At 37.4% G+C, this 288,358-nt stretch overlaps 11 protein-coding genes, 1 long non-coding RNA gene and 1 other non-coding gene across 24 annotated transcripts in view; 5 read left to right on the top strand and 8 right to left on the bottom strand.

Annotated features, from left to right (window-relative positions):
• The window catches only part of LOC124377969 (vang-like protein 1), a 73,061-nt gene extending 43,272 nt beyond the window's left edge, over nt 1-29,789 (bottom strand). Inside the window, exons 1-2 of the mRNA XM_046837391.1 lie at nt 29,558-29,789; nt 955-1,226 (exon numbers count right to left, since the gene is read on the bottom strand). Of these exons, the coding sequence (XP_046693347.1) occupies nt 955-1,025 (71 nt within the window). The 5' untranslated portion in view covers nt 1,026-1,226; nt 29,558-29,789. The remainder of the gene's footprint in view (nt 1-954; nt 1,227-29,557) is intronic.
• A 13,836-nt stretch (nt 29,790-43,625) lies between these two features.
• On the bottom strand, nt 43,626-46,641 carry LOC124378171 (helix-loop-helix protein 1-like). The gene is made up of 2 exons (XM_046837710.1): nt 46,054-46,641; nt 43,626-44,795 (listed from the first exon to the last, which is right to left on the bottom strand). Exon 2 carries the CDS (start codon nt 44,727-44,729, stop codon nt 44,358-44,360), a length of 372 nt encoding a protein of 123 aa, XP_046693666.1. The 5' UTR covers nt 44,730-44,795; nt 46,054-46,641; the 3' UTR covers nt 43,626-44,357.
• A 38,682-nt stretch (nt 46,642-85,323) lies between these two features.
• LOC124378619 (E3 ubiquitin-protein ligase TRIM32-like) lies at nt 85,324-86,289 on the top strand. Its single transcript, XM_046838350.1, has one exon. The coding sequence runs from the start codon at nt 85,324-85,326 to the stop codon at nt 86,287-86,289; it is 966 nt and encodes a 321-aa protein (XP_046694306.1).
• A 3,847-nt stretch (nt 86,290-90,136) lies between these two features.
• Nucleotides 90,137-97,729, top strand: hpxb (hemopexin b). Its single transcript, XM_046837065.1, has 10 exons — nt 90,137-90,252; nt 90,590-90,606; nt 90,827-90,931; nt 91,582-91,745; nt 91,856-92,009; nt 92,667-92,879; nt 93,764-93,847; nt 93,959-94,089; nt 97,144-97,288; nt 97,423-97,729. Exons 1-10 carry the CDS (start codon nt 90,185-90,187, stop codon nt 97,647-97,649), a joined length of 1,308 nt encoding a protein of 435 aa, XP_046693021.1. The 5' UTR covers nt 90,137-90,184; the 3' UTR covers nt 97,650-97,729.
• A 3,869-nt stretch (nt 97,730-101,598) lies between these two features.
• LOC124377870 (radixin) lies at nt 101,599-145,836 on the top strand. Of its 2 annotated transcripts, XM_046837214.1 has the most exons (15): nt 101,602-101,878; nt 110,662-110,767; nt 124,230-124,313; nt 131,044-131,139; nt 131,682-131,804; nt 135,215-135,366; nt 135,989-136,072; nt 136,190-136,336; nt 138,094-138,190; nt 138,982-139,145; nt 140,361-140,491; nt 141,689-141,849; nt 141,985-142,077; nt 142,983-143,210; nt 143,316-145,836. In XM_046837214.1, the coding sequence occupies exons 2-15, from the start codon at nt 110,756-110,758 to the stop codon at nt 143,478-143,480; spliced, it is 1,737 nt and encodes a 578-aa protein (XP_046693170.1). In that variant the 5' UTR covers nt 101,602-101,878; nt 110,662-110,755; the 3' UTR covers nt 143,481-145,836. The 2 variants fall into 2 exon arrangements, with proteins under 2 accessions (XP_046693169.1, XP_046693170.1); XM_046837213.1 differs by having other exon boundaries at nt 101,599-101,878; nt 142,983-145,836.
• trnak-cuu lies at nt 138,384-138,455 on the top strand. The gene has a single exon. It is a non-coding gene; the product is annotated as a tRNA-Lys (tRNA).
• Nucleotides 145,837-147,970: 2,134 nt separating the features above from the next.
• Nucleotides 147,971-169,687, bottom strand: LOC124377869 (probable ribonuclease ZC3H12C). 2 transcript variants are annotated; one of them, XM_046837212.1, is made up of 6 exons: nt 169,539-169,687; nt 155,664-156,468; nt 152,957-153,096; nt 152,397-152,631; nt 150,335-150,441; nt 147,971-150,102 (listed from the first exon to the last, which is right to left on the bottom strand). In XM_046837212.1, exons 2-6 carry the CDS (start codon nt 156,368-156,370, stop codon nt 148,712-148,714), a joined length of 2,580 nt encoding a protein of 859 aa, XP_046693168.1. In that variant the 5' UTR covers nt 156,371-156,468; nt 169,539-169,687; the 3' UTR covers nt 147,971-148,711. The 2 variants fall into 2 exon arrangements, with proteins under 2 accessions (XP_046693168.1, XP_046693167.1); XM_046837211.1 differs by lacking the exon at nt 169,539-169,687 and adding an exon at nt 169,195-169,340.
• Nucleotides 169,688-170,154: 467 nt separating this feature from the next.
• LOC124377808 (interleukin-1 receptor type 1-like) lies at nt 170,155-183,697 on the bottom strand. Of its 2 annotated transcripts, XM_046837099.1 has the most exons (11): nt 183,585-183,697; nt 183,071-183,157; nt 177,868-178,069; nt 177,364-177,535; nt 176,062-176,215; nt 175,295-175,354; nt 175,065-175,197; nt 173,375-173,517; nt 172,573-172,707; nt 172,201-172,365; nt 170,155-171,737 (listed from the first exon to the last, which is right to left on the bottom strand). In XM_046837099.1, exons 2-11 carry the CDS (start codon nt 183,132-183,134, stop codon nt 171,526-171,528), a joined length of 1,440 nt encoding a protein of 479 aa, XP_046693055.1. In that variant the 5' UTR covers nt 183,135-183,157; nt 183,585-183,697; the 3' UTR covers nt 170,155-171,525. The 2 variants fall into 2 exon arrangements, with proteins under 2 accessions (XP_046693055.1, XP_046693054.1); XM_046837098.1 differs by lacking the exon at nt 183,585-183,697 and having other exon boundaries at nt 183,071-183,343.
• Nucleotides 183,698-192,349: 8,652 nt separating this feature from the next.
• cracdlb (cracd like b) lies at nt 192,350-207,231 on the bottom strand. Of its 5 annotated transcripts, none has more exons than XM_046838363.1 (9): nt 207,194-207,231; nt 197,001-197,153; nt 194,148-194,212; nt 193,810-193,966; nt 193,520-193,652; nt 193,105-193,263; nt 192,941-193,009; nt 192,616-192,806; nt 192,350-192,490 (listed from the first exon to the last, which is right to left on the bottom strand). In XM_046838363.1, exons 3-9 carry the CDS (start codon nt 194,194-194,196, stop codon nt 192,460-192,462), a joined length of 789 nt encoding a protein of 262 aa, XP_046694319.1. In that variant the 5' UTR covers nt 194,197-194,212; nt 197,001-197,153; nt 207,194-207,231; the 3' UTR covers nt 192,350-192,459. The 5 variants fall into 5 exon arrangements, with proteins under 5 accessions (XP_046694319.1, XP_046694320.1, XP_046694321.1 ...); XM_046838364.1 differs by lacking the exon at nt 207,194-207,231 and adding an exon at nt 201,422-201,710; XM_046838365.1 differs by lacking the exon at nt 207,194-207,231 and adding an exon at nt 194,310-194,401 and having other exon boundaries at nt 197,001-197,472.
• Nucleotides 207,232-209,357: 2,126 nt separating this feature from the next.
• On the bottom strand, nt 209,358-229,480 carry tsga10 (testis specific, 10). 4 transcript variants are annotated; one of them, XM_046837643.1, is made up of 20 exons: nt 229,360-229,480; nt 227,719-227,784; nt 227,471-227,606; nt 227,165-227,295; nt 226,887-227,042; nt 226,380-226,559; nt 224,598-224,675; nt 223,908-224,059; nt 223,162-223,277; nt 222,522-222,676; nt 221,767-221,822; nt 221,113-221,281; nt 220,574-220,684; nt 218,846-218,926; nt 217,232-217,327; nt 213,435-213,602; nt 212,719-212,879; nt 212,069-212,173; nt 209,698-209,874; nt 209,358-209,477 (listed from the first exon to the last, which is right to left on the bottom strand). In XM_046837643.1, exons 1-20 carry the CDS (start codon nt 229,390-229,392, stop codon nt 209,447-209,449), a joined length of 2,358 nt encoding a protein of 785 aa, XP_046693599.1. In that variant the 5' UTR covers nt 229,393-229,480; the 3' UTR covers nt 209,358-209,446. The 4 variants fall into 4 exon arrangements, with proteins under 4 accessions (XP_046693599.1, XP_046693596.1, XP_046693598.1 ...); XM_046837640.1 differs by lacking the exon at nt 218,846-218,926 and having other exon boundaries at nt 217,232-217,342; nt 221,113-221,314; XM_046837642.1 differs by lacking the exon at nt 218,846-218,926 and having other exon boundaries at nt 217,232-217,342.
• A 207-nt stretch (nt 229,481-229,687) lies between these two features.
• slkb (STE20-like kinase b) lies at nt 229,688-260,291 on the top strand. Its single transcript, XM_046837694.1, has 18 exons — nt 229,688-230,611; nt 234,978-235,142; nt 241,239-241,287; nt 243,207-243,356; nt 244,839-244,911; nt 245,040-245,234; nt 246,533-246,614; nt 247,540-247,671; nt 248,631-249,281; nt 249,472-249,602; nt 251,501-251,624; nt 251,994-252,173; nt 255,238-255,367; nt 255,593-255,717; nt 256,344-256,535; nt 256,679-256,804; nt 256,927-257,040; nt 258,520-260,291. The coding sequence occupies exons 1-18, from the start codon at nt 230,459-230,461 to the stop codon at nt 258,664-258,666; spliced, it is 2,919 nt and encodes a 972-aa protein (XP_046693650.1). The 5' UTR covers nt 229,688-230,458; the 3' UTR covers nt 258,667-260,291.
• LOC124378160 lies at nt 242,579-247,269 on the bottom strand. 2 transcript variants are annotated; one of them, XR_006924166.1, is made up of 3 exons: nt 247,185-247,269; nt 243,278-243,366; nt 242,579-242,666 (listed from the first exon to the last, which is right to left on the bottom strand). It is a non-coding gene; the product is annotated as an uncharacterized LOC124378160 (long non-coding RNA). The 2 variants fall into 2 exon arrangements; XR_006924165.1 differs by having other exon boundaries at nt 242,579-243,366.
• Nucleotides 260,292-261,264: 973 nt separating the features above from the next.
• On the bottom strand, nt 261,265-284,124 carry col17a1a (collagen, type XVII, alpha 1a). Its single transcript, XM_046838349.1, has 47 exons — nt 284,100-284,124; nt 281,519-281,947; nt 281,259-281,301; nt 280,915-280,946; nt 280,300-280,347; nt 279,937-280,071; nt 279,473-279,568; nt 279,094-279,162; nt 278,474-278,548; nt 276,302-276,355; nt 276,063-276,218; nt 274,251-274,292; nt 273,922-274,053; nt 273,541-273,810; nt 273,390-273,440; nt 273,254-273,280; nt 272,208-272,234; nt 272,050-272,112; nt 271,696-271,800; nt 271,276-271,338; nt 270,965-271,054; nt 270,846-270,881; nt 270,727-270,762; nt 270,573-270,635; nt 270,370-270,405; nt 270,221-270,292; nt 270,112-270,138; nt 269,947-269,982; nt 269,789-269,824; nt 269,110-269,193; nt 268,947-268,982; nt 268,435-268,510; nt 268,240-268,307; nt 267,878-267,940; nt 267,737-267,778; nt 267,308-267,349; nt 267,086-267,184; nt 266,907-266,954; nt 266,697-266,816; nt 266,390-266,494; nt 266,168-266,278; nt 264,879-265,019; nt 263,349-263,462; nt 262,596-262,730; nt 262,364-262,441; nt 261,514-261,594; nt 261,265-261,391 (listed from the first exon to the last, which is right to left on the bottom strand). Exons 1-47 carry the CDS (start codon nt 284,122-284,124, stop codon nt 261,342-261,344), a joined length of 3,867 nt encoding a protein of 1,288 aa, XP_046694305.1. The 3' UTR covers nt 261,265-261,341.
• Nucleotides 284,125-288,358: the final 4,234 nt, after the last annotated feature.

Here is a 288,358-nt window from a genome sequence, read left to right as displayed (position 1 = left end):
ACTGCAAAAATGGGACAGTTATATGTGTTTAAAACATAGTAACATCACTGTCAAGTTTCGCAAGAAGAAAGCGATTTGCCGTCATCCTCCTGGATATGACAGCATCTGAATGGCAGCATACTGTATGTTTCACCAACAGATGCAGCCCTCACAGATGTGTAGGTTTCCCAATCCATAGGCACTGACACACCTAAATACCAGATCCAGGTCTGGTACCAGGCTGGCTTTTGTACCTGATGCTGATAACAGTTTTTCCAGGTTAATTTTCTTGTATGACCCAAGATAACATGGCACCAATAGTTTTCACTCTAGCCCTGTGCTGCTATGTGTCTCAGATTAGACCAAGCACACAGAAGCTGATGTACGGCTTCTGATTCACATAGGTGTATTTACATATTCACAATGCTGTACCATGATATTTATTACAGAAACCTTCTAAGGCAGTGCAATTTAAAAAATCAGTAATGAAGTACATTCATTAGTGTTTTTCAATCTTTCAACCACAGACATATGACTGGATTCACTGCAGAGGGTAAAATGCACAAAATCCTAATGCCTTTGGGAAAGCTATTTAAAAAATTCGCTGACTCGTCTCTTGGCAAATTCATGTCATGATTTATACAGAACTTTCTCCTAAAGGACTTGACCTTTCTTAGAGGCTCCTTGTATCCTATAAATCACCTTGCTATATAGCTATTAGTCCTAAATAAACATTTCTATATTTTTATTAATATTATTAACATTTCATTTGCAGTCCCAACATTTCTGGAACTGGGCTTTGAATTGGTATTTTCCATTTCAAAAGAAAATACACATTTACAACTTCATTTCCTGTAGGAAGCTTCCACATTCACAAAAAAACTCAAACTGTTTAGTCATGATGATGAGATATGTTTAAATAGTGAGTCCAAATGAAGTAAACAGCTTCTTTATCTGATTGCATTAATTTCTTACCCGTGCCTGTGGGATCCTCTCGACCGTCCTGAGTGGTACGAGTAGCCGGAGTAGGTGGACTCGGTGTCCATGGTAACACGTTTCTGCCCCAGCGATTGGCTGAAGGCGTTTTGTATGTTGTTCGGCTTGGTGGTGGGCAGGTGTAGCAAGGGCTTGTTGGTGTTTTTATCTGGCAGTAGGTGGAACTCACTCAGGAGATTGGTGTCGAGCGTGCGCTGTCGAGTGTCAATCTTGGATGTGAGCCTCTAGGCTCCCAGCCATCAAACATCAATCTGAAATGACAATTCAAATTAAATAAAAATAAAAATGTGAACAAGCTAACAATAGCATATGAAATTTATATTTTTCTAATCGCGAGCGCATTAAACGTGATTATGTCTGACATCATAAAAATTACATTACATAAGAGGAACAAGGAACCCAAGGAACCCAAAGTGGGTGATCTACCAGTAAATAAATTTGGCAAATCAGAACACTGCGTTTTGTAAACACACCTCCATCAATAAATGCATACAGTAAATAAGATCAATCCCCCAATTCAAAGGAAAATAATACTACTGTGTTGTAAGCTCCAAAACTGTAGAAAAGTAAAAAATGAAGTTATCCAACAGCCATTTTCACAATTGAACAAGAATGGTTAAATTGTGAAAATGGCTGTTGGATAACTTCATTTTTTACTTTTCTACAGTTTTGAGCTTGTGTCGCATTGAAGTACCACTGTGATGCACGAGCACACGAAATGAAAACACACTGTTGTCACAGATGAAGGCACAACATCAGCACGGTAAGCAAAATACTACAATCTTCATCATGTAAGGATTTATTCCTTAATCATAATTTTAAAATAAAATAACATCCATGTGACTTTGGCAAGTGCCCCATACAGAAATCTGATATAAAGCAATATATGCAAAGCCCATACTTTGCGTATATGTTTACATTTGGATTTCACAGTTATAGAAATATGTTAGACTGTTTACACATATGTAAAATATTTTCCCAAATACACATATATACAGTATGACACATAAATGTGTATAGAATACAAGTTCATATATGAGTAAAAGATGTTTGTCCTTGTATTTATAATACACAGACACAGACACACACACACACACACACACACACACACACACACACACACACACACACACACACACACACACACACACACACACACACACACACACACACACACACAAATCAAATACATTAAATAAATGGTCAAAAACATGTTTAATTTTCAAGCATTTATTGTTGGTTTACAATTGCTTAAACATTTTTTTAAAACCTGTGTGCCAACAAGCAAACAATGCAACAAAACTTAAACATTGCAACAGATAAACATTAAATTTTCACATATTCAAAGTAATATTGTGACATCATTGCATGGTCTGGTAATCAATTTGCACTTTTCCCTGATCTGGAACTTGAAACACTGCATTTGAGTTATTGTCCTAAACTGGAGTACAAAATTTTGGAATAATGTCACTCCCTAATCTCACATATCCAAGTAAAGTAAAGTATGTAAAAAAACAAAGACATCAACCCTTTTACAAAAAATAACACAAGTTAAGTATAATAAAAAAAAGAAATTTAAAAAGGAAAAAACATACTGTAATTTAGTGATTGTCCCAAACCAGAGTCCAAAATGCAGAAATGTGCAATGGTGTAGCACAAATTAGGTCTTTGTATTTGTAAAAATAGATAATAGTTAGATTTTTTGTAATGAAAAATGGATAAAAAAAAGGGATGTTTTACTTCATGAACACAATTTGTTTTAATATGAAATCAAACCTTTTAATGTGGATAACCTTTCTATACAATCGATTAAGTGTGCTTGTCCAACATTTTAGCAAATTGCCTAAATATGATGCATAAAGGCGACAGTATATCTTTTACATTTGGAAAGCATTCATGTTTGTTTGAGTTAGCATATTAGCAAAGTAAAATGTACCTCGAGATGACAAAGCAGTTTAAAAAACAAACTCATAATCTGTAAAACATTACGCACGTAGTAAGTCGACAGTGCATCTAATAATGATAACAATTATTTTAAATATTTATTCTTTTTTTATATATATATTTATATTTTTCAAGTTAATTCACCCAAAACTGCAGTCAAGGCAAAATTAAGATTTTTATTAAAGCAAGACCAATGATGTTAATAAATAAAATAGTTGATGTTAAAGTGTAAATCATTTATAAATATAGAAAACATCTTACCTTGTAAAATCTTCAAACATTTTCATGCAAATCTTCCTTGTCACTGAGTCAGTATTGCTGAAATTAGAGTTTTATTGTGTTTTTTTTTGTGTTTTGTTTTTTCAGCTGTAAGGCCGGCAGCAATTCGGGAATAGTGAATATAATTTGATCAGGTTGGTTTCGGATCCGTTACATTCATGTTATGTAAAAGTATTTTAAAACAATAATAATTATCTCAAAGCATTTTAAATATATCTTATTTGAATTGTTAGCTTCTATTCAAAGAAAAGCTTAAATAATTTCATTACCCTGCATTTACATATACATGTAATATACATGTATATTTATATGCATTTGTTGGATCTACAGCCAAAAGCAAAGATGCCTAAGATAAGCACAAGACTGACCTCTAAAATTATTCTCTAGGAGTGTATCAGTGTTGAAAAGTCCTATGGGCAAATTCTACATTAAAATATATGTGACACTATTTTCACATAGAAACTAATTCTATAACTCAACATCAGGTATCTCATGTATTATGTTCTACTTTAATCTATCATGAATGGTGTTACACAATATATAAAATGATATATATCCTACATATGTGTCAGCCAGCGGCATGTGCGCTTCTGGAAATCTCACTTCCGCTTCTGTTGCGGCGCCATTGTGCAACCAGCGTGGAAGCCATCTTCGTCAAGTATAAATAAACGCCGGCTCCTCTACTCCTTTGCCAGATTGTCTCTTCGGATTCCTGTTTGGTTGAGACCTTTCAGCCATTTTTCTCCTTGTGGAAACTTTACTTGTTTTTTTAATATCTCTTTTTTTTCCGGACTTTCGCTTCCCCTCAGACTCGTATTGCTGCTTCTCTCCTGCTCTGTTTTTCTGGCTCTTGGATACAAGAACTGTTTTCCCGAACTGTGTTTTTTCTCTGCCCCACCCTGACACCAGGTTTGGTTTTTGGATTATTTGTTATATTGTCCTCAGACTCTTAAGTGAGTGTTCAAAATATTTCTGACAGTCGCTTTTTCTCTGCTCCATGCCTTCATTAAACACAGTTTGATGTATACATCAGTCTTTGTCCTGTATTTGGGTCCTTCAGCCTGTCATTTCCTGACAGAACAATCTGGCGAGCTATAGATCCCGGGGACAATATGGATCTACAAACCACCCTTAATTCTCTGGTGGAGCACTTGGAACACCCTGCAGCAACAGCTGCTACACCCATCCTGCCACCTCCACCGTCTCTCTTTTCTGCCGACGACTCTCTTCTCGTCATCGCTCCCAAGAGAACCCAAACGCTGGCCTACGTAGTTTTTCTGTTATCTGAAAAAGGACCGGCACTGGGCTACCACAGGGTGTGAAAATTTGTCTTCCAACTGCTTTCCTTCACCAGCTTCTCCAGGGAGCTCAGCAAGGTATTTGATTCATGCACCACCCCAGAAGGCCGTAGCTCAGTCACTGCTCTCTGCTTTCAAGTGCAGTCGCTCGGTAACAGAGTATGCCCGCCTATCACAAACTAAGGGCAGTGTTCAGCAAAGCTAGGGCCTCATCCTTGCCTCCAGAAAATGGAGGTCACTGTGCCACTGACCTGTTACCGGAAACTTCACCCCCACATGGGTGGCGGTATCACCTGTGGGAACCCAAATAAATAAACCATGGCGCAGTATATTCAAGAGACCCGCCCTGCGGGCCTCATCCGTCCTTCTTCCTCCCCAGCTGGAAATTATTTTTTTTTTTCGTGGCGAAAAAGAATAAGACCCTACACCTGTGCATTGACTACGGGGGACTCAACGCCATTACTATCAACAACCATTATCTGCTTCCCCTAATGGATAGGGCATTCAAGCTGCTTCAGGGGGATAGTCTTTAATAAGTTAGATCCCATAATTCTGATGGCCCACTGTCCAGAAGGATGTCCATAACTTTGTAGCCGCAAGAACCTCAAGGGCCGTCTGGTGGGATTAATTTAGTGGGAGTACACTCAATTGCCAACTTTTGGAAGAAGCACTTTTGCCCTTCTGGGCACCTTGTGTCAACCTCTCCTCTGGTTTCCAGCCCCAAACTAATGGGCAGATGTAGAGGCTCAAACAGCAATTAGAGAACGGACCGAACTGCATCCTGTGTTCACAAAATGCCTCCTCCTGTTCTTCCAAGCTGCTGTGGGTGGAGTATGCACATAACTCCCTTCCCACCACTGCCACAGGCATATCCCCTTTTAGACAGTCTATTGCTACCAGCCACCTTTATTTTTCACTGAAGAAGTTGAAGAAGCCCTGTTTCGGCGCTGCCGGCACGGTTGGGAGTAGGCTCGCATGGCTCTCCCTAATTAAGGCCTCCCAGAGCTTTGCCTGCTGGGCCACCATAGGAGCCACCCTGTGCTGCGTTACCAGATTAGTCAAAGGGTATGGCTACTCGGGATCTACCATAGGCCGTATGCTGTACGTTTGCCCCTATGATTTCTGGGACCCTTTCCCATCTCTAAGGTCATTAACCCGAATGTGATTCGACTCAAAATGCCCAAAGCCCACCGGATTCACCCTGCCTTCCATGTCTCCCATCTCAGACCCGTCCAAGCTTGTTCCTTGGTGTCTCTGATTAATATTATGTGCTGATGACCAGTTATTTTCAAAGTCGTTTAAGAGAATCACAAACTCAATTAAATCAAATAAAAAAAAATTATAAGTAGCTATAAATGTTTCAAATATTTTACATTTCGAGCCAGGAATAGCCTTTAAAAATGAAAACTGTTTTCATTTTTAAAACAAATAACAAATGAACGCAACATACACAGAAACCCATCATTGATATGACAAATATGTCTATCCCATACATTAGCATTAAAATAATCTATTAGGGGGCAGCATCTTCACCTTTTTAATGCATTTTGGCCAGATGCTTGAGAATAATCTCTCAGTATGGCTTTCACCTGTTTACTGTTTACCGAATATGAACTTTTTACATGAAAATCAGAACATTGTATTTGGAAAGGCCGCATGAATAGAGCATGATGCACAGGGTCACATTATGACAAAGATCTACCATTGCCAGAATGGGACGAATACTATAGGAGCACTTTTACAGCATCAACTTATCAACCTGGATGCCGTAGCATCATGTCACTGACATACAGAGAGAGTGACGGTTTCTGGCTTATATCTGGAGGTTTCAGTGAGATCTAAGTCACACTACAATGGCAACACATACTTCCTCATAGATGCTTCATTCTGAACAGATTGTTTTTAATGGCTTCGATGTTAAACTTTGATTCATCCTAATCAGACAGCATTCATGTGCGAAGTTCGATCATCTGTCACTCATTTGTTAAGACCATTTGAATTTTCTTCATAACTCCACACAATTTCAGCTTTTTTTCTCCTTCATTTCTTGTTGATTCACTGAACTCAGACTCTTCCTGAATAGACATAGTTATAATTGCTAGCTGGAATGTTCATTATTATCACTGAATTGTGAGTCTGTGACGCAGGTGCCCAATTTTCCACAAGAGGTGCATGTGTGTGTGTCTATGTAGGATTGAGGTGGCGAGTAACAACCCCACTTCTCTGTGGTGTGTTTTATGATCGTTATTATCATACAAAAAGGAAACCCACAGACCACCCAGTTTAAATTAAACGTACAAAGGGGCCTGTGGTGTTTTTCAAGATGCTCAGCTGTGAGTTTAAAGGCCTTTAATGACTTTCTGTTTATAAAGAGATGAAGGAAAAATCGAAAGCAGAAGGGACTGAAACGAGCAAACCAGCTTTCTTCAGCTTCCATGTGGAGATCTAAACCTAAATATTAAGGGTTCAGGCAGGAACTGACAAGCTGAGCCTTGTCCATAAACTGCAATGTGAATGTTTGTGTGTATGTGTGTGTGTGTGTGGTAATATTTTACTAAGGTGTGTGTGTGAAAGAGAGAGCAAGAGGAGAGATTGAGAGAGAGAGAGAGAGAGAGAGAGAGAGAGAGAGAGAGAGAGAGAGAGAGACAGAAAGAGAGAGCAGCACTACTAAGTGCGCACGCACACAAACACACACACACACACACACACACACACACACACACACACACACACACAACACCTTTGCTCTACAGTCTGAGCTTAAAATAACTGCATTCCTGAAGAGATAGTACACAACAAACTACACAACTACGGAAATATCACACACACACACACACACACACACACACACAGAGAAAATATAATTTTTTATAGCATATACTGACGATTAACATTAGTTAACATGAATGCATTTGTATTATTACAGTGTATTATGATCTTCCTTACTGTTATGCACTGAATAGGGTTGGATGGTACGATGAAATCTGAATTGATCTATTATATATTTTTGCACTAAATGCATTGGATTTAATTATATATTTTAATATTATATTTAAGTTAATATTATATTATTGCACTACATTTAGTTATCGAATTTTCTGGACTGGATTTATCAGTAGAATTGTTGCACTGGATTTAATTATAGATTTTAGCACTGAATTTAATTATAGATATTTAGCGCTGAATTTAATTATAGATATTTAGCGCTGAATTTAATTATAGATTTTAGCACTGAATTTAATTATGGGATTTTTGCTCTAGATTTAGTTATAGAATTTTTGCACTGGATTTAATTATAACATTTTAGCACTAAAATTAATTATAGATTTTAGCACTGAATTGAATTTGAGATTTTTGCACTGGATTTTATTTAACATTTTTAACATTATATTTATTTCTAGATTTTTGCACTGAATCTTTGAATGAAAACTGAAAAGTGCTATTAGTTCTCTGTCCACCTCTTAAACATCAGCCTGTATTCTTTACTCAAAGTATCTTTTACTGGCTGACGCTTGATTTACATGAACACGTTGAACCAAAATATTATGTCAGGTTGCTGTGTTTTAAACAGACAGCATCATTTGTAAGAAACAGCCTGAATTCTCCACCAGCACACTGTTCTGACTGAAATCACTGGTATGCACATTTTTTAAAAGATACCACACGGTCCTTGTAAACGCATTATGTTGGGGGGACAACAACATTTCTATTCTCTCCTCATGCTATAAATAACAGCTGCTTAATCTGATAACACTGCATTCACAAAAACAAACGAGTGGGTTATTACTCCTTCATTACTGCAGCACCATGTGGCTCCTGATATTTTAACAGGAGAATCTGACACCACTGATAAGAGGATAGCAGATGCTACGGCCATTTTGTATTTGCCAATATAATGAGCCTAGCTCGTGTTGCTAATTTTCGGTGCTATGACAATTGCTACCATTGTATTTTAAAATTTTTTCTCTCTTGATTCACAGAACAAATATTTGGTAAGATGATATCCCTCACGCAGAGACAAAAGTCGAGGATTAGGTTATTAAAAAAGACGTGGCTTGTGAATTTCCTTGTGTTTTGTAATTTGTCCAACAGAGCAAGACTTTGAGAAAGTGCAGGAAGGGAAGGAAAAAGAAAGAGAATGGGTGGAAAGTGAAAGTGTGTGTGAGAGAAAGAAAACACTGGTAACACTGTAAAGGTGACTGAAAAAAAACCCTGAAATCCTGTTGACTTCAAAGCCTGAGAAAAGTTGCATGACATTTTTTTTACCATGGTACATCTGAATACTCTATTCTGATTGGCTGAAAGGTGTGTGTTTAATCCATTGGTAGTTCAAGTCAGTCTGATCACCATTCTAACTAAATGTGCTGCCTTTTAAACAGTTGGACCCAAATCTACATGCAGGCCATATCTACATGAATGCACACAAATTTCAAAAAGTACACTCTACAATCTAGTGGAACATCTTCCTACAAGAGTGGAGATTATTATACCAGAAAATGGAGACTAAATGTGGAAGTGGGATGTTCAAAAAGCACATACGAATCTTATTGCCAGAAGATTCTCGTAAGTTCAACAGTATATTTTCTTCACTACTCAACCCTCCTGCTCCACCTTCTTCAACCTCCCTACAATAAGAAGATTGAGGAAATCTGCCAGGCCTTCACTTCCCTCCCCCAGAAGAGGTGCTGCACGTAATCCAATCTTGCAATCCCACCACCCGCTTGCTGGATCCAATCCCACTATGCTTCAGGCCATCTCACAAGACCTCCTGCCGTTCATCACCACAATCATCAATGGGTCCTCAGTATCTAACTACCTTTAAGAGAACGAGGGTATTCCCATCTTGAAGAAACTTGCTCTGGATCCATCAACAACTACAGACCAGTATCACTTTTGTCTATCTCTCAGAGAACAACCTCAGAGAGCCCAATCAGTCTGGCTTCAAAGCGCCACATTCCACAGAGACTGACCTTTTGGTTGTCACTGAGAAACTACAGTCTCCAGACCGGAACCTTATTGAGCACCTCAATCAAAAGGTGCAGAAGCTCCATGTGTCTAACATCCAGCAGCGACGTGATGTCATTATGGAGGAGTGAAAGAGGATCCCAGCAACAACCTGTGCAGCTCTGGTGAATTCATGCCCAGGAGGATTGAGGCAGTGCAGGATAACACTGGTGCTCACACAAAATATTGTCAATTTGGACACAGTTTTAAATGTGTTCACTTAAAGTGATGCCAAACTCACATTTGTTGTTAGTTATGTAGACAATAATGGCTGTATGTTGAGTTATTTTTAGAGGACAGTAAATCTGTACTGCTGTACAAGTTGCACATTGACTACTCTAAAATATATTCAAGTTTCATTTCTATAGTATTGTCCCTTGAGAAGATACACAAAAAATGTTTGCTAAAATGTGAGGAGTGTACTCACTTTTGTGAGATACTGTATATAAAATTGAAACTAGCTTTAATTCTTAAATTTTTTATTTTAAAGTATTTTATTACTTAATTATTTTTTTTCATTTTTCATTATGTATATGTATTTTTTAAATCTGATAGTATCTTCTTACTGTCATTGTTATTATTTATTTGATTTTTGGATATCATTTTCTGGTGGCATTTCTTTTAAAATATTTTTACACTTTAAAGCTCTCCGTCCTATTTAAAGTCGAATAATATGATTGAATTATTCTTAGGATTTGAACTTGCTGCTTTTTCATTACATGATACAGATGAAATATTTGAGGCTGACAGTATCGTATCTCCAGCGCCGGCAGCTTGTTGATTTACTTTTTGCTGTATTTACATTTGTGGCTCAGTGCATCTGTAAAAGAGAGACTATCTGAGAGATTATATAAACAGAGATTGCTATCAACACAGACATAACAAAGAACGCTTTCCAAATTTGCGTCGTCTGTGTCTGGAAAGCCTGTGCATTGCGTTTCCCTGTAACGTGACTTGTTGGATATGATGCTGTAGTAGTTAATGTGTGGAGGAGAGATTGGTGGATTCATTCTGCCACTCTGCCTCCCACTTCAGCAAATCTCTCTGATAGATCATATCGATTCCCATTACACTGGTCTCAGCCACTCTGAACAGCCGCAGGTCAGAAACACAGAGCTTTATTTTCTAATGTACAGGCCTGGGAAATGTGTTTTTCCATGGCGACTCGTTGAGGAGCTTAATTATGCTCTTTAGTGGGAAAATTATGTTAATTATGATAATAATTTGCATCATATTGCTCCCATACTCCTTGCCCTATTAGACTGTTTACAGCATGGTTGTCATGGTAATCCGTGTCTCATTGATCTTACAGGCTTCATTCTTTACTGTTGCTTGCACCAAACCTAGGTTCATAAGTTAGCGTATTTGGTGAGAGGGCAGTGATTGTTGGGATTAGACTCGAATGATATAACAATATTGTCACCCTTGTCACATGACAGCACAGCCACTATAATCAACAACGTTTATTGCTGATAATTTTTAATTCCCAGTCTAGTCAAAGGAGAACTGCACAAAAACATCCTGCACTTGTACATGATATCATTTAAAAATACGGCAAAGAACAAGACCAGCTATTATTTTCTCCAAAAAATCGAGACATTTGAGCCACTGAGAAGCCTTCCTGTAAGCCACGCCCCTTTCTCTCATCTTGCAGGCTTCCACACTTTCTTTCAAGGTGAATAGAGGATGTAAAGACATATCTAGTCATGTGTGTTCAACTTATCCAACATTAAACATGTATTTACAGCTAGTTAACTATATTTATTTAAAAAAATCATAAATCAGAGAATGTGGTAAGCTAGAAATTATTTTCAGGGTTTGTGTTTGTGATATAACGATATTGCCATCCTTACATATCATGTATTTACGATTTAAATGCAAAACAAAAACTGACCCGGAAATTTTAACAACAGAGCTTTCAACTATTAACCATTACAGAATAATTTATAGTCTTCCTTTTTTTTTTTACTTTTCTTTCCAAGATTGGCACTAGTGGGGAAAATGTCGCCCATGTGAACATTAGACTTCGCTGTAAATCAAGTTTTGCTGTTTTTTTAATAGCTTTTTTATCGTTGTATTTCTCAAGCTAACGCAGAATCGCTTAAAAACATCCACCAGCTGAGTTTCCAAGACTGCCACAGCTTCAAACTGTACAGCTGGCAATATTAGTATTAGTAGTAGTGCCACTGTTTTTTCATTCAAGCAGAAAAGTGGAAATGCTTGTTCTCTTCTACACTGGTTTCTGGGGGAAAAATCAATACAAGCCTAATAGTTATGTAGCAAAATGTGCAACAACAAAAAAAGATTTATAAATATGTACGTATTTAACAATCAAATTTTTCTACTCGTTTTAAAAATCCGTGTAATGTATGTGTAGTTACCGTCGACAAAAACATGGTCTATAGTCAAATAACAGAAAGCAGAATGGCTCATCACACAGTAAGTCCATATTGATGAACCATGTGTTTCTGACAGGTGTGTAAAAAGTGACAGCACGTCGATATTAACAAGTTGTTCTTGGAGAGAGAAGTAAAGTCGATCGAAATCCATTAAACTCACAAAATCACATAAAAAAATGTGCAGTGAGGATCCCATGCGGTTGTTTTAGTACTGTGTAAAAGGTTTGCGTTCTGATGTGAATTCGGGATAAAAGCAGTGTATTTATATAGATTTTTGGTGGAAAGTTTACACTGCTTCTTTTTTGCCAGAGCTATTATTTCTATTTTATTATCTATGACCTTTCTTATAAAAGATTTTTTTTAAATCATGTTGGAAGATGTTCTCATTGTTGGAAAATGTTCTCACTGAAATATAGCTTCATTACATCTTTACTGTATGACTGACCTGATTATAGTCCTGATTTCACAATATATTAAATGAGTTAAGATATAATTCATGGCTTGGTGTGCATTATATGATTGTAATGCACAATAAGAAATGCTTAATAACTGCCTGACACAATATCATTTCAATTACAGAATCTGTATAGAATTTTGCCAGATTTGTTTCTTTCCCAAACTGTAACCACAAATTTGGAGGCACATAATTGTACAAGATTTCCTTGGATATAGGGAGCATTGCATTTTTTCTTCACTTCAACCATGAGACCCAAACCTGTTCCAGAAGATATGGGAGTGTGCTTATAGAAATTTGTTTCCACAAGAGTGTTAGTAAAGTCAGGTACTGATGTAGAGTAAGGAGGCCTGGGTTGCATCCAGCATTCCAAATTATCCCAAAGGTACTCAGTAGGGTTAAGGTTCACTCAAGTAAACCATATCTTCATGGAGATATGTCTTTGTCATGCTGGAACAGGTTTGCTTCTCCCAGTTCAAGGAGAGCATGCAAATTGTGTGGCTCCAACTTTGTGGTAACAATGAGGGAAAGAACCACATATGGTTGGAGAAGTCTGGTGTTCCAATACTTTTGTCTGTATAATGTATATAGTTAGGAATAAGTTTCTGGAGCTAAAATTTTAACCAGAAGTTCCTGCTGAATCCCTCAGGAAAGGATTTAAAGCGAGTGGAAACAGTGAACCCAAATTCATCCCCATATTTTAATATTTCAAAGGATTATGCAAATATTAACTCCAATCATTAATAACGACTGGAACCATGGGAGATATAAAGCGAGCCTCCAAAGTCCAAATACTCAAATTGAAGGAAAAAAAAGAAATAACAAATGACTCCGAAGGTGGAGACTACACAGCTGTGCAGAATGGAGCGCATTAATGAGATGGTCTGACCGTGTTACACATCGAAATGCTGCTGTGGCGTGTGATTTGTGGGTTTGCTTCGGTTAATTAAACTGCAGCAGGAGGTTTACAACTGCAGAGTTGGTTAAAAGAAATCAAAGGCTGTGTATTAAAAGCTTTGCATGCATTGCTTTTTTCCAAAACAGATCAATATTTGATGGTGCCAACATTCATCCATCCCCTTCTTTTAGTCAAGGAAAGTCACAAATAACAGGATTTAGCCATTTTGTGAGCTTGGGTGTAATATATCTTTGCCCAAATGCAATGTCTAACTAGCACTAATTGACCATAGCACTGTGGTGCTTTTGAAAGTTGAAAGTAACGCTTCCAGTTCAGTAACCAGCTTTGTTGGTTATGCTGGGTACAAGTCAACTGTAGCTTCTAGCTGCTCTTTTTGCTCTTTTCTGGGTTTTTTCTTTAGTTTTTACACTATAAGATCAGGAATGCTTACAAAATGATAAATGGGACAGCAAATAAACCTAACAAGCTATTATCTATAACTAAGCACAATGCCCTAAAAGCAGCAGATGATGATTACTGAAATTGTGTACAGCAAAAAAAATAAAAAATCTTATTATATTTTCTTATTTAATCTATATTGTCTTGTATTGTCTGTATTGTCTTGTGTAGTCTAAGCTAAATGTATAATGTTATTTATGTATGTATTTTTTTTAAAGTCACCAGTTGGAACCAAATTCCTTGTGGGTGTCAACAATAATACAGTAATCCCCCGCTTTACCGCAGTTCGAATCTTGTGCCCAGGTTTATCGCGTTAATTGCATTTGCCACATAACTAATTTGTTTTGCTGATTTTCCCGGTGTCTCACGGATAGCACCATACCCCAAACAACTTATAAGGAATTGTTTTTATGGAGTTTTATGTTGAAATAATGAAATGCATTTATAAAAATCAAATTATAAATAATAATGTTAAATAAAATCTTAATACAGCACAATACTATATACATAAAATACGGTTTTTCGTTTTCCGCGGGTTTATTCCACTGTAATAAACCTGATTCTTATTCTGTTCTGAAGAAACCTGGGAAAATATGAACGAAAATGGATCAGAGAACGATGTTTTGCCGCTTTGCTCTAAAATCAGACGACAATAACCATTATTATTTCTACCAGAAAAAAAGAGATACACGATTGAGCACAGTTACAATCTTGAGGCTACAGACATGTTTTCAGAAAGACATTTAATCCTTTCACTTGATAGCCATCGAATCTATTGTGGAATTCATATGGCAACCACACAGTCAAGCGCAGAACCACAAATTCATCCTGTCCTGTGCTTGAAAGAGAAAACCACAGAGCTGAACACATGGTTGCAGTGGCAGTAGGTAATTAATACTCTGTTACTGTGGGAGTTTATCTAATCCAAAGTGTGAAATAAAGCTAAATCCGAAATGTGACTGATTTACAAACCGTAAATGCTTGTGTTATGTTTTCTTCAATACTCCTTACACAACAGCGCTGAATTCTCGTTGCAGCAGCTGCACGATTTCTATTATTGCACTCATTCTAAGGCCATGTCCACTGAGACTTTTGAAAACGCATATTATTCTGTATTGACCTTCCATCCACACATGGTGTTTTTAGTAAACAAAAATGTAGCTTTTTGAAAATGCTCTCCAAAGTGGATACATTTAAAAACACCGTTTTCACATCGCAGTTTGGACTGTAAAAGCTAAGACTTTCGTAAATAATTGCACATTCCTAGTCATGTGACGGTGCCCATCTTCAATATTGCCTTTCAGGGGCATCTTAGTGGTGATGGGGCTTGAACTTTAAACTCTTTTAAATCACTAAAACAAGAAGCTTATATGTATATGGTTACATGATATTTTATACTGTTTGATATTTCACTGTAAACTTTAAAGTACTTTACTGGCACCCCAGGCGGCCAGTAAATTACACTTAAAATCTACAGTGTCAGGGGATACAGTGGCTTAGTGGGTTGCATGTTTGCCTCACACCTCAGGGTTTAGGGTCTCACATCCTGCCTACACCCTGTGTGCATTAAGTTCTCTCTGTACTTTGGGGGTTTCCCCTGGGTACGCTGGTTTCCTTTTACACTCATTAGCATTTACCAAATTGTCCACCCTGGACATCCAAGGTGTGTTATGAGTTCCCATGGTTAAGCTACACTTCATGACCCTGTGCAAGATAAGCCATATATGAAATAGATATATGAATGGATATCTGATCAGAAAATCATGCGTTGAAGTCACAGCTCCATTAAGCTGCCACTGCTAGTACCCTGAGCAAGGCCTTTAACCCTCAACTGCTCCGTCTTATAAAGGATATAAGTGTAAGTTGCTCTGGATAAGGGCATTTGCCTTAATGCTTTAAATGAATGTAATGCTGTACATTGTGGATTTTATTGCCCCAGTAGAGCAATATTTAAATCCACACATAATGCTTCATTAACCACAGAATTAAGATTGGTCATCCCAATCCTCTGGAACGATTTTTTTCAGTTACCTGTTTGAGATCGAGTTAGATGAGTTTATTCAAGAAAAGTCATTCATATGGTTTCTTTTTGCCACAAAGTAGCATATCTTAAATATTGAAAAAAAAAACATACCCACTCAAGCCTCACCTTGTTCACAATTCATATATTTTTAACTGCACTTACTGGTCCGAACCAGTGTTGTGCCCCAGACCAAATCACTTGACCCCCAAGCTGCTACAACACGCCACCCTTGTCTTGCTTGGCTCATCACAACTGCCTGGAAAAAGAAGTATTTGTGTTTTCTATTTTTTTGGAGTGACCTCCGGGGTACATGCCAGGATTAAGTGTCTGATGATGGAGTTAAGTGCCTCTCATACTGGTACCCAAACAGCCGTATCAAATCTCACCTCTGTGCTCAACCACACACTGTTAATCACAGCGGAGTGTAATTTATGCAGGTCTGAGTGAACATATGCAACAAATACAGGCATTTATTTGGCACACTCTCTATGTTTTAAACTTTACAGCTCGTTCTAAATTACACATTTCCATATATAATAATCAATATTATACTAAAGAGTGCAGGACACAGCAGATTTAGCAAGAGGACAGGTCTTTGTAATTGATAACACACTGAAAGTGATCATGTAGAAATCCTGGGACAGTTATAGCCCATTTGTTATGACGAATGGGAGCACCCTGAAGGTGTCATATTTAATTTCTTGCCCTGAGAAAAACTCGGTCACTTTATATTGAACAAGAACTTCCAAAGCCTGAAACATGATTTTCAGCCTTTCAGAACAATGATTCATTGTACAAAACGATCCATGAAAAAAACAAAAACTCCATTTACAGCTTGCGAAATAGTTATTGCGGGTACTGAGAATTGATATCACCAGTGGCGGACGAGGTTCACATAGCATGTACTTGAGTAAATGTAGAGATAGGTAAAATCTTAGGTAAAAGTAAAAGTGCCCCCTTTAAACTTTTACTTGAGTAAAAGTACAAAAGTATTTGCTATTAAATGTACTTAAGCACTAAGGTTTAATTACGGCTATAATGTTCCTATTATCATTTTTATCACAAGAATCTTTGCTTAATCAACTCAATTTATGTAAAAAAAGACTCTAAATGTTACTCTTAGAACACCGATCTACTAATAGAATGATGTTAATGAGTCAAACACTGATTGATATCTAATAAATTATCATGAGCCCAAAACATTCTTTTTAGCTACTTTATTAATGTGCTATGGTGAGTTAGAGCCAGGAATTTCTCCCACATTACTACACTCTATGTAGTAAGTAAGTAACCACCAAGCAGCAGTGGCTGTTTTAGCTTGAATGAGGCCCTGGGTGAACCACGTCTCCCTCCTTTTAAATAATTTCATCATTGAAAAGCTCCTCTCTGCTTCAGCTTCAGTGATAACACAATTTTGTTTGAGGGAAAACAAAATCCAAAACTACATGGCCCTGTGTGAAAAAAATGTTTGCCCCCAAAAACTGGTTGGGCCACCCTTAGCAGCAACAACTGCAATCAAGCGTTTGCGATAAGTCTGTTACGGTGCTGTGGAGGAATTTTGCTCCACTCATCTATGTAGAATTGTTGTAATTCAGTCACACTGGAGGGTTTTCCAGCATGAACCGCCTTTGTAAGGTCATGCCACAGCATCTCAGTAGGATTCAGGTCAGGACTTTGACTACGCCACTCCAAAGTCTTCATTTAGTTTTTCTTCAGATGTTCAGAGGTGGACTTTCTGGTGTGTTTTTTGATCATTGTCCTGCTGCAGAACCCAAGTTCGCTTCAGCTTGAGGTCACGAACAGATGTTTGGACATTCTCCTTCAGGATTTTTTGGTAAACAGCAGAACTCATGGTTCCATTTATCACAGCAAGTTTTCCAGGTCCTGAAGCAGCAAAACAGCCCCAGACCATCACACTACCACCACCATATTTTACTGTTGATATGATGTTCTTTTTCTGAAATGTGGTGTTACTTTTTTTTATGCCAGACGTAACGGGACACACACCTTCCAAAAAGTTTAACTTTTGTCTCGTCAGTCCACAGAGTATTTTCCCAAAAGTTTTGGGGATCATCAAGATGTTTTCTGATAAAACTGAGATGAGCCTTTATGCTCTTTTTGCTTAGAAGCATTTATTGTCTTGAAACACTTCTATGCAGACTATTTTTGCCCAGTCTCTTTTTTATGGTGGCGTCATGAACACTGACCTTAACTGAGGCAAGTGAGGCCTGCAGTTTTTTGGATGTTGTTGTGGGATCTTTTGTGACCTCTTGGATGAGTCTTCGCTGTGCTCTTGGGGTAATTTTGGTCGGCCGGCCATTCCTGGGAAGGTTCTCCACTGTTCCATGTTTTTGCCATTTGTGAATAATGGCTGTCACTGTGGTTTGCTGGAGTCCCAAAGCTTTAGAAATAGCTTTATAACCTTTTCCAGACTGATAGATCTCAATTACTTTCTTTCTCATTTGTTTCTGAATTTCTTTGGATCTCGGCATGCTGTCTAGCTTTTGAGGATCTTTTGGTCTACTTCACTTATTACACTCAAGTGTAATAAACCACAGTTTTAACAGGGGGGGGCAAACACTTTTTGTTTTGTTTGTTCATGTAGTTTTGGATTTTGTTTTCCCTCAATAATGAAAACCTTCATTTAAAAACTGCATGTTGTGTTCACTTGTGTTCTTCATCTTTTACTAATATTTAAATTAGTTTATTGATCTGAAACATTAGTCTGACACTATTTCACACAACTGTTAATATCACCCTAAATGCATTTATTGCGCAATTAAATACATGTCATTGTGCACAATTTCAGAACCAAGAACAAACAACTCCTTGACTAATTGTAGCTATAAGATACGTACAACATTTATATCCTTATAATGTCTTTTAAATTTGCCTTTCACAGTTTTTCTCAGTTGCTTTGAAAAATTTCTCGAATCATCCTTAATATTTTCAAACCATTCTCAAAACAATTTGTACAAACAGCACAAAACATTGGATTTCTTGCAAAAGCCTGTACTTTCCTCAAAATCCTTTTCCCCTTCTCTCAAAAGTAAGTATTTGTATCAAGTCAAGTCAAGTTTATTTCTATGGCGCTTTTCACAACAGACATTGTCTCAAAGCAGCTTTACAGAAGGCAAAGAAAGAGTTAAGGTGAATGGTGTGTATTTATCCCTGATGAGCAGCCGTGGCAACTGTGGCAAGGAAAAACTCCCTTAGATGTAATGAGGAAGAAACCTTGAGAGGAACCAGACTCAAAATGGGAACCCATCCTCACTGGAGTGTAAGATTACGAGTAATGTTTTTTCTACAGTCTTTTACAGTCATTTGTGGTTATAAAACTAGGAGCTACTGAGCAACTCATAAAATAGCTCAACATTTGCGATCATCACAGATCCAACACCAGCTTCTCCATGCCAGAACCTTTAAACACTCAAGTAGGTCCAATGTCAAAACTCCACATGAAGTGGGATCCAATTGGCACTGGTACGTCTTTAGATGGTTCGGGATGTTTGCGGGGTCGACATCTACTTCTTTAAAGGTCCACAATCTTCAGTCAATGAACATCTCATTCCTGATCATAATAAAAAAATCCCTTTGTCATTGTTCACAAACAAGATCGTCAATATGTCTGGTCGTGTTGTCAGTATGATGGTGTACAGTAGAACAGCAGAACCTAACTGATATTATAATATGATATACATAATATGACTATTAGTCTATTTCATTAAATGCATTAGCTTATACTATCTTCATAAGGAGAGATGAGCTGCATACACCTTTATCTTTTGCACGTTTTTTTTTTAATTGGGCTCCTGAGGGTTTAGACCTTTTTTTGTCACCCATAATTTTAAATTTGGATTCAGTTTTCCTTACTGATGTGACGTCACTCCAGGTCTTGTCAGTTATCCTACTGGAAACCCTGAAGACTGAGGTGACGTCACCTGTACTTGAGTGGATGAGTGAGGGAACTTCTCAGAGTCCTGACCAGGTTAATTCAGCGTGACGTGATATAACAATTGATGTAACGTAAAAGATTGCTTAAAAAATAAATAAATAAATATTTTATTTATTAATTTTTTTTTTTGGGTGGACGACCTGTGCCCAAGTTGTCTAAATCTGCCACTGCCAAGCGGCGATCAAAACAAGTTTAAAACAGAGCGCAGGCTCAATCCTGATCAGTGGCTTGCGGTGTGCGTGAAGTTTTTATCCCCTCATAAATAAAAAGAAACGACGGATTTTACAGAATGTGGTTGAGTTTACGGGAAAAACCTGAGAAAAGTACAGATACGCGAAAAAGCTGCTCAAGCACAGTAACGCATTACATTTAATTCCTTACTGTCCACCACTAGACATCACTCATGCTGTGTTTACACAGTCACCACTTGAAGTTCCTACAACTGATTTCTGTGGTAACTTATCTATGTCTTCACTCTCTTTTTGACAGCCATTGCACCAAGTGCTTTTATATTTAGATTATGATATAAAAAAATACAAAATATATTTATATTAGTTGCTTAATGAAATAAGACTCCTCTTTTTTTATCTGACCACCTAAAGAAAAGAGAAGACTCCAGCTAACAGCACAAACTAGATCACAGTTTACCGCATACTGCTGTTCCTGCTTACAGCCATGGGTCCTGTCATAGCACTATTACCACATAGTATTCAAATATGTCAGCTACATTTTTCGGCAATATTTTGCTTAAAATGACGACCAGAAATAACTGTCAAAGGTTTTTTGAAAATCTCTGCAAAAGTGGACACATATGAGTAGGGTTCAGAGCCGATGTTAATTGTTAAACCTTAACTAGCAAATTTGATCATGACATCAAAACACTGTAGTAAAAACAAACACCAATCTGCATATCACCTCAGACAATTAGGTATAAAGCCAATGCTAGTTCTGTGTTTTCATTCGGTTATGTTACTTTAGTTAGCTAAATAAAATAAACACAGTAATGTTCCCGGTCTCGTTACATTAGCTAATGTAATCATTTGAATATTCCTGGTAAAGTGCAATCCATAAAACAGCAAGCTAGCATAAATACCTTTATGGGAAAAGGTAGTAAGAGGAAAGTTGCATCATAAAAAAATATGTCGCTTGCATTATGAATTCTGTCACACTTTCTCCTCCATCATACTAAGCTGAAAGCCAGTTTGCTGTCATTCATACCAAATAAATGGGAAATTACAGGAAGCCTCGCAGCCCACACATGATTTAAAAAAACCACCAGACGGTTACAGGCAGCGTTCGGCAAACCACATTTCTCTATGAAACCAAACCTCCAGCACATTGTCAGTGTCTCTGTACTAATTCTGTAATCCCCGTCTAAATGTTCGAGTTGAAGTCTACAAATTGCGAAGGCAGAACTATGAAAAGTCTCAAATGAACATGGCCGTCAATGTCACGTCAAACTTCTACCATCATCCTGTGCCCTCGAGCTACACCGCTACTCATAAAAGCTAAAAGACCGCTGCTGCTGTGGGGGAGGGGACCAAGGAGGACTAACTTTTTCTTGTAAGGAATATGGAGCTGTCTGTTGAAGAGCCGTCATCATCAGTCAGAAATAATCCAATAATCCTCTTACCAATGACAAATCGTGACGGAGCTATAAAGGACATTTTTACAGTTTGACAGGCGTTGAAGGAGATTACAGACAGGTTGAACATGACATTGAGGTACTGTGGTGATATGTGAACAGTAGATTGTGATTGGATGTTCTGTGTCAAGGTCTACTGTCAAGGGGCAACGTGGGGGCGGTTCCAGGACTAGGCGGACTGCAGCGTAATCAGAGAGAGATTGTGCGAGCATGTGCATGTAAAAATAAAGCCACAACTGGCGAGTGTCTGTTACATGTATTATAGCAGGCAAAATCTCCGAGTATTACTGACAGCATGTGCTGCTCACTGACCCATTCGTTCTGTATTTCAAGCAGTTAACTTAAGGTTAACAATCTGGAAGAAGTGATAGTGTGGTTTATTGGAATTGGAAATTCTTGTGTGTTTGTACTCCGTCTCTGCCCTGTATGCATGAAGGTTTCGAGGGAATCCACTGGGTACTCTAGTTTCATTCCCAAGATGTGCATTGTAAGCTGACCAGCATTCATTTGTGAATTAGTGTGAGTGCTTGTCTTTGCAGTGAGACAGGAAATGTTCGAAATATTGCAAAAACAAGGTATTTGCAATACCTGGGTGTGCGACAATGATTCAATTATGCCTGTTTATTAACAGTAAAGCGTTATTACAGCTCGTACAAGATACACTTTATAGACACAAGTTTGTGGAAAACTCATTTGTATGTGCTTTTCGAACGATCCATTCCACATGCAGTTCTCAATTTAAACTTTCTTTCGGCTTCTCCCATTAGGAGTCGCCACAGCGGACCATCGGCATGTTTAATTTGGCACATGTTTTTACGCTGGATGCCCTTCCTAACGCAACCCTCCCCATTTATCCGGGCTTGGGGCCGGAGCTAAGGCTTGTGCAACTCTAGTGGCTGGGGTTGGTTCCCTGACTGGGGATCGAAACCGGGCGGCAGCGGTGAGAGCGCCGCATCCTAACCACTAGACCACCAGGGAACCTAAACATGCAGTTCTCAATTTGCTGTTACAAAAATCTTCTGGGAAGATGTTCCACTAGATTCCAATTCATCCCAAAAGATGTTCAAAAGGTTTCCAAGATCTTCAAGATCTCAAAAAAAAAAACAGTTTTGGGTCTCCTATTCAAAGTGAATAGACTATTTAACGGTACCACATCCAAAGACATCCTATACATTTTTGTGCCTATAAAGATAACAATTTGGGGAAGCACCACAAACAAGAGAGGACACTTACCAGACACTTAGCCCTCTGTTTTCTGTATGTAGCTTTATGTTGATTTATGTAGCACCAGGGTTCTGGAGGAACATTGTTTAATTTCACTGTGTACTGCATCAGCTATATATGGTTGAAATGACAATAAGCTTCTTGACTTGACATGACTTGACATATGGAATAATATAGTAATATATAGCAACCATTTTTATCCTTTTCCACTGAAATTTATTTTGTAACAATGTTAGCTACCAGCCATAAATCAAGCATAGCTGCTACTGCTACTGCAAAACAAAAACATTACACATCCACAAATGACGACTTGCTCACAAAATCTACAAATCAAATGAGTCACCTGACACTTGCTAGTACAAACCTACTGCACAGTAGCACGGTTGAGAGGAAAAGACCGACAAAAAGTCCTCTAAAATATTCCAATCCAGTCAATGGTTCCATCAATCCAACACTGTGATGTTGTTGGAAACCAGCCAGGCTTCACTAAATCCCACATTTATTTTCTTATATCCGTTCTGCCACTTCCTTCTTCCCTGCATAAACATCCTCCCATGATCACCTGCCACACCTTTTCTGAAAACATTCCAAAACTCCTGAGGAACTCTCCTATTAAAAGACTGAAGAACATTGACTGAGCTCAGTCTGGAACAAAACATTCGGTTTATCTCAACTGTAATGACGGAAACGTGGGGGCGACGTTAAAGCAAAATAGCTGGCAGGGAAAGTCATTTGATATTTACCCCCTGTCACTACGCTGCCATACAACTGTGCGTGTGAGGGAAGCGAAAAATATCCCGCGAGAAGAAGAAAAAACAACAAAAACAAACAATAATAGTGGAAGATGTAACAATCGTCTGCGTCACGGTCGTTAGTGCCACCTCATTAAGCATATGCAAAACAGCTCCGTAAACAAACGGACAAAAACGAGCGGTGATTTCCTACCCTGAGCGGAACGCCTGCTTACAAAAGGACCATAAAAGAAACTAGCTCGCATGAGAGGGGAGATGAAATGCACAACAGCAGAAGGGGCAATCGATTCGCCGTGCCTTGGTATTCAGGTGAAAGTGTCCCGCATTAGAACTAGAGATCTATTCACAGCTGGCTGCGAGAACATCTCGAGTTTAATCTTAGGAGCTTATGTGTGTGATGGACATGTTAAGGAACTTCCTTTATGTCTGGATTTTTGCACTGACGATCGAAGAGACTTATATTGATTTTTGTCGATGAAATCGAGACTTGAAGACGGGAAGTAGGACGAGTGCTAGTGAAAGTGAAAACTGAAGAGAGACAAATTACTATAGGGCACAAAGGAAAAGGCACTGGCTCGCCTCCAACACAAACTTACACCCTCCTTGGCTCCGGCGTGTCCCAGAGACTAAACCCGCAAACAAACGAATAGAGAGCATGGCAGCAAGAGAAAGAGAGAGAGAGAGAGAGAGAGAGAGAGAGAGAGAGAGAGAGAGAGAGAGAGAGAGAGAGAGAGAGAGAGAGAATAAGAGAGAGAATAAGAGAGAGAGAGAATGGGCTCCATTTTCAGAGACACCATTGTACACACTTTATATAGCTAAGCTTTCCTAGAGGCTGAAAAAATTAAATCCAGGAACATAATACGTAAAGCAAATGTACTTTCTAATCTAATGTGAACGGAAACAAGAGAGGAAACCGAATTCAGGTTTCAGGTGTACACTTCTGAATCACCAACTGAAGTGAATCAAATGGTTCTCAACAATTCCATTGTTTTCAATTCAATTTCATTCAATTCAATTCAATGCAATAGATACTGTCCCAAACTAGGTTTACAAAATGAACTAGATTACAGATATAACTTTTAAATGTAGAAATCGTTCCATATAAGTTTCAAATACTTTATATTTCTAAAAAACTCCTGATACACGAGACCACATTGATGACATCGAGAAGATTTGAAATGTTCACCAGACAATAAACTAATGACTTATAGATTCTGCTTTGAGCCAAAAAAGCATGTAAATAGCTGAAAATAGTTTTGTTTCAGTTTGTATTTCGTTCCTGTGTAACATGTTTACCATCACTACTGTTTCACACATGCAAAGGGGTTTTCAGTGCAATCGCAAAGAAATGAAGGGTGATGCAGTATCATTAAGCCATTCGAACATCGAACTCGTGCATCATATTTGATTTCAACAAAACATTTGGTACAGGTAAACAGTAAATAGGTAGAAATGCATTTGCATTGGTATCACATGGAGGAGTGGTTGCTCAGTGGTTAAGGTGCTGATCGAAAGGTCTGGGGTTCAAGCCCTGGTATCGCCAAGCTGCCACTCTTGGGCCCTTAAGCAAGGCCCTTAACCCTCTGTGCTCCAGGGGCACCATATCATGCTCTGAGCAAGCTGGGATATGTGAAGAACAAATTTCACTGTGCTGTAACGTATATGTGACAAATAAAGGCTATTCTATACATGCATCTAACTACACTGGAACGACCAGTGTAAACGTATTCATGGATTTTCAGAGCTACGTCCACATTAATCCAGTTACATTTAGAAACACGTTTTTCCTCAGTGTGCATGTTCACTAAAATTGGGAGCTATTTAAAAAAACCTGCTCAAGTGGGTACGGTGTTAGAGCGCGAGTGAAAAAAAAAAATCAAATGTCGTATTTTTATTCATGTGACCCGTTGCACTCAGGACAGACGTGAGGGTGGACGTTATATTGCAGTCTTTGTGCCGGCTGTCCAGTTTGATAGCGTTGTTAAAGATTAATGTCACTTTGTACAGCCTACAGATTGCATTTTTCTCAGAGGACAAAATGTCCACTAGCACTTGACTTCTGAGAGACGGATTTCGCATGCGTTAAAGCTTTACGTTAAAACACGTTTGCGCATTATAAGGACGTGGATGTTTTTTTTTTTACATTTTACTGCAGACGAGCAAAATAACACCGGACCATCACTTCAACACTTTAAGGACAATCATTAAATCACTTGAATTTGTACTTCCAATATCTGCCATACACATTCATGTATGTACATATATTTTCATATATTTTCTATAGTTTTTACTTTTTATTGATCTACTTTATTTATTTGATTTCCTTAAATTCTATTCCTTTTTTATGCTTAAATGTTGGACGGTCGTACAAGCATTTCACTGCATGTCGTACTTTGTATGTATGTGTATGTGACAAATAAAATTTGATTCGATTTGATTTATGGAAAAACAGCCAGTGTAAACACAATTAAAACGAAAGCGGTTCATTATATAATTAATAGTTTAAAAGGTATAAATTATTACTAATTGATAAATGAATTACAAATTCCTACACTGATGTTTTTTTTAGTTTTTTTTTTACATATATATTAAATAAAGTCAATATTGAGAAAAAAATGATGGCATAAAAAATATTTAAAAAATTACTTCCAGGATCCAAATTGTAATTACTGCCTTTTTGGCCAGAAACATGTGCAGTATATATTTAGGAATAATCAAAAGAGTCAAAATTATGATAGGTGGAATGAGTGCTCGTATTCAGGAGTGTAACGGTGTGCCAAGTATTACATCATTACTAAGGGGAAAACCTGGAAAAACGTGGGAAAAGCCAGCCTATGCTCTAAATACATATATGAGACAGGCATTGTACATCAGGTTCCTCTGAGAACTCGTTATCCATGAGAACGAAAATGAATTTTTTCGACTTCTCAAAAGGAACGGGATTAGAACAGTTCAGCTCACAACACAATAAGATAGGTGAGATCCACACACACACACACCTACACACACACTTTTCCGTGTGGGAGGTGGGAATGTGTGCTTTCAAATCCCCTTGTGAACACCAGCTATAATAATCGCGCTCTCTGTGCCGTCAGATTCGTGGCTTACACGATAAATTAAAAAAAAAATCGTAATTGACGCTGTTTTATTATTCGTTGAGTGGCGAGACAGAAAACCTTTTTTTCTACTGAAGAGAGAAGATATCTTTCTATCTCTCTCTTTCTCACTCTCTTTTTGACGCCTGGGTGTGTTTCACCACAAAAGCGAATATCGGAACGAAACCTTTAGAGAGCTGGGGGGGGGGGAAGAGACAAGCTGTCTGCTACAATGCACGAGGTGGTCTTTAAAGAGAAGAGAGATAAATGCAAGATTGACTGGAGGATAAAAATTTCATGGTTGCGAAGATTCATCCTTATTCATTCGAGCACGTCTGAGAGGGGAGGCATTGCAGAGTAAATGCCCTTGGAGACTCGGCCGCTGCTTACCTGTGCACACGTGGAGAGTACCGTGGGAATCAGGTCACGTCCCTGGTGTGTTATGTGACTTGTTTTTCAAAGTAAATGAAGACAGCTATAATATATATATATATATATACACATCATGCTGGCTAACCCTATGCAAATTTGATATGATGTGCTACTTCGTAATTTGCCTACCATCTCTACTAAATTGTATCCAAGACCAGATGTAGTGTGTTTAAAAACTGTAGCTTGTGGAATCGAGGACCTCAAATGGTACCCTAATAATCTTGATATTTCTATTAGATTGGAATAGACAAACGGACACTTTCTCAGATACTAAGCGAGGAGTTTCTTCGAATTCGACCTGTAAAAATTGAGCCCTCGTGGTCCCACGTTTCTTCAATTCCCCGCTCATGACTTTAACACCTATAAGCAACTATTCTTCCTTTATGGACCCACCAATCACACACAAGACAAACTACAAGTGACAGGAGCAACCTGGAGGATTAAAGCTTCTGACAATTTCTTACATGTGAGATTAACTCCATTTCAGCTTCTCAGACAGGATGAAGGACACAAACGCAATGATATCGTGGAAATTATTGTTTTTTCAAAGGCTTTAGATCGAATACGCCGTGTCCTTCTAGATCAGGGGTCTCAAACTGGCGGACTCCGGTCCAAATCCGGACCGCAAAATGCGCCCGGTCGGACCGCGAAGCCTTTTCACATAATCAAATTAATATCTGCAAAACGCTATTTTCTAATAAATCCAAATTTGTATCACATCAAGGTGGGCTCAGTAGAGATGTTTGGGTCCTACGGCGCCACGGGTCCCCACTACTGTTACTATTAGGGCTGGGACGATTCACTAATCTGGCAATTCAATACTATCCCGATACTTTTGTGCCGATTCAATACATATTGCGATTCTGTAATTATAAGGACGAATTTCTTTGCAGAGAAAAAGAGCAATCGACTCTGTGATGCGTTTTGCTTTCTCCGAAGTGCATGGTCATTTACTCAATGTCAAATCCAGAGTTTGTTGAGATGCTGCAGGTTTCTTGGCGTTCAAAAGCATGGTATTGCCACAATATGCTATCACTGTATGGCAGAGTTGGCATACCGTTTTAGTCATGTCCAGCGCAGCTCTTTCTGGCAGTGTGTCGGATACGACGTCTTCTAATACAGACAACAACAAAATACGTTTCGCTCTCTGTCGGAATAAAAGCGATAACGTCTTCCCACCACCTCTCTGGAAAAGTAAAATATTTCAATATATATCGATTCTGAGGTAAACAAATCGATCTCAAAATCGTTTTAAAAAGAATCGTGATAGTTTGGTAAATCGATTTTTTTCTCCCACCCCCTAGTTACTATGCTCACTGTTTAGACGTGCAGTTGAGCGTGCGGTGAAGACGAGAGAAACGTGCAAAAGATGAAACTTTCAGTGAGTGAAAAAACAATGGCATTTTAAAAAATAAGGGAAGATGGTGATTGTGTTTCTGAATGATTTTGCTGTTGATATTTTATCAATGCAACGTGAAGAATCGAAGACAACAACGTTAAACATTAGATACATTCAGTCAGGTAACGACAATACGTGTGATGTCATTACTTATGATCTCAGTTCAAACAGAAACAAAGGCGCTTTTCCTTTGATGTATTCTTTTATCATGTGTCCAATAAAAATTCTTTTTTAGTCTGGCAAACATCATCAAGTCATGTTTTTAGGTCTATAATTGTCTCAGCTGATGAGGAGGGTTCATTTACTGGACCTCAATGCTGTTCAGTTGAAGACTCCTGATCTAGATGAAGAATAGAAGTCACTTCCAAAACCAGACCCTTTTCTCCTCAGTGACTTTTGACGCACCTTGACAGCTATTTGAAGATATTTGAAGGGAATCACATTTCACTCCACCTCAACAGTTGTGGATTTTCTGTCTCATAATGAGTTGAGAAGGTGAAGAAGAAGAAAAAAAAAAGCAGTCGAGCAGCAGCAGTGTGTGTCTCTTTGCCAACTCCCTGTTCTACCTGTAGACTCCAAATCAATGGCGGTCGCAGCAGGAAACTCCGCGGTCTCCTCAAGGCCTCCAGAACCAAGTCAGAAACACACACACACACACACACACACACCTCTGGACCAACCAGCGTGAGTATAAATGAAAGCGAGAGGGGTGAAAGACAGGCATACTGAGCTGTAAAACCCTGGCCAAGCGCCGGAGGACACCCGAAGAAGAAGAAGAAGAAAGGGACGTTGACAAAGTGTGAAGACCTGAAGGCGCTTTGAGGAGCTCCCTGGGGTTTCTATGGAGAGTTTAATACCTGTTAGTACATGGTGTATAAACTAGCGGTGTTAGGTGGTGTAAAGGCCTGCAGCTATAACGTCGTACAAGTCAGGGACAGTTTATAAAACTTGCTCTGAAGTCTTTAGATGTTCTTGATATTAAACCCACTCCGGGTTCTTCTGCAGATGTTTAAAAGCGCAAAACAGACCAAACAAAAACAATCAACAGCGACTTGTTTATTATTAATCCGTTTGTGTGTACGTGATTGCTAGCTGGTGGTGGAGTGGAGGAGGGAGGAGGAAGGAGAAGGAGAAATAATGCCGGAATTCTGTACGGTATCAGAATAAAGTCGGTGTAATTAAATAAGGATAATGGACAATAAGGAGATCGAAGGTGAAGCTGCACGCGCTGCTCGTTGCTAAACACACCGCCGCCTGCGTTACCGGGTCGAGCACGCGCTCCGGCGCAGCGCGCGGGGAAACGAGCCGCAGAATCCACTCACCTTTACCGGAGTGTGGCATCCTGACACGGGCGTCTCTCGCTCTCTCTCTTCTGTCTCTCCTCCCCGCCATGTGAGCACGCTGTTAGACTGAAGGTAATCCCCAGGTACAGCTGGCACTGTGTTCGAGCACCGGTTGGGAAGCCCCGGCGGCGGAATGGGCTCTCCTCCTCCACATTAGGAGTAACAGCGGGGGCAGTGTTCAGTGTGGAAGGGAGAGAGAGGAAGGTGTAATACAGCGGTGACGCGCTAGGGGGAGCAGAGCACAGAGTCTTCCTCCACTACAGCCTTATAACGCTTTATAACGCTACATGGTTCTTCTACAGACACAGAGAGAGAGAGAGAGAGAGAGAGAGAGAGAGAGAGAGAGAGAGATCGGAAGACAGACAGACAGACAGACAGACAGACAGACAGACAGACAGATAGATAGATAGATAGATAGATAGATAGATAGATAGATAGATAGATAGATAGCACACCAGCCGGAAGGCAGACAGAGAGATAGACAAATAGACAGATATACAGATAGAGAGATGGATAGGCAGACAGAGAGATAGACAGATAACATACAACACACAAATAGATAGATAGATAGATAGATAGATAGATAGATAGATAGATAGATAGATAGATAGATAGATAGATAGATAGATAGATAGATAGATAGATAAATAGATAGACAGACAGACAGACAGACAGACAGACAGACAGGCAGATAGATAGATAGATAGATAGATAGATAGATAGATAGATAGATAGATAGATGATAGATAGATAGATAGATGGATAGATAGATAGATAGATAGATAGATAGATAGATAGATAGATAGATAGATAGATAGATAGATAGATAGATAGCACACCAGCCTGCTTAAACCTGTACAGTTATTAATATTATATTTGAGTATAGACTAAATCCCCCTCGAGCCCATCATGAATGTCACATTCTGAGCACATCACTGACGGCACTCTCAGCAGATATTTTTGAATGATGGCTATCCAGACATTTTATAATGTACTCAGACTCAACCTCCACCTGAATAATATCTGTTCAGTGGTGACCATCGAGTGGTTCATTTACACTGAAGGACAGGGTTTTTGGAATATACACACACACATGAATTCAAACAAAAGAAACCTTGGGTGAATTTTCTTTTTCAAAGTATGTGGTTCAGACGGGAGAAAAAAAATAATTAAAACAATATTCTCCAACCACGTATCTGACATGTTTTCTCCTCAGACCTAGCACACTACTACCTGTATAAACGTTTTGATAAAGGAGTTCTGATTAAATATACATTGTTCTGTTCCATATGTTCTCATCATTGTAGCTGTGTTGCTTTTCTGTGTCCTGTTCATGCACATTTTAAGCATTTAGGCATAGTTGTATACACTGAATGAAAAAAAGGGTTAAAAGCCTAAAGGGCTGTAAAAATGGAATGTGGATAATTTTATCTTTCGGGATCTCGAGAAGTTTATAGACCTACCTGTCTGCATTTCAGTCTGCTTTAACCACCCTGGTGACCTTTTCTTGCTGATTTGAGATTAGATACATTAATATTGGCTATAGAAAATCGTAGAAATGAAATGCCTATTCATTTGAAGATGTCGTTTCCAACAGTGAAGCCAATGAGAAATGAATGCAAACTTGATACGCTTGGGGTTTTTATTATGGAACCTAAACAAAGTTCATCCGGCTTCCCTTTGGACCCCCTGATGTGTTATTTATTGCCAGGGATTAAATCAGGGTGAAGCTGTGTCAGTGGTTTTGTGGAGTACATAAGGCTCTTCTTTGGAGACCGAGCATCTTCCACTTTCCACAGCACCCATCCTGCATGCGTGTTATTTATGACAGGGTATTAAAAGAGGTTGGGGTCGTACTGAGTTCATGACCTATGACATTTCCTTTCTTCAACCCTCAAGGGGCACACAAACATGATGGGCCATTTGAATTAACCACCGTCGAGTTAATCAGTGTGCTCTTTTTTTTTTTTTTACGAGACGGGGAGTAATGAAGACGTTGGATGATAATTGGGGTGAAGCCGTTAGAGCGCGTAAGCTATCCTGACCCCTCTTCATCTGCCGGCTTTTGTAGCTCTGTCACACAAGCTGCTTTGTACACGTGTCTTCAGTTCAACACAGACTTTGAAATAGCTTCTACTGATCAGACCCTGCAATTTATAATCTGCAATTTTTTTAGTACCAGGAAAGACTTCCCCCTTATGACAAATTGTATGTATTGCAGAACTTTTCTCAGCTGTTGCACACAAACTATATGGATTAGGTATCATGAACTGACTTATTTATCATCAATTTGAAAAAAAAAAAAATATATATATTTTCTCAGAGGTTTTTATTTAGTTATATACAGTGATGTTTAAACCACGTTATTGCCATATATCACTGTCTTTACCTTTTGTGGCCTATAGAGGGCACTGCAACTTCACAATAAATCAGTGACACTGTTTTGTTTTCTGATGTACTAAAATCTAGTAAAATGCAACGATGGCAAAAGTACACACATTCTTTACTTTAAGTAGAAAGGAATTCATTTTACTCATGTTACTGGTAAAAGTTAAGGTGCTGACTACACTTTTTCACTCAATTTAAAGTAAAGAAGTCTAACTTGTAATTGTGTATGAAATGTAATGAGTGAAGGTAAAAAGTTGTCAGAAAATAAAGTGATGTAAAGTAATGATACCAGAAAAATCTACTTAAGTACAGTAACGAAGTAATTGCACTTCATTACTTTCCACCTCTGGTAAAATCTCAAAAACAGGCAAATAACCTCTTTGGACTTCCTGTCGTGTAATAAATCCAACCTTCATATGCAAAATCCTGGATTTTTTCCTAATACTACTGTGAATACACAAGGAATAAAATGTTCTATTAAATCTTTCTTTTTATTGGCACTAGTGAAAGACCGCAACAGGAAGCCTTTAATGTGTGATGTATTTTGATATGAAAATGGTGTAAAACCTTAACAAAAGATGAGGATTTGATCAGCAAAGAACAAGTAGCAGCTCGAGTAGCAACAGGAGCAACAAAAACAAACATCACCTGACTGGACAAATGTTTTTGGTTTGTATTTTGCATCAGATGTGTGTGTGTGTAGAAGTGTGTGAAGGTGTTGGTGTTCTGTTGGCACATATTTCAAAATTTTCTGTATGTTCTACAATAAACGCTGGCAGAGAACATTCAATGTATTTTACAGTTCAATACCACAGGCAGCAAGGCATTCTGGGAAAATACAGAGTTTGTCATTATGTTTCAGAAACCATACATACAAACTGGATTAATATTTAAAATGAGATCACCTATATTTATTTATATGGTTGTTTGTTATTATACATGATTCTACATTGACTCTCATTCTTTATTTTGTGTATATATATATATATATATATATATATATATATATATATATATATATATATATATATATATATACACTGATCAGGCATAACATTATGACCGCCTGCCTTCACTCCCTACATGCATTAATGAGCCTTGAGCCTCCCATGACCCTGTCACCGGCTCACCACTGTTCCTTCTTCGGACCACTTTTAATAGATACTGACCACTGCAGACCAGGAACATCCCACAAGAGCCGAATACAGACCCAGACATCTAGACATCACAATTTGTCGAATTTGCTCACAATCCTTATGCTCACCCATTTTTCCTGCTTCTAACACATCAACTTTAAAAACAAAATGTTCACTTGCTGCCTATAATATACACCACCCACTAACAGGTGCCATGAAGAAGAGATAATCAGTGATATTCACTTCACCGCTCATAATGTTATACTGCAGTTGCTTAATAGTTATATACTTCTTTTATATACATTTATTAATGATAAATTAATAAAAGTATTATTTAAATACTTGCATACATGTCAGGTTTCAGTGTTCTATAAAAAAAAAAACAGACATATTGCAATGCAAAAATACACTGTAACACTGTATAGTGCATCATTAGCATAACGACACACTACGGTATAAATGCTGTGAATAGAAATGACACACCGTAGACCGTTATTTGTCAAGATCCCCTGGAGAATGTCTGAATAGCACAGTGCTGGTCAAGTTTACCTCTCCACAGCTACAGTTTATCCGCACCTGGAGAGACATGTCTTTCAGCATGAGAACGCATCAAGACACAAGACACATATCATTACAGAAAGCATCCAGGAACATTCCAGCAGGTTTGCCTCGTTTCAGTGACCTGCACTGTTCCAAACTTTCTCTGAAATGTTTGTGATGAGGTTTAATGACCTGCATCCAATACCCTACAATATTGCGATAATATTTGAATAAATGTATTAAATATAATTGTTTGGACAGTTTCATACTTGGGACAAACATGCATTTAAATTGCAATCAGGAACCATATTTTATTTCTGTCAGATTTTTAGTTATATACATTCAACAAAGCCTTCTGTCATTACTAACTTGCTCAGGTTCTAAGGAAACACATTTTGTCCTGTGATTCATGTATTATGTGACTTTGATCACATGGTTTTAATATTAAAATTCAGGAATCATTTTCACATCATCATTTTAAAGTAAGTAATGAGCAGAATGAAGCACAAGAAAGGCTAATACTTGTACAAGTCAGTTTATTGGCATGGTATTGACACTGTATTTAGTACGGTGGTAATCAATAGTGTTTTTGTAAGATGATATTTAATCATAATACATTGTAGGGCTGTTCATTTCAGCATCAATAATTGTATTGTATTGTATTGTAATAATTGTACTACTTACTGCTAAGTGTTATGTATTTTTGTTCCTTTAATATGTACCTTTCTCTTGAAAATGTCAAGTTTATTCATTCATTTATTTATTCGTCTTCCTCAACTGCATTATTCTACTCAGGATCAGTGTGGATTTGGAGCACAGGGACACTGACTGCATGGGGTTGAACACACCATGCACACACATTTACACACTCACTTGCATCAAGACAACAGAATTTTCAGTCTAACTGACTTAGATATTGGAAAAAAGCATGCAAAGTTTTTACAGTTAAAACCTTTACATGTGTAAAAGTACACAAACTTCGAACCTGTAACCTGAGCACATGAACAAATGTTGAACTGTCAAGTTGTAAAGGTTTGCCCGTTAATGTACATAATTATTTCTAAAGGATTACTAGCATACATTTCTCAAAGCTTTGTAAGTTAATCTGTTTTGCTAAAAGCTACTTAATTGTGCACCTAGTGTACTTTTCCATGTGAATGAGACACTATGGCAAGAGGTTTGTGGATATTTAAATATCACACCCATATGTGCTCAACTTTGTTGTCCCAAAATCTAAAGCACACAATTGTATAGAAAGACTTTGTATAATGGAAAATTAATATTTTTTCCCTTCACTGGACCCAAACCTGTTCCAGCATAACAATACCCCTGTGTCCAGCTCCATGAAGACATGGTGTGTCAAATTTTAAGTGGAGGAAATGCAAAAACCCTCAAGTGTACAGGAGCACAGAGGACACCAATGCCCTCCTTATCTCACAAAGCCATACTTCAAAATCTAATGGAAAAACAAAAAAGTGTACAATAATATACCAGCAAAGCGGGACTGAAACCTGAAATAGACCCACAGCAAACACTGTGATGGTCAGGTGTCCAAAAACTTTAGACCATATAAGACCAAATCATCAATAAGTATTTTAAGATCATGTAGTGATTTTTGAGCTCCTGTACAGCACAGTTCAGTTTTTCTGCATAACCTGGTGTTTTCCTGGTGCCTTGAATAAAGTCATTATTAGATGGGGTGGAACTTGGAGGCCTGTTATCATTGCAAACTCTCTGTCTCATGTGTTTATCACGCGCCATCGGCGATCGCGACAAAGTCAAAGTCACGCGAGTAAAGAGGAACGCGTGCATTAAAGGCCACAGGTTTCACGTCAATCGGGCCTTCCATTAGAGCGTCGTCCGCGTGGGCAGATGGCCGCTATTCAGCACGTCCGCGGCGCCTCTGACGTCACCGCATTCATCAGCGCGCGGCAGATGAATGACTCCCCCTGCCCGAGGACACGAGTCTTATGAGTTTAGGGATCGCAGGTTTACAAAAAGGGCCACGCACAATTAAGAGGCAGTGGGAAGAAATTAGAGGCCACACATATGCACCGATTGCACCGGGTCACGGCTTTTTCAACTGCACTCCGTTGCTGGATTGTAAACGTCCTCTAAATAGTTGTAGAATTGCTCGCATGCGGATCGATCTCCCACGCGGTGTTGTTTGCCTAATTATTGCTGGCATTACACCTTTAATAATGCAAATAGAGTAGCAGTTAGTGTATAGTGAGCTTTTCTTTAAGCATGAACACTTTATTTTGACAGCGTGTAAAAACGTATCCATTAATTACATGAATTTCAATGTATCAAATCAAAAAAATTATAATTCAGATCTGCTTTATATTCTTTAATTCTTCCCTGTGGACCGATTGTTCCTGTATGTGTCATTTTTATGCAATCTGCAGTGTCTCCATTCAAGGTACATTTATTTTTCCACTTGTTTAGCAGAAATAAAAGGTATAATAGATTAATAGCCCATGGAGTGAACAGGAGATTTGGAAAAAAAAAAAAAAATGGCGAGAGTAAATTAAAACTCTACGCTGAATTGTTAACGTGGTGTGTATTTAGAGTGTGAGCGTTAATGCATGCATGGGTCCAGTGTGTACAGATGGTCTGAGCGTGAGCCTGAATAAGGCCGAGTCTATCCGGCCTCTCTCAATATGCGAGTTAATGAGAACAGACTGACTTTCTTTTTTCCCCCTCTACATTCCCTTTCTTCTCTCTCTCCTCTCTCACTGTCTGTCTTCCTCTCACCCCTCTCAATCTATTTCCATCTGTTTGGAGACAAAGGGCTATGAGCCAGCTCCAGCCTGGGTCCCTGCTGGTGAAGTAGGCAGGCATAATGTGGTCCATCCCGGGGGCCACATTTCAACACATGGATCTGCCTTTGTGTCTTGCTGCTTGTATGGCGCACACCGCACACACGTACGAACTCACGTTCTACAACAACGAAGCACCTTTGATGGCTACGAAGAGCAAGAGAAAAGGAAAAAGCAGGGTGGGGAGGGGAGTTCAGAGGCATTGAAGACAGCACACACTTATAATGAAGGTACACAGACAGGAGAACTACATCTCACCCCCCCCTCATCCCACACCCCGTCCTCCCCTTTGCACTGAGATGCTTTTTTCTAGACCTGTGGACATATGGCTGCTTGTTGTCATGTTTTCTCCTCTAGCCAGAAGACAAGACGCTCCCCTTAGGAACAAAGGGGAAATGTGTCTCTTGGCCCATTTCAGGTTTTTTGCCCAAGTCCACCTGAATGAACAGAGAGTATGTAGTTCGCAAAAAAAAGAGACAATGGTGATTATGGTTGTGGGTCCGTCTGTACACTTTCTGACATATGGTCACTTGTAGGCCTTTGCCATTACATAATCCATGGTGAAAAGAGGTGCAATATGGCTCTTTCTCACACACACATACACACTCATGTGGGCCACACTGGCAGATTGCTACTGCCCACAGCAGGGCTACAGCTGGCAGGAGCTTTGGGTTGGATGAGAGAAGGCACGGAAGGAATAAATGTATGGCTAACCATACCAAGGCCAAACCAGAGGAGGAACATATTAACAGATTAAAGAAGAAATACGTTTGAGTGCTGATTGATTACTTCAATCAACTGCAGACGAGAAGTTGTATATCACTATAGTCATTGCGTAATCATTATTCATTTTCTACACACGCTTTAATTATATAGTTTATTATTACTCATTACTGGATTTTGTACATCCACTGCTAAGAAAACACAAAATGCAAAAAACTGTGCAAAATGCTGATTGTTGTTTTGGGTTAGACCTTGGGCCGTTTTTATTTTAGCTTGAAAGTTGACTTGCAAAGAAAGAATTGCAGAACGATTTCCTTATCTTCACCTCGAGAAAATGCTTCAAAGTTAAAGGAGATCCAAATAATTGTAATAATTGAAATAGTTCAACATTTCAGCCCAATGCCATTGCTGAGTTCTTCACTATTGCTAAGCCAATACACATTTAGAGACAATTCATTTCTGTACCGCCGACAGTATAACACACACTAAACATTATTTCCTGAATAAATAGTAATGCATCAATTGTGTAATGATATACACTTCTGGAGAAATAAAATGTAAATGTACGGTTTTAATGGTTTTAACAACAGATCTTTGGTTAGCAAACTTCCCTTTAATGCCCTTAAATGTTAACGTCTTGTCGGTAAACTTGAATACTGCTTTTTTTTCAGGAAGAAGATTCAGATGTGCTGAATTTTTATAGAAAACATAAGCATATCATGATTTTATCCTTGTGGATTCATATGGATTTCATTTTTTCACTACAGTATATAATGAAATTCCCCTGTCCCTAGCTTTCCCCCTACACATCGCAGTGTCAGGAGTGCATTTGTTTAATTGTTTTATCATTTTCTGACCAATGATTTGTTGCCATTTTTTATTTTCCCCCCATTTTTTGCACAGGAGTGCATCTAGCACATTGGCATACAGTCTGGGACTCAAATGCTAAAAAGAATATTTATGATTCTTAGCATAGAATTATCTGCTTATGTTCTTGTTATTGTGCACATTAATGTTGCTGATGACAGATGGATTACTGAATACTGTGTAACAGATTAAAGCCTCTTGGTGGCCCTACTGCTGTGTAGGCTTGTGTCTATATGATTCGATAACAGCTCCGTACGTATCTCACAGCGAGAGACTAAACTAGCCAACTAGCTGTAGCCAACTATTAGAAATTTAGCATAGAGAATTCAACTTTTTTTGCTTTTATTGTAGTGTGTGTATTTTATTTTGATTTAATCTGTGTAAGGGGTCCGTCATAAACATTGGGAATTAGCCAGAGTGGTACAGTCTGTATACTCAGTACAAAGTTTACATTTTTCTGATTATAGTATTATGTGGACTCTTACCCTGATTCCTGTTTTGGTGACACTCTTTCCTCTGATTGGCTGTCTGTCACCTCAGACCTCTCCAGTGTCTGCATATAGGGACATGATGATATTGTCATGATGATATTTGACATATCTCAGCTGACATATGAAGTATGCTTAAATATTTCCTGCCAGTTCCAATCCCTATATCCCTTACCCTGAAAAATTTGATATTCAGGGTAACTCAAGAAACATTGCAGTATTCTGTGTTTCCTTCTCACCTGACATGCTCAGTAATTATGATTGGTTTAATTTGAACAGAAAATCCCTACACACTGTAGCTTTCATTGGAAATCTCATGTAAAAAGTCATGCTTGCTTTGCAGTGGACTTTTTTTTTAAATTGTTTTAAAGAAGACTGGTGTTCTTCCAAATGAATCATTCAACCAAAAAACCGCAGTCTAGATTCTGAACTCTCTGTTGAGAACATCTTTGTTTTATTGGTAAAGCATCTCTGTCTCTGTGTCTTTCTAGAGTCTCTGAAAAAATAAAAATGAAACACATTGGCACATGGCTGACTAAATCCTTCGAGAACTTCTTTAAAGAACTATCCTGTTAAAAGCATGTAAAGCCCTGGATTACCAGAGATACACTTAAACTCTCTCTGGTGGCCTTGTGTAGGCAAGTAAATCAGTGTGAGGTTGTTAGTGTGTAATCACAATTCAAATAAAGCTACAAAGGAATATTGGTTCCTGTTCAATAATATTTCATCTTCTTACATGAAATAATAACCATTATACTTCTGCTTTGCAAAATACACCCAACTCAACCACATAAACAAAATTATTTACCTTAATACCAGCTTTACACTAGTCTTTATCCACCAGTCTGTGCCGTAGTCCATGTTTTTCCATTGCTATACCAAAAGCACTGGTTCTTAATCATCTTTGTTTGTTTGTTTGATTGTCTGATTGTTTGTATGTTTATTTGTTGTGGGGAAACAAATATAAACAAATGTATTATTTTAGCTCGATGTCTGTTAGCTTATCTACGCTCTTGGACATTTCAGTGCAGTATAAAAATATGCTGCATTTACTTGATTTTGGAAACCCGAATCTGTTCCAGCATGGCAATGCCCCTGTGCACAAAGTTTATATAGTTTACATGGTTTGGAGAGGAAGATCTTGAGTGGCCTGCTATAGAGCTCTGATCTCATTCATATTGAACACCTTTGAGATGAATTGGAACACTGACTGCACCCCAGACCTCCTCACCTCACCTCACCTCACCTCACCTCACCTCACCTCACCTCACCTCACCTACATCAGTACCTGCCTTTACTAACACCCTTGTGGCAGATGAACGCAAATGACCACAAGGACACCAAAATCTTGTAGAACATCGACCCAGAAGAGTGGAGGGAGATATTAGGGCAAATTGGGACTAAATGTGGAATACGTTGCTAAAAAGCACATACCGTACTTACCAGGCATCTGCAAACTTTTGGCAATATAGTGTACCTAGATCTAAGTCTATATCTATATTTATCTATATCTATATCTATATATTAGGGCTGTCAAGCGATAAAATATGTAGTCGCAGTTACTTGCATGATTTTCAGAGTTGACTCTTAATTAATGGTAACTTAATCACACATTTTGACTGTATCAAATGTACCTTAAAACAAATCTTTTTCAAGTTTTAATACTTTATTCAACATGGGCATAGACAATTATGGATGCTTTATGCAAATGTATGTTTATTATTAGTGAAACCAAACTCATGAAGACAAAATTTTCTTGTAAATGTTTTAAAATAATTATGGTGTTTTAAATTATTTAAATCATCAGGACACCAAACTGCATTTTTTGCTATGTTTCCACACGGACGGTTTTAATTGCTGGATCTGTGCGTTATGGCGGATTTTGATGCTTGATTTTAAACTTGCCGCAGCAGTGATAAAAAAAGTGACTAGGTGGAGTTTTAAATTCGGCTCTTTCATATTGTTTAATTATATTTGTAATAAAAAAAGTCAAACAGAAATGCACATTACAATAATTGCATTAATAATATTTGTGAGGTTAAAATTAATTTGCGTTAGAGTTTTATTTTGACAGCCCTAAAATCTCTCTCTCTCTCTCTCTCTCTCTCTCTCTCTCTCTCTCTCTCTCTCTCTCTATCTATCTATCTATCTATCTATCTATATACAGTATATCTATATATATATCTATAAATATACATATATAGATAGATAGATAGATAGATAGATAGATAGATATAGATAGATAGATATAGATAGATAGATAGATAGATAGATAGATATAAATATAATAAAATGATTGAAAGGTTTTGTGTATATATATATATATATATATATATATATATATATATATATATATATATATATATATATATATATATATAAACCCTCCAATCATTTTATTTAACGACTTCAAACATGCCCTGAGACTGTGGGATTTCTTTACAGGAAAATTGGAGTACTCTCTGTAATGTAATGGCCTGACCTGAACACCACTAAACTCTTAAACGGTTGTATTAAAAGTTCAAGAGTGTCTAACCGTTCATTCAGTTGCTTCAATAACTGTTTTATTCTGGTCAGGGTCACAGTGGATTCCAGTCCCAGGACCTCAGGCGCAAAGCGGGAGACCTCAGTCCAGATGGGATATTTACATCTATGGACAATTTAGCTTAATCAATCTGCCTGCCTGCATGATAGTGGGAGGAAACCAATGAGAACTGGGAGGAACACAGAGAACATGTGAAACTCTGAACAGCATCCTGAGTTCATTGTTCATCTGGAGATAACTGTAGATGGTACTGCTTAGAATCCATGACCATGGCTTTGAACTACAATTAATGCAAACACATTTACTGTGATAAGTTAGGACTACAATTGCCACAATTGATAGAAAAGTAAAATGAACTTCTTGGTTTACACAGCTGCATTGCTAATAAGTTATAGAAGGGAATAATTCATAATTGCATTATAAAGTGTTACCCGAGGTTAGATTCCCTTTTTAATATTGGTTAGTCTCAAGGTTTTTTCCTCATATCATCTCAAAGTTTTTTATTGCCATCTTTTTGGTCTAACTTGCTCATTTTGGAAGAAATTACAAGTATCAATTTGTCCATTTTTGAAAGCTCTATAGAAATTAAATAAAATTCAGTTCAGTTGATTTAAAGGATCAAACCAGGTACCTGGGAAGCTGGAGGCTTTTTTTGTGGACAGAAATACCTCCAGCTTCCCAGATTTTTCCCTGCATACAGTAGGATTATAGATATAGCTTACAGTATTTGCTTAAATTTTTGCACGTGTCCTGAAAATCATTATATAGTTTCTAATAGAATTGAAAAATTGGTTTTGATAGATGGAATTCTTGAAGCCATTGGGCCTCTTGGTTCAGAACGGGTTCTTTAGGGTTTTAAATGTATCTAGGGTTTGTTTTTCCTGAGAGTCTGACAGGTTCCTAGAGCATGTCACATTCTTTAGATGTGGGGTATCCTATATAAGTGAACACAACAAACCTTTTCAGTTTTCAAATTTTCAGTTTCTATTTTATGTAACTCAAACATGTCCACAAACTTCATGATTTTGAGACAAAGTGCTGTCCCTTTAAAGCTTGCTTCCCTCAGGATTACACCACCATGTTTACATCCGTGTTGCATAACCTGCATCAAATATTTATCATCCTTCATATTCACAGAAGATCAAAACAATCAGAAGGTACCCTAACACTGCTGTAGGTGCAATGCATTTATTTCTATAGAGCGTCCAGTTAAATCATAGAAATCATTTTAGAGGATGGATGATACAGGACTCATTCATACACATAAATTTCCATCTTCCCGTGTGTGTGTGTGTGTGTGTGTGTGTGTGTGTGTGTGTGTGTGTGTGTGTGTGTGTGTGTGTTTCCCACGGGAGGTGCCAGACGGCCAGTAATTTGGTTGTCTTGGCTCGTCTGGAGTAACACCTGCCCCCTCTCTGGGGAAATGGCCTTTCAGCCAAGAGGGAGGAAGACAAGGAGCAAACACTTGCAGGGTAAAAAAAAAATTACTAATAAATTAAAGTCACACTACGAAGCAAAATCTGGATGAATGATCATTTCTATTCCATGTTGATGTTTTGTGAAAGTGAATATTTTGGAAGGTTTGGAACAGAAACACCTAAGCAGCCTATAGTCTGCAGATAAATGATTTCTCCAGCGTTCATACATGGAAGCACAAAAAAATAATAAATTGACCCACAAATTTTAGCCAATTTTATTCACTTTTGCACTTCAAGGAGCTCCAGAAAAATGTGATAATGGACACCCATGGCACACACTCCATTGGGTGGTTTCTCCTTTTACTAAGCACACACAAAAATGCAGGAGACATTTTGTTATTTTTCTTCTTATTATTTTATTTAAAAAAAAAAACATCCCACGGGTAAAATATGAAAAAAAAGTCTTCTTTGCTTAAAAACCAGCTGTCACGGCAACTCTACTACAAAATATGTGCATAAAGCAATAAGGGCAAGACCCTGAAAAGACGAGAATTCTTTGGATAGCAGATATGTATTTTTTCCCCATTATAAAATAACATATTGTATTATTATGAAAATCAAACAATTCATACTGCAACACGTGAAAAACACGAAAAAAACAACAAAACAAACCTTGCAATGTTATAATATTTGGTCGGATCAGGAAGTCCTTCACTCCCACTAAGTAATTATATCACACGAGGGGGATCACTGCTGGGAAATGTATTACATCACGTGTTTTTTTTTGTTTTGTTTTGTTTTTGTTTTTTAATTTAAGCTATTACAGCAGCCTGAACTCTTTCACAACAAACTACTTCAGAGTTGGAGAACTTACAGTTGACTGACAAAAAGGGGACATTTTATTATTTTCTAAGTTTCTTTTCAGAGTATCCTAATCTCTAAAAAACTTTTCTTCCATCACAAAATATATATGAAATATAAATAAACACCAAAAAAAAGTGCAGTCATGTTTGTTTTTTTAACTTTAACATTTGTGTGTGTGTGTGTGTGTGTGTGTGTGTGTGTGTGTGTGTGTGTGTGTGTGTGTGTGTGTGTGTGTGTGTGTGTGTTGGGGGGGGGGTGTATGGGTGTGAAAATTGGAACCTCACAGTCTAACACATACTGTATGGTAACGTCGTTCACAGATAGCCTACATTACAAACACCCAGCATTAATGTACATATTAAAAAATACTATTGCGACTATAAAACCAAAACAAATAAATAAGTGAATAAATCAATACATATTTGAAAAGTAAAAAACGTGTAAATAAATAGATAAATAGATAAATAAATAAATAAATAAATAAATAAATAAATAAATAAATAAATAAATAAATAAATAAAAATAGTTCTAAGTGGCACTTGTATGTACTTCGTTTGTTTTATATATATATTTATTTTTTCAATATAAAACAATGTTAGAGCTCCAAAGTGGCTAAACGGACCCCCAGTCTTGCTTGTTTTTTCAATCTCAGTGCAACTGGTGGTCTATCTACTGCTCTCTCCACTTGTTCTACACTGTTGTAAGATTATTTTAAAGTCCCTTTAGGCGTTATTGCATCTCAGTCTCGATGTCTAGCCTTCAGCAGGGACAGCAGTCTGGTTGTTTTTTAATGGTGCACGACTCTTGGAGGGTCACCATATGTGTAAAGGGGCATTACATAGCGTTCAAATGAAAACCTTCAGAAAAGCCTAAATATCTAAAGTCTGTCTAACACTTTGCAGAGTGAGAAGGTTACCTATAGCCTATATCAACATCTCAATATCTTTTTTTTTTCATTTAATGTTTAAAAAAAAAAAAACGTGTCCATTCAAACGTCCAACACGTGATTGAGATAGGAGATGTAACAAATAGCCAGTCTCAGGATCTCGATCTTGGAGAGCTTCTTGTCAGGGGGCAGGGTGGGCAGCAGCTTGCGCAGCTCGCCGAACGCCACGTTGAACGCCTCGACGCGGATGCGCTCTCGGGTCGCGTGCGCCGAGCGGTACTTGGCGGTGGCGCGCCTGCGCCGTCGCTTCTCCTCGCGCGTGAGCGGCTGCGGCGCGAGGGCTTTGGATTTGCCCTCGGCGTCTGTGCTCAGATCCTCCGACATGCACCCGGCCTTCATGTCGCTCAACACACTCTCCGCATCCGAGTGGCTCCACGGCAGCTCAGGGTCCGTCTGGTCTGGACTTAGCATCATTTTTATATGATTTTATTAGGTTTTATTTAGGGGTGGGTGTTAAAATGTTCAATTTTTTTACAGGACCTGAAAGAAAGCATGCAATAAATGTCAATGTCTAGAAGCAGCAATTACATAAAAATCTTTGTTTTAATATTATATATTTGACTTAATATTGAACTTTAAGCATTAGGACATCATTTATGTAACATATCAGGACATCAAAATGTTTGCAATATTACAATTTGTTATGGGGAAAACTTTATTTGGGGGTTTGTCTCACTCATGGAGATGCCCCCCAAAATGCACATGTTCTCAAAATATATATAACCCAAAATTATTCCCAAAACTTATCCACTGGAAATGAAATAATATTGCTTCTTTTTAATTCTAGACAACCTGTTGTGTAAAACGAATAGCAATAATAATAATAATAATAATAATAATAATAATAATAATAATAATAATAATTATAAACTTTCGATAAATAATCTTTACGAGTTAATTTTATAATTATTAATATTTTTTTAGTTTGACAAATAGATTAACTATTTATTTTCTCAATGAGTCCTGTGACTGCACAAGTCATATATATATATTTTTTTTTTAGTATTATTATTTATTTAATTTTTATTAAGGCATTGACGGGAAAATAAATGTCATCTCGAAAACGAAGTCAAATAAATAATGCGCAAATAAATGACACATTTTCCAACCTTTATCATTCTATAGAAATGGAAATGTAATGCACGCGAAATTACTTTTTTTGTCTCTTGTATTTCTGATGTCTTTTTTTTCTTTTTTTTAAATCAAAACTTTTAGAAAATACAATTGCATGAATTTTAGAAGGCTTTTTTTAATGCATGCATTTGTATTAATATACGCGTTGTTTCAGCACCAAAACAAATAATTGCAAATATGATAATTTTTTGAAAGTCTTATTCCGTAATTAAAATCATCCATCTGTCACGCTATAACACTTGGCGCGTGCTGCGTTACGGGACAAAACGGAACCGGAATAATAAAGAGGTTCAAAAGGTTAACATCTGTTGTAGGAACTTTGGGGTTTCTATCAGCATACACACTCCTCACTAACACATCCTACTTATAATAAGACCTTTTTTACCATATAAAAAATAGCCTATAATAGCATATAGAAAATGCATTGGTGCAAATTACATAGAGATATATTTTATAAGAATTTGCAACAAAATAATACAAATAAAACTAATACTTTCCAGCTGTTTAATTGCATTATTGAATGTTGCAGGACACAGCAACATGGATTAAATGTTCATAGATTTTTACTATAAAATATGTTGAAAACAATTCAAGTTCAACCAACCGTTATATGCTGACAGGTCCAAAAAAAAAAACAAGAAAAAGTCCTGATGGTCTGGAAGTCCTCACTCCAACTCTTTCCCACTACTCGTGTGTTTTTCCTTGGTTTCTTTCATGCAACATCCTTTTTTTGATTTTGATTTTTTTTATATATAGATATGGTATTCAGACACAAATCAGCTGCTGGGTTTATTCTATTTGAAATCTGTCTATCAACTTAAATTAGTCGATCCGATTATTTCCCCCTGGGATAATCGACTTTTGGGATGGATGGATGGATGGATGGATAGAAAAAAGGAAAAATCGTGACGTCTCGTGACCCCCCGGGTTCAGACAATAGAGATTTCAGTGGAGATAACGATGATGGGGAAAGTGCTGAAATGCGTTATCTCCTGAACGAGATGGCGATCACAAGCACCAAATGCCAGCAGAGTGAACAGTCCTCCGATCGCAAATCATTTCGGAATGTTCTCCTCCTTCTCTGGGCTGCTTTGCCCCGGTGCGCTGTTGTGTCCGCTTCTGCAGAAGAAATAAAAAAAACAAAACTAGTAGGAGCGGAATCAAAAAAAGCAATACTTCTACTTCCTATTGAAACGCTGTCCCGATTGACGGGGAGATGGAATATATTTGAGGGGCGGTATTGTCTAACACCGCCCCTTCTACCACCACACCTCCTTCACTTCTCCACCCCTCCTTCTCCCTCTCTCATTCTTTCCCTCTACCCCTTCAGTGCATAGACCAGGATGCTGAACGTGGAGCAAGAAAAAAAAATAATGATCATGTCATATTTCTAAAAAAGTGAGTTGATCTGGAAAAGACAAAGCAGGAAAAAAAGAAGTTTGGGTGTCATGAACTGAATGACTTTATCATAAACCTATACTGCAGATATAAACATTTGCCCTTGCTGTGGCCATTAGATTGTAAATATTGATAAACAGCTTTCTTTGAAAACGTATTTTTGTAATTTGCTAGGCTTTATTCTTAAATTAAAAAAGAGTACAGAAACTTCTTTCTTCTTTCTGCGGTGTACACAGCTTTTGGTAACTTTCCTATATACCTTGCTCTCTGTGCAAAAAGATGTGTTACAGGTTTAGGGTTCAACCATGTAAATGTAATTCTTATATCTATCTATCTATCTATCTATCTATCTCTCTCTCTCTCTCTCTCTCTCTCTCTCTCTCTCTATATATATATATATATATATATATATATATATATATATATATATATATATATATACTTTATTTACAGCTCTCTAATATTATTTAGAACAAAGCTACAACAGCAGAGGACATTAGATAAAAAAAAATTGGTTTGTAAGTGGTTTGGATACTGTGTTATGATATTGAACGCACATTATATATTATATATTGAACATAGTTTAAAGCAATGCATTTTTGCATTTTGTTTGGAAATGATATTCTGCAGTTATTCATCGATTCAAAACTTCCATTTTAATGACTGTTGAATTTTGGTATTTGTAAATGGTTTAGAACAAAGTGTTTGATGGTCACTGAATGCTTCAGGACTTGTCTGAGGTTTAGGTGGGAATGGTTTTGTTGGAAGTTGAGGTTGAGATGACACTAAGTTTTCTTTTTGATTTTAGTTTAGTTTAGCTAAATTTACCCTGTACCCTGTACAGCTTCTTACACAAAAGAAAAAATAATGCTACAAAAAAAAAAAAACGTTTTCTCAAAATAAATTTTTTAAAATGCGGTCTTCTGTGATTCAAACATTCTTATAACCTCCTCAAACAAATCCAGTCTTCAATAACACCAATATCCCCAAAACAGGGATATCCTTTTCCTACTCGATTCTTTTCACATCACTGCACCAGTGATTCTTGTGTACGCTTGGCATCTAAGCAGCAGCCTGGCAGCAGTTGGATCTGTATCGTGACCCTGGTGTTACCCTGCCCCTGCTCCACATCCCACCCAGGGAGAGCAGTAGGTCTAGGTCATGGCTGTGCAAGTGTGTTCATGTGCCTGTGGTGGTGGTCAGGGAGTGTGTCGTGGTGGCCGACCGTGCCTAACGAGCTGATTAAAACGATGAGGGAGGCTCCGCTGAGGTATTGTGGCCCTGAGCCACTGCATGGGGAGTTTCTGTCTCTATGTTTGTTGGTGTGAGTATTTGAGTCTGTGTTTGCAGGTTAGTAAGTCTTCTTTGCAGTGAAGGGAATAACAGAAGAGTGGAGAGGTTTAGGCCTGAAGGCTGAAGGGGGTACATCAGAGGGGTGGATAGAGTGATGAAAAGGAAGGATAGAGTGGGTGATTGATGGACAAGTCGCCTTCAGCCCTGAGTCTAGAAAGATGTGACATGGAGAGACTTTGTGGAGGATGCCAAGAGTGTATGCATGTGTGTGTGTGTGTGTGCGAGTGAGTGAGAGTGTGTTGGTTGGTTGGTGGTATTAGAGACCTGTCAGTAAAGAGGAAGCATGCTACACTGACAGGGAGCACACATGGGGTCGTTCTAATTGTGTAGTGTCAGAAGGGGCAGTCAGAAACCACCTATCTTGAAACTCCAACTTCAGGAGGCTTGTTTCTGACTGTGGCAATTATAGTCCAGGAACCAATGTGCAACAAGGAAATCACTCAAACCTTGATCAAAGGTCACAAACAGAACACTGACCCATGCTTTCTATTAGACAGATGTATCAGTGTTGGCGTTCTCAGGTCTTCAACTCCTGTTCTAAACACTATTAGTGAAGCCAAGACTGCACCAATTTGCTTGAAATAGAAACCTTTGTCTGTAACCATGCAAGCCCATAATGATGTGTTCAAAAAAAGTGCTTGAAGTTGGCAAGACTTGTTCAAAACCCTCAAAACACTGAGACGTGTCCTCATGGTTCCTCTTGTGTCCTTCCAACCTCCAATTTAACTTGTTGGTTCCTGAGAACCCTCAATGTATAAGGAATTAGGGGATAAGTATACATGGGCTAGCAAGTCATTGGGATTGTCTAAACACTGAGGGGGTGTCTTTTTCTATTTTCCTTTTGAAACTCCGACCCGATCATATGTACCGAAGTAGTGAGGAAACTGCCGAGCAGGGGCTTGTTTTCACATCTGTTGGGAGTGAATAATTGAAATCTGAGTGATAATGTAGTGTCAACCATTGGGGATGTGTCCAAGCTCTCGGTTTGGATCTTCACACTATGTAGTTGGATCCAAGACTTGTCAATGAGTTTGCACCCAGTCCGAGATGTACTCCAGAGTACATATAACACTTATACATTCTACTTCAAGCTATTAAACACTGTTTTGTATGTGTGTTACAACTTGGCACCTATGCCGTTTCTGTTCATTGCTTCTGGCAGTGTGTGTATGCGTGTGGCAGGAGGCTTTGACAATGACACTGGAGCTGGCCAGTAGTGAACAGGAGGTGTGGGAGAGCGAGCAGGGGGCCGGTGGTCCCAAGTGAAAATATGGCCATCACTGAGACTTCTGCACCATCTGTAGTCCCAGCAGGGATCCCCCTCCCACATGCACAAGTACATACATGCAGCCAGACGTGCACACACTCGCACATGGAGGCATATATAAAGAGGCATATTGCGATTGTCAGTGATTTGCTGTGGCTCTGTAAAACAAATCTGCTTATTACATTCTTTCTTTTTTTTTGTCCTTTAGCTTATCATTTCGAGCAATTATTATCGGTGTTTGTCAAATGTTTATAAAACAATGCTTATAATAGCTGGATAAAAGATATATTCTATATATAAATATTCTTTTGTCATGGAGAACTCTAAAACTGCAGATGTTACCCAATGAGCCATTTGTGTAAACAATGGGAAAACATGCACAATTGGCCATTGATGTATGGAATCTAATCATAAAGCTATACATCTTTATCTTCGTTTGTTTCGGATTTGATGGATTTTCCAAATCGGAAGGTCATATACAGGATATAGAACTGATTATTACCTAAAACATGCACAGTTTCATGCACAGCATCTTATTCCTTGTGTCTGTATGATATTAGGTGGTTTGGTGACACTGCCCCATTGTCAAAACTGTGGTGTGTGTGTGTTTGTGTGTGTGTGTGTGTGTGTGTGTGTGTGTGTGTGTGTGTGTGTGTGTGTGTGTGTGTGCATGGTGCCCTGAAGCTTTCAGAAGACAATCTTGTCTTGCACCTACTATTTCCAAGAAAACTCTAAATCAGTTGAAACTTGAATGGCTTAATGAGTTGCCAGTTCAATGTTTTCTGTGATTATGCATTTTTGAAATTACCAAGATGTATATATCTACTATCAACTATTATACTAAATACTATTGTACTAAATGCTGTTTTCCCACACTAACATAAAAGGCAAGGATAATTGGTTTGGCAGACGGTATAGTATTTGTTTGGGCAGTAGAAAAGAATCTTGGGAATTTCTGAAACCCATATTGACAGAAAACATTGGAATTAGACTGACATTCCACCCAAGGTGTATTCGTGATTTATGTCAGTGTTCAGAAGATGTGTTCTAGATGTGTTCTAAGATAGATATTCTGCCATAATACTAATAGGAATTTTCTATTCATGTATGATGAAGAACTTCCAATAGATAAACACACTAGGCCATGTGTACTGTCCAGAACAGACTCCTCACAATTCCAAAGTGAAATTGCATTGGATCCAGATGCTACCGCTGAATTCTTGGCTTGTGTTAGGAGGAACAACGCCAACAAAGCACAGGGTGAGACAAGCAGACAGACAAAGATGTTAAACATCATTTGGGCAGGTAACAGAGTCAGGTGAGATGAGGCCCCATTAGCTAGCTAGTGATTCAGGTATGTGCAGATGTCTCGAGCATCTGGGTGCAACTAACGCCTGATCTCCCTTCTTCTTTGCTTGCTAATACATCTGCCAGGAGAATCTCCTTCTCCTTTTCCACTTTCTCTTATACTCATGTCTTAGTCCAGTGCTTCTGTCTATCATTAATCCATTTCATTCCATCCACCCGATACCAATAACCCTCACTCAACCTTTTGTTCAATTTCTATAGCCTTTCAATCACTCCTTTTAAGAAGGCTGAGGCTTGGCACACTCAAACCTCTTAACTATTTTCCACCTAACCCTGGGTCAGTGTTCATGCTGCTTCTCTTCATTTAACTCTTCACATCTAACCCAGCCTTATCCACTCTCTCGCGCTAGCTCCCTCACTCCCTCCTCCACCACCTCTTGGCCTGTGTTTGTATGGCAGTGTGGCCCGGCTCTTTAAATCGTTCCTCTTTTGCTCCTCCAGCTGGCTGATGGGTTCATTAGACTGACAGCCATGCCAGGACTCCACAATGCCCCAGTAAAACCACAAGGGTGTGTGTGTGTGTGTGTGTGTGTGTATGTGTGTGTACAAGCCTATGTGTGTCTGCAATTTGCAGACTCCTCACAGCTCCCTTGGCATCCACCCTGGTGCTGGGACGAGCATCCAGGGTGACCACATGGTAGTATATGCAGTGGGGGAGGCCATTTTGGGTGGACTTGGACTTGAGTGTCTCTGCTTTAATGAACTTGTTTGTGCATTGGCTCATTCATTAGCTCCTGAATTACAAGAATCCAACCAGCCTCTTGGCACCCAGACTGCCTGTTTGACTGCAAACCTGATGGCTGTGTGGCACTGGCATTGGTTGCTCTGTTCAGATTTGCTATGTCCTTTGCTACAAATAAAATGCCAAGCAATAGAATAGGCAATGAGGTACTACACAAACCAAACAGGACAAGCCTGAGATCACGTAATGTAAGGTTGTGTGTAGGGGATGTCATTTACCTTAACAAATGTAGAGCACATTGTACATTCGCATGCAGGATGTCGGGAGGTATTTTTTTTGTTCTCATAGGGTATAGTGAAGCAGGAGGTGTTGTTAACTCTGTGAGAACATGGGAATTGTAGCAATGTGATAGCAGACAGTTCTGTTATAGGAAGCCTCAGGAGATACCTCACTCTGTGCCTGTTTGATAACCAGTGAGAAAACATGACAATATACTTAAATGTGACTGCATGAGAGCAATGCAGCCTTTTCTGATTCTTCATTAGAATCTCAGTACTATTTAATTATCTGACTGTGTTTTGCTTTGAAAAGGTCGTTTACAGAAATTAAGTCTGGATGAGGTACTTCCATGATCAATTTACAGTTTCACAGAATTTTTTTTTTCTTTTAAGCAATTCATTTCAATTCAATTACATTGGATTATGGTAAACAGCCGTGTGCGTTGAATTTCTTCATGTTGATTGGTCACAAGGAGGTGATTGATTTTCAATAACAGGAGCTTTGACGGTAGTTTGGCTACAAGCCAAGGCACGTTTATACCGATCCGCGCATTAGAATCTGTTATTGTTTCTATTATAACAACTTACCTAGGAACTTACATAAGGAGTGTGGATGCACAATTTAAATTCAATTGCAGCTACAGTATAACTAATATAATTATTCATACGTAAGGAGATGTTTTTTATATATGGAAGGAGTCTCCAGTGTCAGCCTAAAACAGTCAGAGGTAAAGTTAGAAGTTGTTTTCTGACATGGACATTGCAGTTTCTTTGTACCAGTCAAGATAGCGCAAAACAATCAGAATCAGAATCAGAATCAGGTTTATTGACCAAGTGTGTTGACACACACAAGGAATTTGGTTCCATCTGTTTGTTACTCTCAAAAGTACAGACATAAATAAAAACCTATACAAGACAAAACAGACACGACAAGACAAAAACAGACTATACAAGACAATACAGACAATACAGACAATATGAGACAGTATAGACAGTGTGGGTAATAAATAGGGATACAGACCAGTAATGTACATAAAGTGTGGGAGTGCATGGTAGTGCAAATGACAGTATTGTGTGCCAGTTATGATGAGAGAGTTTACTATAAAACTTTGTACAGTATATAGAAGCATGTACAGTATATAGAAGCACGGGAGGGAATGACTGTTTAAACATATAACATAAATGATAACAGAAATTAACTTGTTTCGCTGATGTTTTACAGTAGTAAATGTAATTATACATACATAAATCATGCCGTGTTTTACATGGTTATTAACTTAATAAAACAAATGTTAACATTTAAAATTGCTGTACAGTAAAATTATTTCACAACATGCTGTTATAAGTGAATACACAAGTTCAGGTTTGGGATTCCTAGTCTTTGAATATTATCCTACAGCAGAACCCACAATTCTGTTTTATTTATTAATTATTTCAGAGCTTAACTTGGTTTTCATTTAGCTTTCTCTATCAGAAAATAGGGTTTTTTGTTTTTTGTTTTACAAATTGTGCTGTTTCATTAAATACACAGGAAAATTAGCACAAGTAGTCAAGTATAGTTGCTAATACAAGAGAATTAAAGTCTTAAAACAAGACTAAGTGGAGACATTGCTTTTTATATATGACGAACATAATGCAAAACCTCTGACATCTACAAATATACAAATGCCTTTATTATTGGGTCAAGAAAATAATTAAAAAAAATTCTTAACAAAATGACAATCTATATAATAGTTCTATAGTGTGAGAATCTTCATTCTGTGGTCTGACATGCTATTGCACATGGGGTTTTATTGTATAGTGTGCCGAGAAGTCATTCGAAAAAATAAAATAAAATAAATAAAGTTTTAGTAAAATCTTGACTCTGGGCTATAGTTGGGCTCCTTTCAATAAAGAAGGTAAAGGGATCTGGCTTTTCTCTGGGTTGTTTGAGATGTAAGATGAGACCTTGATAAGGACTGTAAAGCTATTTTTGTGGTACACAAGCCAAACAATTTTATTATAACTTTTATTTAAGCTATTATTAGCTTTTAGGTATTCTAATTGCTAGTTTTGAAATGTCAGGAGATACTCTGTTATCATATAGGCATGATTGAGCAATAGGTCTAACTCAGTGTTTTGCTGTGTGCCCTTGTTATGAGCAGAGCTAAACTAATGAACCTACGCGGCAAAAGTGATCATAAACATAACGACGCTAATCAGCATAACTCTAAAACCAACAACCAGAACCATGCTGCTGATGATTGTAATTATCTCTCTGTCTCTCTGTCACACAACACTGTATGCATACAGAAGTCAGTTTCTTTTGTTCGTCTTTTACAAACCTGCAATTTATTCCCCCACACTTGTGCGTGCACACACACACACACACACACACACACACACACGTGCACGCACACACACACACGCACACACACGCGCACACACGCACACACACACACATACGGTCCTTCAGGGTCAGAATCTTCCGCAGTGGTCCTCAGGTGCAGCTTCACTTGAGTGGAGAGAAAGCAAAAAGAGAAAGGGAAAGAGTTATAAGGAAGGTTAAAGTGATGGTTATGTGAGCAGAACAGGGCAGAATCGTGAAGTCTGGGAAAGAGAAGCGAAAAGAGAAGCACTGAAGGTGAGGAGCGGCAAAGATTTGAAGGATGCTGTGACATCCTGTGCTCAGACATGAGCGTGACAAAAGGAAATCAGGAATGGAGAGGTGTAAAAAGAGAAGGGAGAAGTGAAGAGAAGAAGATGAGAGAAGAGATGAGGAGAGAAGAGAAGAGATGAGGAGAGAAAAGAGAAGTGGAGGGCAGGAGGGCAGCTTTGTCCCCTCTCCCCTCCCCCTCCAGTGTGTGTTACCCCTGGGACTGCCCCGGCCTGGCTCGGCCTGTACGCCATCTGCTGCATAATGTAACGGGATGGAACCCCAAATCCTTCATTTATACTCTCTGCCTGTCATCTGAGTATGTGTGCATGTGTGTGTGTGTGTGTGTGTGTGTGAGTGAGTGTGTGAGTGTGTGTGTGAGTGTATTATGTTGCATATGTGAGGTACTCAACATTCAGTAGAGACTTCTTTCCTCTCTTTTGTGACATCACTCATGCAGCACTGATTAACTTTCTGAAAGTGCGTTTCACACACACACACACACACACACACACACACACACACACACATGCATGCATACATGCAGAAACGCACACACACATTTATTAAAACCCTACTTGGCGCTCATAACCGTAGGTGTGGCGAGTTGTCCCCTGTATTCCCGAGGGTCTGCTGAATTCGGCCATCTGTTTTTCCCCTAATAACATTTTGCGCTCGCCTTCCTTTTATCCACATCTCTTCTTTCTCTCTATTTAATTTCCTTCACACCATTTTGCGTAATCGCACCTCTTTAGCACTACCAATTACGATATCTGAGAATAATCCCCTGTTTGTTTATTTATTCATTGTTGTTTATCTCTGCCTTTGGAGATGCTTTGCTAGTTTTTGCTTCCATTGGTGTATCTTGAAATAATAGAAATGTGTATGTTAGTGTGTGTGTGAGTGTGTGTGTGTGTGTGTGTGTGTGTGTGTGTGTGTGTGTGTGTGTGTGTGTTAGATTTAAACATTTAATTTTTAAAAAAATATGTTCTACTTAACTGTTCTACTTTTATCAGCATACTTTAACAAATGTCTTCTTTCCTTCTATTCGCCATTCATTCACTCCCTCCATATGCGGAATTGTCAGGATTTTTTCCTATTAAGAGAAATTCTTGAAGCTGGACATCAAACGCTAAAGAATCAATAGCATTAGCATTAGCTGCTAACCAGGGATATTTAAACATTTCACTGCAAGTTGTATCCTGCATGTAACTATGTTTGTGGCGAATAAAAAATCTATCAAAATAAACTTGTGGTCAGCCACCTAACATGTTTCTGAGGGAACTCAGATTGTAAATATGTACCACAGGTAAAAAAGGATTGTATTCGGTATACATGGCCGGAAGATTCCGGGACTAATATATACTGTATATATTCCACATTCCACATTTACTTTTCATATATATGTATATATATTAGAACATTTTTATGTCAAATAAATACATTGAAATATTTATTTGCCAAATAATTTACTTTGGAGTAGTAGCCACATCCAGTTGCCTTGCTTTTGATTATTATCCTGTAACTGCACAACCTGTCATGTTTTAATTCTAATTTAATAGAATGAGTCTGGTGCCAAAGCCAGGATAACTACAAAGCTAATTTGTGCATTGCTCCACATCTACAAATCCCAGACTGCCTGCATGAATGTGACCTATGTCATTTAGAAAATTGGACCAAATAAGCACTCAGTTTATCTAAGGATTATTCATTGTTCACAATAATGAGCACACAGTAGGAAAAAAGAGCTGTGCTGCAGAAATGTTATGTTCTTAAGTTTACCTACTGTAGTTTTTCTTTAAGAGACTACTTGTTCTAGCTCATTATTCTAGAAGATATGCTTAGCACAAAAGAAGACAGTTCATCATTCAAAGACACAACATACCACCTGATGAAGCATGGTGGTGGAAGCATTGTGCTACTTTATTTTGGCACACAGGCCTCTTTTAGACAACTGAGGTTGTAGATCAAGTTCACCTTCCATCCTAATAAAGACTCAAAACACAAATCCAAGTCAACAATAGATGCTTTTGGAAGAGAATAAACATTTTGAAAAGTGATTTCCTAACATACACTTATGAATGATTGCCATGCACAGGAAACCCTCATACAATGTTTTTTGATTTTGATTTTGCATGGAAGAGTAAAATAAAACCATCAAAAAGTTTTTGAAGAAAGCATTAGTATTAGTTTGCAACCAGGTTATATTAAATGTTTTTTTTGTATTTATTTAAATTGTTTTATTTGTTTTTCATGAGAGGTTTGCTATATCACAAAGATCTATTACAAAGCCCCAAAATTTTAACAGGAGCACATAAACCTTTTTTTTTTTTCAGTTCCGCTGTATATATCAGCACTTCTTGTTTCCTTGCCGACAGCTTTAAGTAGAAGATCATTACAGAGTCATATATCACTATTAAGTCCATTGGGTGCATTATATCACCAGTAACATAGGCAGTTACCACCCTCAAAAACCACCCAAAGGCCATTCAGAGACTCTTCACACTTATGTCCGCAAATAGTCTGTTTCTTAACAAAGAATGCCTGACTACAGTTTTTCAGATCATAAGACCAAGTAGATGTTTTTTTTTTTTGCTAAATGCTAATTCTGATTCTGAAATTAGATGTGTCTCAGCTGTGTTTTTGAATGACCTACAGGCAAGAGAACGACATTGCACTTTACATTTCAGTATTTAGTTATGGGAATGTGTGTGTGAAAAACTGCCACATTTACTCTTGTTTTATACTTACATTTCTATTTTGATGTTAAATTCAATTTAATCTTTTCATTCACCGCAATTATATTGTATTTTATTATATGTAAATTACAATTTCTTCCTTTATCTTTATTCTGTCATTTTGGAATTTTGATTTCTTTTTGTTGTTCTTAAGGTTACTGAACAGTCGTAACAAGCATTTTGCTGCATGTCATTCTGTTAATGGTTATATATGTGACAAAAACTAATTTAAACTAGAAATTATATTAACTAATATGAATTATTAGTTTTGAGCAAAGGTGTGAAGTAATGAACTACAAATACTTTGTTACTGTACTTACATTGAGGAAAATAAGTATTTGAACACCCTGCTATTTTGCAAGTTCTCCCACTTAGAAATCATGGAGGATTCTGAAATTGTCATCGTAGGTGCATGTCCACTGTGAGAGACATAATCTAAAAAAAAAATCCAGAAATCACAATATATGATTTTTAAACTATTTATTTGTATGATACAGCTGCAAATAAGTATTTGAACACCTGTCTATCAGCTAGAATTCTGACCCTCAAAGACCTGTTAGTCTGCCTTTAAAATGTCCACCTCCACTACATTTATTATCCTAAATTAGATGCACCTGTTTGAGGTCGTTAGCTGCATAAAGACACCTGTCCACCCCATACAATCAGTAAGAATCCAACTACTAACATGGCCAAGACCAAAGAGCTGTCCAAAGACACTAGAGACAAAATTGTACACCTCCACAAAGCTAGAAAGGGCTACGGGGAAATTACCAAGCAGCTTGGTGAAAAAAGGTCCACCGTTGGAGCAATCATTAGAAAATGGAAGAAGCTAAACATGACTGTCTCTGTGATCTTAAGGAAGGTGAGAAATCAGCCCAGAACTACATGGGAGGAGCTGGTCAATGACCTGAAAAGAGCTGAAAAGGTTACTGTTGGTAATACAGTAAGACGTCATGGTTTGAAATCATGCATGGCACGGAAGGTACCCCTGCTTAAACCAGCACATGTCCAGGCACGTCTTAAGTTTGCCAATGACCATTTGGATGATCCAGAGGAGTCATGGGAGAAAGTCATGTGGTCAGATGAGACCAAAATAGAACTTTTGGGTCATAATTCCACTAAACGTGTTTGGAGGAAGAAGAATGATGAGTACCATCCCAAGAACACCATCCCTACTGTGAAGCATGGGGGTGGTTGCATCATGCTTTGGGGGTGTTTTTTTGCACATGGGACAGGGCGACTGCACTGTATTAAGGAGAGGATGACCGGGGCCATGTATTGCGAGATTTTGGGGAACAACCTCCTTCCCTCAGTTAGAGCATTGAAGATGGGTCGAGGCTGGGTCTTCCAACATGACAATGACCAAGCACACAGCCAGGATAACCAAGGAGTGGCTCTGTAAGAAGCATATCAAGGTTCTGGCGTGGCCTAGCCAGTCTCCAGACCTAAACCCAATAGAGAATCTTTGGAGGGAGCTCAAACTCCGTGTTTCTCAGCGACAGGCCAGAAACCTGACTGCTCTAGAGAAGATCTGTGTGGAGGAGTGGGCCAATATCCCTCCTGCAGTGTGTGCAAACCTGGTGAAAAACTACAGGAAACGTTTGACCTCTGTAATTGCAAACAAAGGCTACTGTACCAAATATTAACATTGACTTTCTCAGGTGTTCAAATACTTATTTGCAGCTGTATCATACAAATAAATAGTTAAAAAATCATACATTGTGATTTCTGAAATTTTTTGTTAGATTATGTCTCTCACAGTGGACATGCACCTACAATGACAATTTCAGACCCCTCCATGATTTCTAAGTGGGAGAACTTGCAAAATAGCAAGGTGTTCAAATACTTATTTTCCTCACTCTAAGTAGATTTTTCTGGTATCAGTACTTTACTTCACTATTTATTTTTGTACAACTTTTTACTTTCACTCATTACATTTTTACACAAATATCTGTACTTCCTAAATTTTTAAAACAGACTTGTTACTTTAGTTTTAATCTATTTGTTGACAGGATCAATATATTTTCTTCTCACTGCACATCTTTTTTCAGCCCATCAACCTATTTTCTGTCATTGCGCAGCTTTTTTATTCTGCCACTGGTGTATCATTATCAGGCTCTCACACAACACAAAGGAAGGTTAGTTTACAAAGCTAACAACGAGCAAAGCAGAAGGCAGCAAGAAGTCTGGGGTTAACGTGGACGAGACAGAGGGAGTCAGTGACATTCCTGATCACCTGATTGTCATCATTTTTCTCTGCTTGTGTTCTATATGGTGGTTGTTCAGCCTGGATACATTCATTAGGTAACAAAATTTTAAATTATTTTGTATTAATATATTAATATGATATAAGGACCAGTTACCAGCGTGACACTAAAACAGGTAGTAGAAATGACGACTTTTTACTTAATTGCATGTAAGACCTCATACTTCTTTACTGCAACTTTTACTATAGTCTTTTAACATGAGTATCTGTACTTCTACTTAAATGAAGAAAGTGTGTACATTTGTACTCATTTTAAAAGCTTCATTAATATTAAAAAGTAATCAAATAACATCTTTACATAAAGCATTTAATGTGAACTGGTGCATAATATTAAATTGAATTTTTCCTGAACATTTTATTAAGTTTCTGGTGAAAAATACACATTCACGTGGTTCTTCACATGTGCTGTATGGCCTGTTCTTTAGGTGAGCAAGCTGATTTAAAGTGCATAAAATACTTATACAATATAGCTTTGGATTAACTAGATTCGCTGTTTCATATCACTCTGGGAAAGCACTTCTACACAGCTGGAAGTAAAGTATCTATTTTTTTTCGTGTTTTCCTTGCCTCACAATCTCTCCCTCTGAATGACCTTTATTGACTGCTTGTCAAAAACATCATACTGGGTAAGTTCTGTTTTTTTTTTTCTCACCTACGGTTATTTTCTTGTCTAGCCTTCATTGTTAGCTGTTGTGTGCTGGTAGTGATAAACTTCCCATACTGAGTTTTATGTTCAAAATGTTTTGCTGGTTTACTTGTAGCATAGGAAGATATTGTTGTTCTTTGTCTAAATATTGTACTAGTAAATTCTACTTTGATCTGATTGCCACTATTATCTGTGATATGTTCAGATTGCTGTAATTTTGTGTTGCCTATTCATTATGGCATCAATTAACACTAGGTAGAACTTGGCATAGGTTGTCTGTATTGTGAGGAAATGATTGAGTATGCATTAGAAATCAGGCCCTGTATTGGGCCATACACAATACACAGTACTAGTATTGGTGATGATGTATGTCTATGTGTTATCATTCTATATTATTAACAGGAATTTGTAATAACTGTAATACATTTCCTCTGGCGTTGATGTTCTTTCAGTGTTAATCATGTATTTAATGAAAAAACGGATATTTTCTTTTGTCTGGTCTGGTCCTAAAGCTGGGATGTGCATGTCTCGTTCACAGAGTTCAGACAATTCTGTGGCCTCTCACCCAGATGAAGAAACAGCATGTGACGTGAGCCTGTGATCGGAGCTCTGAGTCCCGCAGGCATGCAGATACTGAGACACTGCAAGACACACAAACACACGCACTCACACACATGAACACACACACACACACACACACACACACACACACACACACACACACACACACACAGTATCAGAAGCCCCCCATGGCATTTTGATTAGGTTTCAACAGGAATCGAGTATATGTGTGCATATGTGCATGTGTGTGCTTTTAAGGACTTCTTGTTGTGCTCCTGTGTTTGCTTGTACACATGACATCTGCCAGTGATTCCAACCTGGTTATGTCTCTCTGATTCTATTTCACAATTCAATGCATTTTCTACATTTCACAAATCAGCGGTGAACCAACCGCTCTATGATTTTCAAGTGCCTCTTATACTGGCTCACATTTAAAACCAAAATCTCCCGTCTTCCCCTTTCTCATCTTTTTAGTAATTCTAGGGGTTTGGCATCAGATGGCATTGGATCGATCAGCATTGTTGCCATGGCTACAAGGGCTTTGAGAAGGGAGGGGGGCAAGTTAAAGCAAGAAAGGGAAAGTGCAAAGATGAAAAAAAAAAAAGCACACACACACACACACACACACACACACACACACACACACACACACACACACACCAACAAAAAAAAATTTGAGTATTCCTCCATCCCCATATCTTCCTCTGTTCCAGGGTTAAGTTATTCTCTTAAAAGAAAAAAGTTTGTCTTGCTGCCAGGGAGTTCATTCTTGCTCCATGTACATTCTTACTAATGTTTTTTTTTTTTGTTAGGAAAAAAAAATACCCAAGCAATATGATTCAAATATAAATATCTTAAACCCAATACAGGTTCTAAAACAATACAGAATATTTTACACAAATGTTCGCACTATGAACGTTAATAAGACATTGATCAGATTTATGTAGGCATGCCAAAATTCAATAGTCAGGTCAGAATAGCCCATATTAGATCATGATTATGGCTTCTACAGACGGGACACGGCTATCTGCATCTCATTTCACCAGGATGAAATGGATCGATAAATCCAGACAGTATATCAGCCGTTTTGCTCTGGGGAGGTGGGCTCTTGCAAATGTGGGCCATTTTTTTCTTCCAAAAGTGGTATTATACATAAGCTGTAAAATACCAATCTTGGCACCTTTGGCATGAATTTGATAAACACATGATGGGCCAGAACAGTATACAACAGATCATATTAAAGGTTCTGTATTATTATATTTACCACAGCAGTAATATCTATGTAGGGCAGGGGTTTCCAACCACTGGGTCGCAGACCAGACCGTGGATCACTTGCTTGCAGGATGCAAAAAAAGAATAAAACATTTATTTATTTATTTTATTATTAATTTCTGCAACGTGTTTTATTCTGCTCATGATGCCTACACTTGTTTCAGTCACAGTTATTTTCTATGAATTGATAAATTATGCTTCACTGAATATGCATATATAGATTCTGATTCCTTTTTTAGAAATGTCGTAGAATTATATAATCACATAACATGAATTATAGTGATAATATATGGACACTCAAACTAACCCCTCATGGACTATACAACCTTGACTAGGTCTGTGGAAAAACTGATTTGCATGATACTGGTCCATAATGGCAAAAAGTTGGGGACCACTGGTTTAGGGTACTGCATTGACGCACAAATACAGTATAATGAGTCTTGGATAAGTAATGAATAAAACGTGGATTGTCTATTAATAATCAGTGCTGAGGTTGTTTGGTGCCAATAATTTTCCCCAGCCTCTTTTATTCTCTTCTATCACAGTAATTTTGTGGAAATTTGACATTTCTTCTCTTTAAAAATTACACCATAGTTTTATTGATGTATTAACAAGTTAGTAAAAATTATTAAATAAATGATTATACCTTTTCTTTTGTTCACTACATATGTTTGAACCTGTTGGAATACAGTGAATGAGCTGTTACTATAAAAACATTCGAGTATGAATAAAATGTATGAGAATGAGCACATTAATAAGATCCTGTGATTTGCCTGGCAGCCGGAACTCCTTTCACAGCTGCTGTTATATGAGAAATAAAACATTTTATCCATCCATTTATCCCTTAATAGTTATGTTTAACGTTGAACATCTCAGAAACAGGTGTGTTCTTTGTATCTCTTACATTGTAGCAGCTATAAACAGTCCTTCTCCCACCTGTCTCTCCTTTTTATCCCTATCTTGAACTTAATAAAACACAGCTTGCAATAAAAAAATCAAGCAAAAAAACTTGAAAAAGAGCAAAGCGTGAGATTTTGAAAGAAGACAGAAAACTTACGGACTGTTGCACCAAGTTTGGAGACTCTTTCCTTAAATGTTACAAAAAAACTACTAAATAAATTAAATGATTCGTGAAAAAAAGACACTTTTCCTGTTTATTTGTCCCATAGGCAGCTGTGAAGAATGTCCATAAGAACAGGGGTCCCTGACCTTTTTTCCGCCACGGACCGGTTTAATGTCAACAAAATAAAATAATTTAATCGGCATAAAAAATTATATTTTCTAAATATAATAATAAACATGAATCCACTGTGTTGTTTTTTGTTTATTTTGCTCGCTTGGGGGTTTCAATTTAGCGGTAATGTATTATGTGTTAGCGTCCGGAGCAGCCCCTTTAAGAAGGTAGAGGATGGAGGTAAGACATGTGACTGAGGCATCATGACATGCATCAAGAGTGAGTCATAGACAGATGTGGCGGAGAGAATCTCCCAAAATAAAACATCAACGTTCAGAATCAGATAACAAATAAAATAGAAATAATGTAAGTTATGTATTTTTTCTGTGCGGCCGGGGGGATTGGGGTCCACTGCCCTAAAACACTGCAGTAAGAGCTGCTGCTATAGACAATGTAACAACATCTTTTAACCAATCAGATTTCAGAATTCGACATTGCTCTGGTTAAAACACAGTAAAATAGATTTCCTATGGCTGAAGGTATTTTCAACTGTGTGTGTATGTGTGTGTTGTGTAAAGAAGTTGCAAATCAGCCTCAGTTACAGTGTGTATGCGTCCCCCCACTATGACAGGTATAATAAGGTGTTATCTTATAGTTTTCTTTTAATGCCTCATTCTCGCCGCATCGTCTCTGTTTCCATTGCAGCAGGTAAGAAGATATTTTTTCACTCTCCGCCTGTCATACTCAGTTGTTTTCCTTTCACTCTTTTTCTCCGGCGTATTGGAGTCGCTTTTGCATTCTCCATTCAAACCTGTCAACTTTGATGTATTTTTTTTCGCCTCCAATTTGATTGCTGAAGGAGGAAAGAAACGCCGTTTTCTACTGGTCCCTATCAGAAGGAAAATTAGTGTGGCCCCAATGAATGGCTCGCTTCTGTTTTTTTTTTTTTATTATTTCCCCTCGTATTCCTCCCTTTCATATTTCACCCACAGTAGGTTAAGGGTGCGAGCGTAATGTTCCACTCGTGCAGACAGATATTAATATTGATTTTCATGGAAATTACTTTTCGTCGTTGTGCCGTCCAATTTACAGAATATCCAGCGCCGCGAGTTGGTCGTGAAGGATTCTCTTTTCTTGGCCATTGCGATTTTTTTTTTCCTTGTGTAAATTGAGACTTAAATCAAATAGAGCACAGTGGACAAGGGAGCCTTGGATCAATTTGTGTGAAGGATAGAACGTTTCACCATCACTTGCTCATCAAATAACATATTTCCATACCATCAATACGACATCAACATAGGTAAGGCTGTGTGTTATAGAAAAAGAACAGCTACTTATACTATTATGTGGATCTCTATTACACACACACACACACACACACACACACACACACACACACACACAAGAATGAGTTACACTGCATTCATTTATTGCCTCATTCGCCTTATTAATTCAGGCTCATCTCTACATATGACTGTTCTGAAATTAATATGCAGTCAAACAGTTTACTGTAGAGAACAGTGTGAGATGTATTCTCCATGCATCATGCACATGCACACACACACACACACACACACACACACACACACACACACACACACACACACACACACAAGCACACAAGCACACAAGCATAATACTTATTGAGAATAGTGTTAGCCAAAGGAAGCTGTCTCTAAGCTACCTCCGACCCCTGACTTTTTATGCTATCAGTTTGGAAAATAGAATGAACAAACAAAACAAACAAACCCACAAAAATCAAGAAAAACAAACAAGCTGGCAAACAAGCAAACAATAATTGGTCAAGACAAAACAACGGGTAAACAAAGGAGCTTGTAAACATGCAACAAGTGAGCGAACAAACAAACAAAACAAGTAAACAAATAATATAAAAAGTGGGCAGACAAAGAAAAACAAACACACACACACACAAACAAACACAATCAAGCCAGCAAGCAAATAGACAATCAAATAAGCTGGGAAGTGAACAAACAACAAGCAAATAAGCATGCATACAGACAAATGAGCAAAAATTGACAAACAAAAAAATTAAATAAAACTTGTCTTTATGGCAACCAAATGTCTGCATATGGCGATAAATTACTGTTACATTTCATATTTCTGTTCTATTTGTGCTCCAAAAACAGATGACTATAAGTCAAACACCTACACGCATACACACACACACACACACACACACACACACACACACACACACACGTTAACGTGGACATTACCCAGCCAGCCCTTAAAGGAAGCCCTCACTGCCAGATGCCACCTATAATTAGCTAACCCTGTGTGGCTGAGCTGTGATTGTGTTTGACCCAGCTAATAAAGTGAGTTAGGTGTGTGTGTGTTGAGTGTGTGTGTGTGTGGTTGTGTGTGTGTGTGTGTGTGTGTGTGTGTGTGTGTGTGTGTGTGTGTGTGTGTGTGTGTGTGTCCGGTAAACACCGGCTCACCACTGTTTACGTTACTAAACCATACAAGCTGCTTGAACATACGCTCAGGCTATGAATGAAGTCTGTGAACCTTCAGATGGTTTGCTGCATTTCACAAACTCCATAAATCTTCATTGAGATCACACAGTTATTACCACATTATTGAAACAGGCAGATCATCTAGTTCTGGGTTTGGGGTAGGATTTAGGATTTGTCCAGTCTGTCTAAGTTTCTACATAACTGAGTTCCACAGTCCAAGTTGTCCTTGAATTGATGCGTCTTTGGAGAAAAGTTCACAATTGTTTCATGTACGATGGAATGTTCTGTTGGTGGCGATGGTGCAGGAGCTTATAACATTATGTGAGAGATGTTTGGCTGTAAGTAGCTACAGTATGAAAAAACTGAGATTCAGACTTCAGAAAACAAGCAAATATGCAAGCAAACAAGCAAACATACAAGTAAGCAAACAAATATATAATAAAAACAAACACATGTAAGAAGGGCGAGGAAGCAAGCGGAATAAGCAAAGAATAATAATAATTGTTTATTGAATTCTCCATAATTATTCATTTCTGCTGTGTTTGCTGTGTTTTTTTTCCCCCTTACATTGTGAATATAATATGGAAACAGCTATATTTTATTAATGTTGTGCCATAATATTACCTATTATGTGTATAGCTAGATAGATAGATAGATAGATAGATAGATAGATAGATAGATAGATAGATAGATAGATAGATAGATAGATAGATAGATAGATAGATAGATAGATAGATAGATAGATAGATAAATAGATAGATAGAACCCATCCCTGAGTTGGAATTAAATCTAATAGAAAAGAAATGAGAAATGACTTCTAAGTGAGACTTAAATCAGCTGTTGTTGTTTTTGATCCCACAGTACAGTGACATTTTTGTTTACTGTATTTACACACACGATTAGTAAAGAACGATTATGTTTAAAAGCACTAACAAGCGCTCAATCTTAAGCAAGTAAACAAACAAGCACACACGCTAACAAACAAACCATAGGAACTGAATGTTTTTGTTTGAAGCAAACATTTGAAGCAAATAAGCAAACAAACAATTCAACAAACAATAAAAAGACAAGCAAACAAACAAGCAAACACTCAAGCAAAAGTGAAAGCCTACAAGTCAGCAAACAAACAAGCAATGATTACAAACAAACTCTCAAACACAAAATGCAAACATTTAAGTAACCTATAAAGAAGCAGTTAAAAAAGCAAACATAAAAAAAGCGAACATTCAAGTCGGCAAACAAACAAAAACAAGCAAACAAGCAAGTTAGCAAACACATAAATAATAAATACAAGTGCACAAATAAACAAATGAGCGAGGAAGCAAGCAAAGAAACACAAATAAACAAATTAATTCACTCATTGTTAGGTTAATGAATTCTTGGGAATGAGCAGACTCTGCAGCTGATGTCTCAGCATGTATTGTCTCTGTTAAAGACTGCTTTGTATTTCTGCATTATTCAGAACGTAAAATCATGATGACGGTATAATTTTGGTCAGCATTACCGCCTGGAGCATGACACAGACTGCAGTGATGGTATCGTTGTATCTCATAGATGACGGGCAGCTCTGATGATTGGCACAGACCTCCTTCTCTCTATTCCTCCCCTGTGGGAGAGAGGGAGATGGGTTCAACGCAATAGGAAAGCTGGTGTTTTGCTGGAGGAGACCAGGACATAGTTCCACAGCTGCCACCCCTCTTTCCACTCTCTCTCTCTCTCTCTCTCTCTCTCTCTCTCTCTCTCTCTCTCTCTGTCCTTGCTTCATCCCTCTATACCTGCAAGCTACACTATCCCTTCACTCCATAATAAAGACTGACAGTTGCTCTACAGACAGCTCGAGCTCGGTAACGAGTCCTGCATTGTCACTCACTCTTTCTCACCCCCTCTCTTTCCCCCCAGTGCCTGCATTTCACCCTCTGGTTCCACTTCCCTCCTCAGAACTGTAGACATAAAGAAGGAAAATACCCAGGTGGTTTTGGTTTCCAGATGCAAAGGACTGGGGAGGGACCTCAATTGTATGACTTATGAGCATTTAATTGTTTTTATTCATGAGCTGTGTGACTGATATAATGGGAAATGAAACTCTCTAATTGTCCCATGATATGAGTCCTTGTCCCTGCAGGACTGGCCGTGCCATTGTAAAAGTGAAATATTAAAACGAGGTTTCCCAGCAGGTGCTTTTTTAATGGGCTTTCCTTAAGGCAATGGCAGTATATAAAGCTTGATTCAAATATCAAAAAGCAGTTATTTGGGACTAATGTGGACTAAAGGGTTTACAGTACTTACAGCAAAATTATGTATCATGTACAGCAAATATTATAGTGTAAAGATTTAGGGAGCTTGAGCAGTAGTGTTGCATCACAACAAAAAGTAAGCACAGTGTATTATGGGATAGCTATGTTTTTAGGTGTTAGAAAGGCAAAGATTCTCTTTGTGTCAATATTTGTAAATTATCGTTCTTTTTTTGCCCTTTATTTACTGGAACGACAAGTCATCTTTGATGTACGTGTATATGGTAATAATCTCAGATGTGGAAAGTCACAAACTCATGCTCACATTTCGTTTGTGTTTTTAGGTAGTTAACTGTAAAGTCAGTGTTGCAGAGAGTTTTGCATCTTAATGGATCTAAAGCAACTGTTATGGGGGTATATATACAGTTGAACTCATTTACAAGAAATAAAATCTACTTTATTTCCTGCAAATGCTGTGAGCAGTCATGTTGATTTAATGCCACTTGCTGAACTTGGGGGTTGAAGAGACCGTCCTGAGCTAAGTAGTAAATTTAAGTAAACTGCTAGTTACTCCCTTAATTATAACATTGTTTTGGATAAAAATATCAACTAAATGTTGGATCACTATATGTTATATATATATATATATATATACAGTAGCTTGTCTGCATCAGTGAGCCTTGGTCACCCATGACCCTGTCACCGGTTCACCACTGTTCCTTCCTTGCAGACCGTGAACATCCCCTGAAGAGCTGCAGTTTTGGAAATGCTCTGACCCAGTCTTTCAGCCATCACAAATAAAAAATTGTCAAACTCACTCAAATCCTTATGTTTGCCCATTTTTCCTGCTGCTCACACATCAACTTTGAGGACTAAATGTTTACTTGCTGTCTAATATGTCCCACCCACTATAATGAGATTATTATTCACTTTACCAGTCCTTTCTTTACTCCTATATAAACAAAAATAAAAAACTCCACCAAAATATATTCTTTAACCGATAAATATTTGTTTTACTGATGAGCCAAGTCTCATTTCCAGCACCGAAATCTGCCACAATGCACGCATCCGGCAATTAAAACCGTCCGTGTGGAAACATAGCAAAAGTTCCGTTTGTGTTCTGATGATTCACGTCATTTAAAACACCATAATTACTTTAAAACATTTACAAGAATATTTTGTCTTTGTGCGCTATGTTGAGTTTCAGTAATAATAAACATACATTTGCATAAAGCATCCATATTTGTTGAGCCCATGTTGATTATGTGACCAGTCTGCACCTTCACTAAGCGTTAAGTTGGTGAATGGACCAAACAACAAAGACTCCTTCTGAATGAATAAAAATAACAAATTATTAAAGAAACTTCAGTCTGTGGCCTTCCCAGAAAACTTCAGTATTAACCACTCTTCAGCAGTGCTTATCTGAGGGGAACTGAGGGAAAGCAACCGGAACCGAAACCGGAACATAATTCTTAAAGAAGTCACGTACAAATTTAACAATTAAAACAACTACTGAAAAATGAACATGTAACTCTAGAAACGAAAGAAATTAATACTAAAAAAAATTTCAGAGTGTAAAATAATTAAATATATATAGCACTATTATTATAAATATTATTATATAATATATATATATATATATATATATATATATATATATATATATATATATATATATATATATATATATATAAAATATGCATTAGAGTACATTACTGAGAATCACTTCCAGCAAAAACAAGTTAGAGTTTACAAAAATGTTTTACTGTATATACTGTATTTTCTAGTATGTGTGTACCAATTCTATTGGCATCAGCGGATCTTTCATTCACAATAAACTACCTGCTCTGTGACATTCGGGAGAATAGAAATAACTGCTTCTGTGATGATGAGCTTTGTTTGCTAAAGATGACGAAGGCCTCGCTTGTCACGCTGATTCCTCTTCGCTTTCTCTCTCCTGCTCATCTGCCCGCCCGTCCCTTATTCCCCATGTAATCCTGCACATGAACCGTAATTAAAACTCAAGTGGAAAAAAACCTTAACGATTAAGGTAAGCGTGAATGAAAGAGGAAAAAAAAAAAAGCGCAATGCAATGGGTTCCGGCAGAGCACATATCTGATACCATTAAGCAGCATCTCCCCAAAGAGCCAGCAGGCCTGTTTGTCAGCTGCTGCCTCTGCATGCTTTATTAAAAATCCCATCCGCTTCAATTAACGGCGACTACCAAACACTTTAACTCCGCTTTAATCCCATCAAGTTGTTTAAACAGGCGTCGCAGTGGACGGCTTTTTTAGGATGGCTTGTTTTTATTTTTTCCGCCATCTCCAATATGGGTAGTGGGGGATTTCACTAAGATCCGGCTCAAGAGAATGTCAAGGCTTTGTGTTTGTTCATGGTGCTACTTGCGACGTCCTGTGGGCAACGTCCTGTCCCATGTGCTACAAATGAAAGGAGAGGGGATGACAGTTGCCATGGCGGTGTTCACCGGGGGAAATGGCGTGGCGCCGACAGGAGAGGGAAAGGTGTAAATTGGGTGAGGCTGGACGCAACACCGCAAGCGTTAGGCCGGTGAGCTTTCTATAGCAAACTGTCTTTTCTCTCACACCCAAACCTGAGGGAGAAACAGTGAGAACGTGAGAGAGAGAGAGAGAGAGATATCGAGAGAGAGAGAGAGAACGGAGGAGAGTTCCGGATATGTGGCGAGTTAACGAACGAGCATAAGTGGACCGTGAAATGAAAAGTTGCACTTTGAAATTCAAAAAAAGCAGCACAGAAGTGCAAGAGCTGGCATGCGGCACCAGCGAGGTACCAAACTTCGGGCTGTAAATATAAACAGCATCCGCCTCCCTTGATTTGATATTAATTAATTTGCTGAGGGTGAAATAGGCAGCTCTAGCAACAGAAGTGCGATTTAACGGAGAGCAGGTGTGCCTTGCCCTTCATCATCACAGCTCCCTGGCCCCTTTAATTATGCGCAGTACTACACACTGCCATCAGGAGGCCAGTTGCAGTTGATGTATTTTTAATCAGAGCTGTTAGCATCAGTGATAGATGCCCATTGACTCAGCCTCTGCACGGATCCAAGCGGCGGGGGTGGTCTGTGTTATCATGGCCTCGTGCCCACTTTATACACACGTTCTTGCTTGCAGGGCTACACGGTAGACGCTGCTTACACTCTCACCTGCCTGCTCTGTTTTTAACGGATGCCTGCAAATTCATAGCTGTACCTTTTTTTGTTGGAATGAGACAAGTTATAACAAAAGCAAAACCTTCCCCTACTTCTTTAATCTTACCTAATATTACAAGTCTGATGGTTAGAGTTCTAAGAGTTCACTGTATTACGGTTTGATTTGTAGAAGTAAAAAAAGGGTTCTTTGCTTGGGAAAAAGCACCGTATGTAAAGCTCATTTTCAGGGGGTTGCTCCTCTGGGAGAGAATAATGTGCATCCATCTGGCCGGAAGCTCCAAAGCTAGGTGTCGGCGTTTAGTCCTGTATCGGGGTACAGCAGTGCCCATAGGGCAATATTCAGGGGGCTGGCTTTGACAGGAGTCTTCTTTGTAACTCTCGTTCCCATCCCCCAGCACCTCAGGCTTTCGTTGCTACTGTATTATCAAGTTGTATATGGCGTCCCTTTAAATTAACATTACATAGCATGTATTTGTAGAAATTTGTCTACATACACTTGTTTTGCAAGGTCCTACGTTACTTCAAATTATATGGCGTTAGATTTGTAAATTCACGGTGGACATTATGTGTTGCTCTATCCATAACCAGAGCGTGTTTATTTTTTGGTAAACAGATGTGAACTCACTGCTGATTATTTTGAAAGAATATTTTTTGAATGTGTACTTCCCAAGTAACACCTATTTTCCAAGTTTTTTGCACTTTATGGCTTGCTTTATAGCTATATGTGTATATGCATAGTTTAGACAACTTGTAAATGGAAGCAGTAGAACAAACTATTTCCATTAGACTCATTTCTATTTCCACCTATACACTGTTACCACTATGCAGGTGCTCTTATTTTTTTTTTATGTACAATAGCACAGTGTTTCCAATACACCCTGTTTCCATTACTTTTTGTTTCTATTACAACCAGTTTGAAATACATACTGTTTCCATTAACACCGTGTTTCTATTACATCTTCCTTCCCATACCCCTGCTTATATTACACCCTGTTTCTATTACACCATGTTTCCATTACACCCTGTTTCAATTACGCCATGTTTCCATTACACCCTGTTTCAATTACACCCTGTTTCCATTACACCCTGTTTCAATTACACCCTGTTTCAATTACACCATGTTTCCAATACACCCTGTTTCCAATACACCCTGTTTCCAATACACCCTGTTTTAATTACACCCTGTTTCCATTACACCATGTTTCCAATACACCATGTTTCCATTACCCCATGTTTCCATTACACCATGTTTCCAATACACCATGTTTCCAATACACCATGTTTCTATTAAACCCTGTTTCTATTAAACCCTGTTTCTATTAAACCCTGTTTCTTTTACACCCTGTTTCAATTAAACCCTGTTTCTATTACACCCTATTTCCATTACACCCAATGTCTATTACATCCCTTTTCCATTACAGTTTGTTTTTATTACATTCTGCTTTTATTACACTCTGTTTAAAATACACCCTGTTTCCATTAGATCATGTTTTCATTACATCTTTTTCCATTACCCTGTTTTCATCATGCAATCTGTCCATGAAACCTGCTTCCTATACACTCTATACAATCCGTTTTTTCCATAATGCCTCGTTTCTGTTACATTCGTTTTTATATTACAGCTTATCACTGTTATATAGTGATTCAGTAACACAGTATTTCTATTACACAATATATTCACAATGTCCTGACTGCCCTGTTTTGTTACACTCTGTTGGAAAAGCTTTTATTGTAATCGCTGAAATATTCCAGTCCAAACCCTCAAGTCTTAATGGTGCTTTGTGACAGCTTAGTTAATAATGCATACATGTAACATGAGAGTTGTGAGTAAACATATATAAAGTAGTAGGATTTGGTCATTTGGGCATCTTAATTAAATGCGAATGTACAAATTAGACCATCAGTTTGAGATCTCTCAAATATCCTTCAAAATATCCATGTCATTGTTGTATCAGCAAAAAAATACAAAATCAAATCAAACAAAAAAAATCAAATGTAACTCAGCCTTTTCTATGACTAATCTACAGTCAGGAAACAAAGTGATGTGCTGTTTTCTAGACAACAGCAACAACAACAACACATTTGTTTGCCCTAATGGCTAACGAAGATGGCGGATTCTCAGGAGCAACTATGAATCAAGATAATGGTCACCAAACCCTGCAAGCGCACACACCTTTCTTCTTACTTGATTTCCATTTTTTCTTTTTATGAAAGAAGAATGATGGCGCCCAAGCCTGCTGCTCTACTAAACACCTAACTGTTTCAATTCCACATTTCATCTTTATGGTAATAGCTGAAGTCGTCTTAGCCACACGCATCATGCTTCTTTATATACTGCATATAAAATAAGCTTGATTATGTGTGTGCTGTGTGAGGGCTCACCCCCGAGCCGTGCGCTAAGCTCACACAGCTGCCTGGCTCCACAGAGACGGCACATAAGGTGACAGAGGCGGTTTGTTATTGGAGGCAACGCACCTTGATTCCTCTTGATTTGGCTAATAGGAAAATGACGTATCAGCGCTTAGTTGGTAATAATGCACAGTGCATCGATTACCATCAGTTTGACAATCCAAAGGGCACAAATGTCATAAATTTGATACTGTGTTTTGGTCATGGAGTTTAATTAAATGCATAAGCCAAACACACACACACACACACACACACACACACACACACACACACACACACCTTGTTCATTCTTGCCTGCTGGGATCCAATGCTTTAGCATCACGCTTGTTTGTCTTTTTTTTGCTTTATTGTTAAGAAGCATAAATCATTACAGGTGATCTTGAACCAGATATTTTTCTGCAGACAATCTGGTTTACTCAGAGCACTCATATATACACACACACACACACACACACACACAAACGCATACACACATACACGGGTCCCAGCATTGCTAATACGCTTTTGAAGTCGTGCCACAGATGAGCTCAGGCCTCTCCTCACACCACTGTCACTTCGAGAAACGTTTCTTCTGAGTGCGTTTTCTATCTGTCAAGGGTCAGCGAGTGAAGATGCAACCCCCACCCTTACAACCCCCCAACGCACGCACACACACAACACACACATTTCTACCTCACCACCAGCTTCCTAGGTGGATCTCCACCTTGTGCTTTTTTATCTGGGCATGACCTGTTGCTAGGTAACCCTGGGTCACAGCTGTACGAGGAAAGTGGAGCCTCTTTTTTATTTATCAGGGAGTTATAGAGGAGGCAGGATGTAATTTATTAGTTTGATATTGCCAGGCCGCTCAAGTTTGGGATTATAAAAGGAGTAGCGCTTGGAACAAAGCATATTCAGGATGCGGGCTGAATTTTTAGAGCGCTCTTTATGGTGTTTGAGATGGAGACTAGTATCGACGGTGACTGACAAGTGGCCAGCCTTGGGCTGTGTTTCATTCAGAATATGGCCAGCACTGTCACTGCTCATAACAGTAGCCCAAAGGACTTCAGTGTGCAGCCTGTTCAAGAAAGGAATCAATTACATGATTCATTTGTATTGTTTAAGATTCAATTACGAGGTTTGAAGGAAGGAAACATTAAATGAGGTAAAATAGGAGGCAGTCAATCAAATCAAATAAAGCTTTGTGGGCTCACTTAAATGTCCGAAGTGTATGGGTTTTTCCCCTTTCAGCCTTTCTGTTTCCTGTGTAACAATTCATTTTGCTTCAAAATAATTTGAAAAAAATTGCAGTCATGACATAATTATAGAGTTAAACATTGAACATCAATATCAGTCTCTGAAATTATATAATCACATTATATAACATTATAATAGCACATTATATAAACGCAAAGTATCTATCTATCTATCTATCTATCTATCTATCTATCTATCTATCTATCTATCTATCTATCTATCTATCTATGTATCTATCTATCTATCTATCTATCTATCTATCTATCTATCTATCTATCTATCTATCTATCTATCTGTCTGTCTGTCTGTCTGTCTGTCTGTCTGTCTGTCTGTCTGTCTGTCTGTCTGTCTAATTGTATGTTTTCTATCTATCTATCTATCTATCTATCTATCTATCTATCTATCTATCTATCTATCTATCTATCTATCTATCTATCTATTTGTCTGTCTGTCTGTCTGTCTGTCTGTCTGTCTGTCCGTCCACCTATCCATCTAGCTATCTAACTATCTTTCCATTAGTGAGATAGAGAAATTATAAGCAGCATATGTATAAAAGCCAAAGAAAATGTCTGTCTGTCTGTCTGTCTGTCTAATTGTATGTTTTCTATCTATCTATCTATCTATCTATCTATCTATCTATCTATCTATCTATCTATCTATCTATCTATCTATCTATCTATCATCTATCTATCTATCTATCTATCTATCATCTATCTATCTATCTGTCTGTCTGTCTGTCTGTCTGTCTGTCTGTCTGTCTAATTGTATGTTTTCTATCTATCTATCTATCTATCTATCTATCTATCTATCTATCTATCTATCTATCTATCTATCTATCTATCTATCTATCTATTTGTCTGTCTGTCTGTCTGTCTGTCTGTCTGTCTGTCCGTCCACCTATCCATCTAGCTATCTAACTATCTTTCCATTAGTGAGATAGAGAAATTATAAGCAGCATATGTATAAAAGCCAAAGAAAATGTCTGTCTGTCTGTCTGTCTGTCTGTCTGTCTGTCTAATTGTATGTTTTCTATCTATCTATCTATCTATCTATCTATCTATCTATCTATCTATCTATCTATCTATCTATCTATCTATCTATCTATCTATCTATCTATCTATCTATCTATTTTCAGTGATAGAGGAATAAAAACAGCATATGTATAAAAGCCAAAAATAAAAAACACCAGGTCAGACTTATTCAGTCAGTAGTGTCTCCTCAACTCTGAATTCACGAGTGAACATCAAATCAAAATAGCTGCTCAAAAGTTAACCAACAAACACTTTTTGACTTTTATGTCGACGATACTGAATAAACAATATTACTTTTATTAGCCTGTATATCAATAAGCATCCAGATATATTACTGTAAAATAAATGCAATGTGAGTTTACCAAAGAAACAAACTAAATCTGAGGCCCAACGTTGTTTCATGGTACTGGTTTGTGCCATAATAAATCCAGCAATAACACACCTTAGTGACCTCGAGGGCACATGTGCAGTTTATTTTCTGTTAAAAAAAGATCACAGATTTTCTCTGCGCAACCTCAAGTGTAATTTTTACAGGGTTGGATCCTTGCATGTGAAATTGTAACGACATGAGGGGAAAATGTGTCGTGTCTCCGTTGCTGTTTTTTTTTTTCCACTGACGTGCTCCTGATTTATCTGTGCACGGTGATGCGACTAATTCGTGCCGCATCTGTTGCGGTTTCACGCTTCCGTCACGTTATGTTTTGGTACGTTTTTTTTTAGTTGTTTTTTTTTATCTTGCAGGCCTCCCAAGCGACCACCTTGATCATGAACACAGATCTATGTTAAATTCCCCTTTAATGTTTTGCTTTTCCTTTTTTTTTCCAAATGCCTCCTTTAGGCCGTTTCAGATCAAACCCAAATGCACCTGCACTTTTTTTTTTTTTTTGCATCTGCCACTCCCTCGAGACCTGTAAAAATTGACTCCCTGGCTTCCTCCACAAGGCAATTATGTGCCATCTGTTCCCGACTTGGTAGTTCCAGCTCGTTTTGTTTCTGCGATTGTTCCTATAATGTTATATGCTCTGAATTAGAATTAGAAAAAAAAGTTCATGTGGGGGGGTGGATTTAATTTGACTACCTTGACAGTCATTCTGCTGCCTGTAAAAAGATGAGAAAGTGAGGCCTGCATTCAAAATATAGAAAGACTAAAACCATTTATCTGTCCTTCAAGGCAAATTCTGGGTATTTTTTGGGAATTGCTGATAGGCCTATTAGCCTATCTAACCAGCACTTCCTATCTGTGGTGTCTAGCAATTCATTTTGCATGACCCCCTTGGCATTAGGCACAATATTTGTTTGCCCCGTTGCCTCATTGTTCACTGTCAAAGACATAAGGCAATAAGGCAACATGTTTATTGAATCGTCAGCGGTGCAGGTGCTTGGGAAAGATTATTTGAAACAAGACAATAATCTGGAAAACAATACTCAAAATTGGCCATGGCAAGCAAATATTCTCAGTAATTGCCCCTATGCAATATCCAATAAACGTGAGGTGAAATTCTTCAATTGTTTTAGGTTTGCTTTTCTGGTTGCTGGAACATTTATCTTGCATTACAGATGTAATGATGCAGACAGTAGTAACAATCCCGTGTCAGTAACAGAATGAAGATGATGTGCTTTATGGAGGGTGGGAAGACTGGTACATGCTGTGCGATGGACAGATGCAGAGGATGGAACGGGGTTGGGGGTCAGGAGGAGGACACAATCATAGGACTGCATGGTAAGTGAAAGCGGACACTATGAGGATTGATTTGTAGAAAATGGTAATAAGATGTTGAAATTACAACATTGATGGTTTATCAATCAATGGCCCAATTTCATTACTTTTTCAATGATGTAATGAACTCCTACATGGCATGTTGTCTATATTACAACCTGAAACACACCGACTCCATTTAATGATGCACATTAATTACCAAATTCTGCAAGAGGAATATATGTGACAGGAATCACTGTGAGTCTACTTTCAGCTTGTGCAGTATATCCCAAACCATTAATTCTCCTCACAGTTATTGGACCATATGCTACAAGCTTCATTCTCCGAAGTTTCGTTTCGGCCATATGAACATTAAAGCTTTTACACTAATACAGAACATCCTGTCAAAACTCAAGGATTTATTGAAACTACACAGTTATGGAATTGACAGATTTCTGCATCTTTCTTGCTTTGAAGCATTTTGTATAGTTGAAAGCAGTATTCAAATATAATGTAATATCATTCAACTGGTAAAAAATGTCTGAGGAATCCTGAAGTTTTTTTTTTTTTACCTAAAATTCATTCATAGTCTCTCCAGAACATCAATGATGGGACAAGAATTTTAGTGTTTCTACTGAGTTTTGTTCAAAAATGTATCAGTTTGACAAAAAGAAACAAAAATGAATGTCATAGGAAAGAGAATGTTGTGCCACAGCTGTCTTAAGTAGATTCACCTAATAAAAGTTTAATATAATCTGATTTCAATACTGTTATTAAGTTTTCTACACATTTTTAAATACTGGAATGAAGCCTGGTTAGTTACACCATTTACACTTGATTATAACACCTGATTATAAGGTTCCTTAATAAATCTATAGCAAAAGCAAATAATGAACAAATGTATTAACGTTCTGAAATGAAAAATAATAAATGCTTTATTACTTATAAACAAATTATAGTTCACTGCTCTATTTCGGTCACAAAAACTATTAACGCTCATTGAAGGTTCAGTATTAACAAATTATTTGTGTGTACAATGTACAAATACCGTGGCTCATTAGTTTGTATTTAAACCTTAGTTTTAGTGGTATACATGTGCCATCAGTCAAATACATCAACAAGAATATCGCAAAACCATAATCATGACAAAACGATAAAACATTATCCATCTTCTGAACAGAGGACTTCTTTTGCAAATAGCTTTGACATAATAATTGTTTTGACACTAATATAAACACGCTTCTTGTGTGTACATACACACTTTAAGTCGGAACACCTGTTTACCTGATCTTTCATGCAATTATGTAAAAGCAGATACGAGCAGATACACGACACAAGCTTTATTTACAGTTCACGTCGCAAATAATAGGCTAGTTTAAATATTTCAGTTCTGTTGATTTCTTGGGATTTTTATACACAACGTTCTCTAGAGTTTACACAAAATAGTGAGAGGAACCAAAAACATCCAGTGAGCAGTAGTTCATGAGGAGAATGATCAGACTGGTATGAACTGACAAGAAGGCAAATAGAACCACTTTTTACAACTGTGGTGAGGAGAAAGTCAAGTCAAGTCAAGTTTATTTCTATAGCGCTTTTCACAACAGACATTTTCTCAAAGCAGCTTTACAGAAATCAACAGTCAAGGTCAATGGTGTGCATTTATACCTGATGAGCAGCCGTGGCGACTGTGGCAAGGAAAAACTCCCTTAGATGTTATGAGGAATAAACCTTGAGAGGAACCAGACTCAAAAGGGGAACCCATCCTCATTTGGGTGAAAAGCATTTCAAGACACACAACACAGTTAAACTATTGAAGTGAATTGGCTAGAAGTACAGAAGACAACATCAGTTTCCACTCCTGTATGGCAGGAACATAAGGCCACACTGGGAGTAGTCTCACTAAATGTATAGAGCTGTAGATTGGAAAAAGTCCTTTTCTAAATGTCATTATTAATTAAACCGCTTGACCTGTACAAGAATGCATTTTGCTACTGCAGCATGATTGGGTAACTTTATAACTGCATGAATGCACAGGTGTGAATGTGGAGAGTGAGGCTAAATAAATACCTCAAATCAAGGGAGTCTCATAGATATAGATCTCATTACCTAAGAAATCTCAGTGATAAAGAAAAAGATTGTTGAGAGCATAGAAAATGAGTCATTGAATAATTCTCTTATACAATCAGTCAGATCCATACTTTATTACAGTGATATTGCACGTTGTAATATCGAACATTTTTGTAGTGTATAAAGTATACAGTTGGTTAAAAGAGACAAATATCAATAAATAACAGTACACAGTGGTATCATCACAATAGCCTTGTTCACTGAACTGATAATGTGTAACTCAATTTAATTAGTTTTGATCAGAAACTCGAACAGTGCCAGAATCCTGTGTTTGTATTGCAGCATTCCCTTAATGTCGTACAACAAGTCTTGAAGCATTAAATAAACTCAATTTCGAATTATTCTCTAACTTTCTGTCTGTGAACGTTCATTTTTTTTGTGGGTTTTTTTTTTGCTTTGGTCACAGTCACCAGATGGAAAGGGATCATACAGGCGACAACATTCGTGTGCAAATATATTAGTTTGCAATATGAAAAAGCCAGATTGTATGTAAGCAAAGCAGTTGAACCTCCTGCGTGCTACGAACGAAATATTAAACATACAAATGCCAATTTAGTTTGGAGAACAAATGTTTTCATCTTGTTTGGCAGAATGATGCCAAAGTGTCTTTCTTTAACCATACGAATATCCTTGCCTCCTCGAGAGGAAGCCAACCAGATGGATAAAATAATTGCGGGATGAATAATGAATGACAGAAATGATTGCAATGATTTAAAGGTTTTCTGTCTCTCTCTCTTTTTTTTTTTTAAAAAGCCTAAGCACTAGAACAGCTACTGAGTGGATCGACATATAGCAGACTCAAGACCAAGTGAGGTCAGTGAAGGTACAACAACAAAATCAACATGATCAGCAGCAAATAATAATAATAATAATAATAATAATACATTAACTATTATCCAAAGGCTTAAAAAAATAATGAGGAAATATTGAGAAAACACCCTAAAACAGGGAAACAAAACCCCAAAACTTTATCACCATAACATTTGTCCACTTAACCGATCCATGAACATGTGTGATTGTTAAACAAACAAGTCTGAATGGAAGAAACAGTTGAACAACGGTTTCTATGATAACACTGATGAAACATAACATGATAAACATTGGATTGGACACAAAAAAAAAACGTTTTATAGCAAGACATAAGAGAAATACAGTAGAACAGGATGTTGCTGTATAGCAAATAGTTCCAGTCTCATTAAAAAGTAATATTTTTTAACTGAATGAAAGCTGTCCAGGCATTGTAAGTATATTCAAAGACTATCAACCAAGCATCCTATGAATGGAAGACACCCATTAAGAATGAAAAATAAAGTAGAAGTAATGAGCAATACATTAAGGACTACATCAGCCTGCACATGCCCTCTTCTGGAACCATGAAGTAAGAACAATAATTAGAATGTAAATAATTCTAATTAATATTTAGTTACTGAGTACTTCAATCTGAAAATCACAATAGAGTCATTTTTGAGCAAAACCTGTAACCCTCAATAGCTGGATGTATGCATAAATGGCTCATAAATGAAATAAGACAAATGGATTAAAAAGAAATTGTCATTAGGGTCCAACAATTCCACTTTATTTCTTTTAAAATCACAATTTCAAATGGTCTCACTCAGATCAGCATTGTGTGTTTTGTATAAAACGCTTTGTATTTCAAATATTTCTGTTCCCTTCAAAGCATTATTGAATTATTATTAGTAGTCATGGTATTAAAATGTTTTAAAGTGCAAGAATCAAACTATTGTGATTGAATATTTACACCATGATGAAATGTTGTAAACACCTAATGTTCATGTGACTTGTATCCATGTGTTTAAGAACTTTGAGGATGGATTTTGACTGTAATTAACATCACAGTCTACTACAATGACTCAGGACCACAGATTGCATTTAATCACCTGCTCACATTAACAATGATGGAACTGTAATGAATGGACGTTCTGTACCACCCAGATGAAGATGAGGTTCCCTTTTGAGTCTGGTTTCTCTCAAGGTTTCTTCCTCATACAATCTCAGGGAGTTTTTCTTTGCCGCAGTCGGCACTGGCTCGCTCATTAGGGACACGCTTACAGTTATAAGAACCAAAATTGTGCATTCTTTTATAACCACTTTATATCCGTAAAGCTGCTTTGAACCAATATCCATTGTCTAAAGCACTTACACAAAAAAAAGTTAATTGAACTGAACTGAATTGACTTTTCTTTGTTCCTTCTTGTTATATTCTTACAGCAGTTGTTTTTTGGTCTTGCAGGACTTTCCTCCAGGAGTGTTATCATATCTGTATCATACTGTAAGGAGGAACACCTAATATTGGATGACATCTAGTGGAGAATCCCTGAAGCTGCTTCTGTCTTTATGGTTGAACCAGAGTGGCTCCACTAATTGACCTTCATTCCAACCAGACCTGCTGGTGTCTCTGTAAATATTTTAAACCACGCCGTTCAGTTTCAGGTAACATCCTGAACAAATGCTAATTCACAAACTACTTAACACACAGAATGACCTCTTACACGTAACCATTATAGAGATGAATTACAAGTGAGAAGAATAGCATTATTATTTGATTCAACAAAACAGAAGTGATAAATGTGTCTAGATGTTAAGACACACCTGGGGGGGGTTGCAACATGAGAAATTGTGGGAGGATGCAGAGGAAAGGAAAAGAGGGAGGGCTTGTTTATGTAAACCCAGGACCAGAGTCTGAAAGAGGCATGTGACGAACACCTTTCCTCAGGTAAGAACATTCTGATCTGCTTAATTTATAACAAAACTGTGTGTGTACGTGTGTGTGTATGTAACGTTAATATTCTAAGCCTGTGTGCAGAGATATTGTGTGCATTTATATTAAATGCATTTTTCACACCTGGCCATTAGATTTTATATGCAGAAATCCAAATAAAGTATTTGTGAATTGAAACACATTCGGAAAAAAAATTCTCAGTTCAGAAATATTATTTCAAATAGTTGCTCAGGATCTTTATAACATCATGCACCCCAATGATGGAGCGATGTTTATATTTTTGTTTCGATCCACGCACTAATGCTATGCAGATCCTTTGGTACATTAGCAACCCGATCCCTCATTCATCTTTAATGTGAAGTAATCTGATAGGCCACTGGTGGCCACATTGGACGAGTGAATTTGTTGCACTAGCACACAGTGGGTACTTTAACACAAAAAAAAAAAAGAAAACAAAATCCTTGACCCATTTGCATTGTAAATTATACACTTCAGAGTACACAGACATCCTTTGCACCATTGTGTGAAAAAAAAAATAATCCAGTTTATCTGTAAGTTTTTTCTTATCTCTGAAACTCACATCTCAGTTTTCATGGAAAATCAGAAATGGTGTTCAAAGAAAATCGGAACCAGTCCATCCACTGTGAGCATCAGAGCTATTTAGGTTCAAATGAATGAGCTGATGTTCATATACAGAGGGAATCTGTTTGTCAGAGCACCCTGGTAAACTGATAGCATTAACCTTTCATCACAGAAGAAGCCCTGTATTTGCAGGGCATGCAGGGCATGAGAGAGCTCAGTCCAGTACATTCCTAGACTCTGGTGAGAAAGTAGGCACAATTTTACACTGCAGTACAGTGGAGCAGAGATTCACTCATCAATCTACACATATGGGGTCACTGATCAAGCATATGGAGTTAAATACCTTTTTTTTGAGTGAGTGTCCCTGACAACAGTGCCCCTAGTGTTCTCACATAATAGACACTTTGGAACAACTGAAAAGACTTCGAGCGTGACATTAATTCCAACTAAAAGAGCGTAAATATTACGTTTAGATACATTCATTTGTTCTAAGTTGTTGTTTCTATAGTTACAGCTCTTAAACATTATACAATAAGCATAGCCTAATGATGAGATATATATTTAACGATTATGGAAGGAGTCTGCAGTATCAGTGCTTTGTAACAGTCTGCCAATGGAAAATATATATATTTTTGTATTATTAACTCTAAAGAGAGACAAAGAAGCTTTTAAGGTACCACATGTTTATAGCTGTGATAACATAAGACACAACAGGAAACAATGTTTTGCACACATCTAATGTAACTGTAACTGTTAAATGCGATGTGTCTTAAATAAATAAGCAAAACATATAAAGATTTGGTAAATGGCCGTAGTATATGAAGAATAAAACCCTGCATTATATCACCTTAGTGTGGATTATTTTCCTATAAGCAACTTTTGTTTGGTTTTATGAATTGCATAACACTTGTTTTTCATCTGTGTAATAAATTAATGTCATATAGCTGAAGACTGCTCTGCTGTTTTTAACAGAGACATTTCATCGTTGAAGCATTGACCCTTCAACAAACTATTACAATGATGTTACTTGGATCACATTTAAATAGTAAACCTTTTCTTGGAACAGTATCTCAGCAACTGTACAGCACCCCTGACCCCCTAAACCCCCTGCCTACATGGATAACCCAGACCTTATGTGACCTAGGACACGGTGAGAAAGAACTCCAGCGACTTGCAGAGAAACAGACAGCTGAAGTGGATGAAGTGAATCAGAGCCTTGATTCTGCAATTTTTGGTGCTCAGAAAGAAGAGCGCCGTTTACTGGAAAAGGTGGAGAAAGACCACCGGGAAGCCCAACAGAGACTACAACAGCTCAAAAGAGAAAATGCTGCGGCAGCTAGAGTAGGTCAATCCTTGGTTGACCGTCAGCTGCAAAAGATGGGCCAGCTTAAGGAGCAAATAATTATGTGGGGAAGATGCCCCACTGGACCCAACAAAAGTCAGTTGCTGAGAGGAGTTAAAGAAGTTATGCAACCTTGGGAGATCTCTCTTTCCCTGAAAAGAGTCACTTTCCAACCCAGTCCTGAATATAATACAATTCAGTTTGGGGAGATTAATGTGCAAGAACACAACTTGACTCTTCCAGTTGGAGTCTGCGGACCACAAGGACAAAAATGTGCTCTCCACACTGGCGAGATACCAGGTGATAAGCATGTGGCTGTATCAGAGCAGCTTTGTCCCCCATGTAATAGTGGTGCTGAAAAAGATTCATCAAAGACAAATAGTGGAAGTAGTCGCGTTGTCAGAAAAATCCGCCTATCAACAGCTAAAGATGATGTATTAAATGAGAAGGTAAAAATGCCCAGCCCAAAATCATATAAGGTTTGTCCACGTAAGCAAGGTACTTCAGAATCTTCTCAGGAGGACGACTCAGAATTGTTCAGTTCTGACGCACATGGAGAGGACCTGTTCCTTGCAATTGATACAATGTCAAGCCATGGAGAACTGGAGGCAGAAAGCTTTGTAGCTGACAAAAGTGAAATAAGAAGACATTCTTTTTCCAAAGGCCAAAGGAAACAAAGAGTCCTAGTTCAGGTTTCAAGCCAAGAGCCATCCTGTCCACCTGAGGAAAGTAGACATGAAGACTGTGGACGAAACCATGGTTTCCAAAGAGAAATGTCATTTCCTATGACATCTTTTGCAGGCCCTAAATCAAGTTATAGTTGTGTGGACCTCTGTTGCAAAGAACAACCACAATATGGTAAAGGTTTTGCTGGACCAAGACGATCACCTTCTCCAGCAGAAAGCACAGACTCCAGTTATACCTATACCATCAGTACTGGCAGTAGCCAAAGTGGATCCATAAAAACTGAAACCCAATATTCAGTCTCCACTGCTGACCTATTGGCCAGGGGTCACCACTTAATAAATGGAAAAGAAAAGCTTCAGAAGAAGTTACAGCAGAACAACTTATCTAAGCCCCAGAGTCAAAGTCTTAAAAGATCTGAGACCTTGGATTTAAAATATCAACATCTAAAAGATAACTATGAGGTCTCAAATCGAGTATCAAGGTCTTTGTCTATGTCTGAAATAGAACGAAAAGGAACCAAAGCTGAACATAATGGAAACAGAAGCAAAAAAGAACGAAGCAGCTTAGGCCTGTCAAAGGTTTTAGAAGAGGGACGAACACTAAGAGTGGGACTTTTGGTCAAAAAATTTGGTAAGCAGGGCTCAGGACGCAGTGACTTTACTCTGCCTAGTGGAGTCCATGCCACACCTCAAGGTCAGCTGTTTGTAGTTGACTGTGGAAATGTCCGTGTGCAAGTAACAGACCTACAGAAAAACATTGTGCAGCAAGTGACTCTACCAGCAGTGGACTCAAGCTCTCGGCACTGTCGCAATTTTTTTGATGTTGCTGCTAACTCCAAGGGCTTGATAGCCCTGACATGTGCTGCTGAACGTGCAGTGCTGGTCTTTAATCGCCATGGTCGACTTTTGCAGACCTTTGGGGGCTCCGGTACACAGCAAGACTTTGAGGCTCCAAGAGGTGTCACCGTAACAAGGCTGGATGAGTTTCTAGTTGCCGATATTCGACGAGGCACTTTGACAACTCTCAAACTTGACCCAAAAACAGGAACCAAGATAGAGCGCACTGTAGTCACAGGTTTTCACAGGCCCTATCTTGTGGCATCATGTCTCACTACAGGCCTCATGGCTGTCTCTGAGAGGGGCAATGAAACTGGACGTGCAGCTTGTATAAGGGTGCTGGAACCTGGTTGGAACACCATTCGCACCGTGGGCGTATGCTCTGGCATGGGACCTGTGCTTACCAGCCCTTGGGGTATATGCATTGATGGAGATGGAAATGTTCTTGTGGCAGACTGGGGCAAGCAGCATCGTGTGTTGCTGTACCCTGCAGTTGGTGTGGGTCGGGATATTGTTAGCCAAGGCCTTAGCAGCCCTAGAGGCCTTGCTTTGCTGCCTGAAGGTCACCTTGTGGTCTCAGATAGCATGAACCACTGCATTAAGATTTACCGCTACAAGTAATTGTGGATACACCAGTCAGTACCTGTGGAGTGATTTAATTGCAGTTATTTTTGTTGTGATAAATTAATATAACATCTCAAGAATATGTATAAGCTTGCTATATTAATCGAAGACCTGTGCATTTATACAGTTTGTGTTAGGTTTTAATGTTTATTGTGATTTTTTTTTTTCAAATTCTTTTCTATATGTTCTCTCAAGAGTTTCTAATCTGTATTTACTAAAGGTAGTCAAATTGTTATACAATCTGACTCATTTTTCTTTATCAGAACAACTATGAGCACATCTATTATATACAAAATAATCTGATATATTAGACAATATACTGTATATAGCCTTAAACTAGACATTAAAGAACATAATGTAGTAAAATACAGATATTTGTGTTTTGGGCAAATAAATGTGTTCACGTAATCATATTCTTTATTGGATTTTACTTTTCTGATTTTAATACAATTTATGGGGACTGTATTTGATTTAAATAATATTGTAACTCTCATCTTCAAATAAATAGTGTGTTCCAAATACATGGGTCCATTGCTTGTTACTTTCTCTGATCAATTCTAGTTCACTCATTAACAAATGAATAGTTCCTGTAAATCAGGCAACCCTAAAAATTCTGTGTATATAGATTTTGTTTCCTTGTCGGATGGGAAGTTAAAAAAGTAAACACTGCGCAGAACACCTATATTATAACATTTTATATTTAATGTAAAATAATGTTCATTTATATTGTCAGTGAAACAGGTAAATATGTTACAAAATATCTTTCATGGATATATTGTCAGCTTGTTTCTGATAGGATTTTTTTATAGTATAGAAAATCCAAAAATAGGAGAAAACAAATAAACAAAAAAGGCTAAGAAAAAGTAAAGAAACATTTGGATTAGAAACAACAATCAGTTTCATTAAGAAGAAATAGTATTCTTTCAATTAGTCTGGAGTATCCAGTCCCAGTTTCAGCCATCCATGAAAGATCCTGGTTCCTCCTGGAGTAAGTGAAGGAAAAGGTTGAATGTTGACCAGAATCCCTATAAAATGACATTCTGATTAAAAAGTGGCAGCAGGTGATCTTGTGGCTACCTCAGATGCCAGCCACAAAGTTACCCATGACTGTTCAAGAGAGTTTTTCCTGCCACAGTCGCCATGGCTGCTCATCAGGGATAAATACACACCATTCACCTTGACTGTTGATTTCTGTAAAGCTGCTTTGAGACAATGTCTGTTGTGAAAAGCGCTATAGAAATAAACTTGACTTGACTTGACTTGACTTGACTGTTCATCCTGGATCAATCAACTTCCTTGCCACCAACAAACCAGTTTATGACTATGTATAGTCCTGTACAGTAAGATTCTCTATAATAATAATAATAATAATAATAATAATAATAAAAATAATAATAATAATAATAATAGAAATGTATTTACTGAGGTCAAGAACACATTAATATGCTGGTAATAATGGGGAAAAAGTATCCTGGTTTTAAACATTTATAAATACAAATAAAATAAGGCTTTTCAAGACATTCAAATAAATAAATGTATAAATAAAGACGAATGCATAGTGATTAAACTTACAAGATGTTTGTTCTCCTTGTTACCATTGGATCTTACAGTAAAGTTTTTGCTTTTAGTTTTTTACAGTAAATATTTTTTAGGGCAGAGTATGATTAGAGAGTTAGCTCAATCAACAAATCAATTAACAATCAAAACGAAATAAAATTTTTAAATGAGTATTACATTTTAACATTGTTCTTTTGTTTCACTGTTTGACGTTCATGTGTGTTCTTTTATTTACTTTCAAACTAAGAATCATATAACAGTTTTGCTGAAGGCATTTAAAGTCATAAACCCCACCTAATTAATTTAATTAATTCAATTCTAATAGAACAAACCTGTAAATCTCTATTACCCAACACTGACAAAGACACATTGTTCAGTATCGGGACTAAATTGAGCTGTATTGCTACAATTATTAATCAGGTGTGTGGATGGTCGCATAAATATAAAAAGTACAACAGTGAAATTTTGTGATAAAAACCTCAAGAACTTATTGAAACTAAAACCTACTTTTCAGAATATATCTCATGACAGAGGTTTTTCCATGTTTGCTGATTGAAACTGAACTTGAGATCAGTGGTGGTGTTAAATACAGGGTAAGGTCAGAGTCCAGTTAATGATTTCCCCTCTAATACACAGCAGTTAGTTAAGTTTAGTTCTGGAAAGTTAAGTTAATAAGATAAGGGAAAAATCAGTTTAGTGACCAATAACACAAACAACTTAATTTAACTCTAAAAACATTTTAGCTTAAGGATATATGTTAACCGTACAAGTAAACTAAACAATCACATCATACACACGAAACGTACACATCGTAAATACAATTTAAATTATTACCCAGGAAACTTTTATTCCAGGGTACAGTTTTATCATTATAAGTATTGACTGCTCTTGAACTATTTCACATTTTGTAGTGTTACAACCTCGAACTGAAACTGACTTGGATCACATAACTGTTATTTAGCTTGAGAATAAAAAATTATATAACTTAAGCATATTTCATGAGCTTACAGACAGGTGTTTATTGTTTGATTTTGCCCAATATCACTATTTTTTACATCTTTCTATTAAATCATGGTCAAAAGCCTGTTTCCATTAATATCAACTTTCTAAATATGTTTAATGGGATAAATTGAAAACATTATCAGCCCAGTTCTTGTCCATGAAAATTGACCATTTCTGCTAGTCTTTTCAAATAAAAATGAATGAGGTAAATAGTTAACCATTGGCCATAAAAATGTGGTTGACACAAGCCTTGACTTTGTGACTCAAGCATTGTGACTCAACAATAACTTGTAAACAGTGATGGCAAGAGTACACACATCCTTACTCAGGTTAAAGTACAGATAATCATGTTTCAAAAGACTTTGGTAAAAGATGAAGTACTGACTTTTTCACACAAGTTAAAGTAAAAAAGTTTGGGTTCTGACATGTACTTAAGTAAAAAGTAGCTGTTACTACCACCAGTTTTAGTGTCACGCTGGTAACTGAAGCTCACATCATATTAATATATTAATATATAAAAATCAAAACATTTATTACCTAATGAATGTATCTAGGCTGAACATCCACCATATAGAATACAAACAGAGAAGAGATGATGATCAGGTGATCAGGAAGGTCTCTGTTCTTAGTCATGTTTACATCACTGACTCCCTCTGTCTCATCCACGTTAACCCCAAACTTCTTGTTGCCTTCTGCCTCGTTAATTGTGAGCTTTGTAAACTAGCCTACATCTGTGGTGTTTGAAAGATCAGGAAATGATACACCGGTGGTAGATTGAAAAAGCAGCGCAATGACAAGAAAAAATATTGATCATGTCACCAAATAGATTAAACCGAAAGCTTGTTTTGTAAATGTAAGAAGGTTTTATAAGTAAAAGTACCTCAAAAAATCAATAGTGAGGTAAAGTACTGATACCATAAAATGCAAGAGGTTTGATTTATCTGAGAGAATATTCCTGAAGTGTGTTTTCAAAAATAATTTTACTTCATTCAAAGAATATTTTAACGCAACGTTTTCTAGAATGTTGACACACAAATTCTCTTCCATAATCAATGACTCAAATAATTCTGGAAAAGATTTTTTAGAGAGATAAAGTAATCTTTTGTGTAGTATCCCAGAAGCTCGTTTCCTAATCACAAACTTTTGTAATATGGGACTTTTCACTCTTGTTTTTTTTTTCTTTGGCAGTAAATCATGCCACATCCTACACATTGTCCAGAAACTGATAAGCCCACAGAGTTTGCCACTCCGGCCCGCCCTGTGTATAAAGTATAAAAGTCTGACTTTTTGACTGTCAGTGTACATTTTCTGACCTGGAGCAAGAAAAGAACTAATGATGAAGTGGCTCTTGGTGTTCTTTTCTGTGTGCTTAGTTCTGGTTCTGAGCAACGCAGCACCAGCGTGAGTATCTTTTGCAAAAAGGACATGAAATTTGACATTTCTTTTAGTCGTTAATAATATTGTGTTATTCTGGGTCCAGGGTACAACATCAGATCAATAACAGATGATCAAAGTCACTAGCTCAGGTTTTTTTTTTCAGGAGTTATCTTAACTATTAACCCTTTATACTCCCAGGTCTAGACTTAACATTCTTTTCTCTTATACCGTTTCTATTATTGTCAATGAATTCATGCTAATTCATGCCTTTTATTGAATAATAAAATGAGTACATGGAAATCTAAAATCAAAATGCAAATCGTAATACAAACACAAATGGTATTTCTTCTTTGCATTACAGCAACCATGATGTTATCGGTATGTATATATGTTCCTATTTTACCAATTCTTTTTTCTCTTTTTTTTTACTTGTGGTATTTATTAATTTAGCCACATTTTAAGAAATTTAAAGAAATATGAATAGAATCCAAATCTACTGTATTATTTGTTAAATATTATAAACAATTATTTTTTATTATTATAATTTCATTTATATGTATATAATATGTGGTTAATACTGTTTTAATTCGTTCTAAAGAAAAGGCTGAAGATTCCCATTACAATGCCAAGTATGACCGGTGTGAGGGCATCGAGTTTGATGCCATAGCCCCTGACGAGAGAGGAAACGCACTGTTCTTTAAAGGTTAATTTAATAAAATGTACTAATAATTTATACATTTTTAAGTATAGCACTTAAACAATATTTATTAGCACAAAGATGTTCTAGGAACAAAATTAATGATCAGGTATTAGAAGGTACAAACCTGCAGACTACTCTACAGGTAAGATATTTTACCAATTCAGCAGAACATAAGGATGAGTGAGGAGGCTTTAGTGGGTGTGAGGAACCACAACAGTTGAAGTTGAATTAGAATTAGAATTACTGGTACAAATATGAATATATATATATATATATATATATATATATATATATATATATATATATATATATATATATATATATATATAAATATATATGTCGTTCCTCTGCCTGTCCTGATGTTGATTTGGGCATACACAATCCAACTGGGAAGAAGTATGCTAGAACTGATGTTAAAGTTATGGAACTATATTGTAGACTATAATACCAGAAATAGCATTTAAATTATATATATTTTTTTAATTCATGGAATCTCTGAAGACTGCTGCTTATAAAGCACCTTCATTCTAAAGTTTTAGCATCACTTTATAGTTCTGTCTAACTACTTACTGTTTTGGTTAAAAAAATAGTTATTATTCTTTTCTTATTATTAAAATAACTTAAAAAAACCCTGTTAAATTCAAACTTCTCAGGTGACCATTTATGGAAGGGATTTTCAGGCCCTGGTGAGTTAGCAAACGGTACCTTCAAGGAATTAGACGAATATCATCATATTGGTCATGTGGACGCAGCCTTCCGTATGCACAATCAAGATGTGGAAGACAGCAAACACCATGACCATGTCTTCTTCTTTCTGGTACAATATCTGTTTTGTTCCTCCTATTATTCATTCTAATATCTGCACTGAGGTCAGCAGGATTATATGGACAAATGGCATAAATATGATAAATGTTAAATATATCACAGGATGACCAAGTCTTTAGTTACTACAACCACACACTGGAGAAAGGCTTTCCTCAGGAGATCCAGCAGGTGTTCCCAGGTGTTCCCAGCCACCTCGATGCAGCAGTGGAATGTCCAAAAGGAGAGTGCACCACTGACTCTGTTCTGTTCTTCAAAGGTGAATATATTGTCATTTCACAATCTTTATTTATTCTTCATATTGTGAAACGACGACCACTGGATGGTCAGGGTTTTATTAAATAATATGTGTAATAATTCATTATGTAATAATATTTAATATTATTTATTGATTAATATGTTAAATAATTATAATAATAAATATTATTTTTAATTAAATACAAATACAAACATGAGCTTCATTCTGATAAAATAAATAAATAAAAACAAGCAAATTAGTGTAAACTAACATTCTTTCTAATATTTTCTTTCTTGTACTGAACTGAGGGTAAAATATCATCATAATGTTATATGTATTGGGGTCCTGTAAGTGTTGGGGTTCATTACAAATTATATTATCAACAACTTGTGAAGATTCTTTGACTAAAGTAGAATATTTAAAATATTTAAATCAATATAAAAGTTTCTTAGTATTTGGTAGATCTCATTTTGCTGTAATTATAGTTTGACCTCAAGATGGATCTGACTCCACGTTTGCACAAAATCTTGATCTGAACACATGCTTCACTACATGATTAGAATTCAAAAACATTTTTGTACAAAGCAGTTAATATTGTCTTTAACTAAATGAATGTGAAATGAGAGAATGGGTCAGCAATTGTATATAAAGTGACATTATTCTATATTTAATCATTAGGACATGAAGTGTACACCTTTGATATCAAGACCAAGACAGTAAAGAAGAAGGAGTGGGATCACTTGCCTGTCTGCACATCTGCATTCCGCTGGCTTGAGCACTACTACTGTTTCCATGGTCAAAACTTCACCAGATTTCATCCCTTGTCTGGAGAAGTGGAAGCGAATTATCCTAAGGAAACCAGACGTTACTTCATGATATGCTCAAATATTGGTGTGTGGTTGTGAACTCTAGGAGTGTTACCTAATTTCCTTTTTTTATTTTATACATTTGTTTTTAACTGTTGTTCTGATTTCGGTTGAAAGCTGGTGTGTTAAGGTAATGTTATAATCACTGTTATGTTCAGTTTTGTGTATGGTTTGGACATGTGCAGAGGAGGGACATGAGTTATATCGGTAGGAGAATGCTGAGGATGGAGTCGCCAGGAAGGAGGAAAAGAGGAAGGCCAAAGAGGAGGTTTATGGATGTGGTGAGGGAAGACATGCAGGTAGTTGGGGTGAAAGAGGCAGATGTAGAGGACAGGGGGGTATGGAGACGAAGGATCGCTGTGGCGCCCCCTAATGGGAGAAGCCAAAAGAAGAAGAAGAAGAAGAAGATATTCAGTTGTGTGTGTACATAGTATGGCTAAAATGTCAGGCAAGAGACTGCTCTTAGTAATGCGTTAATATGCTGATGTATTTATATGCTTAATATATTTATAATCTTTTTTTTTTTTAGCTAAGTATAACCTAAGTTGAATAAACCTTCTCAAATCTTCATTCACAAGAGTCTACAATACCTATCTTAGAGAAATGTAATGTTACAAATGAAGCAAAAAACAAAGCAAACAATTTCCATATAGTGAATCTTCATATTTTAAGTCAATATATTTTATAACACAATTTAGCATGCAGGAAATCAGGAGCATTATTAAAGTTTTTTTTATTATGTATGAGGTTTATGTGAATAAAGGTCAAATGAAAGGGAAGTACAGTGAATATACTGTATACCATGACACTTATGCATATGAAATTAATCAGACTATGATTTAAACATGCAAACCTTTATGTGGAATTCTTGCTTTTTTATTGTTTTTTTTGGTTTTTTTTGCAATGTAGGTCACGGAGCTGGCCACAGAAGGCCTCGTTGTAAAGTTGATGCCATCACCACAGACAGCTCTGGCAAATCATATGCATTTCTAGGTGAGTATAATTACAGTATTGGTGAGAATAGTTGAGTGAGAATAATATTTTATATATATATTTTATAGGAAAAAATGGTCAACTGAAATATCAATCTTACTACAATTTTAGGGCCAATGTACATTAGATTGGACACAATCCGTGATGGCGTTCATCCCTTCCTGATTGTAAGATTATGGAAGGAAGTCTCAGGACCTGTAGATGCAGTGTTTTCTTATGATGACAAAATTTACATCATCCAGGTAAAAGAAATTACTGCATTCCATTTTCAGCACATTTTGAACCACACGGCTTAAACAACGAAGCAGCTTATTTATGAATTTTTCCTGGGTTTTTCCCGGTTTCACAAACTTCAAGCCAAAAAACTGAAACCCATAACATTACACCAATGAAATTTCCGAACGGAAACGAAAAAACATACCTCACCTGTGTTCTGAGCTGCACGGCATCGGGAGAAATAACGTTTTTTTTAAACGCACAACGATGACAAAAGATAAACTCCTGAGAGAAATAGTTGTGAAAGGAAGGAGGAAGACAGTGAACAATGACTTTCTTGGTCGGCTACTGTTTAGATACAAACCGTTGTAACGTGTTGAGTCTGGGTGAAGGGAGAGCTCGCTAACTCCAGTTACAACAGAAATCATATAAGTACAGACAGATTTCCAAACCTCGTGCTTTTTTATTTTTCTTGGCAACAGCATTAAGGGTTAGTCAAAGAAACTTAGAAATGAGCATTAGAAAATAATAAGGACATATTCCTCGGTCTCCACACATGCAGTAATAGCGGGAAAATGCAGTGGCAGGCTATTCCCAAAATACCGCTATGCTCCTAAAGGAAGCGCATCATATTTCACCCGTTACATCGTGTGTAAAGTGTCTTTCGTTAAAGCCTGTGTAACATTCATTAGTGTAGACAGGTGCGGCTTATTTATGGTAAAAATAAAAATATTTGTAAAATTCAGTGGGTGCGGCTTATATATGGGTGTGCTTTATAGCCCGGAAATTACGGTATATAGACTATATGGAATATAAACGTATTGGGGCACCTGACTTTTCCACCCATATATGGTTCCTCCTCAAACTGTTACCACAAAGTTGGAGGCAAACATGTGTAAAGAATGTCTTTGGATGCCCTAGCATTAAATTGTTCCATTACTTGGAAACTAGCACAAAGCAAGCTTATAAAAATATACTTTACATGGTTTGGGGTGAAAGATCTTCAGTGGCCTGTTATAGAGCTCTGACCTCCACCCTCTAAAAACTTCTGGGTTGATTTAAAACACTGACTGCACCCCAGGCCTCCTCACCCTACATCATTACCTGACTTTACTAACACCCTTTTGACTAAACAAGCAAAAAAAGCTCACACTCTAAAATCTAGTGAAACATCTTCCCAGAAGAGTGGAGGTAATTATAACAGCAAATGGGGACTAAATGTAAAATAGAATGGTAAAAAATGACATACAAATGTTCACAAACTTTTGTCAATATAATGTATGTTGCCTGTCAGATTAGATTAACTCATTTATTAAAAAGTATGCTTTTGGTTGTTTTATTATATAGTAGTAGAACTGTATCACGTGGTTGCCTCAAGCAGTTGCTCCCCTCTTATTGGGGAACACTTACACAAGGATCATAAATTTGCTAGCTGATAAAGCAACTGGACTGAGAAATCAGTTTTTGCATAAGTCAACTATATGCTTGGATTAAAGAGATTAAATAACCAGGCATTCTGAACAATTAGAAGAAGCCACACTTAATGATGTAAAAAAACAAAAAATTACAAGTTTGACAAAAATAATCACTGATGCATCGGTGTGATTTGATATAGTTACTGCAAAATATCATTTTCCAATAGCCAGACATTTCAAAGTGTACTACAATCACGGTAATGACACGTCATGCATTACAGTATATCCGTTCATATTTACACACAATATCCACAAAACAATGTTATGCAACGTCAATTTAATCTGTTTATCACTAGTTTTAGGTTATATGGCATATGTACCAAATAAGACCCTGTAAAATACACTTTAAGATAAAATCATTATTGCATTAAAATAATTAGTGTATTAATGAGCAGCACAGCACCAGTAATAAATACAGTGGAACCCGGTAATGTCGATGTCCTAGGGGGTCGCCAAAAAGCATCGAGGTAACCGATGATCGAGATAAACGAAAATCAAAATGGCGGCAATATATTAACGTGCTTGAAATTTCTTTATGTACATGATGTGCGCTAATAAATGAGAATGTGCATGCACGTGTTTTTTAAGGGTTTTTTTACACAACAGCGTTGCCGCGATTTGTTTGATGAAGGCACGCCATAAAAATACATACAGTACATGTTTATCTGTCAGGAATCCACCTGCCACGCCCCCTTCGGCCCCCTTCAGCGTGTCAGGTGCTTTCTCGGCCGCTTTCTCACATATGGTGCTCGTTTAGCATCATCACCAGCTCCTATTTAAACTTCCACACTCTCACTGTCCGTTATTGTTGGTATATGTTGGTTTACGGCGGTCGTTGTTATCGCGCATGCGTTTCCCAGTACGTGTCTTCCAAACCGGCACTCTCTCAACGGCTGCTCTTTTCTTCCCAAAGCTGCGCCGCGCCTCTACTAACACTACGAACACTAGCACTAACTAACAGCAGAGATTCACCAGTATACAATACAACACCTGGCTTGATTTTTCCGCCACTTCCGCGAGTTCTCCTGCGGCTGCACCGAGATAACCGACGTTAAATGGCAAATTTTTCCCCCCTTGTGCTCGAGATATTAGGGTTCGGCGACATAACCGATAAAAAATGCTTAGAAAAAGCGATAATTTGGCGGTTCCACTTCAAAAACGTCGACTTAATAGGGTTGTCGAGATAACCGAGGGCGAGATAACCGGGTTCCACTGTAATATAAAAAAACAAATAAACACCTTTGACCAATAAGATTCGAGTTACATACAACTGGAGTATAATAATTGTTAGTATGCAAATGAGCTAATGCTAATAGTACAATGTAACTGGACTAAATGCTTCTGTATTACTACTATTGTATATTTCTACATTGTATTAACCAACAGTTGGTTCCTAAAATCTCCTGACCTATTGATATGCTGTTTAATTTCACCAAGTCCCTGAGTAAATATATAATATGAGTAATAAGGAGTAAAACAGCATATTCAGCACTTATTAGTATGTGTTAGTACCTAACATTTAATAGCTAATATTAGTTACAGTAATCATTTGTGTAGTGACTTTTAAAAGAGATCTTTAAGGTAAATTGTTGTTTATTTTGACAGGGTGATCAAATCTATATCTACAAATCAACAGCCCATTATACACTCATAGAGGGATATCCCAAACCGCTGAAGGAGGAATTGGGCATTGATGGATCCGTGGATGCTGCATTTGTATGTAACGAACATGTTGTTCATGTTATACAAGGTATATGTCTCTTTAATGTCAACATTTCCATGCATTCAGAGTCTTAGATGAATACAGAATATTGAAATCAAGTGACTATACAATATTTTCTATAGATTCTAGTAGATTAAGACATGACCCAATGTTTCAAACAGGTCAGAAAATGATTGATATTGATCTGGAAGCAACTCCAAGAGCTGTGAAGACTGAAGTGCCACTGCCCTTCCCTAAAATTGATGCTGCTACATGTCACACTGATGGTGTGAAAGTCTTTGTTGGTGGGAATTACTACATCTACCAGAGCCCTAAACTGCTGGCTACAAGCAAGATAAACCCAGTACCCCATAAGGTCTCATCTGACCTGTTCGGTTGTGAAGAATAGGAGCTTCACATGAAATGCATGAAATGCTGTTCTGTCAAATTTACTGTCCACCACAAATGTGAATAAACAGGTTATTTTTATTCAAAGTTTTTGATTACTTTATTCATAATTTCTAGGTAGCTTCTCAGGCAGATAGTTTAAGCAATATTTTTTACTTTTGAGGTAAGTCCTTTTATGTGAATGTTTTTCTTTTCTGTAGAATTTTTATGATAATTTATATTAATATATTTATATTGATAGATAAAATCGATTCTTTGATTTAATGCAATGGGACACTTGATAATAAATGAATGCAAAAAACATATACATGTCTCACACAGTGATATAATTCCAAGCCCTTTTCTTTCAGAGTTAACACACAACACAATTACAAGGGAATCAATAAATTAACTTACCTGACCACCACCACAAGCTTCTAAATGCACAAACTAAATTAGAAAATTAATACAAAAATAAATAAATAAATCACAATTGGTGTATTGGGGTTCTTAATGTCCTGGCCCATATGCCATGCATACTCGGCACCCGCTGTAAAGGTGCCCCGATGGCATATATAATTAATTTTCTAATTCTGTTAAAGGTCATGGTAGATCCAACTAATACTGTGCACAAGTTAGTAGTCCAAAAGCCCATAGGAGATCTACAATGTTATGCATCATCCATTTGTCTGCATAATAACCCCTAGTAAGGAAATTAAAGTTTAATCAAATACTAACTAAATGAAATTTATTTTAGCTTTAGATTATATTTTTTTAAATAATCACTCTGCCTACGTCTTATATATCTACCCGAGAACTGTTTTAAATATCAGGTTAAATATCAGATTGTTCCTGATACAATGTCAAAGGTACAGCTTTTACTAGCATCATTAAACACATTTGTCTAAAAGGGGGATACAAAATTTAGACTGAAAAGGTTTCTTGCTTTTTTGTTTCTCTGCTGTCAGTTTTTGTCTGATTTAACTTTAAAAAACAAACTAAAAACTAAAACAAATTATCCTTCGATGATTTCGCGGCTGTCACATCTATCTGCTGTTAATGCTACATTACTGGCATTCACAAGTGTGAGAAAATGAAGTGAATCTCATAAAACTGTAATGCCATCATCATTATATCGATTTAGAGCCAACAACAGGTTCACTGTCTTGGTGTTTATTGTATTAATGCCCAACCACCATGCACTGCCACCTAATCAACCTGCTAATGCTGATAGTATTGGAGGATGTGTTTGCATTAACATCCACAATATCATCAATGACACAAAAACAATAACTCTGTGAAAACTATCGATCTAAAACATCAATGATGTTCCAGAGAAACCCATGTGAGTACCTCGTTTTTGTTGTTTTCGGAGGATATTCCATCCCATCATCAGGAGACCAATAAAGAACTAATCATATATCATAAAGTCAAAAGCAGAAAAGACTAAAATGGCTCTGAGGACCAAGAGCGTTTCTTAAGAAGAGAGTCCTACACTTTCTTTGCAGAAACAGGTGTTAATCAGATGTTAATCGCGTATCTCCTTTTACAATGGAAACTAGGACACCCTCAACAAGCAAATAGCCAGAGAATATTCAATCAACAAATGACACAAAACAAACGCAAAACCTGGCCTAAGGAGACTCAATAAACTGTCACTGCTGGCTAATGAGGCAGTGTTTGTTAAAAAGCTGCAACTGATTATTTGCTTTTAGTTTGTGAGATGATAAACGGAAAAAAAAGAACAAGAAGAAAAATTGCCCAACATAAGACTGATTTCTGAATGCTTTCTGCTTTCACATGTGATACATTAGGGAAGAGGTGCCTTGACATTTGTGGAGCCATCATTTTTCCTGATGAAAATACTGGTGATAAAAGACAACCCACACAATTAGCAATGCTTTTCTTGTCACGTGATCAAGTATCTTAATTGAGATTGCTGATGCAGTTGACTAAAAATGTCAATTAGTTTGGTTTCTAACTACCACCACAGGTTTTGTAGGCAGCCGCCATTTTTATCAAGAGTTTGAAAGTGAAGTTCCTGGTGTGGCCAAGTGGTGTCGCTATGACATTAAAATACATAAACAACTGTTTAAAATGTTAATGACGTAAATTTGTTTAAAGTGAAGCACAAAAACAGCAGATTTGTGGTATAGTAACACTATAAATAATTAACCGGGTTTCAATCAATTCTGTTTTATTTATTTTATTTATTTCCGTTTCTGCATAGCATTTCTAATAAATTGAATTTTTTCCAAATTAAATATCACAATATTACAGATGTCAAAGCTGCTTTTATATGTAATCACATGGCACTGTGGTATGTACAGACTTATTTTTTGGGAAAAATATTCATAGGATGTCAAGGTACACTGGAGCTATATCCTGCAACCATATCACACCATGTCTTCACAGAGCTCTCAAACCATATCACACCATCTTCATAGAGCTCTCCAACAATATCACACCATGTCTTCATACTGCTCTCCAACCATAACACACCATGTCTTCATAGAGCTCTCCAACAATATCACACCATGTCTTCACACTGCTCTCCAACCATATCACATTATGTCTTCATAGAGCTCTCCAACCATATCACACCATGTCTTTATAGAGCTCTCCAACCATATCACACCATGTCTTCACATAGTTTTCCAACCATATCACACCATGTCTTCATACTGCTCTCCAACCACATCACACTATGTCTTCATACTGCTCCCCAACCATATCACACCATGTCTTCACAGAGCTCTCCAACAATATCACACCATGTCTTCATAGAGCTCTCCGACCACATCACACCATGTCTTCATAGAGCTCTCCAACCATATCACACCATGTCTTCACATAGTTTTCCAACCATATCACACCATGTCTTCATACTGCTCTCCAACCACATCACACTATGTCTTCATACTGCTCCCCAACCATATCACACCATGTCTTCACAGAGTTCTCCAACAATATCACACCATGTCTTCATAGAGCTCTCCGACCACATCACACCATGTCTTCATAGAGCTCTCCAACCATATCACACCATGTCTTTATAGAGCTCTCCAACCATATCACACCATGTCTTCACATAGTTTTCCAACCATATCACACCATGTCTTCATACTGCTCTCCAACCACATCACACTATGTCTTCACACTGCTCTCCAACCATATCACACCATGTCTTCACAGAGCTCTCCAACCATATCACACCATGTCTTCATAAAGCTCTCCAACCATATCACACCATGTTTTCATACTGCTCTCCAACCATATCACACCATGAGCTCTCCAACCATATCACACAATGTCTTCACAGAGCTCTCCAACCATATCACACCATGTCTTCACAGAGCTCTCCAACCATATCACACCATGTCTTCATACAGCTCTCCAACCACATCATACTTCATACTGCTCTCCAACCATATCACACCATGAGCTCTCCAACCATATCACACCATGTCTTTATACTGCTCTCCAACCACATCATACTTCATACTGCTCTCCAACCATATCACACCATGTCTTTATACTGCTCTCCAACCATATCACACCATGTCTTCACAAAACTCTCCAACCATATCACACCATGTCTTCACAAAACTCTCCAACCATATCACACCATGTCTTCACAGATCTGTGGTATGCTAGTGAAAGTCCTAACCTCTTAGTTCAAGTGAACTTGCATACAATTGCATGCTTCAAACTTTGTTGAAGAACTATATATAAGTGTGTAGGTCAGGTGTTCACATACTTTTTGGCCAAGCTTTTGTGTGTGTGTGTGTGCAAAACAAATTATTTTCCATATGCTCACTTGACCGTCATGTATTTATAGGTCATACTATTGATGAATAATTTTTATAGCAAATATAAAATATATTTATTTGAGTAATAAACATGAGGAGGCGCCTCTTCCTCTTTCCCGCCTCGCTGATGGATGGGACTGAACCACGCCTCACAGGCGCTCAGGCCGGCCATATTGACGGGGCCTCCGCTGCCCTCTCTCTCCCTCCCTCCCTCTCTCTCTCTCGATCCCCCTCTCTCTCACCTTATATACATATATTTACAGGCTAAACTCCAGTCCTCAGTTTTTTCTCTGGTCGAATAAACGTGCCAACGGAATACAAGTGCTGTGAATAAAGCGGTTCGGGATCTCTTTCTAATCCTGTGCCTCATTTTCACAGCATTTCTGGAGTTTTATTGTCGCTCGAAGAAGAAGAAGAGACGCGGTGCCGCAACACCGAGGTGAGTTTTCTCTCCTTCTCCTTCATTACAATGTTTCCTTTCGCTTGTTCAGACCTTCTACACCCTTACAACGTTTGTATTTACAGTAAAATAGGTTTTATTCGGGATAAAAAACGCCGCGGTTTAGAAAAGCGGTCTGTTGTTGTTTTGTTTTTTTACACTAGGGACAGTTATTTACTATGTAATATATTGTAGCGGTTTAACATCCGCCCCAAGACTTTATGCGTGCTGTTTGTGCGTATTAACTCCGTAATAATAAATACAAAAGATAATAGTTAAGAAATTAACCCCATCAACAAAACACGGACATTTCAATTTAGCGCCGGAAAGCGGATTAAAAGTCGCAAAGTTTCAGACGGTGGAGGTTTTTCACCATATGGCAGAATGGCTGCTGTCACAACTTTCTCCACACTGGAGCTCAGACTGCAGGCATGGCCGCGAACACACACACACACACACGGCCCGAGGGCCTCACACACTTATCTGTGTAAACACACTGTCTTTTATTTTTCTGTGTGTGTGTGTGTAACCGCTGTGGCCTAGTTTCTAACGCGGAATGTAACGGAGCTTAGTTTTACCTCTTCTATTGTGAGTCAAAACAACCGAAAATATCATATCGCGATACTTTTTTTTACGGTATTCCAGCTCCGATATTTTCGTGCTAAACGATTTTGGGTGCGATTGTATCGGTAGAGTATCTCTGAAATTTGCACAAACTACATTTTGTACAAAAGCCGTTGCTTATCATTCTGTGTGTATAACCCAAAGTCCACTGATTGTTCTTCTTTTTTCGGTTATAAGTCAGTTTTAGAAGTTTTTTGGTTTAAGTATATATTAGAAGGTACGCATGTGTGTGCGTGTGTGTATATACACATACGTAACCGAAAGAGCAAAACAAATGAAACTTGGATATATTTTAGAGTAGTCTGGATTTACTGTTCTTCAAAAATAACAACATACAGCCATTATTGTTTAAACAACTGGCAACAAAAGTGAGGACACCCTCAGTGAACATGTCAAAACTTTGTGAGCACCAGTGTTACAGTACATTTTGGAATCCATGTTTCCTTCAATAAACCGCAGCTCCCCAGTACCAGCAGCACTCATGCAGCCCCAGATCATGATGCTACCACCACCATGCTTGACTGTAGGCAAAACACGATTTTCTTGGTTCTCCTCACCAGGGTGTCACCACACATGCTGGACACCATCTGAGCTAAACAAGTTTATCTTAGTCTCATCAGACCACATGAAATGGTTCCAGTTATTCATGCTGTTGGACAGGTGGTCTTTAGCAATCTGTTTGTGAGCCAGCTTCAGAAGAGGCTTCCTTCTGGGGTGATGGCCATGCAAACCAACTTGTTGCAGTTGCTGGATATAGGCTTAGCATTGACAAGCGGACCTTTTCGCTTCTGCAACGTCTAAAGCACTCATACGTCTGGTTTTTAAAGCAGCTTCTGTACCTGACGCACATGAGGTTCCATGTTGAACAATCAGTGGTCAGTATGAGAGAATTTTACTCAAAGCACCAAATTTTAACTGCTCTAATACAAGATACACACACTTGTATGGTCTTGTCAAGCAGACAAAAACATGAACATGATCAATAGGACGTGTGGCTTTGCATGATTACACAACGTACAGCTGTTATCACTTGGGGTGTACTCACTTTTGTTGCCAGTTATTTAGAAAGTAATGTCTGTATGTTGAGTTATTTATATAGAGGACAGTACTACTATACAAACTGCTCATTGACTACTGTAAATACTGTCCCTTGCGAGAAGACACTAAACTATTTGCTGAAATGTGAGGGGTGTACTTACTTTTGTGAAATACTGTATATAAGCTGTACCATATATAGACCATATTTATCAATCCGATGCCGTAAACTGAAAGAAAAAACGTGTGTATTTTCAGCTGTGTCCACATTAATGCGGATAAACATGAAAACGCATCTTTTGGCATTTTGTTTGCACTGAAATAGTGTCTCTGTCTTTGCTGTTAGTTTGGTTTCAAATGAGAACCCGCAAATTTTACGAACCACGAGTTCCCGAACCGAGAATTATCAGGGGGTTGACTGTAAACACCTCACTGAAATGACTGAGATCAAACTTTCTCACATTTATTTGTGTTCTTGGTATAAGGGTGTAGGCGTATTCCGATTTACTGTTGATTGTATTATCAGTATTGTTATGCTCTGGTTGAAGAAATTCTGTAAGTATGAGTTGATTTTAATGTCTGCCTTTGTAGGATTGGAGAAGTATCTATTGGGATAATTTAGTTATTATTGCCTTATCACTGGGATTTAAGTCCTGTCTGAATCAGTCAGGGTTATTTATTAAATTTTTTAACTTTTTGAATAAGGCTGGAAAAATGACATTTGTATTTATTATAATTTTTTTTTTTATCAAATATATACAATATTTTAGTCGCGGGCTGTGCATTTGGTACCTGGGCCTTCAGTGAGGACATACCCGACTTAATCCACCTCTTAATACCCCCACTATCACATCACAATTATAGAAACCATCAATACTAGACAAAAACACAATATAACGTGGTATTACAGAGAGAGAGGCATTTCACATATGGAGGGTGAATACCATTTTACTAAAGCAAGCTCCAAACCTCTACACTACAACTGCAACTGTGCCACCTACATCACCTGAAGCAGTTCAGAATCAATATTTGTCTAATAACATGATAAAAATGTAAATAAAATACAACCTACTCACAAGAGATGCAGACTCATAATTTGCATCGCTCCTCTGAGGCTGTAACCCAGTGTTACCGCTCGTATTCACTGGTCTGGAAGTGGAGAACGAACTCTTTCCCAGGCTGAGAGAAATTAGCTAGCTTCAGGGTTTGTCAACCTCTCCTCACGATGTCTAGCTTTTCTTCAAAATATATTTTTAAGTATGTCCGAGACCAAATCAACTTCTCTTCCTCCGTAGGCATAAAAAAGTCTAACTCGGATGTATTAATGTGTGCAGAGCTGCACACGTGTTTTGCCAGTCAAACTTGGCTGTAACAGTTTCCCTCTGACCAACCAATCAGAGGACAGAAAAATTCTCGCGCTGTTCTGGGCCGGCTGTGAGGCGAATATGAAATCTGATTGGTAAAGGAAACAGAGCTGTTTCTTAATGAGACTGTGGTAAAAAGGCCAGCAGTATTGACTTTGAAGGCCCTGGGCAGATTAGATTGACATGGCAACACATAGAGGCTGAAATGTGATTGGACAAAAAATCTAACATCCACATACACGTACTGGAAGCAGTGCAGCCAAGAGAAACACTACGAAATGAAGAAAATAAACTGTTGGGAATAAATTAATACAATTTAATGAAACAAATATTAGAATTTAGGTTATAAATGTATGTCAGTGCTTCTGAGAGAAGGCTTTGCTGGCCCCGACCTCCCGCCACTGCAATATTTAAAGCTGCATTTTAGAGAAATTATTAATATTTGGTATACATGAATGTTTTGTCTAAAAGACAAGATATAGCCCCAGTACTTATCTAAAACTTATTTTAAGCTTTCTAAACAGGTCATTGCTTATGACGATTGTTCACATCATTCATATAATAATTTGCTTTAACACTAAACCAATTCCAAATCAAAAACTTTCTGAACATTTCTATATCTATTCAGCTCTTTACATAATTCTTTCTCTTAGTAAGTGTTAAAAGTAGTGATTTGTTAAGGCAAGATTTCAGAAGATACACTATGAAGTATCTGTATACATGAAGCTGGTGTATGAAGGTAAATCCCCGAGCAGACTGTGATGAGTAAACAAGCATGCGGCTTTTCTTACGTCATTTCATTCGTGGGCAGAGATCAGACCACACAGTAACTCAATTATCTACACTCGGTAAGACGTGAGGGTTTTTTTTTCTATTGCAATTACAGGGATGTCTGTGGAACACAGCGACCTCGGGTAAGAAATACTGTTCAATCCTTATTTTCAGGTTTAAAGCTATTAGTCAAAGGTTTCTAAAGTTAATTGGGCCATGTTTTTCTTTTTACAATATTATCATGGTAGTTTTATGAGAAAATATTTGCAGATTTCTTTTAAATTGGAGATCCAAGAATGATCGGTCAAAGAAAAACTTGTTTATGTAGCGATTTGTGGTTTCTCTGCACCATGGCTCATTTGTACTCGTTTGTATAAATCCTCTTTATATGCGTTGCTTGTGGCTCTGTCTGAGTAACTAATGCATTTCGAATTATATTTTAAAATGTCCACAATCATTAGAGGAGTCGCTTCGCTTATTGCAACACCAAACCTCAGTTGTGTTGAACGCTCACTCCTGATTGGTCGGAAGGATAACTTTCCATGACCATGTCATCAGGGTTATATTTGTAAACCAGATTACAATTTTGAAGCATTAACCATTTAGAGAAGGAGTCTCAGAGGGAGTCACAGTCTGCAGTGTCAGGAGTTTGGAACTAAGGCTTTCCTCCACAGCAAAGTCTTCATTATATTATTATTTCAGAAAAGAAAAAAATTTAGATGTGATAGCTGGAATGTTAAACTGGGGAAAAAAAAGAAATTGCTGTGTTATTAAAAGAATGAAATATTTCAAATTGTACACTGAATTGTAATGGTAGCTTTGGGTTGCATCCCACCATCACATTGTTGACTATTATAAAATTAGCACATGCCTTGATGAAATATAAAATAATTGATAGTTAATTTTTGTGGGCTTCGTATAATTACTGACATTAGATGTGCGGCTGAGCATAGAGCAAATGCGTAAATGGTTCTCTGTGTCACTGTTTCGATGTTGAGAGGCGTTGCAGTGTCTTTCTGCGAATATAATGAAATGACCGCCTGCTGTCTTATTAATATTCATAAAGTCCTATCTGCCTCACATGGTTTTGAAATGTGGATGGTATTTCGGATGAAGCAGACGTATTTGTCATATTTAAACGAGGGTTTTGTGATGTTGATATGCATTGGATTGGGGAACTTTTGATTAAATTGTAACGTATAAAGTATCAAGTCGGACATTTATTGTGATTTTATTTTTTGAAGTGAACCTTCTGTAAGTGCAACCTGTTTTCCCTGAGCCGCACTTTCAACATGGAAATGGTTTAGCTTTATTAGCATATCAGATGGAGGAGTTTTTCGTCCTGCGAACGGAGAAGAAAACCGACAAATTACAAACAAATTATTCATTGCATTAGTGCGGTCCAGACCTCTGTTTAAATTATTATTATTTTTTTTTTAGAATCAAGTACAAACACAATGACCTAAGCGTCATACATACATACATACATACATACATATATATATATATATATATAATATCAAAATTTACTTGCAAATTTAGTGACTTCGCTGCGAAACCTGGATGACTTTGCAGTGGCGTAGCAAAGAAATAGTTCCTATTCCACATTTAGTCCCCATTAACCTCCACTCTTCTGGGAAGATGTTCAGCTAACATACAATATATAGAGAAACATTTGTGGGCACCTGACCATAAGATTCACATGTGCTTTTTAAACATTCTGTTCCACTTTTAGTCCCCATTTGCTGTTATAACCTCCACTCTTCTGAGAAAGTGTTCCAATAGATTTTGTGTTTGTGAAGATTTGCGCTCATTCAGCCGCAAGGACGTTAGTAAAAAGTCCGGTACTGATGTAGGTGAGTTGAGGAGGCCTGGGGTGCACTGAGTTTTCCAAGTCATCCCAGGTGGTGATCAGTAGGGTTGAGGTTTGAGTTCTAGAGAAAACCATTCAAGATCTTCCAAAATATAAGCCATGTAAACCATATGTTCATGGAGCAGGCTTTGTGTAGGGGGGGCATTGGCATTCTGGAACAGAATTGGACCTTGTAGTTTAAGAAAAAAAGGGACAGTTTAATGTCACCACGTCCATGGACATCCAACTTTGTGGTAACAGTTTGGGAAAGAACAACATTTGGCTGGAAAAGTCCCAAAACATTCATCCATATAGTGTATGAGGATTTTATAAGAATGAATGCATTACAAAACATTTTTTTTTAAAAAACATTTTATTTGAAGGATTTTCTGTTGTAACGGTATTTTAAGCAAACAGAGCCGTGTTGACACTTTTATTACTGTCTGGCAACCACCCAAAATACACAAAAGCATCGGTTTCGTTGTTTGACACCTGTTTTATTTAGCATATTTTCTCCCCCTGTTTTTACATTCATTCCTGTGTGCTTAATCGAACCAAATGTCTTTAAACATGTGGTGTTTGGCTGAATTAAATGCTGATTAATACAGTTAGCCTTTGCATTTAAATTCTGAAACTGTTCTCGAGCTGAAACCGTGTTTGTTTATGAAAGATGCACAAAAAGCATTCGAATCCACTTAATTCAAGCGTTGCATGGAAAGCGTCTCGGCGTTATCTCTCAAAACATGTCCATTATCACCCTTTAACAAAGGTGCTTCACGCTTTATGTTCTCAGCTGGAGAAATCCCCAACGATTTTCTCTCCCTCATGCAGTCTGTCTGCTTTACACATCAGTTTAATTCAGAGACGGGCAAAGCAGCGAAACAGAAATCTGTGCCTAATCCCTAATGAACAAACCAGAGGAGACTGTGGCAAAAGGAAAAAAATCTCCCGAGATAACCTGCAGAGGAACCGGAGACGAGAGAGAACCCGATTCTGAGTATTGGGATTTTAACAATTACTGTTTAAGTGCAGGAAAATAGCATGTTTAAACTAAATAGACTGTAAAAAGGAGTGGTGATGAAAGTGGATAAGGAAATTGCAAGAGTACTGCAGTAGATGGAAGAGTTCTGAGAAGTGCAAATCTCTGCAGTATTGAGGTGAGATTCTTCTTTGCAGCAGGAAGGTTGTTTGTGCAGATGGTGAGGAAAGAAGCAGGAACAAGGAACTAATGCATGATTTGAGATTGTTGCTCATTTGGAACTTGTTTATATACTGATTTCAGGTTTGAGGTAAATTTATTAGTTTATTACTATTTCGAAATTTCCCAGAGACCATAAAGAGCTCAGATACAATGTAGTCATGAAAATCTGTAAATCTTTTCACCCACACAAGGCAGTTATTCTATTCCTAGTGTAATCTGGGTCATCGTCAGTGATGGCACGTTAACGTCATCAGTGTATATTTATGGGCTCATTGTTAAAGGAACCCATATGTTGAATGTCTAGATTTGATGTACTGCCCATCCAGAGTGATTCCTATATATGATATCCTATGTTTTATTTTTGTTCCATTGTTCTAGCGTTGTCTATATTCACTATTCGCCAAAAGTTCTTTCCTTCTTGAAGTTTTTGGTCCCCTAAATCTCAGCATTGCAACAGACACCATCTAGTAATGTTCCTAGACAAAAAAAATGAAAATGGCTTGTAAACAATGTGGTTTGTTTCCAGGTGTTGAATCGTACAAGCCAAATGAATATGACCTACTAAGTGGAAAATAGTAGTCTCCTATCTCCTACTGCATTTCTGTAGTCCAGGGAATTGCTTCTTTTCGACTTGTCTGGACATGACTTTTTTCCCCATTATGTTTACGCCTATCATGTCGCACCCCAACAACCACTAAACTGTAAAGAATGGACATTCGGTGTCACCCGGATGAAGATGGGATCCTTTTTGAGTCTGGTTCCTCTCGAGGTTTCTTCCACATCTTTGAAAGTTTTTCCTTGCCACAGTTACCACCGGTTTGCACATTAGGGATAAACTAAACACTGCGATTTTTATCGTCTTTTGCTGGTCAGTCTGAACAGACAAGATCCCCACGTCACACTGTAGGATCTCAATTTTCATCATGTAATACTGTACGACCCTCGTTCTCCCGCTAACGCTAACTAGCAGCAAACAAAAACAATTTCATTCATATGGTTCATGACGTTCCTTGATAATACAAACATCATACAAACGCTCCTTTTTAAAATCAATAAGTTTCTCTTCTGATTGTACTCAGTTCCACATTTTTTCCTGAAGGGGGTTTTAAAGTTGTCACGTGCTAATTGTTTATTTAAAAGCATATACACTGTTCAGACATAACATTATGACCACTTGTTTAATATTGTGTCGGTTCACCTTCTGCTTCTCAAACAGTCCTGAATCGTCGAGCATCAACAGCATTAACTTCTTCAATTTGAGCTACTGGAGCTTGCCCATTTTTCCTGCTTCTAACACAACAATTTCTGCTATAAAATTGCCTACACACTACCTCAAAACTCTAGACTATTGTTTACTTTGTTGGTTCTTGCAGCATGTTTTGGATGAAATGACCCTGGATATCGCGTTTAGAGACGGAATTATAACGTTGTACAAACTTAGATTAGTTTCTAGCTCCTGATATCACCTATAGATAACAAATAGTACAGTGGAAGAGTTTTACCGATAAAGACACAGAAGTGACATCATGTGGTAAATGCGCCATTTTGTTTTACAAATATACTTTATAGTTGTAGTAATGTGTATACGTTTTTTATTCATTCAGTCAGTAAGCACTTTATCGTGGTCATGGTGAGTAAGAAGTTTCCCAGGAATGCTTGATGCGAGGCAGACACACCCAGGACGGAATGGCATTCTGTCGCATGGCATCTCGCACACATTCCATCTTCGGGCTGTTCATTATAGCACGTCCATCTGCCGGCATGTTTTGAAGAGGCGGGAGGAAATCGGGGAAAAGTGTGACAAAAGTAAAACTCCATTTAGGCAGTAATTTGAGCTCGAGGTTTAAACAGTGATTAGTTTATGTATGATGCAGCATCCTTGGATTGTGAGATGGCTCATTTTCCTTTTTTTCTTAATTTTTTTTCTCTCTTCCAGGGCCTGCGCCAAAAACATTTGGGTCGTCCTGTAACAGAGGACGAGTTTTCCCTTTCCCCCCCACCCTGAGTAAGCGGCAAGGGAGGAGGCAAAGATGCCGAAACCGGTAAGTCCCAAAAATTTGCGGAAGCAAAATATCTTTTTTTTTTTTTTTTTTTTTTTTTTTTGGCCACAAAAGCACACCCCCTAAATGATGAGTGTTTTGACAACGAGTGAGAAATGTGTTTTGTGCAGGACGTGTTGGTTGTTGAGCATTTGATCAGAGGGCCTGTAATCTTTTTAAAATGTATTGCCTGGATGACATGAGCACTTAGTCTTTATTTAAACAAAACAAACAAAAAAAGTAGTTTATTTAGTGTGTATCACATGATTAAAGAGAACAGAGTTTGATTATTGTTGAGTCTGGTTCGCCAGATTGAGGAAGTATCATCCTACCAGGAAACGTTTTATGCTTAATGACATCAGGCAGATTTATGAATTTGATTTCGGATGTATCGTCCTTCATATTGGTAAACTAACCCAGATGTTGGAATGGAATCAAAACCAAAGCTGGTCTGCATACACAAACTTTCCTACCAATATTCCGAACTGCGTTTCAACATCTTTAGAACGTGTGCATGTTTTTCCATGCAGTTTACATGGATCGTTTTATACATAATATCACCAAAACTTTGCGGACACCTGGTCATAAGATACCTAAGATCGCATTTCACAGTCACAATTTGCTCTTTTAACTCCCTCCACGCTTCTGGGAAGATTTTCCACTAGATTTTGGAGTGTGCTTGTAAACATTTGTGTTCATCAGCCAGTGTTATGAAAGGCAAGTACTGATGTAGGTGAGATCAGGAGGCCTGAGGTGCAGTCAGTGTTCCAACTCATCCCAAACGTGTTCAGCAGGGATTAGATCTCTGTAGCAGGCCACTCAAGATCTTCCTCTCTGAAGTATGAAAACTATATCTTCATGGAGCCCACTTTGTGCAAAAGGGTATTGCCATGCTGGAACAGGTTTGGGTTTCCAAGTTTAAGTGAATGAAAATTATACTGCATCCAAAGACATCCAACTGAGGGTCTCCAGCTTTGTGGTAACAGTTTGGAGAAGAACCACATATAGCAGGAAAAGTCAAGTGTCCCAAAACCTTTGTAAATATAGTATTTCTCATTTTCGATCTGTGGTATATGGCTGATCATTTTGTTACACAATGTCTGTAAAAGGTCAGTTTTTTTTTAAAGGGCATCTCGATAGCCTTTAGATGACCTACTACCACTATATCCACACTCATCTGAACATTCTGATGATTTAAGCACACTTGGTCCTGACTCAGCTGTTACCACAACAAAAGGTGTTCTCACATTTCACATTCCTGTGTGGGACTTGCACTTGCTGGTCTAAGTCACATGAGGACAAATCTGGGCTGGAGATATTTTTAGCATCTCATGGAGGTTGTGGACATTTTAATAGAACTAAAGAGGAGCATGCATTAACAGAGATCCAGGCAGGGGAAGTTCATTGACTTTGGCAGTATGGGACGTGTACTCACACAAATCGCTTGGGTGGCTTTATGAACGAGATTACTGGCCATAAAGATAAAGAATTTAAACTAATATTGACTGCACCTGATAACTCGTGAGTTAGTACTGATTGCTTTCAATTGATAACCTGTGCTACTGGATGATAAAAACAGCGATAAAGGAAAGCCAGAACGATAAACAGTTAGTGAAACCACAGAATTGTACGTTTTGTTTTGTTGTAAAACAATTTTTTTTTTTTTTATTATGGCCTTTTTTTTAATTATTCTTTTTTAATTTTTTTTTTTAGTTTTATAACTGTTATAATTACAATTGTGGCTTCATGGTAGGAGGAAGAAACCATTTTTAGAGATTCAGTGAATAAAATAGATCCTTTAGAAAAGGGTCTTCAGCCTTTTTCAGGTCAAGGACCCCTTAGGACCCCCGATACAAAATGTGTCAAACACAGCCACCAATATTAATAGAAACCAAAGATATTACGCTAGTTGTATAATGTTAAGACGATTAGAACCATGTTGTCGTTGTACATGCATCATTTGTCCGTTTTTATTTCCATGTATTTTCAAATCTTTTAAAAGATTTTTGCATAATAACTCATTTTGCAATTAAAATGACTTCATTAAGTACTTCACAATTTTATTTGAATTGATTTGCAGCTTCATACATTTTCCTTTATAATAGTCAGGTGGACTATTATACATTTACATGAACTGCAGCTTAAATCTTTAGAGAATTTTAATCTGATCATTGTTTTTATTCATGTTTATTGTTTTTAACAAAAGAATTATTCAACGTTAACAAGCGGACACACTGCAGTACCGTCGCTGACCACTAGTTGAAGACAGACGCTTTAGACAAAACACAAACAAGCTTAATTCCAATAGTTGGAAACAATAAAACGCATATCTTTTGCCTTGGGAACATTTTGTAACAGCGTGTACTGTCTGTGCTGTGTGTGTGACTTGATAAAATGTTCTCCAAGCCAGAGATTAAACTTCACATAGATAGAGTCACATGTTAGCACAATTATGTCTGAGCTGTTGATGAGGAAATCTTGCTTTTGTAGGCAAATCAATTCACTTATAAACCTGAGGGTTTGCAACGTTTAAACGTCACTGATTGTGACAAATGCTCGCTCAGTGGAAAATAAACCTGACTGGTTAGTCTGATTGCACAGCGTTGGATAAATATACATAGCTTTTTTTTATTCCAGCTTAAATATGGCTTTATTTTAACACAACTTGAGAAGTCACCATCTCAAATTCAATCGCTCTTTACACCTGTAGCGAGTTTGAAAGCAGAACATACAACACATTAAACCAGCAACAGAAGACCACAATAGGTTTCACTCCTATTTACCAAGAATCAGATGCTCTCATGGGACTTACCCATGTTTAAATAAAATGTAAAAATAAATAAAAATAGACTTTCAATTTCCACAAACTCAAGTTTTTATAGCCTTAAGAATCAATAAAAATTAGGGCCACAACTAATGATTATTTCGATAATTGATTAATCGGACAATTATTTTTCTTATTGATATATATATTTTTTTTTGAAAAACAAAACTTTGGGTTGTTTGTGGTGAAAAAATTAACAGCAATTTATGTAAATCAGCAGCTGTATTGTTTTTTTAATGATAATTGCTGATGGCAAGTTTACATCCATGCAAAAAAAAATCTCTATAAAATATAATACAACATTGTTTTGACAATTTTTGTTAAAAAAAATACATTTTGTTCAGTTGTGAACCATCTCCTTGGACCTGAAAGCACCACACTTAGAGCTGAGACCTGGCCATCATTGCTTTTGATGATGTCTAGAAGCAAACGGAGTTTCTTGAAGTCCTGCCGTGTCAGCATCATGTCGCACCTCCCATCAGCTGCTCATCCTTCCACCGATCCGTAAAGCCTGGGACACACCAGGATGATTGTCGGCCATTGGGCGATGTCGGCTGTAGACACGGTTTTACCCTTTTAGTGCGGTTTCTTCTTATCCCTTTCTTTGATGCTTTATCCACAAGAAGACAACCAAGTGCTAACTATGCCAGTGCTATTTATAACTTACCAGACATGATTGAAAAATCTACACAAATCTGCAGGTGTAAACGCTGCTTGCTTTTATATATTCACAGTTATCGCTCTTTCGGTTTTCCTGTTTGTTAGCCGATTACAGACTACTGCCACCTGCTGGAACGCACACGCTGCAGTCTGTCTGGTGTGTTCTAGACGCAACAGTCGGCTTTCCTCAGAGCTAGTCCTTTGGCATCAGTTTGACATGCTTAAGGCAGCTAATGAGCATCTACGTCATGCTACATTTCGTCACTAGTTACCTACTTTCCACAGGTGGTTAGATCGGTAGTTCACGATTTTATTTTGTGTTTTCTTTTCCTTATCACTGTTGCATTGTCTGTGTTGAGATTCCTGTCAATGCCACAGCCTTCCAAGGTCTGGAGACGAGGAACTAAAGTTTGCACTTCTCTCTGCTCAGGAAGGATCTATCAATTTCTCTCTGCAGCGACATAAACGAATCTCGATTATATGCGAACTCGTGTATGTGCTTCACATGTCTTGATTGCTCTCTGGTTGGTGGTAAGATGTGTGATTGGGAAAGGTGGCTGGTGGGTTTGAAAAGCCAGCTGATCAAATAGGTGTGGAGGGGGGATATTGCCTGTTTAAAATTGAGCATGGTGATTTTGTTGTTTGGGTACAAGGCAACTTGTTTGCTTGCAGTAATGAGTGAGTGATGAGTGTGCACAAGCTCAGTACTTCAGTTGTAGGGAAAACTGGATATGAGTCATTCCCTAACCCTAACCCTAGATTTCTGTGGCTAAATCTTATAGTTTTCCACCGAGAAATGCAGTTCAGAGTTTATTCAGGTACAGAACTTGTACAGCTATGGTTATTTTATTCACTGATCATCTATAGCCTATAACCCAAATCCTAAATAACTGGATTCTTCACATATTTTTTTACTTAATAGTTTGAATTACGTCACAACTCGTGACTAATTTAAGAATATTGCATTTGACCAATCAGTGGTCATGCATAGTTTTTAGCTTCCCAACTGTTGTTCTGACCTTAAAAACTGTCCCTCACGTGTTTATTAGTGATTGGAAGATCGGATCATTTTAGTGACACGGTTCGTTCATCGAAACGAACAAATCCTTTTTTTTTTTTGTCATTTAGTTGGTTTCATTTTTTTAATCCTTTAATCACCTTCATAGCATATAAGGGGGTCACGTGACGAAAGGACCAAATGAGATGAACTACCGTAATTTCCGGACTATAAAGCGCACCCATATATAAGCCCCACCCACTGAATTTAACAAAGATTTTTATTTTAAACATAAATAAGCCGCAGTGTCTACACTGAAACTAATGAAATTTACACAGGCTTCAACGAAAGACAGTGTCTGTTACACGGTGTAACGGGTGAAATATGTTGTGGCTCCTTTAAGAGCAGAGCGGCATTTTGGGAATAGCCTGCCGCCACATTTTTCCGCTATTACTGCGTGTGTGCAAGACCGAGGAATATGTCCTTTATTATTTTCTGATGCTCATTTCTAAGTTTCTTTGACTAACCCGTAACGCTGTTGCCAAGAAAAATAAAAAAGCACGAGTTTTGGAAACCTGTCTGTGCTTATATGATTTCTGTTGTAACTGGAGTTAGCGAGCTCTCCCTTCACCCAGACTCAACGCGCTACAGCGGCTTGTATCTAAACAGTAGCCGACCAAGAAAGTCATTGGTCACTGTCGTCCTCCTTCCTTTCACAACAACAACTCTCGGGAGTTTATCTTTTGGCATCAGTGTGCGTAAAAAAAAAAAGAAAAGTTTTTTCTCCCGATGCCGTGCAGCTCAGAACACAGGTGAGGTGCGTTTTTTTTCGTTTCCGTTCGGAAATTTTATTGGTCTAATGTTATGGGGTTCAGGTTTTTGGCTTGAAGTTTGTGAAACTGGGAAAAACCCAGGAAAAATTCATAAGCCGCTTCGTTGTTTAAGCCGCGTGGGGAAAAAAGTAGTGGCTTATAGTCCGAAAAATACGGTACTTGATTCTGTTTCCTGTGTAATGCACTGCACAAACGTTTATGGGAGTCACGTGAAAAAAGAACGAATGATTTGCACTAGAAGAGTCGAGAGGTTACTACTCATTTCTGTTTCCTGTACACAAGCTACAGAGATTTTGCGATGCTTTGCTCATTCGCGTCCAGTAGAAAATGAACAAAACGCTTTTTTTTTTTTTTTTTTTTTTAGATCACTCGTTCTTCGAAGTTGTAGACTCGTTCACCTTATGGCACAGATGAACACTAGAGGATGAAGGCTAATCGCGAGTGGTGCGTCTCCTATTCGAGCTGAAGGCACTGCGTTACACTGCCGTGACGTTTAGCTTTTAAACAAGTGTTTAGTTGATGTTATGTAGGCGTAATATCAAATCGTGAACACACCATTTCTTCTCCTCTCTTTATGTTTATGGGACAGTTTTCAGCAAAGGTCATGCAGGATCATTAGTAGGAACTGTAAAACAGCCACATAGCATTCAAATGCAAATTCAGACCAGGTATAATAAAGGCTTTTTGAAAAATGTCATACACATTAAGGTTTTCTTTTGTTTCAAGAATTAAAACGAAACAGGGATTATGTAGTGGGAAATGTGAACACGCCAAACCCCGAATTGTAAACCACAATAAAGTTCCTCTCAGCAAAAAACAAAAAAGTGTAGTAACTACTTCCTTTTACAACTGCACCAGTGATTTCTTTCTTCACTTCACCGATTCCATTTTTCGTGTGACCCTTTCACACTTCACCGCTCAATCAAATCTGCTCTCGAACTGCTCTGAGGGCAGCGATGGTGGTGCAGGAGATATTCGGTGTTGTCGTCTTTGCCCTCAGGGTGGTTTTTATGACCTGAAAGACCACACAGGAAGAAAGGGTCTGAATGTGGCATTGCGTTGTGCCTGTTTTCGTTTGCATTTCATGGAGTGGAGTGTAAAAGGCAAGTGTCAGATGGGATGTCTGGGTCAACATCCTGTGTGGAAGGAACGAAAGTAGAGTAGATTTTGGGGGAAGCCATAGCAAGAATGTGTTTGTTCTTTACAGTTGGTTTCAGTAATGTTATCGTATGCTTCTTTTATATTTATTATTAATTACTAGGCTGTGTATCAGCAGGAATCTGGCGATGCGATACACATCACGATACACTGGTTGCGATATGTGATATGGCGATACTGTTATCGAGGCTATATATACTATATTGAGTACGAAAGGTAAAGTGTTAACCTGTAACTTGAGCAGCCCAATTTATCAATATCGGCATTTGTTGATTAAAAATTTTATCATTAACTCTGCAGCAAATTCATAGTCAGTTAGGGGTTCTCAGTAAATGCTTATGCAATTGTACAGTGGGACTGCAACAACTAATCGCTAAAATCGATAATGAAAGTCGTCATTAACGAATGCTGATATAGTTTAGTTGCCCTACTAATTGAGACAACGTATTTTATCAATTTTCGTGTGTGTGTGTGTGTGTGTGTGTGTGTGTGTGTGTGTATATATATGTATATGTGTGTATATATATGTATACATATATATATATATATATATATATATATATATATATATATATATATATATATATATATATATATATATATATATATATATATATATATATATATATATATATATATATATATATATGTATGAGAGAGAGAGAGTTGTATAGTATAGTTAAATTTTCTACTTTTTATTTTTGTTTATTTTTAGCTCATCCCAAATGTAGTAGACGGTATAAAATGGTTACATGTTGTTGGTGCCATTATAAGTATGCAATATGCCCTAAATGTGGTCCTAAAGGGCTGGGTGTAGTCATCAATAGTGCTCAGATGGACCATAGCATACGAACAATTGATATTAACAGGCTCAGTGTGTGCAAGGACCGCATTCCCCAGAGCATTACTCCGCCGCCACCAGTCTGAACCTTGGGCACAGTGTAGGTTTGGTCCACGGATTCTCGCGGTTGCAACAAATCCGTCACTGGATCTCATTTCTCTTGTGAAAGCCGATGTTTTACCACCTTTTACATGGAAAATGGAAACGTATCTATAACCGCAGCAAACTATTCAGTTCTAAAGTATAATGCCGTCTACTTTTTACCCAGTGTCTTCTGAATGGTCAAGGCTTAGTGTTTTTGCTGCCAAGTCTAAGAGGGTTTAATCAGTGTACAACCCCCTAAAACCACCCACCCCACCGCCTGTCCGTCTGACACTCCAGCCTGGCAAATCTCCTGTAAACGGCTTACAAACAAGACAGCAGCACATTTAATTAAGAGAGGGTGATTTAAGTGAGGAGAGAACTCGCAGGAGAGGAAGTGCTGCGTATATGTTCACTAACACCACCCCTCGACAAATACCCCGATGTCAAAACACACACCCACACGCAAACGTGGCTGCCAATAAAGGTGCTGAATTAAAGCTAAACACAGCATACGGAAACGTGACCTAAAAGACTTTGTGAATTACGCTGGTGTCTTTTAGTTCAAATAGCTCGTATCTTTGATTTAATTGAAGTTATTTCGATTATTAGTGATTTTTGTGATTTACTAGGATGGTCAGAACTATGTTTTTGTGACGTTTCCCATAAATAATTTTATACCCATTACGAAATCCAAGCACTAAACCGGCACTCTGCGTTTGTGTGACGTGAATTAGTGGATCGGGTCAAGCACAGCATTCATTTGCTGTTCGTTTGCTCTGGCTCGAAGATGCTCGGCTTCGAGCGGGTTTTTGGCTCGAAGCAAGCGCAAGGCTGTGCGCACCCGTTTGCGGCTACACAAAAGGCCAGCCATTTCACGGCTGATTGCTGACGCCTGCGCCACTCCCGACATAAAGGGAGCGCCGTTCAGAGCTAGTGGCTCGGAAATAACAATTAATCCCCCTCCTCATCACTATTATACCTTTGTGTGTGTATGTGTATGTGTGTGTGTGTGTGTGTGTGTGTGTGTGTGTGTGTGTGTGTGTGTGTGTGTGTCGGAAGGGTCAGCTGCTCACTACCAATTGGAGGGTGTGGCAACCCGAGGTTATTACAGACCATGTCCCCACTAATACGTTTTTGTTTGAAAACCTATATATTTCTCTCCATTTTGGCCTACCGTCCTCAACGACACCATTTTAGCGTCCCAATGTGGACAATGCATTTTAAGTCATAGGCGCGACATTTCAAAGACCCGGAAAGTAAACAAACGCCAGGCGGCAATGAGGCAGATCGGAGCGTCTAACGTTTTGCTCATGCGCAGGACAGGGATGTATTTTCAGTGTGGATGAACAACTTTTGGGAATCGATTGAAATCGAAAGTGTGGACGTGAACCGTTTTTTAGACGAAAACACCGTGTTTACATTTTTCCTGTTTAGTTTAGTAATAACTCATAGTTTATTTAAGTAGCCTGGGCCAACTTGACTGTGGCACTAAAAAAACGTTTTAAATGAACAATAATTATTGCAAATAATTAAATAAATACATAAATGATATATATATATATATATATATATATATATATATATATATATATGTGGAAATTAAAGATACCACCCCGGTTTCATCCTGATTGAGGTTTTTTGGTGGTGAACATGATTTGAGTTTTTTTTTTTTTGTTTGTTTTTTTTTTTGTTTGTTTTTTTGTTTAGACTAATCGGCTAACATTTGTATATGATTTTAATCCTGTGTTTAGGAATAATTTGCAAGACCTGATATGGTAATTATGTAAATCTAGCTACTTCAGGAACTAATTTCAAATCCTGCAAGAGAGCTCGGGTTTGTGCACCTTTATTAAAGCAATACACGTATTAGAGTCCGTAGTAGCTGACGGATCTTTGGCATAGCTGCAGTAATAATCACGAGGCACTCTTTCACTATTTTGTCGTCATTTTCAGCTCTCCATGAGCTATAAATTTTTTTCAATTGTGGGTGGGGCTAAATGCTAATCAGCTGTTGAGCACACGTAGACTTTTTTTTTTTTTTTTTAAGCTGATGGAAATGTTTGCGAACTAACGAGTAACGTGTAACCGAACAAACCCGTTTTTTCTCTCTCCAGATGTTTTGAAGCGATTGTGACGCTCTGATTAGCAGTACACTCGCTCTCGCTCTCGCTCACTCGCTTGTCCACCCAAACATGAAAATGAGATCCAGACCGTTTATTGTGCACAAAACACTGACGATTCCAAATGTTGAAGATTGCACAATGAAGTCGTGAGTGTGTTTGGGAGTTTTTTGATGTTTTTTGCACCTCTTGCGATAAACACTTCCTGAGTTACGAAACCGATCAAACTGAGACAGGGATGTAAAGGTCCAGAGGTTTCAAAAAGAGAATAATACCAATGGTTCCCACTTAGTTTTATACTTCTGTACTTTGTTATTGAGAAATGATTGTTCTTATTGGTTATTTTTAAACGCACCCTCTTCCTGCCACTTGTGACCTTCCTCATTATGTAACTGCAGTCAGAATGTGTGCTCTAAATGGTATGTGTATAGGGAGGGGTGTGTGTGTGTGTGTGTGTGTGTGTGTGTGTGTGTGTTTTAAGGCTGAGAGCAATCCTTCCGTCTTGCTGTCAATTATTCAGCGCAATTCAGCACACACACACACACACACACACTTGTGCTCAGTAAGTAAACTTTGTCAGTGTGAGCATGTCTAATTGTTCACAGGTCTGTCACCATTATGAAATTGTAGCTGATGATTGTCATGTGATTGTGATTAACAGTGTAGAGTATCTTGTGTTTATTTCACTCTTGCGAGTGTACTTGAAGTGATACAGACTATAACGCTATGGTTAGGGTGCTGGCTTATTCAGATCAGAAGGTCGAGGGTTCAAGCCCCTGCATTGCCAAGCTGCCATTTTTTAAAAATTAATATATATATATATATATATATATTTTTTTTTTTTTTTTTTTTAAGGATACGAGGCTCTTAAAACCTCTCTGCTGCTCAGCCACAATAGTATAGCTGACCCTGTGCCCCAAACCCAACCTCATAACAAGATGGGAAATGTGAAGAGCATTTCTCTGCGATTATGGTATCTGTGATAAATGATATTTCACGGTTTGTTCGCATTGTAATCAAAGATCAGAATGACTCTGATTTTCATGTATTAAAACCCAGTGAAGGACGAAGTACCCAAAGCATGTACTTGAGTAAAAGTAGATAAAATGACTCCAGTAAAAGTAGAAAGTATTCGCCTTAAAATGTATTTAAGTATCTAAAGTACTATGATTTTATTATGACTATAATGTTCCTACTATCATTTTTATCACAAGACCGTTTCTTAAGCAAAGACTAATGTTGCTCTTTAAAAACACCAATCTATTAATAAAATCATATTAATAAATCCAACACTGATTGATATCTAAAAAATTATTCTGCTTGCTGTTGGACTGATGCTGAACTCTGTGTGTTCGTGCTGAGTAGACACCACCAAGCGTCAATCAAAACGGGTTGAAAACAGATCGGTGGCTCGCTGCATGATTCGTTACTTTTTTTTATCCATTCAGAAATCCAAAGGAACGACTGAAATGAAGTTGAGTAAAAAGTGAGAGATTTGACTTTGAAATGTAGTGAAGTTAAAGTCTCCTTAAACGGGAAAAACTTCAACTAAAGACACGTCTGAGTGGCGTAAAAGCTTAAGATGTTGAGTGTAAATTAAGTTGAAAATCCATCGAGCAAAATCGGTTGTTCTGTGGGTGAGAGGGATGGATTCTTTCTGTCTCTCTCTCTCTCTCTCTCTCTCTCTCTCTCGCTCTCTCTCTCTCTCTCTCTCCACATTTTAACTCCTACACTGGAGGACATTTGAAGGTCAGCTCTTGTTATTTTACAACGAAGTTGCCTTTTTTTATCAACATGTATCTGATAAAGGAAGCTGAAGGTCAAGAAGTGCACGGTGCCATACTTCTTTACTCGAGATCACAAATTCAACCGGGTTTCAATTCTGACTGATAATAAAAGTTAAATGCGGATCAATTTGTGTGTAATAAATTCAGGAAAGAGCGCTGTACATGTTTTAGATATTTGGTGGAGTGATGATAAAAGCCAGTGCCCCATTTTTTTATTGATGAAAGGTGCATCTGAAGTAGTGATGAGCAATATAGCGAGGTCTATAGAGTTTCTGGCGTGCGATAAAGAAGAGAAAAGACACTGCGGGTGCTCGAGTGAATACGGCGTGGGCCGGCGCGTTATGTGGCAGTGAGTTAAACAGAGGGTTAAAGGAAGGCCTGGCACAGGGATACAGGAGACTGAAGTAACTTGATCCCAACAGGACGGCTCCCTGGATCACCTTTCGTGTGTGTGTGTGTGTGTGTGTGTGTGTGTGTGTGTGGAGTGAGCGAGAGTGTGTGCATGCGTGAGAGGGAGAGTGATAAGTAGCGGTAGCCGTCTCATGCACATGCGTAAAGCCTGTAATTCAGCACCAGACGGTGACGTACGAGACACGTACGCGCACACAAAGGGATAAAGAGTGCCCTCTAGGTCGACCCTCCTTCATTAGGCCACACGGCAGGTCGCAAGGGCCAGCAACAGCCAATCACCGAGCTCCGCCATCCGCTACGCCTTCGCAGAGTGAACACACTTGCTCTTTCAGAGTGCTGAGGGAGCAGAAAAAATGTGTGCGTGGGGGTTTTCTCTCAGCTGGACACTCGGCATGACCCGAACAGCGTTTTCATTTTTCTGTTTCGCTCACGTTTGGGTGCGCACACACGGACATGCCACGTGTAACACACTCATGTCCACATACTGTTCGTGACCACCTGAGCCAAACGGACATCGCGGTGTGGATGGCACACGGACCCCCTCCCCCATTGTGGCATTACGAAAATAAGTGCTTTTTTTTTTTTTCTTCTTTTTTTCCCCCCCTGTACATGTGAAACCGTCTTGTCCATGTTTAGGATTGATAGAATTGGGGCATTGAAGAAACACTTCTTTTGTCAGCAGGCTCACGTGCTCGATTCGCTTCAGGGGCCGCATGCGCTTTTTTTTTTCGGCACGTTGTCCAAAATGCGAACGTTTTAAGCATCGGGCTTGACTTTATTGTGAAAATTGTTCGTAGGAAAATGAAAAGCAGGCCAAGGAATAATTGCAAAATAAGCTGTAGGTTATGTAGTAGAGATGTGAAAACTGTGTTCATGGCTAAAGCTGAATTTAATTAAAGACTCATTTACTAGCCCCTGAACGTAGCAGTGTATATTTGCAGTATATCCAGGACGTGCGCTTGTCCCGCCATGTGAAATGTCTTTCTCTCGCCAGCAGTCCACAGAGTTCAGACGTCTCGGTGTTAGTATTTTTTGGTGTTTCGATGTCACCGCACACTGAAACAGAGCACACCGATTAAGTGTTTTTTCGTCCCTCTCCGCCCTCTATTCGCTAACCTGTGCTCATCCGCACGCCTGCTGTCACATTCATATATACTGTATATACACGTTTGCTTCACTCACTACGATTCTCTGTTGAATCACTACAAACGAATAGAGGTCGCTAGTTTGTGAGAAATATCACACTAGGGTTCGACTACAGACAGACTAAAGACGGCATATGTGAACGCGTCCTGAATGTATACACCAGGCTTAAGTCTTTGTCTTTGGGAGAGTAGTACACACACACACACACACAAACTGTGGTTCTGATGTAATTTGATGGCCAGTTGATCATGATGGTGTAATATGTTGGTCCTGTGACCTGGAATAACACACACACACACACACACACAAACAACTAATTGATAAAATGTTTTTTTGCCATCGCCGTTCATTCGACTGAACACCGACTGTGCACATTTGAGTTATTCTTGGCCAAACGTTTATTCATGAATAGTCATTAGGAAAAGGAACTTTGGCGCTTGGCAGGAAAGGGTGAAGGAATCATTCAGAGTCCTCACGGATGTTTACATGATTTTATAAAGTGAACATTATTCATCATAGTGATGCGAATAACATCCTGATTTGAGAGTACCAGTGATTTATATTTGTGTGCTGTTAATAAAGATGATTGGTCTTTATTTTTCAGATTAATGTACGGGTGACTACGATGGACGCCGAGCTGGAGTTCGCCATCCAGCCCAACACCACAGGCAAACAACTCTTTGACCAGGTAGGTGCAGATCATGCCTGATCACTGCCACAGTGGAAACTGTTTCCTCTGCACTCTAGATCAGGTGGTTAAAATTGCATTTACATCGTTTGGAGACTAAACTTGGGGACTAAACTTAGAGACCTCGCCAGAACATTCAAAAATGGATGGACTTGGATTTCTGTAGTGCAAGTACCTATATGCATTTCAGCGCATGCATTTTATTCATCACCAATGCGTGGTCTTGTTTCTCCAATTCACTGTTTTAAGTAAGTATTTACAATCAAAATTGGGAGACATCACATTTTCGACATTTGATTTATTCATGAGACTTAAATTTCAATTCTCAATGCATTATTATTGATCATCAGCTTCTTCTGCCTTGCGTCTAAAAGATTTTAGCATATTTCTATTTCGAAGTTGATATCTGTTTACGAATAGCCAGCATCTAAATCAATTACCGTATTTTTCGGACTATAAGCCGCTACTTTTTTCCCACGCTTTGAACCCCGCGGCTTAAACAATGAAGCGACTAATTTATGGATTTTTCCTGGGTTTTTCCTGGTTTCACAAACTTCAAAGTCAAAAAACTGAGACCCATAACATTAGACCAATGAAATTGCGGAACTGAATCGGGCCGCACCACATCATAAATATGGATGAGGTTCCTCTGACGTTTGACCTGCTGCTCACTCACTAACTCCAGTTGCAACAGAAATCATATCAGCACAGACAGGTTTCCAAAACCCGTGCTTTTTTTATTTTTCTTGGCAACAGCGTTACGGGTTAGTCAAAGAAACTTAGAAATGAGCATCAGAAAATAATAAGGACATATTCCTCGGCCTTGCACACATGCAGTAATAGCAGAAAAATGCAGCGCCAGGCTATTCCCAAAATGCTGCTCTTAAAGAAGCCACAACACATTTCACCCGTTACACCGTGTAACAGACACTGTCTTTCATTAAAGCCTGTGTAAAGTTCATTAGTTTCAGTGTAGACAGTGTAGGCTTATAGACAGGTGCGGCTTATTTATGTTAAAAATAAAAATCTTTGTCAAATTCAGTGGGTGTGGCTTATATATAGTCCGGAAATTACAGTAGATGAATTTTATCATCACAGCTGGATGATGATGATGATGATGATGATGATACTGGGTGCACCTTTTTGGAAAAAGCAATGAAATAAATTATATAAATAAATGCCGTTCTCCGCTTAATTCGCTAAACAATAAAATGTCAGCTGACGTTTGTCCTCAAAAAGAATTATTTTGAAAAATTGGAATGAAAAATTGTGCAGAGGCTGTAATGCACAAACGTTTAAGTTTCAGTTGTGTAACAGTTTCAGTAATCACACAGGTTCTAGTTTGTCACTTTGTTGCTAAACGCTTGTGTTTATTTATAGTAAATAGTACAGTAACAAGTTTTCCAGTGTGACATGGACAGTTTGGAAGATTGCTCACTTTCTATACAGTGATGATCATCATTTTATTAATATTATTGCACAATTAGCTTCCATTAAGTTCATAATTTATTTTAGTAAATAAAGCAAATAAAACAGATTTGGGATGGATAATCATTAAACATGCGTCATCGCAGTATATTTATATTCCAACTGTTATTTTTGATGTTCATTATAAACAGCTGTTATTTTTAATGATGATAAACAATGCGTACCTAATGCTTACACAGCTGGCTAATTGTCTGGATATGGAGTAAGATGAGGACACACCAGATGGTGAGTGTAAGCTGCTTCTGAGGGGAAAAAACATGAATTGCCTATGGCGAAGAGAGAGAAAACGTGTTTATTTACAGCATGCAGATGTAGTCACGTATTGGCTACTGTACTAGGAGCAGCTGTGTACTTGTTCAGAGCAGTCAAAGACCAATTTTTCAAACGTTTGTGAGCCTGTGCCCAATGTAGCCTCAGATTCATGTTGAAGGACCGGAGTTGAAGGCAGTGGTTAGAACTGAGGGTTCGCTGTTTGGGGTATGATAGGATGCTCATCGTCTAACCACATTTATAAAGAGTGATTAGTGGCTGAAGATTGATTATCGGTTATCAGAGGATTCACGCTAGCTTGAACAAGTCTAAACAAAGACATATCTGCCCACAGAACTGAAGTTTTGCAGTCAAAATCAAAGAGATCACATTTTGCGTATGGTCTAGGTGTAGTCTACACTTGAGCCCACTCCAGTCAGTCACTATATCTTCATAGGGATTTGTAGTTGACCCTTACCATGCCAGCAGAATGCCCTCACTGTTTTATCCTTAAATTTACTTGTATAATATCGAGTTCTAAGCTCCCTGTATTATGATTGGGTTAACAAGAGAAGCCGGGCTTCTGTGCGATCAAATAGACCAATGCAATTGAAATATTGAGCAGAGAAACCTAGAATTATTTTTCCTTCATTTACCAGGGTTTATACAATTCCAAAAGACTTCTCCCTTTTCCTTCTGGGAAGAATGAACCACCCTGGCACCCTTAAACCCTCAATGTACATACTACTGTAGCCTGTGACCCAAGCTAAGAGACTAATAGACTTAGTTTCTGATGTTACCTGATATGTTACTGATGGTAATTTCTGAATTGATTCTGTTTTGTTGAATATGGTTACATTTTAATTTCATACTTTTGAACTGATGTCATGTTGGTGGTCATCATACATCATCAGACCCCCACTGAGGCACAAGCCCATGGACACTTTCTGCAATATTAATGCCCGAGTGTAAAATATTTATTTGACCGTATGAGATGCTGCTGCTTTTGACCTTTTTTTTTTTCCAAGGGTTAACTAGTCTTCCCCAAGATAACAATTTCTCCACTGAATCATGTGATGAACTTTTGCATTTTGCACTTAAAATGGCTTGTGCAGAATTAGATCAAGAGCAGCGTTCAAAGTGATTTTACTATTTTGCAAATCTAGTTAATTTAGTGCCTACCAGTACATTGTGCTCTATTACTATTGACTCAAGGGCCATTCCGATTGAAAAATCAATAGTTCATCTCACTACTTGTACAACACTCGTTTTATTAGCTTTAGCAGCTCACAATAAAATTTAAGAACCAGTCAAAAATACGGTCTTTAGGGATGAACAATATAATATATATAATTTATAATTTTTTTTATTTTTTTAAATCAGTCCTTGTTCTGCATGAACAATGAGAACAATTATCTCCAAAAGATAATCATCAGAACACTAAATGAGGCAATAAGCGCTCAGAGTAGGTGAGAATGGTCAACTTTGAGATTTGTTTGAGTTGGGAATGGTCCATAAAAATGATCCTCATAATATAAAAGATGGATAGATAAACACTTATGTTGAGTTTCTTGTTTGGCAGCTATCAGGTACAAACGTATAAATGGATGAAGCTTGCATTTACCATTTAGCAAAACGTTGTGCTCAAAAGTGACAGAATCCCACAGTCAATTCACAGTTCTTAAAGTATTTAATCTGTGCGATTCCCAAATCGGTCATAATGAGCTTCTCTGTAAAACGAGGCCAGATTTGGTTCTGGTTTGAATATTCAAGCCAGTTGGGGACGTGTTCTGACAAAATCCAAATCTTAGATATATTTGTCTGAAATGTGTGTCTGGTGATAGAACCTAACAGCCAAATGGACCCAATACATTCCAGCAAAATTCCCAGGGTTTCCACGAGGTCTAAAATAAAAAAGTCTAAAATGTAAAAATCTAAATTTTAGGCTTTAAGAAGTGTTAAATTGACTATTCTAGGGTTTAAATAATTTAAAACGGGTCTTAATTTTCCAATGTTATGTAAACCCTACCTTGAATGCACTTTAAAATGCTTATGCAGTGCTTTAGAATTTTTTTATTTTGTTTTATTTAGATTTTATTTTATTTTATTTTTTATTCACTGGTCCAAATATAATTCGGCGAATAACGACTACAAATAATACCAACATGCAACAGCCAATCATCAGCCAAAGCTTTTTGTTATTGGCATGAATCTCTTTTACCTTTTAGATAGGGGGGAGTGTAAGTTTATCGATACTCAGCTTGACAAAAAAAACATTTATGGCTGGTTAAGTCCAGTTGCTAACAACGTATTTGTGTGTTGTTGATGCTGTGATTATAGGTCCTAAATTTCTCTTGTAATGGTCTTAAAAAGTCTCAAATTTGACTTTGTGAAACCTGCAGAAGCTCTGAATGCTCCAAAAGCATAACAGCCAATGGATTCTTATACTGTCAAGGTCAAAAATTGCAGACCTTTGCTGCTGTCATGGTGTATGCATTAAAGGGAAACTGGAGGTGCACGTTGACATGCTTTTTAAAGGACGTGGTGATCACAGAAAAGTTGTGCGATACTTAAGACGGTGCAGAGCAGTATAAAGTATGGGTCATTGCTATTTAAAGCTCCTTATGCCAGTTTCAGATGTGAACATTTCCAATAATGGATGCTAAAGAGATTGTGTATCTGCGAATGATTAACAGGAAGGGTTTGCTTGGATATGCAAGACCAAAAATAGTTTAGTCACATATAATAAAGTCTGAATCATTTTTAACACCAGGCTGTTAATTTCTTTTTCTTCATTGGAATTCTTCTCCTTGATTGTGCAGAATGATTTTGAAACTGTGGTAAAAGCAAAGTGCTTGTGGTTATGCCTTTCTTTTGTTTTAGCAACCTCACCTTTCCGCTCAGCACACACTCTTAGCTTGGGTTTCAGCAGAACCTCCCTCAGCCATGCAGCAACAGAACTACCGCCTTAAGTAGATGAAACCGGATAAAGAAATGTGTGAAGCACAAGAACTTAGAGCTGCAAACTGGTTTGCTTTATAAAAAAAATGCTTGTGATGCCAATTTCACTTTTCCTCTGAGTAAATAACTATAGTGTGTACACACACTCATACACTATATGGACGAGTAGAGGGACACCTGATCGTTACACCAACAGGGACTGTAATCACATTGCAGTTTAACTACAGACATTAATATGGAGTTATTCCCCTCTTTTCAGTTATAACAGCTTCCATCTTTTGCTAAAGTGTTTCCACATCATTTTGCAGGGTTTCTATGGGATATTTTGCCCATTCGTTAAAAAAGAGCATTTGTGAAGTCGGGATCGGATGTGGAACGAGATCAACATCTCATTGCCTAACTGGCAAACTCCGTTCCAGTTTCTCATAGGTGTCTTATGGGTTTGAGGTCAGGGCTCTGTGTGGGATAGTAAAGTTCTTCTGTTCTGCTGCACAATTTCTGTGCTTATATTGTGCCAAATCATGTATGTACAGGTCAAGATCTTAACCTGGTTCTAAAATTCATATGAGAATGTTCAGAGATTTGTAAATAATGAGTCTGTTTGACAGCTGGTCTTTATTACCGTGGTGAGCAGATAAGCATCTCAGAACACACTACAAGCTGAAACTTTGCAGTGCAGGAACCCAACACATGGATTTTCACTCCTGGATGGAGAGACCGTGAGAAGAGATTAACCAAAACTGGACAGGTTCAAGATTGCAAGATTGGCAAGAGTGGAACCTGAATAGTCTTTTGCAGGTGTAGTCTTTATCAGTGTGGGATGGGATGTTGGGCCTCTCTCGCCCCAGCACAGCATTACCCATTCACAGAACTCTCACTTATGGGATTTTTTCTTTCTTTTTTAAATTTTTTTTTACACCATTCGATGTAAACATTAAAGACTACTGAGTGAATGCAGGAGAGCAGCGGTTTAAATCGGTTCACCTGGCTACATCGACCAAGCCACCGTCAATGTGATTACATTTAGTGCCATGTAATTAGCATATTTAAGACGATTCCATAAAGATTAATTTCAATCTCTTCCTTTTGAGATTTTGTCCTGAAACATTATATAATAATTTTACGATTTTGCCCATCTCCTTAAAGTAATCTCATGTTCAGAGGTGCACTATATTGCCACAAATTTTGAGGACTCCTGGTCAGGTGAGGAGACCTGGGGTGCAGTCAGTGTTCCAATTCATCCCAAAGGTGTGTTCAGTAAGGATGAGATCAGAGCTCTATAACAGGCCACTCAATATATTCCTTTCTAAACCATTTAAACCATATCTTCATGGAGCTCACTTTGTGCACAGGGGCATTGCCATGCTGGAACAGGTTTGGGTTTCCAAGTTCAAGCGGATTCAAAATCTGAATCCAAAGACGTCTGATACAATTGTGTGCCCTCAGCTCTGTGGTAACAGTTTGGAGAAGAACCACGTATGGTAGGAAAGGTCAGGTGTCCCAATACTTTTGTCAATATAGTGTATCTTGCATTAATCAATTCTTATTGGAGTTCAGTCCATCACAAACCAGTACAAACTGCTTTTCCAGTGTCACTGATGTCATTTTAGTGCACTACAGTCGTGTCTACAGTCAAAAAATCTTCTTTTTATTTTGTCTTTAGAGATCATTTTTCCATTAAACATTATCAGCTCCTTTTGGGAACGAACATGTTATAAATAGTCTTTAATATGTTGCAACCACGGTATTCCATGGCCTTCTATAGCATTCTTTTATGGCATCTTTTAGTAACATACACTAACTTTTTTAATTGGTCTAATAGAATGTTCTAAGAAATGACTGGACTTGTGGCAAAGTTTAGATATTTAGCTTTTATCGAGTGTCATCTTTCTTGAATTTCTTCCGCATCGGACACAGTACATACATTGTTTAACAACTTGGACTTCTATTCAATTGCAAATAAATGTTAATCTAAACTTCTCATTTCATCCCATGCATGGCGATGTATAAACGTGCTGTCCTCTGTCTGTAGGTGGTGAAGACCGTGGGGCTGCGTGAGGTCTGGTTTTTCGGCTTGCAGTACATGGACAGTAAGGGTTACACCACGTGGCTGAAGCTCAATAAGAAGGTAAAGCCTTTTTTTCTCTCTCTCTCCTTTCCAAAGATACTGCCAGCGCTGTAGCGCCAGCTCCTATTAGCTTGTGGTTAGCCTGAGCTTCAGATGTACAGTTTAATGGGCTTCCTGCTCCGTGGTGCCAAGCTGTAAATTTTTTTTTAAATAAAATAAAGTAGCCTTCGAGCAGAACGGTTCAGATGGAAAAGTGCGTGTTGGCACACGGTTCAGTTAAGTGAAGCTCGACTCAGCATTCTCATGAGTATCATGTGTTTCTCTGGGCCTGCATGTGTAGCTGTATGTGTGTATGAGCGAGAAGTAAAAAGAGTGTTTAATGGTAGATGGTTTGATTAAAACGATCACAGTCTGTTACAGCATCAGATTGTTACAAAGGAGAATTTGGACAGTTCAGGCAAGTTGTGGTGAAAATTCAGGATACCGTGAATCAAAGGTTAAATAATGAAAAAATTGGGTCAGATTCATTTGTCATTCACCAAAGGCCTGTTTTAGAATAAACAAGTGGAATGTATTGTATTCTGACTGTCTTTGTTTTGTAGGTGACTCAGCAGGATGTGAAGAAGGAGAACCCTCTTCAGTTCAAATTCAGATCAAAGTTCTTCCCTGAGGATGTTTCTGAAGAGCTGATCCAGGAGATCACACAGCGCCTTTTCTTTCTTCAGGTAACTGAGTGATTGCGAAGGGTTGTTTATTATTTTTCTTTTTTTTAAATATAATTTTAACAGTGAACTTTGCAGTATCTAGTAGGGTTACTATTTATAAAACTACTTTGATGTTAATTTACAGGAATTTATGGCAATTCATTAGAAATTTGGGGAAATTTGTATAAACTGTATCATATAATAACCAATATAAATGTCTGGTCATAAGATGACATGCATGCAAACTAATACAGATTTTACATTTTTGACTGATTTAATTGTTAGAATTCTTTTTGCACAATATCTTACACACAGCACAAAGAAGTTTTAATATAAATTCATGTAATATTTATTAAATTTGCATGAATTCTCGCCTTTTTTTTTTTTTTTTAAACATTGTTTTGTGTGCAGGACTCCTGCATGATAAATTTAGTCGAAAGAAATATATAAGTTCCCTCTCTGTTATTGGCTTTTTTGTAAATTCCCAGGTTATTCCCATTAAGTCCCATATATTCCTGTTAATTCACATGGAAAGTTTTCAAAATTCCTGGAATTTTGTCCATCTGTTGTTGAATTGACCACCATAGGATCACCATTAAATTTTTCAGCCCTGATATAGGTCCAACATGGCAGCAGCATCAAGGTGTGTGTCTCTGGTGCTTTTAAATCTTACTGCAAGATAACAGCCCAACAACTAAAAATATCAAGCACAACCTATAGTTTCTAGTCCACCAGCAGACTCCACAACAGTTTCTTGCCTTAGGCAGTCAGATTACTCAATATTCTGCTGTCTCCCAATGCTCACCTCATCCAATACCTAACCAGCATGACTCAGTGGCACTGCACACCTGCATTTCACTAAGCTGCATCCGAAATTCTTTATCACACACCTTCATATTTCTGCCAATTTTGCTGCTACACTACAAATTAGTCTACAGTTTATAACTGAGGTCTGTGAGATGTGCATCTCTTTTTTGTTCTGCGTGTTTGTTTCACGCTCATCAAACAATGATGTGTATTTGCATCATTAGTGGCAAAAGTACACACACGCTTTCACTTAAGTAGAAGTACAGATACTCGTGTCACGCTGGTAACTGGAACTCACGGCATATTAATATTAGGGCCGATTAAAATATTTAAACGCGATTAATCGCATGATTGTCATGAATTAACTCAACATTAAACGCAACTTAACCATACATTATCTGTTCTAAATGTACCTTAACTTAAAACCTTTCAAGTTTATAATACTCTAATCAGCATGGGCATGGACAAATATGGATTCTTTATGCAAATGTATGTTTATTATTAGTCAAACCAACCTTAATATAGAACATGAAGACAAAATATTCTTGTTAATGTTTTAAAGTAATGATGATGTTTTAAATTATGTAAATCATCAGGACACCAAACAGAACCTTTGCTGTGTCCACACAGAAGGTTAATAAGGTTCTACCGGAGAAACTGTACCTCTTCTAACTTTTATACGGATTGCATAATCGGAGAATATATGCTTTCAATGAATATCTGTGATATTCTGTAATTTCTATTAATGTCTGTGAGGCAAGTATTCATTGAGATTCAGGTTGTTTTATTTATGTGTCTGTGAAGAGAGATGACAGAGAGCAGCGAGCGCATCCTGTCTGTTTTCTTTATTTTGCAAAAGCACAACATTTTGTTGTTATTATGAGTGTATACATAATATATATATATAATATATACAATAATAATAGTAGACTCTGTAATTTAAGTTTGTTTCGGCGTTATGAGGAAAAAAATCTAATAAAATTAATGCTGTTAAAATTGATTTGTGTTACCGCGCTATTAACGAGTTAATTTTGACAGCCATAATTAAGATATTTATACAAAACTAATTGTACATTTTGTTACCTAATGAATGTATCTGGGCCGAACATCCACCCTACAGAACACAAGCAGAGAAAAGATGATGATCAGGTGATCAGGAATGTGTCTGTTCTCAGTTATGTTTACATCACTGACTCCCTCTGTCTCATCCACATTAACCCCAAACTTCTTGTTTTCTTCTGCCCTGCTCATTGCTTCATAAACTAGTCTACGTCTGTGGTGTGTGAGAGCCAGGAAATGATACTCCAGTGGTAGATTGAAAAAGCTGCACAATGACAGGAAATAGGTTGATTGGCTAAAACAGCGCAGTGAGAAATTTTTTTTTTTACTAAATTCAAGTACAGATATTTTTGTAAAAATGTAATGAGTGAAAGTAAAACGTTGTGTAAAAAATAAGTACTGATGCCAGTAAAATCTACTTAAGTACAGTAACAAAGTATTTGTACTTCGTTACTTCCCACCTCTGATTTGCACTCCGTGTTGTCTTGTGTACTTTTCTGGGTTGCACCATGGTTCTGTGGGAAACCACATTGTGTTCCAAGGTATTTGTGCTCTTTATAGGAATGACAAGATGATTAAAATAACATTTGTGGCATTTAGCAGATAACCGACCAAAGCAAATAATTAGCAAATAACCGACCAAAACACTAACTGTATTCCTTACCATTGTTGGTGTGTTTAGAGTAAACTGTAAGAATGCACTGTGTTTAAAAAAACTTCAGTCTCTTATATACTCTCAGCATAACTAAGTACACACGTTTACATTTACGGCATTTGGCAGACACCTTATCTGGAGTGACTTATTTAGTTCATATCAGAACATCTTTACTCCTGAGCTCTACCCTTCTTGCTTTAGCATTTTAGTGCCATTTTTGGATAGGAAACCAATCAGACCATTGTTAATCCTCAGTGCTCTTTTGGCTTTTTGATTGATTAATGTATTGTCTGATAACTGTGTAGCTACTCGGGATGTCCATCTCCATAACCGAGGCTGATGTGAGTCTCATTTTGATGCATAGCCAAAGATACGATACATATAAAGCAGCTACCGATACGATACAATTTAGCCCTATTCAAGTGCAGTGCAATCCGAATTAGAAATGATTCAACACAGTGCGATTCAATGAAAAAAAAAGTGATTCAATGCAATTCTGTATGGTATAGATATTTCGCTTTTATTTATTTTTTTATTCAGACCGCCAGCAAATCATCAATCTACTTAAATGCTTTCTGACTTCTAATCCATGGCCCTTAAATGAAACCAGATTAAATAAAACCAGACGTTCTTTTTCCTGTTTTATATCCAGGAAGATGCAGCTCTACCTCTGCCATGTTAATCTATAATCATTATGACTCATAGAACACGCCTCGGTCTCCGGAGTGTTGTGATGCGTTGTAAATACGTCATATTCAAGTATCTGTGTGGTGGCGCTTTAGAGACCGTTTAGGGAGGAGAAATCTTTTATTCAAGATGTTCAAGAACTTAACTTTTCAAGATGTCCAGTAGTAAAGTGGTGCAATGCAGAATTTGTTCTCTGAGGCCTATTTTTTTTTTTTCTCCTTAGGTGAAGGAGTCCATTTTGAACGATGAGAATTATTGTCCCCCTGAGACCGCAGTGCTTTTGGCATCCTACTCGGTCCAGGCCAAATACGGCGACTACAACAAGGACATCCACAAGCCTGGCTATCTTGCCAATGACCGGCTTCTACCACAGAGGTGAAGAGCAGCACAGCGAATTCCCTGTTTCTTGTCGTTCTTATAGAATTAATCGATTTGAATGTTGTTCTCTCCTTTTTAATCCCTCTTTTATTTACTTAATTTAAATAACATAGTGGACTGATTTAGCCTTTTTTTTTTTTTACATTTGTATTCAGGTGTACAGCATCCAAAAGAGACAGAAATACGTTTCTGATGAGTTTAAGACCACATTATTAGTGTGGTCTGGACATCAGATGCGAACTGAGCCGAACCCAAGCTCATGCTTCAATAGGCAGTGTCAAAACACAACCGCATGTGCCATGAGGGCTATAATTAAATGTCCCTGGCCCAGGCAAGCATTTTGAGTTGCTTGCAAAATTACCTTGTGTGGTGCCTGAGTCAAAGGAAAGACTAAATCAGCGCTGAAGTAAAACCCTTAACAATATGCAGTACAGCGTGAACTCCTTTCATTCACAGCTGGAACCTTTTTCACTTTTTATTTTTTTGCGGAAGTGTACAGAGTGTCAGACCCATATTTATAATTCATACCTGAATCAGGACATACTGTTTTCATTAATCACCGCTTTCACTGAATGTTGCAGTGGGTTTTATATGATAAACATGTGTTTGTGCCGTTCAGAGTTCTGGAGCAACACAAGCTGACTAAAGAGCAGTGGGAGGAAAGGATACAGACTTGGCATGAGGAGCACAGAGGAATGCTCAGGTAATTACTGTTTTCAGCCACACGTAATGGCTAACAAGAGTGTATCTGGTTTGGTTTCCAATGCCAGCATGTTTGTTGGTTGTGTGTTCACGGGGGTGCTTGTGGTTATGCTTTCAGAGAGGACTCCATGATGGAGTATCTGAAAATCGCTCAGGATTTAGAGATGTACGGCGTCAACTACTTTGAAATCAAGAACAAAAAGGGAACAGAGCTGTGGCTGGGAGTCGACGCTCTGGGTCTCAATATTTACGAACACGAAGACAAGTGAGTCATGGAGCAACCACACACTTTCTGTAGTTACTGCAAGCATTCACGGTTTATATTTAGTAATCATGGTTTCTTCTCATCGTAATGCTTCATTCTGCTTAGGGTTGCCATATCTTTGAAAAACACAAAAATACTCAAAATACAATGATGCATAATTTATATATATTTATATAAACAATACATTGCTGTCTAGAATTATCTTTTGCAACAAAAAAAAAAAATGAAGCCACATCTAAAAGGCTTGTGGTCCACACGCTTTTAAATTCTTTTAATATTCTAAAAGGAATTTCTACATATCATTTTTTCATGAATTTAGATTGTGTTTTTATTTTATATAATATAATTATATAATTGTTTACATTGTATTTTACATTTGTTTTGATCTACAACTATGATTGGCATTTGTAGCTGAATTTCCTGGCAGAGGGGAAACTAGTTATAAGGATTAAAATATCCGGTTACAGTATTCATGAAGCACTCGGTGTTCAAAAGACCCCATGAACAAGCAGTCCCAATCCATTACTGATGCACCGGTGTTTCACAGATACTTATCAGGTGCTTTTTACTTGGATATTATTGAACAGTTGTCCAAGTTAATGAAGCTTCACAAAATTTGAATATGTATGCCATTAATTTTGGTGAAAGAACTAGAAACTGAAAAGTACTCATGCACTAATCTGAAACGACACTGATTCTCTCTTTATCATGTACCTGTTAGTGGGTTGGATATTTTAGGCATCAATGCCTGTTATTAATATTGTGCCTGATAAATGGTCATAAAGTTATACCTGGTCTGGTATATATGTCTATACAAAGAGCATAAATTTAGAAGTATATTAAAATGTTTCACAAATGGGATATAAATTAGAGCCATGGCTGTCCCACACCTTTAACAGCAGTGGTAAACCGTAAAGGTTTTAGTGACGACCAAACTTTCAGGTTTTGATTTGACTCTTCCCGGTTGTGTTTTTGAGGTTGTCGTGGTTAAGGTGTGGTGGGTTTTTTTTGGTTTCGTTTTTCCGTTTCCTCTGCGGGTTGAAAAGGAGAAGTGATGGATCAGAAGTGAACCAGTGCAGAAAAGGGCAGAATGTCCATTCATGAATGTTAATATCATATGTGGAAGGAGTGAGTGTGTATAACGTTCTTGGTAAACAATCTGGGACACAATGTAGTTTTGTATTTTACCCGCATGGTTCAGTTCGACGGGATTTCCACTGTGTCAGACGAGATTCTAATCAAAAGCAGCATAGTCATTTTGAGTCATGAGAGAGACACTCGGATCAAAATGGAGATTTGAGATATATATATAGTAAAGTATTAATTTCTTTTTTTTTTTTTTTTTTTTGCTTTGATGATCGAGAAATGTGTGGATGTGTGGACTAATATATTTTCTGGAAGGCAATGACATCAGATATATTTAATAAATAATAATGCAATGTGATATTGTCTATTAAAAAGGAGGATGTATTAATGTGGCTTAGTAAAGCCCTGAGTAATCTACCAGTCACACACCTGTTTCTCTCAAGCTTTTTTTTTTTTTTTTAAGAAGCGAGTCGATCTAAAAATAAATAAATTAAAAAAAAACACTCCCCCATGCGCTTTACTGTAAGTTGCTCATGAGATTACTAGATAATTACAGAGTAAAGCTGATCACTGTTAAGCTTCAACCTGAACATGCGTCCTCTGATGCCCTCTGCTGGCTTGGCTCGGAACAAGCGGTCATTTTTACATATATATGTTTTTCTTCTTCTCAGGCTCACACCAAAGATTGGTTTTCCTTGGAGCGAAATCCGTAACATTTCTTTCAATGACAAGAAATTTGTCATCAAGCCCATCGACAAGAAAGCACCCGTAAGTATTTGGATAGTATGGAATATTGGTGTAAATTAAATACTGTGATCATTCACAAAAGGTTTGCTAAACAGGGTTAAGCACGGCTTCACATCGAATTAAAATAATCTGCGACCCTAATTAAGGATTCCATGAAATATGAAATAAATCTGTTGAGCGTCATTTTTCGCCATTCCATTGGCTCTGTACAGGATCCCTGGTGGTCTAGTGGTTAGGATGCGGTACTCTTACCGCTGCGGCCCGGGTTCGATCCCCGGTCAGGGAACCAACCCCAGCCACTCTTAGTGCCGGTCCCAAGTCATTTGCTTTTTTTTTAATAACCTCTACCCTATCGGGAAGAAGTTCCACTAGGTTTCGGGATGTGGTTGTGAGATTTGTGCTCATTCAGCCACATGGGTGTTGGTAAAGTCAGGTACAGATGTAGGTGAGGTGAGGAGGCCTAAAGGTGTTCAATAGGGTTGAGGTCAGAGATCTATAGCAGGCCACTCAAGATCTTCTACTCGAACCAAGTAAACTATATCTTAATGAAGCTGGCTTTGTGTACTTGTCATGCTGGAACAAGTTTGGATCTCCTAGTTCAAAAGAAGGGCAAATTTAATGCCACTACCTCCAAAGACGTCCTATACAATTGTGTACCTCCAACTTTGTGGTAACAGTTTGGGAAAAGATAACACATGGTTGCAAAAGTCAGTCGTCCCGATACTCTTGTCTATATAGTGTATGTGTAGCTCAGTTTAGAGTTTCTGTCTAAACACATTTAACATTCCTGAATCAACGCGGTTTATTTACAGGATTTTGTGTTCTACGCACCGCGGTTGCGGATCAATAAACGGATCCTGGCTCTATGCATGGGCAACCACGAGCTTTACATGAGGAGGAGAAAGCCTGATACCATCGAGGTGCAGCAGATGAAGGCCCAAGCTAGAGAGGAGAAACACCAGAAGCAAATGGAGAGGTACGTGCAACTGGAACCTTAAACCTCACATTGACCTCAGTCTTGGAGGATTTTTCGGTTTCCTGGGACTTTAATGTGTAAAAATCCAGTTACATGAGTTACACAACAAAGGAGCCAACGTTACTGAAGAACATCTTCAGTTTACCTTTTACTACACAACCATTAATTATTAGTTTATGGCCATAAATGAGACCATTTGAATTTTCGACTAATTTTTCATTTAGTTAAATAATTTAAATAACTATCCTAATAAAAATATAACAAGTATATTGCCGATTTCTTGTTCTTTTAATTTTTGTTATTTTTTTCACATATTGACAAGTTTTCAGCTTTGTAGCTTTTTCAATGTTCCCAGCCAAAAAAAACTAACATTGGGTGACCTTTTAAGCATATTTTTCATTCAAGCCCAGAGATGTATGATGAATGTTTAGTCGTTGTGTTCACATTGTTTAGAGTTGCACACAGGGTTCAACATCCAAACTTTTAATCCAAAAGTTTGTTTGTAATATTTGCCACCAGATTTATAGTCATTTTCAAAAGGTTTCTGTTTAATTACAATTTTATCCAGCAGATGGCAGCATTGCACGTTATAACCAGCAGCTTTCTATTGGGTTTTATTGATGTGTATGATGGGATGTGATCTAAACAGATAAATACAGATATGAATAGGATTACAGATACAAAGACAGGTGTGAATAGGATTGACTATTTCTGTAGGCCTGTGCATTTGTACTTATGGACATGGATAATAAAAAAAATAAAAATGTGCCTGACCAGGAAGTTTTAAATGATGAGATTACATCCATTAACATGAACATGTGGCAGTGCATTGTAACTGCCTACTCAGGGGTTCTGGGTGTTTATTAGGCTACTAGATTGTTTAGATTTTGGAAAATAGTAGCAGCTATTAAACTACTTGTTCCTAAATTGTTAGTTAAATATGCTTATTTATTCAAAAAATTATTCACAACTGGCTGCTTCTCAGTACCTCTTAAAAAAATGAAGTACATTGGGAAGACTGTTCTTGGCACTTAATTGTAAATACATTTCTACTCATTAAAACTTGAATATAAATAGTTATAGCAATTCTGATAATGCATTTTCACGTACTGGTACCTAAAAAGCATGAATTATATTTATCTATTTAGGATTCAGCACATACCTTCTTCACAAACGTGTGCTATAATATTTCATTTTCTTGTTTTTCTCCTTAAGGGCTCAACTCGAAAACGAAAAGAAGAAGCGTGAAATTGCGGAAAAGGAGAAGGAAAGAATAGAGCGTGAGAAGGATGAGCTGATCGAGCGTCTGAGACAGATCGAAGAGCAAACGGCGAGAGCGCAGAAAGGTACAAGGACATTATGAATAAAGCGCTCATCCGGACATGTGGCACTGAAACCACACACATTTTACCCTGTGTACACTGTAGAGTGTCTCTATCAAGTGTTAGGTCAGAGTTTCCCTTTAATCTGTTGGACTGAAAAGATCTGAGCGAGAAGAAGTGAAACCATGAAGTAAAGTGAATCTGGAGGATTTCTCTTCACACTTGTGCAGTCATACTGATTGATCTTATAGGAAATTTATAATCACGGAAAGCTTTCATAGCTCGAGCAATACGCTGGGTTTACCTGCGGGATAACGTTTGGTACACAAAAGCAGATTAGTTCAATTCATCAGTGTGTGTTTTATTTATTAAGATCACATGATCACCTGATGATTTGATGCCGTTTCTGCACCTCAGCCGATCATGTGGTGGCAGCAACTGTTTACTAGGGGTGAGTTTGTGCCCTTAAAGGCTTCAGATTCATGATGAAGAAACAGAAACATTTTTGTTTTTCACCCCGTTCTGTATAAACGTTCCGATATTCACGCCTGTCTTAAAGCCACAGAGCGCACAATTTCCCCACAATCAGCTATAACTGAAACACTCGGTCTGTGCAGCCTAATTATCGGCTGATTGGAGAACCGCGTGAATGTCGTTCTGTCGTTCTGCGCTGCATCTCAGTGCGTACTTAATAAAACACTGCCGTCTTAAGTCCCTGAACCTCTTTCACCGGGTAGCACGATGCGGATCAGTTTATCCAATTCCTTTTCATCATTAAGCGAGCCGTGCAGTACCCCCATCTCATGTGCTTTGCGAATCCACCAAAAGCGGCAATGTGTCTGTCTGGAACTGACTTCCAGTGTGCCGAAATAGTGTGTGGAATGAATTATTATGGCTGTAAAATGCAACATCATAACAGGTTGTTGTTTTTTTTTTCTATTTATTTATTGATTTGAATTAGTTGGAAATAATTCAACGTAATTGTACCTCACTTGTGTGATTGTGTTTGTACTCTATATGGAAATGCGCTGTGGTTTCTCTGGCTCTGTTCAGTGGACAGAATCATTGTCTCCTGTGATTCACACAAGTAACTGAGTTTAACTGTTAGATTAATGATTATTAACGATTTAGTTTGAACAGGTTTCAGACCTGCAGAGAGATCTCTGCGATTTATCCATATAGTACAGTAAATGTGTGTGTGTGTGTGTGTGTGTCATACAGAGCTGGAGGAACAGACACGTCGGGCTCTAGATCTGGACCTAGAAAGACAGAGGGCAAAGGAAGAGGCTGAAAGACTGGAGAAGGAGAAACTGGCAGCTGAGGAGGCCCGAGCATCACTGGCCAAACAAGCAGCAGATCAGATGAAGAACCAAGAACAACTGGTGTGTCACATATACTATCCCTTAAAGCCACTTATAAGTGACTAAAGCCAACAAATGTTCAAATCTCGCTTTTAAAGAACTTTCACTTAGTCTGTAGTACGTTTAGTGTCTGAGCTCCACACTGTTGTATTCCAGGCTGCAGAACTGGGTGAGTTTACTGCCAAAATCGCCCTGCTGGAGGAGGCCAAGAGAAAAAAGGAAGAGGAGGCCAACGAGTGGCAGCACAAAGTAATGCACCTCATCTTTCTACACGTCACACAAGTTCATGTTTTTATGCTTTTATATTTCTTTGTAAACGATCAACACGCCGATCGCAATATCAGAACACAATTACGCACGCTATTTTTTTTTCTCTCACATTCCTTATTTATCTGCATGAATTGTTTAATATCAATCTGCAATCTAAATTAGAGTTGCCGTTACATGCAAAAATGGATCTCGCCTTCAGACCGATCGGATCAGAGAACTCCTGGATTTACATATTCACCAGTAACGTTTTAACATGAGCGGTGAAGTGAATATCACTGATTATCTCTTCATCAGGGCACCTGTTAGTGTGTGTGGTGTATTTATTAAGCAGCAAGTGAACATTTTGTTCTCAAAGTCGACGTGTTAGAAGCAGGAAAAATGGGCGAGCGTAAGGATTTGAGCGAGTTCGACAAATTGTGATGTCTAGATACTGTTTAATGCTGCAGTATTTGCTCCATCAACAAAATTATTGTGACACATGACGTTTTCAGCTATCACCCAAATTCAGGCACACAATAGTCTAGAACCTTCTATTATAATTTCCCTTCACTTGACCCATGAGAACCTGCACAAAGCGAGCTCCCTGAAGATATTCTTTACATGAGGTTGGATTGGAAGATCTTGAGTGGCCTGTTATAGAGCTCTGATCTCATCCCTTTTGAACACCTTTGGGATGAATGTAAACACTGACTGCAGATCCCAGACCTCCATCACCTCACCTACATCAGCACCTGCCTTTACACCCTCGTGCCTGAAGGAGCACAAACCAACACAAGATCTAGTGAAACATCTTCCTAGAAGATTGGAGCTAATTCTAACAGAAAACGTGGATCGTATCTGATGTAATACTGTAAAGAGTAATTCCACGCTTGTGTTCTCCTCAGGCTATTTCAGCGCAGGAGGATCTGGAGAAGACCAAGGATGAGCTAAAGACGGTGATGTGTGCAGCAGTCCCAGCAGGCATCTCGGTGGAGAACGAGCACGACGAGCACGACGAGAGCAGCGCCGAGGCCAGCGCCGAGCTCTCCAACGACGGCGTAGCGTATCCAGACACCGAGGAAGACCGACTCACCGAAGCCCAGAAAAACGATCGTGTCAAGAAACAGCTGCAGGCGAGTCCTTTCTCATTGTGTACCGAAACCCCATCCCTCCTCCTCCTCCTTTTTGAATTTTTTTTTTATTTCTTCATCACAATTGTGTTGCGTGATCCCTCACAGGCCCTGAGCTCGGAGTTGGCGCAGGCACGGGACGACACGAAGAAGACGCAGAACGACATGCTGCACGCCGAGAACGTCAAAGCCGGCCGCGACAAGTACAAGACGCTGCGTCAGATCCGGCAGGGGAACACCAAGCAGCGAATCGACGAGTTCGAGTCCATGTGAGGAGCATCGCCCCTGACGCCTCGCCCACCTTCCTGCCCCAATCTCAAAGCTGCAGCCCTGATGCCTTGGCAGCTGGCTTATAAGCACAGCTTTCATTCTCAGTTTTTTTGTTTTTGTTTGTTTGTTTGTTTGTTTTTTGAACCAGTCCGTCCCATTATAAGACCTTCAACCCATGGAGCCTGACGATAGAATTCTACTCAGCAGAAAGGCTAGGGGGCGTGCTCGCCACGGGTCCCTCCCACATTGCCAAAGCTCTCACTGTCAGCCAATCAGGCTGCCTGATTTCAAGCTCCTCCCACTCAAATCACCCGTTTAGGAGCAAGCTTTGTGTTTTTTATGAACTTTCTTTTCTTTAAAAATGATCGAGATACTAAAAAGGTTCGAAAAATTAGTGAAAAGAGTTCGCAATTTTATTTCGAATGCCCATTTATTAGTTCTTTATCGCTTAAGTCTTTTTTCTTCGTTTATAAGAACGTTTGCTCGCTTTATACACTTTATTCACCTGCTTCGTTTGCAGAAGAGTGTAAAGTTCCGATTCTTCAGTTCCTCACACGTTTTATTAACACGCCGCTTTGATTTTTTTTTTTTAGCATGTTTCACGCTCGGGTCTTGTTTGGTTTCCCCACTTTTCAGCGTGCACGAGAAATCTCTCCGTAACAGTGACCCGGTTAACTCGATTCATACAATACCAATCAAATAACCAAAACTACGGATCACCAAAGGGAAGCTGTCGTCCGCGTCTGCAAAAGCTCAGAGCGGGAAAAAAGTTTAGAAGATGCGCACTGGTTTTCGAGGAATGCGAGTTGAAGATTTGGAGACGATGTGTTTTGGTTTTCTCCCCTCCGTCTTTTTTTTTTTTTTTTTTCGTTCTCAGACTCGCAGTGTTTCATGTCCAGTCTCCATATGGATGGTTTTCTCTGCCTGCCGGCTCACAAAGGTCACGACAGACAGACAGACAGAGCAGACAGAGCAGACAATGTGTGTTTGAGGTTGAGCTCGAGTGTGTGTGTGTGTTTAGTTTGAGGTCAAGTGTGTGTGTGTGTGTGTGTGTGTGTGTGTGTGTGTGTGAGTGTGAGTGTGAGAGGGAATAGAGAACGCCTTTCTGGCCGGGGAGCATATGAAAACATCAGTCCTGCCTGCAGGACATCTCTCTACCTCATTACTGTAAAGCGTGGAGACTGAATCGTCAAACACTGAGTGCGCTGCGAGACAGGGGGCGCCAGTGAGACGGTTTTCTGCTCCAGGTGTAGCATTACAGTCATTTCGATTTGTCTCGGTATGAATTCAGGACTCAGTATTATGTCCAGATCCAAGATTAAGTAGTGTTTGTTCGACCGCTTTGACCACGCGATCCTCCAGCGTGGACGCCGTACGATACCAAAGCCGCCCTGACGCAGAAACTGTGAGACTCGAGCAGCACGTCGCCGCGGGCGCGTGTAGGAGCCTCGAGCCCGTGACCGTCGTCTTGTTTTGTTTTTTTTTTTTCTCTATTTTCTTCCTATTAGTCTGCAAGACGGCGTTTTGTGCATATTTGATTAGAGAAGGAGGAGTTTGTGTTGTGATTTTCCTCAACACCTGCTTTTTTTTTTTTTTTTGCGCCTCTCGGTGAGATTAAAGCGAATTTATCCCTCATGGATCATCAGTCCGCTGCGTTACTCCCATCTTCATTTGTTTATATAATAACTTCCTTATATCTGTTACATATTCAATTGTTTTCCTGTTAACTCCCCCTCCCCTGCACACACACACACACACACACACACACACACACACAAACCCTTTATACAGAGTTCTAAATAAATGATAAAAGAGGAATTATATTGCGTAATCTCGATTTTTCGTTTTTTTGTTTTTACGCTAGCGAAGGCAGAAATGGTCAAAAAGCACTCGGTGGTTGAGACACTAACTCGCGCTTCAAGCACGTGTCCAGGATTTGCCATAGAAAGAAAATTCTGTGCTTCCACATTTTTGTATTGCTTTATAAATTTGAACCACCAGAGGCGACACGCTGACTTTCACTAAAGGGTTGCTACTTTAATGCCATGACGGTAGAGCATCGTTGCGGTCACTTGTTTGTTTGGATGATGTTTTTTTGTTTATTTTTTTTCCCCAATTTGGTGGATTGTGTTTTGCTGGCATTGGAGTGATTTGGTGGAAAATAACAACCAGAGCAAAAAAAAAAAAAAAAAAGCTGCCACTGCTGCTTCTGGAACCAGCCGTCATGTTTGCAGTTTTTTTTTTTTTTTTGGTTCCCTCCTTTTTATGTTTATAGCCTTCTGTTACATAGTTGAGCTTTGTCCATGACTGTTGAAAACTAATAATAATAATAATAATAATAATAAAGGATAAATATGTATATTTCGCTTCGTTCTTTTTATTTGTTCAAAGTCACAAAACAAAAATCATCAATCAAACCCAAATAAAATCTTTTGTATTTTTATTTCAATAAAAATACACATTTGGAAACCAGGATATGCACAAAATTCTGACCACATATTTTTCCTGACATAAATCAGTAATTTAACTTATGGTTTGAAAAGAAAAAAAAGTCTATCTTGCTGTTTTGACCAACAAATGCACTAAGATCAGGTCTTCTGAATCCTACTGCTGACTATTTCACTGTTCGCTTTGGTCCTTGAGCGTAAAGCCTACATTTCATGAATCGCTGAACCCTTCAGCTTCCAGCTACGTGGAGAAGTGTTCAGCGCTCATCTCCCTGTGTGCAGCCTTAAGTATGTTTCCACCCCGAGGTGGTGAAGCTCTGAGAGACTTGATGGAGGAGAAGGTGTGACCTCGGTACAGTAACGTAAACTCGCGGAAGCTTTAAAACCCCACAGCACAATGAAAAGCAACTTTTATATTGATATAATATCTATACATCTATGACAACTGGTGCCACTTTACTGACTACATCCATAATGTCCTGTGTATTTGTATGAAAGCTGGTAACAGCATGTGTAATTATGAGCAGTAGTTATTCTTCTGCAAATACACCGGCACTAAGGACCTCCTGCAGTAAAGCCGGCCCTGAAAACTCGTAAGCTGAACATGGTTCAGATTATTCAGATGTGTCTTAAGCACAATGCCGTGTAGAGGCATTTACTCTATGCCCACGCCGCTGCCAACGATGGCACATGGTGCCACCTGGCTCGAGGGAAGGCTCTTCTTTTTCAAAACAAAGGTGCTCCTAACAAATATTTCAGGCAGCATTTTACACCCCCCCCAAAGAGCCCAGCCCTCTTGAAATGCATCGGATAATAATTTCAGGTAAAACACAAAGTCTGTGTGATCGATTTCTTTTTTTTTTCCCTCCACAGGTGAATCCAGAAAAAAATGTGGTTTTCGTTTAGTCTTCCAGAAGCGTCACAGCATAATAACCATCGTACGGTTTTGCAAGCGTCCGCTCACGTGACCATATAAATACAATCCGTATACTAATAAAGCTTTGGGAAAACCGCTGAGCTCCGTATCGACGGAAAACACGAATTCATTTCTATTTAAATATCAATCGTCAAAGTACAACTTAAAAACCCACGTTTTAGTTTTCAGGTATAGACCATAAATAAACCCTTTGCTACCAAAGAAAATAAATAAATAAAATACTTAACAAATATCTTCATCACGGTAATACCCTCCATCCTTTTTTTTTTTTTTTACTTTTTTTTTTTTTTTTTTTAAAGATGCATTTGATGCTCTTTTTATTGCCCGAAAAAAAAAAAGAAAACGCTTCAACCGTTTTCCTTGAAGTGATGATAAAATGTTGCCAAAAATATCTTAAATTACACAAGTACTACATATTGTACATAACTGTGTGAATATATTTTATCCATAGATTAATATGTATATAAATGTCTCTGAAATTTTTTTTGTTTATTTTTTTAAAGGTTAAAAAAAAAAAAAAAAGATACAATTTGTATCAACGAGGACAGGTATTCTCTGGCTACCGTAGCAGATACGAACGTCTCGTTGGAAGATCCTGATCACAAAAGCTTCTCACCCGATCAGGTTTTCCCCTCGTAAGATGGCGAGACGGTAGCGTGCACTCGTATACGTGCAGCCAGAGACGTCCCTTACTAGAACTAAGGTACAAGGACAGACTGATGGCTGTCTCACCTATGCTACACCTGTGGTTAATGGCAAAAGTTTCCCAAAAAAGTGCTGAGAGAGAAAAAAAACGCATCCCATTTGGGAAACTCTGCCGCTGTATCTAATAACACTGACGATATGACGCAAGATGGATGATGAAAACTGAAACTTCCCCTCGACTTCCCAGAAATTCAGACGAGCACATGATCACGCAGCCACACATGAAGAAACGTCTCGGTGTAGCGAAAACGAATCAAAAATAACCCGTGAGAAATAAATGATAATAATTTAACACAACTAAACTCAAATACTCGTGAGGACTTCGGCTATTGGGGCGTATCCCCGAACCACCAATTATTCCTGATTCAAAAATTGGGTGCTGGAAATAAAATTGAGACACCGAATAAAACCAAAAACAAACAATTTTCAAGTGAGAGTAGGCATTATATCACAAGGAGTATGAAAGGCCAGATATTGTGGGGAAGCGATTTAACCAAATATTTCGTTCTTTCGCTCAAGAAGCAAACTGTTTTTCTTGATCACAAGAAAAAGCCGACAGGGTCCTGCCCTTTACTTGCCCTTTATCTGGTCGCTTCGTTTATTATTATTATTATCATTATCATTATTATTTATTTTTAATTTCTCCTACAAATCATCCGCCTTCCATCAGCTCTTGTTTGATTGACATAAGTTATCAAACGTTACATTTGATAAACAGCAATGTAAAAGTGCCTTGTGAATCAGTACATGCTCACCTGAACCAAACTATAAACAATAAACAGAAAGCAAACAAAAAAAACTTGCTGGAAATAGAAAAGACTACAATAAATAATGTCACACACATTCCCACATTCACACTTCAGGTAGACAAAATGCTACTAGCAGTTATGGCTCCACTGCTGGAAATTAAAAATAAAATAAACTCAACCCGACAGATGAAGGAAACCCAGGTATCACATGACATCCTCAAAAAGACCATGTTTACAGGTTTCCATAAAAACCTTGTAAAACCTCCAAACGGAAGCACTGTATAACCTTTCAAGGTCTGAAATATCCCAAGTAGACGCCCTATTTAATCCGCAGGAAACGCACACGATAATTAAGCTCAAAATATTTGCTACAGATCCAATCATTTGCAAAGGATGTCAGTATCCACTCTGGCTCTTCTCAGCCAAGATAGCGGCTGCCAGCTGCTGGGCATCGGTAATGTGAGGGTACCGGCCCATGACCAGGCGCACAAGCTCAGTTGGGAAGATGTTGCACAGGTTGACGAACACTTTCTCGCGCAATTCCTGGTACCGACCAAGGGCAGGTGATTCCTGGTGCTGGTGGGGAGTATGGGATGAATGAGGTGATGAAGGATGAAGAGGGTTTTGTCCCCAAGGCCATGCTTGCTGCCTGTTTTCTGGAAGGCTCTGAAAAGTGAAGGGTTCGTAGCAGGGCTGCTGATAGTACGGCTCCCAGCTGGCCATCCTATCCTGGTCCGGGAAAGGCTTTCTGGCTAACAGGGGTGATCTCTCGTAGAGCCTGGAGTCGGACACGCTGTCAAGACGGGTGGATGCTAGCCCTCGACTTAGTGGGGAGCTCTGAGGAGGGTATTCTCCAGGACAACTGGATCTGGCACCAATTATCTGGTGCTGGACTTGAGGGCCAATATAGGACACTGAGTGCTTAAAGTGGGGATCCGGAGGCTGGTCATCTTGCGTGAAGCTGTGTCCACGGGCAATCCCGTGATGGTACCCTGGGTGAGATGATGGTACTGGGGAAAGCACCCGGCTCTGGTGGTGATGGTGTGGTGGAGTGGGCAGGACCATGGGCAGTGGGTATTGTCGGCGGTGGTGATGGAGGTGGTGGTAATGATGACACTTGAGCCCGTCGTCCAAAAGCGAGTCAGGCGAGCTCATGCAGGAGCGCTCACCAGGGGGCACCGTGCCATAGGAATCAGAGCTAGCGCTGCCCTCGCTGCTGCAGTCAGATGCCACGGAACTGAGCCGTGCATCCATGTCGGACAGGAAAGGACGCTCTGGGCTCCTCTGGGTGGACAAGCTGAGACCAGAGTATCCGCGGACAAGAGAGTAGTAGCTGAGGTCTGGAGACTCGCAGGTGGGATACGAGTCTGTTTGAGGGAAAGCTGGCACTGCGTGGGTTTTAGAAAAGCATGCCAGTTGTTCTCGCTGGTCGTGTGTGTGAGTGTGGCAGGAAGGGGGACCACCTGGGGCAGGGGGTAGTATCATGCTGCTGTTTTGGGGCTCTGCTTTGGTTTTGGAGGTCAGCTTGTCCTCTACGTCACCATATGAAAGGGTCCGGACACTGGAGTCAGACTGCCGCTTTGAGTGTGAACGCTTTCCGTCACCGATTTTATCGTTGCGTGAGCCTCCAGGAACACTGTGGCTTTTCACTAGGCCGGACTCAGTTGTGCCTTTGGCTGCAGAAGTCTTGGCACTCGCGCGGAGCTCGTCGGCTACGGCACGCTGGGGCTGAGTGCCACGCTCTGGGTGGTAGAACTTGCACTTGTGACCATAAGTGCACTTCTTTCCTAAAAGAGCCCAAAACAAATAGTTTTATCACTGCTACAAATTCAGTTGCGGCAAAAATACATGGTGATGGGACCAGGATTTTACTCAAAAAACAAAAAACTAGTTAATTTCACAATGGATAAATATGTACTGAATTTGAAACAATGAATGTATCCAACACATGCGAAAGTGCAAAACAACATGAGACTTTATAGCAGCATGTAGTGGATAAACAGAAGGATAAGTATCTACCATATGGACAAGGCTGTTTTTTGTGTTCTGGGATTATAGGCCTTTTTCTCAGAAAGTTCTCAAGGCTGGGACCATGGCGACCAAGAGGATCATCAGGAGGCATGAACCTGAAGGACAGAGCTTTTAATTAGATAACTAACCTTGGAAACGAAAAAAAGAGATTGCAAAATGTTTACATTAGGATGATTAAAAAGTCAAGGACCCCTTATTTATCACTGTTGCATAGAAACGTGCAGATTTGGGCAGATTTAATGAAATATAACTGATTCTGTGTAATATTTGATTGATGAATCGTCTTCCGCTGTGTGGAAATATTAATTATATCTCGGAGACATAAACATAGGCCCAAATTTACTCATATAAATATAATTTACATAAACCACAACCTAGGTGATTATTTATAGGCGGTATTTATATAGAAGTAAAACAAAAGCTTGCCAAGACTCCAGATCCATATTCACTCAGTGTAGTTTCACTCTACAGTGCAATATTCACACTTCACTTTTTCCACATTTTATGTTACAGCCTCAACCTAATGTTATTTTTTCACAGCCTTTGCTCAACACTTTATTGAAGCACCTTTAGCACCAATTACAGCCTCAAGTATTTTTGAATAAGATGCTAAAAGCTTGGCACACCTATTTTTGTTAAACTCCATCAGGATTTATTTTTGTTAAACTCCATCAGGTTGGATGCTCTGGCTGGGCCCCTCAAGAACATTTACAGAGTCATCTAATAGCCACTCCTTTGTTATCCTGCCTGTGTGCTTAGGACCCTCTATGAACCCTCACCCCGGTCTGAGGTCCAGAGCACTCTGGAGCAGGTTTTCATCAAAGATGTCCCTGTACATTGCTGCATCTATCTTTTCCTCGATCCTGACTAGTCTCCCAGTTCCTGCTGCTAAATACCATCCCCACAACCTGATGCTGCCACCACCATGCTTTACAGTAGGGATGGTATTGGCCAGGTGATGAGCGGTGCCTGGTTTTCTCCAGACATGACACTTGGCATTCAGGCCAAAGAGTTCAATCTTTATTTCCCATGGTCTGAGAGTCCTTCAGGTGCCTTTTGACAAACTCCAGGCAGGCTGTCATGTGCATTTTACTGAGGAGGGGCTTCCTTCTGGCCACTCTACAATACACGCCTGATTGGTGGAGTGCTGCAGAGATGGTTGTTCTTCTGGAAAATTCTCCTCTTTCCAAAGAGAGAGCTCTTTCAGAGTGAACATCAGGTTCTTGGTCACCTCCCTTCTCCCTCAATCACTCAGTTTGCCCGGGCAGTCCTGGTGGTTCCAAACTTCTTCTATTTATAGATTATGGAGGCCACTGTGCTCATTGGGACCTTCAATGCTACAAAAACTATTTTGTAACCCCTTTCCCAGATCTGTGCCTCAATACAATCCTGTCTCGGAGGTCTACAATCAATTCCTTGGACTTCATGGCTTGGTTTGTGCTCTAACATGCACTGTTAACTGTGGGACTTCATATAGACAGGTGTGAGCCTTTCCAAATTATGTCCAACTGAATTTACCACAGGTGGACTCCAATCAAGTTGTAGAAACATCTCAAGGATGATAGTGGAAACAGGATGTACCTGAGCTCAATTCTGAGTGTAATGGCAAAGGCTGTGAATACTAATGCAGGTGATTTTTGTAAATTTTTAATTTTTAATAAATTCTCAAACAAATCTCTTTCACGTTGTCATTATGGGGTAATGGTTTTGGATTTTTTGGGGAAAAATAATGAATTTAATCATTTTGGAAAAAGACTAATAAAATGTGAATACTTTCCGGATGTATGATATTTCTATGCATATAGTTAGTCATTAATGTTATGAACTCTTATTTCCCTTCTTACTATATACTCTGAATGAATGATTTATTTAAAACAAATCATTTATTGCGATACTTTAAATCCAATATGTTTTTGTAGTTAAATTGTACAGGTACATCAAAGTTAAAATAAGGAAATGTTGGGAAATGTAAGTTATGAACAAACCTTTCGATAAATAAGGGTCTTTTTGCTTACAAAGGTATGATAAATATAATGACAGAAAGACTCACTTATCATTGACAAATGAGTACATGAGAAGTCTTTCGTCAATAAACTTTTTCCATTCAGGTTTTTCCACGGCCAAATCCCTGTAGTTGTCGTTGGAGACAATAATGCCGTCTGATTCGTAAGCCAACTTGACAATGAAGCGGTCATCATAGCACACCACCCTACGCCCCTGGACCCGGCGAGATGGTGTGAAAACCAGGATCTTGTCCTTTTCCAGTCGCCTCAGGATCTCTTGATCTGAAGGAATAGAAATAAAACAACTTTTAATGAATTATTTTAAATTACGTATTGATCTAACCTGGGCAGAATGTTATATAAGTACAGAGTAAAATCTGGCTCTCACTGAACACTGCAGATTAGCTCCTAATGTACTAAGGGCATCCACATAAATCATGATTCTACTATAGTCATGACGGCCCAGATTACAGCAAAGGGGGTTTCCTCTAACAAACCTTGTATTAACTAATAAGCTGCATTATACAGAACAGTGTGTGAAACTGCAGCATTGCAAGGGGAAGCATGAGTAAATAGCAATGTGAGTACAAGAAAGAGGTAAACACACCTGTAATGAGAGCATCAGGTCGGGACTGCTCTTTCCTCCACGCTGGTACGAACACTGTGATGTCTTTGTGGCCACGTTCAAGGAACCAGTCCACTGCAAGCTGAATACCTTGGCAAGAAAACACCTCCTTGTTGCCATGGCTGTGACATTAAACAGAAAAAAACAAGTATGAAATGATGAAATTATGTGCACCTATTGATCTTTGAAAAAAAAGCATTCCCAAAGGTATAATCATGTATTTTGTAATCTTTTTTGTGAAAGAGAAAAAGTGTTTAAAAGTGTAAAATATAAACAGCACATTATTTAAATAATATGGTAGTTCCAGTTGCGAGGGACACATACAATGGGTTAATGGGTGGATATTTAACACCTAAAACCATGCAGTCTAGACATCTTGTGGTTTTTAAGAAAAACAGACTTGTATATTCAGTAAAAGTCCCATGAGCAGTCACCACAGTGGAAAAAAAAATCCAGCTTCACTATGGTAAATGTTTAATTCCTCTTGAATGGCTCACTCCAATTATAGTTTTCACTCAAAATCAGGCAAAATTGCACAATTTCATAAGTTTCCATTCAGCAGACACTATTCAGCAGATTTTTGGATTCATGAAAGGGTTTGGTGATTTTTACATCGTGAGCTTAGTTGGTGATTTTACAAAATATACCAAAGGTTTAAAAACTACACTATATGACCAAAAGGTAGTTTGAAGACGCATGACCAAACCACTAATAGGTACCTGTTGAACGTCCCATTCCAAATTTAATTCCCGCCTTGCTGTTATAATGAACTCCACTCTCCATGGGTGGCTTTGTTCCAGATTTTGGAGCATGACTGTGAGGATTTTTGCTCATTCAACCACAAGAGCATTAGTGAGATTGGGCACTGAGGTCAGGTGGTCCAGTTCTATTTAAAGGTTGACGTTTCTATTGCAGTCCAGTGCAGGTTACTCGTGTTTTTCCGCTCCAAACGTTCCCACACCACGTCTTTATTAAGCTCCCTTTGTGCACAAGCCCTTTTAGTTCCAGTGAAGGGAATTTGTAATGCAACAGCCATCAGGCATTTTATACAAGTGTGTACTCCCAAATTCAGTCAGAGGATGTACCCCATATGACTGTGACGCTCAGCTGTCTACGAACCTTTGGCTATGTGTTGTTATCAGGCCTGAGTTCATAAACTAACTGGTACATCGTTATTGGTAAACAAAATCATTTTTTCAATTAAGGTGTTGGCTGCTTGTGAATGAATTACGGGGAATAAACCTATACAAATAAAGACCCAGACACTGACATCCTTCTTTTATTGAGGGGATTTATTACTTTTAATCAGGTACTTTATAGTACCATTTTTTGTTATCAAATCTCAAACCTCAAAGGGGTACCACATCATCCAAACACCAAGTTCTACATTTGTGTGTTTTTACATTCATTTTTTAAACATTCTGTTTAATCTCTGTAAATGTGAATTAACTTGTGAGCACCTGAAGAGGAAACGTCTTGGGTCGAGCACCTGTGGTAGATCCGCGTACCGGATTTGTGTTTTATACGATAAATCATAGACAACACTATGAGGAGAACAGATAAACAATGTTCCTGCACCTTCACACACTTAACTCTGTGGTCTTAGTAAACGGAGGTGGGTTTCCTGCTGCTCCAGAGAGCGGGCTAAACACGCGCTTGTTCACCTTATTCACGTTCAGCCTCTCAGTAATGCAAATTAGAAAAGAACACCTGCACTTTCCGTTAACGCTTCAGCGGAAGGAGGTCTTGTCACCTTGAATTAGAGATCGAAAAAAGAAAATGTGTACTTTGTGAAAATGCAAGTCTGTCTCAGGATGGATCCAGTGATAAGTCACGGAAACAGTGGGTGATAAACCTAGTTCTAGATTAAAATTGTGCTTTGATAGTGTTGATTTCATGATTTGTGTGTTTAATGTAGATGTCATTAGTGACACACTACAGAAAAAAGTTGCAAATAGGCCAAAAGCTTTACTTGTGTTTATATTACATTTTTGGCATTTAAAAATAGGAAAGCAAAAATAAGAACTACAACATGAACAAATGAGTTAACCACTACTATTTAATTGACCGATTTCCTGCTCATTTTGTACTGCAAAAGTGTAAATCCGATATGAATATAACTACTATTTCATATAAACTGTAATCATATGACTAGCTGGCTAAATAATTAGACATGGTCATGTTGCCTCATAATAAACACATTTTACATGACCTATGAATAATAATCATTAGCCCCAATCATTCATTCTATATATATATAGAAACATATATTCTATATATTTCTGGTGTTGCATAGTAATGGAAAATGTTTTATATAGTAGACATTTATTTTGTTTTAAACACATTAGTTCCTGGAATATAAGCTATTTAAAATTCATAGTTTTCAGATGTTTTTCCTCTTTCACTTCTATAGACTCGTGAGTGCTGTGTTTTACACAGTGAGAGACAGAAATTCTCATGTTCTTGAATGAAATTGTACTAATTAATTTTAATACAATTTACTGTGAAAGACAACAAAGGACAATTTTCCCAAATTTCATCTGGTTAACGTAAAATGCCATTCCTGTATACCAGACAAATGTACAATGCTTCAAATTGATAAAACTGATATTGAACTCAACATCCAGCCAATAAAAAGGTGTATCTGGATCTTTGTGATGCAAGAAAAAAAAGATTTCTTGACTCTTACCTCATGGCTACATTGCTTCCATCCACAACTATGGGGCGCAGGTTATCCTTGTCATCCAGTATTGACTGTGATGGTGACTCCGAACACCGTGAATCGATAGAGTCTGAGAAGCTACATGCCGAAGAAGACGATGACCCGGAAGACGCTAAAGATGAAGAAGTGGAAGTAGATGATGACGCCACGCCACTGTCGCTGTCTGACTTGCTGCCGAGTTTCACCAGCTCCCCTAGGATGTCGTTGATCAGCGCGTTTGACCCGAGCTTGCTTAATACCAATCGGACCAAGTCCTCAGCATAACCCAGCTTCAGAGCGAACTCCAGCTTGGTCTGGTACTCTCTTAGAGAATTTTCAGTGTTTGGATTATCCTGCGTCACTTCCAGAAGCCCTTGGGAATCCAGATCCAGACATGGAGAGCGGCAAAGAGGTGGATGCACGGCTCGAGCTGATGCATCGCTTGGAGTGAGAGTGCAACCCCGCTCCACCTCAGCATCAGATCCACAGCTGTCCTCGGAGTCTCCTCTGGACGAAGAAGGACATCTCCCAGAGCTGGGCGCTCCTTCTTTGCTGGCGTCCAATGAGCCCCTGTCCATTGTGGAAAGAGCATCTGCACCGGCCTGTTGGTCTACAGCCTTCACATGGAGGTAGTCCAGATCCAGTCCCAGGTCGAGGATGTGGCCTGCATCATCCAGATGGTCCTTCAGGCCCATGAAGCTGTCACGGACATTCAGCGCCGTGCTGCCTGTGACCTCTTCTGACCTCTGGACCAACTGTTACTCACCCCTCACACTGCTCTGGTCATGTGAACCTGAAAGAACAAAAGACAGCAAGCTGATCACACATGAAAATGTACATTTAGAAACGACAAAGACATGTTCTTTGGTCTAATTCTTGCTCATGGATGGCCATCATCTTAAATGTGGATGACAATGTCTTTGGGAGCATTAAAAAAAAAAAAAAGGATAAATGGCTGGAAGTAAATGAGGTCAGTATAGTCCTCCAGCAGCACCTTTTGAAGCTTCAGGTTATGGATAAACACGAACAGTTAATGCTGAGGCATTTGTTCATTTAAATGAGTTGGATATTGCAATGAAAGCAAACAAATCAAAACAAATTTGGCATTTTAGAGTTTAACCAGAGAGGAAAGTGTAACACAGTCTAATCATGCTTTCTGTTATTCGTAAATTGCTGTTTTATATATAATAGATAGTAGACAGTAGCAGACATAACTGTCACACTTTACATAGACAAATGCACATTTTCTGTTTAAATAAGATGTAGCTGAATTTCAAAGGGGTTGGGGAGAAGGGGCACAAGGCAAACAAAGGGCAGCCTGGAAAGTCTCCAACTGTTGCTAGGTTGCAGCTGCTTCAAGAACGCTCCTTCCAAATGCCAATGCAAAGTGGGAATAATTTAGTTTGGCCCAACAAAAGGATTTAAGGAGAACAGAGGTTGGACAGGAGACATAGTCCAGGTAAGTAACTTGTCCTGGCACAACAAAAGAAACTGTCACTACTTTGTTTGCACCCTTAAGTACACAAACAGATTATTCACAACTGGGTTTCCTGATTCACGGGCAAACTTTTGCAAATATAGAAATTTAGTTCTGCTATGCATACGCATATGTATACAAAGGTATCATAAAAGCCAGTCAGAAGAATTAATTTCGTTTTTCTAGGCCTAGTAACTTCATCCTTATTCAAAAAATGCAAAATAGTACAAAATGAATCCATGTGAGAGCAATCAGGAAACGTGTAAGACACCCAAACAAGCTCTGGTTAGGTAGTAACTTTTTATTAGTATATTTTTGTTGCAATTTTTTTTTTTTGTCACAATATTAATAGCATTTTTTTTTACCAGTTATTCAAATATATCTTACAATATATCTTACAAATTCTTTTTTTTCTTCCTACATTCATATTATTGCTGGTAAGCCATATACATTGTTATAATTTTCTTCAAATGCACACGAAAGCTCAGGATTTAAAAAGGTTTTAATTGCACATAATCATGTTGGTCAATAGAATTTATAGTGACAGAACTGGCCCAAGGAAATTTTTAGGGATGGTCTGACTGATGCGGACTAAATAGCAAGTTACTAGCCAATAGCGTTGCTTCCATGTGATTTGTTAGCATTTTTCAAACTCCACCAGTGAGCCAGCCCATTCATTAATGACATACAGCGAGTCGCATGTCATTAATGGAGCGGTAATGAATATGTAACACATGTCGTTTTTTTTCTTGGGTGTGCACGCAGGCACGGAGAAGAGTTAAACCCGCAGAGAGGGAGACCGGGGTCCCTAAGGCAGTGCATGTCCTGGCAGTTATTGTTTGTTGGGGTGTTTGGGAGGAGGGGGGTTGTGATGTGCTGTCTGCACCTCTGCTGAGACAAAAGCAAGGGTGAGGGCCGGTGGGATACAGCCAGCAGGGCAACAGATGTCTGTTGAGGCCACAGGGGAACAGCAACTGGTGTCCTCCTCCTGCTTCTGCCGCGCTGTTCAACACATCCGCCTGCTGCACATGCCCCGCCTCAGAGTGGTCACGTGACAATCAAAAACCTTGTTTTAACCCCAGTGCAAAAATATGTCCCCTCTACGGCAACAGCAACGTAGACCGGTAGTCCTGTTCTTCCCAACCGAAGTTCCTCAAACCCCTTTATTTATACCAATAACAAATACCATGCATTCAAAACATTATGTGTTTATTTGTGTTGCCCTGGTGATAGTAAATCTCAAGGTGTTGTAACATACAGAAAATAGAAGCAGAAAACTAGAAAAAGATATTTTAAGTATTATTAGCCCAGATGTTTTTCCATTGATGGCAAGACTTATAAGCCATATTTGAAGGATGATAAATATGGGAGCGCAGTTCCTATACAAGATATGCAAAGTAAAGCAAACCACCTGCAACTTACAAAAGAGGACTTCACGTCTCAAATATTATATCAGACGAACTACAAATCTAAGACATTACGTCAAATTAGCAAAGAATGAAATGAAAACGGCATTAAATATGAAATGAAAACAACGTTGAAAAAACACCTGAGTGCTACGTAAAAGTTAAAGGCACTCACCACCAGACAGGACCGACAGTCCCAAGCATCCGCTCCTTGAAAAGTGCTTTCAATGAGTAAAAGTGGTAAAAAATATCTTGTATCCTTTATGGCGCTGCCCCGGCGGATTGTCTCATATAAACTAGAGATCTTTGCACTTCTATGCTGTCCAAAAGTAAACCTGAAGCAGTAGTGAAGTGGTCCAAGCGTGTGGTGCAGCGGCCCTTCGCACACACACGCTTCAACTGCCGAAGAGAGTCTGCACCATAGATCTTTTTTTCTGCAGAAGGCGGCTTAAACAATGAGAGCTGGAGCAGATGGAGGTACAATGTCTACCATTCCCCCATTAGTGAGTCTGCTCGTGGACCAATGAGAGAGCAGCCGGCTTACAATGGAACACACACCCATACACACGCACACACACACAAACTGGGGGAGCGTGCAGATAAGCCAGTGGCTGTCATTCCTAAAGGTCTTCCCTCGTGCGGCCCATGAATCAACGAGGGGTGTGTGGCCAACAATAGAGGCACACAAAAGAGGGCCTGAGCAGGCAGCTGCAGCACGAGGCCTCGGCCATTAGGGAGCAAGCCGGCAGTGGGAAACACCTGGCTAGTTGAGGGACTACAGTGGCTCACCCTTCTTTGTGTTTTTTTTCTTTGACTAGAAGCTTGGGGGGCTGGGTCACAGCTAAACAATAGGCCAAATTATGTTAAAAGCATTGCACGTTGCTTAAAAAGAGAGAGCTATGGAGAAAGAAAGAATGACGGACAGAGAGAGTGTGTCTGGGGTGGGGGGGTCTCTCTGAGGGGTCGAAGTGTGTCTGTGTGGTGGTGGTGGTGGGGGGGCATCTGAACAACGACACACAATAAGTGTGTTTCCCTAGTTATAGAGAAAAAGACATCTTCATTGTTGAGACACACTTCCACAATATGACGTTTTAGAAAAGAAGAGGCCAGTATGACAAGCTGCTTTTCCTTAAGTCAAAAGTTGGCATCTTCTACTTCCTCCTCTGAAATGTCACCCCTCTCTCACATCGCGCTGCCGAAAAGAATTTACCACAAGCGGTGCTTTTGGAAATGTGCAAAAAGAAAAAAAAAAAAAAAGGGTGCTATCTAGCATTTTTCTGGAACGACATAAAAGCAGCTGAACTCTTATCATACGACTTCCTTACATCTTCCTTCCGTGCTGATAAATACGTAGCAGAAGCTTTAAAAGACTGGGGCTCCATATTGAAATAAAAACTGGTTAAACACTGACAAAAAAACGAGCTTAACTTTTGATGTCCTTTGAAGCAGGTCTCCCTTTAACTGTGAAAAATTCCACACACCCCCTTAACACCAATTTACTTCAACACACCTATTCAAGTTGTCGAATAACAAACTCACTATTCCAGTGTATACTATAGTACTTTAACTTTTTATTGAAGAATGTTGTTTATTCTTGAGTTTCCACCAACAGAAGTCTTTAGATCTAATTTGAATTTTTTTACAAACAGACTTATATTTTGTAAAGGTTTTGATTAAATCCATTTGAGTCATTTAGGCTTCAGGATGTAGAGACTCCATTTTAATAAACAAGCTAAAAGGAGTGTAGAAAATATAGGCCAAATTAATAAATAAATGAATCAATGAATCAATAAATGCCCATTTCCTATACCATAACCTTATTTGACCATTTACAATATGAAATCATTTTAAGACAAACATTTGAACAGAAGAAGACTAACTATAAGGCGTGTAAATGTCAGACTCCCCATAATAAAGTAACATTTCATTCAATTGATGAATCAATATTTGATTTTGTCGCCTGATGATATGTGACTATGTTCAGAATGTGGGGTGGGTCCATCATTAAATCCTGAATGAGAATGCCATTGATTTTTTTTTTCTTGAAAGCTATAACTTTTTTCATATAATAATTTATATCCATTAATAATAGATCTATAACTGATTCACAATAGTTGCCATTAAAGAGCATTATATTGATCCAAATGATCTGACGACTTCAGGTTTTAAGTTTCTATTACATGTAAACATTCAAGAGTTTCATAATTCACTAAAATACAACTAGTCTGTCATAATTACAAAATACTTACTAACAACCACTATTACATCATTATATAAATATATCTTTATTTCACAAGTCTTAATAAGCTGGAAAATAGTCAGCCAAGTCTAGTTTCACAATGTGAATGAGAATTCTTTTGACACTTTTGGACAATTTCACCTCATGCCACAAAACAAGATAAAACATCAATCAGATTCAACAACTGAAGTCTGAGGATTTAGCCAGACTAAGTGAGAGTTATATGTGATGTACAAATTAAATCCCAATGACATAAACACAAACAAGTGTAGGCCTAAGAGAATAGTATCGCTCCAAAGTTAATGTAGGAAGAGACTCACAGGTTGTCTGGCTAAAAAACAAACATAGTATTGTCAGCATTTTTCAGTTAAGCTCTGACTATCTGACTAGCAGAGTTTTTTAACAGCAAAGTGTGTTGCTGTTGTGTGTTATCCTCAACACAGAACTCAACTGGAACTGAAACTCACATGCAGACACACACACACACACACACACACACACTCAACTGAGTTACTGAGCTGCTACAAATCTGAACTCGAACACACTCATACTCATTTCAATTCACACACATCCATGTCTTCAGTACCATCCATTTTATATTATTATTTCATTATAAATATATCATATCTGTTGACATGCGGTTTTTGCATATCTATTAGATGCTGTTGCGGTTTCACACAACTTTGTGTTTACATTTTGTGTTTATATTCACAATTACACTCCTGTTCACAGTTCTCTTTCGCACATTGTACCGCATAACACGTTATACAGTAGGTCTACTGGCGGTGCTATTTTGTGTCGTGTGGACGAAGACAGCTTTATTTAATCCTTAGCTCTGTTTTCTGTATGTAGCTCTATGTTGTGTGATGTAGCTCTATGTTGCGTGATGTAGCTCTATGGTGTTTTATGTAGCACCAGGGTTCTGGAGAAACGTTGTCTCATTTCGCTGTGTAATGCATCAGCTATATATGGTTGAATAAAAGCTTCTTGACTTGACAAAGATAAAAGTCATCATTTTAAAAATCAGAGCATGGGGAGGGTTTTCTGATCAAATGACTTTTAACCTGAATTCATTGAGGTTGCTTAAAAATGGAACAAAATACAGATGTTAGGGCATGATTGTTAATAACTACACTGTGCTGTGTGAGAACTAAAAACATAATGGAATGTCAAATGGGTATAGTAAAAAGGAAATAAAATACAAAGTGTTGGAATTTATTTCAGGGCTCCCGATGCAAAGTTTCAGGACTCGTACACCTGAACAAAAGCCTAAATAAGCTGTGATCAGGTGGACAGTGAAGCTGGATGGAAAAGCCAGACCGCTTGACTCATGGTGACTTTCTAATTGATCCTCAGCTGCCGAGTCGATCCTCGGGGTCAACTAACTGATGACCATCTGTTTGGTGGGCCAACGTAAACAGGTGTCTTCATGACACCAACTGCTGGAGGCTATCAAATGCCCCTGGCTGGTTTGTTTGCTGATGTAGTAGAAATTTACACCATTTCCTCCAATACCACAGCACCACCATGAGTGTTTTTATTGTTTTACTATTATTATTAATAATAATTAAATATTGTTTTGTGATTTACAAAACAAAAATTGCCAAATTCCAAAAAGGCCTATAATATTCAAGGCTTTTTTAACTGGGGTGGAAAATTTACAAAAATATTGAATCTCGATTCTTGAATACACTACTGTTATGTACAATATGAATTACCATATACAGGTTTCTATCAATCAGCCATACAGAAATGTATTATAAATAAGAATAATTTTTGTTGATAAGCAAATTAAATAGTAGTTTTATAATAGTAATAATTAATTATCTAATTAATTATAATATACAATTATTTATTACATTAGATAGATAGATAGATAGATAGATAGATAGATAGATAGATAGATAGATAGATAGATAGATAGATAGATAGATAGATAGATGCCAATTCCTTTTTCCAATATTAAAACTTTTGAATCATCCAGAAAGTATGACGTTGCGTTGTCTTCGTTTATTTATATATATATATATATATATATATATATATATATATATATATATATATATATATATATATATATATATATATAGGCAAATCAAAAAATCTTAAATGTAGTTATCTAGTATTGGTATAGCTTTATTATTTATTTACAATTTACTATTAAACCTTTTTGCTTACATATTTTAAATTATTTTAAGCTTGAATTAATCGTGTTTAATTGTCTTTGTAATTTTAATGCATCTAAAACAAGTTGAATCAATTATTATCATCCTCGCTGTGTGAAAAGCCCTTGCAAAATAGCTAACACACCAGAAGCCTAAATGCACTGTAGTGCATTACAATAATGTATAATATATAATGGATTATGTTAGAGTTTATTACATATAATAAATTGTGTTTGCACCCAAACATTCCAGGCTTACACCACAACACTGTAACTTTATCCACTGAACCTGCTGCCCCTCAATGTATCATGACGAAATTAACAGAACGAGCCGGGGTCAGGACAATGGATACATGGCATGGGGGTGGTGGCCTACACTGCCCTGTACAAAGGCCAGCTGAGATGGCCAGCGCAAAGAGAGGGGAGGAGGGATAAACTCCCAAATCCCATTTACTCAGAGGTTACACTCAAATCAAAGCAGCAGCAGAAGGACGCCTTATGTCTGAGGTATCGTGTCCAGCCCTTCCTGGGCTCTTGCTGTTTACACACACTTTCAGACACAGGGGATCACCCCAGCAGCAGACATGCACCTCCAGGGCATGCATTCACCCTGAGCTGGACAATACAGTCAAACTGATTAGTCGGAATGCCGAGCATGGGGCAACTGCAATCCCTTTAAAGACATTAACACCACTGAATCACATTACATGCAAATGTCAAATTCCTGAATGGTCATGTGTTAGAAACTTCCGATATTCAGGATTTAGGAACCATAAACACATTCGCTAGCCTGCTGTGCAAGTCACAACTGCAGCATATTTGCAGAGTCTTCTTGAGAAAGTATTTTCATTCAGTGCTTGTGATGCCTGTTTTCGCTGATATTTTGTCTTAGTTTGGATGTGCTGTGATTTTATCTTCTCACACAACAAGAAATGTGGAGTGAGCTAAGCTTAGGCTTTATTTGAACTACCAGCAGATTTGCACGTGTTGATTTCGCACTGCACCGTTCTGCACTTTACCCAGTTTCATCACCGCTTCCACATACAAATCCATACACACCAATATAAACAATTTGATTTCTGTTGATGGCCAGACTTGCTTAATCTGTGTAGTTTAGAATACTGTGTCCTGCCTCCGGAGAACGCGTGTTGGTAAACATGAGAAGATAAAACACTCTATATATCTCCAACATACTGTACACTACTATTTTAAAGACAAAAAAAATCTTCACTTTTGAGGGAAAAAAAACAACATATGCTTCAAATTGTCCACATATCTGTTCCAAGGAAAATTATTAGGTAAAAAAAGAGTTACTGTGAGATGTACACAATAACAAAAATTTGTAGAAACACAGATTAAAACTACAAGCAGAACGGATAATAGTGAAATGGGTTAAGGGGGGATGGGTGTCCTCATATGGATCGATTTGCCATATTTATCAATTTTCTACCTCATCTGATTTTATTAACAGGATACATCAGGCTCAATAACACAGAATTACCCTGCCATCATTTTACAATTTCACATCAGAACCTATTGTGCAATTTCTGACAATTTTGCAAACGCCTTGTTCCTCAAATTCCATCCTTCCACTAAGTAATGATGGATTCGTGGAGGAGCAGGAGGATGGCACCGTGTTTCAGGACACAGGGGGAAGAAGTTACAGACTGCCTGAAAATGGAGAGATGGTCCCTGATGGCTGCAGGACCAGCTGTTGGTGCGAGCTCAGACACCATCCCCAGCCAGTGCGTCCTATTGTGAGCCTGGGCCTCTGCTCGAACCTTTCACCAGGCCATGGTCATGTCTGTTGGGGGGAGACCTCCCAGCTGACAGTATGGACGCCCAGTGGGACACAGACGGGCGCAGTCGGTCCCTCTGCACACAATCTGTTTCCGTGGCTCGCATGGAAACGTGAAGCAGAAACACAACAACGTGCCAAATGCACAGTCTGTTCCATATTATGATGAACCATTTTATAAAGCATTATCATAGGGGTTGGGTCAAGGACTTAGTAGCCCAAATTTCTAGTTGGTTCTGGACATTCAAAATGGAAAAAAGCACTAAAATCCATTTGTTTTTATTGCGTCTGTCCTTCATCTAGTGCACGTTCTTGTTAGTTGAGAAATCAACAATTTTGTGTTAAAAATCCACTACATTTGCTCCATAAATTCATATTTTACAGTGAGTTTCTAAAAATCAGTGCCTATTATATCAGTCTAATTATATCAATCCAATTATAACATATCCAATTCCTAGTTTGTTTTGTTTTGGTTGTTTTGTTTAATAAATACATCTTTCTCGACATAAATAAATTGTCAGGTTCTGCTTACACAAATAAAATTTTACTCCTCTAATAAAAAAAATGACAAACACTGCAGGAACATTGTTAAAGTGTATACTGGGAGTTACAGCAAGAGAAACAAGAAGAAACACTACGTTCATTTATTCGCCATTAGTAATCGTCGTTTCTGAGTCAAAGTTGGCAAAAGATGACAAAGACAAGGATTAATGTGTGAGAACGGAACAATAAAGAGGAACATCTGCTTACTGATAAAGGTCTTAACCAAAATATCTATTGCTATATATCTATGTGCACATGAGGCAAAATGCAGAAATAAGAAGAAACTTTTTTTTTTTTTTTCTTTCACAGTCTCAGTGAGTTTCAAAACACCTAGACTTTTTTAGGTTTTTGAGAGAGACACATGCATGTCCCTTTCATTTATATACACCAATGTCATTTACTTTGACCAAACCAATATAATTGTTCCCGGTGTTAAAATTTAAGTCGAAAATCCTTCCTTATCATTAATAAGAGCTTTATACACTCTTTCCACCTGGACAGTTTTTATCTCCAAACAATCAGCTGGAATACTTGTCTCTTATGAGAATGAGAATGCCATGTCTCTTATAAAACCTGCCAAAGGTCTTGTTCACTAGTTGTATTTTTCTTTCAGTCCTTGTGATCCAGATTATCCCAGAGCAGTTCTATAATATTTAGGTACCATTTTATGATAGATAACACTCCAACCAACTGTTTGCTCTCTAAATAAGGCTTACAGATTTAGGCTTCGGGTCATTGTCTTGTTGTATGATGAAGTCCAGTTCCAGTCCAGTTGGTGTTACAGTACAGAATAGTAGCCATGTTGGTTTGGTATTCCTTTCACCCGGAACAAATCTCCAACCTTCTCCAAAACAACCCCAAACCATTTAACCTTAATGTTTGAAGTCAGTCTGCTAACATCATCTGTCCTGTTCGCCTTCTTACATACATTCTTCTGTTAGAGCCAGAAGTGTCAAATATAGACTCATCTGTCCACAGAACTTTCTTCTAATCATTCACTGTCCAATTCCTGTGTGTTTTTGCCTTCTACCTAGTTTACTACATAAAAATTAAGGGAATATGCATGTGTCAAAAACAATAAACGACCATATGTTTCCAAACTGTTGACAGGACATGTCTTCTACGTTCAAAGCTTGAATGTGAATGAACAAGACAGATGTTTTATTTTCCGATGTCTGCTGACTCTTAGTGCTTTTCATACTGTTTGCCTGGTCATTTGTACCTTTCCAACTTTTTCCAGTTTACAATTACGTAAATGTAAATCTCATGTCTGCAGTGATCCAAAAACCAAGTCTGCATTCCAACCTCTAAACACTTCTGTTAGGATCTTAACAAAACTTATGGCTCGGGTCAACAATGTGATGTCACATTTACAGGAATGCAAAGCCAAAATTTGATGTACAGCATCAATAATCTCAGCAATAATCACATTAAATTAAACGCTTGGATGCAACAGACTTAAACTTTAACTTCTCAGTATTATTCACTTTCTTACACAATTCTGGTCATCTGCTCATGTGAATCTCTCAGCTTTAACACGTCACTCTTCTGTCATTAAAACTCCTTTCTTACCCATAAATCGATCACAATTTCATTTAGTTTCTTGTCCAGCCGTAGACACACTAAACCTATCAAACAACTGAAATTAAATCACAGCAATTAGTTCCAGCAGCAATTAAATATATGCAACAGCAAACAATGTGAACATCTAAATGCAGACATTAGGTCTAAAGTGTACAGAATGACTGGTGATTTAAGATATATTACTAAGACTGAAAGAGGAAATGGGGAAGTTATTCTGCTTCCCCAGCTTTTTAATTTAAGTCAGGGGTCACACTGATTTCGCATTACGCTGAGTTGACTTACATTTTTATTATATATGTAATGATGAAACTAATAACTAAATCATATAATGTATATATAATATGTGATATGCACATATTATTGTCTTTAGTTATGTGTGTGTGTGTGTCCCAACCCCAGTGGCAAAGAGCAAATATATACATAACGTGTCTCACAAAAGTAAGTACACCCCTCACGTTTTGGCAACCATTTTATTATATGTTCTCAATACTATAGAAATGAAACTTGGATATATTTTAGCTGAGTCCATGTGCAGCTTGTACAACAGTACAGATTTACTGTCCTCTGAAAATAACAACATACAGCCATTATTGTCTAAATAACTGACAACAAAAGTGAGTACACCCTCAGTGAACATGCCAAAACTGTGTTAATATTTTGTGTGAGCACCAGTGTTATCAAGCACTGCCTTAATCCTCCTGGGCATGGAATTCACTAGCGATGCACAGGTTGTTGCTGGGATCCTCTTCCACTCCTCCATAATGACATCATTGAGCATCTGTAGGTTAGACACATGACACTTCTCCACCTTCTGAGACATACTTGGCCACTCAATCACCTTCAGCTTCCTCAGCAAGTCAGTTCTCATCTTGGCGGAGTGTTTGGGTTTGTTATTATGTTGGAAAACTGCCGTCCGGACCCATTTCTAAAGAAGGGCATCATGTTCTGTTTATAAATGTCACAGTACATGTTGGAATCCATGTTTTCCTCAATAAACCGCAGCTCCCCAGTACCAGCAGCACTCATGCAGCCCCAGACCATGATGCTACCACCACCATGCTTGACTGTGGGCAAGACACAATTTTCTTGGTACTCCTCACCAGCGTGTTGTCATGCATGATGGACACCTTCACCTTCACCCTTGACCTTCAATTTATTTGATGGACCCTTGCAAGGTCTATCCTGAGTAGAACCCGTCTTGAAAAAACCTCTGTATGACCCTGGCCACTGTACTAATTCTCAAATCTTGAGAGCCATGAGGTGCCATGATGAACATCCAGTGGTCAGTATGAGAGAATTGTACTCAAAGTACCACATTGTAACTGCTCTAATACAAGATACACAAATTTGTATGGTCCTGTCAAGCAGACAAAAACATGAACATGATGAATAGGACGTGTGGCATTGCATGATCATACAGCTGTTATCACTTGGGGTGTACTCACTTTTATTGCTAGGTATGTAGACAATAATGTCTGTATGTTGAGTTATTTTCAGAGGACAGTAAATATGTACTACTATACAAACTGCATATTGACTAATGTAAAATATATCCACGTTTCATTTCTATAGTATTGTCCCTTGAGACGAGACACTGTAATGGTTGTTGGAATGTTAGGGGTACACTCACTTGTGTGAGATACTGTGTATATATATATATATATATATATATATATATATATATATATATATATATATATATATATATATGGTGTATTTAAAGGTAACATTAGGGTTAAGGGAACACATTTTTCCTGGCCTTTTGCCTTTTGTTGATGGAAAAATGGGCTGAAGAAAACTTCCAGAAATGCTTAAACTATTGTAAAACTTTATATGGTTTTTAACCTCGTTTTAGGGCTGTTTTTTTTTATTCCAGACAAACTTTGTAGCAGAAAAAAGTTTCCCATTTCTCCTTTTGTTATTGTTTATAAGGCGCTTGGCTTTGAAAATATTTGACTGAAGCAAGTGAATGTAAAACACAGGCACCACAGCAGCCATTCCATAAACCCTAAAACACTCAGGACATAAAGACATACAAAATATGTTGGTATTTATAATAGTTAAGACGATGAAATTTGTAAAAAAAAAGAAAACTGGCGCTTGTCATCCAGCCGAACAGCCTCGTCCACTACAAATGGCCTGAAACGGAATCATGCTAACAACCCGGCTAACGGGCTACAACAAACAGCTAACCAAACCCGAGCTTATACTGTTATATTTTCGCATTAAGAGTGTAATAAAACGACACGGAATGCGTCCTGAATCCGTGTCAAATCCCTTACAATAAAATAATGATCTTATACTCCACCTTTTATCGTGCTGTCAGGAACGGAGCTTCTTTTGTCTGTTGCCAGCACGGATGGGGGTGTGTGTGGGGGGGATGTGGCTCGAGCTAGCCGCGCGCGCACAGCTGAGTCGCGCGCGCAAGCCGAGAGCACGCGAGGGGCAGCCCGTGCACACATATACAAAGCGCTCATACAGGGCATACGAGGGTTATAATGCGCTCATAAGAGGTCGTAGCACTCTCAAACGGAAAGATGAAAAACCCCGGTTATGCAGGATATATAACGCGCCCATACATGGACTCACAACGCGATCATACGGGAGGCTATAACGCCCACATGCAAGAGATTACAGTCGGTTATAACTTACCCATGTGGTACGGCGCATCTCTGAGCAAGAAGCAATATAACCGGATGAGCCCAGTTCAGCCCAGCAGATCCCCTCCTGCCCCTCCTCACTGTAAACTGGCAGGATCTGGGCAGCCACCTGCCGGGCACTGAACCTGGCACTCAACAACACGCCGCATCCCGAACTGCTCAGTGTCTACCACGAAGTGCACTACATAGCATCCAGTTACTACCTACACAAGTGTGGTGATACAGGAAGCACAAGTCTTGTGTGGATTTCACCGAAATGAACGAGCTGCAGGCATCTTGCTTCACTGAAAAACACTTCCCATGCAAATCCCAGGACCAGCTGCATGCGTGTTTTATCCCAAATCATCTCACATCCTGGAGTGTTCATTATCCACTATTGCTTCTTTGAATCCAAATGAAATACATATGCAATACATTTCATACATTATCTATATTATTTGAGCATTTCCTACCTGACTATACATATTAGAAATCTATCATCATTTAATAATCTTATGTTTATAGCAGTCAGTAGATACACAGTGATTTTACACCAAAACTGATCTGAAAACCTGAGAACTAGTGTGCAAAAGACATTACATAACGTAAGGAACTGATTCCACATCCACTAGATAACATCAAGGTTTATTTATTGTGTTATTCTGATTCAGGGGGTTGAGAATTCAAAGCTGATCCCAGATGTAATTGGTATGAGGTGGGAACACAGACAGAATGGGATGCTAGTCCATTGCAGGGCATGCACACATTTGCATGCTCATTCAGCAGTCTATTTAACATTGCCAATCCACCAGCAGGTTTTCAGGAACCGGAGAACCTGGAGAAACCATGTGAACTTGCAGAGAAACTCACAGACGGTAACCAGAGCTCAGGGTGAAACTGTAGAGATGAGAAGCAGCACCATTACCTGATGCATTACCATGTTAATTATTATTATTAATATTATAGGTTATAGAAAATCTGCCCATCAAGAATGTGAGACAACAGTGGTCATGGAATCATTAAAAAAGCAGCCGAAACAAAATATAGTCTGGACTTTTTCAAATTCCTTTCCAAAACATCATTTGTGAACTTGAATCTACTGTTCTACCTCAAGGTTTTACATGTTGTTGTTGCATTCTGTCTTGTTTTTCTAGAGTTACCAATCATCTAAAAAATGGGGGAAAGGGCTAAAGTGAGTAATCCTATATAATAGTGAACTCTTACCAAATCTTACTGATATCTGTTCCAAACCCTTTATTAATTCACGTGAACTTTAAATCTCTAAAACCATTCAGTAAGCCATGTGGTAGCTCAGAGGTTGAGGTGCTGGGTTACTGATCGGAAGGTATCGCCAAGCTGCCACTCTTGGGCCCTTGAGCAAGGCCCTTAACCCTCTGTGCTCCAGGGCTGCTGTATCATCTCAGAAGCTGGGGTCAGAGATGATACAGCAGCCCTGGAGCACAGGAGCACACGTCTATGTATACGATATGTCTATAATAAATGTGTTTAACGGTACACAAAAGAGCTCTGACATCTGTTTTGTTATAAAGAAGTAAAGGGAGTAAAAGAAGGAAGTAAAAGTGGTTTATATTTCTAGGTCTTCATTTCCTAAATTCTTGGTCTACACTGAATTTATTTCTGGTTTAGATTCTTATGGCTATTGGAGGTGGAACTACAGAAAGACTGTATCGTATAATAACAGTATAATTACAACATATAAAATTACACGTGCACTGCAAAAATCATGGTGAAAAGTATTGTTTAGACGATGCTTAAGTATATTAGAACTGCATAATTCTGTAAAGCTGTGTACTTAGTTGTTATTATTATTATTATTATTATTAATATTATTATTATTATTATTGCATGGTGATATACAGAGACATGCTCTCAGGTCATGTGATATCTGAGCTTCTTCCAGAAATGACCATTGGGTTGCACTGTTGGCTTCCACTTCAGCACTCTGTCCTTTTTAATGATGGACTGGATTGACTCCGGCATCAGAGAATAATCAGCATTTTCCCCACTTTCACGAGAAGAAGTGGAACGCCGGAGGAGGTGATGTCAGAAAAAAGGCCCGCGAGTTGTGATTCTTCAAGCCTGTTTTGACCTTGATTTAATGGAATCAAATTCTCTTCTCCATCATTGCCTGGAAGGATGAGCACCACCACCTTGCTCTGGCTCAGAACATCACTTATGTTGGTGACACCCACTGTAGCCAAAACAACATACATCATACATTATAACTTACAATTTGACTTTAAATCACTAAGGAAAAAAAGTGTTAAAAGCGATGTACAATCACTTATGCTACAGTTTTACCAACATGACTCCTATTTTTTTTTCCATACTCTCCACAGCTCATCTGCCAATTGCATCCTAGCAGGCCATTCTCACTCTTTATACAACAGCTACCAACAGAGTTTTAACATATAGCCTACACCTAAAGCATGCCAATTGTACCAAATGCTGTGCATGCTCCTTCATAGTATTACATCACATTCAGGGCAAAGTGCTATCCGCCCATGCATGAGCCCACAAACACCAGAGGCAGAAAGAGAGATAAAGCCATTTCTTCTACACAAAGAGCATAGACAATTAGCTTCTAGCTAGAGATATTACTTATCCTTAATGTGCCTAAAAAAAAAAAAAAAAAAATTAAACAGATAGTCTACCTTCTGTCTCTGTGTCACGGCCTTGTATGAACAGTTTGAGGTGATGCTGCTGCTCCAACATCTTAGGTAAAATCCTCAGAGCCAAGTCCTCAGCTGAAGACGATCCAGGACATTTGCATTGGAGATACAACACATACGCATTGTATGGTCTTTCCTCTTGAGGGGCTGCGATACAAAATTAGAAAGCAGATTGAAATGAATCTAATCAGTTTGTCACTGTTTCATTAAATGTTTTTATGCATTAATGCATACGCATTTTTACTAGATGATTTAGCAATCACAATGTTTTTAGTTTTATACTACTATATACCTAAATAATATATATGTGGTGTAAACACCAATGCCTGGCAGTAGACATGATGGTATACTTACTTTTGTTTTTTCCACAATGAAGACGATACGCTAGAATTAGATCTATTTTAAAGACTATCAGTAGGACAGCACCTACAACAGTTACTGATATCAGGAGCGAAACAATAATCAGCCATGAATGGATGGTGTTATCATCTGTATAGAAAGAAAAAGGCCAATGGTTATACATGATGCTGCATAATGCTACATATAAAAATCATACAGAACCAGGCATGGTTGACCACCTGCCTAATATTGTGTTGGTCCCCTTTTGCTGCCAAAACAGTCCTGACTCATGGCGCATTAACAGCATTAACTTCTACAGAAATTTGAGCCACATGAGCTCATCTGTTGGACTGAACCACACAGACCAGCCTTCGCTTCCCACATGGATCAATAAGCCTCGGCCACCCATGACAATGTCACCAGTGCACCACTGTTCCTTCCTTGGAGCACTTTTGATAGATGCTGACCACTGCAGATCAGGAACAGCCCACAAGTTTTGGAGATGCTCTGACTCAGTGGTCTGGACATCACAATTTGTCAAATTCGCTCAAATCCTTAAGCTTACCATTTTGCCTGCTTCTAAATCAAATCGACATTGAGAACAAAATGTTCACCTGCTGCCTAATAAATACACCACACACTAACAGGTGCAATGATGAAGAGATAATCGGTGATATTCACTTCACCGTTCATAATGTTATAATATCATAATGTTATGCCTGATCGGTTTAATATTGAAGGAACATTATGAGAAATACATAATTGTACAAAGATGTGTATTTTTTAACAATGTTTGTTCTAGTTATAAAACCATTACCTTGGCTGAGCCACACCAAGCCCATGTCCCCTCCACTGGGATTTAAAACGGTGCACTGAAAAGGTACTCCAAAGAATTCAGGCAAAACTTTGGAAATGGACAGTGTTGAATGGCCAAATACCGACACATTCTCTCTTGTCTCTCTGTGAAAAGAAGAGCAGAGACATATAATTTGACACAGAAAGAGTTCCATGAATTATATTACCTAGAAAGCTGTTTATCTTGGAAACAGACATTCATTAAGTCGTCTTCTTCTTTCGGCTTCTCCCATTAGGGGTCGCCACAGTGGATCATCTGTCTCCATACCCCCTGTCCTCTACATCTGCCTCTTTCAAACCAACTACCTGCATGTCTTCCCTCACCACATCCATAAATCTCCTCCTTGGTCTTCCTCTTTTCCTCCTTCCTGGTGCCTCCATCCTCAGCATTCCCCTACCGATATACCCCATGTCTCTCCTCTGCACATGTCCAAACCATCTCAATCTCACCTCCCTCACCTTGTTTCCAAAACTTCCAACATGCGCTGTCCCTCTAATAAACTCATTTCTAATCCTGTTCATCCTCATCACTACAATGAAAACCTCAACATCTTCAGCTCTGCTACCTCCAGCTCCACCTCCTGTCTTTTACTCAACACCAGTGTCTCTAAACCATACAACATCACAGGTGTTACCACAGTCCTATAAACTTTCCCTTTCACTCTTGTAAACACTATTCCATCACAAAACAGACATATATTAAGTAATGCACAAATATTCTTACTCATCAGGGTGAATCTAGATTTGGTTTACATAACAATATGCTCAAGGCCAGAGAATTCAGGGAATGCACATTCACACATAAGGGATATTTAGAGAAATCAATATGTCTAACTGCATGGTTTTGGGTAGTGAGAAAAAACTGGAGGAAAACCATCCCTCTGGAAACCCATGCAATATTAGGGACAACATGTGGAAACCCACAAACCCAGTAACTGTTGGTCAGGGAACCGTAAAGCTATACATTTCACTAACATCCAAGCTGAAGTGAAATACAATTATTGATTCATTAATAAACATATCATGCCACTGCAGTACTGAATGCTCAGTTCTAATTGGCCAACCACCGTTGATAAGTAGATAATGCCAGATCTGGAAGCGTTTATGTCTGCAAGTTCTTTCTATAGTAAGTACATACACGTAGAGGTTTCCCATAAACTGAAAATGAATGCATTGTTGTAAACTGTTGATATGGTCATTTTGTAAGGAGACGCTTATTCAGCATTTTTCTCACGTTATCACTTCTGTATTTGTCAGAATTACATTAATAACTTCTTTCTGTCTTTGTGGTTTCTTGGTAATATGTCACTTAGCATTTTCTACTTGTCAAAAACAGAGCCTGATGGAACAATTTCTATTTCCAATCTTTATGACTCCTATAATGTACTAATAACACAAAACTAACTAAGTAATTGCACTCTAAATACTACTACTACTACTACTACTACTACTACTACTTATAAGTATAATATTATTATTAATAATAATAATAATGTGCTGGTAATTTCAGTGTGTTGAAAGAGAAATTAAAATTCTGTGTGTTATTGTAAATAAAATTTACTTCAGAATGATAATGCATCATATCACACATCTCGGGCTCTGCAGCAAATATTATTATATGCAGTTTAATATGAAGTCTGGACATTGCTTACATAATTAAGGACTCCTTGAGCTCTGGGTATGCTTCGATAAAATTGTCATTTATCATCCAGTATATATTGGTTTCCTCCTTTGTTTCCTCTCCAATACCAATGAACACAGTGCACTCCAGTTTTAATTCCTCCCCTGCAACAATTGCAAAATGATGCAAATATTTATAAAGAGAATGTTATTCAGAAAATGAAGTATACTTGACACATATGAACTTTCAGTAACAACTTGCCTGGCTTGACGTGCAGTGTTTTGTTACGAGGTTGTAATACCCGAGGCTTCTTTACGGGTTCTGGGCAAAATTCAAAACATTCTCAGAATAAATTTTTTTGTGTTTATGCTACGTTCTTGTTGCAACATTTGCGTGAAAATGTCTTTTTAAATTTGTTTTATCTGTCATTTTAGAGAGGATGAAATTCAATGGCAAGTCAGAAAAAAAAATTATTGCTAGCAAAATATGTATAACTTTTTTTGTTACTAACAGGCTGAAAGGCATGCAATGTTGCCTGGCAAACATTTAATAAATGTAAAATATATATACATTTTATATGATTGTTTGCCTGTTATTTTAGTTGATATTTTAATATTAATTATTTCTAGAAAGATATTAATATACAGTATAATATATATATATATATATATATATATATATATATATATATATATATATATATATATATATATATATATATATAAAATAAAAAATAAAAAATAATAATAATAATAATAATAATCATTAATAAATAAACAAAAGATCTAAAATAAGCCTAAAAATCGTTATGTGTTTTAAAATACTTTATGCATTTATTAGTAATAAATATCACAAAAAGTATTCTAAAATTATTTTTAATTATCACATTTATTTTTGAAGGCACATGTGCAAAGTCAAACTGCTTTCTTGCTGGTTCATGAATTGAATGAATGCAAATTTTTATATAAAAAAAAAATATATAGATTATGTTTTTTTTTATTTATTTGTTCATATAGACTGTCACTCACCTTTCTTTATTACTGTGACCTGAAATGGGTAAGATGCTGTGTAGTTTATATCTTCATATCTAAAGATGACCTTACATGTGTAGTTGCCTTCATCGCTCATGGACACATTATAAAGATTGAAGTCGATACCTTGTTTGCCTGTTGACTTGCAGTCCTGCAAACAAACAAACAAGAAAAAGACGAAACTGCAGTTTCTTTCTTTCTTTCTTTCTTTCTTTCTTTCTTTCTTTCTTTCTTTCTTTCTTTCTTTCTTTCTTTCTTTCTTTCTTTCTTTCTTTCTTTCTTTCATGACTTATGATAAATATAATAAGACAATATTAAGATATAATAAGATATATCTAATTTCTTCTTTCAATTCAAGAAATGGAAGGTAACATATGGTATGTTTAGGCAGCTGGACTTGTATTATATGAGGAAGAAGAAAAAAATAAAAGAGGGTGAGGGGGGGCGTGTTCGGAGAAAATGCATTGTCTTTATAGACACGTCTGATCAACGCATTGTAGTATATTCACATTGTAATATATACACAGTATACGATATACTATACTGTGCAAAAATCAAAAATGTACAGTAAAGAGCAATCAGCAATTAATGAATTAAACAAAGTCATACAGAAACATTATGATATGCCTGAGCTAAAAATGGTCCCGGTCCCAACATGGGGAAATTATCATCTTTAATGGTCTTTACAAAAAGTGGAATCCATGTTGTTTCATTTAATGCTAATGGCTTAAGTTGATGAGTAGTTGAAGTAGACCCCATCCGTTTGTTGATTTTTACATCAAATATTTTAATAATGATCATGATTTAAATGTTGTGTACAAAAAGACTACATTTCCTTGTTTCTAGATTTTCCCAAAGCAGTTTGTTGGAGCCCGATAAAGTGCATTTGTTTAACTTCCTCATGTTCTGATTTGATGTTAAGACTAATAAAGGTTTAATATTGTGTCCCTTTTTATAGAATAGAATAACCTTTATTTGTCACATATACATTAAAGGACAGTAAAATTCTTTCTTCACATATCCCAACTTGCTCAGAAGCTGGGGTCACTCATGATACAGCACCCCTGGAGCACAGAGGGTTAAGGGCCTTGCTCAAGGGCCCAAGAGTGGCAGCTTGGCAATACCGGGGCTTGAACCCCCGACCTTCCCATCAGTAACCCAGAGCCTTAACCACTGAGCTACCACTCCTTTTGAATTTTTTTTTTCTGCCCAGAAGTGTACTTACAATCAATATAATATAATGATGTGGCTGGTTTACATTCTCATACAGAGCAACATAAACAAATTAGCATGCCTGACCTTCCACCACTGCACTTCCATTATCTGGCCCAGAACTGGAATTACTTCATCATTACAGGAAATGGTGAAGTTGTCTTCCTCCAGTATCAACTTAATGTTTTCGAAATATGGACAAAGTCCATCCTTGACATCAAGTAATGTTCGTGATTCCATGCTGAAGGTTGAGTTGGTGCTGTTAATCACAGAAATTCAATGGTCAATGTAAAGAAGTGCGATTCATTTATAATCACCCAGAGTGCAAAGGTTATATATATATATATATATATATATATATATATATATATATATATATATATATATATATATATATATATAATGGATATATATTTGTCTATTTTGCAGTATAATACTGCATAAATGTTTGAACATAACATTTGCTCATATGGTCATTTCCATCATAATCTAATCTAGCATTGGCATTGAATTAGATAACGTACAGTGTTAATTGAACAGATTGTGGTACACTGAGGAAAGCTACAGTGAAATGCATTTTATTTTCGTTACCTGAGGCATACGTAAAGACCACCATCGGACAATGTAGTGTTCAAAAGCCACAATAATTGGCCTTGAATTCTGATGCGTGGGCTCGGCTGCAAAGTGTGATTATCTTTAGTCCATGTGAGCGTTAAAGTTTCATTGTTCAGGTCTGACTCACAGAAGAGAATAGTAGCTTCGCCTTTAACAGTGGTAGTGTTTACCTGGTGCTCTGTAAAAGAAATTAAATCAATGCTGATTAGTGATATTGTCATTAACTGTCTTATTATTCTTAAGTATTACTCTTGTTGATATGTATCAATTTATAAATTATTATATGTATTATATTCATGATTTATATGATCACATGCACATTATCAACTTGTGCTGTTAATATCATGAACAGCAGCTACGCTAATTTCTCTCCACTGCTTCTCTTTCCCTCCCCATCCCGAGGCATCCTGAGGTTGGCCAGCTCCAGTCACGTCCCACCTCATGAAGATTATGGATCTTTGAAGAAGTAGATGCCGAACTCGCAAACATCCCGAACCATCTAGAGATGTACCAGTGCCAATTGGATCCCACTACATGTGTGTAGTTTTGACATTGGACCTCATGGAGTGTTTAAAGGCTCTGGCATGGAGAAGCTAGTGTTGGATCTGTGATGATCACAAATGTTGAGCTCAGTAGCTCCTAGTTTTATAACCATAAAGACTGTAGAAAGAACTCATGTTAGTTCTCACTCTCCAGTGTTCTGTATTGTTGAAAGATTTATGATCAAACTCTTGATGTCACCCAAATGAGGATGGGTTCCAATTTTGAGTCTGGTTCCTCTCAAGGTTTCTTCCTCATAACATCTAGGGGGAGTTTTTTCTTGCCACAGTCGCCACGGCTGCTCATCAGGAATAAATACACACCATTCACCTTAACTGTTGATTTCTGTAAAGCTGCTTTGAGACAATGTCTGTTGTGAAAAGTGTTATAGAAATAAACTAGACTTGACTTAATTATATTAATGCCGGCATATTGATTGAGTGTTGCCACAAATTTGTTTCTAATGCAGAAATTGTGTACAGTCATATCAGAAAATGCTGTAACGTATTTAAACATGAGGGCATTAAATGAGATTATCTACTGTGGTCCCTCTGTCCATCACAATAATGTCCAGTTTCTTTCCACATATAAATTATTTGATGCTGCATCCAGATATTTTGATAAACTCCCATGTGTATTGAATAACATTAAAAATATATATTTTTATTTATTAATCTGCTCTGAGGAAACAAGGCACCTAGTTCACAATTTGGCTGATATTTTTAATAAAAATATATATATTTCTCAGCAAATAGTGAGTTTTAGTTTACATTACCCCCTGAATGTCCTTTGGTTTACATTTACATGTGTCTTTTGTCGTGATGCAAGTCTCATGCCGTTCTGTCACTGATGTATTTGGTAAATGTACTCACCTGTTGTTTATACCTTTATTTGTATGTCTATTTACGTGCTTAGGATTTTTGTTTATTGAAAGTCTTTTTATAAATGTATTGTACTTTTTTTTATTATTATTTAAGTCTAATCCTTATTTTGCAAGTTCCTTGATTTGTACTTCCTGTTTGTAACTTTTGCTTTTGATTCTGTGTTTTCTTTAATAATTTTGGGAAAATTCATTAAGGGACATATGATGCAGTATCTGCAATCTCCCTGAGCTAAGTGCAGGAGGTGGTAGTTTAGTGGTTAAGGCTCCCTGGGTTACTGATCGGAAGGTCAGGAGTTGAAGCCGGTTATCACCAAGCTGCCACTCTTGGGGCCCTTGATCAAGGCCCTTAGCTCTCTGTGCTCCAGGGGCACTGTAAGATTGCTGACACTCCGCTCAGACACTAGCTTTCTAGCATTTCTGGGATATGACAAGAAAGTTCAATGTGCTGTAAAAAGTACATGTGACAAGCATAAACATGTTTTCTTTCTTTCTTTATGATTACTACTACTACTACTACTACTACCACCACTACTACTACTACTACTACTACTACTACTACTACTACCACTACTACTACCACTACTACTACTAATACTACTACTTTCTTTCTTTATGATTACCACTACTACACTACTACTACTACTACCACTACTACTACTACCACTACTACTACTGCCACCACTGCCACCACCACTACTGCCACCACTACTGCTACTGCCACTGCTGCCACCACTGCCACTACCACCACCACCACTACTGCCACCACCACCACCACTGCTGCTACTGCCACCACTACTGCCACCACCACTGCTACCACTGCCACTACTACCACTGCCACCACCACTGCTACTGCCACTGCTGCCACCACTGCTACTGCCACCACCACCACACCACCACCACCACCACTACTGCTACTACTACTACAACTATGACTATTACTACTTCTGCTACTACTACACTATCAGTTTTACTACTACTAATAATACTACAACTAATACTTGTCCTATTAAAAATACTATTACTTCTTTTACTTCTACTGTTTTAGTTCACCTATATCTGCTATTACTACTAATAATATATTATTATTATTATTATTATTATTATTATTATTATTAATAGTAGTAGTAGTAGTAGTAGTAGTAGTAGTAGTAACAGTAGTATATAAATCATCACCTTCATCACAATAGTTTCCGGTGCCTCCGGTGCCTCCGGACCAGGACCAGCAGACTAAAGAACAGCTTTTTTCCTAGAGCTGTCCCTTTAGTGAACTCTGACACTCACTGATACACTACCACATTCCCCCCACACCTCACACTCTTTGCTAATGGACTCTGAACAAAAACGTATGCTCACCAAGACACTGATCATTTCTCACCTCACACTTTGTTATTGCACGGACTGTTTACACAAACCTTGCTCATTTGCACACTGCTCTTTTTTGTATTGCTGCTCACCATTAACTTATTACCACTGTATATACAGTGCCCTCCACAATTATTGGCACCCCTGTTTAAGATGTGGTCGTGGACTTCTAAAAATTCTCCTTTTTTTTAAAACAACATAGAACCCAAATGCAAAAAAAGAGAAAAATCCAACCTTTCATTTAAGTACATAACTTTGGTGGTAAAAAAAATCATACATTTAGAAAAAGAAAAAACTTGAAATCATGTGTCCCACAATTATTGGCACCCCTAACAATTCCTCTGAAAAATTTTATTGGTTTTTTTTTTCTGTAGTTGCTAAGGTTGGTCAGGGTATCTAGGGACTTTTAATTAGTAATTCATGATTTCCTGTTTCCTGGGGTATAAATATGACGTGACACAGAGGCCTAATTCTCTTACCCATTTGTCAACATGGCAAAGACAAGAGAACACACCATTCAAGTAAGGCAGATGTGTGTCGACCTTCATAAGTCAGGCAATGGCTACAAGAAAATAGCCACTCGCCTTAACTTGCCGGTATCTACAGTCAGAGGAATCATTAAGAAGTTTAAAACAACTGGAACAGTGACAAACAAGGCTGGAAGAGGTCCCAAGTTTATCTTGCCACAACGCACAGTGAGGAGGATGGTAAGAGAAGTAAAAAAATTTCCCAAGCTCACCGTCACAGAATTGCATCAAAGAGTGGCATCTTGGGGTCACAGAGTCTCCAAAACAACCATCAGACGCTCTCTACATGCCAACAAGCTGTTTGGGAGGCATGCAAGGAAAAAGCCTTTTCTCACTAACACTTACAAACGTAAACGTCTGGATTTTGCTAATCGGTACTGGGACTTCAACTGGGATCGTGTGCTTTGGTCAGATGAGACTAAGATTGAGCTTTTTGGCAACAAACACTCTAAGTGGGTCTGGCGTAAAACAAAAGATGAGTATGCCGAAAAGCACCTCATGCCCACCGTGAAGTATGGTGGAGGATCTGTGATGCTGTGGGCCTGTTTCTCTTCCAAAGGCCCTGGGAACCTTGTTAGGGTGCATGGCATTATGAACGCTTTGAAGTACCAGGATATTTTAAATAAAACCTGATGGCCTCTGCCAGAAAGCTGAAGATGGGTCGTCATTGGGTCTTTCAGCAGGATAATGATCCAAAACATGTGGCAAAATCTACACAAATGTGGTTCAGCAGTCACAAACTCAAGGTCCTCCCATGGCCATCTCAGTCCCCAGACCTCAACCCAATCGAAAACCTGTGGGGCGAGCTAAAGAGAAGAGTGCATAAGAGAGGACCCAGGACACTGGATGATCTAGAAAGATTGTGCAAAGAAGAATGGTCAAAATCCTCTCTGTGTTCTCCAATCTTGTGAAATGTTATAGGAGGAGATTAAGTGCTGTCTTGTTGGCAAAAGGAGGTTGTACAAAGTATTAACATCAGGGGTGCCAATAATTGTGGCACACATGATTTCAAGGTTTTTTTTTTTTTTCTAAATGTGTGATTTTTTTACCACCAAAGTAATGTACTTAAATAAAAGGTTGGATTTTTCTCTTTTTTTGCATTTGGGTTCTATGTTGTTTTAAAAAGGAGAATTTTTTGAAGTCCACGACCACATCTTAAACAGGGGTGCCAATAATTGTGGAGGGCACTGTATACACCCGTTCTCTGTTTATAGTTATAGCAATATTATGTCCACCGCTTACATCCTTCTGTAAATCTCTGTGTATAGTAATAGGCATCTGTATAGCATGTTCATAATACATATATATATATATATATATTCATCTGTATATTATTGTTCATAGTACATATATATTCATATTCATCTGTAATTATATTCATAGTACATATATATATATATATATATATATATATATATATATATATATATATATATATATTCATCTGTAATTATATTTATAGTACATATATATATATATATATATATATATATATATATATATATATATATATATATATATATATATATTCATCTGTAATTATATTTATAGTACATATATATACTCATCTGTATATTGTGTTTTCAGTACATATATATTCATCTGTATACTACATTTATAGTACATATTCATCTTTAAATTTCTGTTTATAGTCTATATTTTATTTTATTTAACTATGTAAATTCATGTTAAAACTATATATCCTGCACTTGCTGTTATTGCACTCTGGTTAGACCCAAACTGCATTTCGTTGCTTTGTACTTGTACATGTGTAATGACAATAAAGTTGAATCTAATCTAATCTAATCTAATACTGATAATTATAATAGTAAATAGTTAAAAATGGATTGAAGTGAAATGTTCTTACCTGCACATATAAAAGCTGATACAGAAAAGATCACAGTTGTGAGTAACATCAAGGCACAATACATTTTCTCATGAAGTAGAAAAGTAGCTGTAAAATAATATAACGTTAATAATGCAGCAGGTGTTAGGCAGTGATAACCATTGAGAACTGAGTCAGAATGAGCAGTGTGACTACATCTAACCGAGGTTTAGTTTTACTGCTCTTTTACTTTCACTTAGCCATAGTTCTGACCAAAGTAAGTTTTTGCTGTACACATTCACAAACCAGTTCGTACAACACCATCAACTACTGCAATTCATGGTTGCAAAATCATGGTTATAAAGAAGAAAAAACCCAAAAAAAGGAAAAAAGGACACAAAAGCAGAAGTCTGTAAGTTTCGTGAGTCGACTCACTAAAACCAGTTACAAAAGAAGGAGTAGCCAATGTGGAATTTAGTAAAAAATTAGTACTTAGTACTTGATGCCTGGAGCCTTCACATATCTAAATAAGTAACATTTACTTAAGAGTACATACCAGTTTTTGCTTCTGTAAAGAAAAAAACACAAAATATCCCCAAACAAGACTACCTGACTTGAAAGTTACTAGCCAGATTACCAGTAATCCACTGATTTGTTTAGTATACTGGTACAGTTGGTGCTATTCTCACTGTTTGCCGTTCAATGATCCCTGGTTTGATCCTGAGCTTAGGTTTCATTTTTAGATAAACCATTTATGGGGTTTTTGACTTGGCATTCACGCCCACATGAGTTTTTTTTATCATCCTGCTTTATAAAAAATGCTCTATATTTTACTTTATTTTATGGTTAGTCTGGCTTAAGCTCAGCTCAGTATGATTGAGAAAATGTCTTTGTTACTATACAGGAACGTTGTGAACGTGTTTAGGCAGATTAGTTCCAGAAAAGGGAAACTGTAATGAGTCAACATTATAATAAACTCTACACAACTGTGTGCTTTGATGCCAAATGGTGCCACTGTTTTGAGAATGAGCCAAATATGGGTGTGATGGTTGAGTGAATACGTCTTTTTAGGCCACATTGTGTACTTTAAACCATTTCACTTCATGTAACACTTCAATCCAGACACAATCAGAGGAAAACATGTTTTGGTGGCAACATGAAGGAGCTGGGATTTGAACTCCGGGTCTTCTGATCAATAGCAGAAAGTCTATTAACATATAGGTGGGTCATGAGCTCTATATTGCCGCTAGGTGTAAATATGTGTTGTAGTGTGATAAAGGTTGTATACACACTTTCGGCCATGTTTTTCGAGAATAGACTCCAAATTCACCCTGACCAGGATTAATTGGTTACTGAGAACAAACAAATTCTATTTGTGTATTTAAATCTTGTTATTTCCATTCACCAGGTCTATTTCTGTATCTGTATCTTCTCCAACTTAATTCCTGATAGAGGTTGCCGAGCAACAAATGCTGTGCAAATGAAAAGCACACAATGATTTCTAAATCCAGCGATCTGTTTGTGCATCTAATGTATGCGCTTCTTCTTTGGATTCACAACATGCTTCTGTTAGTATTACCAAAACAGTTGTTTATCAAATGCAGTCAGTTTGGACAGATTTGACAATGCAGTCAAAAGTGCTCCCTATAAACTTTCCTTTAAATTTATTTGCCTTTAAATGTACTTAAGAATCTAAAGTACTATGATTTATAATGGCTATAATGTTTCTATTATTATTTTTATCGCAAGATTCTTTGCTTGATCAAATCCGTTTATGTGAAAAGACTTTAACGTTACTATTAACACACCAATCTATTAATACAATGATTTGTATGAATGAATAAATGAATTAAATCATTAATTTGTAAAAGAAATTGTGCGAATAAAGCCACAAGTGCTGTGGCGAGTTCGAGTCAGGATGTTTTTCCATCATTTATTTCTCTCAAAATGTTCTGCTTGCTGTTGAACTGATGCTGAAATGATAAAGCCAAGCTGCGATCAAAACAAGTTCAAAACATCGCACATGCTCTACTCTGATTGGCTAGAGCACTACTCTAGCTCTACTCTGATTGGATAGTTCAGTAACAAGAAAAGATATTTGACCTTGAAATGTAGTGAAGTTAAAGTAAAATTCTCCCTAAATGGAAATACTTTGGTAAAGTACAGATATGTGGAAAAAATGGTTAAGTACAATAACGAATTGCATTTACTTATTTACTTTAATTAAGTTGAGTCAATGTGATGAGTTTACTGCAGACATCCACTAGAGGGCGTTATAGAGATTTTAGTTTTCATTAATCACTTTTTAATGCCCTTCACTTTTACACAATGTTTCTAAAAGTCCATAGAAGCACCAGGTCTGTCCTTTCATTCATCAGTCTATTATTTTCATTCGTACTCATCCTTTTTACTCTGGTCAGGGGAAATATGAAGCAATTCCCAGAATCAATTGGTGTGAGGTGGGAAAACAGTTGGGACACTGATTGGATGGTCCTCACAAATATACACATGCACACACACCTGGGAGTAACCCAAGATGAGGAAAACACCCAGGGCCCCTGAAAATGATCAGGACCCTTTGAGCAGTGAAGAATCAATGGCACCATACTGGTCTTTCAGTTTCAGATTTACAATGATTCCTCACTGTATTTGAAATGTCAGTTTACTGGCTGTTACAGTAGTCACAAAAATATCAAAGAATATTTTGCCAGGTGCCATTTTTATATATTTATTTTCCTTCTCATCTCAGTGTCTATATTCTGATTCTCATTATATTGCTTGTAGCCTCATCCAGAGAAAACCCTCACAATTGTGGGAAAAGTATTTTGCAGTTCAGTATAGCATTTCTTCAACAAGAAAAATCTGAATTGCTTTTTAATTAGTCGGAATTTAACAGTGACACTCATCGATGTGTCTGGTAATAAAATGAAAAAAAAACTTTGGGGCAACTCCAGAGCATGTGCATTACTGTATTTATTGGTGATGGTCCGCATTTACAATGAATTCTCACCTTTGTGATGATTATGGTGAAAGGTTCATTTAGACTTAACCTCCTGCATGCAAAAGAAAAGGTGCTGCTTTCAAATGCTTCTATTTTTGAAATGGTGTTTATTTGTAGATAATGACATGCCTATGTATTTACATTTATTACATAAAAGCGTTGCCCAGGTACTATTTGAAGAGTGAAAAAAAAAGATCAACCAATTTAATCAACCTCATTATTAAAATAATTTCAGAAATGTCAATCAAGTACACTAGAGGGTTATACCAAATATTTACAATAGGTGGTAGTGTTTAATATCTACATGTAAACTTGTACAAGTTGCCTTGTGGACACTTTTTCAATTTGGCAACAACATAGCAACGTTATTAGTCGCCTTTGCTGCATGTCACCAAACTAAGGAAAATTTCCCTTAGCTGGAATTCATTCTCACATTCATTTACTCAACAATCAGGACATGCCAAGTAACCAACATTCTTGATATTTAGATGTGCACATTTTCCCATTAAGAGAAACCATAATAAAACTAAACAGTAAGACAGGATGATAATGTGCTGTATTTTCTGCTCATCAGCAAAAAGGAATATTTTAAAATACTGACAAATTTGTCCATTTATCTGAAATTTTCAAAACCAGTTGAAATAATATGAAATTTGGGTTAATGCATTCAAATAAAACAACATACACTATATGGATAAAAGTTTCGGGACTTTTCCAGCTATATGAGGTTCTTTTTGCAGGGAGAAGAGTTGGAGAAGGTGGAGGAGTTCAGGTACCTGGGGTCAACAGTGCAAAGTAATAGAGAGTGTGTTAGGGAAGTGAAGAAAATAGTGCAGGCAGAGTGGAGTGGGTGAAGAAGAGTGGCATGAGTGATTTGTGATAGAAGAGTATCTGCAAGAGTAAAAGGGAAAGTTTATAGGACTGTGGTGAGACCTGTGATGTTATATGGATTAGAGACAGTGGCATTGAGTAAAAGACAGGCGGTGGAGCTGGAGGTAGCAGAGCTGAAGATGTTAAGGTTTTCGTTGGGAGTGATGAGGATGGACAAGATTAGAAATGAGTTTATTAGAGGGACAGCCCATGTGGGACCTTTGGTGACAAGGTGAGGGAAGCGAGATTGAGATGGTTTGGACATGTGCAGAGGAGGGACATGAGTTATATTGGCAGAAGAATGCTGAGGATGGAGGCACCAGGAAGAAGGAAGAGGAAGACCAAGGAGGAGGTTTATGGATGTGGTGAGGAAGACATGCAGGTAGTTGGTGTGAAAGAGGCAGATGTAGAGGACAGGGGGTATGGAGACGGATGATCCGCTGGGGCAACCCCTAATGGAAGCATCACATTTTTCTTCACCTTATCTAGGAGAAACCTGTTTAGGGATCACAATGCTTCTGTGCATGAAGCCAGTTCCATGAAGATATGGTTTACATGGGATGGAGTAAAGATCTCCAGTTGCCTGAAATAGAGCTCTGACCTCAATCCTATTGAACACCTTTGCAATGAAATGGAATGCTGGCTTCCACACCCCACATCGCTAACTGTCTTTACTAATGCTCGTTTGGCTGAATGGGCACAAATCTTCACAACCGCAATCCAAAATCTAGTGGATTGTCTTTGATTGTTATCACAGCAAATGAGGACTAACTGTGGAACGGCATGTTCAAAGAGCACATATGAATCAAATCTAATTCAAATCAGATTAAAAATCTTATAGTCAGGTGTCCACAAACTTTTGTCCATATAGTTTATTATTCTAATGCATTAATATGTGAATAGTGTAATGATTTCCATTACAGAGTGTGCCAATTTAATCAACCTCATTATTAAAATAATTTCAGAAATGTCCATCAAGTACACTAGAGGTTATACCAAATATTTACAATAGGTGGTAGTGTTTAATATCTACATGTAAACTTGTACAAGTTGCCTTGTGGACACTTTTTCAATTTGGCAACAACATAGCAACGTTATTAGTCGCCTTTGCTGCATGTCACCAAACTAAGGAAAATTTCCCTTAGCTGGAATTCATTCTCACATTCATTTACTCAACAATCAGGACATGCCAAGTAACCAACATTCTTAATATTTAGATGTGCACATTTTCCCATTAAGAGAAACCATAATAAAACTATACAGTAAGACAGGATGATAATGTGCTGTATTTTCTGCTCATCAGCAAAAAGGAATATTTTAAAATACTGACAAATTTGTCCATTTATCTGAAATTTTCAAAACCAGTTGAAATAATATGAAATTTGGGTTAATGCATTCAAATAAAACAACATACACTATATGGATAAAAGTTTGGGACTTTTCCAGCCATATGAGGTTCTTTTGCAGGAGAAGAGTTGGAGAAGGTGGAGGAGTTCAGGTACCTGGGGTCAACAGTGCAAAGTAATGAAGAGTGTGTTAGAGAAGTAAAGAAAAGAGTGCAGGCAGGGTGGAGTGGGTGGAGAAGAGTGACAGGAGTGATTTGTGATAGAAGAGTATCTGCAAGAGTAAAGGGAAAGTTTATAGGACTGTGGTGAGACCTGTGATGTTATATGGATTAGAGACAGTGGCATTGAGTAAAAGACAGGCGGTGGAGCTGGAGGTAGCAGAGGTGAAGATGTTAAGGTTTTGTTGGGAGTGATGAGGATGGACAAGATTAGAAATTAGTTTATTAGAGGGACAGTGCATGTGGGACCTTTGGTGACAAGGTGAGGAAGCGAGATTGAGATGGTTTGGACATGTGCAGAGGAGGGACATGAGTTATATTGGCAGAAGAATGCTGAGGATGGAGGCACCAGGAAGAAGGAAGAGGAAGACCAAGGAGGAGGTCATGGATGTGGTGAGGAAGACATGCAGGTAGTTGGTGTGAAAGAGGCAGATGTAGAGGACAGGGGGTATGGAGACGGATGATCCGCTGGGGCAACCCCTAATGGAAGCATCACATTTTTTCTTCACTTGATCTAGGAGACCCAAACCTGTTCCAGCATCACAATGCTTCTGTGCACAAAGCCAGCTCTATGAAGATATGGTTTACATGGGATGGAGTAAAAGATCTCCAGTTGCCTGAAATAGAGCTCTGACCTCAACCCTATTGAACACCTTTGCAATAAAATGGAATGCTGGCTTCCACACCCCACATCGCTAACTGTCTTTACTAATGCCCGTTTGGCTGAATGGGCACAAATCTTCACAACCGCAATCCAAAATCTAGTGGATTGTCTTTGATTGTTATCACAGCAAATGAGGACTAACTGTGGAACGGCATGTTCAAAGAGCACATATGAATCAAATCAAATTCAAATCAGATTCAAATCAGATTAAAAATCTTATAGTCAGGTGTCCACAAACTTTTGTCCATATAGTTTATTATTCTAATGCATTAATATGTGAATAGTGTAATGATTTCCATTACAGAGTGTGCCAATTTAATCAATGTCATTGTCTATAAAATTGTGTTTACAGAAATATTTAAACATTTTTTATTTTACTAATTTACACATGGCACTGTAATTTTTTCGCATCTACCATATTAAACCAGTCTGTATTTAGAAAATATATGTATTTCGTCATGTGTATTTTGAACCTGTTTACATCATTAAAAATTAATGGAATCTAAGGACTTGTCGCTCCAGGCGAGAGATTTTCTCTTGGCAAGTTCCATCCAAGTGGGCTGAGCTCTGTCTGATGGAGACTGCTGATCAGGCTCGGTTTGGGTGTTACTTTTAACTCCAAGTTTTGATTGGCACTGGGGAATAAAAGAAAAATGAAATTTAGGAATATGCCTAAAAATGCAAAAAATATTTGCAAAATTGCAACTAAAGTAAGCAGAGAAATATAGCAAAAAAAAGAACAAACATATACATATTTAAAAAAAGAAAATAATGTTAATAGAAATAACTTGTGGGAAAATGTGGACAGTATCAAAATATTACACGTACAGTATAGTACAGGTAGTCCCTGGGTTTGTAATGGCTCGACTTGTGATTTTTTGATCTAACGATGGCGATTGCCATACGACAAAATTGTCCATGCGGCAGCCCAATTTTAGTTCTTGTCTATCTTCTTTTTATTTGCGTTACCCTGAAACCGAACATGTCTGGCTCCGTTCTCCACTCACAAACTAGTCATTGGAACGCATCTCCATCTTAAGTCGGGGACTACCTGCACCTATACATATTATAGATGGCATTAAATTGCTTACAGTGCACATTAAACACTGCGATTGAAATAGATACAATTTTGATAATCCTAATCACGAATAGTAAATGCATTCACAATGTATTTTCATTCCTATCTTACCTTAAACTCCATTTGTTCCTGTCTGTGTGTTGCCTGGCTCACAGAGCTCTTTTCTTCTCTCTGATTAGACACGGTCACTTTTTCCACTGCTCTTGGAGCTGTTGTGGGTGGATTGGCTGGTTGGGGTTTGCTTGTGGCTGGTAAAGGTGGTCTAGGCTGAAGAGGGGGTTTCGATAGTTGTTGAGTGGAGGAGGATTGAGATGTAGATAAAGATGGTGATGGAGATGGCTGAGTAGACGGTTTAATGGAGGAGGACTGGTGAACTTTAGCTTTTTCCCGAGTAAGACTTCTCCATGCTGGTTCAGGCCTGCTGTCTGTTTCACTGCCTAATAAAAATTAGGCAAAATAAAGAAAAAATAGAAGAACATTCATAAATTTTCCACCAAAAACTGAATGCAAATTCAGCAATCTACAACTTTTATAAATGAGTGAACACTGACCGCACATTGACTCTTATTACTCGATGTCAAATCAGTTAAAAAAACAGGTGTACAAAAAAAATCCACTATCAGATTTGTAAGTCTTAGTTTCATTTTCAATCCAAGTCATGTCTGATTGTGTAAAATTATAATGTAAAGCATAACTTACTTGGAAATGTATATTACTTATAAAATGTAATAACTTATAATTATTATATTTAACAATGTTATATATTGTAATAATTAGAAACAATATATCAATTATTAAAACATATAAGTACAGTATTAGAGTAATATAAGCAATAACAAAATATTTATTCATTACCGCACATAGATGGATAACACTGAACTAAACTATAGCAAATGGCGTTTGTTGTAGGCCAGTTTGTGAACTAAAATGTTGATCAGCTGATTTAAAACCAACTTTGATGAATAATGAAAATCTTTTCAGAATTTTGACACAGAAAGAATTATTATATAATTATTATTTAAAGTAATGCCAGTATGTACCTTTGTCAACAATTGGATCTTTTGAATCCAAGCTCTGAAGTGAAGAACTTGACAGGACATTTGTTTTTCTGTCATTACTGACTGCTTCCACGTCACTGGAAACTGGTTCTTTTACTGCTAGAAGATGATGGCTTTCCAGACTATGTCGCTTCAATTCTGCATCTGATTTGGGCAGCTCAGAGCGATACCTTAGAGACAGAGATGTGCTTCGGAGCTTTACCCCAAAAAGTCCTTTTCTGTCCTCAGATTCCTCAGCTTTCTCACTTTGTAGATATTCTGTGTTCTGTGAGCATTCTTCAGACCTTTCAGCATTGTCACCTAATCCTGTCTTGGAGACACTTTGGCCAATCACCTCCCTCCATAAACTGCTTCTTTTATCTGTAGCTGTAGGAGATTTTCTGCAAACCTCAATGTATTTTGTGTTTTCCACTTTTTCCACTTGTATTACTGGGTTCTGATTGAGCCTTGGCCCTTAAGTGTGTTGCCAGATCTTTGTTCATCCTGCTTGGACACATTCTCATCGCTTGTTTTGGAGCGGTATTTCGCGGACGCAATGTTAAAACGGAATGAGCTCGGTCTAAGTGGTTTATCCTCTTCTTTCGGGCTGGACGGCGATGCTTTCTCTTTCTCAACATCAGTATGTTTTACAGTTAATTCTTTGAAACGATCGTTATTCAAATTCGCTGGCTTTTTGGTACGCGGTACAGGAACAGGATGAGGTTTAGAAAAATCCCCCTCTACAGTTGTACATAGTGACTCTATTTGTTCTGTGTTACTTGCTGCTAAACTTTCAGCAGTTTTTGGTTTTATAACATTATAATCACTTGTTATATCCAGTGGACAGATGGACAGTGGTATTAAAGAATAAATCTTAGTTTTGTACTGGTTATCATTAGAAGGTTCTTTTGCCAGAGGTTCTATGGTTTTTTTTGAGGCATGAAGTACTGTAATCTCATCAGAGCACTCTGAAGTGGTATTGGTTCTGTCTTCATGATGAAACAGCTCTGTAGCTCTGTAATTATTGTTTAATGGGTTGTCATCTAACTGTGGTTCTTTCCCAAGTTCTTCCTGTAAGTTTGCACAATAGGGAAGTGATACAGGTTCCTTAGATTGAGTTGAATGTTCAGAGGTTTCAGAGAAAGGCTGCACGATCTGCGTTGGTGTGATACTTTGTTGTGTTTCTTCCGTCTCTGACAGTGGAAGATCGAGGCTGTTCATGCTGCTGGACCGAGGACGGTACAGATTCTGGGAAAGATGGTAAGATGAGGAGATGAACAACAGACAGACAAAAATTTTACGTAAAGATGAATGATTTGTGAAAAAAACTTTGAAAAAGCTTTTAAACCAGTATTGCACATCAAAATCCTTACAGGTTTTTTTCCTTTGGTGCTAGCTCGTTGATTCTGGGCTTGACTGACAGGCGATGACGAGCAGCTGAATTGTCTAATATGGGAACATACTGGGCAGGGCTTGAGAAATCAACACCAGTTAAATGTGATTCTTTTGGTGACAACTTGGAGACTGGAGAAAGGGGTCTTGATGAGGGTTGTGAGAAACCACCCTGAGGTTCAAGAGAAATGTGTTAATGAAGGATGTCTACACAGTAATAATGAAACACTCTTAAATTCCACACAACACACTGATAAAAACTCTTCTATATACAGTATGTAGTATCTCAGTAAATGTTGCCATTACCTGCTCTTCCTCTTCACTGCCGGTTCCTGTTAAACTTAACCAGCTGAGATTGTTTTTAACCTCAGGATACTGTGATGGACAAAATAAGCATTTATTTCACTCACGGTAAAGAAATGCGACCAAACTTCAAACTTATATTTATCATTTGGAGCCTTTTTATTCACCTTAGAGGCTCCTTTTTGCATGGCTACCTCTTGGAAGGACATCTCAGGAGGACTATGAGGTAAGCCATCATCCTCAGATGTTGCTCCAGAGTCTTCTATTCGTCTTCGAGGAATCATTAATGGAGGAGCTAGTTGAATGTTCTGTTGCTGTAGCTTCAACTGTTCAGATTTTAAAAAAATTATATCCTTCTATTAAAACATCCTTTCAAGAACATTACTATATAATATTTCTATTACAAAAGACTGCAAATGAAAGTCTGTCATTGGCTGTAAGAGCTAACAGTAAAGATTGCTATTGTAAAATAGATTAGATTTAATTACTAAACATGACGCTAATAAATAGAATTATGTAGGCAGGGCAGAACTGTTCATGTATGCTGATTAAAACACAGAGATTTGCAGAGTATTAGCTCACCTGCAGAGCTTTAATCTTGCTGTGAACATTCTCCTGTGAGAGAACCCGTGTTGGCTGTGAGGACTGAACCTGGTCAGCCAGGAAGATGCTGTCGTGAGACAATGCCCTGGAACCTAACGTCCCCTCTGGGTATCTACAACATCAGATTATACAGACATTATACAGATTTGACAACAGAGAATGGCACATGTGTTTCACATATAGTATGAGCCCTCGCACAAAAAACCCCCACAAAGCAAGCGTACACTGGCTTAACTGGTTTTCGAATGAATGATACATTTTTCACTCACTGACATTCATCCTCGGAGTCATCCTCGCCTCTCCCGCCCTCTTGTGCAGTAACATCACCAGTAGACTGGCTCTGCTTCATCCGTCCCTCAGTCTCCTTTTTCTTAAGACGCCCAAAAAGACGGCCTTTGAGGAACTTGAACCTTGACTTCTTCCTTCCTGATTAGCATAGACTTGTTTATTTCAAACAATAATGTTTATGGAAATGCAATTCTATTAACCTGTGTCAACAAAATAATATGTGTAATAAATTATTCTATTTGTTTTAGAAATAAAATGTAGGCAAATTATAATTTCCTACAACATTTATATATCAGTATGGCTGGAAAAAATCCCTAACCTGTGACATCCTCTGTGTTGCCACTCAATTCTCCTGGGGTAGACTCCATTGCTGTATCTGCTTACCTATAACAAATAAAACATTGTAAGCTATATATCAATTATACACAAATTAGACATAATTTTAAGGCCAGTCATCAGGCATAATATTATGACCACCTGCCTAATATTGTGTTGGTCCCTCTTTTGCTGCCAAAACAGTCCTGAACCGTCACAGCATTAACTTCCACTGCAATTTGAGTTACAGGAACTCGTCTGTTGGATCGGACCACACGGGTCAGCCTTCATTCCCAACGTGCATTAATAAACCTTTGCTGACCCCGTCGCCGGTTCACCACTGTTCCTTCTTTGAACCACTTTTGATAGATACTGACCCCTGCAGACCAGGAACATCCCACAAGGGCTGCAGTTTTGGAGATGCTCTGCCCCAGTCATCTAATTATCACAATTTAGCCCTCGTTAAACTCACTCAAATCTTTAAACTTGCCCATTTTTCCTGCTTCTATGTTCGACTGGAAGCTTTTTTCACAAAAACGAATTTCTTGTAAGTGCAAACATGCCAATAAAACACTTTCTGATACTGATTCTGATAACCAATGTTATTCACTTCACCAATCATAATATTATCATTTCAAAATGTTATGCCTGATCGAATTGCAGTGGCGAGCGGTGTAAAGCAAGAAACACAATAAACACAATTAAACAAGTCTCCTTTCACTGCAGCCACAGCTGTTCCACCTGCATACATCATCTCTATCAGAAGCATTAATATTAACATCATAAAATAACCCTGGGTATTCCTTGCATTTTTGTGCATTACAGTTTTCATTGGGTTTTGAAATGATTGTGTTTTTGGGAAATTCTACGAGAAAGAAAAGTATAAATGGTTCTTGAAACGGTTTACCAACTGTTTTGAATTGTTTTGGCCGACCTTTCCTCACGATGTCCAGCATTTCATAAACAATATGTCTTATAAATGTCCTTCTAAGTATCTTCTTCTTCTTCTTTCAGCTGCTCCCATTAGGGGTCGCCACAGCGGATCATTCATCTCCATACCACCCTGTCCTCTACATCTGCCTCTTTCAACACAATTACCTCCATGTCTTCCCTCACCACATCCATGAACCTCCTCCCTGGCCTTCCTCGTTTCCTCCTGCCTGGTGGCTCCATCCTCAGCATTCTTCTACTGATATACCCCATGTCAATCCTCTGCACATGTCCAAACCATCTTGATCTCGCCTCCCTTACCTTGTCTCCAAAACATCCAACATGCTGTCCCTCTAATAAACTAATTTCTAATCCTGTCCATCCTCGTCACACCCAACGAAAACCTTCGCATCTTTAGCTCTGCTACCTCCAGGTCCACCTCATGTCTTTCACTCAATGCCACTGTCTCTAGTCCATACAACTCTGCGACCAAATCAATTTCTTCTCCTCTGTCAGCCATTGTGGAATGAAAAGCAGCTATCAAATACACACGAATAAATTTGAGCTTTTGCAGTTTAAAGCAGATGTGATTTAATAGCTCTGACTAGTGGGAGCACTCAACCAAATCACAGTCTAATTGGTTAAAGCAACAGCTTCAAGCTACATGGGGTTTATTGTAAAAAAGTCTGCATTGCTTACAGTGCTGTTCTTATGGCAACACATAATGTGAAGGCTGAAATCTGATTGAACAGAAACATATTACTCTAAAATAAACAGACACTCGGTGCGCTAAGAATATATATAAAACCATAATTAACCTTTTTTAAGTTTTGCAAACTATGCTAATTTTCCCACTATTTCAATATAGGCTACTTTGTATAAACCACATGAACTATAGACCCCGAGCCCCATTCCCAAAATGTGGAAAAGTTCAATGAATGAACACTAATGCAAGAATAGTACACATTGTTACAACATATTACATGGTTTTAATTTATGATGCAGTACATGTAAGAAGAACTTAAATAATGTTTTTATTTTCATATTTGTGGGATAAATCAGAAGTTTCAAGAACACAATTAAGTTTCTGTAGTCTCAGCTGTTTAACCGGGACACCTGACTAAGGTGTGGAGTTGACTTTGGCCTGGTCTGAGAGACTAGTTGCCTAGCAATTTACACTGCACAGATGACATGGTATTATATTTAATCTCATGCTCAGTTCTACAATATAGAAAATGCAGACGATACTGACTTGTTCATTAGTTCCAGACACACATAGCATAGGACTTGGGATTACGTTTGTGAAAGGGCAAAGCTGTTAACACAGAATGTCCAAATCTTTTGCCCTTTTTACTGGGCCAACATGAAAGAGCAACAAATGCCTTTTTATCAGGAAACATTATCCCAAACTGGAGGTTGTCAAACAGCCGTTTATTGTGCACGTTTTTTTCTCCCCTGGGTATGCACTCTATTGAAAGGTATAATGAACTCTGCTGTATCAGGTCTCTATTAGAGGCTTCGTTATCCTGCCTCAAACAGGTCACTGGGTTACTTGTGTTCAGAAAGGAGAACACCACAGCAGATAATACGCTCTTTATTTACAACATAAACCGTAACACCAGATTCTAAATTCAACTTGTGTTATACAGACACACAAAAGTCCCTTACTTAAAAGTATTTAAAGTCTCTGTACGTCATTAAAGGTCATCCTTTCTGCACTGTACTCTTTCTCTCTTTGTCTCTGAAAGCCATTCAGATTGTGAATGGAAAATAAAGGCCCTGACAAATGGCAGGATCAGGCACAGAACAATAGACAGCTAAAAAGAAGAATTGTACATGCATCTCACTTTCTTACTTAAAAGTCATACGTTGCATATGTTTTTATACATGTAAATACCCACTGCTGAGTCACATGATGTAGACTTACCAGCAGGGTGACGTGAAATCTCAGTGATCACTTCTTCCACTCTGTTTCCTGGTTTCCCTTTTTGTCCCTTGCTTGGCTCTGTATCTCTGGGATCTAGGCTGAGTGCACACATGCACTAACAACCACCATCCGTTGCCATTACATCACTGACATCTGCAAACGAAAGAGAGGTGGAGCAAAAGGTTCGTGTGAATTTATTCATGGGAAAGGATCAAGGGGGGTTTGAAAAACAGAGTGAGTACCTGCATCTAGTAGGTGAAGAAAAAAATCACTCTCATTAATAATTATTATTCAGTTTCTTTTGCACTCCAGCTGCAGAATAGCGAACTACAAACTATCATTGTTTTCTTTTTTGTCTTCAACTTCAGGACCACAACTCCTGCACAAAACATAAATCCTGATCAAATGCATGCAATCATTTTGCATTCTGTCTTCTTGCTTGTTCTCTCTGCTACTTAAACCCAATCACCCTGAAGCATTTTAATGAGCTTGACTCAGCAAAAATTGTATGCAGCCTAACAGCTTCTAAGTAATTAGTAACTATTCTGCTAAGGTTAAAATGATCCTAACTAACACATCTGAAGAGAATAAGGTAAGGGGTTCAAATCACTATATATATATATATATATATATATATATATATATATATATATATATATATATATATATATATATATATATATTTATTTATTTTTTTTTCACTACTAAATCAGGTAACTCCAAACAGGGGTTTATTTCTGCGCAGCACTGACAATAAGATTTCAGCCATTTCAGCATTCTTGTAGTGAGCTGCTTCTGAAATCAGAATCAGAATCAGGTTTATTGGCCAAGTGTGTTGACACACACAAGGAATTTGGTTCCAGCTGTTATTGACTCTCAAAATTAATAAAAACTATACATTCAGCTTGGACTGTAGAAGACAAAACAGACTATGCAAGACAATACAGACAATGTGAGACAGTATAGGCAGTGTAAGTATTAAATAAGGATACAGGTTATATGAAAGATCAGTAATGTACATAGTGTACGGTAGTGCAAATGACAGTATTGTGCGTCAGGTATGATAAAGAGTTTACTATAGAACTTTGTACAATATATAGCAGCCATAGTGTGTGTAACATATACAGTCACTGATCTGATAATTAATATTTAACCATAACCAACATGCTGCCTAAACCTCTTGAATCTTTTTCCTAACATGATCCATTAAAATTTTAATAAACACATTATTTTACTGGTTACCTTTGCATTTCACTCAGTTACAGTATGCCAACGATCTGCCATAAATGAAGCTTTCATTTATTTTGTGGATTTAAGTCTCTTAATAAAGTAACCATGTTTCCCTGTGTTAACTCACTGCTTGCTGTTTTTAGTGGGACCTTCAATAACAGCTGATTGTTTTAACTAGCAGGTGTTTCTCTCTTCAAATTTTGTACCTATTTGCATATTTCCTTTACTTTCATATACTTTGTCCCTATTCCCCCTTAATGCAGGTTATTAATGGCTATGCAAATTCCATGTACTATAGTTGAGGCTCCCCAAAGATCAGCTGAGCTTTCCATTAGATCTTTTATGTGGGTTTTGATTTCTTTGTACCGCATCCTGTGGTGCGAACAAGCCTTTATGTAAAAAAGGTAGTGGTGGCTCGAATATCAGAACAGTCTAAGCTGAACTATTTATAGCAGCCATTCGGCATGTGTTTATATTCTTACAAAATTCTCGTTTAAACGCCATTGTACTGAAATGTTTAAAACTTTTTTCTGAGTGAACAATGATTCAAAAACTTTTTACGATTTTCCTCACGTTTCTAGAAGCAATCACAGAGCATCGTGTTCAGCACCCCGTTTAACCTCACAAAGCTATTATTCTACCTAGCAGTCAAAAACAGGCTCTTCAACAATTGCTGTTAGAGGGACATTGAAGCAGGAGTAATGCCCTATGCTTGCACCATGAGGAAGAACAGGGAACAGGACAAATAATTACATGGTTGCCAAGATCATGGTTTCTACTCCATATTGGGTGAGTTTAAAAACACTCTGCTGCTCCAACAGTAAAACACAGATGTTTTCTTGCTCCAATAGTAAGAAGGTTTAATATGACTATTGATGGGATTTGTATATATACATTTGTTGTTACAGCGGCGGCAACATTATGGATATTTCCTCTGATATGTCAAACATATAACACCAAGCTACAATCATGTTCATGCTGCTCTAATACAGATTTAATTGGGAAATGCCATGAAACCAACTAACATTATGCAGACATAAAGAGTCAGTCATATTAAGACTTATGAGACTCTTGTTCACGTCATAAAAATGGACTTTATGGCAGCTGATGATGCTTATGGGAATTTCCTTTTTTCTTTGTGCTTTTAACATTTGTTGTCATGAATGGCATTACTGTATATAGCAAATTCTTTTGTGTATATATATATATATATATATATATATATATATATATATATATATATATATATACACAGCTGCAAATAATTATTTGAACACCTGAGAAAGTCAATGTTAATATTTGGTACAGTAGCCTTTGTTTGCAATTACAGAGGTCAAAAGTTTCCTGTAGTTTTTCACCAGGTTTGCACACACTGCAGGAGGGATTTTGGCCCACTCCTCCACAAAGATCTTCTCTAGATCAGTCATATTTCTAGCCTGTCGCTGAGAAACACGGAGTTTGAGCTCCCTCCAAAGATTCTCTATTGGGTTTAGGTCTGGAGACTGGCTAGGCCACGCCAGAACCTTGATATGCTTCTTACAGAGCCACTCCTTGGTTATCCTGGCTGTGTGCTTCGGGTCATTGTCATTATGGAAGACCCAGCCTCGACCCATCTTCAATGCTCTAACTGAGGGAAGGAGGTTGTTCCCCAAAATCTCCCAATACATGGCCCCGGTCATCCTCTCCTTAATACAGTGCAGTCGCCTGTCCCATGTGCAGAAAAACACCCCCAAAGATGATGCTACCACCCCATGCTTCACAGTAGGGATGGTGTTCTTGGATGGTACTCATCATTCTTCTTCCTCCAAACACGTTTAGTGGAATTATGACTCAAAAGTTTTATTTTGGTCTCATCTGACCACATGACTTTCTCCCATGACCCCTCTGGATCATCAAAATGGTCATTGGCAAACTTAAGACGTGCCTGGACATGTGCTGGTTTAAGCAGGGGAACCTTCCGTGCCATGCATGATTTCAAACCATGACGCCTTAGTGTATTACCAACAGTAACCTTGGAAACGGTGGTCCCAGCTCTTTTCAGGTCATTGACCAGCTCCTCCTGTAGTTCTGGGCTGATTTCTCACCTTCCTTAGGATCACTGAGACCCCACGAGGTGAGATCTTGCATGGAGCCCCAGTCCGAGGGAGATTGACAGTCATGTTTAGCTTCTTCCATTTTCTAATGATTGCTCCAACAGTGGACCTTTTTTCACCAAGCTGCTTGGCAATTTCCCCGTAGCCCTTTCCAGCCTTGTGGAGGTGTACAATTTTGTCTCTAGTGTCTTTGGACAGCTCTTTGGTCTTGGCCACATTAGTAGTTGGATTCTTACTGATTGTATGGGGTGGACAGGTGTCTTTATGCAGCTAACGACCTCAAACAGGTGCATCTAATTTAGGATAATAAATGTAGTGGAGGTGGACGTTTTAAAGGCAGACTAACAGGTCTTTGAGGGTCAGAATTCTAGCTGATAGACAGGTGTTCAAATACTTATTTGCAGCTGTATCATACAAATAAATAGTTTAAAAATCATTTATTGTGATTTCTCAATTTTTTTTTTTTTAGATTATGTCTCTCACAGTGGACATGCACCTATGACGAAAATTTCAGACCCCTCCATGATTTCTAAGTGGGAGAACTTGCAAAATAGCAGGGTGTTCAAATACTTATTTTCCTCACTATAAATTTTTTGTTATATATTCATTTAGCTCTTTGTCATTGTACTGCAGCTGACACTTTCATTGAGAATTGATTTTGCACTATTGTGGGTCAATGACAAATTCTGATGTTGGTCAAGCGTTTAGCATACAAGGAAACAACTCTATGAATCAGTAATCAAACATTTACAGAACATCTATGTTGTGGCTGATTAAACATCACCTGAGATTTTCTGGCATTTATTAGTTTAAAAATATGAGGGAAGCTGTTCAGGTATACACTATATAGACAAAAGTTTCGGAGGAAATGTTATAACAACAGCAAATGGGGACTACATGTGGAATGCATGTTCAAAAATCACATATGAATCTGATAGTCATGTGCCCACAAACCTTTGTCTATGTAGTGTATATAAAAAAATATTAGGAAGAAACCGTAATGTGCCTGAAATTACAAAAAATTATTGAGTAAAATGCTTCTTTATGATGATAGCTAACGTTCACATCAGGTTATTATCATATTACTTTTTCACTTACACAAACACAATGCACTTCGAAATCTTCTCTCTGATTTAGCCTTCTGGGTCAATCTGTTCTTTTAGACTTTATCTTTCTTCCCTTCTTTTGGACATAACTCCTCTGAATGCTCTAATTCAGGTGCCAGGTAATATAATCTGTATAGGAAGAAAACACTGGTCCATTTATTTCCTAAGAAAAGAACCCACCTGGGCTGAATTCATTCTTATACAAAGTCATGTGATCCAACTGTGCATACAATAATGCTGTCTAATAATCATTATAAAAGTGTTGCTTTGTGTTATAATAAGGAATAAAGCACAATGAAGGGTGTTGTAAGAAAATAATATATGTGGTGCTATGTGGCAAGTGTGCGCTATGTATTCATTTTACCAACCCAAATTATTTTCCCCCCAAATAACAACACTTTACATGGAATTCAGCAATTTGCATTTTCACAAATGCTTAATAAACTTATAGAACAGTCATCTGTTTATATGGAGCATACGGCATCCAATATGTCAATAATATATCAACTTTGCTCTGCTTGTGTTCTATATGGTTAATGTTCAGCCTGGATACATTCATTAAATAACAAAATTAGATTTTTTTTAATAGAAATATATTAATATGATGTGAGGTCCAGTTACCAGGTGACACTAAAACAGGTTATGCTGAAGTACATGTCAGAGCCCAAACTTCTTCACTTTAACTTTACGTGAAACAGTGTAGTCAGTACTTCAAGTCAAGAAGCTTTAATTGTCATTTCCACCATAAATAGCTGATGCAGTACATAATAAAATGAAACAACGTTCCTCCAGAAAAGAACTTCAGCTTTTACCAGAGTCTTTTAAAATATCTGTATCTGTACTACTACTAGATTGAAGGACGTTTAATATTTATTTCTTTTTTACACTTTTGTCATATTTGCTCACTGGCAATTGCTTGGTATCTACACTGCAGAATCCATATAAGTTATGTGATTTAGGTTTCATTAAGATTTACATGGGAAATAGTGTAGTCTGTGTACATCTTTGTTTCTTTTCCCTAAATCTTTACCTTGTTTGAGAAAAAGGGAAAAAAAAGATTTAATATAAACTAGGCAAATCCAGTGAATGCATATTTTCAACAAATAAAGGTTTATACACAGTAAACTCAACTATAATATTTGTCTTAAATACATTTTCAGAAAGGTTTTTGGTGAAAAAACCTTTGTAAATAATGTATAAATTATGTCTGAATTAAAATAAATGTCACTGTGAAGTATTATATATGCAACTAATAAAGGCATTGATTGTTTTTGCTTTTCTTTTAATAACCTTATAATGTATTTTAATAGAATATACTTAAATTGTATAACTTATATACTTGTTTATGACATTTTAATTTTTTTGTTAGATCTAGATTTCAATCATATGAAAGTTCAGTTATTTTGTGTAATTGGAAACCATATTTCCTAACACAGCTACATCAATTACCATTAATGACCATAATAACCATTATAACCACTTTCCCTCTAACACTACACACTCTATAGAGCTCTGTGCCATGTAAGCTGAGAGAAGTGAACGATCATTAACCGTGTTATTGCAGACACACACACTGTTTCTTAGCAATCCAGTAAACTATTCCTTCTTACTAACTGACCTTTGGATAGCTATTATCATTGACCTCTCTCTCTCTCTCTCTCTCTCTCTCTCTCTCACTCCCTCTATGTTTTTCTGTTCACTTTCTTATTACGTAAGTCTAATAAGGAAGACTTTATCTGCTCACTTCAGCTTCTTCTTTGGAAGCACTTTGGCTCAAAAGGGTGGAGTGATCACACAGCATGAGCGTTCTCCAGCTCAGGTTTAAGATTCTTTACTGATTTCCAGGGAATGATTTGAAATCCTAAATAAATAAATGCCTCTGCCTGTCTGTTGAACTGCATTCTGTCTCCCTTGATTAAGATTTTTTGACTAAAACATCCACAAATATACTTTCCTACTTGCACATATATTTTAATAAATAATGATACAAAGAGCTTAAAGTATAAATTAGCAATTTCAACAATCTTAACATATGATTTGTTTGAACACATTTGAAAAATGCTATATTTTTTATGAATGAGTAAACAAATACAGCCCAAAACTGTTATTCATCTAAAAGCAATGGGTAAATTTCTATCATATCTGGTTCATATCTATATAGTAATTGCATAACTGAATATTTTAAGATAAAAGATAAAGTTCAAATGACTTCATAATTTTTCATCTATCTATTATGGCTCAAATATTGTTCCAGTTCAACACATAAACACCGTGTGTGCAGAAAAAGACATAAGACATCATCTCAGCTGTTAAGGTTAATGACTTTGCGTCACAAAGCGTCACAAGGCATAAACATTCACAAGGACAAAGTGAATTTTGGACATTATTTGTAATTTGGGATTAAACATTACACAAAATCTTTATATTTTGAATCAAAATGACGGTATTATTCACATTATTATGGTCATGAGAGAATAAAGGACAGGAAGAGTAAAGCAAATATGAAGTTGACATCATGATCTTATCATGTCAAACTCTGTTCTCTAATCAGTGTTTCATGACAAGGCCTCCCACCCACATTGTGTTTGTGATGAGTCGTGATTTTGTCTTGAGTAGAGTGTTTTTTTTCGTGAACTTTTTCTCATTTTCTAATTTAGTTCTGTTTACACAGGTTCCAGTTGTTTAAATTTACAACAAGGAAATACACACTAAATTTGACTAGTTGTTTAAAGACATCATCCTAAATATTAATGGTTAAAACCATAAATATGTAAATAAATGTATGTATATAATGTAGTTTAATTTCTGAATTAAAATTAGAATATTTTAAGTGCTTCTAGTACTTTCATTCAAATGCTTCATCAAAAACGCTTTACAAGTCTCTGGGATTTGAATATAGATCACTAAATAAAGTTTTTCTCACTCTTTTAAATACAGCTTTTACAATCAGTCTTATAGTATTTACTTCATAATACAGCTTCGACTGAGTAATATTCTTGCATTGAACATCTGACACAAAATCAAAATTACCCCTTTAATTTAAATCATAAAAATATACAGATTTTAAAATTAATTCACTTCAGTTTTTAAGAGTAGGTTTAATTGTTACATTTTTTAAATTTGTTTTAAAATATATTTTTAGTTATACATTTTGTATCTCTATGGATACATTGCTACGGATATTTTTTAAAGTATAGGCTTTTTTAATTTATTTAGAAACCCCTTTAAAACTTGAAAATGGAGAAAAAAAGATATACGTATATATCCAGGGTTAATCCAAAGCATTTTAGGAAATATCAGGCAGGATGTCCACGCCGGATTGGCATGTTGGAAAAGCAGGACGTTATGTGTGATTGAAAATGTGATGATGGTCTGCAGAACACTAGCATCTATATGACACACATATATCACTCAGTTATCAGTCTCCTATCAGAGACACTAATGATGTGTTGCACCACATTACAAGAAGACACCATGGCAAACTGAATTATACACCGATGCTTTGCAGTTTGTCCTCCTTTTATACTCAGTGTACTCTATTTTTCAATTAAATGACTAGTCTTATTATACATTAGTTATTAAACATTATAATGTACAACAGTATAACAGTATAATGCATGCATATGCAAATCCATGCAAATGAAACACTTAAAGTTGATCAGGTAAGGGCTACAGAAGATTTGTAGTCTTATGATGTGTAAATTTACACACACTCAGAAGTGTAGGATATAATAATTATTTTATAAATTTTAATGATTATAATATTTCACCCCTACAAACAATTTACAAATAAATCTGTTTTAATACAGTTTAATAAATTAGACTTTTCTTTTTTAGAGACATTTGATATTTGTAATTTGATATCATTAAATTAACTCCTATTAAATTCCCATTAAATCCTAAATTAACTCCTATTAACTCCCATTAAATCCTATTTCAACCCTGTGTAAGTAATGTACCTCCAGAAATGCAGCCAGTTCATTTTTAAAATCATCCACATTGAAAATGCTTTATTTATGTTTTTTATTATATATATATATATATATATATATATATATATATATATATATATATATATATATATATATATATATATATATAAATGTCACCATTTGCTTGAAAATCAGTGGTCTGGCCACTTTATATGTTTATGCCAGGGTGCTGATATCAAGTCACATGACCTGAACTGAACTTCTACCAGCCCACTTTTCAATGATTCACACTGAAATGAAGCAAACTCAGTCACTGCTCCTCTCTAAAGCCCGACAAATGTTTTTTAAAGACCCAACATACATTAGCATTTTTAAAATGAAAGTGTAGTTTATTTTTTGTCTTTTCTCTGTTCACTGAGAATATTGTACACAGCGTATTAGTGTACCGTGATCCTGCAAGTCCAGTATTAAAACACACAGCAGAGCAAACAAACTATATCCAGGTGTTCTACTGTACATATTGTCCTGCCTAACACACACACACACACACACACACACACACACACACACACATAGTGCTTAATGTTAGAGAAAACCATTCAAAGAATAGAGAACTATTCACAAACGAGATTCACAATCGCTCCATTACAGATTAACTTCAAATTCAACAAAGCTTGAACTAGAGCTCTTCATTATCTTCACTGTCAACCATGCTCTCTATAGACTTCATAAAATAAAATTGAATTGATCTTTATTAGTCTATTGGTGATTGATTTTGTATAATTGATTTTTTAATGATCTTTATGAATAATCTCAGTCCCATGTGACACTTTTGGACAACGGGTTCTGGATCTAATGCTGCAATAAAAACACTAAAAGACAAAATCAGAGATAAAACTGATTTCTACACAATATCAATGCAATACAGTCACCAAAATCAAAACCTTTTCTGCAAATGTTTTCAGCAATTCAGGATTATTACTCTCTAAATTCATTATTGTGGAAATTATACAATACCTTAATACATTTATGCTCCAGTCTGAAATAAAATCAAGGCATATAATTCTAAAAAAAATACCCAAATCCTTACTACAAATAGTACTCAGATTTTAAGTATCTTAACTTTTAAAATAGATAATTGTTTGGCCCAAAATATAGTAAGTATATACACTGAATATATATATGAACTATACAGTAATAAACTGATTTAGCTTCTGGTTCAGTTTCTGGTGTAGTGTGAACAAGTATAATACAATCAATTACAGATAACTTGTAATTTGTATGGGAAAATTATGGAATATAAAAAGGAGCATCTTCAATGTTTATGTTAAATATATTTGTTATGTTTATCTTGTATTCGTCTTTATCTTTCCATGTAAATATTTCACAATTTATTACATTGTTATTGTACAGCTGGAGTACTGAACATGATTAAAAGGTGACCTGATAAAACAGTTATGATGGGTGGGGTGGGGTGGATGGGGGGGAATCAATGTACTTTTTAAACATCTTGTTTTGCAAACTACCATAAACTTTTAAACATTACATGCTATGATCAAACCATAATGTTTATAAACGTTTATTTCAGTATAGGTTTACTACAGTATATTCATTACAACATACATCAAGTCATGATGAATAGAATCAAAGAAACCTATGTTTAATAATAATAATAATAATAATAATAATAATAATAATAACAACAAAAAGACATGTATATGGTTTGCAGCATTAAATGTTAAATTAAATATTTTTCTAATCACAAGCACAAACCTCAGGTAGAGTTTGTACAAAGAAAAGGAAGAAAAGTGAAATAACAACTACCACCTTACCTGAGCGGTGCAGCACACAACCATCTCAGACCTGCAGGTGTGTTAGAATGTGGCGAGTTCTCTGACACGTGACTCTAAGCCACACCTCCTTACATCACTTCAACAACCATTGGTCAAATTATCTGCCCTTCAAAGCAGCGTCATATGTCTCAGACCAGAGTGTAAAGAACCTTAGTGAGGCTTTTTTTTCCCCATTGTCTTTACTCAAGATTATTTTGGAAGAATATAGAATTATATATTAATAGGAAAAATGGAATGTGGGATAGGAATATTTATATTTGATGTGCTGTTTTATACAGAACATGAAAATTTGAATTGTGAAGAACAATATTTGTTTATTTTATTAGGAAAATTCCATAATCATAATTAAAAGTGGGCTCAATGTAGACCAAACTTTTGTTTTATATATATATATAATTTGGTCGTTCCAAATCTGTGATTTCAAGAATATTGAATCTTTACAACATCACAAACTTATTCAAGTCCGCCAAGAAGGCTGGTCGTCCACGGAAGACAAATACAAGAGAGGACAGGATACTGCAAAGGATCTCAATGAGCAATCGTTTCCACACTGCAGCTGGAATTGCTCACCAGTTCAGCGCTGAACAGGGTAAGGATCTGTCTCATCATACAGTGTCTCAACGTTTAAGAGCATTTGGACTGAAAGCCCACTCTGCAGTGACCAAACCTCTCATTAGCAGAAAGAATCAAAAGGCTAGACTAAGATTTGCTGAGGAGCATGTTGTGTGGACAGAGGAGAACCGGTCCAAAGTTCACTTCAGTGATGAAAGCAAGTTTAATTTATTTGGGTCCGATGGGAAACATTATGTTCGGCGACAAACTGGAGAAAGACTGAACCCAAAGTGTGTAAAGAAGTCAGTGGAAAGTGGAGGAAGTGTCATAGTTTGGGGCATGTTTTCTGCAGCAGGAGTTGGGCCTCTTATACAGCTACATGGCAGAGTGAATGCAAATGTTTATCAGAACCTTCTTTAACAACATATGGTTACTTCCGTGGGTTCATCACCCAATCAGCCCGCAGTGTTCATGCAGGACAACGCTCCATGTCACACAGCAAAACAGGTAAAGCAGTTCCTTGAAACTGAAAACATTGAAATAATGACATGGCCTGCCCAGAGTCCTGATCTCAACCCAATAGAGAACCTCTGGAAAATCCTTGGCGACAAAGTTATGGCCAAGAAACCCACTACAGTCACCGAATTGTGGAGGAGACTGGAAGAAGAGTGGACCAAAATCACACCAGAGCAGTGTGAGAGACTGGTGCTGTCCTGTGGCTGCAGATGTGCTGAAGTCATTCAGAGCAGAGGCCTGTACACTTCCTACTAATTGCTGACTGTTGTAACCTTCAGAAAATATTGTTGTAATCTTTTTTCATGCTACGTGTTTTCTGCAAAATAATGTTTTTTTTTAAAAATGCCTTAGTTATTTTGTGGAAAAGGTGTTCTGGTAGCATGGTATAGACAGGACAAAAACTGACATTATTTCAGAATTGTTCAATTGGTTATAAATTGTTCTCTAATTTTGATCTCCAGTGTATATATTTCTAGGTAAAACCTGGGGATTTACCTAGAAATGTGTTTTCTCTTGGATTTAACCTTCTGTGGATTAACCTGTGGATTAACCTGTATATCTACCTTGGATTGTGTATTTTGTTGTGTTGAACCTTTCTGTGGATTTATCTGGGTTCAGTGGAACTAAGTCTGTTGTGTTTTGCTGCCTTTCCCTTTTTGTTAATAAAAAACCTCTGTTCTGTCAAACTTCGGTTTCCATACGTTCTTCCAGCCTAACAATATAACACCCTTAGGTTTGGTCTTGTTTAAACAATAAAGAAATATTCCAACATGAATTTCTACCAGAGAGCATCTCCCCACTGAAGAAAAATTTTACATCATCAAAAGGTTTTATTAAATATGCAAAATCATACATATTTAATAATAAATTATTATGAATATGTATACAAATCACTAATGGCAAATTTTATAGAAAACATCTTTTCTACAGCTTTAAGGAAAAAACAGGAGGCGGAGCTGAATTTCAAACGTTAATACAAATGTGTACAAAAAAATAGCACCGTTGTATCACAAAAGCGTTCATATTTCAATAGATATTCAGTGTAAATATGGCTTTAGCAGTGACTCACATAAACTTGAAATGCTAAATACTTTATTAAAGCAGTCATGCAGTGGTGTCACAGTATGATAGATGTGCTTCCAAAGCTGTACAGTCCACATCTGCTTAGTCAAGCATGTCTCTGAAAGTCACACTCCTGTAAAATATTATTAAACAATTTATTAATGCTGAGCTAAGGCACACATTTAGGATCAATAACACGAGCCCAAAGGGGTTATTTAAATATATTCATATTATAATACCTTTATTTGCTGTTCATTAAACAATAATGTATATAATTATAATAATTGAAGGTGAGCTCTTTATTGTGTGTAAATGAATAGCTGAGCTGTAATGGCACTGTGAGCTTCACAGACCTGTCAGATGAGCGTCTCAGTGGCTGGTGGTCAGAACCGGTGCGAGGCAAATGCTCGGGTGAATAGGATGCGTGAGGGCGAACAGGGGATGGAGGAGTGCGCAGTGTTGAGGACAAGATTGGAGAGGAAAAGGATGAGGAGAGTCCAAGTCTGTGCAGCTCCTTCATTGCACGTTCCCTAAGAGACAAAGTAAACAAAAAAAAGAAAAGACAATAACAATAATTTAGTCATTAGGATTATCTAGAAGGTCTAATTACAGAGGGATAAGTTGATAAAACTGCCTCAGAACACTGAATATATTTGATATTTTTTGGGGTTTATTTTTCTTGTAATTATAGTTTACACCTTGTAAATATGAAAACAAATAAAATAGACTGAAACGATTAATTAATGGTTTAACTTTATCTTAAATCTTCATCATAACAGTTGAATTATTCAAATTGATATGGTAATGTTTTCTTGTACAAAATGTTATTTAACATACAGTGAGGAAAATAAGTATTTGAACATCCTGCTATTTTGCAAGTTCTCCCACTTAGAAATCATGGAGGGGTCTGAAATTGTCATCGTAGGTGCATGTCCACTGTGAGAGACATAATCTAAAAAAAAATATCCAGAAATCACAATGTATGATTTTTTAACTATTTATTTGTATGATACAGCTGCAAATAAGTATTTATTTGCAAAGTAGTCTGCCTTTAAAATGTCCACCTCCACTACATTTATTATCCTAAATTAGATGCACCTGTTTGAGGTCGTTAGCTGCATAAAGACACCTGTCCACCCCATACAATCAGTAAGAATCCAACTTCTAACATGGCCAAGACCAAAGAGCTGTCCAAAGACACTAGAGACAAAATTGTACACCTCCACAAGGCTGGAAAGGGCTACGGGGAAATTGCCAAGCAGCTTGGTGAAAAAAGGTCCACTGTTGGAGCAATCATTAGAAAATGGAAGAAGCTAAACATGACTGTCAATCTCCCTCGGACTGGGGCTCCATGCAAGATCTCACCTCGTGGGGTCTCAATGATCCTAAGGAAGGTGAGAAATCAGCCCAGAACTACACAGGAGGAGCTGGTCAATGACCTGAAAAGAGCTGGGACCACCGTTTCCAAGGTTACTGTTGGTAATACACTAAGGCGTCATGGTTTGAAATCATGCATGGCACGGAAGGTTCCCCTGCTTAAACCAGCACATGTCCAGGCACGTCTTAAGTTTGCCAATGACCATTTGGATGATCCAGAGAAGTCATGGGAGAAAGTCATGTGGTCAGATGAGACCAAAATAGAACTTTTGGGTCATAATTCCACTAAACGTGTTTGGAGGAAGAAGAATGATGAGTACCATCCAAGAACACCATCCCTACTGTGAAGCATGGGGATGGTAGCATCATCTTTGGGGGTGTTTTTCTGCACATGGGACAGGCGACTGCACTGTATTAAGGAGAGGATGACCGGGGCCATGTATTGCGAGATTTTGGGGAACAACCTCCTTCCCTCAGTTAGAGCATTGAAGATGGGTCGAGGCTGGGTCTTCCAACATGACAATGACCCGAAGCACACAGCCAGGATAACCAAGGAGTGGCTCTGTAAGAAGCATATCAAGGTTCTGGCATGGCCTAGCCAGTCTCCAGACCTAAACCCAATAGAGAATCTTTGGAGGGAGCTCAAACTCCGTGTTACTCAGCGACAGACCAGAAACCTGACTGATCTAGAGAAGATCTGTGTGAAGGAGTGGGCGAAAATCCCTCCTGCAGTGTGTGCAAACCTGGTGAAAAACTACAGGAAACGTTTGATCTCTTTAATTGCTAACAAAGGCTACTGTACCAAATATTAACATTGACTTTCTCAGGTGTTCAAATACTTATTTGCAGCTGTATCATACAAATAAAAAGTTTAAAAATCATACATTGTGATTTCTGGATTTGGGAATTTTCACTTTTAGATATCAGAAGCAGAAGCCTGTCTCTTGCATGTTCCACATGATGACTTAAACATTTGGTAAACAGAACCTTGCTTAAGGGTCCAATAGTGGAAATTTGGTGGTGCAGGGATTTAAACTCATGACCTTTCAGTTAGAAGTCTTAACCACTGAGCTACCACTGATATGTAACTGTGAACATTTAAATGAATGGGGTGTGACATCATTCATTAAAAAAAAAACTCTGTAATGTAAAACATAGTAATGCCCTCTACTAGAAGATCAGTTAAAAAGTGATACCTGAATTATTTTCCTATAGCTGCATTTCTTGTGATTAATTATTGGATCCTTACAATGTTTAAAGCAAGGTATTATTTACTCACTGATCACAGTTGCAATTTGCACTATGCAAAAAAGTCTAATAGTGTGGATTTTAAAGAAGCAACATTACCTTTCATCACGCTCTATGTTCAGCTGCCTCCGGGTGGCCTCCAGATCAGCCTCTAACAGTGCTGACCGCGCCCTTAACTGAGCAATTTCTCGGCTCCGAGTGCTCCTGAGACAAGAGCAAACAAAACAGAATGGAAATGAATGGAACAGACTGCACTTTTATTATTAGTTGCCTAAAACGTTTCTATTTCTAGAGAAGCAATGTGGGTAGAGAAGCAATGTGGGTAATCCTAAAATCTTTATCTTTTATAAACAATATATAGACTTTTCCATAGCAAATATCAGAAGCTTTATTGCAAATACTTTTCAAACTCTATCAATTTGTGAATAATAACATTTTGAAAACCAGCCCTGAATATTTCATTTCCAACTGCACATTTTGGCATAGTGCTATTTATTTTTTGAGATTAGTCAGAGCATTTTTAATTCTGTTTAATTTCAGTGTTTATTTCTATAGTGCTTTTCCTAATAGACATAGTCATATAATCAGCTTAATCAAAATCCACATGTAGATTCACATCTCTAATAAACATAACTTTCGAAAACACCATGAGAGGATCCAGACTCCGTTTGACAACCTTTGAGTAGTTAACGCTGAATTACATCATTTGTACAATACGTGTATGGTTGTGTGTGTGAGCTTGTACTCACGCCTTGCTGTCAGCTACAGCGATTTTGTCCCTGAGGAGCTGGATCTCGACAAGCCTCTCCTGGGAGCTCAGCTGTCTGTGTAATTCTTTCTCTTGCTCTATTGCTAGCTGCTTCCTCAAGAGCTCCATCTCAGTGCGACATGACTCCAGCTCCTGCTGGACCTGACGAACACACAAAGACGGATATAATATTCTGTCATTTATGCTAAAATCATTTTTTTTAAATATATTCATTCATAACAATCTTTACATACAGCATATTTTGAAGGTTTTACTTGATGATCAATTGATTTAGAGTTTAGAGACCTAATATTATCCGAATATTGGCTGTAAACCATGTAAAAAATAATATATGCAATAATACAATAATAATAATAATACAAGATTTATTCCTGTATTAATACATTTCTGATATGATATAATAGTGTATAACCTATTTATTTATTGCATTAAATGTATATTCTTTAGAGCTTGAGGTATCTGTTTAATACTTAAACTAATGCCGCGGCACAATGGAAAACCACACAAGCACTGTTCTGGTGTGTTTTAGAAGCTTGACAGTCAAAGATCATCACTCGTGAACAGTTTCTTAACAATATTGTGTCACTAAAATGATTTTAACTGGGTGAGATTATGCAAAATTAAGTTCACACAACCACATAACAATGAAACGTTTTGGGAAATGCGGGTAAGTGTTCTGACAGTGACGTTACGCACCACTTCTTTGCCAGCGTCCAGTCTGACGCAGAGATCACGGGTTTTTTCCAAGTCATGATGTGCGTGTGAGTGCTTGCTCTGCACCTGTCGCAGCTCTTCTTCCTGTTTCAGCAGTGTGGATTTCAGCTGTTTGAGCTCAGCACTGCATCTCTGCTCAGCACTCCTAGCCTGCCAGAGAGAGAGCCAGAGGCCAATGTATTGCAGTTAAGTCTATGACTATTTAATGTTCTGTGCAGCAAACCAGCAACCTAGATGCGTTTAATAGAAGTAGACGTGGTTCAACGATTTTGCCGATTAATCCGCATCAATAGTTGATTGCTGGAACCAGTGGTGGACACCGATTACAAACCATGTACTTGAGATAAAGTAGAGATACAGTAGGTAAAATATTACTCTAGTAAAATTAAAAGTGCTCCCTTAAAACTTTCACTCGAGTAAAAGTAAAAAAGTGCCATGATTAATTATGGCTATAATGTTTCTCTTAGCTTGTTTTTCTTTTCACAAAACTCTTAGCTCAATCAACTCAGTTTATGTGAAAAGACTGTAATGTTACTCTAAGCACACCAGTCTAATACTAATTGATATCTAATAAAATTATCATGAACCCAAAACCTTTTTCTCAACTATTGCAAAAAAACTCGTGCAAGTAAGACCAGTGGTGTTGTGGTAAGTTAAAGTCAGGAATTTATTTTATTTATTTCTCTTAAAATGCTTGATGTTGAACTGTATGTTGGTGATAAGTAGATACCACAAAGCGGCAATCAAAACAAGTTTAAAACAGAGCACACACTTTACCCTGATTGGTGACTTCTGTATGTTTGACCAGTTGAGATTTTATCCATTTATAAATCCAAAGTATTATATTTGATTTTGAAATGTAGTGAAGATAAAGTAAAAGTCTTCCCAATGGAAATACTTCAATAATGTACAGATATGCAAAAAAGCTACTGAAGTATAGATACAAATTACAAATACTACTGTCCACCAATGGCTGGAGCAAAATCCATACCGATAGTTTTTCCAGGTTGCGTTATACAGTATAAAAGCAGCCTCTCACTGATGCCATGTGCTGTTTATTTAAAGTGTCTTATTATATTCTTATTTATTTATTTTATATTCATTATATATTTAAATATTATATTATTTATTTGGAGTGCTTCTTTTTGTTTCAGTTTAAATGCATGTCTTTTATTTTGCTCACTATTTATTAATATCATTAATATAATCATTTATTTCATTTGACTCAGTATATCTTTTTTTATTTTGTATTTTTATAATACGGTTCAGTTCTTTTTTACATAGTGTTCTGTTTGTTTGTTTGTTTGTTTGTTTGTTTAATCCAGTATCCATTTTAAAAACTTGGTTGACTAATCTGCAAATACTGTCCAACCTAGTCATCGGTATTGGTCAAATTGGTCGACTTCTAGCACACAACAGTGAAATTCATTTAAAATCCATACAATGTCTTCATGTAATTCCCATTTATTTGCAAATTAAATAATATGTACATAAAAATAATTCACAACGTTGGGGATAACAACACAAAATAGTCTTTATGGTTGTTACACAATACTGTGACACTGGAACCTTCTTTTATAAATGTTAAATACACATGAATAGATAATGACAAATCTCACTTATTTTTACTTGTTTATTATTCATCTTAAAATATGAGGAGTATGCCAGAGAATCAGTTGTTACTACAGAAATGACAAGTGACAACATTCTTCTTTCGGCTTCTCCCATTAGGGGTCGCCACAGCTGATCATCCTTCTCCATACCCCCCTGTCCTCTACATCTGCCTCTGTCCTCAAACCAACTACCTGCATGTCTTCCCTCACCACATCCATAAACCTCCTGCTTGGTCTTCCTCCTTTCCTCCTTCCTGGTGGCTCTATCCTCAGCATTCTTCTACCGATATACCCCATGTCCCTCCTCTGCACATGTCCAAACCATCTCAATCACGCGTACATTCACCTTTCCAGGCTCTTCTCGACCTGCTCCCTACTCTCACCACAAATCACAATATCAGCCGCAAACATCATAGTCCATGGAGACTCCTGTCTGACCTTGTCGGTCAACCTGTCCATCACCACTGCAAACAGGAAAGGGCTCAGAGCAGTCCAACCTCCACCTTGAACCAGTCTGCCGTTCCTACTGCACACTTCACTGCTGCCACACTGTCCTCATACATGTCCTGCACCACCTCACATACTTTGACACACCTGACTTCCTCATGTCTTACACAACTCTTATTTTTGCACCCTGTTGTATGCTTTCTCTAAATCCAAAACACACAATGCAACTCCTTCTGACCTTCTCTATACTTCTCCATCAACAATCTCAAAGCAAATAATGCGTCTGTAGTGCTCTTCTTCGGCATGAAACCATACTGTTGCTCACAGATGGTCACCTCTTCTCTCAGCCTGGCTTCCACTACTCTTTCCTATAACTTGACTGATCAACTTAATTTCCCTGTAGTTACTGCAGGTCTGCACATCTTCATGCTTCACGCTTTCACCGGTATGTCATCTGGTCCAACTGTCCTTACTAATCCCATCCACTTCCTGCCATACCATCTCCACACCATCCAAACTTCTTTCTCTCACATTTTCCTAGTTCATCAGTTGCTCAAAATACCCCCTCCATCTTCTCAACACACTTTCCTCATTAGTCAACACATTTCCATCTCCATCCTTTATTGCTCTAACTTGCAGCACATCCCTCATAGCTCGGTCCATCTGCCTGGCCAATCTGTATAAATCCTTTTCTCCTTTCTTAGTGTCCTCATATGCTTTTTCCTTGGCTTTCGCCACATCCCTCTTTACCTTTAAATAAGTACCTTTCTAGCTGTCACCCTTATAACTTCTGCAGTAGTTGCCCAATCATTCAGCACATCTTCACCACCACCAAGCCCCTGTCTGACCTCTTCCCTGAAACTCACACTACAGTCTTTCTCCTTCAGTTTTCACCATCTTATTCTAAATTTAGTCCTCACTCTCCACCCCTTGTTCTTCACCTCCAAAACCATCCTACAGACCACCATCCGATGCTGTCTATCTACACTGTCCTTCGCCAACACCTTACAGTCTCCAATCTCCTCTCTCATCACTCCTTCAACAAACAGCTTCATGTTCATAACCCTATCAGAAGCTCTCTTCACCTCCACTACACTCTTACTGTATGGTTCCTTCAGAATCACCCCCACATTATTTTTCTTTTCATCCACACCATAAAAGAACAGTTTAAGCCACCTCCAATGTTCCTGGCCTTACTCCCTTTCCACCTGGTCTCCTAAACACACAACATATCTACCTTTCTCCTCTTCATCATATCAGCTACCTCTCTCTTTACCAGCCAAAGTAACAACATTTAAAGTACCAACCCTAACCTCCACTCTTCTCCACTTCACCTTTCCCTGCTGTCCTGTAGACATCTCCCTCGCTTTCCTCCTTTGGCCAACAGTAGCCTAATTTTCACAGGTACCCTGTTGGCTAACAATACCTGTGGCAGTCATTGGTAACCTAAGCCTCGAACAATCAGGTATGAAATTCTCTTTCGTTATCCGCACATTTTTTCTTGGTTGATGTAGTTAATTAGATTAATTTCATCTGTTGCCTACAGCAGAAGGTGCCCACTTTGTCTCACATATAATTTTATGTTAATTTCCCCATGTCTCTAATGAGCCTTTTTAAAAGTGAGATATGTAACCATCAGATTTTAAAATTCTTTAGCAATATGATATAAACCATGTTAAAAGATTACTCATGAAATGTTTAATGTGATTTATTTCCCACCTCTTGCAGGCTGCTCTCCAGACTTTCTACTCTCTCTTTGAGTCTGCGCTTCTCTGAACTTGAGTCTTTGAGCTCCATCCGACACTCTTGCAGCTCCTTACACTCTCGTTCCTGCTCACAACCACAGTAACAGTTAAGACAAATCATAGTGGTTGCAGTCTTTATGAATACCTTTAGATCAAGATGGCATTTTACAAAGTAGTGCCATACACAATTCTCTTTCTGGAACGCTTTTGGAACGTGGCTGTACATGCTCTGAATAATGTGTGTAATCAGTCAAAATTGGAGGCAGGTTGTCACCGGAGGGCCTTTGTGTGGCTTGTTTGGGAGAGGAAACCGCTTAATCGGCTCTCGATGGAGCCGATTGCCAGCACTGCGCTTGCATGCCCATGCGATTGCTCCGCTCACGTCAGGCAGTCTTCGAGAAACTGATAGTGACACATGCCATCCAGAAGCTGGATATAGCTTGACCGGCCGATGAGCATTAAGCCCCTCTGTCCAGTAAGCTCGACAAGCACTTTTTGTTCCCGGCATTACAGGCTCCACGGTAGATCTAAAGGATACGTACACCTTCCCCCCTGTCATGCTGCTTCCGGGAGTTCTGGAGAGAGTTCGCTAGAACAAAGTCTGTCTCCTCCTGGTAGCCCCGCGGTGGCCTGTGGTTAGCGGACCGAACACCCCCTGGAATGGAGATGGATTGAATGGCTGGAGCCTGACAGGTTGTGGGATGACCGAGGGCACCTTGGGGACGTAACCCGCTCTAGGGTGCAGTAAGGCACTGGCCATGCCTGGAGTGAACTCCAGAAAGGAGGGGGCCACAGAGTAGGTGATCTACAGGCCCTCTCTGTGGCCCCCTGCTCCAGGCATTTAATCTATCTCCATTCCAGTCCCCAGACCAGGAGAGATTAAACCGGCTGTGCCCAGTCCGAGAACTGTTATGTCCACAGGACAAGTCCTTGGAGGAAGTCGGAACAATTGTTCAACTGCTACGGCCCTGAGCTGAGGCCTTCCTGCTCATAAGCAGACTCAGCGTATGGATTATTGGCGCTATTGTATACTCTTACGTGTCCTTTGGTCTCCTGCTTCATTCAGGGTCAGTGCGCACTCGACCCTGAGTGTGGCAGCCTCTAAGGCTTGGTCCTCTGGAGTGTCCCGCCAAGACCTCTGTGAAGCTGCAGGCTGGTCCACAATGCTCACCTTTGTCAGGTTTTACAACCTTGACCTTTGGCCAACAGTAGCCTAATTTTCACAGGTACCCTGTTGGCTAACAATACCTGTGGCAGTCATTGGTAACCTAAGCCTCGAACAATCAGGTATGAAATTCTCTTCGTTATCCGCATATTTTTTCTTGGTTGATGTAGTTAATTAGATTAATTTCATCTGTTGCCTACAGCAGAAGGTGACATGTGGGTCATGCTGCCCACTTTGTCTCACATATCCTTTTATGTTAATTTCCCCATGTCTCTAATGAGCCTTTTTAAAAGTGAGGTATGTAACCAATCAGATTTAAAAATTCTTTAGCAATATGATATAAACCATGTTAAAAGATTACTCATGAAATGTTTAATGTGATTTATTTCCCACCTCTTGCAGGCTGCTCTCCAGACTTTCTACTCTCTCTTTGAGTCTGCGCTTCTCTGAACTTGAGTCTTTGAGCTCCATCTGACACTCTTGCAGCTCCTTACACTCTCGTTCCTGCTCACAACCACAGTAACAGTTAAGACAAATCATAGTGGTTGCAGTCTTTATGAATACCTTTAGATCAGGATGGCATTTTACAAAGTAGTGCCATACACAATTCTCTTTCTGAAACGCTTTTGGAACGTGGCTGTACATGCTCTGAATAATGTGTGTAATCAGTCAAAATTGGAGGCAGGTTGTCACCGGAGGGCCTTTGTGTGGCTTGTTTGGGAGAGGAACACGCTTTATCGGCTCTCGATGAAGCCGATTGCCAGCACTGCGCTTGCATGCCCATGCGATTGCTCCGCTCATGTCAGGCAGTCTTCGAGAAACTGATAGCGAGGAGCTCCTGGAGGTTGTGACACATGCCATCCAGAAGCTGGATATAGCTTGACCGGCCGATGAGCATTAAGCCCCTCTGTCCAGTAAGCTCGACAAGCACTTTTTGTTCCCGGCATTACAGGCTCCACGGTAGATCTAAAGGATACATACACCTTCCCCCCTGTCGTGCTGCTTCCGGGAGTTCTGGAGAGAGTTCGCTAGGACAAAGTCTGTCTCCTCCTGGTAGCCCCGTGGTGGTCAGGCTGCCTGTGGTTAGCGGACCGAACACCCCCTGGAATGGAGATGGATTGAATGGCTGGAGCCTGACAGGTTGTGGGATGACCGAGGGCACCTTGGGGACGTAACCCGCTCTAGGGTGCAGTAAGGCACTGGCCATGCCTGGAGTGAACTCCAGAAAGGAGGGGGCCACAGAGTAGGTGATCTACAGGCCCTCTCTGTGGCCCCCTGCTCCAGGCATTTAATCTATCTCCATTCCAGTCCCCAGACCAGGAGAGATTAAACCGGCTGTGCCCAGTCCGAGAACTGTTATGTCCACAGGACAAGTCCTTGGAGGAAGTCGGAACAATTGTTCAACTGCTACGGCCCTGAGCTGAGGCCTTCCTGCTCATAAGCAGACTCAGCGTATGGATTATTGGCGCTATTGTATACTCTTACGTGTCCTTTGGTCTCCCTGCTTCATTCAGGGTCAGTGCGCACTCGACCCTGAGTGTGGCAGCCTCTAAGGCTTGGTCCTCTGGAGTGTCCCGCCAAGACCTCTGTGAAGCTGCAGGCTGGTCCACAATGCTCACCTTTGTCAGGTTTTACAACCTTGACCTGTGCAACTCCTGGCACCTCTTTCCGTTGACATCGCTGTGCTCTTTCACACTAGTCAGGGACTGGTCAGTGTGGTGGTATTGGACTCTCGTTCCCAAAGTGTTTAGACGCAGCTTGAGTTGCTGAAAGGGAATGTCTCTAGGTTACTTATGTTATCCTAGTTTCCTGAGGGAATGAGACGCTGTTTCTCTATGCCACACCTCCGGTGTCCTATCGGCGCTTCCTTCTCGGTTACAGAAGCTGATGCCGGCTTCACTTCATGTGCGTTTTATACCTCCTGGTCGTGACGTCACCCTGCCGGTGACAACCTGCCTCCAATTTTGAGTGATTACACACATTATTTCGAGCATGGACAACACAGATGCGTTCCCAAAGTGTTCAGACGCAGCGTCTCATTCCCTCAGGGAACTAGGGTAAAATACGTACCCTAGAGACAATTTATTTGGAGATAACGTAATGCAGATATAAAGCCTAAAATTGCCCTATGCAACTGGTTGTGTTTAATACCTTAGAGGACAGTTGGTCTTCCATACTGGAGATTACAGACACATAGTTTTGCACTTTCCGTTCCAAAACTTCAATCTCATTAGCAGCCTCTTCTACCTTGAACTGCAAAGCCTAAAACAAAGAGAATGCAAATGATGTTACATAATATCCACAATCTAATACATTTTGGTTTAGTCATTCATCTTCAACTGTTTATTCTGGTCATTATGGATCTGGAGCCTATACTGAAAAATACATTGGGTGCCAGGATAGAAAACATTCTAAATAAATTTTATTTTTAATAAAAAACACATCATGCAATTCATCAATTTCTGTGAATGTTAGTAAAGCAAGCTCCTATTATTACTTATGTTACAACAGATGTAATCAATTTCTTTTAACTGTTCATTCATCAGACTCTCTTTTTTCATTCTCTTATGGACAAAATGCAATTAGTTTCATTCCCAATGAGGCCCTCAGCTGCTGAATATGATAAAACTCCTCCCAAACATGCTTAATAAACATCTCCATCTCAAACAGCATTAAAGCTTTCCTCTGACCTTGTTGTCTAGACATACTCGGTCCAGCTCGTCCCTGAGCTTTGCTTTATCTCTCAGCGTAGCGTCTTTGAGCTTCAGCACAGCATTTAGATCATCTGCCGAATCCACCAGCTTTCTCCTCATGATATCCAAATCTCGATCTCTGCTGCTCACTGTCTTATTTGCAGATCTGGTGTCATAATTCATGGAATATATGATGTCACTGTTGTAGCATATTTAATTCCCATGAACACACAATACAAACAGCCTAATTTTCATTGTACAGTGAGTTTAAAACAATCTAACTGTGTACTAAATTAATACAAGGGAATTCACCACAGATATTACTGTATGCTGTTTATATAAAAAAAATGAATACTACACAGTGCTTTAAGGAGAAAAATGAATAATAGACTTTGAATGGTTACATATGGCAGTCCAAACACACTATACACTATGGATTTTTTTCTAAAGGATGAATATAAAGAATAAAGTCTTTTTTTTTAATTATGATATTTACATACAGTAGGTGTTTAGGTTTAGGTACCAAGTTGTACTTCAGGACCAAAATCAAAGCAGGAAAAAAAAAATTGCACTAAGATTTTAAAATAAAATAAACATCACTGAATATCACTGTTCTTTTTAAATGTTAGAATGTTATCGATTTATACTTACTCTAGAGTCGCTTCCAGATCTCTGATCTGTATGTTCATATTGTCGATGGAGTTTTCCTGAAAGCAGTGGAAAATTATGAATAGAACTATAAAAGGTAAATACTAGCCTATTTAATATATTTGCGGACTAGTGTGTATATTAACATTTTCTCATCTGTCACAGTGAACAATACATTTTGGACTGGGTGATGTGACATGGACTGACAGAAAACAAGATTATTTGCAAAACAATGATTTGCCAATACTAACATTTTCATATTATTTATAAAAAAAAATCCTCCATCATCCTGGAGACTTTGATGCAGGTGGAAAACCTAAAGTTATCTCTTCATCACAGACAGTTACAAAGCACTAACCCTGTCGACTCCCATGGAAAAATGCTAAAAAAAACAGATACTATATCGATAATTACTCATTTTAACTTGATCATGTGGAGCATCAAAATTTATAAGTTCTTCTGGCTGATATGTTACTATAGACATGACAAGAACAAGAACATTATTATAAACCTGTGATATGAATTATAGCTGCAAAGTCTTGTTAAAGAACATGTATCAGCAAATTAATTTGACCAGCCAGAATGAAGAATTCAATAGTGGTATAAAGAGGAATAACATTTTATTGTTTTTTTGTATTTTATGCTGATATTTCTAATCTTATCAACTCATTGTAATTCAATTAATAAATTCCATAATCTTCTGTTATATTACATTTCTTTATATTAGTATGTGTTTATGTGTGGGAATGCGTGGTTACCTTGTCATCCAGCTCTCTGTTAGTAGAGGAGAGCATGTCATTCTTTCTCTCAAGCTGTTCCTGTAGAGCATCTCTGTGCTGGCTCAGTTCAGAAAGGGTGTTCTTCAGCATATTAAGCTCTTCCTTGAGAACTGTTACCTCATTCAGCAAAGCATCTACACATATGTATACACACTGTGAATAACATATACACCACTATGAATCAAAGAGGTTAAGGGTTTTTACATCTATGTAGGAATCAGTTTTATTTTTTTCTAAACATTCTTGCTACTTCAGGGAACCTGTGAATTATAAATCAGTTAGAAAAAGGGCCAGAGTTTATTCAGGATTTTATATATTATCTATTTTAACAATACATACAGACATAATTTACGTATAGCTACAATAAAAAGTCTGCAATATGCACTTGGACTATAAATAGCTAAACTCATTGGGCATACTGCATTGTAAATAAACCACTCATGAGTAGCACAAATGAACCACTGTGTTGGAAACCCCAAGAATATTTTCTTCAATGGAAGCCTGATATTTAAGGTTCTGCCATAAATTATCTTATTGGATTTTTTTGTGTCGTATAAGATACAACAGAATATAGGGCAAGTGTCACCTCTACCTCATCCTCATAATGAAAAAACCTTACCGTTCTTTTCATCCAGCTGTTTATTCTTTCTTTGAACTCGCTGCAGGTCTCCAATCCTGTTAATCAGACGCCTCTGGGTCTCACTCAGAGTACCGTCTGTTTGTGTGTTAGAAAGCCTGCCAAAGTAACAGGAAAAAGAATGAGCTCCTTGACTGCAAGAGTCACGAAATCCATTTCCATACTCTAGCCATGACAAAGACTGTTTGGTAACTGATTTGTAGCCTGGGAAGCCAAGAAGTTTACATTTCCTGGGTATTAGGTTTGATTTATTATTTATAGTTGCCTATGTATATGTTAAACATAATTCAATTATCAGATTAATGGAAAGGTAAAAATGTACGTTGCAGGTTGCAGCAAACTTGTACATCTTGTATATCCTTTGTGTTAAACCATGTGTGTGTGTAAACCGAAATTAGAAGATGATGCAGTAATATGATTAATAAGCACTTAGAGAGAGAGAGAGAGAGAGAGAGAGAGAGAGAGAGAGAGAGAGAGAGAGAGAAGGATGATCTTTTCAGGTACATGAAAAACCCTAAAAACCATGCCTAAACAACAGTTGATTAAATCTATCATGTAGGCTAGAAATAACAATAACCAAAGAAATAAACTACTTTACTGTTACTAATAAACAGACTATACTTTCATGCACTTCTGAAACAGAAAACTTAAAATCATCCAATTAAATAAACCAGTGAGGGCTACCATAAACAGCAACTTCTTCTAAATGTATTTATATTAATGTTAACCTGAGCGTGCTGCATTCATTCTTGAGGCAGCTGAGTTCCCCATCAGCAGCAGTGAGCTTTCTGCCCAGCGTGTTCACCTGATCCTCCAGACACATTATAGTTTCCCTCATCTGCGCCTCTCTGCTATTCTGTTCAGCCCGCTCCTGTTCCAGCTGTGCACACATATCAAGTTTAACACCAAAAGGGTCTAGCAAGGTATTTTACAATAAATCAAAGTGCATCTGTAAATAAGAGTCTGATCACAATTAGGCAATTATTTATGTGCTTAGCCTTGATTTAAATATAACAATTTTAAGAGTTATACCCTCTGGATACTTGTTTTGCAGAGATGATGAGTGTGTTTCTTAAACTTATAAGGTTGCATAACATGTCACAAGTCACATACGTCACGTGACAGTTTTCCACAATACATCAAAAAAGACTGCCAGCTTGTGCACGCCTTGTTTGTAATGACCAATCACAGGCTTGACATGACTTTTGTTTTCTCTGCAATTACATCATAGTGTTTGTGGAAGTCAGTGGAATATCTTCTCTGACCTTAGTTACTTCCTTTAATACTGGGTTTCTAACATTTTATTTACAGTGTTTATCTGGTCTCTGATCTCAAGTCAGTTGTATACAGCGTATACAAGTGTATACAGTTCAGCTCCTTCACTGTACTGAACTCGGCTGTGTTTAAACACATCTTACTGTCAGTAAAGCATTCTGCATGTCTTCCACCCTCTGCTCCAAGTGAGCCCTCTCACTAATCGCTGTTTCCTTAGAGATCTGAAACAACACACAGGAATATATTCAAATTTGAAAACACTACATATGCACAAACCCACACACTGAAAACAACCCGTACATACACATATATAACTTTTATTTTTTCCTTTGAAATGTAAATAATCGATTTAATAACATTTTATTGTATAGCTCTTTTAAAAATGGGCATTGTCTACTATATGTTTATCCGTAATGAGTGAGCCAGTAACGACAGGGCAAAGAAAAACTAATGAGACTCTTGGATGCAAAACTCTTCATAGCACTTGCTATGAAGAGCACATAGCACATAGCAACTCTTCATAGAACTTGCAGCCCTATTTAAAAATTGTAACTGTAGCAATTACAGTCCAACTCTATATTAATAGTAATTAATTAATATAATATTTTAATTCTCTGTTCTTCACACGAAATGCTTAAATGCATGAAATCAGAATTATGAACTTGAAAGTTCATAATTCAGTAGGGACGAGAAAAAAACCTGGCTGCCACCATGAACTAATGCATTTTGTTAGCAATAATCAATTAGTCGGTGTCTGTGAAATTATCAAAAGTAAGTACTTCTTTAACCTTATTTTAAAGTAATGTTGTTAAAACCCTTATGTTTCTATGTATGTTGTGTTGTGTGCAGGTCCCATTCCCACCCGGAGTTTCCAGTCTGCCCGAGACTGCCTTGGTCCCGCCTCCAATTAATAACCTCATAGCTGATGCCTCTATTTAAGGAAGAGGAAGAGAAGCCACTGGGAGGATGGTTGTTGTTGTGGAGATGGTGTGGTGTAGTAGTAGTAGTAGTAATAGTATTAGTTTCAGTAGTAGTAGTAGTAGTAGTAGTAGTAGTAATAGTAGTAGTAGTAATAGTATTAGTTTCAGTAGTAGTAGTAGTAATAGTATTAGTAGTAGTGGTAGTAGTAGTAGTAATAGTATCAGTAGTAGTATTAGTAGTAGTAGTAATAGTAGTAGTAGTAGTAGTAATAGTAATAGTAGTAGTAGTAGTAGTAGTAATAGTAGTAGTAGTAGTGGTAGTAGTAGTAGTAATAGTAGTAGTAGTAGTAGTAGTAGTGGTAGTAGTAGTAGTAGTGGTAGTAGTAGTAGTAGTAATAGTAGTAGTAGTAGTAGTAGTAGTAGTAGTAGTAGTAGTAGTAATAATGGTATCAGTATTAGTAGTAGTAGTATCAGTAGTAGTATTAGTAGTAATAGTAATAGTAGTAGTAGTAATAGTAATAGTAGTAGTAGTATTAGTAGTAGTAGTAGTAGTAGTATTAGTATTAGTTGTTGTGGATTAGTAGTAGTAGTAGTGGATTTTGTTTGGCTTAGCAATTTAAGGTTCTGCTTTTTGACTATGACCCTGAGCTTGATTTGCCCTTTTGGACTTGGTTACCTTTTCTGTAGATAGATACCACTGTACATATTCACCTAGTTTACTGGCAGTAGGGGTTGTGGCTGCCATTTCCTTTGGGGTGGGAATTGTTGTTCTCTGTTTTGTAGTAGGGAGTTAGGGAAGCTCATTGTATTTTTGTATATTTTCTTTCAGGTAAGGAAGCTTCTAAACTTTTTTTGTTTATTATTTTGGCCTTGGCCCACCCTGATGACAAGCCATTGTACAGTTGTACAGTTGTACAATGTACAAAATATTTCTCTCTAGAAGTCAATCTCGCAGTGTCCTACAGTGAATCCCATTCTTCAGCTCTTTTTCACTGAATGCCCTACCTTGAGTCTCTCTCTCAGGCTGTCTCTCTCTGTGCTCATGCGATGAAGATCGGACGTTGCCTCCTCTCTATCGGACTCCAGGCGTTTCAGGATACTCTGAGCTGTCGCGCTGTATTTGTTTCCCTGAGAAATCTTTGATTTCAACACCTCACGGCGAAGGCCCGCTATCTCTAACTGAGCCTGCAAGCAGTAGTATGTCTGGTAAGTGTCTGGTCATTTTAGTTTTTACTTTGTGAAAAAAAAAATCCATTTATTCATAATCAAGTATTCATAATACTTCAATAATCTGGATGAAGCGGTTATTGATGATGAATTAAAGAATTTATGCTGGAGACTATTGCCTTATTTGAATATAATTTAATCACTAAGACAATCATTCTAAGCAAGAGGCTGAGGATGCATCACAACATGTTTGAAAGAAAAAGACTGACTGATCATGTCTACAATAAAACTAAACGAATACATATTGGATTTTAGTAGATCTGAGTGTGATGTCATATGTGATACCTGCTGATAATGATTTTTAATCTTGTCTCGCTCGGCTGTAAGCACCCGAACGTTGGCTTGGATCTCTGAAAGGTGGCGCTCGTACTTATCCAGCATGCTTTGCATCTCGTCCCTCTCTCTCAGTGCTCTCATCATCTCTGAGTCATAGGTACCTCCCTTGTAACACACACAGATGCAGATATGGAGGAAACAAGGCTGGATCCTGTTGCATTTATTAAAACCCTGCAACACTTCGCTCAATCATCATGGTGTTCTACTCCTGTCTCAAGTCAAGTTACCTTCACAGGGGGCTGCCGAAGAGGGCTAGTTGACCTCCGAGACTTCTGTGTGCTCTTCATTCTTTCAGCTTCCTCTAAACTGTAACGATCACGGCCACGCGTCACTGTGTTGTCTGCAACTTGTGTACTTTCTGAAAGAGAATAGTCAGTGCATTATTTTTGCTTTCCACATCATATACTAGGGACAGGTATACGGATAAAAAAAACTCTACAGACACCAGCACTGGTAAGAAAAGCAAAACGTTGAGCCAGGGAGTTTCAAGCCAGACCAATGGCCAAATGAACATGCTAGGGGAACGTGCATACCTGTGAGACACAGATTCTCCACTTTTGTGTGCAGCTGCTTGAGCAGAGTCTGGAGATCGTCCTTCTGATCCAACTCAGAGCTCAGCTGGTTCTTTTGGTCATCCTCATCCAGCTGTGAAGACTCGATTTTTACCTTCTTCAAGGTGTAGGTGGGAAGGAAATTACAAGGTTACAGGTTACAAATCGGCGAAATGTTAAATATGTCACTCCGATCATATAAAGATGACTGTGATTGGAAATGTGCTTACAGGAGAAGAAATGCTGGCAGGTTGGTTCTGTGATGTGATCTTCTGGTCTATATTTACAGCAACACACTGTGAAGAGACAAGGTGGAACATGAACCGTGATCTCACTTAAGGTGCTGTTTTCAGTGTAGGTGTTTAAAATTCTAACATCAGAAATCAATAAAATTGTTTGATAGTCAAAGTTAGAAAATGAATAATATTCGACTCTAAATCAAAAATTCAGATAATTATGTAGTTAATTATTCAAATGAAGAGAAATTGAAAACAATTAATCATGCAATTATGGGGGATATATGGTATATACATTAAAGATCCAAATGCCAGTGGTACACTGAAAAACAGGATGTTTTCAAACGCTGCGACTACAGCAGTAATAAAATATTACTACGAATGCACTGAAATAAACCATAAAGCTGAAACTTCTGTCTGAGCTGCTGTTGTACAAAGTTGATCAATGTCTTCAAACCAATCGTGTTTCGAGATTCAAAGCTGATCAAACATTAGTTATATTTATTGTATAAGGGACTGTAGAACATCAGGGTTTGTTTGCTTTAAAGGCCAGGGTGAAAAATGTTTCATATGAACTTGGTGGTTTCCAAAACCATAGAGCACCTGCTCAGCAGGGGTGTGTTGCTCAACTTGCGATGGTCTGTAATCCTTTAGCGCCCCCTGCTGGATTTCTCTGCTCTCAAGCCCTGCTTTAATCCTTCTTCATCACCTTCAGCTATGTCGTGTCTATTTCGCGAGCTCATGAATTCACAAGTATTTATAGTCACGTGTGCGCAAGTATGAGCTAGCTTTTTTTGTATGTAACAAAGGTAAACTAACTAACTCCCAAAAAACATATAATATATATTATTATAATTTTTTTTTCCTGGAACACCTTTGAAGTGAACTCAAGAATGGTTGTTATGGCAACGGTAAATCACTTTGCTGTTGGTAGGACGCGGTTTGATTCATACGTTTGAATAAATCACGTCATTTAAGTCTACTGAATATAATTGATATTAATTGACATTCATTAAATAATGAATTAAAACAAGTCCTGTCATGTAAAAATTAATATGGCTTAAATAAATAAGTAATACATCTGCCTTCATGTTGTTCTGCTGGTTTCTTTAGGTTTGGAAACATCAGACATTCCAAAGCCAGATTGTGAATATTTCTGTTGTGAATAAAAGGGTTTTTACCTTTTACACCGCAGTCTGCATATTTAATAAAAGAGTTAAAGAGCTCACACATGTCGAGTCCGAGTGAATGAAACAACTCTGATTAACCCCTGACCAATCCGGCTTTAGCATTAAACCACCGGAAATGACGTCTGAAAGAGCAGGACCAATCAGAGGACTCTTTATTTGTCAAACTTGTATTCCCGTTGCCTTGACGACGTAAATGATAATACAGACAATCCTGAACAATTTTATGATAATTATTACTTGTAATAGAAATAAACAGGTCAAAAATACTGAATAAAATCATTATTATTATACAGAAGACTTTATAACTTTCACTCCTATCACCCTAAACATCTCCTTTCTATTTTCCCTCACTAACTATTAATAATAAAAAAGTAAAAAAAATGCGTATTTACAGTATAATGTTATTTAAAACTTGAGTAATAACGATTATGATATTCATTCTTACCTTATTTTTGTCTTTGTTAGTTAATTCAGCCATAGAAACCGGAAAATACAATCTTTTATGGCAATAATTTCCTTTTTTTCACTGGGTGTCTCTGCACGGTGCTGTCACGTGCGAGCCTTTCTCGAACCAGTGTAATTTTTGAATCGATTCCTTTATATAAGAGTCGACTCGCAAGAATGACTCTCTCTTCTTTGGGGGGTTAGGTGGGGGCTACATATTGCTGTTATTTAATTAGATTAAAAGGGATGTATTTTCTGTACCTTTGGTATATAACTTGTTAAGGACAGTGTGTGTGTGTGTGTGTGTGTGTGTGTGTGTGTGTGTGTGTGTGTGGTATCATTTTATTAACTGTTATATTAATGCTTATATGTGTAATGCCTGGTTAAAAACATTAATGTTTATGTTCAAGGGACCCCTGAAGATGGAGCCCTGGACCAGCTATATCCAGATATAAAATCAAAATGCCTACAATTGTGTATAAAGTCCACTACATAGGGTATGAAGCAATGGCTCATGCACCCTATGTGGGGCGCTGTTCCCCTCAACAGGAAGCAATTTGAGATGAGACCCAGGAATATCCACAGAAGCAGCAGGAGGCCACGACGTGCAGAACGCGAGCGAGCGCGGGCACGATGTGCGGCTCGTGAACGCGCACAGGGAAATCCGCTATATTATTAGCGCGACTCTGGAGCGGAATTAGTGTGCGCTAAAGAAACTGTACATCCCCGGGAATTCATGAATATCCATCAAAGTTTTTCTAACGTGGCCATGGATCAACTAGGAAGAGGAGTGTAATCAGAGAAGGATCTTCCGAGAACTTCATAAAGGTTGCTTTCTTTTGCTTATAGACATTATTCCAGAGAAAGGGAGATGATCCGGGAGTTGTATGATACGTGTGATATGTAACGGCACCAGGTTTTGTGCTTGAAATCAATGGGACGCTGTTCATACACTTCTTCTCCCAGTCATCTACATATCCACAACATGTAAGTCCTAATGCCCATAATTGTGGGTAACAATAACTGGACAATAATGCAGTAAGGAGTTGTGGGATCTCAGACCGAATCTCATCTGTTCTACTTAACACTTCGGACAAACCATGTCGTCTTTTTTTAATTTTCGGAAAATCTTCAAACTTGGACCTGAGAGAAGGAAGAAGCAGTATGAACATGTCCACAGGGACCTGAACCCGGAGGACAGCTGGGACATAATCGGAGATTTAGGAGACGGAGCTTTTGGGAAGGTGTATAAGGTAACATTGTTACTATATTGTTAATACACATTATGACATGTAGAATAGAGAGAGAGAGAGAGAGAGAGAATATCACGACTTTTCTGATAATCAATAACTGCAGAGTGCGCATGCGCTACAGCAAAGCATATGCCCAGGTGTTCACCTTCTCACCAGTGTGGATATTTTTCTCCCTATACTCCACTAAGAGATACGAAACTGTTGATCTATTTATGCACTATAAATGCATATAAATGTATATCTATTCATGCACTAATGTTTATTTATTTATTCTCCACAATAGTGCATTAAATTCTCCACCTTTTATTATTGGTCTATAAGGTCAAATGGTCTATAATTCACTTTACAATGTAAAAACAAATCAAGTACATACTCAAGATGAGATAACGACATAATGACATCCATAATGAGGTCTGTTCTGAGTGGAACCCGTGTTGGAAAAACCTCTGTATGACCCTGGCCACTGTACAGTAACTCAGTTTCATGGTGTTACAGATCTTCTTATAGCCGAGGCATCTTTTTGGAGAGCAACAATTCTAATTCTCAAATCTTCAGAGAGTCTTTGCCATGAGGCTCCATGTTGAACATCCAGTGGTCAGTATGAGAGAATTGTACCCAAAGCACCAGATTTTAACTGCTCTAATACAAGATACACAAACATGTATGGTCCTGTCAAGCAGACAAAAACATGAACATGATCAATAGGACGTGTGACTTTGCACGATTACACAACGTACAGCTGTTATCACTTAGGGTGTACTCACTTTTTTTGGTTATGTAGACAATTATGTCTGTATGTTGAGTTATTTTCAGAGGACAGTAAATATGTACTACTATACAAACTGCACATTGACAACTCCACATTTCATTTCTATAGAATTGTCCCTTGAGAAGAGACACTGTAATGGCTGTTCAAACGTGAGGGGTGTACTTACTTTTGTGAGATACTGTACATTTCATAGCCTGGTATAATTGCTGGGTTGAAAATAAACAAACAGAAATCTCTATCCAGCCAGAAATGACTTTGTTAGAAATATACAGATGTTTAAAAGTCAGCAAAAACTACACAGCATATTCATTGTTGATCCGTAAAAAGAATACAGTGTATACCGTGTTTATTACAATATTAAGGGTAATGGTGTGTACTAGATCAAGATAGACAACACTACTGCAAAAAGGGGTTCTTTAAGATTGTCTTTTGAGGCAGACCTTATTATGTCTCTGCTTAAAGATCCATCATATAGTAGCAACAGATGGAGGAAAATCCAGTGGTGGACAGTAACGAAGTAAATGTAATTTGTTACTGTATTTTGTAGTTTTTTCACATATCTGTACTTTGCTCAAGTATTTCTGTTTGTAGAGACTTTCACTTTTACTTCACTACATTTCAAAATCAAACATTCTACGTTTTCACATCACATTTTGCAGTCATTCCTTTTTAATTATGATTGGATAAAATGTAACTGGTCAATCACACTGCACGCCACCAATTAGGGTTGAGCGCTCGTTATGTTTTAAACCGGTTTTGATTGCTGCTTGGCAGTGGCGGATTTAGTCACCCAGATCAGCATCTTGATGTGGGTGGCCGGCACGGGGCGTCCCAAAAAAAATCTATTGTCATTTATATATATTTATGCATGTATGTATTTATTTATTTATTGTTACCGCTCTTTTGCTCGGTCGCGTCAATTATTATGTTAAGTCACGGTCAATGAATCTGGTCGGGTCTCTGTTTGCATCCACCGCCTGGAGAAGTTTTCTCACTCATACACTCAGAAAGGAGAGGCGGGGGTTGGGTGAGGTCACGTCAGTAAAGAGATCTGAACCCAAATTACAATTATGGATGACAAAAAAGGTCTAAACCCTCAGGAGCCCAATTAAAAAAGAAAGAGGAAAGAAATAGGGGGAAACGTACAAAAGATAAAGGTGTGTACACAGCTCTATAACTCATCCTGTTTTAAGGATAGTATAAGCTAACGCATTTAATGAAATAAGTTAATAACTATATATCAATTAGGTTATGCAGTGTTGCTGCTAGGCTTTTACGCACAGAGCAAGAATATTTCTTTCAGCTGCATAACCTTAAATTTATAGTATGTAGTTTATCATAATGTGTGTAGCAACAAAACAATTACAACCTGACTAGTCTAGTTGGATTGTAGTTAAACAGCATTTATTGATTTGGTTCATTTTAATTGAGGTGATGTCATGAAGTTTTCTGTGATTGTACCGATTAGGTCCTGATCTAAATTCACTAAGAGGAATCTCCAATGCATTCCAAGACATTTTTAATAATCAGAATCAGAATCAGATTCAGGTTTATTGGCCAAGTGTGTTGACACACACAAGGAATTTGGTTCCAGCTGTTAGTGACTCTCAAAAGTACAGACATTAATAAAACCTATACATGACAAAACAGACAAAAACAGACTATACAAGACAAGACAATACAGACAATGTGAGACAGTATAGACATTACTCATAAGGATATAAATGTTGTATGCATCTTTTGCCAAATAGCCAAGGAGTTTTATGGTTCTTGGTTTCCCAGAGTTTAATAAATTGTGCACAATGACGTGTATTTAACTGTACAATAAGTGCATTTAGGGTGCAAGAGAGGATGAAAGAGAGATCTCAGAAATGTCTCCAAATTTGTTGACTGCTTTGAGAATATGTTCTAAATATAAAGATGAAACTAGTCAATGGGGGAGAAGTTGGGTCATGACGTGGTTCACCCACGGTGTCATTTAATCTAAACCTGCCATTGCTGGTATCTACTTAGCAGGAACATATAATTCAGCGTCAGTTCCACATCAAGCAGAACATTTTGAGAGGAATGAATGATGGAAGAATCTCCGTAACTTGCCACAAGCCCGTGGCCTTATTTTTTTGAAGTCTTTGAAAAGAAGGTTTTGGGCTCATGATAATTTATTAGATATTAATCAGTGTTTAACTAACAGTGTTTCAAATGGTGTGCTAAGAGTAACATAGTCTTTTCACATAAACTGAGATGCTGAGGATTAAGCAAAGAGTCTTGTGATAAGAATTATAATATCAACATTATAGCCATTATAAATCACAGGACTTGGATTATTAAGTACATTTGAAGGCAAATGCTTTTATACTTTTACTCAAGTCAAAGTTTAAATGAAGCACTATTGTATCTCTTCTGTCTTTTACCAAAGGACCTACTTTGTGTATTTCGTCTACCGCTGGGAAATTCTTTCCTGTTGTGAGGAAATACTACAGGATTTCCGCACTACCGGAAGAGGATGGGTTTGCTTAAAAGAGAAGGATAGAAAGAAGTTCCTGGTGAACAGTTCAGTGTAGTTTCAATTGTCCAGTTGTTCTGCTTCAGCTGTTATTCTGCTGTAAGCGTACTTACCGTCACCGGGGTAAAATAAAACGGCAAAGTCTTTGGCATTATATACACCAATCACAATTGAATTAACTCTAGCTAGCAAGTTGTTCAAGTAGTTTTTAATTTGTTTTTTGTGCTTGTATTGCATCCAGCTCATGAAAGTGCTGAACAGAAATGCTGGTGTATAGCATCTGAAAATAATTTAGCCGAACACAAATGGGATAATGCACTAATCAGGATAAAAATTCAGTCATATTTCTTTTTTCAAGCATCAACATTCTGCCACAAGCATTTCACTCGAATGCTCTGAATACTGTGTTCAGTGTCAGTGTAAGTCAACCAAGTCCCCCTGCACTGCTATTTCCTGTACATTTTATTACATATGATTGTGTCTACCAGTCTCCTGCAATAAGTCTACATTCTCCACTTTATGCAAACATAATTGGGCTCACAGTCATGTAATGGTGTGAGCCTTTCATTTTCAGCATGTGGAAAGTTTCTGTAGTCGCTGTAGTCCAATATTTTTAGCCTTAATATTGTGTCAGAAGTAATGTCAGAAGTCAGAAAGTAGCACAATTATTTACGGTAGTGCTGTCACAGAGGAAACAAACACTGTTATATTTATAGGTTGAATGTTAATCAGTTGTTTAAAAACTAGAATTTTGTTTAGCAAAGAAAATATTTCTACTAAAATGACCTTCACCTGATTCCTGTATGTTTTTTAGTTTTAATTAAACAACTTAAAAACAATAGAAACCATTATGTTTTTCTTTTTTGCATTTTATTGCCCTGATTAAACAGCCATCGTAGATATTAAAGGTTTGAACGTGACGTCCAAATTGTAGATGACTTCCTATCTGTTTTGCCATGTTGTGTGCCAACAGTTTCGGTGTTGTAAACTTGCAAACAAACTGTTATGCCTGGTGTGTGCAAGTTTGTGTTTTACTCTTTTTGTACAAACCTCAACAAAACTGATTTAAATTTTATTTTCATTTTCTCTCTCAGGCTCAGAACAAACAGTCAGGCATTTTGGCTGCAGCAAAGGTGATTGACACTAAGACGGAAGAAGAGCTGGAGGATTACATGGTGGAGATTGACATACTGGCATCTTGCAACCATGACAACATTGTCAAGCTTTTGGATGCCTTCTATTATGAGAACAAACTCTGGGTGAGCACATATGTAGTATTTCAATCGTTTTATTTATTTATTTTTATTTTTATACTAATTTGGTTCTATTCAGAATATTAAAGCCAAGCCACTTAAAGCCTCATACTTATAAACAGCCTTTACGGCAAAAACTACAATGTTTATACATTAATTTAAATGTATTAAGTTTATAACTTTATTAGTTGACATATGTCACGCTCAGATCAAGAGTCAGAAACCAGAATAAATTTAATAAGCTTTATTTGCCTTAGTACACGAGGCAGGAGCTTCAGCAGAAGCACAAACCGGAAACCGGGTAGAATCCGTAGCTTAGGAAGTCCAGGAATGATCTCAAGTGCAAACTGTAGATCGGCCGGTGAGCGAGTGGAAAAGCTAGCCTTATAAAGGGCAGTGTAGATTGGAGACAGGTGTAGGTGATTAGTAGGAAGGCAAGGCTGAGAACTGGTTCCATTTTATTAACATGAACATTTCTATGTGCTTTTTGAACATCATGTGGACTACAATTTGTTGTTATAAAAACTTCCACTCTTCTGTAAAGATATTCCACTAGATTTTGGGGTGTGTTGATGGAGATTTGTGTGTTTGAGGTGAGAAGGCCTGAGTCAGTCAGCATTCCAGTTCAGAGCTCTATAGCAGGGCAAAGTAAAGATCTTCCCCTCCACTCCATGTAAACCAAATCTTCATTGAGCATGTATTGTTCACATGGGAATTGTCATGCTGGGTTTGGGTTTCCTAGTTCAGGAAAATTTAATGATATCCTTGTAGTAACAGTTTTAGGAAGAACCACAGATGGCTGGAAATGTGTATTTTGATTTGCTCCCTGTTAATCAGCTGTATTATCTATAATGTATATACTTAATTAAATTCAAATGTTGAGGTCAGTGAATGTATGACACAAAGCAAACTGGAGCATTTTACCGTAATATGAAGACAATGAAAAGCTACTGTAGATTTAGTGAGACAGCAAGTCGTGTTAAAGCACTGTGTTCCCAATTGGTTTCCTTCCTGTGGAAGAGACGTTTGACAATAGATAAGACTGCATCCAGGTTTGAATGCTTTGAACGTTTATCTTTTATTTTAGCAGATCAGGTACTGGGTGGGCTATTATTTATATTTAGCAGTGATATCATCAGGTCGCGTTTTTACAATACAATTAAAATTGTGCAAATGTTCAGTCTCTCTGTCGTCAAGGAAAACCAGGAGTAGGCAGAGGTCACAATGAGGTGTGCTATTGTGTGTAGACTATTGTCAGAAAAGGCCAGCCGTAATTACTCGGTTGTTATATTACCGACCTGCCTATTCCCTGCCAGCTCCCTTTCGTTTCATTGTGCACTGTCAGATGGGTGTGTCAAATCTATGGAAGGTTGCCTATTTCTATCAGGCTCAGCGGTTCAGGAAATAGACTTCCAAACTCTGATGCTTCCTTATAATGCTGTAAATGTGGGTGGTGCTGTAAATGGTGTGGATTATATATTAGCATTTATGGTAGGGTTTAAACGTCCGAGGGCATTACCAGGTTTTTGTTATTACTCAAGAATGTCAAATGCACAATTATCAGTATGATTAGTAAATCATACACTTTTTGGCATAATAACTGTAGTACAATAACAGTGTAATAACCGTAGTATTTTTACAGAGTATTACAGTGGAATGATGCAGTATAATGGAGCAAATGTGTCAAGGCCAGGACTCAAATGTGGGTTGGGAGCGTGAGAGCCGAATATCCTACTATCCTAAAATGTAAACACAGGAGATTTTACATTTTCAAGGAATGTACACACAGTTCAGTCAAAAATTCGAAGAGATTTCAAAGACCAGAAGAAAGAAAAATAGATCCTCACCTTATTCACCTCAAAGAGAAATTTATATATATAATTTTATAGAAATAGCAGGGTTGCCTTCACATTTGCTATAAGTTACAGCCAAAACTGATTCGTTGAACTCACTACCTTTTTATTTTATAAGTGTGTTTATGTATAGTTCATAACCCCAGGCAGTAAATATAATTAAACATTAACAGGATGTAATGGCCCAGTATCTCCACAGATTCCTTTCCTGTGAATAGGAAACGTATATAGCCTGTGCTCTGAGGTAAACGTGTGAATGCTCCATGCGAGGCACTGCCTTATTGTGTGCAACATAAATGTCTCATTCAGAGTGAAATAACAAAAGCTGCCACGGGGGATGGGGTTGATCTGAAAGTGGATGCTTTGTAGGACATTAATGGATCAAATCACAAAAGTGTGGGGGGGGAAAAGCACTGATACTAAAGACTACTTTAATGAATGTAAAACAAAAAAACCCCGAAAGAATGTATTAACATTTCAATAATTTCACTATGTTAAATAACAATATTTCTTTTATGCTGTTCCTAGAAAAAATATATATCTAAGCAAAAACATTAATACACACTTGTGATTCTTTAGTAATCAATGACTATCAGTAATAATTAATTGCCACATTTCTTCCAGTATACAGTAAGGCATTGGTTTCTCTTCGCTTCAGTGTAATAATGCTTTGTGTTACCGGCTTTGTAGGAGCTCCATTGTTACACATAGTTGCTTAGTCACAGTTGAGGCTGCTGTTGTTCAACACTGAGTGTCAGATTGTGTAAAAACTGTAATCCGTTTAAAGAAAAAAAGGGTAAGATTTGGCTTTGTGTCTTAGCATGAAACATTTCAATTTGCATTCCAGCAGAAACACACACTCACACACACACACACACACACACACACACACACACACACACACATGCATGTGTTAGCTTGGTGTCCCAATCTAACTACTTGCCTTAAATAACCTCTTCAACATTGTGTCTGTGACGAGATCTCTCTTATCTGCCTGTCTTGATTAGTGCTTTGACTGTTTCATGCTGCTTAATTTAGTCTCGTCTAGATTATTTCTGTTTGCTGATTGTGTATCGCTCTGTTGGTTTTAGTAATCCCATCAATCCTGCACTTTCATGTCCATCGGATGCTGGATATGTGATGAAATTATTATTTTGACTAATTTTACAGTAATTCATTAACACTTTGCCACTGTATATGACAGGGGTGTCAAACTCTAATTCACAGTGGGCCAAAATTAAAAAGTGGGACGAAGTTGCGGGGCCCAACTCAATATTTATTGAAAAATTGACTGTTGGCAATTGTGCATGTTTTCCGTCTCTCCAGATGTGTAATGTTGAACCTTTTCATATGGAAACAAACTTTAGTTTTGCATAAACATTGAATCTGGAACAACCAAAGTTTAATATTATAAACACATGAGAAATTAAATTTGAAATAAAACACACATTCGTTTCTTATTATCTCTCTCTCTCTCTCTCTCTCTCTCTCTCTCTCTCTCTCTCTCTCTCTCTCTCTCTTTCAATCTATAGCCTTTCAAATTCCTTTTTAATGTAAAACTTTTTTCACAGGCCAACAACAAAACAAGCAAAAATAATAATAATTTCCTTCAATTAAAAAAAAAGCAATCTTCAAACTATTAACAGTTCATGCCTTGGAGTAGAAAAAGTGCATAAAGACAACATTCATTAAAGCTCAGTTTGCTACACTCTGTTTTACTCTGATTACTCTTCTTAGATACAAGTTCATCATGTCTGGGTTTAGGCTCTGAGCTGAGTAAATCCTCAGGATTGAGTAAAGGTGTTCATCAGTGAGACTCCTGAGTGGTGTTTTGTTCATCTTCATCAAAGAGAACAGTTGCTCACACAGATATGTGCTGCTGAACATAGAGAGCGTTTGAGCAGCTTGGGCACGGAGTTGTGCAGTGTGTCGGGGAGAAACATGGAAACTGTGCAGCACACACAGAGTCGTACTTTGACTTGAGCGTGTCTCTACACTGGAGTTCAATCAGCTCCATTTGGAGGTTGGTTGGTGCGCTTTCCACGTCAGCCACAAACGGATTACTGAGCAGTTCAAATCTGCATTGTTTTTGAGATAAACATGCATGTTCCTTTGTATATATATATATATATATATATATATATATATATATATATATATATATATATATATGCAACAAACTAGGCGAACATTCAATAATTGGACAGTGAATGAGTGGAACAAAGTACTGTGGACAGATGAGTCCAAATTTGACATTCGTGGCTCGAACAGAAGAACTAAAACAGAGAACAGGAGAGAAGACAGTCAAACATGGATAGAAGACAGCTTAATGGTTTGGGGTTGTTTTGGAGCAGGGACTGTTGGAGACTTTTTTCAGGTGAATGTAACACTAAACCAACATGGCTACCATTCCATATTTCAGCACCATGCAAATTTCATTGGCTAATTGAAATCAACTTCCTGGTACAACAAAACAATGACCTGAAGCACGTTCAAGCTCTGTGAACGTTATTTTAGATGGATTGTTATCTACCTGTTATGTACCTGTTCTTTATCAGAATATTTGTAAAGAATTTCACTTCAGGAAAATGTTTAATTGATTATATTTTAATGTGTAATATTTGACCGACTCCACTACATTTTAGAAAAAAAACATGATGTTCCTTTGCTATATAAAGTGAATCCTAAATTGTGTAAAATGGTAACCATCCACAAAACCTCAACCGTAATACTTTGGTTTTTCACCAAACTGTTACCGGAAAGCTGGATGTCTATTGATTTGGTAGCATAAAATTTAATTTCACTTGAACTTGGAAACCCAAACCCATTCCAGCATAATATTGCACTCCATGAAAATATGGTTTACAGCTGGAGTGAAAGATCTTAAATGGCCTGCTATAGAGCTCTGATTTCAACTCTAATGAACACCTTTGGGAGGAATTGGAATGCTGACTGCAACCCAGACCTCCTCAACCTACACCTACAATAGTACCTGATTTTACTAATGCCCTTATGGCTGAATAAGCAAAATCTCTACATGCACACTCTAAAATCTAGTGGAACATTTTCCCAGAAGAGTGGAGGTTTTTTATAACAGTAAATAGGGACTAAATGTGGAACAGGATGTTCAAAAAGCACATATGAATCCTATGGTCAGGTGTCCTCAAACTTTTGTCCATAATGTGTATGTGGTACTTAGTTTATACAAAAGCTCTGGTGTAATTTCCATGAGTTTGTTTGTGAGAACACTACAATCACACTCTGGTTTGTGACAAAACAACCAACCCTAGATTTTTCTGAGTGATGTAAGACTCAGTCTGATTTCAAGTGAACCAAGTAAGAAGTAAGACTGTAGTGAGAAAGTGACTCACCTATAATCAAGTCAAATGAATGGGTTGAACTGAACTGAGTTTTTATTTTTTTATTTTTCTGGGGTTGTGTAATTGTACACAAAGTGTAAACCAAATAATAGACTTGACATCAACTTGATCTAAAAGTGACCTTATTTTCAGTGTTTGGTAGTAAAAAACTGATTCGACAGAAAAATGCAAGTGAACCAACCACAGCATGTATTTTGGTTTGTAGGCAGTATGCTTTTGGATGAGCTATGTTTGTGACTCAAAGATCAGAGCTCAGAAATCATGCTGCAGAAATGCAGTATGGTCCAATCAACTGACAAAAAACCACAATAATGAATAAACTTTAAAAAAAATTATATTTGCTTGATGTTTGTTGTTTTATTTCAGACCAATGAATAAAAGAGTGTGCCATTTGCAATCATTTTCTGCCGAAGTGAGCTACAGATAAATGTGTATTATTTCATTCATATATGTAATTCCTCTATCGAGTAAAAGTAAAAATACACTACTTAAATATTAAAAATGCAGAAGTACTTGTTTTTGAATGTACACAAGAAAAACTATGGATTTCCAAGAACCATATTTTAATAATTGATGCAATTGAAAATTCCATTCTCCTGCACATCATCTTTTTATGAAGAGAGTTGTCCATTTCTACAGACACATATGTCTGAAAAAAGTCAGGTGTCCCAATACTTTTTATGTGTAGGATCCTGAGAATCATACGCATTTACTGTTAAATTTAGAACCTTGTGACTGTACCAGACAAATTATAGATGACAAAATCTCTTGGTGTCTGTTTCAGTATACAGTATTTATGTGTAATTAGTGTATGTGATACTGTAACTAGAGTGAGGTCAAGTGATGTAATATGATGTTTTTTTCTGCAGATTCTGATTGAGTTTTGTGCCGGAGGTGCTGTGGACGCAGTGATGCTGGGTGAGTAAAGACACACACACACACACACACACACACACACACACACACACACACACACACACACAATGGGGGAGGAAAGAAAATGTTTAGCAATTTCATTAATTAACCAGACATTTAGCATCTAGTTAGGTGTGTGGATTGTCCAGAAGCTGTTGATTGCAATGTTAAATATGTGTGAGGTTGTTTGGTTGTTAAAGTATACTGATAATAGGCTATTGTTCATGCTGCGAGTTTAGCCGGATTAGAACAACCGGTCACAGTGAGTCAGTCCACTTTGGTTTAAAAGCTTATTGTAAGTTCAGTGTGCACCGATTTGGCATCATGGAAATGTACAAACGAATTGCGGCCGCATAGAAATGGCACATGAACCAATCAACACAATTGTGTACATGTTTTGTGTTTTTTTCTGGTGTTATCTGATGCCTTTTGAAAGATTTTCCCCTTTTCTTAATCTCACATTATTATTCATCTCATCCATTCACAATGTTCTCACTTGAAAGATACAGCAATCTCGCATACTGTCATGGATAATCAAAGATCACGTTCATCAATACGAAATAAACTCTAGCAATGTATGTTTGACCTATCTAATATTTAACTATATTAGGTAACTAATTTTCCAAAAAAACATTTTTTTAAATGCCTTACATTAAAGGTTCTATCTAATCTTTAGAAATGCTAATGAATAATTAGATAGTGACTAAAAAACAACGTTTTAAATCTTATTTCTAGAATCGGAAGACAGAAAGTGAATTTCCCTCCTGGCTCTTTTTCTGTGTGGAAACTTTAGTGTGTATATTTGAATTAAAAACTGATGAGCAACAGTTTTTTTCTCTCCAAACACCTGGTGGTATACACTTTTTGGACAAAAGTATTGGGACACCTGACTTATTTAGCTTTATCTGGTTCTGCGCCAAATTGTACCATGTTGGAGGCACACAAATGTGTTGGCGTTTTTCTGGATGCTATAGCTAGAAATTTCCATTTCTATGAAGGTATGCTTTACATGGGTTTGAGTAGAAGATCTTTAGTGGCCTGGTATAGAGCTCTGACTACAAGACTCTTAAATAGCTTTGGGATTAAATGGAAATTGAAGGCTTTCTCACCATACATTTATGTACCACACTCTAAAATCTAGTGGAACATCTTCCAGGAGTGGAAGTTGTTATAAGCAAATGCGGACGAATTGCGCATTTGGATTTCCAAAAAGCACATATAAATCTTATGATGTGGTGTTCAGAAACTTTAATCCATACAGTGTAAATCTGGTACAGTTTCTAAGGCAGAAAAGTGATTTGAGAAGGACTTTATTTGCATTTGTATCCCCCCCAACCAAAGAACCAAAAGTCTGATTATGTCGCCATCTTGGAATGATGAAACTGTGCAAAGTATTAAGCAAAGCACATTATGAGGGGCTGGATTAAAAAGCCATATCTGACAAAAATTATAATTTGTGAATTACAGTCAGTCAATAATGTTGCACAGTGTAGACATACACAAATCCGTCCCAGCTTCATTAATGAGTTTATAAATGCGAAAACAGAAATTGACACACGTATTTATGCATTGCGTTCCGCATTTGTGAATCATGATTTGTAAAAACCCAGTGATGTAATTAATGTGTGTGTCGCTGTTTGTGAACGCGAGTTAGCTTGCATGTTTGAATCTGATTTTATAAATGTGTATTTATTACATGTTTTTTCTAGTTCATTCATCCATAGATTTTTTTTTTTTAATGGTGTAATGTCAGCTTGGCTCAAATTTCCTGACAAAACCTTATCTGGGCTTTAATGGTGCTTTCCATGTGTTTTTTCCTTCCACAAAGATGTGTTGTTTGGAAAATGTGGATGACTTTTTTTTTTTTATATAAACATGTACGCATGTTCAGTACGTGTGTGTGTGTGTATCTGTGTGTGTAGAGTTGGAGAGGCCGCTGACTGAGCCGCAGATCAGGGTAATATGCAAGCAGACTCTAGATGCGCTGCTCTACCTTCATGAGAACAAAGTCATCCACCGAGACCTGAAGGCTGGAAACATCCTGCTCATGCTTGATGGTCAAGTCAAACTTGGTGTGTATCTCTGTGTGTGGAAAAGGGGGATTGGGGTTTACTTACTTAATTAATGGCATTACATCAGCAAGCACACCAGTAAGGGAAAAACATTCTCTCTAGCTGCTCTGTGGTCTAATGAGCTTGGGTTAAATCATTTTCATAAAAGCATGTTTTTATTTTTATCAATTAGTTGAACTGAACTGCATTTACATTCATACATTGATTAGCTCCTAGACAAATCTACTAGCTATTGTGTCTGTTCTATATTGTTTGTCTGTAGTGACTCATAACATCAAGTCTTCTCAGTTTTTATATCTTCCATCAACAGGCCAAAATGATACTGACTGCTATCTTTTAGGCACAAGCACCTTTCAGTGGTATTATTGGGTAAACACACATGCCGTTTTCTGGAACTGTATTGTAATGAGTGAGTCACTCTGAGCTGTGATGCAACGTCAAACAGCCACAGAGATAGAGAGAGAAGATCAATGTTAGGAAGCCATCAAGGGGATTTTTTAACAATCATAATTTAGATGCTTTTGCTGCTTGTGATTGTTTTTGTATGGTAGTAAAACAAGGTATAATCTGAAGCATGAGTGAGATTCGATGATACTTTTAAAATCCAAGTGAAATTGTCTTAAATTGGTGTTATAGACACCATTATGATACCATATCTTAATGACTAGTCCTCCCTTAATGTCCTCCCCTTGTGTTGTTTTCTTCCAATTTAATGTTCACTAAAATGTCTTGCTCTTAGGGGTGGGTCTTGTTAATATAAGCAGCTTGTTAGCAGGAAACATGGTTTTGTGCATGTGTTTTTGACTGTGCGTTATCCTGTTTAGTGTGTGTTTGCTGGTGGAATACGATTTAATTTTTTTAGCACTGGTACTGCCATAAAGAAGAAGAAGAGGCAAAAAAAAGTCAGGAAAACATTTTTTTTTTAAATAAAGACCAGTTTCATTATAGGCATTGAACTCTAATAAATTGGATTGTTTTTTATTGTTCTCTAAGGTTTAATAAACTAGAACTTAAAAAACTGCATTAGTTAATCATATTACTAATTAATGTTTACTAGTAATATATATATTTTTATATATATTTAATTTATTAATATTATTATACTAGTAAATCATAAATAATAGGAACCATGGCAACTTTAATTTTAATATAATGTTTGATATAATGTACTATTTATATTCGGCCCATGAGCCTCAATCAAGTTTGATTTTTGTTCCTTCATAGGAAAAAGTTTGGGCACCTCTGATGTCTAGTCTTCTTGGATTTCTGGTTTCAAAAGGAAATACTCTCAAGCCATTTTATAGGGTTGTTGACAAAGTGTCCAGCAGTATTGTGCTGCATTAGATTTGTAGGAGAGTATTTGTTGTTTTAACTTGTTTATTTACTTTAAATTAAATGTTTGAAACAGACACATGGCAGGCTAGATTTTCTCTGTCTCTGGAATATATACCTAAAAAACTGTTTTGTTTTTTCTCTCCCCAGCGGATTTTGGGGTTTCAGCCAAAAACACTAAAACACTCCAGAGACGAGACTCCTTCATTGGAACCCCATACTGGTAAACCATGAAAAAAAAGAACGTGTTATAAACATAAAATTTCAATCTGTACAGTATTATTAAACTGTTTCCAATCCTTTTTTTTATATCATTTTGGAATTTTGTCATACACCCAAACACGCACTCAGGATGGCGCCAGAGGTGGTGATGTGTGAGACTTCAAAGGACCGGCCATATGACTACAAGGCAGATATCTGGTCCCTCGGTGTTACCCTGATTGAGATGGCTCAGATTGAGCCGCCGAATCATGAGATGAACCCCATGAGAGTGCTGTTGAAAATCGCCAAGGCCGACCCGCCCACACTTATGCAGCCTTCCAAGTGGTGAGAGGAAATGAGAGGCAGTGAGCTTATCCTGCAAATATTAACAAAGGGAACAAATGGAAACATCCAGCCGTGGAAATTTATTATCTCCAAATTGGGTCTTTGTAGTTAATAGCCTGTTTGACTGCTTGTATTAATTTAAATAGGTTTAAACAGACGTAATGTATTCTAAGATAAGTATCTATATACAGAACTGTTTTAAAGGCTGTATATAAAGTATGAATTTAAAATGCTGTGATATTCGCCATTTTTAATGAAATGATGTGAATGAAACTGGATCTTATTAGTAAGCTTCTGATGAATCATGAAGTCATACAACATGTGTATGGAAAACTCATGCATGTCTCGCACAAACCTGGTGTATGAGACCTTTTTCACAGTATTAATTTTGCTATAAAATAGTAGGACAAACACAGGTGTCAGCAAAGGCATTAATTATGGCTCTATTTCGTTAAGGTTTACGAGAGCCAGGTTCCTGCTATTACCGAAGAGTAACGAGACCTCACACTAAATACTTGCCGATTCAGCCTATAAAAGCTGTTTTTTTATACTGCATATAAATGTCCTGTAATCCTGGTTGTGTTCTAGGAAAGAGACTGAAAAATAATTATGTATGCTCATTAAACTATTGCTGAAACAAGAAATCTAATGTTGGCATAAGACTTCTGCACAATACTGTATATATTAGGTCTTCTTGAACCAGATTGAACAGAAGAACTTAATATAAGCTAATAAAGTCTGTGTAGTAACATTGCTAATTTAGAATAACAAAAACATCAGCAGTAAGGATAAAGCAATATTGTCCAAATTCATTTCCCAAAGCAAATTACTCTCGCCCTCCAGATCTCTTGAAGATGTGGAAAAACAGTAAATATCGTTAGGCCCCATATTTAGCACACACAAAAATGTAAAAGAGTAGACTGCATTAGTATGCTTTAGAAAGAATGAACATTATAGGCTCACAAACAAAATGAAAGAGAGGCATAATTCTACACATACACTATGTAATGCAATACAGTATTATTAATAAATATATTTTATGAAATACAAAACTACAAAAGTTTTTTAATTATTGATGAAAATCCCACAAATAATCAAACCTGTGAAGATGAAGCACTGACTGTACATTGCCATAGGGAATTTAGGGAACCAGCTATTGTTATAGTAAAGCAATTCCTTGTTTGTAAGAATGAAGCATATATTTTAGCATCAGAGCATTCATCAACATCATACAGTGCTTATTGCAATATTATTTTAAAAAAATGAGTAAATCAATCTTTACCAAATGTGTTTCCCAGGTCTCCAGAGTTCAGTGACTTTCTAAGACGCGCTCTGGATAAGAATCTAGATAACCGATGGACTGCAGCACAACTCCTCCAGGTGAGCTGCATTATTCTTCTACTGTATAATGTGATATAATGTGTGGACCCAAATACCAGTCATAAAATCATAAGAACAAAGGATGTTTCTAATCACATTCCACTGACCTGTAAGATGCTATTGTACTATTGTTAAAGTAATCAAACACTAATCTCTAAAAGATTAAAAATATTATATTCTCAAAGTATCAGACACTTGGTGGAACAAATAACCAGAGTTTAAAGATGTTAGATGACGTGATTGACGTGTAGACACTCATACACCACATTGCAGCTGAGTGGTTGTATAGTTTAAACAGAAAGAGCAAAATATCGAAGACATTTGAATTAAACCAGTTTCGATGGTAAAAAAACTGTAGAAAAGAGTATGGTGGTGGCTTTGTGATGTGTGAATTTCATTCTTCAATCTTGCTACTACACATGGCAGCACAGACTCTATGAACTACCAAAGAAATTTGACCACATCTTTAAAATGGTCTCCCCCATTGTACAGAAGGATTCCTATTCAGTTGTTTTTCCACGCTTCACCACTAGAGGCAGAAATAAAGTTTACCAAGCAATGACAAGCTACCTATTGATTCTGGTGCAGAATGCATGCCGAAAGGCCACTACTAAATGGTCAGTGCTTAGTGACAGGTTGCACAATGTCTAATGGCCACTGGTCAGTGACGACTGCTGCTCGGTGTTCTGGCCTTTTATACTTTTGATGGAGGACGGTGCACTGTGATGTCATAGGTAGCTTGTCATTGCTTGGTAAACTGTATGTCTGCCTCTAGTGGTGAAGCGTGGAAATACAACTGAATAGGAATCCTTTCTTACACCCATCCCACTGACATAAACTCCGCTGTATTGTGAGCTACAGTACATTTACTATATTTGAATTGACTTTACAGGTAGTAATGCACAGGTTGTGTTTTTGTGAACAGCACCCATTTGTGAGCAGCGTTACTGATAACAAACCACTACGAGAACTTATCGCAGAAGCCAAAGCTGAAGTCACGGAGGAGATCGAGGAGTCAAAGGAGGACGAGGAGGAGGAGGATAATGAGGGACAGCTGGTAAGAGACTTGTAAAAAACCTTTAGCAAATAATCTTTACATCCAGATTATTTTCTTAGATCTAGATCTAAATGTTTGTAGTTTGAATCCTAATAGCTTTTCAGTCAGCAATTCTGCTCGCACCTCAGAATTACATCAAGCAGGTACAATGGTTTTGGCTCAAGATGTCAGACATATTGTGTCAAATTCATCACACTCAAAAGTGGAGGATGGAACATTTAGAAAAACATAGCCTACATAGCACTTACCTGTGCCACCTGAAATCCTTGGTTTTTCACATGCAGTGAAATGCTTTATATGACTGTCCAGCATTTAAGCATGAAAATAGGAATAGAAAATAAGGATTAAAAATAAAGTAGTTAAATAAAAAAAGTATAAACTATAAAAAATATATGTATATACATGAATCTAGATGGGGATAAATGCATATGGCCGATATTTAAGTGATTTGTATGATTGTCCTTAAAGTGTCCATGTGCAGTATAATGTGGTATAAAATATAAAGCACCATTTACACCAATCTGAAAAAAAGTCCACTGACACACACAAGGGATCTTGTGGCTGCTTGCTAGGATTTTCTTGTCAGCAACTTTGGCACATTTGTTTCGAGAAACAATACGAAATGAAAAAATAAATCCCAACAAATCTTTGAATGGGAAACAGCAACTAGATTCAGTTTGAAACTCGAAATTCTGAACAGAAACCCAACTTCACTTACATAGCAGACTGAGAAGAAGTTACAACCAAATGTATTTTTAATAGACTACTTGAATATTTACTGAACCATCTGTCATATTCTTACAAAGCAGCTTTGCAGAAACAGTTGGCAGAAACACAAAGACATTACAGATATAAATATAGGGATACAATTATGACTAGCTTGTGTGTATGGATAATTATGATGTTGGTAGCAGATTTTATTATCAGTGGTAAAATGCTTTACACTTTCGTTCATGTAGCTGTTACCTGGACACAAACGTGCTTCATCTGACATCAGTATTGGAAGCTCTGAGGATGAGAAACTTTCTCAGTCTCCTTCTATCTTGGAAGCAGTTCCGGAAAAAAATGAGGAGTTTGGTGTTCCCAAGAGCTCCCATATAAATCTTAAGAATGACCAGACAGTCGATCCTGACATTTCTACACTGGAGCTGAACCACATCTCAAACTTACCAGAACCATCCACTAAGGAATTAGTTTCCAATGTGAAACCTCATGAACAAGAAAATCAGAAGAATGTGGTAGGAATCAAACCAGAAGTACCTTCATCTCCTGTAAATATACTGGGGTCACTTGGGGAAATGAAAAATGTTAATAATATGGTGGACAAAGCTGTTGATAATGTGCCTATAATCCAGCTCGCACCAGAGAATTCCATTAAACAGGTTGAAGGACCTTATGCAGAGCCCCAGGAGAAAACTATAACTCCGACTTCTCCTGTAAAAGAAGAAGATGAGAAATCTTCTCCAGAGACTGAGAGTCCTGTGAAGCCCAGATTTCAAAAGAAAGTGTCGGGCAGTGGGTCAGCAGCAGATAAAAGCAACATCGACCTCAATTTGTCCATCTCGAGCTTCATAAGCAAATCGAAAGAGGCAGAATCAGCTTCTGTACAGGTATGAATTCTAATTAAGGGAGTGTTGAATATTATATATATATATATATATATATATATATATATATATATATATATATATATATATATATATATATATAAAATTATAAGGGGCTGTTGACTCTTGATTTGTTATTTCTGGTGTAATGGTTGTTAAAATAAGCATTTTTGGCATTTTCATGTTTCAACAGGAAAAGAAGCGGCAGAAGAAAACCCTGAAAAAAACTCGCAAGTTTATCGTGGACGGCGTCGAAGTTAGCGTGACGACGTCCAAGATTGTGACGGATAATGACACTATAAACGAGGAGATGAGATTCCTAAGGTGAACGCTGTCAGCAGATCTGCTTTATTTCAGTGTTTTTAGAGTAAATGAGTTTAGAGTAAAATTAGGATTCACCAGCTTTAGAAATGAAAGATTTATTAAAAATAATCTACCTGGAAAAGATCTGCTATTGCTGATGAAAAGCTGAATGGTTATTATGGAGTAAATGAACTGAAAGCTTGTTGGTATTTTGGAGAAACAGTACAGGGTCTGCTGAAAAAAAAGGTATTGATTGATTGATTGATTGATTGATTGATTGATTGTCAGAGTAAACTAGCAATCTTTTTTTTTTTTTTTAAAAGTAGGGTGTACACTTTAGTATCTAGCTCTCTTCTATAAAAGAAAATATATGATTTAACTGGGATTAGCATATGCGAAATGCAAATGTATATTTTGTATATTATATATTTATAACATATTTTATAATCTTTTGGAATTGTGTGTCAGGTAATGTGGAAGAAGGCGGATGCAGTAAGATGGTGTTTATTAAATACCTGGCAGACAAATCCAAATCGTAATTCATATATCATAATTGTGAAACAAGCGTTGGGCAGTCGATCAGCAAACAACATAAATTGGGCAAAACAACGATAACACTAACGAGATAAAAATTCATAAACAAAACACAGACCCGCGGTCTAGGAAACAGTAAAGAGAAAAAAAGTTAACTGAACGTATTATTTTGCAGTGAGATTTATTGAATGAGAGTCATTTTAAGCTGCGTCTGTGAGGCAAACGTAATTGGAAACAGGTGTGATTGATTTGAATGAATGTGATTGGGAATGTGCAAGTGGCTTCTGGGAGTTGGAGTGTCGGGTGGCCATATTTAAAGGTCACAGTGTCTGATGGGAAATTGAGTTTGAGCCTGGAAGTGGTGTAACATTGTGACACCTGGCAAATTGCTTTTTAGATATAGTTTATTTTAATGTACTTGTTATTGTAAAATCAAAAGACACATTTACACAGTACAAGGTAATTCAAGTTATCACTTAAACTGTCAAACCGGCAAACGACAGAGTAGTTTCTGTATACAGCTGGAATTCATGCATAAGCATAGAGCATAGAGTTTTACTCATAAGCTGATGTGCTCGTCTCCAAAACCCTAACTGTGTGTTATATACACTGTATAGACAAAGTATTGGGAGACCTGAATTTTTCAGCTATATGTGGTACTTACTAGAAATTTAGACCACAAAGCTGGAGGCACACAATTGCATGGGATTTCTTTGGCTGTGGTGGCATTAAATGTTCCCTTCTCCTAAACTACAATAAACTGACAATACCCCTGATAATGATATGGTTTACATTAATTGGATTGGAAAATCTTGAATAGCCTGCTATAGAGCTCCAACCTCATCCCTATTGAACAACTTTTGGTTACATTGACTGCACCCTCCTCACTGCACCCTCCTCACCCTCCTCACCTCCTCACCCTATCAGAAAACATCTGACCCCAGGCCCCCTCACCCATCAGAAAACATCTGGAAAGTGCAGTAAGATAAGGAAGAGACAGTAATATCAAGCTGCAACAACCGCAAAATACACTATATTTTATTAATAAGTTTAATAATATAACTGAAAATATAAATTATATCCTGTACATGAAATCAAGTGTATCAAATACTTTATGGCATGGAAATGAAAATATTTTGAAGGGTGCACATCCAACACAACAATAAAGTGCTGATGTTTGAATGGCTTTAGGAAAGAAAAGGCAGGATGTAAGCTTCAGTCAACCGGTACTTCCTGTCTGTGTTGGGGCATATCCTGTTAGGCAGACTAGGATGTCCTTTTGGTGCTGATTCAAGGCAAATTTCACACATTATTTCACACAAAGTTGTAAAACTGCATTTTCCTTCAGCCCTGATGCTGTTTGTGTGTGTGTGTGTGTTGGACAGACGTCAAGAGCTAAGAGAGCTGAGGCTGTTGCAGAAAGAGGAGCAGAGAGCCCAACAGCAGCTCAGCAACAAACTACAGCAGCAGAGGGAGCAGATCTCAAAACGTTTCGAGCATGAGACCATGGTCAGAGTTTGTATTGTAGTACAGAAAAGTAGCACAAACATTTTCAACTTAAAAATTACACTGACATTAGAAGTGCACACACTATGTTTTATTCCCCGGGTTGATTCAGGATCAAATTATAATCTCACTGCAGTCAAACACCATTTGAAGTTCACCGCTCGTCAGGAAATGGAAAAACATGTTACCATAGAAACAATCATTTATTACACGTGCATTCATATTAACATTGAATTTAAACTGCATGTGATACCTGTGCTGTTAATCAGCAGTGTCTGATCAGGATCAAGAACTGAACTGGACTGTAATGTAACCTTACATAATATACTGTCATTACTGAAGCCTCTGCCATTCGGTTTGCTCATCTCTCAGACCAAAAAGCGTCAGTACGACACAGAGGTGGAGAGCATGGAGCGGCAGCAGAAGCATACTATCGAGCGACTTGAGCAAGAGCACACCAGCCACCTCTGTGACGAGGCCAAGAGGATCAAAGGAGAACAGGACAAGGAGCTGTCAAAGTTCCAGAACATGTTGAAAAACCGCAAGAAAGAGGTACAAGCCGCATGAACTCGACAGACTCAGGGAAAGATATGAATAAGATGAAATTAAAGGATAGACAGATTTTTATACTTATTTCAGTCAAAATCTAATATTAAGGTGCTAAAAATAATATTCGTACACTATGAGTAACATTTAATGTTAAATTAACGTTCTCAACGTAGCTCTCAACGCTACAACCTGGGAACCAACGGTCAGGGAACCAACCCCAGCCATTAGGGTTGCACAAGCCTTAGTGCCGGTCCCAAGCCCGGATAAATGGGGAGTGTTGCGTTAGGAATGGCATCCAGCGTAAAAACGTGCCAAATTAAACATGCGGATGGTCCGCTGTGGCGACCCCCAACGGGAGAAGCCGAAAGAAAGTACTATAAGTAACACTTAGCCATCACTCTCATAAGAACATTTTGATCCTCCTATTCAAATATCATGGACATCATGGGAGCAAAGTTAGTCCCAATTTTATTGATACAGCCTCCACTCTCCTGGGAAGTCTTCACCAGATTTTGTAATACACTCATGCAAATTAAATTCAGACTCAAGTTCTGTAACTCCATCCTTGGCAAATCATGTCTTTATGGAACTTTGCACAACTAGACTGTAACAGGAAACCATTCTGCTGAATAACACTGGATCATAGAATTAACAAATGATTATGAGCAGGGAAAAGCACAATACATAAGTCTATGTGACAATAAGGAGAAACGCAGAAATGAGTGAAGATAAATATCATAAAAACTGTAGGAAAAAAAGCATGAGCGTGAGCAACGTGTAACCAAATGCGGAAGTCAACAAATCTTTGATAGACAACAAATGAAAGACAAGGCATGCAGTGAACTCAGTTTATATACAAAGACAATACATACTTTATTTAGATTCTTTGGCCTTTGGAAATGTAGTGTAATGTCCATAATTCTCAGTCCACAGTATCCAAGTGGGAAACCTGAGTATAAACTGTTTACAAGATTTTGTTGTGCCATTTTTTATTAAATAAAGTCCTCCATTAATCATTCATGATTATATTTTTGTAAAAATATTGTCCAAATTCCCCTTTATTTTACATCCTCATTTAGTTTGGATCTGCTATTCACGATCATTGCACAATTTTTTTATTTTATTTCTCCCTCTTGTTACACTTGCACATATTTGGATTGCTTTCAAGATCAAGAGACTTTCACACGTGAGAAACCCAGTCATGACACGAATTAGAGAGGAATTGATCCAAACTCCGCGCGATGAGGTAACACAGGGTCATGACTCTTGTTTGTTTTCCCTCGTGTGACTGTCAAGGGTTTTAACTCTCCAGGATTTTGTGGAGCATACCACTTTTTTCACCTTACGGCCATTATTCTAAATCCCTGTCATCTTTTTTCGAGCTTTTTTCCAACCTGTTGCAAAAATAGTGTGTTTGACTCACACTTTCCTGTCAGAAATGTGCATGGCAAGGCATTTTGGCATTTGGGTGCAGCTGTTTGCTGTGAACTTTGGTGTGTTTGTGTATCGAGAGCTTTATTCTACCTTTACAGAGTGTAGCTCATGTAATGATACAGTCGTTTCAGCTCTCCTCCTGCACGCTGTTCTCCGGCCCAATGCAGGACGTAAGTGTTACCCGTGTGCTGTGAAACATTGATCTGAGACCAGTTCCTTTTTAGTCTAATCTAGTTTAACACTTCAAATCACCATATACTGTATATTATCTTTACCTAATTATTGAAGTGATGCTAATTAAAGGCTAGACTTTGTGTTTACTTTTTTTATTTACCAAAATTATTTTATATATACAGTGCAGCCTTGATACCGGAGGGGGACATGCTCTGTGACCCCTCGCGAGGTTTTGACTCTCTCCTTTTGATGGTTTCTTTTTTAAGGGAATTGTAAATTTAAATTGTACTGTACTGTAAACTCAAAAGAAATTGTGAATTACTTGTCATAAATGTTTTATTAACTACTTTAAATTATTAGTACAATTATTAGTACAATAATAATAAAAAAAATTCAAAATTTTTTAATGTAATTTATTAGAACAAACTCAGTTTTAAAATGTTACTCCGAACTTTTGATCCACTCGTGGCTTACTCTTAGTCCGGTTCCAAATGAAAAGTCACAAACTATTATGGTCACGAGTGTCAAGTTCGCGAGTATCGAGGTTTCACTGTATATGTTATGCATAAATACAAAAGAAACAATGAAAAAAGAAGCTAAATTGTCCTTGTTGAAACTGTGCATGTGAGAGAATATTGTAGTTATAGTGGAGTAGTGGCACAACAACACTGTCTCAGGTTCGAGCCACTGAATGCAGAAATATTTTTGTAGAATGTAATTTAAAACCTTTTTATTAGTAATGTAGGAATTTTTTTTATTTTGATTGATCCATATTTGTTTATGCCCATGTTGATTAGAGTATTAAAACTTGAAAAGTATTAATTTAATGTACATTTAGAACAGATAACAATGTGCAATTAAATTGCGATTAATCACAAGTAAGAATGTGATTACATGCTTTATATATATATATATATATATATATATATATATATATATATATATATATATATATATATATATATATGGTGAATACATATTAAATTCATATCGTTATTTTATTATTAATATTATTTACATCATATTTATATGTACCTTACAGACCAGTGAAATTCTTTCTTCGCATATCTCAGCAATTTTAGGAAGCAGAGCACAGGGTCAGCCATGATACAGCGCCCCTGGTGCACAGAGGGGTGAGGACCTTGCTCAAGAGTCCAAGGGTAGCAGCTTGGCAAAATAAGGCTTGAACTCTGACCTTCTCAGTAGTAACCAAGAGTCTTAACCACTAAACTGCCACTTCCCGTTAGGTTAATAGACAGATTAGGAAAATTATGTCAGGGACTACAATTGCCTTTTTTTGTAGTGTTATGAATTTGAATGTTCATTAAATGTTGAATGAAACATCTGAGCGAGAACGAGTGACGAGTATACACGAGTATAAATATTAAGTCCTCTGAGTTTTTTGTCTGAACATTTAATAGATAAAACTGCTAACTTATATCCTATTTCTGTTTCCAAGGAGCAGGAGTTCTTACAGAAACAGCAGCAGGGACTGGATGGCGCTTTGAAGAAGATTATTCAGCAGCATAAGAGTGAGCTGACCACCGTGGAAAGAGATTGCCTCAACCACAAACAGCAGCTGCTTCGAGGTAAGGCTCATTGTTTTCTGAGCCGTATAAAGCGCTTAATGGCTGTCATGTGGCATTCACACATTGCTACTTTTGTTCTGATGAATGTACTATCGTGAGTGCAGTGCAGTACAGTGCAGTGCAGTGGTGTGAGGCAGTCATGTGATCTTGTGAAAGCAAAATAACAGGTAAAAGGAAATGCCCTAGTATACAACTCTGAGGTCTACCCTTCTGATTTGTCTACAGCACGGGAGGCAGCAATGTGGGAGCTAGAAGAGCGCCATCTACTGGAGAAACACCAACTATATAAACAGCAACTTAAGGACCAGTATTTTATGCAGAGGCACCAGCTACTCAAAAGACATGAGAAGGTCTGACTGCACCTTTAAAGTCAGTGATTAACTTCGAGAGAATTAAGTACAGTTTGAGCAGCTTTTCATGTACATTTTAGTATGTAATTAGTACAGGATTATATTTCCTTTTAGTTCATATTTCTGAAATTAAGTATTAACCCATCCACAGTGTATAATGAGGTTACTGATTTAAATGCATGGTAAGTATAAGCTTGAATATTTTCCCTTAGTATTGGAATCCTCATTATTTTTCACACTTATTCTGCCGGTTCAAGAGCAATCGAGTTTATATATTGTCATATAATCATTGAATTCAGCAGGAACCACATATCCATAAGTCCATTAATATTAGGAAGTATTTATAAAAGATACACACTGTACAGTTCACCTTTAGTAAACTGTGTATACTACATACCCTATTTAGATTTTTTAAATACATACATACATATATACATGTGTAAATGTAATTCTTTATTTATTTATGTACAGATAAATATGATTATAATTAAATAATTTGAGCATTGCACACGTTAATACCCCAGTCAAGAAGAATTGGCTTGTGACATTAACATTAAGCTGATCATCTAAATATATTCTATTAAAACGCTTAACAGTTTTGTATTTGCATTGTATTTTCCCTAAAGGAAATGGAGCAGATGCACCGATATAATCAGCGACTTGTGGAGGAAATGAAGACAAAACAGACCCAGGAGAGGACCAGGCTTCCCAAGATCCAGCGCAGTGATGCCAAGACACGCATGGCCATGTTTAAAAAGAGTCTGCGTATCTCCTCCCCTGGGCTCACCCCCGACCAGGAGCGGGAAAAGATCAAACAGGTCAAGGATCCAATCCAGCCAGACATTCATTGTGAAGGAATCCAAAAAATGTCAAGTATACCTAATGTTTGTGTGTGTGTGTATGTGTGTGTGTGTGTGTGTGTGTGTGTGTCTGTGTGTCTGTGTGTCTGTGGGTGGTATAGTTTGCAGCACAGGAGGAAAAGAGGCAGAAGAATGAAAGACTCCATCAGCATCAGAAACATGAGAACCAGATGAGAGACTTGCAGTTGCAGTGTGATGCCAATGTGAGAGAGCTACAGCAGTTACAGGTACACACACACACACACACACACACACACACACACACACACACACACACACACACATACACACACTTGAGCATCCCGTTACAAGTCATGCATTATCTTACACTGATTTGTCCATTGATTAGAATGAGAAGTGCCATCTGCTCATTGAACATGAGACACAGAAGCTAAAGGAGCTGGATGAGGAGCACAGCGCCGAGCTGAAGGACTGGAGAGAGAAACTGCGGCCCAGAAAAAAGGTGCCATTTGCTTATATAGGATATTAAAAAAATATTCACCCCATTACTGTGAAAACTCCTAAATAAGCTTTGGTGCAAACAGCTGCCATTAGAGAAATAGCTGAATACAGTTCGCCTGTGTGCATGTGGTCTCCATATAAATACGCCTCTTTGTGAAAGGGTGCAAAGTTTGCAGCATCATGATGACCAAAGAAATATAAAAAAAATTCAAGACAAACATTACAGCAGCATCAGACATGGTTTAGCTACAAACATCCCAAAAACATCTAATTTAATGGCCTAATAAAATATAGGCCTCTAACTCGGACTAGAGGAGACTGTCCACAAACATCAGTGTCCAAGTAAGCAAGACAAGAAGCTGGAAAGACCCAAATCTCCAATGGGGGAATTACATGTTCACATCACACTCATATCCCAGATAACTTACTAAGCAAGGCTTTTATGAAAGACCGATGAGAAGAAATCCATTGTTGCAGACTCAGTGAGCAAGTTTGATAAAAGGCTCTTTTGTTTTGGTCAAAGTTGGCACAAAGTGGATATGTAATTTTTTGCAAATATACACATTTGCTCATCACCCTGAGAACATTATCTCTCCAGTGAAGCATGGTGGTGGTAGCATCATGTTGGGAGGATGTTTTTTCATTAGCAACAAACAGGGATAAGATTGAGAGCAAGTAGGGTGGAGCCTAATGCTGGAGTATCCTAGAAGAAAACCTATTCCAATCTGAAAGAGACTTGTGTCTGGGGCAAAAGTTTTCGAGAAGCAAATGTGTTAGAATGGTCCTGTGAAATCTTAGACGTTCATGAGATTGATAATCGGTGGCAAGACTTGAAAATTGTTTTTGATGATGACATCAACGATCTTTATTCTGACAAGTATTGAACATTCAGCAGCATTTAGCAAATTTAGCAAAAAAATTACGATGAATGTTTTCCAGACATGAACTCTACAAAATGTGGGGAAATATTTATGCAAAGCACAGTATATTGGGGCATGTACAGTAGGAATACAATATTTGTATTAAACAGGGCCAGATATGCATGTGCTTTCAATATATTAAAAAGATTCTTTTTTTTTTTTTTTTTAAGCTTTGTAGATTTTTAAGAAACATACACTACATAGAGAAAATGTAGATCTTCAGTGGCCTGCTATTTGGGGAAATTATTTTTTTTTTCAAACTTTTTTTTTACTACTACTATTAATTTTAATAATATTTGATTGCTAAGTATATAGATCCAGAAAAATGTAATGCATTTATGATTTATAAACATGTTAACATTTAGGGCATTTGGCAGATGCCCTTATCCAGAGTGACTTACAATTGAGCAAGGCAGAATTAAGGGCCTCACCCAAAGGGCCCAGCAGTGGCAGGATTTGAACTTGTGACCTTCCGATCCAAAGTCCAGTGCTTTAACCCCTGAGCTACCACCTTTCTTCATGAAAGTGATGTGTTTGTGTGTGTGTGTGTGTGTGTGTAGACATTAGAGGAAGAGTTTGCTCGGAAGCTTCAAGAGCAGGAAATCTTCTTCAAGATGACCGGAGAGTCCGAGTGCCTTAATCCATCCAACCAGAGCCGAATTTCCAAGTTCTACCCTGTCCCCACTGTTCACTCCACCGGGTTTTAACACAAACAAACACACACACACACACACACACACACTACACATTTTCCTACAGTATTTAAACTCCCATATGTATATATCACTCAAGTAGGTCTCATTTTAAGGCATTAAACAACTACAAACTACACATTTTTAGTAAATGCACCTACATTTCCTGATTTGGCTGCCAACTTTCTCTTGGTTGAGATAATTCAGGGTTAAATGCAGGTCTTTCAATATAAAACAGGGTTTTGTGCCTACTATTTCAGTGGGAAGACTGATGTATACATACATGGAGATTCACAATTTACTAATCAGGCAGCTTCTGTATGGTTTTTTTGTGTTTAGCTAAAACTCATGCCAAGAATATTGTATAATATTTAAATTCTAGTTAGGGCTTTCAATGTTTTTATTTCCTAGAGAGATTTGACTAAAAGATCAAATTTACCTAAAGAAACGCTTTCATTTACACAACGTTTTTAAAGAACACAGCAAGTTGGTTAAAACATGAATTTCTACAACACATTAACATCTAACTTCATCTTATAATGAAGGATATGACTTATATGATACGATTGTCCAATTTCCAAAATGCAGTGTTGAAATGAAGGAACTAGCGTCGACAGCAGATTTGATTTGTCTGCCGCACATGACTGCAAGTGTAGTTTTTTCTTTAGTTGTGTTTAATTTTCTGTCTATCCCAAGTGTTATCTGTACTGTTTTCTACACATTTCAGATCAAAATGACGCACAATTAAAGCTATTGTACCACTGTGGTATGAAAAACACATTTGAAGAAGAATATGCAATATGGATTTTTTTGTTTGTTTGACAATTTAACACTGGAAACATCAGAACTTTTTTTTTTCTTAAATGAGTGCATAATTTTTTTAACTCTTTGCTGTTAATAGTCAGTTTAAAGGATATTTTTGTAGCTTACATACATTTTAAATTTTTATAAATTTAAACGAGCTTCTTTTATTAGCTTTATCATGATGCTACCGATGTCATTTGGGAGTTATACTTCAACAGAAACAGCTACGATTCTGAATTAATTCATTATTTAGTTATGATTTCAGTTGAAGAGGGGATTTTTTTTAAAATACAAAAAAAAGCGATATTGAGATATAAGCATCACTTTCGAACAGGGTTGAGTTTGTGCTTGTTTTCTGTAGCGATTAATAAACTAGCGTGATGTGTGTTTTCTACAAACTTATTTAGAGTTATTAGCTAGAACATCTAGAAAGTTGCCAACTAACTTACTAGGATGGATTATTATTTCAGGCAGGTAAATAAAGAAACTTTGACCTGGAAGGAAATCTAGGTTTGTTGTTATCATTCTCAGGCTGATGTGAAAAGATTTAAGTTAAATATTTTGGGAGCTTTTACAATTTTACAATCCTTAGACATTATTTTCTAAAATGCTTTTACACATTCTTTTGGAAGCACTCCTTGCCCGTATATAGATTTTTATTATTATTAATACAGTCATTTAAATGAACTTTCCTTAGGGATGACTGTTTCCCATTTTATGCATCCAAATCCTCCTGTCTCACTACGTTTCTTTTTATCGAGAGCCTTTTCATGTGTAAAAATGTTTTGTAATGTATAATGTATTCATGGGCTGCTAATTAAATCATTTGTTGCGAATGTTAATGCCTCTGTTTTCTGCTCTGAGATATATATATATATATATATATATATATATATATATATATATATATATATATATATATATATATATATATATATAATTTCTCCTGAATAAATAGACTTTATTCCTCCCAAAGAAAAATTTATATAATTAAACATTAATTTATATTAATTTCTATAAATTACTTAAATGTATATACATTTATAGAAATTATACATTTAATACATTTAAAATATTATTCAATCTATTTAATTTAAATAAATGTATATACACTTATATAATTTTTTGATCTGTCAAAATAACCAAACTAGGAGTTTTAATTAATAACAAAAAAAAACCTCTCATCAGCTTGTTTTTGTTGTTTTTTTAAAGAAAACTTTATTTTTCACTTTTATATGGAAAACCATTTCTGCATATTCGTTCAGCGCACACTTTCATCCAAAGTCAGTTTTAAAGCATAAAGCAGTACATTTAAGTGGTAAACACTAAACAACTAAACATTTTTAGCTTTGGCATTAACATTAACATCAATCACAGTAGAAAAACATCAGCTAAATGCACAAAGTTATGAGCTATGTTCTGTTATGGTTTTTAAGTCTATAAGTAAATAAAGTAAATGAGTATAACAGTATACAGTACATAAAAAACCCAAGCTACAAATATGAAAATACACTACAAAGTCAGAGCTTTTCTATATGAAAAGAAAACAAGAGCAAGATTTGAAAAATGTGGTAGTAATAAATTTGTTCTTCAAAAATTCATAGTAGAAAAAAGTAAACTTTGTTTAAAGAAATTTGGTGAAACACTACACTGCTACCATATTTCTATCTTATGTGTTTTAAATGAATGAAATGTATGTACAGATTTAGATGTCAGGAAATGTGAATTTTTGACTGTCAGTGAGACACTGCAATTATTTGTGTGCTTTCAGTTCTGCAAGTACTTTGCATTCTATTCTATGTATTTGGTTACTACAAAAGTTGCAATAATCAAAAATCGATTCATGAATGATGAAATTGATGAAAATTGTTTTTTTGCTTGTCAGACTAAACACCTGTGCTTCTGTTTCTTCTGTGATTCATGTAGACGGATTCTCCTGAAAAAAGATTTTTCAAAAGATGTCTTAATGAACCCAGACATTAAATTGTTGAACAGTGCTTCATAGTGTCAGTAACAGTATGAAGAATATTTCAAACATTTTTTTTAATTAGGCAGTACCGTTTTCTCCTTTTTGTCCTCTTGGTCCCTCATTGCCAGGAAGTCCTGGTAGACCAGGGATGCCTTGCTCCCCTCTAGGACCTGAACATACCAGAATACAGCAGTTTAATAAATTGTTCAGAACGACAGAAAAAAGTTGAATATTTTGAATTAATATTTTGATTAAATTAAGTAATCTATTAAATTGCCACAAATTAAATTGATTAAATAAAATAAAAAAATAAAAAAATATATTTGTTAGACTTAATGTAGGTAATACAGAGATGTATGTGTGTTTGTTTTATATTTAGTATAACATTTTCTAAGGATATGATCTACTTAACTATTTTACTTATTTTAGCATACTTTAATAAATGTCTTCATTATTTCTATCCTTTATTCATTCACTCGCTCGATATGTGGAATTGTCAGGATTTTCTCCTTTCAAGGACATAAAACGCAAAAGAATCCACCTTCCTGGATATTATGCGTAAAACAAATCTTATTTCCGATACGAAGTAAATAGTCACAGTGACACTGCACTAACACTAGTTTTCTTTTATACCTCTGACAATGTTGTGTAGGTTTTTAAGTTTAATAATAATAATAATAATAATAATAATAATAATAATAATATTAAATAATAATTATAAAAATTCAGTCCAAGTGCAAGAAAGAGACTAAACAAACTTGTGGTCTGCCTCTTAATAGGTTCCTGAGGGAACTCAGATTGTAACTATGGTCTGCATGTAAAAAGGTTTGCATTCGGTACACGTGTGTGCTGAATCGAAAGCCCTGTATGAATATGTGTACCAATTCACCCCTAAGCTAAACCCAATGTGTTAACTTGTGAACTTGCTGAATTACTAACCTCTTGATCCTTTGGGACCAGGATATCCAACTTCTCCCTTCTGCCCAGGTCTTCCTGGTGGTCCAACTATGCCGTGGTCTAGAAAATTGACATGAGTTAGTCATTTAGGGTGAAGAACAAATTTTTCAGTATGTACTTTACAGTTTGTACTTTTAAGTAATACATAAAGTACATAAAGTACATACTACACTATGTTTTTTCGTTTATAAAGATAAGTAATGGTAAAATGTACCTTTAATCAATTTAATCATCTCCGTCATGTTGCCATAAGCACTGTATGCATGGCTGATTCCAGGACGTCCAGGAGGTCCAGGAGGACCAGGAGGCCCTTGGATATCTTTGAGATCCCAAAACAGTAAGCGATGAGCTATAAAAAACCCAGACACATAGTGATTACTATGTCATTCCTATTTACCTCTCAGCATACTTACTGAAAAGATGTGTATAAACACTGAAGACAAGGATATGGTCTTTTTTACACAATTAATGAGCTTTGAAACTACCCTGAATGGGGAACATACACAGTAGACCATGAACAGCATCCTATTTTGCCCTTCCACCAAAATAATTCATTCTCAGTAACTGCTTTCTGTCAGGCAGGTTCACAATCGATTTTGAGCCTAACACAGGAACGCTGGCTATGTGGCAGGAATACGCACAATAAAAAGCCACTCCTTCATAGATCATCTTTCACACATTCACAGTGATGCTCTTTTTAACTCACTAGAGCAATTTAGTGCAGTCAAGATCTGCCTAAACGCTCAGCACTAAATAAGCCCTGAAGCTGAAACACTACAAAATTTGCCAGAAATAAGTGTGATAACAAAAGAATCATGAAATACATGACATTACATAATTTCGGCATGTGGCAAAACACTCCAGAAGAAGCAAAATAAACACACTGATTCCTGTAAAAAAAAAATGAAAAAAGAAATTGCCTCTGTAAAATGACTCTTCAGCCTTTTGACAATTTTTGGTAACTTACATTTGATGTGTTTCACTACTTGTTCTGCAATACTGGGATAGTCTATAGTGTCAACAGGTAATTGTTTGGTCTCTGCATAGCTACGGTTTGGCTCTTCACGGAACACCCTGCCACCTGGAGAAAACATAATGCAAGGTAAGGAAACTGTTAAGCTCTATTAAATAATATTCACTACAACTTGTGGATAAAACAAAATAAAAAATAATTGAAATATTATCACTATGATTCACAACTCTGCCATAGCCATTTGTAACTGAAGCTCCAAGAGAGCTAAATTGGTTGTTCACTCTGTGTGATTATGAAGCCATTTGTGATTAATAGTCCAGAAACTTTAGCATTGGAATATAGTGTTTAAGCACCAAGAGGATTGCAGTTAAATCTATGGCTATTTAATGTTCTGTGCAGCAACCCAGATGTGTTCAATAATGGTAGACTGATTCATCGATTTTGCCGATTAATCCACACCAATAGTTGATTGCTGGAACCAGTGGTGGAACACAAACCATATATGTGAGTAAATGTAAAGATACACATGGTAAAATATTACTCCAGTAAAAGTAAAAGTGATTTCTTATATATCTTTCAACTTTCATTTGAGTTAAAGTAAAAAGTATTCACCTTCAAATGTACTTAAGTATCCAAAGTACTATGATTTTTATTTGGCTATAATGTTCCAACTATCATTTTTGTTACAAGACAAGATTAATAGAATTATATTAATCAGTCAAACACTGATGGATATCTATTAAAATTATCATGAGCACAAAATTCAACTACTTCAAAAAGATTTCACAAATAAGGCCACGGGTGTTGTGGCAATTTGGAGTCTGGAGTTTCTTACATTATTTATTCCTCTCATAATGTTCTGCTTACTGTTGAACTGACACTGAAATGTATGTTAGTGATAAGTAGATGCCACCAAGCGCCAATCAGAACAAGTTCAAAACAGAGCACGTGCTCGACCCTGATTGGTGGCTTGCTGCGTGTTTGACCAGTTATGTTTTTATCATTAATAAACAAGCAACAACTGATTTCACAAAATGTAGTTGAGTAAAGAGTAAGATATTTGACTTTGAAATGTATTGAAGTAAAGCAAAAACTTAATACCACATTATCTGTGTAAAGCTGCTTTGAGACAATGTTCATTGTTAAAAGCGCTATACAAATAAAAATTAATTGAATTGAATTAAAAAGTATACCAAAATAGAAATACTTTAGTAAAATACAGATACGTGAAAAAGCTTAAGTACAGTAACAAATTACACTAACTTTTATTACTGTCCATCACTGACCACAGCATCATGTTAATATTATAAACTTCTATCAGAGTTGAGTATAACTCAAAGACACTAACACAAAGGTCAAAACGTCAGAAACAATGAAATGCTTCATGTTCAAACTGACAAATTGTTGGTGCTGTTTTTAGATATTTCTTTTTGCAGTTCTAATTAAGCTCAACTAACCATTTAGCTCATTTCCAGATTATTCTGTAAGTATACTGCATACTGCACTACTATACTGCATACTCACTCTTTAGATATTCCTGCAGTTCTGCACGAATTGGTGCTTGGTTTGCATTTTCAGCATATGACACCAGACCTCCTGTCATTCCAGGAGGACCCTGAGGTCCAGGGGGCCCCGGAGGACCAGGTGGTCCTCTAAAATCAGCATCTGTAAGCAAAAAAAATTAATTATGAAATTCCATTTTAACTTAGTATCAAATCCATGAATTTCTGAAATTATGATTTTGAAGTATGATAAAATAAATATATAATATGTTCAGTATTTATACACAAAGAAATTTGAATCAGAACTAGAATACTCTATTGATCCCATACGGAAAGTGTTTGGTTGCAGTTGCTCACAGTTAAAAAAAAAGATCAAGTAAAGATTAAAGTAAAAATAAAAATAAGAAATATAAAATCTATACATATTAAGGTATATATATTAAGAGAAATGAATATGTAGCAGGATGAAATTTGTAGCAGCAGTGAAAAACAGATACAGAGAAAAGGTCAGACTACAATAATAGTTATAAAAGTTGCCCATGTAACTAATTATTAAATTAATTATTAAAACTATTGCATAAAATTGTCCAAGGTTATTACCTTTGTGCAATATGTTTGAAAGTATAACTACTTATTGGAGGTCTTTTTCTTTTGTATTTATAAATACAATATATATATATATATATTTCTTTTTTACAGGACACAGAAATGTCCCCGCTGTGGGACGAATAAAGGTATCTCTTATCTCTTAGGAATCAACAATATATACGTGTGGCATAAAAATCTAAAACTATAACATAAATATCACTATATGTATATTATTTATAACGTATAACATCTATATGGTAGAGCAGCCAATGTCCACCATCTTCACCAGGCACTTAAATTATAATTTCTTTCATATAGTACCAAAATATTAGTAGCCTAGTGAACCTCGTGATCATAGTAGTGATGATAGTTATGGGCTCTTACTTTGTAGGAAAAGTGGGTGATCATTGTAGGGTGATCCAGGAAGTCCTGGAGGACCAGGTGGACCTGGGGGTCCGGTTTGTGTCAGCATACCCTGGTCTACAAACAGGCACAGAAATAGAGAACATTTTATAATAAAAGTGTAGATTTTTGTATTGAACATACTGTTACGGCAGAAAATGGCAAAACATTTTAAAGGTAATAATTTTTGCATAGTTTTACATATTATTCTCCTTTATTTTTGACAAAAAGCAAAAAGTAAAATTTGGTATTTTTTCACTTTATAGACAAAAACAGGAGTATTTTAATTTGATTTACTACATTTTACTTACGAAAACATACCATTCATAAGATTGAGGACTCTTCCAGCTACTTCCTGAGGGCTAAGGCCTGGAATACCTGGAGTTCCAGGTGGTCCTGGGGGACCAACCAGATACTGTCTTACCTCCTCCCCTGCATCAAACCGCAAAGAAAGTTTATAATTGTGTTTGACAGATTAAATATATTTATAAAGATTGCTTAAGAATAATATCATTAACTTAATAATTGTTTCTAAAAACTCACTTTGGATATAATTGATTATTCGGTTTGCCAAATCAGCATCAGATATACTTCCAGGTGGTCCAGGGGGCCCAGGAGGACCAGCGAAATATTCCCTAATGCCATCATCTTTATAAAATAGAGCAATACAAGATCAATGCTTGATGTTATTCAGTGGTCAAATTGCAAATAACAAATCTAGACATAAATCTTCTGATTATAGAAATGTAGTTAAAGTCTCTCTAACCAAAACAGAGGAGAATAGGGTAAAGCTTCTACCAAATATAAATATTTATTGGCAGAAAACTGCTACCAAATGAAAGATGCTCACTTCTGAGAAGGTCATTAAGCTGCTGAGAAACATCTGGAGAACCAGAGCCTCCACCAGGAGGTCCAGGAGGCCCAGGAGGTCCAGGTGGACCTGGTGATCCAGGTGAGCTTCTGCCCGCACCTTATAATAGAAAAGCAGAGTTACACAAAATAAATATTACTTACTACCAACTAAAAGTTCAAAGGGTTCAGCGCAATAATTCCAACCTACTATAAGAATATCCTGGAATGCCAGGGGCTCCTGGAACACCAGCATCACCTACAATTAATAAATTTTTAAATAGTTAGCACTTTTATCTGAACAAATACTATAAGAAGAGACATAGCCATATTTGGCTTTCATGTTATGAATTCCGCATCAGGTTTCATTTGACGTGGACTGTTTTATACCTTTTGAACCTGGTGGCCCTCCAGGGCCTGGTGGTCCTTGTGGGCCTGGTAAGCCATCACGGCCTGGGGGTCCACTTGGGCCTTCAGGTCCTGGAAAACCTGGTTTAAATAGAACATAGGAAAATTTTTTTAAAACATTATTAGTAATATTCAGTATTATTAATATCTATACAGAACATTTGGTTTCAAAAATGTTGAAAATGTAAAAGTTAGATTTCTGACCAACTCCAGGTTCTCCTGGTAGTCCAGGATGGCCAGGCTCTCCTACAACAGAAAGAAATCAAATTGAATCATAAATAATAAAAAATGTTATAAAGTAGAATTCCTAATTCAGAGTATTATATGAAGTTTAAAATCCACAATGTATAATTAGTTTCCTATTTTTAAGTATAATATTGTATATATGGGTTATAATTATGTTTTTCTAAGAAAATAAAAAATAAAAATCTAAAAACATAATACATCTGAAGCCTTAAGAGCAGCAAGAAGAAAATTAAGGAAAAATATAAATAATACGAACTTCTTATTTCTAAGCTTTTACATCTGAAAATATAAATAAATATATAAATAAATAAATATGAATATATACTATCATATTAATGTACAATGACTGTAAAACTTTGCTTGTTGTTTTTCATGTGTATACTTTACCTTGAGGTCCAGGAGGCCCAGGGGGTCCAGCAAAAAAGGTTTCTGTTAAAAAGATAAAAATATATATCATTATAATAATTTGCACTAAAGTAAGTTCTAATGTTATTTTATGCACAGTAACTGATTAACTAATAATTTTACCTGAATTGGGTACAAAGCTTCCTGGTTCACCTTTTTCACCAGGTGGTCCAGGGAGACCAACACCTAAAAAAGACAAATATAGGTAAAAAAAAAAAGAGAGAAAAAGAATGAAGGTACTTACAGAACCAAAGGAAAATGAAATCAGGCTACTCTTCACTTCTACTCTAACACTGTACTGGACTTAGAGTTAAATGATCACTGTTAAATCAATATGGAACTTGCCTGGCGCTCCAGGTGGTCCTGGGGGTCCAGTTTTGCCCTCACCTGCAAAAAAAACCCCAAATGAAATTATAATGTTATTATGGTAACTATTTATTTATTTGTTTGTATGTTTGTTTAAAATATCAAAAACACTAATTTACCAGGTTTCCCAGGCTCTCCAGGTGTCCCAGGGGGTCCAGGGGGGCCGGGAGGGCCAGGAAGACCAGCAGTAGCTATTGAGTCAAATTGACATTAGTTTACGGAAAGTACTTTAAAAATATGAAATTGTAGAATCTCTTTAATTGCTGGCATAGAAATAGTACATAGATGAGAAAAGTGATGCCTTACGCTCATATTTGATTCTTTCAACAGATTTAGCAGAAATGCCCGGTTCACCATCATCACCTTTCTCACCCCTTTCTCCTTTGGGTCCTGTAAGAATAGTTTGCATGTCAGTGCAAAGAAATCATGGAGGAAATTGGAATCATTTTGACATAATCTCAGTTTGATTCGTCAAAACAACATTAGCCAACTAATGTTCCTGTTTCTGCACAGTTGCTATTGTTATGACCAAAATGAACTGATCTTTGGTGGTGTGATGCAACAGGCTGTGGTTCAACATACCCCCAGTTTAGAAAGGTACTGAAAGAAGCTGATTTGATAATATATTATTGCAGCATGTCTATCCATACTTTTTTAACCATACTTCCCCTACCTCTTTTCACATTCATACTACTGTTAATCAGTGTACTACTTGTTTTGAAGCTAAAAACCAAACCAAGAAACAAGAATGCATGGATCCTGGTTTTCATTATTGGTAATACAGTGTATTAATTTCCATATCTTTAAATTGCTGAAAACATTTTACCAGCAGGGCCAGGAAGACCAGCAGGGCCAATGGGACCTGAGAAGAAACAAGAATCTTTTTAATGATTCCATACCTCAAAATCTTGAATTAGTTATCGAATTGTATTAGTCAAAATGTATTAAAATATAAATCTGTCTATTTTAACTATTGTTAAAGCTCTTACCTGATAGTCCAGGGGATCCAGCAGGACCTGCAGGTCCAGCAGGTCCTGGGGGTCCAGGAATAGCCACAGTGTTGGAAGCAGAGCCTACCAGAGAAAGGTGAGAAAGAAGAGATGAAATGCTGAACTGAATAACTATCACAGTTTAACAAAATCCCAACTACAATTTCCAGTAACAGGGCATACAAACATGGCTGTTATGGAATACATATCCTGCGACACTCATAGTCACTGACCTACTGACTGAGTACACTTGTGTTCAATCTTACACACACACACACACACACACACACACACACACACACACACACACACACACACACACACACACACTCACACACACACCAATAAAAAGATAATCTAATTCCATTCACAATGAACTGTATTGCTCTTGCGCTTAACTCATTTCTCTGTTCAACTCTAACCCTAGCTTAACCCAGTTTGCCTTGTTTTGTAACTTACCTGATTTTTGCTGTTTTTTTTAATAACCATGACTATGACCAAGCCTTACATCTTTCGAATTAGTTTTGTCTGTCCTTGGTTTAACAAAAAATTCTTTAACCTGCATTTGCGTCTAAGAGTATCATTAACATAAAGAAATTATAGAAATTATTAATTCTACGATGTAAGAAAGATAGTGTCTTAAAATTGACTCAATAACCAAGGCTGGAGAAGCTCTCACCTGCAGTGACAACTCTTCCAGGTTCACCTGCTTCACCTGAAAGAAAACAAAAATAGGCGAGGGACCTTTAACAGTGCACTGGAGCACTTTATATTACTCAGATCTATTAATACTATGCAAAAGAATTACATAGAGCAGAAAGTATGCATTGATGTTACCTTTAGACCCTGGCTGACCCGGTGTTCCTGGCAAACCTAGACACAAATGAAAATATCATAACATCAAATTTTAATCATTTAAAATTGGTCATTTCTTTAAACTACTTTTTTTATTACCAAATTCATTATCAAATATTTTATAACTAATTATAAGGCAAAACCTACCTGGTGGTCCTTGAAGCCCCGGAGTTCCTGATAATATAGACATGAATTAGTTTTTGATGAAGTTTAAGTACTATTAGGCTGAGATCTTTAACGAAGTTGATAGAAGTACCTGGAACACCTGCATCTCCCTGAGGTCCAGCTGGTCCACGTGGACCTGGCAAACCAGATGGTCCTTGGTCCCCTTAAATTGAAATGGAGGCATGTATAACATTCATAAAATTCAGGGGGAAAAAAGAGATTGATGGATCTTGAACGTACCACGGTTTCCCTTTGCACCATCTGGTCCAGGGGGACCTGCAAAATGATTTCAGATTAATGCTGTTTTCTAGACTGTAATTAAAGTACAACTAAAATGCCTAAAAACATTTGTGTGCTGTTGAATTTTTCATTCTGTGTGGTCAGAATGTGTTCTTTAAACACACACTAGTGTTATCTAGTGGTTTGATGCCCCTAGGAGCTACCTGCTGATCCTTTGAGTCCTTTCTCTCCGGGCGGACCGATGGGGCCTGGCTGCCCTGGTTCTCCTGCAAAAGTGGATTATTGAATAAATACCAAATCATGAATTATATCATTTCCAGTGATTTTATCTTTTCAGTTTGAAGACATTTTACATACCAGTGACACCACGGGGTCCTTTCTCTCCTTGATCACCTGTTGTGGGGGACAAAAGAGTTATAATGTGGAAAAATGTATTACCTAGACTTTTAAAATCTGTTAATCAGCTTTGAATTAACCTTTAGCTCCAGGAGGTCCTGCAGATCCTCTCTCTCCTACAAAGAAATGCAGAAATATACGTAAAAGTCTTGAAGAAATATTTCCAATGAAACACACAACATTTAGAACACATAGAAACCTTTTATTCCAGGATCACCAGCATCACCACGGAAGCCTTGAGGACCAGGGGCCCCTGGAATACCAGCAGTGCCTGGTGCACCCACTTCACCTGTCGTGAGATATATTATACATTACTTTTATTCATATAAGATTATTATTACATTTAAAGCACTGACCCATAATTGTTTCCACTTAGTTAAAACAATCAGTTAAGGGTTGCTAAAACACACACACACACACACACACACACACACACACACACACACACACACACACACACACACACACTCTCTAATTACCAATTAATATTTTTAAACTTGATGACTTTACCTCTGGGTCCCATAGGTCCAGGTGGTCCTGCAGGTCCAGTTGGTCCAGGTTCTCCAGATGTCCCTGGAACAGGGAAGAGTCAAAACATCTAAAACATCTAAAACACTTACCAAATTGCAGTTAATTTATACAGTTCTGTATTGCATTATAGCCACCAAAAACAGTAATAAAAAGACAAAAGATGCACAAAGATAATAGTGGTAAGAGATTTGGTCATTTAAATTATTTTGCTAGGAACTAGCTACTGTAACAGATTTACTTTTTACAAAGAAAAAAAGGAATAAACATGATGTGGGATTTGAATGGAATGGCTTGAGATAAAATAGTATGCGATGAAATGACACAAGATAAGATACAATGATTCCCTTCATGATCTTTAACAGTATTTGAGCTATAACAGTCTAGTTTTATTGCTCTTACCTTTCTCTCCTTTCTCACCAACTCCAGAAGGCCCTGGTTCTCCTCTAGGTCCTGTTGGCCCCTCACGACCTCTCTGTCCTGGTGGACCATCATGTCCTGGCTCACCTGTTTTGCAACACAATACAGTATATAATACAACTCCTTGAACTCCAGAAGACTTTCATTCTTTAGTACTGTTTGTATGTTTGTACATAATATCTACACTTTTATATATATATAAAAAATAAAATTCAAAAACCATTTTTGTGAAACAGGCCTGATATATAAAGGACAAAATAAAACAAGGTCTTTTCTCAAGTGCAAGCACTGTACCATACAAGGGTATTCAGCAAAGCTGTATTAGCTGCACCTTACCAGCAGCTCCTTTAGGTCCTCTTGTACCTTCTTGGCCTGGATGACCAGGAGGACCAGAAGGGCCTGATGGAAAGAGAAATTGATGATTAGTTTATATATATATATATAAAAAAAAACCCTGCCACTTTGTGTAGATGTGGGAATGATGGATATCTTACCTGGCACTCCCGGAAATCCTGCATCACCTGAAAAACAATTTGTTCAAATATAGTCATAGTTTGATCAAACATTATTATAAACTTTGAATAATAGCTATGGGCAATTTTTGATTTAAGATGACTAGATATACATTAAACGTTAGACATAACAAAAAATACAATTTTGTCAGCACAGTAAAAACATCAGAATATCTTGTTTTTCATTTAAATGGCAGCGTAGTATTCACTAAATTCAATTTATATCTGTGAAGCTGCTTTGGGACATTATCCATGGTTAAAAGTGCTTTACAAAAGAAATTGAACTAAATATATCACCTAATAATCTAATGCCACTCAGTGTGGGTAGGACAAAGATTTTTTTGTGTTTCTTCCAAATGCCACTGTGCATACAAGTTTGAATATAATAAATCAATGACTAATAGCTTGTATTTTTCTCTTTTTTTCCAGAATTGTGCAACAAACAATTAATTTTAAGTAACATGAGCAAGGTTGGTCACATGCATATATGCAATAGTTAGCTTTTATATATATATATATATATATATATATATATATATATATATATATATATATATATATATATATATATATATGTAGTGCATCCATGGGAAAAGCAACTGAAAGTTTAATTTGGAACTTGATTGTATTGATGAGCAGATATTTTGGGAGATGTTGCTGTCTTCATTTGTATTTTTTTGTTTATTTAAAAAAAATCTGTAAAGTTAAATAACATATTAAACATGTAAAAATTAATTAATTTTCTCGTGATCTTGACGTATCAAGAGTTGTTTTCTCATGATCAGGAGTTAATTTTCTTGTAAACTTGACCAAATAAACTTTCCTCGTGATCGGTACTTCATCAGGGATAATAACCATAACCATTTGTGACAGCCGGCACGTAGATCACAAAAAAAAACAACATTTGTTATGCTGAGATCACAAAAAATAAGAAAATATTATAATGTATGGCCTCTTAGGACTTTGGTACAAAAGTGTTTGTTAGTACTGCGAGAAAAAAGTATTAGACACTGGTAGAAAAACCCTACCTTTATTTCCAGGAGCTCCCTGGTCACCTGAGAAAAAAATGCACCATTTTAGTAGAATTAGTAGAGTTTTTTTATTTCCATCCCATTTTCATGATGCCTGAATATAAAAGTCATTTCAAAGTAAAAGGAATCTGACCTTTGACCCCAGGTTCCCCTCTTTCTCCTTTCAGTGAGGAGGCCAGTGTAGCTACATGAACAATTAAATATGAACATAAATAAACAGCTCACTAATATCACAGGTTTACATCAAACATACAAATAAACAGCCATTTAAAGAACCCCGGTACCTCTGATGCTTTCTGACTGTAATTCAGAATGGACGAGTTGTTTTATGGTCTTCTGCAGAGTGGCTGGGTCGGGCTGCACTGGGTCAGACCCTAGTTGTATGGTGTTTTCTGTTCGTGTTATAGGGGTGCGTTCATATTGTACAGTATCCAGTGGATCTAAAATGTTCACAGAGGATGGCGCTGACAGGCGGCTATTGTGAGCAGAGGATATGGTGCTCCCACCGCCATCCAAACGATCCACACGAGCCTTTAGGTTCTTTAATTCTTCAGCTGGAGCCAATGCAAAACACACACACAGAACAGAAACAGGTTACAGACTGCCACAGCTACTCAGTTTGAGAGTCATGAAGATCTAAAGAATAATCATTTTTGCTGTCTTACCCAGAGCGATGAGTCCAGCAAGAAGACCCAGCAGTAAGAGCAATCCCAGCAGCAATCCAAGCAGCCATTTCCACCATGTGCAACAGGAGCAGAATCCCATCCCACCTCCTTCAGATTCATCTTTGCGAATCTCTACAACACAAAAATGCACATTAATTTATACTCTAAAATAATTTGAAAACTAAAATTTCTGTTGAATTTGGTAGAAATGTCATTTTTTGTTTGATTAAAATATAATTTTTATAGTTATAATGTAGTCAATTTGTAAATAAAGGAACCAGAACCATGTAAAAACTTTAAGTTTTTCACAGCTAATGTGAGTAAAATACCTGCATATGTGGCTTTGTCTTTTGTTGAGGTAACCTTGATGCCTGCAAAAGCCAAAAAATAATTTTTTTTTTAATTATGCTGGGGAAAAAAAAAAAATATATATATATATATATATATATATATATATATATATATATATATATATATATATATATATATATAAATTTTTTATTATTATTATTTATTTATTTAATTATTTATTTATAATAATATATATACCATTTCCAATTGTAGCTGTTTCTGTGGTTCCAGAGATCATTTTTTTCTCCCTTTTCAGCGAGTCATCTGAAAATGTGGCTGCTGTAATAATAAATAAAAAAAATAGAAATATAGCTTATTACATTATAATATTCAGACACAATGAATTAGCTGAAAAGGGCAGATTTGCTATAAAATAACAGCTTTTCAGTATGTAACAATTATTTAGATAAATATATTAAAAAACATTCAGAAGCTACTTCTTAGCTACTTACTGGGGACATAAATAGATGCATGTTAATATAATGAAGTACCGTATGCATTTTAGGGTGTTTTAACACTTTTTTTACAGAGGTTTGTTCATGGTTCAATGGATTTTCAAACACTATTAAAGAGAACTGAATCAGCACTTAGTTTGGAGATATTTGAGAATGGTTTTTTTTTCCAACACACAATGTGATATTCAACATGGCTGCTTTTGCTGGACCATAAATGTGATGGACAGTTGAGCCTGCAATTGTCCAAATTTGAAAGATGGACTGTGTTACAAATCTAGTATCAAACACCCACAGACCCAACAAAGCAAAGGTATGGACACAAAGACAACTGAGCCCCATTACTGTTTAAGTGGACCTAAGCATTTTTCAGGGACAGGGCCAGGACCAGAGAAGGTGGTGGTTAAGGTGGTTAAGGCTTTGAGTTACTGATCCAAAGATCAGGGTTTCATGGCCAAGCTGCAACTCTTGGGGCATCTGAGCAAGGCTTTTAACCCTCAGTGCTCAAGGGGTGCTGTAACATGACTGACCCTGTGCTCTGACCTTCCTACAACACTAAGATATGCAAATAAATAGCGATTTCTCTATGGGATTAATGAAGCATTCTAAATCAAAAACTAATACAAAATATATGAATGTAAAGAAAACTGGGTTCTTTTTCACTTCAAAGGACATGAGTTCTGAGTTCAGTTCTGACACGTGTAAAAGCTCCTCAGAGCTATAAAGTGTATAAATTGTGTTTTTGAAAACTGTGACGGGGTTCAATATCTATTTGCTCAAACAATATCTGTATCAATCAGTATTTTTCTGAAGGGTTTGACATCACAAGTGTGAAGGTACTCTATTATCCATGGACTCCTCTCCATCTTTTGCATAGACACAGTAGAAACCAAACGCTACTCATACGCTGTACAAATTGCATTTTAATCACAACAAGCAAAACCTCTAAACCACAAATATGCTATTTGACTCAGCAAGTCATAATCTTCACCAGACCCTGTTAGTGAATCTGCTTTTATGGACGTTTTCGAATTTTGCACAACTTTTTCACACTCGAATCTTTAGTAACTAAGTCCTGAGTGACACAAGTCATTTATCGCATTCATTAACTAAACGCCTTTAACCAAAATAGTTTATCAGAGAATCAGCTGTCAATCATAGACAAAGGCTTTCCGTTTTTCTTTCTAAAAGTAGAATAACTTTCTTCTTTAATGGTTTTACTGTATATTCAGCCTAAAATATAATTAATATTTACTCTCAGTATTGATCTCAGATCTACATAGTGAAGAGATGTTCAGTGATAGTGTAATATTAGCATTCATATTTTTTGCTTCTTACTTAGTCCACTGGTGGAAGTGAACGTTTTTCCAGTGTCTTTCGACATAATCAGCCTCTCGCTTTCTTTCTTTACTGGAACGTTGTCTTTCTCCAGCAACATGAACTTGTAATCCTTAACAAACACATCGTCGGTGCTGACAGGGCTGCTTGGGGCAACTAAAATATGAACGCAAGAGAATCAGTAGGCGGACAGTGATTTAGTTACTTCACATTCCTGAAGAAATATCATCCTGTCTTACCTGTAGCAGCTGTGGAAGCTGTAGTGCTCACAATGTTCTTCTGAACTCCGTATACTGCGAGAAAACAAGAAACAATCATGCACTCAATTTGTATTAAATACATTTAATCATGTTTAGTAATATTGATGCTCTGGAACGTTCTGCCGAATGTGACTACACAGCGTTTAAGACGTTGGGCTTCTGATCAGAAGGTAAAACAAAATGTCACTGCTGGGCCCTTGAGCAAGGCCCTTAACTCTCAGCTGCTCAGGTAAATATATAAGATACTTGGAAGTCACTTTGAAAAAAAACAGCTGCTAAATGCTGCAAGTGTAAATACTGTATAGACTGAATTTATCTAAAATAAAAGAAGGAAAATCTAATTTCTGAATATTTGTACATTATACATTAATAATTTGTGGAGAAGAGTGACAGGAGTGATTTGTGATAGAAGAGTATCTACAAGAGTGAAGGGAAAGTTTATAGGACTGTGGTAACACCTGCGATGTTGTATGGTTTAGAGACTGTGGCATTGAGTAAAAGACAGGAGTTGGAGCTGGAGGTAGCAGAGCTGAAGATGTTAAGGTTTTCGTTGGGAGTGATGAGGATGGACAAGATTAGAAATGAGTTTATTAGAGGGACAGCACATGTAGGATGTTTTGGTGACAAGGTGAGGGAGGCGAGATTGAGATGGTTTGGACATGTGCAGAGGAGGGACATGAATTATATTGGTAGAAGAATGCTGAGGATGGAGCCGCCAGGAGGGAGGAAAAGAGGAAGGCCAAGGAGGAGGTTCATGGATGTGGTGAGGGAAGACATGCAGGTAGTTGGTGTAAAAGAGGCAGATGTAGAGGACAGGGGGGTATGGAGACGGATGATCCGCTGTGGCGACCCCTAATGGGAGAAGCCGAAAGAAGAAGAAGAAGAAGATATATTAATAATTTGATTTTAGGAAATTATCGATAATCGATAATTATGTTCATCATGATCATAATCATGTAGTTTTAAGCTGCATTGTCTAATCTTTTGACAATATATGTTAATGTTCTTATATGGCAAACATCACACAATGATCAAGCTGTGGATAATCGTATGTTGTAAAAAAATAAATATAAAATAAGCAATTGATTCCAATTAAAATAGAATAGCCTTTATTTGTCACATATTCATTGTTTTTTTAACAATGACTCTTCTGTGACTATAAACAGTGAGTAAACTATTATAATATTAATAGTGTATTGTTAATAGCAATAAATCAGATGACTGCCATCAAAATCTGCATCCAGGTCATTATTATCAGGTCATGTATTACTTTTTTTTTCATCTCTTCATTTTCCTCTGCATATTGATATTTGCACATGCAAAAGACAAACCTGTGTCAGTTCAGGAAAGACTGAAGTTTTCAGAACATTTTAAAAGCATATCCAAATGTTTAAATATTACATAGGACCCTGTTGTGTATTTTTTTAATAATAGTCTGATATTTTAATAGGTATTGACTTGAGAATGAGACTTCTCCTGCATTGAAACACGATATAACAGGGTAGTGCAGGGTCGGTGTCATTTGTTAAAACATTTTTAGTCTTTTAATTTAGTCTCACAGCATTTTCTAGATTGGCTGGTACTTTTTTTTATTTGCTAAACTTAAATAAGTCCAACCTGGTATGGAATCACACTGCAATCGACCAGCAACAGACTTTTTCTTTACTCTATCAGCAAAAGTGAGAATGTCTTTATTTATTTATTTTTTTTAAACATTGACTCTTCTGTGACTATAAACAGCGATTAGACTATTATAATATTAATAGTGTATTGTTATTAATAAGCGCCACACTTCTTGGGAGATGTTTTACTAAATTTTGGGGTGTCTTGTGGAGATTTGTGTTCATTTAGCCATAAGGGTGTTAGTAAAGTCAGGGATGCAGAAGGCCTTGGGTGCAGTCTGAGTTCAGAATGCAATTTTCATATTCTTTATTCTTTACGAGTCTATGGAACTGCATGCGGGACTACTTATATATTTTTTTACGTATAGCATGGGACCAAGTTACAAATTTTCCATCATTTGTGGTCACACATAAAAGACACTGACTTCCCTGATGACAGCAAATAAACCAGATCTTAAGACTGAAATGCAATGCAACACGTCAGTTACACTCAAGAGAAATATTACTATTCACTGTCCACTGCACTCACCTGGAGCCACACTGATCCCGTTTGCTGTGACTGCCAATCCGCCACCACCAGCCAAGTTATTCTGCATCCCATATACTGAAAAAAAACAATATCAAGTAGGAATCATGTTAATTATTCATCATGAGTAAAGTTTGTTTAAATGTTTTATAAACCAGGAGACAATGAATTTGAGACATAAAATTACAGCATTTATCAGCATGCAGCACTTCCACATCACAACCTCACAGTGTATCGATTACTACTTTATAAAGATCTTTATATTTATTTATTGTTATGATTCATTTATAATGTAATTATATTTTGCTTTTAACACTGTGCTACTGTAATTAATCCTCTGGAGTAAATCCAGTGATCTGTCTATCTAACAATCTAGCTAGCTAGCTACCTATCAAGATAGATTTATTTTTATTAGTGATAAATAATCAGTTGTAATAAAGCATCACATGTGTATAACATTTTTTTTTAAGTTTCAAGGTTTACTGCACAACAAATGATGACCCAATAACCTGTGTTATCTTTAGTCTGCATTCTGGTTTTCATATCCCATTGAGTTTATTACTTAAAACTGTAAAATATTTTGTGTAAAATCATAAAGCGTGTAAAATATTTGTGACAGAGACCTGCATTCCCAGCAGAAAGGCCACTGCTTATGGCTGAGGAGTTCATGGTCATGTTGTTCTGCAGTCCCACTACAAATCACACCAAAACCAATAAGTGCACCAGTGACACAAAACAAGCAGTTGCTTCAATAGATTTGGATTTAAAAAAGTTATTTCTTCACATCGATCATTTTATATATGTATAGAAATTAGTATAGTATATCTTCAGTGTATTGTATTTAAGAAGACAGGATGACAAAAAGTTTAATCATAGTTGATGTAACATCATTTCGAAAAATCGCAAAATGACAGTGTCTTCAGCAGCAAAGTTCAAATAAAAGAAAAGAGAAAAATAATGCTTCAGTTAAGAAATTCATCACACACAGCTACACACTCTCACCGTTGTGTTGCAGTGTGGAGCCGGGGCTGAGGTTGTTGGGGTTGGTGTGATAGCCATATGTACTGTATGCAGACTCCAGGATAGAGCTGTCATAACCTGACATAAATATATATTACAGACAAATTAGTGACTTGAACTGTGAATAGAAGTTTTAATGCCTACATGTGAAATCATTTCATATTAGTCATACTAGTAATATGCTTCTTTAACTAACAGGACAATCACTGCACTATATCCCTTTCATGGGACTCAACCAATCATGGGCCAATGAGTACTGTCTACTCTGTGTAGTCTCTTGTATCATGTCTGTATTAGTCAATGTCTTGTTAAACCCAGCACTCCTGTGCAGTGTCTGTATGCTAAATTTAAAGTAGAAAATAAACTAATCACTCTTTGACACGGCTCGTTCTTCTGAAACACATTAAATACGACCCATCACTAGACTGTGCATGAGTGTGTGTTACCTGAGTGGCTCTCTATGCGTGTGTCCACGCTTGCTTTTTTAGGAATGGGCAGGGTATTTGTGGGAGAACGAGGAGGACTGCTGCTACTGGAGCGACTTCCTTTAAGAAGTTTCTTCACATCATCCAGTTCAGTCCCTAATTAAATGCACACAATCACATATACACAGAGAAAGAGAAAGAGAGACACACATTCATCTGTTAACACCATTAAGGTTTATGACTGATTAAGAGCAGGTCAGAAGGTGATGCCTGTGGTTTAGATTGACTTATGACTTAATTGACATTAAATGAATGGTAAAGTGTGATTAGAAGTATGGTTAGTACAATCCAAACATTTCACTTGTTTACAAGGCTTTTACTGACATCTAGTGGATGGAGAGGCACTCTGCAGTCGGACTCTGATCTCGCTCTCTAAAAGGATAAAAATCAATTGATGTATTTATTACTTCAGAATTCGTTCATCATTCATTAAATTTCTTCAACAACTGATATGCAGTGATCAGGCATAACTTTATGACCACTGACCGGTGAAGTGAATATCACTGATTATCTCTTCATCATGGCACCTGTTACTGAGTGGTACATATTAGGCAGCATGTGGACATTTTGTCCTCAGATTTGACGTGTTAGAAGCAGGAAAAATGGGCAAGCGTAAGAATTTGACAAATTGCAATGGTTAGACGAGTCAGAGCATCTCCAAAACTGCAGCTCTTGTGGGATGTTCCTGGTCTGCAGTGGTCAGAATCTATCAAAAGTGCTCCAAAGAAGGAACAGTGTTAAACCAGCAACAGGTTCGTGGGCAGTCAAGGGAGTGAAGGCTGGCCAGTGTGGTCCGATCCAACAGACGAGCTTCTGTAGCTCAAATTGCTGAGAAAAGTTAAAGCTGTTAATACTTGATATGTCAGGACTGTTTTGGCAAGTGGCCATAAATTTATGCCTGATCAATGTACATATACAATTATATTACACTCTTTATACCTCTTGTCTGGGTGCGTCCTCTGGTAGCTGCACTTGCTGCTGCTGCTGCTGTAGTGAAATGAAATTGTAATCCAGTCTTTGTATTGGCACAAACGTAATAAAATATTTTAAAAATGTGTTGAAATGTTGTTTTTATTCTATTTATATGAATAAAATATGAAGATATTTAATCTTTTGTTTATTTGCTCAGCTAGTTATTTGTGTGTTTAAATCGAATCTAAAATACAAAAAAAAAAATATTTTTTTTTATATTACAACACTAATTTAATTCTTATTTCTATTTTTCTTTTCTCTTCTTTTACTAATTCTTATTATTATTCAGCTTGAAAACACACTGACCGTACTCTTTCCTAGTATATTCAGGAGAGGAGTTGCCACTGGAGCTTCCTAAAAAAAATTGGTTAATTGTTGAAGTTAAAATATACAGTATAAATTTAGGTGTATTTTTATAGTCTGCATGTTTTCTTGTTTAAAAAAATATGATAAAACTGACACAATCACAATCATCACAATTATCATTTCTTTCTCTTTCTCACTCTAACAATGCACCGTTTAGACCAGTATAGAAAAAGCTAATGGTCAGATGTCACAAGCTATAAGTCACCTTCATATCCTGCAGTGCGCAGGGTCAGGCTGCTTTTCCTCTGTGTGACTGGGGAGTAGCTAGCACTCTTCATGGCACTTGTTGCAGAAGAGGAGGTGTATTTAGTAGATCCGCCTCCCATTGACATAGAGGTGGGCAAAGTCCCTCCTCCAGAAGACATGGTCAACGAGTGAACCCCACCCCCTGATAGATTCATTGAACCGAGCGAATGACTTCCTAAGTCACCAGAAGAGCTGGACACAAACTGAGAGGAGGTACGGGACTCGAAAGTGCTTGCAGAACCTCCGCCTGCTCCTGAAGGAACTCCAGCTGTAATGATGGATGAGGTTAAACCAGAAGCTCCCAAACCTCCAGCAGCTCCACTTGAAGATGAAGTGACAGAGGAGCCACTGCTCACAACTTGCACCGCACTGCTACTTGAGCCAGCTACTGAGAATGATAAAGGACAAACTCATAAATAGTATAAAGTATAAGAATGTGGAAGCATGTTCATGAAGGTTACTGTTGTTGAACAAGAATAAGTTCAAATGTTACAAACTAATTGTCTGAGTAATAATTTTACTGATACTAAGACTACAATATCAGGCTTATAGTTGTTGGTCATTTTGAGAGTCTGTGTTTTGAGTAGAAACAGAACACAGAGGCAGGTGGGCTACTACAGTTTTGGGCTCTACTCCTGTTCCTGTTTCTGTTCCCATTCTGACTATTCTGACTAAACTATAAAATCAGCAAACCTTTTTTTTTTTTTTTTTTTTTTTTAATTACCAACTGTAAAAAAAAATATTGCTTACAGGATATGACATTACTGCTACTCCCTCCAACTCCTCCTCCTCCTCCTCCTCCGCTACACTGTGTGATGATCCTTCTCTCCACCAGCACTGTTCCTCCAGAAGCAGAACTAGAACCAGAACCAGAACCAGAGCTAGAGGTAGATGTGAGCACCCGCTGTGTACTCACTGAACTACTGCTGCCCTCTGGGATTCACACACACACACACACACACACACACACACACACACACACACACACACACACACACTCAACAAATTGCTAAAATGTACTTCGCATGCTGGTCCAATACTGCTTCTAACTCACATACTCATCAACTTCCTATTATAGATACAAGAATAATGGACACTTAGAATCAATAAAATTCATTAAATAAATACTGAAGATTAAACTAAATGCATTTATTTCCCTGGGCTTGCAAGAAACAACAAGTTGAAACTGTTGTATGAGATTTTATGTAGAAATATAATATAAAAATAATATTTGAGCAATAAAGTTATGCTTCATATTCATAAAAATAAAAGTTTATTGTTTATTTTTGCTTCAACTCAACATTCACATTGGCTCTTTAAAGCTAATAAAATACTATAACAGCACATATAATAATGGCAGAAATTTCCCTAAACAGCTGCTAGAGAGAATTCTTATGACTGTGTTGTTGAAAACAGGGTAAGAAGAGCTGGAGAAATTACTAATATTTTACACTTACTTGGAGGAAGGGATGTCAGTCTTGTTGTGGTGGTCACACTTTCTGTAAATGTGCAGAATATAAAATATATAAAAATAATATAATTATATATATATATATATATATATATATATATATATATATATATATATATATATATATATATATATATATATATATATATATATATATATATATATATATATATATATATATATATATATATACATACTAAAATATATATATATATATATATATATATATATATATATATATATATATATATATATATATATATATATATATACATACTAAAATATACTTTTACAATATTAACCCAATGCATTATGATTAACGGCTATAAAAGGTACGTGTTATATAATTCATATAATATGTTCATTATGGTACATGTGTACAAACAATATTTCATTCAGAAATTGTTGTCACTCTGAGCTAAACTTCCACAATAAAGAAAAAAGCTTCAAATATGTTAAAGACTAAATAGTTATTACATAATTCTATTATTCTAATAAAAGCATTATTGCTGTTCTTTTCAGTTTACAGTTAAGTTTTTTCATATATTAATATATGAGCTTTGTTTTTTCCCCCTTACCTTTCCCAGAAACACCTGATCCTCCCTCTGCATTCAAAATCTTGGTTGTGATTAAATTGTCCATTCCATGTTCACTATTTTAGGAGCAAAACAAAGAAGAGCTGATCAGAGATTGTCCAAATTTTCACCAATTCAAAGAATCAATGAATGATCACTATTACAAACAATAACACAGTCTCCAGTTTTAATCTTACTGTGATAAAATAAAATCTCTGAATATGAATGCTGAAAAGGTATAAACAGTTTCATATGACAGATGATGGAATTATAAAATCTATGCACAAACTGGAGAACTAAATGCTTTTTTAATTATTATGCATGATATTACCTTATATTTGTTCCACCTTAAAATCTCAATAAAAAAAATGTTTTTATTGTAGCACTGAAATTTGCTTTCTATTTTATACACTACACTGCACCAAGTTTTGTAAAGTGATAATTCACCTAAAGATGTCAATTTGTTTCTATGTTTATTAAAAGCATACACTCACCACTCTTGGTAGGCACAAACTCCATCCTAGAGAGCTCTGCCCCGCCTGAGCTACACTTGATCAAGTAAAGTAATCAAAGCCTTACACACCCTATGAAGAAATTTTAGCTATGGCATCAATCGTCCTTGATACGCATTTCAAATACTGCAGGTTTCAACACGACTCGTCTCCTCGAGGCAGCATCTATATGAAACCTTACACACGAATTATCTTTTTTTTAATTCTAAAGGTATTTTTTGTGTCAAATGTTGTAGATTATATAAAAATGAAAAAAATTCAATAATCTTTGCTCTCAAAGTTGATGCATTGATTTCAAACAAAACTGTATTTAGGTAATAATTTGCAGTCTATCCTGACAAAAAGACAACACAGTCTTTTTAAAGTTATAATAAAAACAAAGTTACAACAAAAGTAGGTATAGTTATAGTTGTAGTTGTAGTTATAGTGTGACCTTTATGGGACAAAACACTTTTATCTAAGACTAATAATAAGTCAGGAGCTGTCAAACCCGAATGTCCAATTACGTCTTGCTGGATCTCCTGGCATTTGAAATAATACAACAAGTAGACAATTGACAAATGATAGATTTTTATAGTTTTATATAGTTTTATAAATGCTGCAGCAAGCTAAATGTTTTTCAGGGTTTGCATGTAAAACACTCATAGGATCTGCTACAAATGAGTTTAAAACCAGTTCAAGGCAAAACTGCAGAGCTGCTGTTGTAACTGTTGAGCTAAAACTGTTGCTATTTCAATTGTTATTATTAAAATAGTTGTTACAATGATGTAAACTAATTTTTTGTGTTGTTTATCACGATGATTCAGAACCATATAAAAATCATGTAATAAATCTTTTAAACAATAACTAATGCCTGATTATGGAAGGAATAATGCACTTACTTATTCCTTAATGAAAACCTTTTGTTGTATAAAACAATAAAGGGGGTATCAAAGAATTGTTTTTGATATATATTCATCATATATTTGGCAAACTTCTTACATTCCTGCTGCGGATTTTTACGAGGAAAAAATGGAGGAAAAAAACAAATGATGTGGACCACCAATCAGGAGCAAGAAACATTTCTATTTGTTGATTTAAAAAGTTCATACTTTTGTACCAGCATTCACACACACTAGCATATGGACATGACTTGGGTTAGTGTGAGCATAATGTATTATTTAACTGAATTTTAATAGAATTTTAAAGCATAACCTCCGGCGAATTTTCTGATAATATCTCCAAACATGGCCAAGCAACTGTGTATCAGCATTTTTGGATCTACTTTGCTAAAGCGACTTACAGTTATCTTATTTATAAAATTAAGCAGATGAAGGTTAATTTCCTTGCTCAAGGGCCCAGCAGTGGAAGCTTGGTGTTGCTGGGATTTAAACTCACAACCTTCTGATTAAAAGTAAATTTTAACTATTGAGATCTAACTTCTCAAATAATTTGTGATCAGTCTCATAGCTTAAACAGGGAAACACTTCGCCAGTCTTTAAGTGCTTACTTTAGACCAAAAATACAAAATTCAATCCTCACTAGTGTAACAAATAATTCACATATAAGCCTATAGTCTTCATCATCTCACAGACAACCCAAGCAAAGCTGTCATTGACCAAATCTGGCGCTAAAATCAGCAGATATGCACAAAAGAAGGTCAATTATAAAGAAGAAACCCCTTTTTTTAAACAGGTAACTCAGTAAAAATCATCCAGTACAATATTCCACTAAAGAATGTCTACCAACACAATAGGAAAATATAAACCACATCTCTGCAACAGAAGTAATTCACTGATTTAGGTACTGATAGTTCAATGGAAGATGTTCAGAATTATGGGAAACTATTCTGCATAGATTTCAATTCTGGATACAGCAAAATTAATGTCTTTGTTCAGACAATCGTTGAAAGCATACAGATACAATGTACTTTACTGCACATTTCAAGCATAACAAATAACTAGTAAAGATACTGACAAATATTAAACCTCACACCTAATTACGACTAAACAAACTATTTGTTAACAGTGTTAGTGGCAGGTGTTAACAAGTTTAAAAGTCTACTTTAATAATAACCTATTATTACAAAATTCTCAATTTACCAGCCTCATCATATTATCATAATGAAAACCACATTAAATAATTAAATAATTGATTTAAATAATTATAAATACACTTTCTACAGTCTAGATTGTAACTTGTTTAGATCAGTGGTTTACTAATACCTGTGATTTTCTAATGATTTTCTAATGATTTTCTCATTATTTCCATGATTTTTTACATTTGTTAGGTTTTTTTGGTTTTAATCTGCAAAACCTTTCTGCAATTACAGTCTACTAAGTAAACTGTTATTGTACACATTTAAATAATATTTAAATTAAATATGAAATTGTAAAATGAATGTGTACTGAGTGGGTTCATAAAATTATACCTTTCGAAAGGACGTTTGACTACAAAAAAAGCAAATAAATAAGAATGTATCTACTCAATCAATCAATCAATCAAGTTATGATCAATTTGTTAGTTTAGATTGACTGAAAACTAATAAAATCCTTACAAATCATAAATGTATAGAAGTTTATAAATGATGGAAATTATTAAAGAAAAAAGTATGGATAAAGGCCAATGAGTCATAGTTCAAGAACAGATGCTTAGAAATGTATAAATAATGTCTATAAGCACAATATCAGATAAGATTATATATTTTTTTGTGTACTTTAAATTGTCACATTTTTGTAATTCTATTTTGCAATATTAAATGCTACATAAGTTTCGAACATTATGACAAAAGCAAAAACAAAAACATACAAGGACCATCATATGTAGCAGAAATAAAACACATAGTATTTAAAGCTCTGCTTGGGCAGCAAACTGATATTCTTTTCAAATAAACAAATTTGACCTACTGTACAATTTGGTATTAATTTTATAAAATGTATATTACAGGTGTATATATATATATATATATATATATATATATATATATATATATATATATATATATATATATATATATATAAACAATGAACAGAAAATACCTGTTGCCTCTGAGTAGAGAAATGTCTCACGCTGTCTCGTGTACTGGTGCTTGTGATCCGTCAGTACTGATAACGAGTATTATACTCGTTGCCTGGTTCGGTGGACCAGTGACACAGAAGCCAGGTATGTAGAACCTTACTGCAGAAAGTTTATCTCTGACTCATGGGCAACTGTACAAGTTTGAACAGGATGAGGGGCAAGTATCTTTTTTAAGAGAGAAAAGACCCTTGAGGCAGTGTCATTTCACTTCTGCATTTTTTTTTTTTTCATTCCTACATGTATGGAATGAAACACTTATTTACATGAAATATGTACACTTATAGTTTGACAATCACATAATCTAGATACAAAGTTTTCTGTCAAGTCAAGTCAAGTCAAGTTTATTTGTATAGCGCTTTTCACAACAGACATTTTCTCAAAGCAGCTTTACACAAATCAACAGTGATGGTGAATGGTGTGAATTTGTCCCTGATGAGCAAGCCGTGGCGACTGTGGCAAGGAAAAACTCCCTTAGATGTTATGAGGAAGAAACCTTGAGAGGAACCAGACTCAAAAGGGGAACCCATCCTCATCTGGGTGACATCAAGAGTTTGATCATAAATCTTTCAACAATACAGAACACTGGAGAGTGAGAACTAACATGATTACTGGAGTATAAGATTATAAGTGATGTTCTTTCTGCAGTCTTATACAGTCTATATGGTTAGTAGCTCCGAGTTTTATGAGCTCAGCATTTGTGATCACCACAAATCCAGCATCAGCTTCTCCATGCCAGAGCCTTTAAACACTCCAGGAGGTCCAATGTCAAAACTCCACACATGTAGCGGGATCCAAATGGCACTGGTACGTCTCTAGATGGTTCGGGATGTTTGTGAGTTCGGCATCTACTTCTTCAAAGGTCCGTAATCATCACGAGGTGGGAGGTGACTGGAGCTGGCCAAACCTCAGGGTGTCTCGGGATGGGGAGAAAGAGAAGCAGTGGAGAGGAATTAGCGTAGCTGCTGTTCATGATATTAACAGCACAAGTTGATAATGTGCATGTGATCAGATGTTCTGGAGCACAAGGTTATGATGTGATGTGTGTTATGTGTAGGCTTTGCTAAAAAGATATGTTTTTAATCTACACTTAAACTGGGAGAGTGTGTCTGAGCCCCGAACACCGTCAGGAAGACTATTCCAAAGTTTAGGAGCTAAATGTGAAAATGCTCTACCACCTTTAGTGG

This window comes from Silurus meridionalis, chromosome 24, assembly GCF_014805685.1.
Source record: "Silurus meridionalis isolate SWU-2019-XX chromosome 24, ASM1480568v1, whole genome shotgun sequence".
NCBI lineage: Eukaryota > Metazoa > Chordata > Actinopteri > Siluriformes > Siluridae > Silurus > Silurus meridionalis.
The sequence above is the reverse complement of the archived record's forward strand: the minus strand, read 5'-3'. Positions and strand labels throughout refer to the sequence as shown.

What these genes read in the sequence shown, in the direction of transcription:
- LOC124378171 (XM_046837710.1), bottom strand. Translation starts at nt 44,729, where the DNA reads ATGATGCTAAGTCCAGACCAGACGGACCCTGAGCTGCCGTGGAGCCAC.
- LOC124378619 (XM_046838350.1), top strand. Translation starts at nt 85,324, where the DNA reads ATGTCTGAAATAGAACGAAAAGGAACCAAAGCTGAACATAATGGAAAC.
- hpxb (XM_046837065.1), top strand. Translation starts at nt 90,185, where the DNA reads ATGATGAAGTGGCTCTTGGTGTTCTTTTCTGTGTGCTTAGTTCTGGTT. An exon ending in CATGATATGCTCAAATATTG is followed by an intron (nt 92,880 to 93,763) that starts GTGTGTGGTTGT and finishes TTTGCAATGTAG; the next exon opens with GTCACGGAGCTGGCCACAGA. An exon ending in CAAATCATATGCATTTCTAG is followed by an intron (nt 93,848 to 93,958) that starts GTGAGTATAATT and finishes CTACAATTTTAG; the next exon opens with GGCCAATGTACATTAGATTG.
- LOC124377870 (XM_046837213.1), top strand. An exon ending in GCAAACAACTCTTTGACCAG is followed by an intron (nt 124,314 to 131,043) that starts GTAGGTGCAGAT and finishes CTCTGTCTGTAG; the next exon opens with GTGGTGAAGACCGTGGGGCT. An exon ending in GGCTGAAGCTCAATAAGAAG is followed by an intron (nt 131,140 to 131,681) that starts GTAAAGCCTTTT and finishes TTTGTTTTGTAG; the next exon opens with GTGACTCAGCAGGATGTGAA.
- LOC124377869 (XM_046837212.1), bottom strand. Translation starts at nt 156,370, where the DNA reads ATGGGCCTGAAGGACCATCTGGATGATGCAGGCCACATCCTCGACCTG. An exon ending in TACTCATTTGTCAATGATAA is followed by an intron (nt 150,442 to 152,396) that starts GTGAGTCTTTCT and finishes TCTGTCCTTCAG; the next exon opens with GTTCATGCCTCCTGATGATC. An exon ending in AAAACAGCCTTGTCCATATG is followed by an intron (nt 150,103 to 150,334) that starts GTAGATACTTAT and finishes GGGCTCTTTTAG; the next exon opens with GAAAGAAGTGCACTTATGGT.
- LOC124377808 (XM_046837099.1), bottom strand. Translation starts at nt 183,134, where the DNA reads ATGTATTGTGCCTTGATGTTACTCACAACTGTGATCTTTTCTGTATCA. An exon ending in ATCAGCTTTTATATGTGCAG is followed by an intron (nt 178,070 to 183,070) that starts GTAAGAACATTT and finishes TTTCTTTTACAG; the next exon opens with AGCACCAGGTAAACACTACC. An exon ending in GGTCACAGTAATAAAGAAAG is followed by an intron (nt 175,355 to 176,061) that starts GTGAGTGACAGT and finishes AATTTTGCCCAG; the next exon opens with AACCCGTAAAGAAGCCTCGG.
- cracdlb (XM_046838363.1), bottom strand. Translation starts at nt 194,196, where the DNA reads ATGGAGTCTACCCCAGGAGAATTGAGTGGCAACACAGAGGATGTCACA. An exon ending in CAACACAGAGGATGTCACAG is followed by an intron (nt 193,967 to 194,147) that starts GTTAGGGATTTT and finishes TATGCTAATCAG; the next exon opens with GAAGGAAGAAGTCAAGGTTC. An exon ending in TGCAAAAAGGAGCCTCTAAG is followed by an intron (nt 193,010 to 193,104) that starts GTGAATAAAAAG and finishes TGTCCATCACAG; the next exon opens with TATCCTGAGGTTAAAAACAA.
- tsga10 (XM_046837643.1), bottom strand. Translation starts at nt 229,392, where the DNA reads ATGGCTGAATTAACTAACAAAGACAAAAATAAG. An exon ending in AATGAATGCAGCACGCTCAG is followed by an intron (nt 223,278 to 223,907) that starts GTTAACATTAAT and finishes TTACTTTGGCAG; the next exon opens with GCTTTCTAACACACAAACAG. An exon ending in GCTGTAGCTGACAGCAAGGC is followed by an intron (nt 212,174 to 212,718) that starts GTGAGTACAAGC and finishes CTCTTGTCTCAG; the next exon opens with GAGCACTCGGAGCCGAGAAA.
- slkb (XM_046837694.1), top strand. Translation starts at nt 230,459, where the DNA reads ATGTCGTCTTTTTTTAATTTTCGGAAAATCTTCAAACTTGGACCTGAG. An exon ending in TGTGGACGCAGTGATGCTGG is followed by an intron (nt 241,288 to 243,206) that starts GTGAGTAAAGAC and finishes CTGTGTGTGTAG; the next exon opens with AGTTGGAGAGGCCGCTGACT. An exon ending in TACTCAAAAGACATGAGAAG is followed by an intron (nt 255,718 to 256,343) that starts GTCTGACTGCAC and finishes TTTTCCCTAAAG; the next exon opens with GAAATGGAGCAGATGCACCG.
- col17a1a (XM_046838349.1), bottom strand. Translation starts at nt 284,124, where the DNA reads ATGGAGTTTGTGCCTACCAAGAGTG. An exon ending in TGGTGATCCTGGAATAAAAG is followed by an intron (nt 270,882 to 270,964) that starts GTTTCTATGTGT and finishes ATTTCTTTGTAG; the next exon opens with GAGAGAGAGGATCTGCAGGA. An exon ending in TGGATCCCCTGGACTATCAG is followed by an intron (nt 268,983 to 269,109) that starts GTAAGAGCTTTA and finishes GTTTCTTCTCAG; the next exon opens with GTCCCATTGGCCCTGCTGGT.